This window comes from Marmota monax, unplaced genomic scaffold (genome assembly GCF_021218885.2).
Source record: "Marmota monax isolate L192 unplaced genomic scaffold, Marmota_monax_Labrador192_F-V1.1 WCK01_AAM20220418_F8-fsc00009, whole genome shotgun sequence".
NCBI lineage: Eukaryota > Metazoa > Chordata > Mammalia > Rodentia > Sciuridae > Marmota > Marmota monax.
Window position 1 is genome coordinate 10,590,625 of NW_026694710.1, and position 243,793 is coordinate 10,834,417.

At 48.9% G+C, this 243,793-nt stretch overlaps 3 protein-coding genes, 1 long non-coding RNA gene and 3 other non-coding genes across 9 annotated transcripts; 2 read left to right on the forward strand and 5 right to left on the reverse strand.

Annotated features, from left to right (window-relative positions):
* Nucleotides 1-10,065: 10,065 nt before the first annotated feature.
* Nucleotides 10,066-39,771, forward strand: Lgi2 (leucine rich repeat LGI family member 2). The gene is made up of 8 exons (XM_046423938.1): nucleotides 10,066-10,265; nucleotides 12,119-12,190; nucleotides 13,720-13,791; nucleotides 15,669-15,740; nucleotides 21,043-21,114; nucleotides 21,796-21,965; nucleotides 27,905-28,069; nucleotides 34,374-39,771. The coding sequence occupies exons 1-8, from the start codon at nucleotides 10,066-10,068 to the stop codon at nucleotides 35,189-35,191; spliced, it is 1,641 nt and encodes a 546-aa protein (XP_046279894.1). The 3' UTR covers nucleotides 35,192-39,771.
* Nucleotides 39,772-78,254: 38,483 nt separating this feature from the next.
* On the reverse strand, nucleotides 78,255-100,990 carry LOC124078645 (uncharacterized). Its single transcript, XR_006846993.1, has 3 exons — nucleotides 100,790-100,990; nucleotides 83,682-85,299; nucleotides 78,255-79,740 (listed from the first exon to the last, which is right to left on the reverse strand). It is a non-coding gene; the product is annotated as an uncharacterized LOC124078645 (long non-coding RNA).
* Nucleotides 100,991-101,080: 90 nt separating this feature from the next.
* Ccdc149 (coiled-coil domain containing 149) lies at nucleotides 101,081-230,911 on the forward strand. Of its 3 annotated transcripts, XR_006846992.2 has the most exons (15): nucleotides 101,081-101,232; nucleotides 132,598-132,759; nucleotides 134,651-134,689; nucleotides 149,721-149,828; nucleotides 160,958-161,074; nucleotides 161,691-161,863; nucleotides 162,502-162,574; nucleotides 163,888-163,972; nucleotides 167,290-167,434; nucleotides 174,233-174,309; nucleotides 175,797-175,829; nucleotides 180,253-180,369; nucleotides 190,859-191,339; nucleotides 220,532-220,643; nucleotides 228,754-230,911. XR_006846992.2 is itself a non-coding variant. In XM_046423567.1 (13 exons), exons 1-13 carry the CDS (start codon nucleotides 101,173-101,175, stop codon nucleotides 191,290-191,292), a joined length of 1,623 nt encoding a protein of 540 aa, XP_046279523.1. In that variant the 5' UTR covers nucleotides 101,081-101,172; the 3' UTR covers nucleotides 191,293-195,441. The 3 variants fall into 3 exon arrangements, 2 of the variants coding, with proteins under 2 accessions (XP_046279523.1, XP_046279527.1); XM_046423567.1 differs by lacking the exons at nucleotides 220,532-220,643; nucleotides 228,754-230,911 and having other exon boundaries at nucleotides 190,859-195,441; XM_046423571.1 differs by lacking the exons at nucleotides 175,797-175,829; nucleotides 220,532-220,643; nucleotides 228,754-230,911 and having other exon boundaries at nucleotides 190,859-195,441.
* On the reverse strand, nucleotides 117,084-117,228 carry LOC124078846 (small nucleolar RNA SNORA67). The gene has a single exon (XR_006847076.1). It is a non-coding gene; the product is annotated as a small nucleolar RNA SNORA67 (small nucleolar RNA).
* Sod3 (superoxide dismutase 3) lies at nucleotides 197,983-203,456 on the reverse strand. Its single transcript, XM_046423572.2, has 2 exons — nucleotides 203,325-203,456; nucleotides 197,983-199,447 (listed from the first exon to the last, which is right to left on the reverse strand). Exon 2 carries the CDS (start codon nucleotides 199,429-199,431, stop codon nucleotides 198,697-198,699), a length of 735 nt encoding a protein of 244 aa, XP_046279528.1. The 5' UTR covers nucleotides 199,432-199,447; nucleotides 203,325-203,456; the 3' UTR covers nucleotides 197,983-198,696.
* On the reverse strand, nucleotides 224,309-224,439 carry LOC124078844 (small nucleolar RNA SNORA70). Its single transcript, XR_006847074.1, has one exon. It is a non-coding gene; the product is annotated as a small nucleolar RNA SNORA70 (small nucleolar RNA).
* Nucleotides 226,190-226,263, reverse strand: Trnaa-ggc (transfer RNA alanine (anticodon GGC)). Its single transcript has one exon. It is a non-coding gene; the product is annotated as a tRNA-Ala (tRNA).
* Nucleotides 230,912-243,793: the final 12,882 nt, after the last annotated feature.

Genomic DNA, 243,793 nt, shown 5'->3' on the forward strand with positions numbered 1-243,793 from the left:
GAGCTGTTTCAAGTCTTAAGATAAACTTACAGACAGTGCCCGGCACCTAACAGGCATTAGAAAGTGTTCACTGTTGTTTTTACTGTTGTTATTAATTGGTGGCTTTAGCCATTCCGTTTCCTCCACGCACCATGTCCCTCTCCCATATCTGGTGGTTTAGAGCCTGTCCATCCTTCCTGACCCAGCTGCAAGGATAGAGCCTGGGAAGCCAGACTTGACCTTGCAGATTAGAAGGAAGCATTCCCTCTCTTCCTCTTTTTCTTTTTGTTTGTGGTGGGTGAAGCCCGAGGCCCCATGCAAGCTGAGCAAAGGATCTAGCTCTGAGCCGCACCTCCAGTGCTCTTTGCTGTCCTTTGGCCCATTTTGTAACCAATCCTATAAAGTAGTGAATGTATAAGAAAATAATTGCTGCTCAAAGTCTCTTGGATAGACTTGAATTTTTTTCTGAAACGATCTTTACCAAGGTCCCCTTGTTTTGGTCACTGACCAAGTCCAGTTGTCTTTCTGAACCTCCACAGCCATTGTCCCCCGCCGTCTTGCATTTCTTCAGGGACTCCTCTGCTGTACTTGTCTTATGCTGAAGAGCCCACTCTTTGGCTCTTTACAGACAGGGCTTGATCCTCATCAGTCTTGGCAGCCTTGGCCCTTCGTCCAGTGTTCTCCCAACTCAAGCCACTCAGTAGATCCCTATTGGGTAGATGGACTTGTTTGTAGATTGTTGTGGTTTGGTCATGAGGTGCTCCCTCAAAACTCCAGCATTAATGCAGGAATGTCCTGAGGTGAGATGATCAGAGTGTGAGAGCTGTCACCCAGTCAGTCCACCCTAGTTAGAATGACCTGGCTGGGTGGTCACTGTGGCAGGTGGGCAGGGTGGGAGGAGGCGGGTCACTGGGGATGTGCCTGGAAAGGTGGGCCTTCCCTGGGCCACGCCCCTCCCCTGCTTCCTGATCCCACCATGACAGAGCAGCTTTCCTCTGCTGACCCCCACCGCAGCATGCTGTGCTGACTCCCCTCGAGGCCCAGAGCCATGGGAGGGCCCATGTGGACTGAGACCTCTGAAAAGGTGGGCCCCAGATAACCTTTTCTTCCTCTAAGTTGTTCTTGTCAGGTTCTTTGGTCGCAGTGCTGAGAAGCTGACTAACACAGGAGTTGACCAGGGAACAATGACAGAATGAATCCCAAACCAGGGAGCATCGTCAACGCCCAGGTGGCAGCAAATTTCTAAGAACTATCACCACTAATATTCTCTCGGCTCCAGAAGGGCCTGGAGATGTGTCACAGCTTGACTGAGCTCCTCTTGGCTCACATTCACCCACCAACAAAATGTCCTTTTGACCCTTTATGGCAGACCTGGAGCCTGGCAGCTCAGATTCTCCTCCGGAAGGGGCTGGCTGACCAGGGGATGGCCGTGTGCTGAGGGGACAGGCTCCAGCTGTTAGTGCCTAGGGATCCTGCTTGACCGAGCTGGACGGTGGTAGGAGGCCCAGCCATTTCCCCCAGAGGTAGCTCTCCTCTGGGGGGTCTCCGCCTGGGAGCGCCAGGTGGGCAGGCAGAGACCTGGTGTGTCTGCCTCGATGTGCAGCCTGCTTCTCTAGCTGTCTGAGATAGATGGCCACCCCTAGTAAGCCTTTTGCATTTAACTCCAGCTTCAGCCTCCGCTTCCCTGTGATCCCAAACAGCACACTCTGCAGACCTGAGTTCCAAGAGCCCCAAGAAAGAGCCCAAGGGCGGACCGACCCAGCACATTCACGCCAGGAAAAGAGAGAAGGTGGGGCTGACCTGATGACACTGATTCTGGCTGTACCATGGTCACTGGAAGCCTCTTCCAGTGGCCTCTCCATGTCCCAGGAAGGACATGGGTCTTTTGTTTCTTTGGGGGAAATTCAACTGTAACTACATTGTCCAAAATAGTACAGTAAAATCAATCAGAGGGAATGCTATTCTCATGGCAAATTTCCTGATTTCCCAAATGAGTCTAAAGCCAAAGACATTATTGATGAATCCTATTATTCCTCTTGGAGGATAAAAAATAAAAATAAATAGTGCTGTCTTGGATGGGCCCCCAGGGGACGGCGGCAGCTCCGGCTAGAGGGGAGGCTGGGGCGGGGCGGGGGCCGGCTCGCCCCGCTGGCCCTTTCCTGGCTCAGAGGCTTCAGGAGTGATCTCTGCTCTCCCAGGGTGACTCTGCGGTCTCCTCTCTGTCCCCATCAACCCTCAGCAACTCTCTCTTGGTTCCTGGGGATTCTTGGGTCCAGCCAGGTCTCCTTTGCCTCAGTGGGGACTTGTCGAAGGTGTCTTCTCCAAGGGCTGAAAGAACAGTCATATTTAATGTTGCTCTAACAGCAGAGAGACGCCTTCGAAAGCCTTGGGTTAAGATGGAGGAAGGCATGGTAGGTTCTTCGGCCTTCTAGAACCTTGTGGAAGGCATTGATACCATTTCTCCACTCGTCCTGATTCCCTCCAGCAGGACTGTTGGTGGAGCAGTCTTTGACACGTGGACATTAGCTTCCTGATCATGGACAGGCCACTTGACCTCCAAACCTCGGTTTCCTCCTTTGAAAACGCCTGCTCCAGGGCAGCTGTGAGCCGGAGTCGTGGTTGAGGTAGCGGGGTGAGAAGGCCTGGCGAACCAGGCAGCTGTGGCGTGAACGTCAGATGCCTCACTGAGCCTCCGAGTGCTACTTCTCTTCTTCCAGTGAAGGTCAGTATCTTACCAGTGCTCAGAGCTTGACATAGAAACTCCCAGAACTTTATATGTAACAGGGCAAACCTAGGTCCGACGTGAGCTAAGATGGCCTGCTGAGGACAGACGTGGGGTTTACAACCGTCCTCTCCTTAAAGCCAATGTTCCTGTGTGTCAGCACTTGGGCCAATGGATCTGACCCCTTGCCCTTCCTTAAGTGATGGATCACCCACTCTCCTGCCAAATGAGCAGTCCTCGGGAGCCACATAGATTCTGAGCTCCAATGTCAACGTGAAGATCAAGAACCAGGAGTCAGGAGGTTCCTTTAGGGATGGGAACTTATCTGGGTGCAGGGACAGGCCTGGTCTTGCCCTGGGGGAAGGGCAGGATGTGAAAGTTTCCACTCTCTTGTCCCCTGGCTGGCCTTGGGGCACTGCTCAGTTGCCTGGGGGCTGACAATCCAAGAGCAAGGTGTCCACCTGGATTTCCTCCACGTGCAGGGCAGGCTGGAGGCAGCAGGAGACGTCTGCCCACCACCAGATGCCAGGGTCTTACACAAGGGCTGGTCCACAGGAGCCTGGGGGGGGGGGTTTGTTGAACAATTAAACTAAGCTTCTCAGCTTTCAGAGAATTGCACAGATTGTGTCTCCTGGGGCTGTTGAAAGAAGTTTTCGGGAAGAAGTAACACCCTTTTGAGGTACTGACAGGCTCTTCTGACAGAGAAGGGCCTTACTTCCTTGTATATATTTCAAGCTCTTTGAGGAGAATTATCCATGGCTAATAGCAACCATATATCTATAACCTATTCCTAATCCACCTCCATTTATCCATTTCAAAACCCATATTCATAGTGATTTCTGGCTCTCAGTCAATAGGTAGAGACCAACTAGCTAACACACAATGGACTAACTCATACGGCTTATAAATACTTTCCACATTCTTGAACTGATTTCACGTTCCCAGCAATCCAGGGTGATGTGCGCTGTCTCTTTCCCTTGGCAGAACAGGAAATCGAGGCCAGAAAGATGAGTGGTGACTGGGGGGGGGGGTTTCAAATGAAGGACTCTGAGGGCACACTCCTTGCTCCCTGCTGTGCCGACTTCTGGTACCAGATTCTGAAGAGCTCGGGAGAGGGAGGCCTGGGGAGGCTCTAGAGATAACTCTCCTTGCTTTTCTTCTGAGCAGCCTCTCCTCTAAGACAGAGGAGAGACCTAGGGGTGGGTCACGGGGAGCAGAGGAAACCATGGTCCACTTTCTGATTTCAGGAACTCTGCGTGGCATCACCCCCATGATGTTTAGTTTAAATCTGAGAGCCATGTCAAATCAGTAACGTGCCAGAGACGGAGAGCCCTATAAATATGCAGCACAGGCATTGCCAATACTGCCTAAGGAACACGTTTTGATGCAGGCTGGGGCAGGTAGAACAGAGGACATTTGATCACAGAGTAACTCAGATGTGGTAGGACAGAAAAATTATAAGTCCCCAATATATTTGATTTAGCCTTGATTAAAGTTAAGTGGGGACCAAAGGTCAGACAGCCTTTAATAGTAAGAATCTTCAGATTCAAGATTCAGAGTGCAAAGCACTGGATTAACCATGGTTTATGGATAAGAGAGGAGCTTAGAGGATATTTACAGATCTATTATTATAAATTTAAATTAAATCTCTACTTTTTTCTTAACTCCTACTTCTGAAAGAGAATTTCTGCTAAGACTTTTCACTAAGAAGAACAAAGAGATTTCCCATACAGTTATTGTGTTGACTAGTAAACTCGAGTCCAGGAAAATTTGTTATAAAGGGCACCCTGTTTGTTTTAGGAGATCTTTGCTCACAGACGCTCCACCCGCCTGTGATCTATCCTCGCACAACCCAACTGAAAGGCTGGCACCTTCTCTTAGAACTAGGAACATAGCTGAGGCCTTCGGTCTTGTAAACATAAATAAAGTGCAAAACAAGTGACCTGTTAAATGCAGTGACTCGTGTGGTTAAGTGACTCTAACTGATTGACGACCTAAGTATTGGACTTCAGATGAAGTAGAAGAAACCAGTTGGAAAGGTAACAGCGTAGCGAACTCAGCACAGAGAAAATTAACAAAGATAGAAAGGAAATGTCGAAAACTAAGGTAGAAGAAAGAAAATCAACAAGGGCCTGACTTGGTTCCTTGAGTGAATTAATAAAATAGACTGATGCTATTATTCAAGAGAATAAAAACAAAACAAAACAAAAAAGTGTGCATGTGCAGGGGAGGCAGGATTTCAAAATTTCTTGAGCAAGGGGAAAGGAAAGGACATCATAAAATTGGGGGGGAGCATGTGGCGAGACAGTTGTGGTAGTTGCTCATCTCAGTCACTGCGTATGGCCTCTGTTCTTGATGATAACTCAGTGGATTAGTTAGGATTTGTTTGGATGCAATGGGCCAAAACCCAGATTCAGAGAAGTTAAGCATCAGAGACCACGTGTTACCTCACATAACTGAAGAGTTGAAGGGTAGGCTTGATTTGAGACGTGAGCAACACCCCTGAGATCCCTCTCAGGTGGGGCCTCTCTCTGGATATGTAGATTTGCAGGCTCACGTCACACAGCTCCCAGGTCAGTGGCACAGAGAGACTCTGTTCCCAACATTTCAAGAAAAATCCCAGTTAAGGGATTTTGCTAGCCCTGGTTGTCCCAGCTGGGTGGTGTATTCATATCTAAACCAGTCACTGTGGCTGGGGGATTGGAATGTTCTGGAATGCTATAGTCTAGCTGAGGTGTACAATGGAATGTGGAGGTGTTGGTCAAGTGAGGCCCTTGGATTGGACACGGAGGAGGCTTGATTCCCTCCGAGGCAAGATGGCGTCCTGTCTCCATGAGAAGGTGCAGCTGGCATGAGCTAACAGGAGTCCCTTATGCTGGTGGAGGAGGTGACAAAGGTCACTGGAACTGTGACCAGGGTCCCGAGGGTCTTTCAGTTGACTTAGGAAACTCAGGAAGAATGCAGACTGGCAGCCCTTCAAGAACACAACTGAATTCAAGAGGCTATCAGGGGCAGCTTCAAAACGAGCTCCAGCCTCTGACACCACCAAGTTCTGGAGAGGAAATGACGGGGAGCCAGGAACCGCATCCACATTTGACCAGCAGCCAACCACAGAGTGGCATATCAGGGTGATGTGGTCAGAGAGGGATTGGCAAACTCTGGGTGTGGGGGAGGCTTTTAAAAATTTTTTTAACCCCAGGGAATCTAGTCTGTATTCATGCAAACCAGGAAATAACTTTGAGGTTCGGATGAATGATTTCTATTCGGTTGTTACAGTGAGCATTGAAGCCAGAGGCACTAGGCAGTAGCAAAGGCCCTCTGAAGCCGAAGCTTATGGTCCTGGTGAGGGGACCAGGCCGGGGGTGGAGGTGGGATTTGGTTGGAAAGTAGGGGAGGGGGATTAACAGCCTGATGGAGTCTTGAAGATTCTCACAAGATTCATAGTTTGGTTGAGGATTTGAAGATGATCTGTGATCTAAAAATAGATTTCCCAAACTGCAGTATTCTTAGATTCACCGCCTTCTGTAAAATTTCTGCCGTTCCTCGCTGACCGTACCTGGGATGGATCTTGTCCCTCATGTCTGGGATTTCTGAAATGTCACTTCTTCATTCCATCAGCCAACATTACAGCCTGGGCTTCCCGAGGAAGGACCACAGCTTCCCCTGGAGTGAACATTCCCATGATGCCAGCTCCTCTTTCCACCCCTGAGCTCCACCTGTGCCTGTGGGTGCCTCGAGGTCACCTCAAACTCAACCTCCCAATGCCACATTCCCCATACCACTCTCCCCCAACCCTCTGCTCTTCTAAGCTTCCTTGTCTTAAGAGATGGCTCCTCCAGCCACCCGCTGGCTCTAGCCCACACCCATGGACATTTCACTCACCTTTCCCCCAAAATTCAGCCCCATGCCGAGTCCTGCTGATCTTCCCTCCAAGCTGCACCTTGAGCGCACACCACTCTGCATCTCTCCAGCTGCACCATCTCTCTCCAGGACTAGTTCCTCCCATTCTGTACCTGATCATCTGGAATAACCATGTTGAAGCACACGTGACATCATGCCTCTTTGATGGGAGAGGTGGACTCCCTATGGCATTTAGAACGACAGGCAGGCTCCTTGCGTTATTTAGTACAAGTCCTGCATGTTAGTTCCTCCCTACCTTTCAGATCTCATCTCACCTTTTCCCTCTCCCTCCTTCTCTGTGCACTGGCCACCCTGGCCTTCATTTGAATCCCTCCAAGCATGCACCTCTTCCTGGTCCTGGGCCTTTGCACATGCTCTGCTTTCTGAGGACACTGCCCCTTCCTCAGCCTCTGCCTCTCCCCTGGCTCCTTCTCCTCCTCATGCTCAGTGAAGTCCTCAGTCAGGCTTCCAGCCCCACCTTCCCTCCACTCAACTAGGGTCTCCCCTTTTCTCTTCCTTCATGGGTCCTACCATCATTTGTCATCGCATGTGTCTCCCATGAAGGTGGGGACCATGTCTGTCTTTGCCATTGCTTCATATGGACGCCCAGCAAGCACCTAGCAACCTCTCAGTCTATACTGACCACTGAACGGACAGGCAGCGGAATGTGAGTGTGCATGATTGGATACTATTTTGAGCTACCATTTCATCCATATTCAAGGTAGCAACGTGCATTCATGTCACGGGGCTCCGCCTGAGTAAGTGTACATCTAAATGAGGATTTTACATCTTCAAAAAACTTGCTATTTCCTGGAAACAGATTGTGTCTCTCTGATTGTCTATTAAGTTTTTTTTTTTTTTAAACTGCTGAAGATCTTGGAACCAAACCAAAGTCATCTGCATTTCCATTTTTATATCTTAATTTATAAACTGTGCCTTATAATTTACAAGCACTCGCTTACTGAGTGTCTTCAGCAGAGCCGAAACAAATACCAGCTCTGCCAGCTCCCTACTGCAGGCTTCTCTCCGCACTGTGTTCTAGGATGAGCCAGAGCTGGCCTGAGTTGCCGAGAGTAAGGACAGTAATAATGATGATGAGTCACATTTATTTAGAGAAGAGAGAGAAGTCTTTTTATCCCCATGAAACAGGTAAGGGAAGAGCAGCAGGAGGTGAGAATGACATGAAGGAGGGTTTGCTTGTGAGAAGTGGAGCCCGGCCTGGAATCTGTGCCTCTAGAGTTCTCCAAGGATCTGTTTAGGTCACTAGGCCACATGCTAGTGACATTGTGGGCCAGATCATTCTTTGCTGTGTACTCTAGGATGTTCAGCTGCATCCCTGGCTTCTACCACCCCTCGGTGACGATCACAAATACATCCAGACATGGCCAAGTATCACCTGTATCATGCTCAATGGAAAACCAGGGTGCTGGACTGTGACCCAGACCTTGATTAAAATGCAGGCTCAGGAGCCAGGAAAGCTCCCTTTTTCCAGGTGAGGAAACAGAGGACAGAGAGGGCCTGGCTTTCTCAGCATTACATAGTAGTACACGGCAGGCTGGGTGCCAAACCTAGGCCTGTCTGGTTCTGGGGCAGAGCCCACTTACCTCCCCGGACCTCCAGCAGGCTTCAATGCAGATCTTCTTGTCCTGGGTTGGCAGGAAGTGCTACATTTGTGAAGCCTCATCTCTACCACTCTGTAAAGCAGCAGCCCCTTCTTTAGAAAGACACATGCATGATGTTGGGTCCCTGTATCTGTTGCTGTCCCCAGACCCAGCAGCCAATTTTGGAGTATAATCCTTCTGGCTGGGTCCTGAGTGACCTCGGGCAAGAAAAAACATCTTGGCGCTCAATTTTCCTATCCATAAAATGGGAAGACTCACTTCCCAGGGTAGATGTGAGAATAAATGATAAATGTAGCTTGGTTTGCATGGATGCGAGGTGTCGGGTAAATGGTGGCCGCAATGAACGTCCAACTCCCTCCATGAAGTTTCCTACAGTGAGTTCACCTTACATTTCTGAACCTCTTCTGGAAGGTCTGTGCCCTCCATGTAGCCCTGTACAGTTACTCCTTTAGGGCTACCTGCTGAGCTAGACTCAGGCTCCCTGAAGATAGGGCCTGCTCCTCTGTCCCCTCTCACAGTGCTCTGGTGTGGTATTTTCCTGGGGGATGGTGCTATAAATAATTGTGAAGAAGTAATAGCCCTAAACTTTGGTGCTGGGCCTTTCTTGGGTATTGCTCCATATCAGAAGTGGTTTCCTTGGTCTGTAGCCTCAGGATGGGGCTCTGGACCCCCCCCCCCCCCCCATTCAGCAGTGTGGGCTACGGGCCACTGTTTGGGTTCTGCTTTGTGTTTTTCCTTGATTTCCCCAGCTGCGGGCTAACTCAAGATCATATGACAAACTCAAGGAGTGCCAAAGGGACTCAGTGGGGCCAGGTAACCAATCCCCATCCCAGGCCAAATCACTTAGACCACAGGCCCTGTCCTGATGCCTTCTGGCTCTTTCCTTATCAGCAAATCAATCTGCCTCAAACCATCAGCAAAGATTAAGCAGCAGTTCCTAGACGCATCACGCCCTGGGTTCCCATCAGTTTGCATCCCCTGTTTAGTGGGGTGGTGGGCTGCCGGATAAGCCACCTTGCTGAGTGAGGGAAAACTTTTGCAGGCTTTTTGTCAAGCTCAGGCAGGGCCCAGAGTGACAGAGGCGCATACAGCTGTGGCGACTTCCCTTTTCCACAAGCCTTCAGCTTGGGCGAGCGCTTGGTTCCAGTAACCAGATGCCATGGAGCCAGAACCCAGTGCCCTCTCAGAAGACAAGCAAAGCCACCCTCGCTGAGCCCCACGGCTCACTTCAAAATCACTAAAGGTTGCTCAAAAGTCTGGACTCTTCAAAGCTCCCGGGGCAGAGTCCCCTCCCCACTGAACGCCAGTTCTCCCTGTCCCTACTTTTTGGGGCTCACATTGTGGCCAGGCTTTAAGGACTCAGATCTCCCCCACCTTCTTTGCAGCCCGTGGAGGGACTGCGGGCATCTGATCCTCTGCGGTTCGGTCAGACTCCCAAGGGGTCTCGGTCCGGGCTGGCCCCTCCCCGGAGGTCCCCCAACTTTTCCCTGTCGCCCTCCGGGGCGCGGCGGCCCCCTCCCCCCCGGGGCGGGCCTGGCCGTGCGCTACTCATTGGCCAGCGGGGCTGCGGGCGCGAGTGCTGATGTCAGGCGGGCGCGAGTGCGGCGGGCGCAGCGGCGGCGGCCGCCCAGCAGCCCGGGCTCGGGTGGGGGCGCCGAGTGGGGGTGGCGGCCAGCATGCTGCTCGGCTGCGGCTCGGCCTCCCACACCCGCGGCGCCCGAGTCCTCGCCAGCAGCGGCCGCGGCCGAGCAGCGAGCGGCGCCCGGGTCTGCAGCGGCGCCGGGTCCGAGCGCGCGGCGCGGCGGCGGGGGTCGGGGCCGGGCCGGGGACCGGGGACCCGGCATGGCGCTGCGGAGAGGCGGCGGCGGGGCGCTGGGGCTGCTGCTGCTGCTGCTGCTGGGCGCCGCGTGCCTGATCCCGCGGAGCGCGCAGGTGAGGCGGCTGGCGCGCTGCCCCGCCACTTGCAGCTGTACCAAGGAGTCCATCATCTGCGTGGGCTCTTCCTGGGTGCCCAGGATCGTGCCGGGCGACATCAGCTCCCTGTGAGTGGGACCCCTCCAGCCCCCACCCCGCCCCACCCTGTGCCCGCCGCCGCCAGGGAGTTGCCTCTGGCGCTGGGGCAGCGCGCCGGACCCCTCTCACCAGTCCCTGTTTTGGCATTTGGGTGCGGGAGCGCTAGGGACGTGGGTGGAGTCTCGGTTCCCAGGAGGATGGAGGGACCCTGAGCTCTAGAGTCTGGAAACCCAGTCAGGTCCCCGTGACAGTATTTCTCAAAGTGTGGCCCGCGGTCCACCTGCATCAGTCCCACCTGGGGGATCTGGTGACAGTGAAGGATTGGGGCCCATGGAGAGGTAGGGTCTGTGGAGTGGAGCCTGAGGGTCGGCGTTTGGCGTCCACTTGTGATTCTGGGTTGCAGCGTTAAACTTTGACAGGCTGTGTTTGTGCTTGTGGGGTGGTGGGTGTGTGGTTGCCAGAGGAGCAGCAGAACCCGACTGGATGGGGTGCAAACTAAGACTCGATGAGTCTCCCTGCCCCACCTCACAGTGGGGCTGAGGTTGGCACTGTGGCCTCCTCCTCCCTCCACACTGCAGGTTGAGAAGAGCCTGGGAAGGCATGCAGCCTCTGGAAGTGGAGGCCACCCCACGTGGCCTGAAGAGGGGGCTCCGAGATCTTGGCGGAGCCCCGGGATGTGGGTTGTCCAGCTCAGTGTCAAGGGCAGGAAGTCAGCCCAGTTCTTGTTGAAGTCCAAGGGTCTTCTTGCCCTTCCTCCCCTCACATTGTGTTGCCTGCTTTTCCAGCTCTGGAGTGAATGACTAGGAAGGGCTTGGCACTGCTTGTTCCCCTGCTAAGAGAGGCTTTCAACTTGGGTCATACAGCCACTCAGGTCCAATGACTAGCCGTCCTAATGGCTATGGAAGGGCTCTTGGGCCATATCTACTACCAGGACATCTCCCTTGTTGCAGGCCCAGGTGCTGGGGTGCCCCCTGGGTTGTAGAAGAGGGAGTCCTGAGAGTGACGTTACCGTGCTTGCTCATGTACAACATTCCCCTGCCTTTGTCCAAGGCCAGACCCGGGCCTGGACCTAGGAGCAGGGGCATCCTGTTTGCATTTATAGGAAGTCAGGAGAGTGTGGCTGGAAGAACAGAAGGCTTGTTTGATTCTTACTGTTGCCAAGTCAGGTGACATGGAGGATTCCAGAAATTAGAATTCCCCTTGTTAAATCCTTTAAACCAGCAGCTGCTTAATTGATCTGCATGTTAACGGAAATAAAGTATTGAAGTCCTGCTGTGGCCAGGAAGGGAAGGGAACCTGGGGGCAGAACTAGAGCCAAGCTTCTTGCCCCCGAGTTGACCGTTTCATCTGGCAGATGGCATTGCCTCCCCCGCACAGTGGAGTTCAGGTGTCTTTTGAGTTTTCCCTCAAGGCTTTCACGGTGCATTTAATCAGAAGTGCTCTGAGTGTCTTTCAGAGACATGCTCCCAAGGGGAATGCTTAATTCTACCCCAGAGTTTCGTGGGCCAACATTAACTTTGTGTCTGCACACACAGAATCTTGGGCAGAGGTGAAGTAATTATCCATTTGCAGCCGGGGCCTCCTGTAGTTAAGCAAAGGAAGCCTGGGGATTGATTGGAGCTGACTGAGCTAATGTCTCTAAAGGAAGCCAGACCGATGGTGCAGGTGTCTAGTATCCAGACTAGTTTTCATATTGATCAAATGCATTGGCAAGAGGCCCCACTCTTCCTATTCCTACCCCGGGGAAGCTGATGGCCTCGTGTGGTAAGCCTCATTGAGAGGAAGAGTTTGAAGTGCAGGTGGAGGGTCAGGCGGATTGTCCACCCCGCCCGCACTTCCTGAAAGAAACCCAGGCCTTCTTTTGTTCTTTTTTTGCCTGTAGGAGCTTAGTAAATGGAACTTTTTCAGAAATCAAGGACCGAATGTTTTCCCATCTGCCTTCCCTGCAGCTGCTGTAAGTATGGAAAGTTCTCTTTGCAAAATGGGGTTCCCTGAAGTGTGGTCCTTGAAGGGTGGTCTCTGCCTCTTTGGTGTCAGTCCTTCCTGAAATCCCCTAGCTGTCTCTTGGGGTGCACTGGCCCCAGGGTATCTTCAACAAAGTATCAAGGCTCCTTGCTCCAGGTCCTCTCCCGACTTTGGTCCATGCTGTCTTCCAGGACTTTGTTGTAGATTCGACTTCCAGATTCAGCAACTGGGCAGGTGATTACACCAATCATGATGAGAATGAAGTGTTCCCCAAACATCTCACTTTAAAAGAAACTTACTTTTTAAGGTCTTAATATTACCCTGGAAATAGGAGCATTTCTAGTTTATCCATTAAACAGGCAAGAACGTAGTATGCATTTATGTGCTTCATTATATCTCATGAGCATATCATCTCTCTGAAGAGGGTATTTTGATTTTCCCATTTGACAGATGAGGAAACTGAGGTCAGAGAATTAAGTAACTTACCAAAAAAAAAAAAAAATCACAGATTCTAACCCAAAACTCAAAGACCTCACTCATAACTACTCTTCGTCCCAGCACTTCTTGGTGAGCAATGCCCAGGTCACTGTGATAAGTGACGTTCAGTACCCATAACCCAGGTCAGCTAATGTTTGTTAGTGAAGACAAATGTCCAAAAAGCAGTTCTCCAAAGCAGATCATTGCCAGAAAAAGTCAAGTACACAGCTCATTCTCTTTATCATATTAGTTTCATAAATTTGATATGAGATTGTAAACTAAAGCAAGCAATAAGCTACAGAAAGATATACAGAAATGTAGATCATTCCTCCTCCTAAATAAACGGACTGTGGATACTTTTTCTTGAAGTGTTATGTGTCTACTTACAACATTATGCTTTAAAGCTGAATTCTCTTAGAATTGTAATGATATTAGAATGAACTTTCTCTACCATGGTAGGAGTATAAATATAAATTTAGGTATTCTAAGTGATTACTATAGACTAGATAGACTTTTACCAAATAGAAAACTATATAATGATGAAGAGTCTTCTGAAGACTTCTTAAACTTTTCTGACATTTTTCATGGAAATGTATAATGTAGTAGAAGGTACTTCCCCCCACCACCAACTGTGTGACTTTGGTTAAATCACTAAACTTCTTTGGGTTTGGATTTCCCTAAAAATAAAGTTGGATGAGATCCTTCTAGGTCTATGATTCTATGGTTTCTTGTGTATTATAAAGCATTCCCTAGCTGTTCAGCTGTGCCTCACCTTAGAATTATCAGCTCATATTTACTGAGAAACCCAGGGGTGAGAGGTGTAGAGTATTGGAAATGACCAGAAAATTTGGCCAAAAGGAACCCACTCCCTATCGCCTGTATCAGTAGTGTGGAAATGAGGCTGGGGACCTAATGGGCTGCTCTTGGGCTGAGAACAGCCCAGGTTTGCCTACAAATCAGAACACAGCAAAAGAAACAGAAAGGGCTGTATCACATGGCTCAGGCATTGCGTCTCTGCCTTGATATCTGTCTTATTTTCAGACTGCTGAATTCTAACTCATTCACCGTGATCCGTGACGATGCATTTGCTGGACTTTTCCATTTGGAATACCTGTAAGTGTGGTGATTGTCTGCTCCCAGAGTGTTCTGTCTCTTGGTGGCTTGCTGGATTGTGTCCTAAGCTAGGACAGCATCTCTGGTGGGTCTTCAAGTGAAGTAAACCCTATTCTCTTTTCTGCACCAATTTTTGAGAGTTTCCTTGCTTGTAAACACGCTGGGGGAGGCTGGAGACAAAGAGCGGGGAAGCAAACAAAGAGGGAAAGACATTCATTCATTCTCTGGTGACATTTAATTTGTGGTGGAGTAAGCAAAATTGGAAACTGCGATGGATATTTTTACCTCTCATAACCAGGCATGGATTTGCTGATTAGTTAGAAATAGGGCTGAAGGGTTCTGAGGGTTACTTATTTTTAAACAAAGTTTCCCTATTTGGGGGTACAACTCTGTTCTTTATCCAGCTCTTCCATGTCCCGTATTCCGCAGTATTTCCTGTGGATTCTGCTGAGTTGTATTTTCTTTTCCCCTCTATAAGAAAAAAAGGTGATTGTCCTGCTCTCTGGATGTGTAGTTTTTATTTTTATTTTTCCTAGCAACAAACTTTGCCTTGTTCCGGTTTCTGCACCAGGACACCTTGTCTTTTTCCCCCTAAATTCTTTCACTCTGGTATTCCGTAAATCTGTCATAAAGCTAATCCTGCCATCAGATAGGATTTCCTTACTTAGCATTCAGCGGGATTTTTAAGGCTTTCTTATTTGATGTCAACAGGTAGATGTTGGAATTCTAGACACATCTGGGTATAGGGAAACTTTCTGTTGACCTGGGGTCTTGGGGAATGAGGAATTCTTCCCCTAGAGTAGATGTGATTTGGATGCTGTGATCATGTGGTACTCTGGCTTGTACGTGATACGGAAAGAACGGCAGGACCCCGTTGCTAATTCCAGCCAACCCCAGCCTCTCTGAAGGCACACACTCGGCGAGGGAGGTACAAAGGGGAAGCTGTGAGTTTTCCCAGCAGGCAGTTCATCTCAGTGGCCAGGTCACTGGAGAGGAAGTGAGCTTGTCAGTTTATGCTGTAGTCTATTACTAAAGAGACCCCAGATTCTTTTTTTTATTTTTTATTTTTTTAAGGCATCAGGAAGTTCTCAGTGTGAGGATCAAGAACCCGTTCACAGATCTAGCAAAGCCCCTTTCTTGGACCGCCTCATCAAAGGCCCCCTGACAGTTGACGTAATGCAAAGCCATAAACTAAAACTTAGTTCTCTGTGGCCCTGGGGAGTCGTCACAGTACACTCACGCCCTGTCTTCCCCACAGAGTTGAAAGCACCACCAGTGTGATGGTTGCAAGCAAGCCCTGCACCATTTTAGCACAGATAGAGAAAGCCAGCCCTGGTTCAACTTCAGCACACTCCCTATTCCTCCTGGCACAGATCTGGAAAGGATCCCTGCCTCTTCACCCATTTGCTTGGAGGGTGGGACTTGAGGAGCTCAAGGTTACTGGGAAACAAGCTTAACGGAACTTTCCCTCCTCAAAAACTTTAATAGCACCATGTAGAACACTGGAGTCTCCTCAAGGGACTGTGATATTGTGGACAGCCAGGCACTGTGAAATGCAAGCAGAGCTGAGCTGGCTGGGGGCATGTCTGGAAGCTCTCCGGTCTCGCGGAGATGAGCATTTCTTGTCTTTGTCCCATGCACTCCCTACCCCATCCCAACTCTGAGTTTGAAGACTTCCGTGCTGTCCGGAAGGAGGGAGTGCAGACACGCTCGTGTGCCTTGCTCCCACGTGGACTTTGCTGCGACTGACTTAGTCTTCAGAGACGTGATGATTCATGAATGCTTCTAGATTTTTCTCCAGAATCATACCAGGATCACTTTTTTAGACATTTTCAGAAGAGGAAATTCAGTTGAATTATGCGACTTTCCTCCCCTAGGTTCATCGAAGGGAACAAAATAGAAACCATTTCAAGAAATGCCTTCCGCGGCCTCCGGGATCTGACTCACCTGTAAGTCCTGTAGCAAATGTCACCCGTCCTTTATTGTGTGGAGTAGGACTGGCCCTGGCATGTGTCTCTGTCTCCATAGTTCCATACTGCAACGTCCCCCGAAGGAGACTCACCTCCTGGCTGCCCAGGTTTTCTGCTGTGGAGCAGACCGTGCTCTTTGTGGTTACCAACACTTGGCTTAATTACCTTCTCCATCCCCTGCATCGCAGTTGGGATCACGTGAAGTGAGGAGCCCTGAGCTGTGAGGGGCCTCACAGCTGGGTGGAGGAAACGGCAAGGGGGCTAACATGCGTCCTGCACCTACTTGTGTCAGTACAGGGCTGGGGGCCTATGAGCCTTCTCCTCTCTTTTCTGTGATAATCTGTGAGTCCCCCTTGTACAGATTTGAGAACTGAGGCATAAATAACTGCTTACAAAATGTCAGAGACGGGATCAGGGCACTGGAGTGGTGGCTCAGAGGTAGAGTGTTCGCCTAGCATGCGTGAAGCGCTGGGTTCGATCCTCAGCACCACATTAAAAATAAAATAAAGGTATTGTGTCCACCTATAACTAAAAAAAAATTAAATATGTGATCAGAATTAGGACCAAGCAGAACAGAAACATCTTCACGGTTCCTCTCATTTGAATGCAAATCACTTTTTCTTTTATGTTGGATTAATCTGCGGGTTCAGCTAAGCTCTCGGATTCCTCAATAGCTTTCTGGAGACAAAAAAAAAATATTAAATTGATTTGAATTGGCATATCAAAATGAAGCAAGTACACACATTGAGCAAATTTATACAACTAGAAAAAAGTAGTGGCTGTATTTATGAAAATGCAAAAATAGTCCTTGTCTTGGTGAGGGTGATTTATTAGGCAGGAGCCAGGTTCCGTTGGCACGCTTGATATTTGTGTCTGAGGAAGATGACAGGTCTCATCAGCACTGGGAAATCTGAAGGGCTTTGGGTGTGGACATTGGGCAGGGAGGGCAGTACCTTTGGGTGTGACCCTGAAAGATAATGGTCTTCGAGACAGCCATCACATCAAGCCCCGATGCTGGCCGGGGGGCCGGGGGGAGTGATCTGTCTTGGGCACAGGGAGCCCTGTTTGGAGGGCTACCTGGCAGAACTCCGCAGGGGGTTTCTGGAGCAGGGAGGTGGGGTGCCATGGTGAGAGACAGGACACCTGGATCCACCCGGCCATGCTGGAGAGCGCAGGTTCTCTTTGACATTCTGCCTCCAGGTTTCCTTTTCTTCCTATAAAAGCCTTGACTTGTTTCCGATTCAGTCTAGACGCCAGATCCCTACAGTCTTGTAGAGGCTAAGATTATGGGCTTGGCGTTCCATAGACTTGGGCTCAAACCTCAAGGCCATCACTGATTCATATTCCTTATTCTTAATAAGAGGATGATCGTGCTGACTTCGTAGGGTTGCTGCAGGTAATGACGCTGGTGGCACCCAGCCCATTCCTCATGGGGAACGCTCGAGGTACGGTGGACCTCAACACCATTGTCAATAAACGTGGTGCCCGCCTTCCACTCATTAAGTCTCGATTTCTCCACGGACTGCTAGATAGCCTTGGAAGATTGGGTGTCCACACGGGGTTTCTAACTGGACAGCTGAGGTGTCTGGAGAGGGCAAGCCTGGCTCCCAGAAGTCAGGACTGAGGGGCTTTGTTTTTAAGTAAGCCTGTGTGACTGACTTAGTCCAGATGGCCACTTCATTTGTCCAACTGGCTACTGTTCCTCCCTCTGGGGAGGGCGTACATACCCTGGCAGGTCCTGAGTGTGGATTTGCTATCTCTGTGCTTGTGCGCCTGTGGGTACATGGACATTGATATGTGTGTGCATGCCTGTTTGCGTGTGCATGCCTGTGAATTATTTCACGTGTTATCCTATGTGCATGCTTACAAGACATACCTCCTTCTCTGTGTGACATCCAGAGAGCGCAAATTCAGAAAGAATGAGGGAATCCTCCACGTGGGTCCAGGGTATTCTAGATGCATTGGAGGGGAAGCAGGCTCATCTCAGCTGGGAGGGGGAAATCCCCAGGCCCCCCTCTAGCTCTCCAGCCTCAGTACCCTGGACATCCTGAGAACACGAGGCTTTCCGTGTGCCCCCGCATGCCCCACTCATCTTATGACAGGACTTTTCCTCATGCCCTTCCCCGTGCCTGCGATGCTACTTCTTCTGTCCTCAATTTCCTAGAAACGCCTTCTCCTTCAAAGTATAAATCAAGTCCAAACGCTTCCCCCATGAAGTGCTTCCTGATTTCACTTGTCCCCCCTTCTGCTGGCTACACACACACACTGTTATGCTCTACACCAGCCACCCTGGCTGAGGTTTCACGATGCTGGTCCTGGCTCCCCAGCAAGGGAGGAAGCCCCCTGAGGACAAAGCCCTTGCACACCTTCCACAAGCCCTCAGAATCCAGTTCAGGGCAAATCCTGTAGGAACCATTTTGTGATTAGTTGGTTGAGCAGTGGATTTCTTACAGAGCTGGATTTTTTAGTGTGCCCTGTACTTCCAGGCAAATCTGGTGACGTTAAAGTTGCTCCTCTAGGCTGCAGATGTATTTAGAAATAAACACATTTAGTACAGTGTTTAATGAATGAGCTGGTCCCCCTCCTTCCGTTTTTATTAAACCTCTAATGAAGAGAAGACACCAGTTCTGAAGTTCACTTTTGCGCCCGGGACAATGTGGCTTGAAATTGGCCTGTTTAAATTAGAGATCTGATATTTTTCCCCCCAGCACCTTCAGATGCACATTCACATGTAAAAAAACATAGATCAGGTTTCAGAGCATTGAGAAGCCAGGCCAATCTGTAACTAAAATCTAGGACATTGGTTTTCAGCAGTCCTGTAACGCCCGAGGGACAGAGAGCTGTTAAATAGTTTCAGAAATGAAGTAAGTGCCATGAATTTGTAGACAAAATGAAGTAGGGAGGGAGATGTTAAGCACTTAGTGTGAGTGGGGTGGATGACCCTCTAAATAATTCTGCTTTGGGAGCTCTAAATTGCATTCTTGGAACGATCACTGAATGCACTTTCTGTGGCTTTAGTATTCCGTATGTTCTTATCCCTTTGATGCAAACTTTCTGTCAGCCAAAATTTTCAGCTCAATAATTAACCTTTAATTAGTCAAAACCCTTTCTTACTTTGCTTTCCAGAAAAAGCCATCATCCACCATAAAAAATCAAAACACCCCCTTTTTTAAAGTTCAAAAAGCTACTTCTACACTGGGTTCAGTTTGATCACATCTACAGCCTCTTTCCCAATGCATTTCAAAATATAAATCATTTAGAAAAAAAATGTAAAATAGTACCTGCAACTGGATTTTAATCCATTTGCAGTTACATGGATGGGAAGGGGTGCAATTTAGAAACTACAAATCTCCTCATATTGAAGGAAGACTATTTGGTTTAAGAATGGTTAAGCCAGATGTGGTGGTGTACACCTGTAATCCCAGAGGCTCAGGAGGCTGAGGCAGGAGGATCATGAGTTCAAAGCCAGCCTCAGCAAAAGCAAGGTACTAAGCAAGTCCGTGAGACCCTGTCTCTAAATAAAATACAAAATAGGGATGGGGATGTGGCTCAGTGGTTGAGTGTCCCTAAGTTCAATCCCTGGTACCTACCCCCCAAAAAAAGAATGATTAAAAAAAAACCCTAAGTAAATCAAACCCAAACAAAAACACAATGGGCACATCTTTTGAGTCCGCCAAGCTAACTGACTCTAAGAAGAAACAACATGTCTTTAGTCATCTTGGTGGGGTGGGTCCTTAGGATGCTATGAACAACTTATTTCAGCTATATTTGTCTATTAACTATGCTTTGTCATTTGTTCTTGAATTAATAAGAGAAAACAAAAGTAGGCACCAGTTTCTTAGCAGACTCCCACAAGCACGTGGGGGTTGGCAAAACCAGACTTGATGGACAGCGTTTGGATTCCCAGCGTCTTTCCATTGACAGCCCTGTATAATGGATGTCCACCTTCAGCAAGATGGTGGCAGGGCATTGCAGGATCCTGAATCCTCAGGAGGAGTTCATGTTTCCACGTGGGTCTACTTCTGGAGGTGGGGCATAGACCAGGGCATCTTGGGAAGATCTTCAACACTAAGGACAAGCATGCACAACAGTTTCTCCTCAATCTTTGTTAACGAGAAAATGAAATTGCCATTACCAGTCATTCCCTAAACATTATGACTCACTGAGTTTTTATTATATTATTCTTGAGTGTTACAGCTGAGAGTCTTTATGTAAAAGAGTGTACATTGGGTTCTTCATAGAGTCACAAGTGATAGAATTCACTTAGGTGGACTATTAGGGAACCTCCTGGGGCCAGACTATATCCATCTTCTGTCATCACTGTCACTTGGGTGCTTAATTCATTCATTCAACAAAGAATTTATTGAGAATCCACCATGTGCTGGGCAATGTTCTAGGAACTGGGAATATAGCTAGGGACAGACAGACAATCATCTCTGTGTTCATGTTGCTTCTGTATGCGGAGGGTATATGGCCAATAAACTAATAATTAAAACAGATAATTAAAATATGGAGCGTGCCAATGAGAATCTTTCAATGAAGATCAACAGAGTCGGGAAGAGAGATGTATAGAGGTCAGGGAGGGTGGGAAGAGTTGAGTGCAGACCTCAGGAGGCAGACTGAGCTGTGTCTATGTCTGGGGAAGAGTGGCCCAGACAGTCCCACAGGTGCCCAGCCCTGGAGGCTGCTGGGGGAATCCCGTGGAGGTCATGTGGCTAGATCTGAACAGTGTGAGTTGTGCTCTCGTAGGTGAGCAGGGACAGTCCTGCACACCATCAAAGGGACTTTTCCAGGAAACAGCCATCTGAAGTTTAACAGATGTGCATAAACAGCTTTATAAATTCTTATTTTAAAAGCAAACACAAGCTTGGTTCAGTGGTGCATGCCTGTAATCCTAATGGCTCAAGAGGCTGAGGCAGGAGGATCATTAGTTCAAAGCCAGCCTTAGCAACTTAGCAAGGCCCTGTGTCTAAATAAAGTACAAAAAAGGGCTGGGGATGTAGCTTAGTGGCTAAGTGACCCTGGGTTCAATTCCCAGTACTAATAATAAATAAATAACATACACAAAAAGGCATCCCTGGTAATCTGACATCTACAACGTTATCTTTGTGTAAGTGAGCTCATGTCTTTCTCCCAGTGCTGATGATCAAGGCCAGGAATTAAGCCATGCTGTGATGAGGAGGTCGAGAGCTATTTAAGTCATTAACTATATTTACAGGGACTTCAGAGTGTCAGGGCGTGCAGATGATAACCACATTATAATGTGACTCTCTGTTTCTAGTTCTTTGGCCAATAACCACATTAAAGCGCTACCAAGGGACGTCTTCAGTGACTTAGACTCTCTGATTGAACTGTAAGTAATGAGATTAAGTCTGTGTACACTTGTCATGGGGTCCGGGTTAATCGTATCTTCCAACACCTCTGCTTCTTGCTGCATTTCTTTTACATTGTCGTTAACAATCGATAGCAAGTAGTACGTCCTGGGAAACCGTGTGCGGTTTGCCCTGTGCTGGATTTTGCCATTTGATAGTAGACTTGGTACCATTAGGCCAATGGTAAGTTAGGCCTGCTGGATGGGAGGACCCCACTCTCCCAAACAGCGAGTCCATCTGCTTTATCTTGTGGTGTTCCTCACGTCTTCCTGGACATGGTTTGATAGGATCTTAAGCTTCTTCCTATAACATCCTGTTTTGTTTTGGGGAACCTACATTGTGGGTGTCCTTCTATTGTCCCTCCCCCATTTCCACATGGTGACAATTTCAAGAGGGTGGGAGGAAAGGTGATATGCCATTTCTGGGAACTGTCTGTATATTATACAGCTAGAATCATGCCCCAAGAAGCACTAGATAAGGACAATGATAAACAGAAGAGATAGGAAGCATGAAATGCCCTTTTAAAAAATTCTGTGTTTAAGGAGTTTAAAGTATGTCAGGCTGTTAATACACCTACGTCACTACCAAAGCATATCAAGTCTCTCTCTCTCTCTCTCTCTCTCTCTCTCTCTCTCTCTCTCTCTCTCTCTCTCTCTTTCCAGGGATTTAAGGGGTAATAAGTTTGAATGTGACTGCAAAGCCAAGTGGTTGTATCTGTGGTTGAAGATGACCAATTCCACCGTCTCCGACGTGCTGTGCTCTGGTCCACCAGAATACCAGGAGAAGAAGCTGAACGAGGTGGCCAGCTTCGACTACGAGTGCACAACCACAGGTACCAGCACCTGCCTTGCCAAAGGTGGACATTTAGAACAAGCCCTTCGATTTCCTTGTAGGTTGTCAACAGGGTGCCGGGAAATGAGAATGCAGAGGTTTCCTACCAAAGCTAGAGAAAGTTCCAGCATTCTATAAGAAATGAGACCACGTGGTGGGCAAACTTTCTCAACTGTTTGGAAAGATTCTTGTTAACTGCGCTGCTTTCATTTTGATTCTTTACAAAATTCAAAGTTCTCTAAAGTTTTCTTTCTTTCTCTTTTAAGATCAAAATATGAACTCAGGAGTTTGGCATGAGAACATCTTTCAAGTCTGTCTCTGTTTCATGGGAAATCAGTCACACACCTGAATTATTTTGTCTTTACCTTTCTCCTGATTCACTGAGACAATGTTTATTGGAAGTTGAATACCAGACTTCTAAATCTATAAAATGCTCTTGTAGTTCCAAGTAAGAAGAGCTCACTAAGTATATTATAATAAGTAGCAAAGAAGAAAATGTAAGTTATCCAAAGAAAAATAATATAAGTTATCAAAAGAAACAAAATCATTGAGAGAAAAATGTAAAGTTCAGTTTTGTTTTTCTAGGCCTGGCCTCAGGGTGTTAGTTTAAACATTTTTCAGGTTATAGAATAGAATTAAAATACCAACTGGCTCAACTGTCACAGCAGGCAGAGAGCAGGTGAGCATCTCCATATGAAAGGCGCAGGCACAGTTTCTACCGCTTCTAAAGCCAGTTTTTAAAGGAGAGAGGATCAATCCACAGCATGAAACCTGCTTTCTAGATGTTTGTAAAAATAAACATTTAGGCTGAGAGTTGGTATCTACAAAGCCCCTAGGCATGTCAGCAGAAGCAGCAGGAATGAGAACTCAGAAAATAGTTGCAGAAACTCAAAAGACACCCAAATTCCATGAAGAAAATATCATCTTGAGGCCAGAACCTGCCAACACCCTCCCCCAGATAAACAAAATTCCACAAAGTGAAAATTCTTTCTAGATGCCTTTGTTTGTAAATAAGGGGCCCTACAAGTTCTCTCTTTTTGATTGAAAGCCTGAAGTCTCATGGGACTGCCCTGTCCTTCATCATTGACTGGGGACTTATTCAGCTGTGTAATTGGCAGGTGCCCTTTAGTCAGCTGAGGCCACTAAGAGGTTATTTATTGTACTGTGGGGCCAGTACAATAAATCAGAGGTCATAGTCAATGACATTTGCACCAAAAGGTGGCATTTGAGATCATTTAGTATGAAATGCTAAACCATAGCTCGCTGGGGCTCCTTTCTGCCTCTTATCTAGTTTTTCAGGGGGGGGGGGGGTTTCTCTAATTCCCAAGGTGAAGGTAGCATCTCCCATTGTTCTGTTCTTACTGAACTGGCCCTAGTGGAGGGAAACTGGCCAGTTTCTGAGAGGATTGACGTGGGCCACAGAGGACCTTGGGAGTAGGGAATCATTCATACAAGAAAACACGATTCCTGGCTTTAGGACCATCTAGATGGTCATAAAAATGACCCAGGTACTGAGAATGATTATTGGAAAGGAGAAGGTTTGGAACCAAGGCCGCCAGGTCTTAAAACAGAACCCGAGGGGCAGCGTGAGACCCCTAACCCTGTAGGGCCATGTCTGTCTTGTGTGTATTTGTCTTTGCTAGCAAGCTTCCTGCCCCGGTTTGGAAAGCCAGCATAGGGCTTTCTGGGAAAGAGAGAGGACAGTGCTATCTTTGCTGTTTTTTTGAGACTCAAGGACACATTAGCTCTTACAGTTTCTCCCATCTGGAAAAGGTGGCACCACAAAGTGTAAACTGTCCCCAAATGTAGTCTCTGCGATACAGGAAGGAGTTGAGTGAATTGTGGAGGTTTGGGGTTCCTGCCTTCTGCTCAGCTCAAGCCCAGGTCTCTGGTGCTTCATCAAAGGCTGGGGAGCAAACAAGGACAGATGGAAGAATCAAAGCCCATGGGCAGCTCAGGGTATGGCTGCTGTCTCCTTGCTAGAGGTTGGGGAAGAAGCAGATTTCCCAGAGCCTTGTTTTCCTCTTAGCTCAGCTTTTCAGGAAAGGAGACAATGTCCTCTAGCAGATCTCCCCATTTGGCCCAGAGAGAGGAAGGCACCATTACGGCTCTGTTTCTTGGCAAAGGGGACTAATTAACACCAGGCAGCCACCACTGGGTGCTCCGGCTCTTCCGATTAATCACAGTTCTTCCAAAGCCTCCCCTTCAAGTCTATTTTTAACTACTCAAAAATCCCTGTTACCTACCTATGATGGCCCGTGTTAGGTGGATGATTCACTAAATTCCTTAGAGGGAGTGAACTTTGCATCCTAATTGTCCTAGGAGCTTCCCCATTTGGGGGCTGACGAAAACGCAAAGAGAAATAATGCATTAATGTGCACTTTCTCTCCCCATAGGCTCAGCATCATGTATAATTTATTTTCTGCCAGTGCTATAAATAGCCTCGTACAAATCTGTTGATTTTCCAGGGGGAGAAAGGCCTAAATTGTCAGAGACCCACTGACATCCTGAACTTAATCCAGTGTGAATGGCCGAGAGTGTCATTAATATTTCAACACCCGTAGATTGATGTCATGTCAGGATGTGTGTTCTTTGAGTTGTCTCCACAAGAATTCTGCTTTGCGGCTTGGGAAAGGTAAATTAAGATGGAGGTGGGAGAAGATATTTGAATGCTTCCCGGCCGCGGCTCTGATGCGCACAGACGTACATACATCCACGAGCTTCCTTTGCCCTTTCCTCCTTCTCTGCCTTCTGTCTTCTCCTTTTATGGCGGGCTGCTGCTGGTGTCTTCTACTAAGAAGTAGCTTTGTCATTCAAGGGACTTAACAGCCTGTGTTGTGCCGGTTAATATAGAGAAAATATGAGGAAACCACTGTTTTGGAAAAATACATTGAACCGGGGCTGCTAAAGGGTAGATCTGGAGAATGCTCGCTCTCCTGGCTGCCTCTTTTCATCCTGGGATTCTTCAATAAAAATGGAAACTTTTCTGGTCTGCACTTTAAACAGCCTGCATTTGAAAGCCAATGCTCCTGTTTCTGAGAACTGAGAGCGCAGTTGGGAGACTAATGGGAAGGCGGAGCATGAGTTATGGCCATCAAGGGAGTGCTTAGAACCTCTGGCAGGCTCCGGTGAGCCCGCTGCAACCAGAGGAGTTTACAGCCGTCCCGGCTGTAATTAAAAGAACTCGCTGCATTTGGAATCCTTTTATATCCCCCAGAAAAGGCGCACCGCATACCTCTCTTTCGTTTATCTACGCGTGAACACAGAAGCCAGCAAAGCCTGTGAGGTCAACCAGGCTTGGTGGCTCCTGCGCTGGCTTTGCTGGTGCCAGCAGGGGTGGCTCTGTTCTTAGCCTTTGATGGAACTGCACTATGATCTTTAGGAGTGGGCGGGGCGGGGCCTGGAGCGGCTGGGACTCTTCCCTCCATCTTCTAGCAGCATCCAGGTGCTGCGGTGGTTGGGTCTAGAAAGCTCGGGAGCAGCCTCCACAGGCCCGCACTGGGCACAGCCTTGGCAAGTTGGCGTCCTCTCATTTTACCATGAGGAACCTGAGGCTCCGTCTTCTTGCTCAAGGTCACACAGCTAACCTCGAGCAGAATAGACTCTAAAGCCTAGTCTGTCTTCACCAGGATGCTCTGCTCGCTCGCTGCTGGGGTGGGAGCTGCCCTGTCCACTAGGGTCACTCGTCCCTCCACTGTCCATCACCTCCGGCCTGTCGGGCTGCGGAGGCAGCTCCCTCTTGGTTCCTAGGGATTCGGCCCACCTCCCACCTCCCTCTTTCCTGCACCGGCACCGTCCTCGGCCGCATGCGCTCTGCTGTAGTCTTTACAATTGGCCTTGACCACCCCCACTCTCATTAAGCGGAAAAGAGTTTATCACGCATCCACTGTGCATCCAGAGTGTGGGGGGGCACTTCTTCAAGTAAACTTGTTGAAGTTCACTTTGTGCTAGGTAAGGGCAGGGCAGTTGAGAAAACTGAGGCAGAGATGGGTTGAGCATTTATTCAAGGTCATTCTGCAAGGAGGTGGCGGTTAAGCGCCAGCATCTTACTTTAGATGTCATTAAAGTGGACACTGCCTCTCTTGGGCTAGGTCTGCCTTGGAAGCTTGCTCTCTCGTCTTGGACCTCAGTAACGCATTTATTAACGTGTGGGGCGCTAAGATAGGCATTTCTACCACATGGCCTGATCTATCCCGCCGTTTCGCCTGAGAGGTCCATGTCCTTGCCCCATGTTGTGCGTGAGAACTGGGGGTTGATCCAAGTGCATGAGACCTGGGGGTGATGTGGCCAGCTTTGGGTCTTTGGTAGTTTCAGATCATCGGCCTTCCTGTGCTTGCTGGTGCCCACCGCAGCCCCGCCCCTCAGCCCTGGTGCTTTCCTCCACCTGCCCTTCCTGTGCCTGGTCCATGGTGCCCACCTCAGCCTGCCCAGCTGCTGCTGGCTCCTTTCCTTCCCCTTGGTGCCTTTCTTGAGTGACATCTCTGATGAGGCTTCCTAATCGGTGGTTGTTTCTTGAGTGGCCGCCGTGGGTTTGAGCTGTAGGGGGCTCAGAGTAGGACCCAGGCCTGACTTCTGGGAGCCCCTGGTTCAGGAAACACATCAATCTGGCTGTGTGGCCAAGCCCAGGTGCTCACCCTCTCGGGGCACTCTTATCTCCAGACTGGACAGAGATGTTATTTTTTTTTTTAAAGAGAGAGAGAGAGAGAGTTTTTTTAATATTTATTTTTTAGTTCTTGGAGGACACAGCATCTTTGTTTGTATGTGGTGCTGAGGATCGAACCCGGGCCGCACGCATGCCAGGCGAGCGCGCTACCGCTTGAGCCACATCCCCAGCCCCAGAGATGTTATTTGAAGTCATGGTAAATAATAAGATTTAAACGATCGTGCCTAGGGTCAGCCCAGCGAGTTTCATGGATTGGGCTGCTTAGGGAAGGCCTGGCAGAGGACATGGCACTGGAATGGGATGGTTAAGCACTGGGTGAGAAGGAGCTGGGTTATTCGAGGGTTTCCTCCTAGGGATGACTCTCCTTAGCTGGCACCCATCATGGCCCCGTGTTATTAAATAGTGGCACACACTACAGCACCTCTGGTCAAAAATGTAGCTCAAACTTTATTTCACAACCTTTATTAGTGTGTGTGTGTGTGTGTCTTAAGCAGACTCCTTCTACTCTACATTTCTGAAGCTACTCTGCACACCAGCTAGCCTTGCTCCCAAGCGCATGCTTGCTCCGTTCCTTGGCAATTCCATGTCCCTTCCCAGTCGGGTATAATACAGAAAGTCAGCTGCAGCTCAGGGCAGCCACCCAGACAGGGATCCTCGACTCACCATGAAATACCAGGAGAATGTGTGCCAGGGTCCAGACCCCAGGACAGCACCTGTAGTTTCACTTCCCCCTTGGCTGGGAAACCTCTGGGTCTGCAGGGGAGGACTTGGTTTGGTTTCCAGATGGCGGCTGCCCTCTGGAGTGCAGTGTCAGTTCTGAACAGCGGGGGCGCTGTTGGGGTGCGTCCAACCACAGGGGATCTCCAGGTAAGTCTCAGAAGCAGGCTGCTTTCCTGCAGGGCTGTGCTGGGAGGGCTGGAGTGGACCACAGCACCCCCTGGTCACAGAGCAATCTGCATGACAGCTTCCAGACTCTCTGCAGCCTCCTCTTGGCCTTGGCTTGTTGAAAGCCAGGTCTCTCACCAGTTTTGTTTAATGTGTTATCTTTTGCCAAACCCATGAGGCTGTTTATCCACAGGAAGCAGCATGAGAAGCTGATGGTCCTCTGCAATCTGCAGAGTAAAACCCTCCAGAATGCGTTGCTTGGCTCCCACACTCCTGCTCCCTCCCCAGGCCTCTGGAACCCGTGATGGGAAGGAGAGAAGGGCAGGGGCGGTTGATGACTCCCACAGGAGAGTTTACGGATCTCATGAACTGTTTTTAATGCCCATCCCCAGATTTTGTTGTCCACCAGACTTTGCCCTACCAGTCGGTGTCGGTGGACACGTTCAACTCCAAGAACGACGTGTACGTGGCCATCGCGCAGCCCAGCATGGAGAACTGCATGGTTCTGGAGTGGGACCACATCGAGATGAACTTCCGGAGCTACGACAATATCACAGGTGCGTTGTGGCTGAGTTGGGCCCCTGAATCATGTCGAGGGAGGACTTGGCACTCTAACGCAGTCGGAGGTGGCACCATGGCAGCCCAGCCTGGTCCTTCCTGTGTCTTATCTGTGTGGTCAGTTATTGGACAGAGCAGAGACCACAGGTGGAGAGCCCGCTGACAGGGGGCAGGGGCCGGGGCTGCATGTGGGAAGCAGAAAGCATTGTGTGGTGGCAGAAGTCCCCCCAGGACCCCGGGACCTGTGTTGCTGTAGCAGCCTGTCTGCCCAGCTTCTTAGCAGCTCCCTAAAAGCTCCAACTTGCGAAGCTAATTAACTAACACGCCCCACACCCACCCACGCCCCTCCAGCTCCTTCCTCCCGACACTGCTCTCCTTTAATAGGAACATACAAAATAAGAACCAACAGATCGCTCAACTTTGGGATTTGGCTTAGTTAAGGCTTCTGTTATGGGATCCCAGGGTTTTAGATCTAAAAAAATGTCTGCTTGCTTTTGAAATAAGTGGATACAATGGAAAAAAAAAAAAAGGCTTTTAGGAACTTCTCAGGGATCAAGTGCAGTCTGATGTGGTGCTAACTTTACCAACAGCCCCCCGCCCCCCACCCAGGGCTTCCTCTCCAGGCCCCTGTTTGGTGTAGAGCAGCTTTCCCTTTAACCTGTGCAGCCGGAGTGTAGGAGGCAGAACATCAGGGTTGGGAGGCTCTAGGGGTCCCTCACGGTGGCCTTGCAGCAGGTGAGGAGGCCAGAGCGCGGTGTCACCCTGGGGAGGCACTGCTCATGGGCCTGCGGATGGCATTTCAGAGGAGCCGCTTGCTGTCGCTGGGCCATCTGGCCTCTGGGTGCTGAGCTCACCTTCCTGAGCAGCAGCCCAGGTGCAGCCTCCAAGTGAGGGGCATGTGGAAGGCCTCCGAAGCCCAGTGTTTCCTGCTTCCCTCTTTTTCTGGACTTGGGAGAGGGGAAGGATGACGGGCTGCTGGGTCTTTTCTCCTCCTGCCCCAGAACAGGAGGCAGGAGCAGCCTGAAGCTTTGCTCCGGCCCAGGGCTGCTGCGGCCTGGGGGGCCCCTGGCTGCTCTCCTGGGCAATCCACAGCAGCCCCTTACGCCGTGGCCCTGGGTCGCCTGCCCACGGGAGGCACCGAAGCCCTCTTTCCAAGAGAGACCTGGGATATCGACCTCAGAGCTGAGGGTTTGACCAGTGGTGAGCGTTGGAGCTCTGCTGGGTGCTGGGAAGTCGGTGTGCCTCTGAGGCGGCTGTCCTCGGTGAATGGGGAGGACGTGTGTCCCCGGGATGTGGGAGGATTCCACACATCAAGTCCTTCCATGTTCATTCAGGGACAGGGCTGGGATGTGTCCCAGTGGCACCCTATTCCTTCTCTGACCCAAGCTGATGTTGGTGGGAGAGGACGGCACTGCCCGCCCCCTACCCTGGGGACATGTGGCAGATGGTGGCATCCCCAAATGCATTCATTCTTCCTTCATTCATTTATTCCCAAACATTTCGTGAGTACTTTCTCTGGGCCAGGTATGTTGTAGGTGCTGGGGACACAGCCGTGACCAAGCGAGATGAAAACCTCTGCCCTAGAGGAGTTTAGATTATAGCGGAGGAGAAAGAGATAGAGAGAGAGACATGGAGAGATTGGGGGGGGAGATGTGGAGAGATGGGGGAGAGAGAGTTCAAAGCTCTGCACTCTGGGGAAAGGGTTCAAAGGTGGAAGTGGAGCCACTCCCCACTCCCCAAGGAGCTCCTACAGGGACTCCGGTCTGCGGCAGCCATGAGGACCTGGACCTGATGGAGCTGCAGTGGTGGTGGGTGAGTGTCAGTGTCCTGGAGTGACCGTGGCCAGGGCCAGACCTCAGGCTAGACCTTGCTCATTACCAGGATTCCTCCAGCCCTTGGTCTCCAAGTCTGAGTCCTTGGGAGCTGGGTCCCCCTGGACCCTCTTGTCACAGCACTGTGGTAGTTGAACTCGGTAGCTCCGACATCAGGCTGGTTTGTGGATATTCTGGCTCCAGCTCTTACCAGCAGGGACAGTGACCAAGTTATTTAATTAGCTTGAGCTCCTTTTACCTGTGAAATGGGCATTTTATGACTTTTCATCTGTAAAATGGGCACAGCAGGGTTTGGACTCCGGGACTCTGGTTAGGATTCATGGGCAATGGGTGTGTGACAGCTCAGTGCCCGGCATGGAGTGACACCACAACAAGCTGGGGACAAAATAGGACCTCTTCCCCCCACCCTAGACCCTGTCTACTTTAATTAAAGCCTCCCTATGACCACCTGAGGGAGGCGGGGCAGGGGGTGGGGACAGACAGGGCAGATCCCCTGGCTGGTTGAGGGAGCGTGGCTGTTGGTAGCTGGAAATGAGCCTGGAAGATCCTACAGCACAGGTGGACACGCAGGGGTGCAGGATCAAGGTGGATGTGGATGCCCCCTCCCCCACTCCTCAGACCAGGTCCCCTCGTGTCATTTTGGGTGGCTGTGGGGTGATCCCTGAGTCAGCAAGGGCTAGGCAGGATTTTCTCAGTCTGTGTCTGTGAGAGTGGGCTCCAAGGACTCAGAGGGGTACCCGCTTCCCCCTTTGGGTTCCTGGTAACCTCGGTGCCAATGGACCAGCTCCAGCTGTCTGCCTGTCCCCAGGGAGAGGGAGGAACCAGGGTCATCATCACGCCAGTGTCTGCCGCTTCTCATTCTCTCTACATCTCAGCTCTCCTGTTTTTGGTTTAGGAGTTTGTTTGCTTTGTGGTGTCGGAAGCTATGTGTGTTCCAACCTGTTCTCTCTCTCCCTACACACACACACACACACACACACACACACACACTCTGCTGCTACTGACAACTCCATAGAGACTAAAAGTGTTTACAGAACTGTGAGGCAGCCCCTCCAAGAAACTGTCTCATGGGTCCCCTTAGCTGTGACAGGCAGACCTCTAGGACTCCTCTGGGCAGTGGGGCCTCCACAGCCAGGATGCTCAGAAGGAGACAGGAGCATGCACTGCCAGTCAGTGTTGGGAGGGTGGAAATTGATGCACCTTTTGGAGAGCAGTTTGACAGTTGAAGCCCCAAAGCCTTAAAAAATATTCACAACATTTGCCCCAGCAATTCCTGTATTTATGAACATTGCCAGATGGTTCCAAAACAAGTTATTTGACAATATGTTAAAGGAAACATGTTATTTGACAATAATGAAAAACTAGAAATAACTGCTATGTCCAACAGCAGGGGATTAGCTAAATAAAATACGGTGGTGCATCCATGCTGTGGAATACTGTGTAGTATTTTTAAAAATCAAATTGTAGAAATGTTTACATACAACAGAGAAGTCAAGAGAAAAAGGTATGTGTGTAGTATAAGTTCCAATATTTTAAAATAAGCATATTTGAATTCGTGTGTGGATTAAAGAAATCTATCAAGATATTCTCATTGTATGTTTGTAGTACAAGTGGTTTTTATTTTCTTCATCATACCTTTTGGTACTTAGGAGTCACAGAATACTGGATTGGAACCCCAGACTCCACGACATACTAGCTGTGTGACTTTGTGTAAATTGGTGAATTTCACTGTCTGTTTCATCCTTTGTAAAATGGGGATGTTGATGACAAGAATTGTACCTTCCTCAAATGGTAATTGGGAAAATCAAATAAGTAAATACACACAAAAGTGCTTAGAATGTAGTGCCTAGTTGTAAATACCCACTTTGTTAGTTCTACTTATTATTATTTTTTACATTTTGTTTTGCTGAACATTTAACACTTTTTATTCAGAAAAAAAAATGCCCTAGTTTTAAACTGAGAAAAGGGGTCAGGCTCTTGGACGGAGTGTAGAACAGTGAAAGAGAATCGTAAATACCACTCTATTACCCACCGTCTGCCCTCAGAGTTAATCCTCAGGATGGACGTTGGGTAATTAATCCTTATAGTTTACAGACCAAATTCATTTGGGTCCAAATTACCTAGCAAATTAAGGGAAAGAAAGAACTTTAAAAATTTTTTTTTGGTACTGAGGGTTGAAACCAGGGGCACTCACCACTGAGCTTTATCCCCAGTCCCTTTTATTTCTATTTATTTTGAGACAGGGTCTTGCTAAGTTGTTGAGGGTCTCTCTGAGTTGCAGAGACTGACCTCAAACTTGAGATCCTCCTGCCTCTGCCTCCCCAGTCATGAACGACGGGCCTGTGCCATCACCACGCCTTCCAGGAAATAGCTTCATGGAATGATGAGATGGAGGGTGGGAAACCCTTGAGACTTGTTGGTCCTCCTGCTGGTTGGCTTCTGGATGGGGAAGTGGGGAGGTCCAGGTACAGTGGGGAACAGGACCGCGGGTGTGACCCAGAGAGGAGAGTCCCTGTGGAGCACGGCCCCCTTTTCCATCAAACGCCTGACCTTGACCCCGGGGACCTTGCCCATTGTGCGGGTGTCTGCACAGTGCCCGCTGTGGGCGAGCACTGGGGGTAGGGTCGTTTGACCACCAAGAAGGTTGCTTCTGGTGTAGGGTGAAGATGGTACCAGTTGTGACGCCCCTCTATGCCGCCCTGCTGTGCTAACACTCAGGGTGAGCTGTCCTCTGGTTCTCAAGGTCAGCTCCGCGGCTGCCTTCCTCTCCGTGTACCCATGAGGGCTGGAGCCCCAGAGCTGAGTTCCCTGGCCCAGGGTCAGACCTTACCGCCTTGTGCCTGGGGTTTGAACCCAAGGCCACCTGCTGTGGAGGCTGAGGTCTAACACCCACCACCTCCCTGGTCTTCTAGAGTCTGCATGGCTTCCTGGGAACTTCTGCCTTCAGGCCTGACCCCTGCTTTTCACCCTGCATTACTACCCAGGGGAGCAGCCGTTCCCTTGCCCACTTCTGCCAGTCGAGAAAGACTTTTTCTTCCTAAGGATAAAATATGTATATACATATATTTATTTTAAATATTATTTAAATATATATTTATTTTAAATATTTTCATCGACACATAAAAATTGTAACTATTCATCACATATGAGATATTTGGAAATACGCATTCACTGTGGACTAGTCCCATTAAGCTAATTAACGTACAATTATTGACTAACACCAAACACTTCTCCCATGTGCTAGTGAATTTCCTGAGTCGGATGCCTGCCTCTACAGACTGGCAGGCCCTAACCACCTCACATGCCCATTTCCATGGTGGCACATTTTTAAAAGATTTTTTAAAATTCTTTTTTTTTTTTTTTTTTTAGTCTGAGGTGGTGGCACATTCTGGTAATTTCGGCAACTGGGGTTGGGGGAGCTGAGGCAGAAGGATTGATTGCAAGTTCGAGGCCAGCCTCAGCAACTTAGTGAGGCCCTAAGGATTTCATGAGACCTTATCTCAAAATAAAACATAAAAGAAGGACTGGGGGTGTGGCTCAGTGGTCAGGCTACCTTGGGTTCATTCCTTGGTACTAAAAAAAAAAAAAAATATTTTTTAAATTGTGGCAAAATACACATAACATAAAACTTACCATCTTAACCCTTTTAGTGTACTTATTTCATAGGGTCAGATACATTCCAGTGATCCCTAGAACTCTTTTCACCTGTACCCACCATACAGCGACTTTGATTCCTCAGCCCACTCTTCCCTCTCCCTCTCCTCGACTCGGCTGCTCTGAGTACCTCCTATGTGGAGTCAAGCAGCATCTGTCCTTTCATGCCTGGCTGGTTTCACTTAGCACTTGGTCTTCAAGGTCCATGTGGTAGAATATGTCAGAGTTCCCCTCCTTTTTAGGGCTGAGTAATATTCCATTGTATGTGTCAGCCACACCTTGTCTGTCCCTTCATCCATCATGGACGCTGGAGCTGCTTCTGCTTTTCCGATGTCATGGAGAATGCCGCTGTGAGCGTGGGTGTCTGGGATGGGGCTGCTCAACAGGAATTTTTTTGTCACAGTTTGGGAGGCTGAGGCATCCAGGATGAAGGCCCTGGCAGATTCTATGTTATAGCAGGTGGTCTGATTGCTGTACCCTCACATGGTGGGAGGCCAGAAGAAGTTCTCTGGGCCTCTTGTATAGGGGCGCTACTCACCTTCCCCAAACCCCACTTTCTAACACCATCACCTTGGAGATAGGCTCCAACACAGGAATGTGGGGGACACCAATAGCTTTTGGTGCAGCTCCCTCTGAGGGCTTGCTTCCATTCTTGGGGTGCATGTCAGGAGGAGGAACTTCGGGGTCCCGTGGTCATTCTGCGTAAGTCTCCAGGGGGAGCTGTCGAGCTGCTTCCCACAGTGGCTGTCCACAGGTCCCGGGGTCATCTGGAGGTGCCAGGCTAACCTGTCGGTCTCCCTCCTCTCTCGGGGCACAGGCCAGTCCATCGTGGGCTGCAAGGCCATCCTGATCGAGGACCAGGTCTTCGTGGTGGTGGCCCAGCTCTTCGGCGGCTCCCACATTTACAAATACGACGAGAGCTGGACCAAGTTCGTCAAGTTCCAGGACATAGAGGTCTCGCGCATCTCCAAGCCCAATGACATCGAGCTGTTCCAGATCGACGCGGAGACGTTCTTCATCATCGCGGACAGCTCCAAGGCCGGCCTGTCCACCGTGTACAAGTGGAACAGCAAGGGCTTCTACTCCTACCAGTCGGTGCACGAGTGGTTCCGCGACACGGACGCCGAGTTCGTGGACATCGATGGCAAGTCGCACCTCATCCTGTCCAGCCGCTCCCAGGTCCCCATCATCCTCCAGTGGAATAAAAGCTCCAAGAAGTTCGTCCCCCACGGTGACATCCCCAACATGGAGGACGTGCTGGCTGTGAAGAGCTTCAGGATGCAGAACACGCTCTACCTGTCCCTCACCCGCTTCATCGGGGACTCCCGGGTCATGAGGTGGAACAGCAAGCAGTTCGTGGAGATCCAGGCGCTCCCCTCCCGAGGGGCCATGACCCTGCAGCCCTTCTCCTTTAAAGAGAACCACTACCTGGCGCTGGGCAGCGACTACACCTTCTCACAGATCTACCAGTGGGATAAGGAGAAGCAGCTGTTCAAAAAGTTCAAGGAGATCTACGTGCAGGCCCCTCGTTCCTTCACCGCCGTCTCCACGGACAGGAGGGATTTCTTTTTTGCATCCAGTTTCAAAGGGAAAACAAAGATTTTTGAACACATCATTGTCGACTTAAGTTTGTGAAGGGTGACGGGTGGGTTTAAAAGACTTGAAGTGTGAGCCCTCAGAAGAGAGGACCGGGAAGAAAAATAATAAAATACAATAAGCCAGGCTCAGAGCTCTGAAATGACAATCTCAATTGCACTGGGGAAATGTTAGAAGTTTTCCAACTTTTAGGACTCACATTTTAATCAGGGATTGCATTTATTGGCTAACCGCATGAGATGCCCATTCTACCATTTAAAAAGACATCTCAAAACCTGTAATTTCTGAGAGTACAGCATATCCTCTTGCCATCTAGAAAGTAATGTGCTTTTTTTTTTCTTTCTTTTTAATGAGGAAGGAGAAAATTGAACAAGATGGGATAGCTCTTATAGCAAAATTAAAAAAAAAAAAGGAAAAACAAAAAGAAAAGGAAAACCAAACCCATGGACCCTTCTCATTTCATTTCAGCAATCTTTTTGGTAAGAACTGTTAAAGCCAAAGTCAGCTGAAAAGATTTGCTGATGATTAGTTTAAAAATCTTAAACCACTCAGCAGTGCTATTTTGAGCCATCCTAGTTTCCTGAAAGGATCGCCCAGCCTTCCCGCGTCCTCCTGCATTCCAGAACCTTGGCTCTTTGTTGGCTTATACCGCGGGATATTTATCCTGGGTGTGTTCACAGTGTAAAGCTGGACATTGCTTGCTCTGCCGCAGAGACAACGTCTGGCGACACCTGTCCAGGCCCAGCATGGGCTTCGGGCCCAGCAGTGAGACAGAGGACTTCCTCCCTCCCCTGGCGTGGTTCAAAGCTGACCCTTGTGGGGGCCGGAGCAATAATGCTTGCTTGATGTGCTCTGTGACTCCTCTGCTTCCCCGACCCCTCCTTTGTGTTGTGGGTAACTAGCAGACAGGCCAAAGACTGAAAGGTGCTTTTTACTCTGTCCTTTAGTGGGGCGGAGCAGCTATTGCCATCTGATGTGTGTTTGGTAGAGTTTTTGAAGTGAGAATTTATGGAGTCCAAGGGGACTTTTCACAGATCTCATTGTGCTTTGAAACCCAGAGGTGGCCCTTTGGTTTGTGCATGTCTTTGCCCTTTGGGCAACTTAATATTTCAAGTGATTGAGTAGGAGCCTGCCTACCTGCCCCCAGCCTACCTCCCTCCTCCTAGGACAGTCCTGCCCTGTTGAGTTGCTGGTCTCGATGCCCTGCTGAAGGTGCTGCAGCCATCAAATCACCAGCTGGGTGTTTATAATGGGAACGCACCCTCTTCTCCTAGTGCTTTAGCAAGGAGTCCCCTGGAGCCCCACACTCGGCAGAGGGCCACATTGGTGGTGGGACATCATGGACAGGCAGGACTTCCAGGCTGAGCAGGAGAGAGCAGCTAGAGCCAGACTAGCTCAATCCCATAGACAGGTCTGTGCTCGGGGACCAGGTGGCCTGTCTCAAACTGGCTTCTGGTGTGGATATCGGGGAAGCACATGGGTCTGCTTTTGTGGGAGTGTCCTAGGGGATGTTCTTCCTGGGTGGCTGCTTCTCTTCAGAGGGTAGGAGGTGGATGCTTTAGTCGGAGATTTGCAAAGAGTACCCCAGCAACTCCTTCTAGCCCTGAAATTCTCAATTGCAGGGTGGGATTAGGTTTTAACGATTATTGGCCACATCATGAGTAGGTGGATGTCTTGCCACAAATGTGAATGTGTTTGTTGTTTTTAGACTTTGAGCAACGCAGACTGAGCAGTCAATGGCACTCAGAGAATGAGACGCTGGTGTTGCATCAGCACTCTTGGGAACATTCTGGAACCGCAGGCCAAGGCTTGCAGCCCAGGAAGCCGGGGGTTGAGGGAACCAGCACACCCACGGTCCAAAGTGTGGTTTTTGCAACTCTTCTACTAAATACCAAGCAAACAGAGGAAAGTGGTTTGTTTTCATTTTTGAACACAGAGCCCTTTTCTGCATTCTTTACAGTCTTGTTTTATTTGAATGGCCTACAGATGCCCAGATCTCCACATCGCAGGCTGCAGGTGGGACAGCTCTGCTATTGCTCCAGCAGTGACGACAGGCCAACTCTTCCCGGTGCATGGAACCCCTCAGACAGGCCAGGGTGGAGAAACAGGCCCTGGGCAAGCAGTAAGGGGCCACCGAGACAGTGCCTGCCTTTGTACCAGGTTGAAAGGATGTTCCAGGTTCCAGCCATTAGTTCATAGAAGAGGCAGATGGGACATCTTTCTGCAGTGCCACCTCAGCGTGGTAAAGCTGTGGACTGGGCACCTATACTCACCACACTGGGAACCATTGCTTAGCATTGGAGAACCAGGGAGCAGCAGGTGCTGGGCTTGGGGTGGGGGCTTGTTGAGTCCAGACGGGGCATCAGGAAGTAAAAGAAAGATCTCAAAGGTGGTGGGGGCAGGGTGTGAGAGGGTAGGTACCGTAATCCAATTTTCTTTTTCCTTTTTACAAAAGCTTATACAAGACTGGAGTCTGCAACCTGTAGTTCTAGGCTGTGGGAGGAGAGATTTGTTCTGGCTAAACTATCAAGGGAGCCTAGATGTTCTTGGCATAAGGTGGTAGAAGTTCTGCTTCATTAATTTGACGGCCCCATCCCGAGAATCCCTGGAGTTTTAAGCAACTTCTGCGAGAAGCTTTTCTCCAGTAATAATGTAAAAAACAAAACAAAAAAACCCACAAGCAAGAACCAACCAAATGAGGCCCACAAAAGCCCAAAGCGGAGAGACAGGTAGGAGTGCCACTCATGGAGGTGGCTGGAGGAGGGCCACTTGTCATCATGGGGTGGCCACCTGCTCAGCTTGTCTGTTCCTCATGATCTCTGTGGCTAGGCTACTGCACTGGTCCCTCCTCACAGCCATGTGGCTTTAAGGCCACCGCCTTAAAGTGGGGACTTGTCCCCAGACCCCGTGGGGTGGAAAGTGGGTCTCCATAAAGACTTTAAAAACCCCTCAGAAGGGAAGAACACTGTGTTCATGAGCAGTGCACAAATCACCTTGCATTTCAGCAAAGCTTTATGTTTTTTCCATGTACATTCATAAATGATTCTTCAGCTTGGAGGGCAGGTGTTCTGATTTCAGAAAGAGGGACATAACACACAGAAGCTCAGAAGATTGCCTGCCTCTGGTTATCAGTAGTGAGGGGCAAAACTGGAAGTTTTCCTCTGACTGGCAGCATTCCATTTTTTTTTTTAACTCTGTGACATTCTGCAATACCCTCCCCACAAAAGACCTTCATGTTATCATGATTGTGCAACAGCAGCATCTTTGGATAAATAAGAAGTGTCACAAAATATCCATAAGCCAGAAAGAACACCATACCCCACAGACACCGCCCATCCGCTGGTTCTTTTTAACAATGAACAAGCTTCGTGAAACTGCTATAACAGGAAAGGCCCATTCTTGAAAGTCTTCCAGAAACTTCCTAGAGTCTTCTGTTGTCCTGGAGGATCTCATTTTGGCATGGTGGTGTCTCTTCCCACGTCGCTGTGGGCGGAGGCTGAGGTTTGGACACAGTCTGCTTCTTGTCACACCATCCACCAGATAAACAAGAGGAGTTTGGTGAGAGAAAAATTAAAAACCCAAATGTACGAGCAGTGATGAATTGTTCTGGGCCCTCGTCAGCCTTTAGGGAGCTCACTGAAAATGACAGAGTTGCGTTTTTTCCTCCCCATGGAGTGAAATGCTGGGTATTTTTAGGAAAGAAATCAATGTGGGGTGCAGAAGGTTTGGCTGCCAGGAGTGCTCACGATGGAAATTTCTCTGGCAAGTGGTAAAATGAGAGACGAGGTGCTCAGGAGGGGAGTCTGCTTGCATGCTGCCTAAAGAAAATCTCTGCAGCAGGCTTTCTGCTTCTGCAGCGTCTCAGCTGCAGAGTTATCAGCTCCTCGTTCACAGCTTTGGAAGGCAGCTCTTTAGTTAGACAGTGGCCAGGGATTCCACTCAACAGGGCACTGGGGTGGAAAGTGCGCCGCCCAGGACATCTGCAGGCTGGGTTCAGGCTAGTTGCAGATGCCACGGGAAAGGTGGTCCATATTTGGGGACCACGGAGAGGCAACAGGAAGAAATTCAGGGCAGATGGCCTTGAAGGAAAGTATCTTGGGAAAATAGAAACAAACCTGAAAGAAAAAAATTCTCATGATTTCCTTTTCCTCAGCCAGGCAAGCAGAGGGTAGGATGACCAGGCCAATGAACAGCGTCCCAATGGTTACGGAAGATCACCCATTGTGATGCTGATTAAAATAAGAATCACATTGTAAGGCTTCTGAGATCTACACAGAGCGACTGTACTCCATGGCTTGGGTCAGAATCCACCTTTTTCTAGTAGGTAACTATGCATTCCCTATTCATCCTTTTGACTATCAAGAATGTATAAGAACTGTGATAAAATAGACCAATATGCCATTTGATACTGTTTTATGTATTTTAAATGCATAACTTAGGTAACATAAGAATAGTTTATATGCATATGAAAGTAAGTTTTGCAGTATGCAGGCAACAATGGATACATTTTAAGGCTGTATCTGTATTTAGCTCTTTTTGGTAAATAGAGTTAACAAATGATATGCCTCTTAATTCAATCTATGCTGTAATCCTATGAATAAAAAGTAGTTCATGCCTGATACAGCTTTGATCTCTGGTCTTCTTGAATGTGGATGTGTCCATCTGAGTCATCGAGTTGATGAACAGGTGGGATAGGGTATGGGGGTGGGAGGGGACAATAATGTGTTTGTGGTGACTTCCTATTTAAATGGGAGATGGATACCACAGGGGCCGTTTTTCTTCTTCTTTTGGAAATACAAAATTCACAAAAGTCACTAAAAATTCCCTGAGGAACCCCATAGTGCACCTCCACCTGCTCCGTGGACTCGTGTTCTTGAAGGGTAGAATGAGATCTCTAGGAACCTTTGGGTCCCTTCAGATTCTGCCTGATAATAAGAAGTAAGACCACAAGATCTCAGGGGTGGCACCAAACCCTGAACTCCTCGAGGGCAGGACCTTTGACTTAATCCTCTGCATGTCTGGGATCTAACCTGGCACATAGTAGGTACACAGAAATGGTTGCCCCACATATCTTAATCTAAGACCTTTTGAGTTTAATTGGACAAGGGAAGGGTTAAGACCCCAAATCACAGGTGAGTGTACCTACTGTGTGCCAAGTACGTTGATGTGCTGTGGGGCTAAAAGCCCAAGAACAGAGCTCTGGACCTCATGGGACTTACCATGTTGTTAAGAAAGTTACAGTTAGGCTGGGGTTGGCTCAGTGGTAGAGAGCTTATGTAACACATGTGAGGCCCTGGGTTTGATCCTCAGTACCACATAAAAATAAATAAAATAAAGCTATTGTGCCTAACTACAATATATTAGGAGGAGGAGGAGGAGGAGGAGGAGGAGGAGGAGGAGGAGAAGGTCACAATTACACAAAAGCTCTGGTCAACAATACAATCTCTAGATAAAATTCTACATCATAGAGCTCTGTGTGATATTTAGGATTGATGACCAAATACCGAGTGACCGGTCTGACATGGCAGATTGTTGTTTTCTGTTGCTATGTGACAGAGGACCACAGCACCTGTTCATTAGCTCCCATGTCCTGTGGTCAGGAGTCCAGCCTAGGCTTAGGGTCTTAGGGTCTTCTGTTCAAGATTATCATGAGGCTGCCATCGATGGGTCAGGCTGTGTGTGATCACTTGGAGGTTCCACTAGGGGAAGGTCTGTTTTCTAGCCCATTCAGCTCTTGGTGGAATTGGTTTCTTTGTGACTGTGAGACTGGAGTCCCTGTTTTCTTGGGGGCTGTTGGTTGAGGCCTCTTGTGGCTCCTGGAGGCCACCTAGTTCCTTGCCATGTGGCTTCTCCACCAGTTCTCTGACCACTGACTGTAGCCCCTCAGGTCATCAGCAGCCCTGGAAGTGATACCCTGTCCCCTTTGCCCTGCTCAAGGGAGAGCATTTGTCACACCTATTCATGGGTTGGGAGGTGCGTTCACTGCAGACACCAACCCCACAGGTGGGATACCAGCTGCTCAGAGAAGTCCCACCTGCCCACAGCCCTGCCCAAGGACCCAGCAGAACAGGAGCCATGAAGGCAAGTCACAAATTCCCAGGAGAAAGGGTCACCTCAGCCAGAGGGAAGGGCTGGTTCCTTCCTGTTCTTGTTTCCCCATTAAACCACTGCTCTGTGTTTGTGGAGAAGTTCACGAAAGAACTAGACTTTCCGGAATTTCCTCTGAAGTCAGGGGCTCATTAAGGCTGAGGCTGATCTCAGTGCATTTGTCTGGGAACTGGAGTGCTCTGTGGGGTCACCCAGCCCCAACTAAGGCAGGGACCCATACTTACTTTCTCAGGGAGCTAATTGAGGCCTCACTGTCTGAGAAGAATGGGAGGCACCAGTAACGTGTCCCCTTCCTTGATCCTCTGTCCTTGCCATTGGTTTCTTACCTGTCTCACCGACAGGACAACCTTCAGCCAACTGGGTCTAATTGGCACAAATGGCTGTCCCCAGCAAATTGGTAGCAGAGGGGAGACGAGAGGCCCTGGACGAGCCCCCACCTCCTGGCCTCTCCTCCAGGCAGCCTCTCATTATACGTGAACTTCTGTTCCCACCTCGGGGACGGAAAGACTGCCCCAGATTCCCCCACTCACATGTGCCATCTACACCTCAGGGCACACTTCTGCAGGTGTCCCAGGAGACTTCCGGAAGACAGGAAGGGAGGACAGCTAGGCTTCCTTCACATTCCAAGAGAGGATTGCTAGGGCAGGGAGGGCAAGCCTAGCCACCGTGCCCACTGCACGCCATCCACCACCCAAAGTGACAGCATCTCTAGTTGCAGGGCCGAGAGATGATTCCAGGTGGTGTCACCTACTGTCAGTTCCACCATCTCCCAGTTTGCTTCCAAGGGCAGTGAGAGCCAAAGGGCACATGAAAATAGGAGCTGGGCTTCTGGAGACAGTGCTCTGGATACTTGTCCTGTCCTGGGCTACCCCTCTGCTGTGACTCACCCCCAGGGTCCTGTGTGGTTTTCTCATCATCCATCTAAGAATTCCGGACACACAGCAACTCCATAGTAGTTGTAAATCTCAACTTTACATCCTTTTCCTGCCCCTTTGGTTTATAGCATCTTGGCTCATAAATCATGTGAAAATGCAAATTAATTTTTTCATTTGATTTTTTTTTAGCTAATTCTAAGTACCCCCTAAGTGGTCAGTGCTGTGTGAGTACAGAGAATGGGAACACCTTAACAGAGACAAAAGCATTTAAGAATCTTGAGGAACAGTGGTTTCTTGCTATTTCACGTGTGGCAGGAATTCTCAGGGAGGGTCAGTGTAACCGGAGTAAATACCAGGACCCACACTGTCCAGTCTCACCACAGTGCAGCACTTAATGAAACAGCTCCAAACCTTGCAGTAAGTACAAGTGATTCTGGAAAAAGAGGGAAACCTGTTCCTAGCCGTCCAGGTGCTGCTCCTGATGTCGAGGATCCCCAAGCCCCCGGCCTTCCAGCAGCCTGCGTCCATCAGCAGCCCCCAGGCCTCATGCCTCACTCTTCCCCAGACTCTCTGAACGTCACCCTGCATCCGCGCTGGCCCCTTCCTTTTCGTACCTCAGCTTCCCCACGGCAGAGGGGAAGGCTCTCCAAACGCGCAGACACCTGTGTGTTATTCCTGCTATGGTCAATTTAGCAAATTTCAGGATCCTTCAGCCTGAGCTCCTCCCCTTTGAACCAAGTTACTTGTAGGGTTTTAATTTTGCTCACAGATTTCTTGGTGCTCCTCTCATCAAGAGGTGGAGGCCAATTTCCCACCCCTGGAGTGTGAGCCGTGCTTGGTGACTCCCTGTGAAGGTGAAGCAGAAGGCAGAAGTGCAGGGCTGAGCCTTCCTGGAATAGCCCTCAGAAGGCATTTGGGTGGGCGTGGTGAGGCACGCCTGTAATCCCAGCAGCTCAAGCAGCTGAGGCAGGAGGATCTTGAGTCCAAAGCCAGCCTCAGCAATGGCAAGATGCTAAGCAACTCAATGAGACCCTGTCTCTAAATAAAATGCAAAATAGGACTGGTGTTGGGAGTCTTCAGTAGGTGAGTTCCCCTATAGGGTATCCAACTTCAGATGGGCTACACAGGGGCTTTGACTGTGATTGTCCTGCAAACCTCTGATGCCCAATCTGGAGGAGAGAACACACCCCACCACGACCTTCACAGTCACAGTGGACTCTCTGGAACCCGGTTCATGAGCAAGAGGTACTGAGGGGTGGAAGAATAGGCACTCCCTTCTCCCCCCACCCTCTTAACCACCCTTGTCCCTCTCCTGACCTATGAGGGCCTCTTCTTCCCTCTCTTCAGACTCCCCCTTATTAAATTCTGCACACAAGATTGGCCTTACTATCAATTAGACAATCAAAGTCAATGGCCCCCAGGAGGATCCCTAGATCCCGAAATTCTCAGAGATCTGTTTGACTTCTGTGAGTGCTCGAAAAAGTGGAAGGAGATCCCCTATGTTGAGGCTTTTTCTCTTCTTCATTCTCACCCCGACCTATCCGGCAGATGAACCCCCTCCCTACCGACCTCCCCCGTCGGCTCTGTCTAGCCCCTCAGGTGCTCCCCCTGACTCGGCCGACACCTTTAGTTCCCCCCAGACTAGGTCCCGCCCCTAGTCCCACAAACCATGGCCCCTTTAAGAGAGGTTGCTGGACCTGAGGGCATTATCCGGGTACATGTCCCATTCTCTATGAATGACCTCACGCAACTCGAGTGAAGGTTGGGCTCATTCACCACAGAAGAGAGTTTCAAAGGGTCCTCCAGGTTTATAGCCTGGCTAATACTGGCTAATACTCTCCTTCTTGAGGAACGTACCAGAGCCCATGCAGATGAAACTCACCTAGTTAATTGCAATCACCCTCTGGGGCCACTTGCTGCCCCAGATCAAACTCCCGACTGGGATTATAATACACAAGCTGGCATACAGAGTAGGGACCGATTCTCGGCATGTATTATTGCTGGGCTCAAAACAGCGGCACGTAAGGCTGTCAATTTCCAACAATTACAAGAGACCCCACTGGGATTTCTGGATCGGCTTATGAAAGCCCTTCAGACTAAACTAGATCCCCAAATCCCAGATGGCCATCATGTCCTTATGACATATTTCCTCTCGCAGAGCTACCCCGACATCTGGGCCAAACTAGAAAATCTCGAACAAGGGCCTGCCACCCCCCAGACTGAGCTCTTGGCGGTAGCCTTTAAGGTTTTTATGCTCACCCAGGCCCTGCAGGGTGCTCCCTTGGGTTGCTGCCCATCACCGAAAACCCCCCTGGGTGCCTGCTTCAAGTGTGGCAAGGAGGGACATTGGGCCAGGGCATGCCCTGCACCACGCACTCTGCGTACCCCATGCCCTAAATGTCAACAACAAGGTCACTGGGGCTCTGACTTTCCTAGATCCTGTAGGAGGCCTATGGCCAGGGAACCCTCCGACCTTCTGGGCATGGCAATCGAAGATTGATGGTGCCTTGGGTCCTTGTCCCCGGCTGTAACAATCAATAGACAGGAACCCAGGGTGCAGATTCAGGTGGATGGATGCAAGGTTGACTTTCTCCTTGACACCGGGGCTACCTTCTCAGTCCTGACAGAGTTCTGGGGGCAAACCGTGCCGTCCACCTCTCCTATTGTCGGGATAGGAGGAAAGACCATCTATCCAAGAAAGACTCCCCTATTACTCTGTTCCATAGACAACTTCCCATTCTCTCAGACGTTCCTAGTTATGCCCCAATGTCCAGTTCCTTTGCTCGGCGGAGATATTCTCTCTAAATTCAATACAACAATCAACATCTGGGCTCCTGGCATCAGTCAGGCCCCAAAATTGGCCTGTTCATCTTTTCTGGTCCTTTTGGCAGAAGACTGGCCATTCTGCTCCATTTGTGAGGCTGACATGAAATACCATACTAACCTGGTTGACCCGATTGTATGGGATACCCACACCCCCTCCACCATTTCCCGCCCACCAGTTAACATTCATCTCAAGATCCTAACACCTTCCCCAATCAGGCTCAATACCCCCTGTCCACAAAAGCTCTTCTGGGCCTACAACCTATTATTCAGGACCTTCTTAGCAAGGGGTACCTCTGTCCTGCTCATTCCCCTTACAATACTCCCATACTAGCTGTAAAAAAGCCCAATGGGTCCTATCACTTAGTTCAGGACCTATGACTCATCAACACCTCCATTAGGCCCATACATCCTTTGGTTCCCAACCCATACACCCTGCTGTCTCAGATCCCCCACACTGCCACCCACTTCTCGGTCATAGATTTAAAGGATGCTTTCTTCTCTATTCCCCTTGCCCCCAAATCACAAGATCTTTTTGCCTTTACCTGGACAGATCCCACCACCAGACATTCTCGATAACTAACCTGGACTGTACTTCCTTAGGGATTTCGAGATAGTCCACACCTCTTTGGACAAACCTTGGCCTGTGACCTCCAATCTTTTCACCCTCAGTGCCCCAAATCCACCCTCTTGCAATAGTAAAGCACCCCACCACAGCCTTTAAGGCTACGGTGGTCCTCAGGGACTCCTTCCTTGGGCAGATTCGAAAGTCCTAGTCCTCTCACCTTTAAGACTCGTCTGCTAGAGAGACGCTTACCCTCCCCTTCCTCTCCTCTCTTTCCGGACCTGAGAGTATCCGGCCTCTCCAGGAGGTGTCCCGAAAAGCCTTGGTCAAGATCTCCCATGGCTCCGGCTCCATCCAGGACAAGAGCTTCAACTGTCAGGATTCGGTGATGACCAATCTCTGCAGCTCGAACCTGCTACTTAGGCACTCCTGATTTTTTGGATATAGCGGGGACGCCCCTTTTGCCAATAAATTAGTTTCCTCCTTCTCTGTGTCCTCTTCCCTCCTCCTTACATGGGTAATGTGTCCTCTCTGCCAGTTGACTCTCCCATATAATGCCTCTTGGATCAAATATAGCACCCAGGCCTGACCCACTTATCCTTTAGACAATCAAAGCAGATGGCCTCTTTTGGGTCCCTGGATCCCTCCATTCTAAGGGATCTCTACAATTACTGTGAGCATTCAAAAAATGGGTAGAGATCGCTTATCTCCAGGCTTTCTTCTTGCTCCGATCCAATCCTGCTCTCTGCACCTCTTGCAAACCTCTACAAATTCTTCTAGCCTGTCCAAAGGGCGCTCAACAGATGACACAGTTCTCCTACTTAATTTCTTGGCCTTAAAGGGATATCGGGCCTCTCCACAAAAAGCCCAAATAGCATGTATCTAGGGTTCTCTATCTCTCAAGGGAAAAAGTCCATTACAGTAGACAGAAAACAGCTTATTGTGTCTATACCTACACCAAAGACCAAAGATGACTCTCCTTCTTGGGTTTGGCTGGGTACTTCAGGGCCTGGATTACTTTTGAATTTCTCCCTCCTTGCCAGGCTGCTATATAATCTAGCTAAGGGCCCCCAAGATGAACCCCTACCCTCAGCGGTAGGGAAGCCCTTTACAAAAAGACCCTTCTCTGGGCACCGCCCTGCATCTCCCCGACCTCTCCCGACCCTTCACCCTCTATGTACATGGGTCAGGAATATGGCCCCACATTTGCACCAGTGGCCTACCTATGCAAACAGCTCGACCCCACCATCAGGGGCTGGCCCCCATGCCTCAGGGCCCTAGCAGCGGCCCATGACCTCCAGAAAGAAGCTCACAAGCTTACCTTTGGCTCCCCGGTAACCATCTCATCTCCTCACCATCTAAAGGATTTCCTCACTTACAAGGGGCTACAGTCACTTCCTCTTTCCAGGGTTCTATCCCTCCTTGTCTCATTCCTTGAAAATCCCTCCAACTCTTTTCAGTCCTGCTCCCATCTTCTCCCTCACAAGATCCCGACCACAAATGCCTGGAGGTATTAGAGACGATTTTACCCTGCCCTACCACCATTTCTGAGGGACCCCTGCCCTCTTCGGACCTCATCTGGTTCTCAGATGGTAGCTCCTTTATACATAAAGGGGTTAAAGTGGTGGGATATGCTGTCATTTCCTTCTCATCCATCATAGGGGCAAAACCTCTCCTACCCAATACCACCAACCAACAAGCTGAACTCATAGCTGCCACAAGGGCATGTGAGCTAGCGGAGGGAAAAACCCTCTCCCTATATAATAAGTCTTCCATATCCTGATCTCCCATGCAGCCATTTGGGAAGAAAGGGGGATATTGACCACCAGAGGGACGGCAGTCATTAATTCCACACACTTATTTCTGGCCTACTACGAGCCTCCAGGCTGCCTTCCCAACTGGGAATGATCCATTGCAAGGCCCACCAAACTGACTCCTCCCTTACTACTATCAGGAATTCCAAGGCCGATCAAGCAGCTTGATCAGCCGCCCTACAGAGCTTTACCTCCTCTCCGCTTCTCTTTGTTACCCCCCGGGGATTGGCCCAAAGATCCCCAGCGACTCTTCCAGTTTCTTCACTCTCTATTCTATTCTAGTCCACACAGTCTCACTACTTTCTTTCACTCCTTTTTCACCCTTTCTCCACGCGATAAGACCCTCCTACAACAGATCACTTCCGCTTGTTAGATCTGCCAGAGAACCAATACCAATACTCCATTAAAACCTAAACCTTTCCCTTCTCCTCAGGCCCGCGGTCATACCCCAGCCGAAGACTGGCAGATTGATTTCACCAACATGCCCCGAGGAATAAAATATAAAATATCTTCTTGTATTGGTAGATACTTTTTCGGGATGGGTTGAAGCCTTTCCCACTTCTAACAAACGGGCCTCTATGGTAGTTGATCGGTTGCTTACTCACATAATCCCCCATTTCGGGATGCCCACTTCTATCCAATCAGACAATGGCCCAGAATTCACCTCGCAGATAACTCAGGGACTGGCTCACGCGCTATCACTCCCTTGGCATTTCCATTGCCCTTACCGCCCCCAGGAAAGGTTGAAAAGGACCAATCGGTCCCTTAAAGAGACCCTCACCAAGCTCACCATGGAATTAAGCCTGGACTGGGTAAAGGTGCTCCCCTTGGCTTTATTGCACATTAGGGCCTTGCCAAAGAAGCTTTCTAATCTCTCACCTTTCAAAGTCATGTATGGCTGTCCCCTCGTTCCTTCCGGATTGCCTACAGAACCCCTACCCATCTCCGAAACCTATGCCCTGCCCCTCCTCTTCCATCTACGCTCTGAACTCTGGCGCTGTCAAGACTGGCTCCTTCCTGACCCCAGTCTCTTTCAAAACCCTACCTCCTCAACACCTAGTCAACTTGTTTACTATTGCCCACCGGGGGAAAAGCCCCCCTCTAAAACCAAAATGGGAGGGTCCTGCTCAGGTGATTATGTGCACTCCCTTGGCGGCCAAACTCAAACTACCTAATAACCAACTTACCCCGTGGATTCATATTTCCAGGCTTAAGCCCGGCACTCCTACACCTTCATCAGAAGAGCCAACGATCGTCACCTGTCATTAAGTACTCTTGTCAATGCTCTCCCTCATTTCTGGCCCCTCTCTTCGCCCAATGTCTGAAGATTCAAGGCAAGTGACCCTAAGGGCCCCCTCCAGCCAGACACCCCCCTACTTGCTTGAATCTGGCCGGTAGTGGGACTGTTGTGTGTTGTCCTTCTGACAAACCACTTAGGTGTCCAGAGTATGGTGACCCCTGAATAAGTGTGATCACAAGAGAGCACTTTACCAGTTGCCTTCTGGGCCTAAGGAGGAACATGTGTGTTTTGTTTACCCTCCCAGTTTTGTAAGAATTTCAAGTATCAGTATTTAAAGTTGAGGTGTTTCACATAAAACCTGGAGAGATCTGACTGCTCTCAAAGGGAAATATGGTAACAATGGGCCACCATCCTCCCTTTGCTGCCTTCAAGAAAGGCAAAGAGAGAACCAAGCTGGTACACCCAGGTAGGAGAAAGTTTGAAGAGCAGCCTTAATAGAGAGGGGAGGGAGCTAGATTGGAGAAGAGTGGAATTGAGGGTGTTAGGTGCAGGACAGGCTGGTCTCCAGGGCCTGCAGGGCATGCCAACAAAGTTAGCTGCGGAATGACCTGGCCTCTCAAACCCTCTGTCTGGTTCTATATCACCTGTTTGCTTCAAGCCCAAATGCCCAAGCCCCCACTCATGGCTGAACACTTAACCCACCTTGGGCCAACAAGGCAGCTTGCAGACCCAGAGACCCCATTGGATTTGGGCTATAAAAACAAAAACTCCCTGTGCCTGTTCCTTCCCCCTATCATAAAGTTCATTCAGACTCAGGTGGGTAAAATTTCTAATCAAGCTTTTAACTAGCTTCTCCTCAGGAATTACCAACTCCTGGCTACTGTTGATACCGCCAGTCGAGACCTATGCTGAATGGACTGACGTCATCATGGATCTGTGGTGGCAAGGAACCTTCATACCGGTCTTCTCTGCCCTCCTGTGGGGGCTCCTTACTTCTCTCCTCTCTTTCTACCACACTGCCCCATTTCAGCAGGAAGCAGCCAGAGTGAGTTTATGCCCACTCTCATTTAATAACAAAGAGGGGGGAATGTTGGGAGTCGCCCCGGCTCCAAAGACTAACTTCCCCATCCCCCAAGAAGAGTCGTCCAGTGGTGAGCCCTGCTGGCTCACGTGATCCTGCCATCCAATGGTGAGCTCTGCTGGCTCACATGATCCTTACCCACCAATCAAAAAGCACCCCATGCCAACTGTCAAACCCTTCAACCATTAAACTGTCATAACTGTCAAACCACCTCCTGTTCTATAAATATACAGCGCTGTTCCTCAATAAACGGGCATTTTTCTCTGACGGCAAGCCTTGATCGTTCTTTCAACTGGGGATGTAGTGGTCAGGTGCCCCTGGGTTCAATCGCTGGTACCAAAAAAAAAAAAAAAAAAAAAAGCATTTGGGCTCTCACATTGCCCACTCTGAGGAAGGCCAGCCACAGCTGTTGTGAAGATGCTCAGGCAACCCGAGGAGAGGCCCTCATGGGTGGGACTGAGGCCTCTGGCACAACCAGCACTTGGCCAGTGAGCCATCTTGGACCTGGACCTGGACCTGGACCGCCCATCAAACCTCTGGATGACAGCAGATCTGATGGCTGTCCTCATTGTAACCTCTGGAGCAGTCCCATGCCACCAAGCCACTCTTGGATTTCTGGTCACGAAACTACGCAGGATAAGGAGCCTTTATCGCCTGATCCTGCTGAGCTTTAACTTATTATGCAGTAATGGACAAGCTACCCACCACTGTTACCGTTGCCTTAAAGAATGACGTTGCTGACAAGTGGATCAGTTAATCTGAGGTGGTTTAGGAAGTGCCTGGCCACACCCCACTAGGCCCCGCCCTCCCCGCTAGGCCCCGCCCTCCCTGCTAGACTCTGCCCCTTCCTACTAGGCCACGCCCCTCATGCCCTGCCCTGGATGCCACCATTGCGCGCGCGCACACACACACACACACACACACACACACACACGTGCAAGGGAAGGACGTGTTCCCAGAATCACTTTAGCGCAGGCTGGTGTCGGCCTCCTGGGTAGACAGTCGTCGTGAAGTCAGGAGAAAGGTGCGATTCAACTACAAAACAATCAGAGGCTCTTCTTCAGGGACCCTGGGCCCTGGGAATTGGCGGGGGCGGAGGAATGTCATCACCTGGACTTACTTTATCACTCCCGGGAGAAATTTTTAGTGACAACAGGGTCTTCTAACCTGCCCCTTGTGGGATGTGGCCGACCCGGGGAAGACGAGGTTGCTCTGAAGACATGTGCCACACCTCACGGACACCTCTGCCAACCCCTGGGTTGGCGGTCGGTCACAGCTGCCGTTCTCTGTGGGAACATCACGGCCCTTGAGGAGCAGGGAAGGGCCCGGAGCAGCACCTTCAGTCCTGAAGCGGGTGTCCCCTGTGGTTTCTCAAAGCAGAACCAGTCCCAGGGGGCCATGAGGAGCAGGGGAAGCGCTCGCCCTCTGCCCTCTGCCCTCTGCGGGTGGAGCAGAGGGAGAGGGCGGCTGCCTTCAGAGCACCCCCTGGCCTGGTCCTCTGTCACCCGGGTGTCAGGACCTCTCACATGGTCAGAGCTGGCGACAAGAGAACCAAAGGCGTTGCCAGGAGGACGTCCTGGGGGCGGAGCTCCCTCCTCCTGCAAGTGGAAGAAGGAAGCGTCCTGAGCAGGGGAAGAGCTCCCTGCACGTGTCCGCTGTGCAGGACCAGGGGACGCTTCTTCATCCCGGGGTGGCTCTGGGGGACCCAGCTCCCTGCCTCCTCACTCTATCTGCAAGTTGTGTCCAGAGACCAAGGGAGTATATTTCAACCACTTGGAAAGATCTTTTTGATGTGAAATAGCACATCCCCCCTCCCAAAGAAAAGAAAAGAAAAGAAGTCAGGCGGCGGGAAGAGGGGCTGCGCGGTTCTCTGACGCCCCAGCTCCGGCTCCTGCTCCCCACTTCCTACGTTTCCGTTTGCTGTTTTATCAGCGATGCACAGGGCACAGCCTCAGTGAGTGAATATAATGTCGTTCTGGGGTCCGGAAGGAAGAAGCAGGTCAATTTTACGCTCCTTTCAATAACTTGGAAAGTCAGGACAATGTTCTGGTATTTTGTATTTTCAGCCAAATGGAGTATCTGCTCCACTTACTAAAGACGACCCCCGCCCCCATCCGCATTTACCTCCCACACGGTGCTGAGGCTGCGCTTCCTCCTGGCGTGGCATTTTTCTGTCACAATAGCGACCCCGTAAAACACCTAATTTCTCCTTAGGGTTCTTGTAGGGAGCAGAGCTCTCCTGCGCCCACCTGACAGACAGGAACACGCAGGCGCCAGGAGGTTCAGGGCTTCTCTGACCCACACAGCCGAGGCTGGCAAAGCCAGGAAAAGGTGGCCCCACGTAGTTAGGTAACCTGCTCAAGTCTGTACCTGAAACACAAACACAGTGAGTTTTATCTCCAGAATAAGGTGGCCAAGCAGGACGTCCAGTTAAACTAGAATTTTAGATAAACTACTAATATACAACATATATATAGTCTCAAGATGTCTCAAATATTGCATGGGTCATTCTTACACACACACACACGTCTATTGTTTTTCTGAAATTTGGATTTAACAGTCTTTTTAATTTTTTCCCACCTCTGACAGTCCTCCAGAGCCCACACTTTTTTGGTTTTATTTTTTTAAGTTTTAAAATTTGTTCTTTTTAGATAGACATGACAGTAGAGTGTATTTTGACAGGTCATACATACATGGAGTATAACGTCCCATTCTTGTGTTTGTACAAGATGTGGAGATACACTGATGGTGTATTCATGTGAACATAGGAAAGTTGGGTCCAAGTCATTCTACTGTCCTTTCTGTTCCACCCACCCCATCCCTTTGACTAATCCAATGAACTTCCATTCTTCTTTCCCCCTCCCTTATTGTGTGTTAGCACCCACATATCAGAACTTTCAGCTTTTGGTGTTTTGGGATTGGCTTATATCACTTAGCATAAAAGTGAAGTAAATTTCACCAGTTTCATCCATTTACCGGGGAAATGCCATAATTTCATTCTTCTTTAAGGCTAGTGATACTCCATTGTGATATATACCACATTTTTCTTTATCCATTCATCTGTTGAAGTACACCTAGGTTGGTTCCATAGTTTAGCTAGTGTGACTTGAGCTGCTATAAACATTGATGTGGCTGTGTCTCTATAGTATGCTAATTTTAAGTCCTTTGGATCTGTGCCCAGGAGTGGGATAACTGTGACAGATGGTGGTTCCATTCCAAGTTTTCTGAGGAATCTCCATTCTGCTTTCCATAGTGGTTGCACCAATTTGCAGTCCCACCAGCAATGAATGAGTGTGACTTTTCCCCCATATCTCACCAACATTTATTGTTACTTGTATTTTTGATAACTGCCATTCTGACTGGAGTGAGATGGAGTCTCAGTGTAGTTTTAATTTGCATTTCTCTAATTGCCAGAGTTGTTGAACATTGTTTTCATATGTTTGTTGACTGATCGTATTTCTTCTTCTGTGAAGTGCCTCCTTAGTTCCTTAGCCTACTTATTGACTGCCGAACCCCCACTTTTAACCGTCTTCAAGGTGTTCAACATGCATTTGGGCACAGGGACCCTATACCACCCGGGCTGTCTGCCTGTAGAGCTTGCCCCACGTGTAAAAGTTTGCAACTAATTCTTACAAGCACGGATAAGGTTAATGATTATCAACTCATTTTACAGATGAAGAAGTTGAGACCCACATAGCTCATGTCACTTGGCAAAGTGACCCAGAAAATAATAATCATATCTAACCCTCCTTTGGCCCTTGCCCAGCACCAGGTATGATTTGAATTGCTTTTTGTGTGTTATATTAGTTGGTCTTTACAAATTCTGTGAGGCGGGCCCAATCATCCCATTTTACTGATGAATCACAGGTGAACAGACAGATTAGGGAATTTGTGTGGAGCTACACAGCCAATCGGTGAGAGCCTGAGTTTGAACTTGGGAAAACTAACCAGGGTGCAGGAGTGGGGATCTGCTCGTGTGGCTGTGATACACTTCCCTTTTTAAACCCATACATGCACAAAAAGATTCGCCCTACAGGTGCGAAGTGCTGATCCAGGTGTGTCTGGCTCTGAAGACCATGTTTTCTTCTGTAATCTCAATCAAAGGGGAGTATCTGGATGTGGTAATGGGTGGGAGAACACGGGGTCTGCTTGGCTCTGTGGGTGATCTGAGGAGCTGGAGAGGTCCCCCTTGGCCAAGGGTTCACCAAGGCCAGCCTTGTCTGCTGTCCACCACTCTCTCTTGTACCCACTTACCGTTGGTCACCCATGTGGGCCTCTCCCCTGTGCCACCATGTCCTTTGGTGCCCAGGACTTGGCGGACAGGGCCTGAGCGCAGAATCCTGGTTCCTGGGGCCTACAATCCTCGGAGCCTCCAGCTGCACCACCTGGCGTTCCAGGCAGGAAGGTGAGGTCCCGGGATGAGTGTCTGGCCCAGGGGTTACAGGCCAGCAGCTTCCTGCTGTGCTTTGCAGAAGGTGACGTGACACCCCCTTGCAATGGGCAGCTTTAACCGGCTCCATTCCTAGTTCAGGTGGTTCAAGTCCATGGCCATTTGACAGAAGCACCACGAGGAGACAGTGAGGCCGGGTGGCTCTCCTAGCTGAGGATGGGCCAGGCTGGGCCAGCTCCTCTGTCTCGCCCTCTCTGCAGTGGGAACTCTAAGTTGGAATGTGCATGTCAAGAGGGTGACACAGAGATTTCCTTCTGGCAGACTGTGTGGACTGCAATGTGCTTTCTTGCATTTTTGCATTTTGTAGGCCAAACTCCTTCCCTCCCTCCCTCCCTCCCTTTCCTTCCACAAATATGTGTGAAGGCCCTGTGCTGAGCACTGAGTCTTCAGTGCCTAACAAAAGACCTGCAGTCCCTGCTCCCGTGGAGCTCTTTCTATGAGGATACTCAGAAACTAAGTGGTTTCCAGAGGTTTTTGGGGCAGATCCCAAATGTGACCGGCCACACAATGATTTGCAATTTTGTGGAGGATCAGCTTTTGATTAACTGGACAAAGCCACAAACTTTCTCAGCAGGAAAAAAATAAATAAAGTATTTAACAAAAATGACCATCTCCACCCTGGTCCAAGTCACTGTTGTCTCTGACTTTGACTATGGCCTGGCCACCTCGTTTTGGCCCCGGTGCCTCCCCGACTCCCCCTATGCTCTTATCTACTTAGTGGCTGGAGGGACGCTGTTTCCATGTAAGTCAGATCAGGGGGTTCAGGGAAAATTGAGGGCTACCATCATTCACAGGGCAGAAGCCGAATCCTTACAGTGGCCTACAAGAACCTCCACCCCTCTGTGTCTCTCGCTCTGAGATCATTCCCTAAGCTACTCCCCCTGCTCACTTGGCTCCTGCCATCTGGCCTTGTTCTTGCTATTCCTTGGATATTCCTTGGGCTCTGAGGAGCAAACAAGGGAAGGAACTTGGATCCTGAGTGACTGCATGGAGCAGAGTTGCCTTACAGTGTGAGTGTTCCCCTCCAGACTGTTAATGGGCAGAGACAAACTTCTGCCTGGTGGAGGGCACTGTGTTTTGTTATGGACAGCCTATATCATTCTTGACCCACAGATGGCGGGAGTCAAATCCGGCTCTCTGTCTGCTTTTGTAAATAAAGTTTTATCAAAACACAGCTGCTCTCACAGGTCTCTGTACTGACTCTGGCTGCTTTCCCACTCCAGCAACAGACCTGAGTAGTCGCAGCTGAGGTTCTAGGACCTTCCAACCCTTAAATATTTACTCTCCAGTCTTAGAAAATGCTGGCCTCGACTCTAGATACTTGTTCTTATCATTTCTCTCTCTTTTTTCTTAGCATTTTTCACATGAAGAAAATGAAGCTTTTGAGGGTTTAGTTGTTCAACTAGCAACTAAATGGTCCACCTGGATTCAAAGCCAGAATTGTCTGATTTGCAAGTTCAGGACAAAGACTGCCTCAGATACGCCAGGCTAAGAAGTGATGGCAAGTCATCAATTCGCTCAAACGTGCAAAAAAAATTGGGCTTCCAGATCTTTCCTCAAATTAACTTAATACTTTTTATGGACCCAGCCACATTGGTAGTGAGCAAACCATGATCCAACCCGCAAAACTCAGGCCGATCAGACAGTTCAGTCTCTTCAGGTCACTCCGGCTGCAGTCTAGGTCTTCCCAGTCCCACCTTCTGCAACTTCTCTGGGACTTCCAGGATTCTTATGGCAGTGAGGGTGGGGTAGGGAAGGACCCTCCTGCACAGAGACTCTTCTGGACGCTCCCTGTCCTTTGCTCTGGCCTTGAGATCTCTGAGGTCTGGTTGATGCTATCTGGTCTTGCTGAGTGACCTTGGGCAGGTACCTCAGCATCCTCACCTAGGGTCACAGGAGTGTATCAATGACTTAGACTCTTTCACCTGCCAGTGTCTGGTGGATGATGGACAACGGATCAAAGGCTTGGCATCTCTGTCTCTATTCTGCATCCGTCTCCTTTCCTGAGTCACCTTGGGCTCCAGGGCCAGCAGGTCTGCTGGAGGAACATCTCATGATGACTTAAGCTGCGTCCCAGAAACAGCGACTTTCTTATCCTGACAGCCTCCCCCTCCCCGCACCCTGACCCATTCTGAGTCAGTGTGGACAGACCACACCTGCCCAATCAAGAGCACCTGCTTTGGCAGCTGTGAAAAGCCTCCAGGTATGAAAGTCCCCAACCTTTGGCTTCATTCCCCTTCCCATAGCACCTCAAAGTCAATGCCAGCCCCTGGCAGACAGGGCTGAGGACGTGGGTCCCCTGTCTTCCTGGCATAGCTACACAGCTTACAGTTCCTTCCATGCTTCTCATCATGTTTGTCTTTGGGGACAAGTGGCTGGGCTGATTGCTGGATCCCTAGAAGCCACCTTATGAGCCTAATACAAGATGGAAAGCACTTGGAACAATGCCTCGCCCTTGATACGTGGTCCACAGGTGTCATTGGATGGGACTCGTCTCTGTGTCTTGGCCACCTGCCCCAGTCTTAGGGACTTCCCTTCAGGCCCAACTCCCAGGCCTCCCAGCGCCTCCAGGTCACCTTGCCAGGGCGCGTACACACACGCTGAGCTCCACAGGGTCAGAATGGCTCATCTGCCCTTGTGGTCACCCCTCACGCTGTGCGAAGGGTGGGCTTCTCCCAGACATTTGTAGCTCTGGCTGGGGGTCTAGGGGGGCATGTCGCTGGCTCTGCAGGCTCTTGGCCCTCCCCTGACCTCTGGAGCTTACCTCCACACCCAGGACCCTAGCGGCTCCTCTCCTTCCCCCTCCCTCTGCTTCCTCCACCACTCTCTGGGCGGAGGAAGGGAGGGCTGCACCGCACCAGGGCTGCTCTGTCTGGCTCCGGTAAGTGAGGGAATTCAGAGACCCCGCCCTGTCTCCCCTGCCCGGCTGTCTTGCTAAAGAGGTCAAGGAAGGCCTCTGGAGACTCCAGCTGGTTAGTGACCTCTTTCTTCTGAATAGAACCTGCCCTGGGGATCCTGAGGCCACTGGGAGTGACTTTGTCCCCTTATAGAAGCTCTCTGGCCGGTCCACTAGGTGGGGGTATTGTAGAAGGCAACTGAGCACCCGGGGTCTGCTGCCCAGCTGTCCGCCAGGGCCTCCCTCGCCAAGGGTGCCTGGCCAGGGTCACGGCCAATGGAGGGCCCAGGGTGCCTCTGGCTTTGCAGCCTGGGTCGCCTTCTGGACTCTGGTCTTCCTACTGGGCCTGGCCAACCAGTCCAGACCCAGCCTAGGGACGTCTCAGATCAGATGCGGCCTGAGGACAGCAGAAAGCGCTTGCTCCGGAGGCTGCGGGCAAGGCGCAGGGGCCACCTCACCCTGCTCAGGTGTCTGGGGACCAGCCACCAGCAGGGAAGATGGGTGGGAATCCACAAAAGAGCATAAGTGCTGCTGCCTCCTCAGCATCAGGGGAAGATGCCCGAGTGGATGGTCATCCAGTGGGGAGAGCGTGCCCACCTTCCAATGAGAGCTGGCACCGTGTGCCCTGGAGGCTCTCAAAGGGACAGGAAGCCACCTTCAGAGGGGCTGCAACAGGCCTCCCCCGAAGCCATTGAAGACCAGGCCGAGACGCACAGCCTAAGTGAAGGTGACCTGGGCGCAGGAAGCAGCTGCAGTTTTAGTCGCGCAGGTGTTGCGAGCTGCTTCTCAACCCACCCAGGGCTCATGGGTCACTTGTAACCTGCAGCATGCTGCAGAAGGATGCTGTGCAGTAGGTCTCCCCGTGGCGTGACATTGACCACAGCTTGGTGGCTTCCCCTAACGCTTTGTGGGTCAGACACCTGGCCGTGGGTAGAATTAAGGTGCTGGCTGAGCCGGGTTCTTACCCCAGGGCTCGGCTCCTGCAGGCTCTGCAGTGTTCATGTCTTGGGGACGGCCACCCACGGTGGGTTGGCCTCTTCAAGGCCCGGGCTAAGGCTGCCCGGTGAGGTGCCTCTGGCCGGGCGGCTCCAACAGTGGATCCTGGTTTCCTCACAGTCCGGGGCCTGGAGCCTGCGGTGCAGGGGTCAGCAGTGGGCTTTCCTCCAAGGCCAGCTGTGTCCCTGTGAGGTCTTCCCTCTGTCCTGCCCCCCCCACACACTTCCTGAGGACACCAGTCACACTGGAGTAGGGCCACCCTAATCATCTTATTTCAACTTAATCACCACTTTAAAGACCTCCATGCGGTGACATTGGAAGGTACAGGGAACCCGGAGTTGACAGTCCAGCCAGGAATGGAGGGACAGTCTGCAGCTTGGGTTCTCCCGCTTCAGGGAAGTTGAGGACTTCTTTCTGAGGGGCAGGTGACTGGGTCAGGCCCCTCCAGGACCGTCTGCCTTTTGACTCACTCAAAGCTAGTGATCAGGGACCTTAACTTCATCTGAAGTGACCTTACATCTTAACAGGATCGTAGGGTGACACACATCCCCTTTGCCATATTTGATCACCTAGAATCAGGTCTCAGTCCCCGCGCCCTCCCGCCGAGGCCATCACATACACGGAGGGGCTAGGGGCAGAGTCGCGGGGCGCTCCAGAGTGCCCATTACAAAAGGGGGTCAACTTCCGCCTGAGCTCAGAGCCACTGTCCCCAGGCCTCCGTGCTGTGAGGATTCCATCCAGCCCACTCAGGGGGACCCCACAGAGAAACTGGGTGACTGCATGAAGGGAGAGATGCCCAGGCTGCCCGGGTCACCCTGGCCTCCTGCTCCTGCAGCCGTGACCACATGGCACGAGTTTGCAGGCCGAAACCACCCGGCTAAGCACTTCCCAAAGCCCCAGCCGGCCACTTCAGAGCGACAGTGGGATAATTCTTATTTTAGGACACTGTATTAAGGCCATTCCTTCCGCATCGGCAGTAACGGGAACAGCAGGCATTCCGAATGGGAGAGCGTTCACAGGCCGCTGCCCCTTGTATGGCCACTGGGTGGGACGAGGGCACCAGGAATCTACGCACTGAGCAGCCTCCTGCCTCCTCCCCGCATGCCCCTGACCTCCCTGATCCAACCCCATTGCTCTAGCCACCCACCTGGCATGCTGGACATTGGACTGTCTGCTACCGTCTGTCCCCTATCACCTCCCCCCCCAAGGTGGAAGCTGCATAAGGGCAGGGAGGTGTCTGTCATCTGTCACCCCTCAGTTGGCCGTGGCTCCCCCACACTGGAGGGCAGCCAGACAGGAAAGCAGGTGCTCAGAACCCACGGGAGCTTCATCGGGAACATCTGCAGTGGCCCCAGGAGACACGGGGACCCGCACACCAGGTGCCCAGACAGCAGGAGTCGGGCTCCAGGCAGAGCTGGTCATGGAACCAGGTCCCCTGACCCTGCCCTGGCTTCTTACCACGGGGTCCCCCGGTGGTTCCACACCCAGTGCCGGGGGCTTCTCCCACCTTGGTTTCCTAGGGGAGTCTCTCTGGGATCTGTACAAATTGAAAGAACCTTCTTTTTTTTTAATATAGATTACTTCCTTTTTATTTCTACATTAAAATACAGTTAGAGCAATATATTGATTTTTTAAAGTGGTGCGCTTGGTCCTGTTATATTATGAATGGATTTCATCTCAGGAGAGCCCAGGGGCTGGTCCAGCCTGGGTCCTCTGGGAGGCAGGAGGGAGACCAGGCTGGATCAAGGGGTGTCCCCTGGGGCGGGATGCAGGGCAGCTGCGTGAGGGCAGCAGGAGAGGTGAGGAGCCGGAACCGGTGGCGTTTCTGGGTGATGGCGTGGCCTGGATTCTCACCTCAGAATCCTCTAGGAAACTCCATCCGCAGGGTCAGAGTCGCAGGGGAGCGCCCTGTCTCTGTGTCTGGAATGAACTGAAACGAGACCTCACCTCTGGGACCTCCTGGTGGCTTCCAGTTCTCCCGTAATGGAGCCTGGAGAGTGTCCAATTTGTCCCCACCTGAGTGCGCATTTTGGCCCTGAGGACAGAGAGGTAGCCGGGGGTGGGAGTCTGCCTGCCAGGAAAGGTGCTGGAAGACAGTTAACCTGAGCTGACATGTGACAGTTGTCATCTCCTGAGAGCATACTGTGTCCAAGCATGTGGCTAAGCACATGAGAGACATTTCCCATTTAATTACCACTGCAAATCTTTGAGGTAAACAGTATCCCTCGTTTAGAGAGAGCAGAGCTGTCCACATAATTTATGGGAAAGGAAAGGGCAGGCCCCGTGTTCATAGTGTACTATGAATTTCACGATGGTGATGGCAAAGCATGAAACTTGGTATGACCCGTTGGTGCTGGCCCCGAGGAGGAGGAAACCAAAGATCAGAGAGGTCAAGTGACCTGCATAACATCACACAGTAGGCGCTTCCTGGTGCCAAGATTTGAATCCAGGTTGTGAAAAGCTACACAGACATTCTTGGGCTGGAGGCAGAGGGGTGCTGGGAATCACTCTTCACCTAGAGGCCCAAGACTGAGGTCCCAACTGCCCCTTGCTTGTCACGTTGTCCTACACAGGTGTGGCCTTTGCCTTAGGTTCTGCACCAGCAACTTCAACCCAGCAACTTCAGCCTGGTCAGTGGTTTCCTGCAAGGGGCCCAGGACTCCTGGGTCTTCCCTTGAGAACTGGATTTTAACAAGAAGCAAGTCCGGACGTGCCCGTCGGGGCTCCCGGTTGCAGGCAACTGAGGCTGGCTTGGCTACATGGAGAGGGAGCTCATGGGAAGGTGACCCCAATTCCTCCTCCTCTGATCTGTCCCTGGATCAGAGCCCCCCTTTGTCCAGCTGCGTGGCAGAGCCTCCTGCTGGGGGAGGCCTGACCGTTTTGGTCTCTGAGTTCTGCTATGTGGAAGCTGAACTGTTAATGTCACAATGTCCCCAAACACAACAAAGATGCTCCAATGCTTGGGACAGACCACACATGCAAAAATACCTACTGCAACGACTCCCAGGTGAGATGGGGATGATCAGCGGGGCTCAGGCACCTTGTGTAGTGAGGCCCAACAGCAGTGGCCCAGTGAAAAGAGGCATTCACTCTGCTCACACGATGAAGACCCAGGCGGGCAGTGCTGCGTTGGAGAAGCTGCTCACGTCTGATGTGACTGCCTACCTCATGGTTCCAAAGAGGGTGCTCCACCTCTAAGCATTGCACCTGCATTCCAGGCAAGAAAAGAAAAGTGCCAAGGGCCAAAAGCATGTGTCAGCTTATCCCTCTTGTTCTGCAGTTAACAACAGCTTTCCCAGACACTCATCCAGTTGGCTTCCATTTACACTTTTTGGCAAAAACGTGATCACACAGGAATCTAAGAATAAGAGTATTTTAACACAAGAGCATCACAAACAATCAGGATTTTGTACAGGAAGGAACAGAGCACAGATGTGGCTGAGCTGGCCTAGCAGGACCACAGCAGCTCAAAAAGCTTCTGCCACACCCCCTTGTCCATTCCAGTGCTGACCTGTGAAAACAGAACCCAAACCACAAACCACAAACGCAGTCTTCGGGTGGACACCAACTTCCAGTGGAGAGAGGTGGAAGGACCCCAGATGCCATCTGTAACTCCCTATTAGCATGTCGTCAAAATTAAAAATAGTGACGAGAAGCTTTATTCTTACACCTCTTCAAGCCCAGGGCGAAGAAGTTGAGACCAACATCATCTCAGCTCCCCTCAGCCTCCCGGCCAGTAGCTCAGCTATGGGACGCCCTGTCTGTGCTTAGGAACCTCGTGCTCAGCCGGGTGTTCTGTGCATGCATTTATTTTAATTTTGGGTAGAGATGAAAATTCTAAAAATATATATATATATTTATTTGTAGCCGACGCAGTAGCTGAGTCTTTTGTGGGGTGCAGCGTGATATTAGGATCCTGCTGTAGGTGACGCCATTGTGACGGGTGGTGGTCCGTCAGGCGCATTGGCAAACCCTTCTCCGACGTCACCATTTCTTTGTGTTGGGAACGTGGAAAATCCTCTGCCCTATCAGCAGCGTGCTTTTAAAAATGCAGGTGAGCAGAGGTTGGGATGGTCCCCAAAGACCCCTTGACAGTCACACAATGCTGAGGACAGTCCCCTGAGGATGAAAAATTGTCCTGCCCAAATGCCCATCTTGCTGCTGGTGGGAAGCATTGCCCTGGGAAAGGCTGAGAGCCAGGAACAGCGCCTGACCCATGGGAAGTGCTGGGCGTAGGCCCTCCGTAATCTGACCCCAGCTCGATCACAGGAGACAACACAAATGCTACTTACAACAATAAGCACGTAGTGGTCAGCGTCCCTACCTAGGAGTGTGCTTCCCTTGTGTACCCAAAGGCAGGCTCGTGAATATTTACGTTCACAGGGTGTTCCTGGACTCATTTCGCCGCAGAGTCACATCATAGCTACACCGGGAAGTAGCAGAGTGACTGTCACGACCCGCTTGAACAGCTGCGAAAACTAAGGCCAAGAGGAGAGTCCCAAGGCCACCCTCTGCGTTGGGGATCATCCACAAAGAGCGGTACCGCCTACAGGCCTGCCGCGGGAGCCGGCCCTCTCTCCATTTCAAAGACCTGAAGCCCTTCCTGGGACACCGGGGGAGAGCCATTCTCCTCACCCTGGGCCTGAGGCCCCGGCCATAGAGCTCCCCAGAAAGGAGCTGGGAGCTGGGGACAAAGAGTAGCTCCCAGCGCAACTGCAGCCTGGATGTGAAACTGAGGCGCGCAATAGCAGGGTCGGTGCAATGGCCTGGGCTGCCCTGAGCTGCCCAGCGCCTGTCCTGCGGGTCCCCGGAGAGGCCACGCCCTGGACCCGAGCTCCTGTCACCGCCAGTGGGGAAAAGGACCCCTTTTGTGACAGCACCGCAAAATCCAGCCCAGGCAATCTGGAGTTCGAGTGGACTCTCCTCGCTCCTGGAAGAACGTCTGTTTTAAGCTCCATCACGGTCTGTCATCAACGTCGTCTTACAAGGACACAAAGTCCTGCAAAATGATAAGGATGGGGGGGCGGGGCTGGGGGAGCGATTCAGACTCGAATTGGAAATCCGGCTGCGGGGCGGGGCTCACGTCGACCGCCCGCTTTCTGGATCTTTAACTTGGTGGCTGGTGGCTCTGGAATTCACCTGGTGGAACGCAGGAGCGGCTCCCGAGGTGACCTGATGTCCCAATCAAGTGACACCGATTTCACAGGACCTGCTTCTCGGATCCCCAGAGCAGGCGCCGAGCAGCTGACTGTGTGCACGCCCCGCCGCACCGCCGCTGCCAGGCGCCCCCGAGGTCAGGTTCCTGTCGCGGGACCCACTGCAGCTTCCCTGCAGGCTCGGCCGGCCCCGGGCGCGCCCTCTGGTGGCCATGCTGGGGACGCACAGGCGGTCTCCCTCCGCGCCTCGCTCGCCCGGTGAGACCGGAGCCACCTGCCCGGCCTGGGAGTGGACAGAGAGAAGCAGGGGGTCTCCGTCCTGCTAAGCTCCCTGGGACCCGGGGGTTCTCCTGACTCCGCAAAAGTCTGTGAAACGATGATAAATGTTAGAATTCTTTCTTTTCCTGTTTAACTTCCTCAAATTACTTATGGAAACAATTATTTTGTCATATACAAAATATATAAAATAACTCAATTATTTTCTAGGGGTCGCTGGTGGGAATTCCCTGAGATTCAAGAAACCTTTCAAGCCCCTTTTGCTTCCATAGCAAGATTCTCGGTAGGCTTTCAGGTTTCTGGAGTGAAGCCCAGTGCGGTGAAGGTGACCTTCAGCGCAGAGCACGGAGCTGACTCCCCCTCAGGTCCTCTTCACTGCACCCCTGGCTCTCGAGGAGACCTGGCCACCAGCCCATGTAGCTCCTCATCTTCTAACCACTGCACTTTGGTTTCAGGAAGAAAATGATGGAACGACTTACCCTTATCCCTGTTTCCTTCATGTTTGAAGCTCCAAGGAGTCTACTCAGTTGTGAGGAGAAGGTTAGGAAAGAAATGATTTAGGAATCATTATGTTGTAAAACCCAGAAAATTCAACTCAAATTAACAGTTTATGGAATTTATAGGCGCAAGTGAATGAGAAATCTAGAGACAGGCTTCAGGCTAGGGTTGATCCAGCAGATCATAACTATCATTAAGGGCTCCACTTCTCTCCATCCCTCTGCTCTTTCTTCTATGGTGTAGCAGACACTGCCTGGATTTCCTGCAGCTGAAGCTCACTTGAAGATACTCCTTGTATACTCTAGGATTCTGTGTCTCTCTGCCTGAGGGCACTCCCTGTCCCCAGTAGTGCACCCAGTACACTGCAAATACCAAAAAGTACATGCCCTAACACCAGTTCTCAGCAACGAGGAATAAAAGTTATGGAATAAATATGGCAGGTTACTCACCCCCAGCCGGGTAATCGTGACACGTGCTTCATGCGGTTTCTCATTGTCCAAGGAACGGCGCCTGCTGCCCACCTGGGCTGTCCATCCTTTCCCTTCTCTCTCCCCCCCTCTCAGTGCTCCCTGTGACACCTGCCTGGCCACCAAACCACCGCACCAGTCTTGTCTCAGGCTCTCCATTTGGTGCCACCCTGGCCGGGAACAAAGCGCTCTGCTTCCGGGAAGTGGGGAGTGGACCCGCAGATGACAGACGTCGCCCTCGGGAGCAGCAGGAAGTCAGAACCAGCACCTGCGCCCCGACGTGCGGGGAACGAAGCCGATGAGCATCGGGGGTCACAGTCGGTGCCAGGGGGCCGCATTTTTACCGCGAAGGGACCTCGGGTGCCGGAGCATCTCACTTAGGTTTCATTCACAGGGAACCTTGGAGTCAACAGCCAAAGGAGGCTGGTCCCAGTGCCGCCCTGCTGCCCCCGCAGCGGGTCCCCCCAGTGCCTGACTGCTTCAGGCTGCAGAGCCACCCACCTGCCCGGCGCCCCTCAGAGCGAGGACCCCTGCTCAGTCCGGGGGGGGGGGGGGAGAGTAGGCCAGCCCCAGATGCAGACTAGGCTGCGATTTAATTTTTTCCTGGTATTTTGCATTCAGCAAGGAAAAAGAAACAGGTGAGGTTAGTTTTAACAATGTGTTTTATTTAACCTGTTACGGTTTGGAAGGGAGGTGTCCCCGAAGGCCACCTGTGAGACAGCCCAAGAAGGTTCAGGGGAGAAGTGATGGGGTCACAGTCTTGACGGAATCAGTGCACCAATCCCCGATGGGATGAACTGAGGCAGGACTCCAGGAGTCTGCCCCGACCTTGAGTGCGGGCCTTTGGATGTGTGTGACTGAGAATGGATCTGGGGGGTCAGGTCCCTGGAGGGTCCTGGAAAGCGCAGGCCTGCCCTCTGGGGTGAACTGCAATACTCTACAGCAGCCAGGGTCCTCCACACCCAAACAGCACCCAGGTCCCTCCCAGCTCCACAGCTGGTGTGAATTTCCCGACACACTCCACAATGCTTTGGTGACATCCTGGTGACAGGACACTGTCCTAGCGTGGGCCTGATGGTGACACCCTTTTGCTCATTTCCACCTTCCTCTGCTCCCTGTTGGGACCTCTGCTCACCCCCCCCCCCCAGATCTGGGTTCAGAGCCAATGGTCCCCAAGCAACAAGGACCCTACAGAGGGCCTCATCTGGGGCTTTGCCTGGCACCACATTGTCCCCTCTCCCCAGAGAGATTAGTCGGGGTCCCTCGGAGTACAGGGTCCTCTTAAAAAGAATTAAACTGACCTGAGGGCAAAGGAAATCACTGGCCCAACACTGGAGCCCGACCGGCCTCTCCCCACTTTTCCCCCCAGAGAGCCCAAGACTCTGGGAAGCCTTGCACCAACTTGGAGGGGGCCGCTGAGATGGAGACCCTCAGAATTGGGGAGGCTGAGCCCCCCCAGAGCTGGATACTGGGGACCTGCGGTTGGAGGTGGATGGGGGACCAAGCCCTATGCTCATTCTCAGCGATCTAACTCTTGCACCCCGGTTATTTCAGAACAACCTCCAGAATCTAACACACACATGAAGCTGCCGGCCGTTTCCTTGGGTGAAGATCAAAGCAGAGACCTTGTTCCTCCATTGGAGGAGGGGGCAGGGTGGAGGAGGAGTGTGATTTAACTCTAGTCCCTAGATTTCTTTCCAAATTTTGATTGTGATAAAATACACATAATGTATTACCATCTTCACCATTTTGAAGTGTACAGTTTGGTGCAAAAGGGGCCAGTCACCTGGATACATCTAGTGTCCTGAAGGCTCATCTGCAGTCTAGTGGATGTTAGACTGGATACCGTTCCATTGTAAGCCTCTGAGCACTGCTCGGCCAGTCGTCTGTCCATGGACCCTTCAGTGTTCCCTTGTTGCTGTGGTCTGCACTTGTCCCCTCCAAAATGTAGGTGTGGCTAGTGTGATGGATTAAGGGTGGGGCCACAAGAAGCGACAGGCCCTGAGGTCTCCTTTCTCATTATTAGAATTAAGGTCTTTATGAAAGGGGCTTCAGGAAGTGTCCAGGTGACAGGTCCCTTTTGCCCTTCTGCCTTCTGCTTCATAGTGACACAGCATCTCTCCGCACCAGACACCCAATGCTGTTCCCTGGATCCTGGACTTTCCAGCCTCCAGAAACAGGAGACAATAAGACTCTCAGTGAGTTACCAAGACTCAGTTATTCTATCACAACAGCCCCCGGGAGCCAAGACAGAAGTAGGTCACAGAGGGGGCTGTGGCTGTAACACGTTCCAAAGTGCAGAGTGGCTTTGGAACTGGGTTGGACGGTTTTGAAGGGAACGCTGGGAAAGCCTGTATGGCCACGAAGAGGGTGTGAAGGTGAAGAGAGTGTGAAGGTGAGAGCAGTGGAGATGGAGCTCAGTGGTAGAGCACCTGCTTAGGATGCGAAAACAGTGGGTTAGATCCCTAGCACCCAAAACCAAAAATATGTGTGTACACACACACACACACACACACACACACGAAGAGGAGGGGAGTTGTGGGGAAGTCTCACTCTTCTTAATGGTTATTCCAGTGCTTATGACCAAACACTGGCAGAAGTATTGATAGTAAAGACTGTTCTGTTGGGGGTCTCCTATGGAGGTGAGGAACAAGGTATTAGAAACCGGAGGGGAGGCCATCTTTGATATACAACGGCAAAGAATTTGGCTGAATTATGTTTGTTTCTTAGGAGTTTTGTTACCAAAATCTTGGTCCTTGTCCCTGGTGGCAATCCAATAATGAGGACATAGTTGTTTTTGGTTTGTTGGATTGTTTTTGGTGGTGCTGAGGTTGAGCCCAGGGCCTTGGGGAGCTATATCCCCAGTGAGGACGTAATTTTAAGAAAAAGGAAAAAGAAATTTTATTGCTCTGCTAGCCCAGGAGAGACACAGGGGACTCCTGTCTCAGAGGCTGTGATTGGGCCCACCAGGGGGAACAGAGGGTTTTTAAAGAGGTGATTGAAAGGCTACCTTGCAGCTGTGCCCTGATGGGGGTAGTAATTCATTTGTTAATTTGGAAGATTTCTTAGATTTTTCTGGAGCCATCCCTAAGTCTGAATTTCTGTATTCCTGTGGAGGGTGTATTATCCAGGCAGATGATTTGGCCTAGGACAGGGAAGAAGGGTGATCCTGTTTCCCCCAAGATCAGGGAGGACAAGTTAGGGAGAGGAGAAAAAAAAATGTCCATTTTAAAATGCGCCTCCATGGATCACTGTCACACTCTGTGGAAGGCAGGATTTTAGAGGAGCGAGGTGGCCACCAAGTATTCAGGATCCCCGTGCCTTCTTTTACCTGCTTCTAGTAAAGTTCAAGAAGAGTGACATAACTTAATACAGATTTTTTTTTTCATTGAAATGGAAGAATGTTAAGATTTAGAAAATGCTCAGCTTGGCTATGACAGAATAACAATGTGGGCAACCTCTATTGGACGGGGTCCCCTTTCACCCTGTGGGAGCCCTGTCTTTTCACTTGAATAAATCCTACTCTTTCATGCTCACTAAAGTAAAAAAGTGTGTTTAGCAGAGTCAGCCAAGAGTGTGGCCCTATGACCATTGGTTGTGGCTTGGATATGAAGTGTCCCCTGGAGACTCAGGCGTGGAAGGCTTGGTCCCCAGTGCAGCACTGTCCTGGTAATTTGGCCTAGGACAGGAAGAGGGTGGTGACCTGTGGATTAACCCACTGATATCTGAATGGACTCCTGGGAGGTGGTGGAAATTGCAGACTAGCAGGTCATGGTTGGAGGAAATAGGTCACTGGGGGCATGTCCTTGGGGTATATCTGGTTCCCAACCACCTCTGCCCCACCTCTTGGCTGCCATAGCTGAGAAGCTTTCTTTTGCAGGACATTCTGGCCCACACCTTTGAAATGTGAGCCCACATACTCCTTTCTCCTTTAGGTCATCTATGTGAGGAATTTTGGCCAGGAGAGGCTGACTAGGCAACATGTGATAAGGAGTTGTGTGTGGGTAGAAGGAAGCCAGGTGCTCCTCATCTAGACAATGGAGGGTGACTCCAAAGGCAGGATCTTTGTGGCTCCTGTCCCATCACAGGAGCAGAATGCTAGGGCAGAAGAGTTTCTGGGGAGGGGCCAAGGACTCCTATGGGGTCTTAGGGCTCACTTTCCAGGATCCACTTAGGTCTCGGCTCCTCACATCCCAGTGAAGTGGCTCTAAGCTGTCCCAGCTGTGATTCAAGTGGACCTGGGAGCTCAGGGATGCTGCTCAAGAAGGGGCACGGTGAGCCTTGGTGTCATCCCTGGGGTGCTAATAATTCTGCAGGCGTGCAGAGTGGAGGAGCCGTGGAGGCAGGGCTACCCCACCTGGATTTCAGAGGATGCTTTGCACAGCCTGGTGGCCCAGCAGAGACTTGCTGCTGTGCTGGAGCTATCCCAGGGAAGCACACTAGAGAAGTGCTTCCTGCAGCTGTGGGTGGGGACCACCCCAAGACCTTAGAGTAGTAGAGCCCTGGCAAGCAGCAGAGCCTAGGAAAGCCACAGGCACCGACTTCAGAGGAGAAGAACTAAAGTGTGAGCTGCACCCATCAAAGCCTTGGGGGTGTGGCTATCTTGGTGTGGGTCTCTTTAACTTCATCTTGGAATTTGTTAGGATTCTGAGATGTTTATATTCATGTCATTCTTCAAATTTGTAAAGTTTTTGGCCATCATTTCTTTAACTAAATTCTGGACCCCTTTCTTCTCCTTCTGGGACCTCCAAAATGTGTCCCACAGGTCCTGAAGCTCTGTTTACTTCTCTTCTATCTTTTTCTTTCTATTCTTCCATGACCAGCGCAGCCAAACTAGCAGGTTCCCGTGAGGGGCAATGGGAGATTGGAAGAAATGAGAGTCACACACGCAGATCTTGAAGATAAAGCAGCTGGGGTTGAGTGGAGCACTGCTCTCTGATGGAGAAGAAGGTCTAAAGAATTACACCAGCAATCTTTATTTTATATATGTCTCCAGATTAAAGACTATGCAAGCATTATTCTTTGTACTCATAAAAGTTACAGAGTTAGCAGTAGTATGCAGCTATTTCCTCAGTTACATTCTACAGTTGCAATGTGCAGTGTTAGGAGCATTGTGCAGCTCTCAAGAAAGTCCATTGTTTAAAGTTAGTAAATTGCGGGCAGATTCAGGAGCAGCAGAACTGGTGAAACATTGTGGTTATCTTAGCAAGTAAGTTCCTTCATTCCCAGGAGCTGCTGTGCCTGAGAATAAGGTCAAAGCTGAAAAGACTCTAGTGTGAAGGACATCTCCATAGCAACCAGGCATTCTCTGCGTTTGCACAGAAACTTTCCCAGTCACCAAGTATGCCACAGCCATGAAGTCATCAGGGACCCCAATCTCAGACACTGGTCTCCCAGCCACTGTCACGGCTGTCCACACCATTCCTCAAATCAGCGCTTTCCATCTTCCTCTCTTCACGTGCACATCTTCTTTCTTCTGCCTCTTCCAATCTGCCTTTGAGTCCTTCTAGTGAGTTTTTATCTCAGTTATTGTACTTTCCAACTCCAGAACTTCTTTTTGGTTACATTTTAGAATTTCTCTCTCTTTACTCATATTTTCATTTTGTTCATTCATCATCTCCCTGGCCTTCTCCAACTCTTCCTTTTAGTTTTTTGAGGATCTTTAAGCTGGTTGGTTTAAAATCTTGACCAAATAGAGCACCATTGAGTCTTTTTCAGGGTCAGTTTCTGCTGATTTTTTCCCCTTTGAATAAGACATATTTTCCTGTTTCTTTGTATGCCTTGTGATTTTTTGTTATTGTTGAAATCTAGACCTTTAAACCTAATAATGTGGTAACTCTGGAAAAAGGATTCTCCCATGGCTCAGAGTAGGCTGTTTGCTAAGGATCAGCCTTACTTGAGAGCTCAAGGTCTTCTCAGGGCTTTCCTGGGCTTGCTCTTTTTCCTGGGCATGCAAGGTAACTTTCTAATTACCCCCTTATATGCAGTTGCTTTTGAAAGTCTTAGAATTTAATGTTTGGATCCTACAAAGAAGAATAGGCAAAATAATGATAATAAATAAATAAATGGGAAAGAGTGCAGCCCTTTTAATCATCTGGAGATCACTGTGGCTGAAGGGGGGCGGGTCTTGTGACAATGCATGTTTCCTGGAGGTCATTTCACTGGAGGGGGAGGGGCAGCAACAACAGGTATTTCCTGGAGCAACCTGCACGTGATTGGCAGGAGCCAGAAAAGGCAAAAGGACCCTGTTCTCAAACACCAGGACTCTGAGCCTGATCCCTGCTTGCTGCTTCAGTGAAGCCCCCAGCTGGATGCTAGAGGATGGGTCTTCCTTCCACTCCCAGAAGCTACCCACTTTCAGAGCGGAACAGGCAGGGACCAATGTCTGTCACTAGGGGAGTAAGCATGTCCTTGGAGTCTCTGGTGGATCTCAGAGCAGCCCAAAATTATCATCATGTCCCAGTGGCATCATGATCTCTCCTAACAGAAGCTCTCACATCCAACCTTCTTATAAAAGTCATGTGCAGAAAGACAGATACTCTGTGATTCAACTTATGTAAAGTATCCCAAGAAGTCAGTTGTATCAACTTGGACCTTAGAATGGTGACACCAGGGGCTGGGAGCAGAAGGGGAGGTACGTTGTTTAAAAGGTACAGAGTTTCAGTTTTGCTGGATAAAAAGAGTTCTAGAGATGAATAGCGGAGACAGTTGCACAATGATATGAGTGTCATTGACACCACTGGACTGCCCACCTAAGAACAGTTAAGCAGGCAAATTTACATTTCATATTTTTTACTGCAATAAAAAATATTTTCTTTGAAAAGTTATTTCCAAATCTGAGATGGCTCCAGACAGTTAGTACTAGAATATACCTATATTTGCCTAAAGCCAGATGTTCAAGGAGTGTACATTTGCACACACCAGGGCTGGATGTGTACGCCAGGTGCATTATCACACTTCCAAGAGAATGGAGCTGGGAGCGTCTTAAATCTAAACTGGGAAAAATTGCTGGGGTCGTTGGGCATCAGTGCTCTTCTGTTGGGTGATGGAACAGGGGGGGACTGTGAGACGCAGCCAAACTGAGCCGAGGCAGCTGCAGTCAAGGCGAATGGGAGCCCGTGAAGTGGAGGACAGGAAGGGGCCTTGCCCTTCAGGGACCCCCATCTTGTCTTTAAGAAGAGGAGGCTGGTTTACAGAGAGCTCCAGTCCTCACGGGGTGCATCTGCAGCGTGGGCTCTTGTGAAGACTTGAATTATTAAATGCAAATTAATAATCATAATTCCTGGCCCTTTAATTGAACCTTTTCCTGAAAGGTCAAGGGCTCTACTGTTCACTTTTCCACACCTCATGCTGCTTCCTCCAAGAACAAGTCACATGCTGCCTTCTCTTAATGCACCGTGAGGTACAAATGGCCCCCTCAAATATAAATAAATAAATAAATAACATTTTAAACGCGGTCACTACCGCAGGTGTGCTGGGGACGGGAGATGCATTTGGTCAGATAAATTGTTATCAGCTAGTTTCTCTTCTTTTCTCTCTCTCTCTCTTTTTTTTTTTTAGCCCCCATAAAAACCCAGAGTAAGTCACTGTGAAAAGCTATAATATGCTAATTTTGTTCTCATTTCCTGGCTTATTCCACTAGATTCGAGGCTCTTTATTATGTCTTCAAAATTTTTTCCCCATTGATGATACCCTTTCTTTTGGGCTCTGCTCTTTTGAAGTTGTATTTTTATGTCCCTCTGTAACTGACAGCAGTATATTTGTGTTTCAAATCAACTTCTAATGCAGGAAAACACGTTCCCAAGAGCCACACTGTCCACTCTCAAGTTTAAAAACTTCTGAAAATGAGTGGGCTGTATCATCTGGACAGAAACATCCGGGCAGCTTGCCCTGAGCCTCCCTGGGAACAGGCGGATGTGGAGGATGGGGTGCCCTGGGATGGAGAGGCAGGCTTGCGATCCTTCACTGGCTGCCTGCAGTACAGGGCACGACCCAGGCGTTATTAGCAATACCCACCCACCATGAGGAGCACCCCTCACAACCCTGCCTGTGGCCACAGTCCCCGCTCCTGAGAATGGTCCCTGAGAACCCCTCGGGGAAATGACCTGCTAGGGTTTGAGTGTGTCTCCCAGGGTTCCTGCTTTGGGGAACTTCCTCCCTGTGGCAGTGTTGGGAGGTACTAGGGTCCCCAGGGCAGCGCCCTCGGGAGTAGATTCATGCTTTTTTCAAGGGAATGGGTTCGCTCAACGTATTTTGATTACCCTGGATGAGGGAGGCCCCACCTCCTGGCAGGTAACGATCTGGAAAGAAGCTACTCGTAGGTTTCTTTCTGTGCAAGACACATCTCAGGCCTTGCATCATACGCAGGGCTGGGGGCCTGCTCTAGGAACAGGGAATAGATCCTATCGGGTCTGCTAGACCTGGAAGTTTCTGAGAGCCTCCATCGCAGCAGGAAGGAGATGCCACGTGTCCATAGGGTCACAGAGGGGTGTTCAATGAAGAGGTGATTCACAGGTATGGGCAGGGTGAAGAAAACCTGTGGAGGGGTGTTGAAGCTCTCGAGGCCAGGGACAGCCATGGCCACCCATGTGTGTTGGGGCAGGAGTGAGATGATTCAAGAACCAAAGGAGAGAAAGACAGAGGTTTAATGGAGGCTGGTACTCGGACAGGAACGCACCCACTTCCCACCACTGGCCCAGCAGGGAGAGATCTGGGGGACGGACACCTGATCTCTCTCCCTGCACCCCTTAGTCTCCTGCTGGTACCTCTTACTGGCTGACCTTGGGTGGACAGCAGGGGCCAGGGAGGCTGATGACACAGTCCTCAGTTCTGGAGCCCAGGGTGGAATAAAGAAGACTAGCTGGGGGCAGTGGTGCACGTCTGTAATCCCAGAGGCTTGGGAGGCTGAGACAGGAGGATCGCAAGTTCAAAGCCAGCCTCAGCAAAAGTGAGGACCTAAGCAACTCAGTGAGACCCTGTCTTGAAATAAAACACAAAATAGGGCTGGGGATGTGGCTCAGTGGTCAAGTGCCCCTGAGTTCAATCCTCGGTAACTACCCCCTCCCCCAAAAAAGAAGGCTGGAGCAGAGGTCTGGAGGGACAAACTGAAACATCAGACCAACTCGTTGCTGAAAAGGCTCCTACTATGAAAACACAAAACCTTGAAAACATTATTCTGGTCTAAGCCTTCCATTTCAGAAGCTTGGAAAGTGAAGTGGAAACAGGGACTTGGACGGATCCCAATGGAAAACCTAGAATGCTCGTCCTCTGACTGCACATCCCTAGTTTGCTCTCAGGAATCATCCTCTGAGCCTTCTCTGAGGACATCCTTCATAGTCACAGCCTCCTCAAAGCACCAGTGTTTGCAACCACTGGCTGGTTTTTCTCCATGGGTCTCTTAAATCACCCTCTGCCACCCGCTGCCCACCACTCCTGGGCTCGAGAATTTACAGTTCCAGTTAAAGTCACGTCCATGAAGGGGGAGGGCACAGAGGCTCTCCCTATCCCGTCAAGCCCCCAAATTGATTTGGCACTCGAAGTCACTGTTATATTTTATACTGAGTCTTCTGAATCAGTTCATTGAATTTTAGCTGTAGCTATATAAAATCCTCTCCAGTGAAATTATTTGGCCATATTGCGGATGGCTCTGCCATGATCCATCAATGCCACTAACTATCAGTGATAAAAAAAAAAAATCCCCTTCTTCTCTTTTCATTGTAATGAATTTTCTAAACTTGGGTTGAACTTTAGAAGGCACTTTACTGGTTTTTTAAATTTTTAAAGTGTAGCACTTTACATTTTTATAAAGAGTTCACAGAGACGGGTGGTAGTGAAGCTTGGTTATTTCTTAGATTATAGAAAAGTTGCCAAAGAGACTGAAGCAGCCCTGGCTTGGAGTTGATGGGAGGGAAGGTGGACTTGGGGAGGGAGCATGCGAGTCCCAGGTGATGGGGCATCTGTATGGGTTAGGAAGGAGGAAGTCGGTAAGCATCGAGCGGGTAGGAATACCCAGCTGGTATTAGTCCAAGGCATCAGTAAGGTGATAAAAGGGGAAAAGTTGGCCTAATTTATCCAACAGTTGCAAATATATTTATTATTTTCTTGAACAGGAACCTGATTTGCCAAGCAGAGAGGAAGCCACAGAAGTCAACTTTAGAAAGATTTCTAGGTGGCGTGGGTGAAGGAGACAGAGGACATTGTAAAGAGCAAATCTTTCACAGTAAAGAGAGGGAAATAATGAATTCACCTGACTATTTGGATCTTGCCAATAATTGTGCATTAAGCAACTAAACTCTAAGAGTGTGTCTCTAGTTGACATAAATAAAAACCTGAGGCAAATCTTTGGGCTGGTCACAAAGCTGCTGTCAATATTAACTTCCCACTAGGTTGGCGGATAGGAAGTTTCTACCCTTCCAAGGATAAAGTGACCGTGTGATCACCGATTCTGTGGTCTCCTTGGACTGCCATTAAATATATATGTTCTCTTCTGAAGGGAGCCCTGTTCAATTAATCAGCACTTGATCCTCTCACTATCTGTGCTGTGGTGTTTTAACCAATGAGAAGTCAAGCAAAAAGATTTAAAAACATATCTGGCAGGTACCTTCCCTTTGTTACAGTGTTGGCATTACTTGAATGACCAGGAAAAACTCATCCCTCTTCAGCCCCGCTAAGCTCACACTTGGAGGACACGTGTGAGGACAGCAGGCGCTCTGTATTCATTCAGGTTCTTTGGTTGCAAGCAACAGAAACGAACTCGTAAATTAAACCAAAAGGGATTGACTGGAAGGATATTGGAAACTCATGGACTGTCCAGGAGAAGATAAGCAGATGAGGAAGGGAACCATGACACCCATCCCCGGCCACGCCTGGCCTCAGTGCTGGAGGAGGAAGTGCCACCCTGCGCCTGCACTTCTGGTTGGCAATCCAAAGCCCCAGCGGCGGGGTGGGGGGTGCAGCTGGCTAATCACAGGTCCTGTGCATACCCCTGACTGTATCCGGTCAGGGAAAGAGAGGGCCCATCTTCATAGCAAACTGTCCTGCAATGAAGATGTTAGTAGAAATTCTTCAAAAATGATCCGGGACAATCCCCCCACACAACATGTGTCCACAATAGAACCCAAGAGGAAAAAGAAGAAGAAGAAAAAAAACAATGAACACTTTTCTCAAAAACATTTATTATCTAAATTCTTCAATTTTTTCCAGTAGAAAGGTCCTTGGTCTGTTGTCCTGAAACAATGGTTCTCAAGTGGTGGTACCCAGACAACCCAGCACCACCTGGCGCATCTGCCTCTCAGGACTGCATAACAAAGAACCTCAAAGAGCCGTGGCTTAAAACAACAGAAATGTGTTCACGCCAACTTCTGCCATTATACATGTACTCTTTTTTTTTTTGCATTAAAATTCTTAATACACATATATACCACAATTTTTCATACTTTATATACAGAGATACAAAAAGTTGTGCTCTATATGTGTAATAAGGACTGTAATGCATTCCACTGTTGTGTATTTAAATAAATAGATAAATAAATAAATAAAAATAGAACAACAAAAATGTGTTCTCTGGCAGAGCAGAAGTCAGGAGTTTTGAAATCAATGGGAAGTTCCATTGGGAAGCTGTCATTTGAAGGAGGGTTTGAAGGGACAGCGACTGTGCTGGGGAGGCAGGACCCTGAAGCAACACAGGACTGTACTTGAGCTCTAAAGGTTGTAAGCTGCAGTGTACATACACTTGCCCAAAATAGCCGGCATCACCATCTTCATTATCTCCATCCACTCGAATCATATGTGGTCTAAAGAAGTCATCACATGATGACTTTCAAAATTTGCTTGCATCAAAGGTCGGCACTTCCACCTTACCAACAGATTTACTATCTCTGAACTCTGTTTTCAGTGTATTTAATATTGTTTCTTTCCTCCAGAGAAATTTAAAGATTATAAAATAACAAAAGAAAAAAAAATGAATAGTGTTCTCTTTTCAGATTTCCAAGCTCAGATTCCTCTTGATCAGTGCTCTGTCGTTTCTCTTTAATGCCAGTAACTGATGTGTGCTACAGACTCATCCTCGGGGCTTGGATGAATTGAATTTTCGCTGTTTGGAGATCTTGGTCCAGATGAACTCTGGCTGTTTCACTGTGATTAAACTTTATGCCATATATCAATCAATCCATCAGCCAGGAAGAAATTTCAAGCATATGCTTCGTGCTTCAGTACTGTGTTAAGTATTTTTGGAGAAGGCTAGGAAAGTGCATATAGAAATATTAAATAACCCCCTCAAACACTCATTCCTACATGTCAACATAACACTCAAGGAGGCAGTGTGATATTTAGGAGAGTGGGGCTTTGGTGTCTGAACACCCATATATGTTGCAACTTTCTCTTCCTGCTCCAGATCAGCCCGTGACAGCAACATTTACTCTGTATTGAATTCCATGTGCTCCTCCATTGTCCCCATTAGTCACATGACTAATTCTAGCCAATAAATGTGAGCAGTAATAATGTGTGCCACTTCCAGGCCACAGCATTTGAGAGCCAGGGTGTGACTCTAGCTTCTCTCTTCCTCTTCCATAGTAAGCTTTGAAGCCATCTGCTGAGACAGTACAGTAAGTAAAACCTCTATCAGCCTGAATCCCTGAGTGACTGAATGGAGCAGAGCTTCCTGCTTACGGAGATGGAGCAAGAAATAGGTCTTTGTTGGTTAAGCTACTGAGCTGTGGTTTTGAATGTTGTCATTGGTAGTTCTTCCAGACTGTGAGTTTGAATAAGTGCTTTAGTACATGAATCAATGAATGCTTGGAGAGTGTTCATCATAACCAGTTTTTTCTTTTTAAACAAAGTTCATCTAACTCCTTCTCCTTTACTTATTTACATTTTCTTTATTATTTATATAGTTTACTTATTACGTAATCTTGGATAAACCCATGTCTTCACTTACTCGGTACATGAATGTTAGCTGGTATGTGTTATTATTAAAAAAAAACCACACAACCATATTTCACTTTAAATTTACTAATTTATGACCACATACCTCATGTGAATCCAGAATCTCACCTTGTTGCCTAATCTGTACCTTTTTCCATTTTACCTCTTAGCTGATGACCTTGTTTCTCCTTTCACTGAGAAGCCAAAATAGATGGAGAAGAATTTCCTCATGTTTTGACCTCCACGAGGACCAAACCATTTACAGCTGCATCTACCCACTCTTCTGTCCTAAGACCAACTCTTTCTGTTGAGCACTGGCTCCCCTCCTTTCGTATCTACTCAGAGACTTGGTTTATGTAGTACCTCTGTCCTCTCCAGTAGTATGAATCCCTCTCTATAGATGTACATTCCCCTGAATGTCAGAACATGCTCTAATATTGCCTATCTTTAAAAAAGATCCTTTAATCATATCCCCTATGACCCATTTCTCTCTTGCTCTTCAGTTACCTCCCTCTACTTTCTCATCCTTTCTTCCTTCCCCCTTCCTCCATTGTAGCTACTTCTGTCAATCAGGAGACTTCTGCACTGGCCAAAGCCAAAGGGCAAATAGCATCTGATTCGACCAGCAGCAGCAACTCAGGAGAGTGTTACCCCTTTCTTGAAACATCCTTTCCCCCCAGCCTCCCATATATCACTCTTTCTTATTTCTTTTTCAATGGTGGCCTCTTTCCTGTCTCTTTGCTGGCCCCGACTCTTTGTGATCTCTCATGGTGACAGCCCCAGGTTCCATTTGGTCCTGTGGTTTTAAACACCAGGCACACATTGCTAACTTGCGAATTTATAAGTTCAGATCTCCCCTGAACTCAGGACTCATATATTTCTACCACATATTCATTCATTTAGGCTGTTACAACAAAATACCATAAACTAGGAAGCTTACAAACAACAGAAAATTTATTGCTCTCAGTTTTAGAGGCTGGAAGTCCAAGATCAAGGCCCAGCTGGCTGAGTGTGTAGGGAGGCTTGCTTTCTGATTTGTGGATGGCATCTTCACGCTGGGTCTTCACAGGGTGGAAGAGGCAAACAAACTCCTTGGGTGTCCGTAGAAGGGCACTGAGCCCATTTCTGATGGCTCTGCCCTCAACCTAATTATCTCTCAAGGCCACCCCTTAATGTCTTCACCCTGGGGAGCAGGTTTCAGGTTTCAGCTCATGAAGTTTGGGGTGACACAACCATGCAGACCATAGAAGTTTGCTCAATTAAAAGCTCCAGTGTGATTTCTGATGATCTCTCTCTGAACTTGATCTGAAGCATAACTCTTTATTTTCATTACTCCTTACCTTAAATCTTTTTCTCCTATGTCTTTTTTATTCCACTAAATGATAGTCATCTAGCCTCAAAAATCTAAAAATCAGCTTTGATTCATCCTTTCTCTCCCATTTCCATCCACTCTGTTGGCAGGCCTTGCCAGCTGTAATTTCAAAATCCCAAACCCAGAATCTGGCCACTTGCTGCATCTCTCTAAGTCACCAACACCTCTCACCAGGATGATGGCAGGAGCCCCACGCTGGTCTCCCTCCTTCCTTCAGTTCTTTCCTCTGATCCATTCTCCACAGAACAGCCAGAGTGCTCCCTCTGACACATGAGCTATTTCACTCTGCTCTCCTAAGAAAGCATCTCATCACATTTGGAATAAAATATGAAGACCTAACCCTGACTCCAAGTCTCCTGATCATCTCACCGACACTCTGTCTCTGTCAGCTGTTCAGGCCTCTTAGAAGGGCCCTGATCCCATTTGTAGTGACTTACCCTATTGCTCCTTCCTCTTTAGCACAGTCACCATATATCTTTGACCTCTTTGATTTTTTTTTTTTTTTTGTAATCAATCCTCAACACTGAGTGTGTCCCATCTCAAGGCCTTGTCCTAGTGGCTCCCTCTGTCTAGAGTGTGAAATGGCCCCTTTCTACCTTTGCCACGGTCCAACTCCTCACTTCATTCTCTGCAGTTGATTGTTTCCAACAATGGCTGCAATCAGTTCTGCCCACTGGAAGGTGAGTCTATTTTTCCAACATTGAATCTGGGCTGATCTTGTGGCCTGCTCTGATGGTAAAATGCAGAGAAGGTAGCAGTGTGTCAGATATAAGACTGACTTTTAGGAGGCCTGGCAGCTTGCCCTTAGGGATGTTTTCTGTAGGGATGCCAGTTACCATGCAAGAGCAAGCTAAATTACCAAGTGGTGAGACAACACAGAGAGACACTGAGTACATACAGAGGGGATTCTGAGATCTCAAGCAGACATAAATGACTTCTTAGACCTTTCAGTCTTGTCCAGTGCTGACTGAATAGGTCAGGTGCTTGATCCCAGTTGATGTCACATATAGCAGAAGAACCATCCAGCTGAGCCCTTTCCAAGTTTCTGACCTACACAATCATGAAAAATGATAAATCATTGTTTAAAGCAAATAAATCTTGGGCTAGTTGGTTAGATGACAATAGACAACTAAAATGCCCTCTAACTTCTCCTTCTATTTATTTTTCTTCATAACAATTATCTCAATAAGAAATTACACAATTAGTCAGGGGCAGTGGTACATTCCTATAAAACCAGTTCCTTCCTTCCTTCTTTCTTTCCTTCCTTCCTTCCTCCCTTCCTTCCTTCCTTCCTTCCTTCCTTCCTTCCTTCCTCCCTTCCTCCCTTCCTCCCTCCCTTTCTTCCTTCCTTCCTTCTTTCACCAGTTTCTTGACTTGAGGCTGAGGCATGAGGATCCCAAATCAGAGGCCAGCCTCATAAAATTTGTGAGGCCCCAAGCAACTTAGCGAGACCCTGTAAAAAAAAGCAAAAAGGACTGGGAATATAGCTCAATGGTAAAGCATCCCTGGGTTCCATTCCCAGAAAACACATACATACACACACACACACACACACAGAAAGAAAGAAAAGAAATCACAGCATTATTGCTTTGTCTACCACTTATTATCAGTTCTCCCTCTCGATTATAAATTCTGTGAGGAAAAGGATTTTGTTTTGTTCACCACACTATTCCCAATGCTTAGAACAATATCTGGTCACTTTCAGAACTCAATAAATATTTGTTGAATCAATCTACTACAAATGTCAATGGACACACGAGCCTCACTTTTCCACACACACACACACAAATCATATCAAAAGCATTTTCTTTTAAATCCTAACATCCAATACATTTTCCTTTTCCTTTTCAAAATATGCATTTATTTCATATGTTTTTGGCCCTGGAGATTGAACCCAAGGTCTCATGCAGCCAAGCACACATCCAGCCCTGGGGAACAAAACTCCAACCCCACTATTTGTCATCTAAATCTGAGGTCTCTCTTGGTTACTAGGAAAACTTGCCAGGCATTAAACAAAAAAAAAAAATCCAGAGAATACTTTGATTCACGACCTGCCATGCCCTTTAAGATGGCTTGGGCATCTTTGCCATTCTCTGGGGCACAGAGCCATGCCGTGGGTAGTTGCATGACAGAGTGCCATTTAGTCCCCTTTCTTCCCAGTCTGGATTAGAGCCGCCCACCCCTCCCACTTAAGTGGGTACAAGTCCTAGCAGGGGCTGCCAGGTCCTTATGAATCCGCGAGATCCCACCAGTTTTCCATCAGGACAGCACAGGACTGCCCCGTGGTGAGTCATCGCAGGAGATGGTTTCCCGGTACTTTTCCTTCCTGAGTCACCGGCCCTGGCAATGCGCAGTTGGGCGCTGCGCTGGGGGCGCCTGTGTCTGGACCAGGTTGACTGTGCTTTCTTCATGCCTGGTTGGAACTCGGAGGCCTAATTAGCACAAGGCTCCTCTCCCCATCATCGATCATCGTGTGGATGGTTCTAAATTGGCTCCTACAGTCCCCTCTTCTCTGCAAACGAGCAGGAACTTTCCAATGGGAGATGGTGAGGCTGATCGCCAGGTCCCCGACGCCCCCCTCTGCGCAGCCCTTCCCTGGTTTCAGGTTTTCTGTACTATAGGTTTCATTTTGGGGAGCCACACTGCTGGGCTGTAATTTAATTTTTCTAAATTTAGTCTGTAGAAGGCTCCCGGCCAGTGGAAGGGGATTACAGCTTACCAGGAATCCACAGTTAAGCAAAGGAAAGTCCTCTCTGGGGAGCTGGATTTATTTCTGGAGTTGGGGAACTCAAAAGGAGACCAAACAGACTCAGCAGCCACACTTCCCTACTTCAATTTAACAGTCTCTTAAGCACAAAATCAAACACAATAGAAACCAAGTGGCTGGAGTCTTTTCCTGCGTGTCTCACCTTTGCTTTGCTGCCTTCTGTCTGGCTGTCCCCTATAAATCCCCAAAGACCCCCTTGTACTTCCTGTGAAGACCTGTGGCTTTTTAAGGAGACACAGTGGCATCTCCTACAACGGTTCCCTGGATGACGGCAGCAATCTGGCAAAGCCAGGAGGAAAACTACTAACAGATCAGGTCTGTTGAAAATCTTTATTAGAAAAGGCACTAATTATGTACTCTGCCTTCCAGAAAATCCACTGAGTGCCTAAAATGGTATTTGGTGTCATGAGAAATAAAGAAATGAATCAGTTTTACATTTTAGTCTTTGCTAATAAGGAAGTTAAAAAAGAAGCCACAACATAACACAGTGGTTCAACATGGACTGTGGAACCAACTGGCGGTGGGAGGTCCTCTCATGTCCTCGTCTTCACCTTGGACACATCAAAAGTAGGAACCTCAGAGGATTATGAGGTTTAACGTGTTGACAGATGTAACCAGGAGAGCGTCTGGCATGTAGTGATTTCTGTGGAGATGAGTCATGGATGTCGTATGCACACCTACATTCTCCATATGATGTGGGAAATGCCCGTTACAAAGGACAGGCACATTGAACACTGTCAGAAAAATATTGGTTGCAGCTGGAGAGAACTGGGAAAACGTCTTGGAAGACCACAGTGGCAAGGAGAATGACATTCAGTAAATACGACATTTGCTTCACCTGCTTTCCCACTCCTTTGGAATTAGACAGGGTCCGAGACCAGTTCTGGTCAATGGAATGTGTGTGAAAGTATGAGGGCACTTGGTTTCTCTCTCTCCTGCTGCAGTCAAGGAGAAGGTTGCCCGTCCTAGATGGAGCACAATGGCCATCACCCTGGGTACCTGAGTGGAGTACAGACACATCCCCCACCAAAGACACACAACCCCATGAGAAAGACATAGCGGAAGCAAACTATGAGTGTGTCATTTGTTAAATCACTTGGAGTTTAGGCTCCACTTATCACTGTAGTATAACCTTGTCTGTCCTAAGGTCATAGATGACACATTAAATATAATATGTGATAGATATTATAATACATGCACATATTGTATGTTTATATGCCTGGAGATATATATATAGTGGTGGTTGGTAGTGGTGGAATACCTGTCTTCCCCCACCCCTGAAAAAAAGAATATAAATAGGACAAAGTAAAACAATATTTGGTTGGAAACAAAAGTGTAGATCATATAGTGGAAGGCCTTAGATTTCAGACTAGAGCATTTAGACTGCATTCTGTGCAATAGGAAGCCACTCAGTTTGTGTTTCCTGGGATAATTACACAGAGCAGGTGGTACAGCAAGAGCCCCTGAAGGGCAAGTGGCTTTCACAGATTCAGGGGCACCTGATTGAACCAGAGTCCCTCCCTTCCCCAGAAATCTCAGAACACTGGAAGTTTGTTTTGTAAGTGAATACCAAACAGAGTTGGATTTTATGATCTTTTTTTTTTTTTTTTGTACTGAATATTGACCCCAGGGCATGTTAACATTGAGCTATATCCCCAGCCCTTTTTAAAACATTTTTTATATTGAGATGGTCTTGCTAAATTGCTTACAGCTTTGCTAAGTTGCTGAGGCTGGCCTCCAACTTGCAATCCTCCTACTTCAGCCTCCCTAGCTGCTGGGATTATAGGCATGTGCCACCATGCCCAGCAGATTTTATGATCTTTAAGACAGAATTTCATACTGTGATTTCTCACCTATCTCCATATCCTCCTCTGTCTGGCGCTGCAGGACTCCTCTGTGTTTGCTATTGGAACTAGAATAATGTCTCAGCATGAGAGTTCCTAGAAAGGACAACCAGAATCTTTCACACACCCTTCACTGAGTGGGGCCTTTGCCGAGTGAGGGTGTTTTTGAAAGTGGGAATGGTCTCTAAAACTCCATAACCAATATGGAAACTCAAAAGTGCTTGAAATGGAAAAGAATCTGTGGCTTGACAAAACAAAGAATCAAAGTTTTGTGGTTTTTTTTCTGGCAATATTAAAAGATATTAAAGCAACCCATGCTGCTACAACGTGAACCCCAAACTCTGAAAATGGCTCAAACACGGCAGATGTTTATTTCTTACCCACAAAAATCCCCAGACGGTGTTGGTGGTTGGGAGGTGGCTTCCTTCCATGTGCTGATTCGAGGGCCTGGGCTCTGCCCATCTGTGCTGCGTCAACCCTCAGATGCAGTTTCCAAGGCCACCATGCTTATCTGCACCCCGCCAGCTGGTGGGAAAGAGGATGGAGTCTCATGCTAACTGGTTTCTGGCCAAGAAAAGTAAACAGTCATAGGGTCTTTTAATCAGGAAACAGGCAAATAAATGTCATTTGCCCATGTGCCCAGGAGACTTGGTAAGGTGTCTGGCAAATCACAGCTGCTCTGCCAACCTGGTATTGTTCCCCCAAATGTGTTCTTGTCAACACAGGTCCTAGAAGCAATGGAACCAAACTTCCGGTTCCTGGTTCTTTCGACAGGTGCTTATGGAGGTACTTGCTCAATCAAAAGCACCTGCTTGGTGGCTGGAGTCAGGCATGAGGGAGAATATGGCTAACCTCAAATTTATAGTCCAGTGGGAGGGGATCTGCCCCTCCATGCAGTCACACATCGCTTAATGATGGGACTGTTCTGAGAACAGTTCTGGACTGTTCTGCTCAGTTAGGCAGGAATGCCACTGAGCGTGGTGACATGAACCTGGATGGAACAGCTCCTGCAAGCCTAGGCCATGTGGCATGCATGGCATGGCCTGTTGCTCCCAGGCCCATGTTGAGCTCAACAACACACATTAAAGCAGGCACAGAGATGACGATGTAGTCAAGAAGACGCGGAGAACACAAGATGCATGTGGCGACTCCCGACAGTGTAGGTAAAGCAACGGCGTCCCAGGGAGCCTCTCTTTGCAAGCAGGAGTACTCTCCAAAGCACCAAGAAGGCACAGCACAAGCCAGAGATGCAGAGGTCCATGATGGAGCATCAGGTACTGCACGTAGTTGTATCGTGCTGTCTTCATATGCCCAGCAGCTCAGTAGGTTTGTCCACACCGGCATCATCACAAGCATAGGAGTGTGGTGTTGTGATGTCACCACGATCACCACATCACTAGGTGACAGGAATTCTTCAGCTTCATCACAATCTTAGGGGTCCATCATTCTATGTGGTGTCTCATGGACGAACACTTCATTATGCAGCATGTGACAAGATATCATAGGTATCAAATATAAAGGAGCAAAACACAAAAACTCCAAGAGAGGCTCAGATGTATGCCTCTGAAAGTTTAGAAGGGGGGATAGCAAGACGATCCTGAGATGGAGTGCAGTGTTCTCTGCGTAGGCACCAAGGTAGGATGTTGAGACTGTCTTGTGTCTGCAGCGGGGCAGGAGCCGAGCAAGATGAGAGGGAGTCCAAGCTGGAGAATGGGTGCAGGTCCAACCTTCGGGTTCCCCCTGACCGCACGCAGTGGGCCACCCAATCACGGATCAGCTGGTTCTATTTTTTCCCACCTATTCATTAGACAGGTCTGTTGCTCCCTTTCCACTTCAGATAATTCTAAAGATGATTATGGAAATGATGGCATTGGTGGTGCTCATGATTAGGAGGGAGAAGAGATTTTCTAAAATGTCCTAATCTTCCCAGAACTCTGTCTCTTTCACTCTGAGAAGAATCTTTGAGACCATCATTCATGAGCTACTGCGATCCAGTTTCTGCGGGAAAGAAAGCATGACAAGTTATGGACTGTTTTTGAGAAAAAGAGAGCAATCAGCTTACAAAATGCTGCAGTCCGGCTGCAGCAAAATAACCGGGGGGCGGGGGGGGGGTGACTAAGGACTTGTGTAGGTTGATACAGCAGGAGTGGGAGCCGTTGATTGCAGGACAGGAGCAGTATTTATACATTCCACACAGCTTATCTAATTAGCATAAACTAGATACATCAGTCAACCAATCAGGAATCTCCACACTTAATGGCTCACTGATGTTACTTCACAAACCACTCCCTCTGGCATTTTGCCAGGCGCCATCCAGACTTGTTTACAGACTCTAACAGAAAACACAGAAGTCACAAAGCAGCACTTTTAGGCCAGGTCTGGATGGGACCACTGAAGGCAGAACAGTGCTGGCATTGACCCCGGATGTCCCCATGCTGGGCCTTTAACAAGAGCCTGGTGAGGGGTGAGGAGTCTTGTGCTACTCAGACACTGGGTCTTCACTCCAGTTAGGTAGACAGACTGGCCGAGCACACCACCTGGTGGGCGAAGCTCAGTAACCACCCAAGACCGTTTCCGTTCACCAGTAACGCTTCTTCCCACAGGGTTGTGAGCTGCCCAGCCCTTGAGGGTTCACCCTGCTCCTCCCGTTCTTTGCCTTCCTTACCCTCTGGACTCATTTTAACTCCAGGGCTGCTGCCACCAATCACCACAGTTTGGTGTTTGAAAACACCAGAAATCTATTCTCTTAGAGTTTCACAGGAACATTCTAAGCAAAAAAACAAACAAACAAACAAAAAACCCTCCATCAGACCATTGAGGCAGAACAGTGCTGGCATTGACCCTGGATTTCCCCATGGAAATTTCCAAGCCCTAGGGTGCACGGAAGCCTGGCGCCTGGCCAGTGTGGTTGGAAAAAACAAGAGTAGCCATAGGAGGTGACATGGGAGTCCTTGGCCTCCCATCATGTCAGGGTCACAGATTGGCAATGATAAGGAGTCAGCAAGTTCATGAAGCAAACGGAGGTGATGTCAAGCCTTCCTTTCCACATACCTCCCATGCTACTGGAATTCTGAGGCCTCCTTTAAAACCAGCTTGTGTCCATTTCCCCTCATTCTGCCTTCTCTCTCCCCCTCCCCGCTTCTTCCTTCCTGGGCACCTGCCCCCTCTACACACATGCAATCCCAATCTTATTATGCTACCACGTCCAATGTACGTATCTTAAGAAAAGCACCTAACACGTTGCTCTGCACAAAGGAAGCCCTGAATACGGTTTCCCTTCTTTGTCCCTTAAAATCTTTAGCACAACCTAAGGAATTTCCACAGCAAATCAAATCCGAACTGAGTTTTCCGAGAAGACCTTGTTTATGTGCAGGGACGTAAAGATGTAATAGAATCCTTTCAAAGAGCTCTCCTGCTAATGCTAAATCGCAGGGACAATGCATTGCTTGACATTTTCAGATTCCCAGACCAGAGATAGAATATGATAGAGGGAGGGAAAGAGGTGAGCAGTTTTATAAAGATTCTTTGGTCTCATCCTTCTCCCAGACTATATCTTTATTCACGGGACAAAAGGAAGGAATTTACACAGAGAGAATAGATTTCACAGATGTGCACGGGTAAGAGTATCCTAAATTGGCTTGAGGTTATGTATGTGTTTGTCCCACAAAGGATCTAAGGAACCCGAAAGGACTCTTGTGGATACAGAGAGGTGTGTGTGTGTGTGCCTGTGTGTTGTGGGATGGGGTGAGGAGAGAGAGAGAGAGAGAGAATATGAATGAGCCTGAGTTGGTGCATGTTGGACGTGGAGAAGAAGAGTGATTAATCAAGTTGACATAACGAAGTTTTATAGTTCATTTGACTGCTTAGCCAAGTATACATGATGTCCTGGGAGATGATGTCATACGGCAAGGGGCTGTTTGTAAGTAGAACACTTCAGACTAGGAGAAGGTTTCAGCACCTGGTTTAATCAACATTACTACCATTTTTATGAAGATTTACGCTTATGGAAGTTTAAATCGTTTTCTCAAGTTTCTTCCTTTTTGCTTATAGCTTGGAACTTTTCCATGTTTTTGGACGCAAATAAATGCAGCTGTTTGCTCTGCAGGAACTCTGGGAAACATATATTTATGCTGTATTTTTAATACAGAGAATGTTCAATTGAGACCGAATTTGGCATCTTGCCTTATGTTTCAACTTTTCTTTTTAATAACATGAGGTCTTTCATTCATGCAAATGATGCTATTGACTCATCAGCGTGGCACAGTGAAAGAACAGGGGTCTGGGCGTAAGCACAACTGAGTTTCAGTTCTGCTTCGTCAGTAATGACCTTCCTGGATGTAGCAGATCCTATTTTCCAAAAATGGCATAAAAATCTCACATCCCCATAGGCTCCTTTACAATGTGAACTTGATTCTCTCCCAGCAAGAGCAAGAGTCTATGTCCCCTCCTTTGGAATCCAAATGAGTTGTGACTTCCTTGTGACCAATGGTATGTGCAGAAGTAACCACGAATGACTTCTGAGGCTGGCCCTTAAGGGTCATGCAGCTTCTGCCCTGCCCGCTAGAACATTCACACCAGGAGCTGTGCTGCTGTGTGAGAGGTTTGGCTATCGAGGCAGCCATGTTATGAGGAAGCCACGCAGCGCAGAGTGGCCCTGTGTAGGCACTCGAGTAGATAGGATAGTACTGGACTTTGGGTTCTCCCTGCCCAAGTGCCAGGTATTTGATGGGGGAAACTTCTAAGTCCGTGATTCTAAACTCCATGTATTTTCATCTGAGACTCCAGGCAGGCCAGAGACAAGCTTTTCATGCTATGTCTTTGCTGAATTCCTGACCCACATAACCTGCAAATGTAGTAAAATTCTTATTTTTTGCCTCCAAGTTTGGAAGTAATAAGAATAGACAGTGGCCATAGAAATAGAAAAATTGGAACAGAAATTTGGAACCTGGAAGTTGGAGATTCTTTTAACCAAAAGTAAGACAGGTAGTGTTAGCTGTGGGACCCAGAGGCAGATGGGTCCTGGAAGTCCCTTGTGGGGGCAGCCAAGGCAAGACAGGAGGGTCAATGGAGAGAGATAGCAAAAGTTTAAAGGAAACTGAGAAAAATATACAAAACCAAAGAAAGGGAGATCTTTATTATGTAGTGGGAAAAAGTTCAAGAGAACTGTTTCCTGTTATAATGTGTAAGATAGAAAATGATTAAACTTGTTTTCTGGGCAGAGTATTGAGGGTGCTGCTTGATGTCTAGTTGCCTATAATAAAATTAGAGAGGAGTGATAAACTAAGGATTAAACCCTTGATTTTTAAGGTGTAGTTTGGAGGATATAGAAAGGTTCCAGCATAGTCCTTCTATGGAAAGGATCCCAAGTTGAGAATATAAATTTAGAACAGAACTACAAGATCCCTTGTTTGAATCTCAGAAGGATTTAAGGTACTACCTCAGAGAAACTTCTAGGCAGATAAAAGTCCTTTTAAGGATCTTTAGGGTGGGCCCTGTAGTTATTCTTTATTGCACATAGTAAGACTTAAAAGAATCTTGAGGACATTGTCCCACAGTGGTCACACAAGGGCTCAAGACGGGAAGGGTCTGTCTCAAAGAGATTCACAGATGTGGTTTTGTAGAGTTGTTTATATATTGATACATGATTAAAAAGTGAGAGAATTTTTAAAAGGAATTAGGTCATCTTTAACTCAGAGGAAAAAATGAAGAGTATAAAATGAAAAGAGGACTTTCAATCCTCAATCTTTGAAAGGCAAGAAGCAAACTGAAAAGTCTAGTGAATGCACACAGTTGTATCTCAAGGAAAAGAAAAGATAATTCAGAGGACAGAAAACCAAGAGTTGCAAAGACAGTGCCCAGAGTATGACCGATTCCTGAACCCTGCCAGGATTTCAGAACTGCGACGAACCAGGGAACAGGAGTGTCGAGGACAGTTACCCAGTGCCTGTCCCACTGATGTGCGTGGCTGGTACAGAGGACAGATAACTTACCATTTTAGTTTATAGATCTGAAGGTCAACAGGGAGGATACTTAAAGATATCGACAAAAAAAAAAATGTACCTGAGGAGTCCCATCCACATTTGGACAAGATTTAGATACAGAGATTCTAGACTTATAATCAATGCAGTACTGGGATGAGATGTTGGGTGTCTTGGGAAGGAGGTGATTTGTTTTGCATGTGTGATGGGTATTGTGGCCAATAGGAGTGGACACTGCCATAGATCATGTTTTCCAGATAAAACTGCAGTCTCTCTCAATGAGCTTCTCTGAAATGTGAACCTTGATATTCTTCCCTCAACAGGAGTTTAGACAACTTTCTGACTCACGCATAATGCTCCCCTCCCCACAATGTAGAAGTGATGCTGACTGACTTCCATTGATATATCATAAAAACAACATAGTTTCTGTTTTTGTTTTTGTTTTTTTTTCATTAAAATCATCATTCTTGCAACTCCACGTGCCTTGCGAGAAATTCACGACTCTGGGGAGGCTCTGCTGTGAGTAAGTCTTTTTCTTGGATAGGTCACATGTAGGCATTAGGGTCAACCATCAGGCTTAGAGGGCTTCTGGACCCAGTGCCAGGCCTGGGGAAGAAAGCCTTCCAAGGGTGCCAGCCTCCCAGCATGGCGTCACCCTGCTTTTGCGGAGTGCATTATGAAGCCAAGCGCACTGAACCTCCCATACCCCTTGCTGGACTCTCAAACATAGAATCCGCGGACATGATGGCATGCTTTACGTTTTGAAGTTTGAGATGGTTTGTTATGCAGCGTTGGTTGCTGGAGACTGAACCTCATTTTGTCTTCACACTCAGCGATGGAGAGTTTGGTCTAAATGTCTTCCAAGTTCCTTCTTCAGACACAAAGACTTTAAGTACTTCCACTTAAGTACTTAAAGCCTTCTTTTTGGTCAAAACACACACACACACACACAAACAAACAACAAACAACAACAACTCCTCTTTGTTAGACGTTACTGTTGCCCTCACCCCAAGTCTGTCTTCTTCCTGGGGCCTGTGGCTGGAGTACCCTTCCCAGGCTCTTTGCAGTCCTGTGTGGACACATGATGAAGTTCTGACTGATGGAATGTGAATGGAAGGAACGTCTGCTACTTGCCTCTCTCATGCTTTAAAGGAACTGCCTTTATCTCTTTCCCCTCTTTCCCCAACCTGCAATGCACATGGGTCAGAGACCCAGCTTCAAGCACGCGTCTGAGGACCATATCCCAGCTGAAGGAAGAATCACAGTTTGGTAGGAACCCAGGCTCCTGAGAGGCCCTGGGGGAGCTGGGCTGCCCTACCAGCCAGTTTGGTGGAGGAGAAGTTAAATCTGAGTCAAATCACTGTATATTTGTGTCTCTGTTGTTGACATTTAGCTTTAACCCTAGTAGGCCCTTCAAAGGCACCTAGTGCTGTGTGATGACTCCCATTGAGGCTGGGTCCTCCCCAGTCCCATCCTGTCCCTCTCTGTGCTCTGGACGTGCTGGTCTTCATCAGGTTCTTTCGTTCTCTTGAACTTCTCTCTGCCCGAGTGATATGCCTTCTCGGCCCATCCTCTGGCCTGGCTAACTTTCTCGTATCCTTCAGGCCTTGTTTTCAAGGACACTCAGCTTAGTTCCCTACTTATATGCTCTCTTACAAACCCTGTGTCTTTCTTCCACAACCTGGAATGCACCTGTAACTGGGGTGGTTAAATAACTTCACACACGGATCACACAAACGCACACAGTTCTTTGACATTGGCTTCCCCACTATACTGTAGGCACCAAGAGAGTGAAGCCTATGTCCTCGTATTCTGCTCCATGCCTGGTACCTAAATAGTGCCTGACACATAGTAGGTACTCAAAAAGTACTTGTTGAATGTTGTCAGATAAACTTGTTGCTGACCAAGGTTTACAGGCTGTGCCTGTGGTTGAAGAATTAAGCAAAATATCAGCTTGCTCCTTTAGGTATGCACCTGGGTCTTGACTTCCTACCCTGTTATGCTTGCAGATCAGCTGAGCTCACCCCGCCAGGTCATGGTCCTTCTGGGTTTTGCCTCCTCTAGACCATCTTGAGTGTCATCAGGGATGTTCTGATAATAGAATCTCTCCCTTTAAAAAATTGGTTTATGGATGAAAAAGTCCCAAGTATATAGGATGCTGAGTTTAGCAGAATCTGTATGTAAATTGGTATTTTGCTGGTGATCAATCTTGTGCTAAAAATGGAAAATCAATAAAAAAAGAAAATCTAAGGGGAAAAAAATAAGTTGTAGACATTTTTGGTCCAATGAGTTTCCAAGTCCGAGGACATTGCATCTGAGGCCAAGGTTGCTGGGTGTTTCAAAGGAGTGTTCAAGGAAACCAGACACGGCCTCACGGAGCCAGAGTGTAGCAGGAGCCCCAGTGAGAGGCAAGTTGCAGGGGCAGCGTCTTCTGAGAGCACATAGTGGGGGAATCCTTTGTAGTGTCTCCTTGGAACTAAGAGGGTTCAACAGATGTGAATGGCAGTTCAGAATCTGCCGAGCGCAGAGACCACTGAAGAGCAAAAGGCACAGGATCGACTCGGGGCCAGTCATTGATTGTAGAAATAGCAGTGAGCTTCAACACTTGAAGGAGCTTGAAAAAGAACAAAAGTGAGTCAAAAACTCCCCCCGCCCACCCCCCCCCCCACCCCCGCACAGCTTTCAACTAGAGGTCAAATGGGTCGGCACCATAGAAAGATATAGATTGTGTGGGGGGAGGGCAGATAGCCCTGGGTCTTTGCCAATTCCAGCCACTGGAGCCAGGGAGGAAGCCTTGGGAATGGTTAGGCATTCAGGGGACCTCGTAAATCTGAGCCACTCAAGCTTCGTCTAGACGACTTATACAGGTGTTCAATCAACCGTCACACAGAGGTGGAGGGGACCTCACTGAGAGGAAGGCAGCTGTCGTAGGTAGGATGTGTCTCCCTCCTCAAGTTGCATGCTGAAGTCTTAACCCTCAGCACCTCAGAATGTGACCTTATTTGACAAAAGAGTCATTGCCAGGTGTAATTAGCTAAGACAAGGACACACGGGAGTAGGGTTGGCCCCTTATCCAATATGGCTGGTGTCCTTATAAAAAGGGGGAATTTGGACAGAGAGAAGTGGGCAGAGAATGATAATGGGGGGACAGGCCAGGAGAAGACAGCCATCACAAGCCACAAAGAGAGACCTGCACCTTCTCTCATAGCCCTCAAAGGGGACCGACCTGTTGACACCTCAACTTCAGACTTCCAGCTCCAGAAATGCGAGGTGATCCATTTTTGCTGTTTACCCCCCGCCTGCAGTCTGGGGTCTTTTTTTATAGCAGCTCTAGCAAACTAATACATTAGCCTAGCACCACGGAGGAGTGCCGGGAATTTGGAAGTAGGTCAGTTCTGGATTCAGCCCTTGCTAGCTATGGGACTTTGGTCAAATCATTTCAAAAACTCCTCCTCACCTTCTTTTTCTCTCAAAGGCAGAGTCAGGACACCAAATATTCAACAGCCATGAAGGGCAAAGGCAGAGGCTGCCATTTGTACAAGTGGTCACAGATGAACATGAGAAGGCTCTCCAGTTCTGAAAGACCCCTACCAGTCCTGGATGGTGGTCAGGTGCTGGGAGCCATTAGCCAAGTAAATATGACAATTTCCTTGCCAGCGTACCCCATGTTGCAGTGACATTGAATGTACGTGACCTTGCTCAAGGACCAAGGCAGATTAGGGTGTTCCCGGTTTTAAGATAATCGTGTTTAGGGCGTTCCCAGTTTAGGTTCCAGGTTTAAGGTTTAAGATTATTCCTGCTGGGAATAGGGCGTATCCTGCTGCCTGAGTTCCCCTTGAGTTCTCACGGGATTCAGACAGTATATTTTGGAGATAGAAGCCCAGTGGAGGTGGATTTGGGCAGAGAACGTGGATTTGGGCAGTGAACGTGGATTTCCCCAGAACGTGATTGTAGACGGCTGGTGTGAGTTCTGGAATAAAGAGTTGCTGTTTGAATCTACAAGCTGTGTGGTGGCTCGTGATTGTGTGCCCAGCCAGACTGCGGCATTTGTGCCCAGCCAGACTGTGGCAGTCAGGCACCTGACACTTACCTGCTGAGGTACAGACCCACCTGCACTGGACTCTGGCCCTCTTCAGGTCATGGAAACTCAGGCCAGAGAGGCACATTGAGATGGGAGCCCTTGCTGGGGAGCCACAGGGGGCTCTCAGCCATAAAGGAAGCACACGATCAGTGACCATAGGGGTCTCTCCTGAATTGGGGTGTTCAGTGGGTGAGAGCTATAAGGGTAGGGGTTCACTCAAGGGGCCAGAACAACCATTATTTACTAACTTGTACTCTTTTTTCATACCTTTATTTATTTTTTATGTGATGCTGAGGATCGAACTCAGGACCTCACATGTGCTAGGAGAGTGCTCTACCGCTGAGCCACAACCCCAACTCATGTGCATGAGTATTTTAATATTTCAGAAGCCAATAGAGCCTTCCTGGCTTTTACCTGCTGGTTATCAGACCTGGGATAATTACAGGTAATTACACAGTTTGGTGAAGATTCAGAGGTGATACGTGTCAAGTGCGCAGCAAAGTGCCTGGCACATGGCAAGTGCTCATTAAGTGCTAGTTTAGATGATTATCAAGAAGAAAAGTATTTAAATTAGGCTCAACAAACATTTATTAAGCACCTACTCTGTGCCAGGTAGTGTCCCAGGCACTAAGGATACAGAGACGAGTGTGGCACAGTCTCTGCCCTCAAGGACTTTATTTTCAGCAGAACTAGGGTACACTTTTCTACCTCCCTTTCTTCCCCCATGAACGGGTACCACGGGTCTGCAGTGTTTCAGTATCTGCCGTTGATGGATCTACCTTCTCTTAACAGTCGATGTCCTCAGTACTCCTCACGGGTATTTCTTTAGGAACTCTCCTATGCTGTGTTTTGCCTTAAGGGACTCACAAATTGGTAGATTCTAAAGAAAAAAAAAATGTAGATAGAAGCCAGACAGCCAGAATTCAACTGATTTTGTTTTCATTAAGATTAAAAAAAAAAAGGTAAGTTTGGTTAAGACCTACCTATTATTCTCTTTCTAAACAGGATATAAAATTTGGGGTAAAAATCAGGTTTGCTGTTTGTGGTAACTTGTGTACAAATATGGCCACCATCAACCCCTTCGCAGCCTGTCTCCACACCATACACATCTAGAGTTGGGGTCTATTCCTCCACTCCTGTGAATCTGGACCAACCTGTCTGTGACATCAACAGAATATAGTGGAAGTGCACCCGTGACAGTTCCAGCTAACATTTGAGAAGACAGGTGACTTCGGTTTCCTGTACCCTGAAACACCAGCTCTTGGGAAGCTTCTAGGGGAACTCAGTTGCCCTCTTGTGGGACACCCGACGTGCAGGGACTTGAAGAGGTGTTCTAGTTCACAGCGTCAGGTGAGTTCCTAACTGAGAGCAAGTGGTGACTTCTGGTCACGGGAGCAGCCATTTTGGACATCCTGTCTAGTCAACCCTTTACATAACCCCAGCCCCATCCTCCACCTGACATCTACCCAGGGATATGCCACATGAGAACCACCCGGCTGAGCCCATCAACCCACAAAACTACAAGAGATTATGATAAATGGTGTTCAAGCCACTAGGTTTGGGATGGCTTGCTGCAAAGGAAGAGATGACCTCATGAACCTCAGAGATGCCCATCTTCTAAGTATCATGAAGGAGTCAGGACATGGAAAGTGGAAGCTCTGGGCTGTCACCACAACTCTTCCCCTAGCATGCTCTGTGACCTTGGGCACAGTGCATTTCCACTCTGGGGCTCTCTTATTTCCCTTGTCCAGTAAGGGATCCAGATCTCTAAGGGTCCTTACAGGTGTAGCATTCAGAGGTGCTACGGTCCTTCTTGGAAGATAGCAGGAGGACCTTCACTAACCTTTGTACAGTCCACCCAGGTGTAAAATTAATTTTAGAGGCACAGGTTTTCAAGATCACATGGTCCAACCTAACCACTGGAAAGATGAGGATGTTAAATTACTCTGCTTTTTCTGCAGGGTCCATTTCTGGAGGGTTTCTCCATGTTTCTCCAGGATTAAGCTGCTTGGGACTGTGGCCACCACACTGAAGACCCTTGAGGGTGGAGGGCGAGAGCCAACTCAGCACAAGCTAAGAGATGCTGCTTGAGTGACTAAAGGCCCTGCATGTTAAAGGACACTCTGCTAAGACTTCTTACCATAGGATTTTCCATCACGTGGCAACGAATGGACTTACTAAATGCAATCATTGTGCGATACAAGGACAGAGGAGGGACATGGACATGGCACCTTCGGCACTAGCAGGGAACACATAAGCTGGCAAGCACCCTTGCCGACTCTCTCTATTTCGAAATCATGTTTACTTGCCATTTTGAGTTTCTATTAGAGAACTGAGGGATATCTGACCAAATGAGGTCAAAGCACTATAACTGATGTCACCAAGTGTTGACAAGTCCTGCCCCACAGATGTAATAACAGTGATTGGATCACTCCCATCTTTTGAAACAGATGCCCAAATCCATCCACAGCATAGCCCTGGGCTGCAGATAATTTCCTGTCTATCCTCAGACCAGGTGAGCTTTGGTGGCTCGAGGCCCCAGAACGGTTTGGACAGTGAAAACAAGAATTGTAGTCTTGGTCAAAGGCAGGGACCTCTAACAGGAATAAAGTAACACCTGTTGGCCCTGCTTGGTATCTTGACTTCTTTGTGTCAATGTGACCACATGCTGCAAAGCAAGGCCTGGCCCAGAGACGTGATCCCCAAGCTGTGAGAGCCTCAGTGTGCTGTTGGACACAGGCTAGAGAGGTTGCTACAGAAAGATGGCCCCGTGTGCGTGTGTGGGGAGGGGGGGCGGTGGGAGTAGGTAACGATCAACATCCGGGGCCCTGAAGGACAGCCGAATGGACGCCGAATGGACGGCATTTTACCAGCTCCAGCCATTTACATGGGGGTGCCACCTTTTCACCCCTCCATCAGGTTGATTGCTTTTTCTTCCCCAAGCTCCATTGTTCTTCCAGAATGAAGAAGAAAAAACATTTCTGTCGCCCCACTATCTACTTTTGTGCACACAGTAGGTTGTAGATAATGTTCATTCTCTTCCTTTTTTCTTTGCCATTTCCATTGAGATAAGGCTGCCGGCATGGGTAGGGTAAGAATTACCCCCCACCCTAAGACCAAATGAGACCGGAGGACAATGGAGGTGATCCTATTTTGGATAGTCATCAGCTTTTTTCTTCTTTTCTTTTCTTTTTTTTTTTTTTCAGAAGTTTCCCAGAGTGACAGGGTCATTCCCTCTCTTGGCCCCCTGGAGAGGCCAGTGGCCCCCAAGTCAGACGTTTCTATTTTCAGCTCCCCAAGTCCAGAGAGCAGTCACCTCCGCCTCAGGGAGGGCCACGCAGCCAACCCACCAGCAGTTCGGGCCTGCAGCCTCTGTGCATTTACATTTCCATAAATTTACATCAAATTTGTGCTGAATCATATCCCTCCCCACACAGAAAAAAATGAAATACATTATCAATAAGTACCACCAATTTGAATAATCTGAGAGTGGAGTGACTTTTGCGGACTTTCTTCCAGTTAACTCCTTCCTCAGACCAAGTCTCTTCTCCAATCCCCCCACCAGCCTGGGATTGGGTGTCTTGGCACCCTCATGGGTGCCCAAGGTCAGAGGCTCCTCTCCTGAAGTGTTTCTCTTCTGGCCTCTCCCTAGGTGCCCCACGCCCTGCCTCTCCTGCGGTCCCCCTGGCTTCCCAATCCACTGGCCTTCTCTTCCCCTCTTCCCCCTGACATCTCAATCCTCCTTCCTGGAGCCCTTGCACCTGCCTCAGTTGCTGCCCAAAGCCTTGGCTCCTCTCCACCTCCCCAAATGCCCAAGCCAATCACACTCAAGCCCAAGCCCCAGCCCCTGGGATGACAATTGCGGAGCCCTGGCCTGCCAGGCAGTCATCAATCCCACTCATCATTTTGAGCACCTTGGAGGCACTTCCTTCCACCCCCTGAAGCTGGGCTGATTGGCAGCCAGCAGGGCTGGAGGAGGGTGGGGCACTCTGCTGATTGTTTGCTGCTGGGCAGGGAGGGCTTAGTGCCGAGAGGACCCCAGGACCCCCAGGACCCCGCAGCCCAAGGGTCTAAGACAGACAGTGGATGCTTGGAATCAGGAACCAGGCCAGAACCTGCCCTCTGCCCCTCTGATGTTCAGCTGCTGGACTTGGGTAGGGGAATGATGGATGAGCCCCCCTTCCCGCCACCTGCCCCAAATGTCCCTAGGTAGAAAAAGGCAGGGAGGTTTATCTTCTACAGAATCGAAGCCAGTGGCCCAGGGGACCTAGGGTTTCAGGACTCTGCAGGAGGCCCTGCTGCAGCCCATATCAGGACCTGCAATTCCCTGGTGCTGGCTTAAATCAAGAGCAAAGAAAGTCGTGTATCAGCCAGCCATGGAGGCTCCTAGCAGGACCTGCCAAAGTGAATTCTCTGCAAAAAGCAAGAATTGGGGACCTTGATTCATATGGAGCTACTTAAGTGTGTGCCTCCATGCTTGGTGCATGTGGACCTCCCCCCCCAACCCTTTATAAACTGCAATCATGAGTCATTTTCTTCCCAGATTGGATTTCTTAATACAGGCTGGAGAAAAGTAACATGAATATTGCCCCCTCCAAAATCCAGTTCAGGAAAACAAACAAACAAACCTGAGCCAGAATCTCTACTGGAGATTTGCTTAGCTTCCTTTAATGAGAGTACTGACATTTTGTGCTTGGGCTGCCAGAATCTGAACTGAAAATACTATCTGGAGAAGTTATATCAAAAGCTTCCGGGCTCTCCCCTGTGTCTGGGGCTGTTGGGACAGGGCCAGAGTGCTGCTGCAGATTAATAGAGAACCGGCAAGGAGAGGCGGAAATTTCTAACAAGTTCACATCCCCCCGCCCCACCTCCCCAGAGATGTTTTTGTTTCCTTAGTATGTACAGGTTCAACTGCTCAGATTAAGCTATTTTGGAGTTCGCACATTTAAATCCCTCTCAAACTTTTAAAAGTAAGAAGCATCATTCAGAAGCATCTAAGTACTTTCTTCTAACACTATAGGTACATATAAATAAATCAATAAAACTGGCCCTGGGGCTATGAATATATATGGAAAAATTGGGTCCTGGGAGATTCTTTCTCAGAAAGCTAAGGGGAGGGGAAAATAGAGAATAAAGCCAACATTTCAATACTTTGTTCTAGGGTGACAAAATTAAAACAAAGCCATCCGTTTTTACATCAGTCCCATGCACAAGGGTGTGTGTGTGTGTGTGTGTGTGTGTGTGTGTGTGTGTGTTGGGGACATTTAACATACCATTTTTATCCGAAGTAAAGATAGTTGGCAAGTGGTTTTATTTTTCCTTTGAAAATGGGTGACCACAATATAATTAGCTTTGTTTTTGTCGGCCGGGGCTGCTGCTGCTGAAGTATCTAGAGGCCTTCTGGTATAGGTGCCTAAAAGCTTACACTGGATTTAATTATTATTATTACTCAATGTCAGGCTACATAAATGAAAAGAGATAAAAAAGAATCGCTTGCAGCTACACTGCCTTGGTCTGTGATTTCATCACATCTCACAAGCTAAGCAGGTTGGAGCTGGCAGTTGAGGCATGAAATCTCCCAGGAACTCCCAGGCAACCAGAGATGCTCTTTCAACTGAGTGGAAAGTTTCTCCTAATGCGGGGCGGGAATGGAGGGGGTCTGCCACTCTGATTTTCCTCCCCAATTTTATTTTCAAATACTTTAATAAGTATCTGGCTTATTGTAGGGAAAGAAGCAAGTGGGGGAAATAGAGTCCCAGAGAGAGCTGTCTTAAAGGTACATGGTCTCTAATGTGAAGTCTTTGGTTCCCCAGGGCTTATTGATCACCTGTCCCTTTTCTTGAAACACCAGTGATGGCTGCAAGCAGCAGCAGTGCTGAATGGCTCCGTGGAAGGGGGTATCCATAGGGGCTTTCCCACCCAAAAACCAGGCAAGGAGGAGGCAGAAGGCAGATGAAATAAGTTCTACTCAGTTTCCTTGCAGTCTATTTAATTGACAGGTCTGAATGAAACCAGATGGTTCACCAAGGGGCAATATATGGCAGACAGTACCTTGCTTTTTAGGCATGAGACAGGCTATTAGGAACAGTGCTGGGCACTGCATTAATTAACCCTAGACATTCCACTCAGGGATGACCTTCTTTAATTTCCTTGGATTAAAAAGAGAACAAGGTAGGTGATCCAGAAGTCCAGAAGATTAGCTGCATTCTAGCCCCTTCTTTTCTTGTTCTCTAGAGCATGAATTGTAAACCCTTCAAGGCAGGGAACAAGGCTGTATTGGATGGTCTTTCTGTTCCTCTCAGTTGGGTTCATCCATGCACTTGTGCTCAGCTGGAGGTCACTGCCTCACCCTTCCTGCTGAAGTATCTGCAGGTCAGTTGGCTATTGGTTGGAAGTCCTGTCATTCAGCAAGCTATTCTGGGCATGTTTCCATGGTTCTGAACACAGGTTCCCAAGAGCAGCAAGTAAGAATAAGCCCTGCCCCACAGGTATCTTACAACCTTTTTTTTTTTTTAGCACATTTGCAAATATTGCTTTGGCCAAGGCAGGTCACATGACTGAGTCCAGAGCCAAAGTTAAAAAGACAATGGCAGGGACAAGGCAGGGGAATTATTGGTGCCATTTTGCAAATACTCTTTTATGCCAACCAAACAAGGCCAAGAACAGAGTTCAGTATTTTCAATTCCAATTGTGATACTTTGTTTTCAGGTTTCCCAGAGGAAGGGAAGCCCTAGCTGAGCCTCTGCTTCCCCACTTCTCAGGCCTTTGTTTTCTGATAAATGGGGATAATGTCCATTTCACAGTGTTCACAGGATCCACAGCAGACAGAAAAATTAGAAGTAAATGTTGGCTGTGATGCTTCCACAACTGTGAAATGGGCTCACAGCTTCTCAGCTTACCTGCTGGTCTACACCAGTGGTGTTTCAGGGAGGGTGATCTGTGAGGGGCTCAGGTGGCAGGGCATGGGACTGGGATTAACATCCACTCATTGTGAGGTTTGCCTTTCCTCTGAAATTCTTTCCATCTTCTCTCTTAGGAGAAAAATCTCAGTTTGACGCCAGTGCCTTTAACACCTCTCTTGACTCATGCCAAGAACCACACTCAAACCTTTTGGCCCTATTTAGAACTTAATGTTTTATTTCCAACTTTTAATTTGCTTTCTATTTATGACAGCTGATAGTTTTCTTAAAAAAAAAAAAAAAGAAAAGGAAAAAGAAAAGAAACTATCATCAAAACCGGGGATGTAGCTCCGTGGTGAAGTACTTGCCTAGCATGGGGGAGGTTTTGGTTTCTATCCAGGTACTGCAAAAAAAAAAAAAAAAGCAAAAAGCAAAAAGCAAATGTTAGTAGCTTTAAAACTGTGTGTTAGTATATGATGCCACGTGGCTCATTCATTCATGCGTTTAACAGACGCTTGTGGAGCACCTACTGTGTGTCAGGATGGTCCCAAACCTTCCCCGGAAAGCCCCCGCCGGGTGGAGCTGACATTCTGGCGGTGCGGTCGTGACGGTGGTCAGGGATGGCGGGATCTGGGGACTGGCTCCTCAGGGGGGACGCAGACCTGCCGGCCGAGCCCCCTCCGGGCGCGGGCCGGGGTCGGGCTGCGGCGGCGGCCGGCCGGGCGCGGCGCCTCCTCCCCTTCCTCCCGCGGAGGCTGACGTGGAGGCAACAGCGCGGGCGGCCGCAGGAGGCGGCGGCGCGGCGGCTCGGAGGCGCCGGGGCCTCTCGGGGCCGCGCGGGGCCCGGGCGGCAGCGGCGGCGGCTGCGCGTCGGGAGGAGGAGGAGGAAGGCGTCCATGAAGCCGGCCCGCGCATGGAGGAGGCCATGAGCGGCGACCGCACCGAGAGCGACTGGCAGGGGCTGGTGAGCGAGGTGAGGCCGCGGCGCCGGCCGGGCGGGGTGGGCCGCCCGAGCAGCCTCCGGCCGAGGCCCGCGCCCCGCGAGGCCGAGCCGGGCCAGGACGCGCGGGGCGAGCGCACACGGTGGCCCCGGCGCGCGGCCCCGCGCGACCTGCCAGGTGCGCAGTTCCTCCAGTACTTTGGGGTCTACGCGGACGCCACTGCCTTCCGCGCCATCGGGTGCCAGCCTTTGGGGAGGGGCCTCCCCCCAGGCAGGGTTTGGCCGTGGATTGGAGAGAGCAGCCCTGGGATGCGGGAGAAGGAGCCAAGCCCCACCTGCCTGCCTGGTCACCACTGTTTTGGAGGCAAGCGATTGGACGCCTGGTGCAAGGGTGGTCCCAGGGGGAGATCTGGGTCCTGGGGTAACAACTGGGCCAGGTGGGATTCCTTACAGCCGTGGTTTGGGTAAGGGAGTTCCAGGTCCTAGCTGCTGTTCATTCATCACGTTTTCGATTCAACCAACACATGTTTCTGTGGCCTACTATGTGCAAGCTGGTGGAGCCATTTACCAAAAAAGTGAGACCCGTGCAGAAGTGATTGGTTTGTGCATACAGAACATCAGGCCTCCTAAACGATTTTGTCATAAACATACCTCTGGGACCTGCTTTCAGGTCCTGCTGTTTCCTCTTCAGTCTACCCTGAGAACTTACTGGCTTCTCCAGTTAAGAGGGGTGCTGATGTCTCCCTCTCCTGGGCTGCCAGGTTTCACCCTTTGTGCTGGCAGTTCCCGGTGTACCTAGCCACCTAATGTCCAGTGAGTGCAGAGCAATTCTTTCCTGAAGAGGAATGAGATATCATAGCTTCTGCCCTGGTTTAGTTTGTTTAGTATCAGTCTAAAAGCCAGAGCTCTCCTAATCCATGGTATTATGCAGTATTGCAACCCATCTCTAGCTCCTTCAACTGACAAGGGACAGATCCTCTGGGGAGCTTATCTCTGGGCCCACTTACAACCTAGTTAGGGAGGCTCTACGTGCTTCTCCATAGAAGTCTAGCTGTTAGGCACCAGTATGCAGCAGAATATTCACTACTCCAACAAATGCCTATCAAATAAATGCTTATTAGGAGTCGGGTACATTGCAAGATACTTAGAAGTCAGTGGACAGCAAGACAGATAACCCTCCTGCCCTTGAAGAACTCCTGAGGCTCAGTGATGTAGTGAGGGAGGAATGTCACACCACAAACAATAATAACATACTAAAGCATGGGATGCAGTCAAGTGCTAAATTGCACTGACCGTGTTGTCCCATGTGCGCAGTGCCCTCACTGGGCCCTGTGTTTTAGTTGGCTTCTTATTTCTAGTGCCTTCACACCCAACTCCCTACACAGAAGGTGATCAATAAATGCTTGTCGAATAAGCCAGTGGATCCTAAATGGGTCTCTCGGTCTCCCAGCTGAGTTTCTCTAGAGGAACACCATCTTGCCTTCCACAGACAGTCATTAAAGACCTCGAATATGGTGAGCACCCAACCAGGTGCCATGGGATAGGCGAAAATGAATCCAACCTGCTTCCCGCCTTAGTCGTAACCGATGGCTATTTCTTGAAGGCATCCTTCATGTTAAGCACTGTAGAGGAAGGAGCTCAGCATTCCCTAGTGGTCTGAGCTTCCGTCTCACAATGAGGCAGGTGTGAGTTATCTGTTACCCAGGTTAAGAGAACCTTAGCTCAGGCAGGTTGGGACTTGCTTAAAGTCTCACAGCTGGTAAGTGGAGGAGGCAGGATTGGAACCCAGAACCTGCTTGGGATCGCTGGGCCCTGCTTTGTATTTTAGTCATTGGTACATCTGTCTATATCTCCTATAAGGTGGCAGGTTCCCTAAGGTAGGGGACCAAGTCTTATTCATCTTTGAATCCTCAGCATCTGGATCGGTTTTCTTTGAATACCACCGACAGATCACCCACCACAGCATCATGTTTAGTGCCTGGGAAAAATGCAAGGTTCCATAGACATGTGCAAGTCCTAACTCCCACTGTCTGTGCAGGTGACTTTATTTGGAAACAGGGTCTTTGCAAATACAATCTTGTTAACAATCTTACAATGAGATCATCTTGGATTTAGGGTGGGCCCTAAATATTACAGGCTGAGTAAAGAGGGAGGTGTGAGACACTGAGACACAGGGAGAAGCCTATGGGAAGAGAGACTCAGAGGAGAACCTGTGTGGGCAGAGACAGACTGGAATGCAGCATCGACAGGCTCAGGAATCCACCGCACATTCACCAGAGGCCAGAAGAGGCATGAGCAGACTCCCTGAGAGCCTCCAGAGAAGCCAGCCCTGCTGACACTGATTTTGGACTTCTGGACTCCAGAACTATGGGAGAATAAACTTGTGTTGCTTTAAGCCCCCAGTCTGCAGTGATTGTTGATAGCAGTCACAGGAAATGAAGTCATACTGTTAGAAAGTGCCTGGGATAACTCTAGTCTGTCTGTCTACAAGCTCAACTGCTCAGGAGAACGCCCTGCCTATCACTGGGGCCAGGTCTGTGGGTGTGGCCTGGGTCTGGTACTCAGATAAGTAGGAGTCAAGGAAGAGTGTGGCCAGTGGCTGGTGGTGTTACAAAATGATCTGGGGACCCAGAGGAAGAATTGGAGAAGACATGGAGGCACCTATGTCCTGAGCCAAATGGACTTTTGGGCCAGCTCAAATCTATTTTTGCAGAAGCCCCTGTTTCTACCTCCACCTGGATCCTCACTCCCTCACCCTTCCTGCCCCGTACTCTCTTTCAATCAGTTTGCTTCCACGGCTCGCCTCTAGGAAGCAGTTTTCATTTAAAACGATCCTACAGAGATCAGCTTTATTTTCACATTTTTTCGTATAACAAGCTGAAATTACAGCCTTCTCTCAGGCCCCCGAAGTAAACTCGGCCATGCATGTTGTCGAGGCTCGGCTGGTGTTCTCTTCTGGAAATTAAATGTCTAGGAAGGGGCAGATGCTCTTCTCACCACCTGAGGTGAGCTTTCCAAATTGGAGAGATCTCAAATGCAGCTATGCAATCAATAACTTCATATTTACAAGATAAAAATCCTAGTCACCTATAAGCCTCCCACCCTGTGACGGATAATGCCTAAATTCATTTCACTCTTTGAATTTTGGTTAGTTAATTAGAGAGCAATCGATCTCCTTTTCCTGAGCATGCTATGTGCAATTGTCATAGGGTCTTTGTAAAGACAGCTTACCCTGGGGTGGCCCTAAGTAAAGCCCTGCCTTTGGTAGAGAAGGGTGGAGCAGGCGTAGAGTTCAGTACTGTGGTCAGTTAAGAATAAGACCCAAGCTGTGTACCATGGCTCACAGCTTAATCCAACCAACAGGAGGCTGAGGCAGGAGGATCACAAGTTCAAAGCCAGCCTCAGCAACATAGCGAGGCCCTAAGCAACTTAGCAAGACCCTTGTCTCTAAATAAAACAAAAAAGGGCTGGGGATGTGGCTCAGTGGTTAAGCGCCCCTGAGTTCAATCTCTAGTTAAAAACAACAACAACAACAAAAAACAACCAAAACCCCAGAGTTAGTTCTCAATTATTGGCTTATATTCTGAAGATATTAAGACACCGGGGGATGCCTCTCAACTCTGCCTCTTCCTTAGTTCAAATGATCAAAACTCCAAGCCAAAGTGGGTAAGTTCAGAAAGAATTTATTGGCCGATGCTGTGGATTGTGCCCCCCTCCCTCAACTATGTTCAAGCCCCCTCCACTCCTATGAAGATGACCCTATTAGAGATAGATTCTTAACAGCTGTACTGGAGTTAGGATGAGGTCCTACTGGGTGAGTGCTAATGCACTGACCAGTGTCCTTATAAGAAGAGGGGAATTTGGACACTGAGATGCAGAAGGAAGACCATGAGAAGATACACAGGGAGGGAGGATGGCCGTGTGGCCACAGTGGCAGAGGTTGGAGTTCACGGCTGCCAGTCAAGGAGAGCCAAAGATCGCCAGCAACCTCCAGAAGCTAGAAAGAGACCGGATGGATCCCCACCTAGAGTTACGTTGGGGAGTGTGACTCTGCTGACACATTGATTTTGGACTTCTAACATCTAGGCGTATGAGAGAATTAATTTATATTGTTTCAAGTCACCCAGTTTGTGGTAATTTGTTATGGCGGCTAAAACAGCTAGCACATAATTCCATGATGGAGCACGACGGGATCCAGCATTCAAATGGACGGTTTTCCTCCATTTTGGGGTCTCCTTGCTTCCTGGCTTTAGTCTCAGCCTCCCATCATCTCAAGTTCAAGTCCAGAGGGAAGATGAGACTCTGTCTAGCAGATCCCATAAAACTTCAGGATACTCCTTTCATAACCCCTTAGAGGACTCGCCTCTCACGCAAGAAATCGCTCAGGAGCGTAGTGATCTGGTCATCGTGGGCCTGGAGATGGGCATGAGCCTGCCCAGGCTCCATGGGCTGCCAGCGGGGGTGGGGTAGCCGCCCAAATAAAACCGAGGGGTGATTTTCCCAGAAGAAGGGGATGTTGGGGAAAATCACGGCCCCATGCAGCTGCTCTGGGCTCATTTTCCTCATTTTTAATTGGAATAAGAGAAGAACCCACCTCCTGGTGCCAGGATTGTGAAGTCAGATGAAGTCATGCTTGTCCTCGCTTAGCCCGCGCCTGCCAGGTGACTTTGGTCCTGGGAGCGTAAGCATTCCAACACGCACTCTGGTGAACATGGAATGAAAACCTCTTTATTTTGACATTAAACCTTCATCTGGATTGCAAGTTCTCATCGCAAGCGTGGTGGGAATGTTCTGGACTGGAGACCCACCTCTGCCGTGTTTCAGCTCCAGGGCGGGTGTGTGGGGGTCCTGAGCAGGACTCGGGGCTGGGGATGCGCATCCAGCCTGGGCTATTTCCATTCAGCCTTATTTTCCTTGCTTCAGTCCCGTGTTTTGTCTTGGTCACTCTGGGTCACCATTGTGTCCTCCCTTGCCCCCCTCTGGCCCTTTGGCAGTCAATCCCAAGTCCATGTCACTTCGGGTGAATGAAGAACAAATTGATGTGCTGCCCCTTGTGGCCCTGAGGGGAACTTGGCTCTTTTTCCATTTTGTTCTGCTGCCCTTGACTTCCTCCAGGGCTGATATTCTGCTGTCCTCCCGAGCTGTGGGGAAGGCTGGGAGACAGTGCAGTTTTCTGCTTGGGTGCGTCCCATGACGGATGGGGTCCAGGGGATGGGGATTGTTTTTCACCTCCTAAGGATGAGGGATGGATACGTTAGAGCAGAGTCTGAGGTGCCTACCCAAAGCAGAGTGGCTTTAATATGTCCAGGTTGCTGTCTCTTCCACATGGTAGCGTGGTGCTCTGAGAGGAGGGCAGCTCTGTTCTGTGTCTCATCTCAGAGCTCTGGTTCTTTCATGTCACTGCCCCTCACGCCTCAGGGTGTGGTTCCTCATCTGAGTGGCTGAACTTGGGTGCCCACCACCTTTGGGTCTCAGCACAGGGCTAGAGGGGTGGCAAGGGGAGTCCAAGGCCACGGCTTTTCTTTAATAGGGATGACTGGAGGGCTGTGCCTGTCACCTCTGCTCACATCCCATTGGTCTGAGCACAGTCACATGGCCAGCCGTGGCAGAGGTGAGAAAATGTAACCTTTAGCTGGACGCACCCAGCTTCTGTCTGGGAGAGGTCTGCTAAAAAGTCACAAGAGCATACAGGACACAGAAAACACACTGCATCAAAGAAAGAAAAGCCTGAATCGGACTTTATTGAAATTAAAAGTTACTTGTCTTTGAAAGTCTCTGTCAAAAAAAGACAAGTCACATATTGGGAGGAAGTATCCAGAATATATAAAGAGCTCTCACAATTCAGTAATAAGAAAATAGACAACTTAATATTTAAAATGGGCAAAAGGTAAGTAGACACTGCACTGAAGAAGAGGTGCAGAGAGTAAATAAGCCCAGGAGCAGATGCTGGACTTCCGCAGACATCAGGGAAGTGTAAATTGAAACCAGAACACACCTCTTGGGTGGAAAACAAGCAAGGAGGGAGGGAGAGTCTCCTACACTGCTGGAGGGAACAGAGGATAGTAGTCACTTTCCAAAACAGATTTACATTCTCTCTCTGTCTGGTACTGGAAATTGAACCCAGGGGCACTTAACCACTGAGCCCTTTTAAAATATTTTATTTAGGGATAGGATCTTGCTCATTTGCTTAGTGTCTTGCTAAGTTGCTGAGGCTGGCTTTGAACTGGCAATCCTCCTGCCTCGGCCTCCTGAGCCGCTGGATTCCAGGGTTGCACTGATGCGCCCACTTCAGTTTGACAGTTTCTTATAAAGTCAAATGTACACTCACCGAAACAACCCAGCAGTCCTACTCGTAGGCAGGATTGGAGAGGAATGAAGACACGTGGCCACACAAAACCTGTGTGTGAATGTTTATGGCTGTTGGACTCATGAGCCCTGAAAATTGGGAACAACCCCAGCTGCCCTCACTCAGGTTTGTGTGTGGACAAACTGGTAATGGGTGTAGGAGCTCTGCACAGGGTCAGGATGGAGCAGCCTGCACAGCCGTGCAGGAAAGGGATGAGCCTTAAAGACATGGGTGGGTGGAAGAGGCCAGAGTCAATCACACCTCCTGTATGACTCCATTTATATGAACTTTTTTCTCAAGCCAGGAGAGTTTATTCCCTTCTGTCCTTCAAATAACCTCCATACCACCCAGTAACTTCATTTTGAGGGATACAGGGTAGAGGATTCTTGCATAATTGATTGTTTTAATGTTTGTGAAGAGTGGCTGTTTTGTATTGATTGGTGTCTGTCATTCGTCTTCTTAAAACCTCCTTTATTGAGGTATAGTTAATATATAAGAACTTCACAGATTTAACACATAATTTCATGATTTGAACATATGCATATTCAGTAATTCTTGAGAAGTCAAAATGAAAAGGCAGAAACCATAGCCTGGGTGGTGGAGGGGTGAGACCTTGGCTGTAGAGGGACATGAGAGAGCCTCCGACAGTGAGGGACACACGCCATGTCTTGATTTTGGTGATCGTTACAAGGCTGTATACGTTGGTTAAAAGTCAAAGAACTATACACCTAAAAGGACTCAGTGTTTCTGTGTGTTAATTGTACCTCAATAAGCCTAATATTTTTTTTTCCTTTGGTACTGGGAATGGAACTCAGGGGTGCTTCACCACTGAGCTACATCCCTAGTCCTTTTTATTTTTCATTCTGAGACAGGTTCTTGCTCAATTGTGGAGGGTCTCCCTGAATTGCTGAGGCTGGCCTCAAACTTGGGATTCTCCTTCCTCAGCCTCCCAAGTTGCTGGGGTTACAAGCATGCCCTCTGCACCTGGCAAGAAGCCTGATTGCTTTAGACATAGGGCAGATGGCTATCCAAGATAGAAAGCCAGTGCCACACAGAACGTTATCCTTCCCTCTCCAATTCCCCAGCTCGACAGCTTTCCAACAGCTTAGCCATGCTCCTTGCAGTCGCTCTCACCCCAGACCTGTGGGGCCAGGCTTGGCTTCCTTCTTAGAGACTAGTAACCAGCTCCTCTTTGCCCTCTGACTCTTCCCTTTCCTGAACTTGGGATATCTTTTCCAGTATTTTGGGGGGTCATGATGGAGGGGCCACAGAGGAGACTCTTTTATGCCCTGACACCTTAATGACTTTCAAAACTAATGGGGCGGTCACTCTGTTAGTTGTGCTCTGCAGAACTACCCCTTCTGTGGAACAGGAAGGCAGAATGTCTGGTTCTTAAAAAAGAGCAAGGCCTGCACTGGGAGAAATAGGGCAGGGGGGGCAGGAGATGGAGGTGAGGTGGGAAGATGGGCTACAGTCCTTTAACATATTCATTTCCATTAGCTGAGATTATTATTGATTGAAAATACCCCGTACCTCAATAATAACAATAGATCTCAGATATGGGTGTGTGCGCGTATGCATTTGGTGACTAAGCGTTGTGGAAAACTTCTTAGGAGTGGATCTTGAAATTGTAAGGCCAGAATTGTGGGACCCCCCAATAGACCTCCAGGAACCAAATCCGATGCAATCACACAAGAGTCTTTATTGCAAGCTCGAGCCTGGACTTACAACCATTTCTGACACAGCAGTACCAGGGAGTGAGTCCCGGTCCTTTGTTCAGTGAGATTTTATAGGTTTGAGGGGATACTCTATGCGTCACAGCATCACACAGCAAATCATTCCATACTGCGGGAAAATCAAACAACAACTCTTAACACTGATTAGCACAGTCACTGGTGGGAACAAGTTGGATAGGGGTGATTGGTTAGTACAAGAGGGGGATTCCTTTGAACTGATTGGTGTAGGCCATGAAGGGTGTACGTGCTGAACTACATGGTTTCCCAACATGTTATCAACCACCATAAACTACTGGGGGTCATCTGGCATCCCAGGTATTTCCCTGTCTCATGCTGATTGGTGGCTGCTAGGGGGTTGCTATGGATCCCCACCTAGCCTGACTGAGTCAGGGATACCTGGCGCCGCAGATCTCTCCTGTTATTTGCAGATAAACAACTCAGCAGGGTGGGTATTGCCTAGAAAGGCTCTGTGGATTTTTCCAAGGACAAGGGTCACACACCCTTCCTTAGGACAGGCTTTGAGTAGAAGCTGCTGTTATTTATTTATTTTAAAAAATGCAGTCACATCAGTTTCTCAAAATGAGTCTCTTCCCTTTGGCTAAAGAGGGTAATGGAGATCATGACCAGAAGTGGGCATGAGCCCTGAGCTGGTGGTTGGCCTTTGAGAGAACATTCTAGATGAGGGCAGGAACGACGGTGTTCATGTAGTAGAAATCGAGGTGGGATAGCCAGGGTGGGCCAGGTGGTGAGTGAGTTCAAAAGCCAGACAGCAGGGCTGGGGATGTGGCTCAAGTGGTAGCGCGCTCGCCTGGCATGCGTGCGGCCCGGGTTCAATCCTCAGCACCACATACAAAGATGTTGTGTCCACCGAAAACTAAAGAATAAATATTAAAATTCTCTCTCTCTCTCTCTCTCTCTCTCTCTCTCTCTTTAAAAAAAAAAAAAAAAAGCCAGACACCAGGGTGTCCCGAGGAGCAGAGAGGAGCTGAGTGCTTCCTAGGCTAGCAGCAGGTTGAGGAAAGCCCTTGGGATGGACCTGTTTCCGCTGGGCTCAGTTATCTTGGAGCTTCTCTTTCTGCAGGACACTGAGCCAGGCAGTGGGATATAAAAACAAGTTTGGTGATTGTCAAGAATTAGGGAAAGGCAGGCTAGGAGGAGCTATACCAGTCTTGGCGCTTTTCTGCCACCATCAAAATTCTCAATTAGCCTCACTGCGCCCGAGTCATCCGCGTATGCTGTGATTGTGCATGTCACCCTTAACTTGCCTGTTTCCACACTGGACCCAAAAGATCTTGAACTCCCTGGGAATAGAGACCATGTGCTATTAATCTGTAACCTCAGCACTACCTTGTCTGTGGTAGGTACTCAGTAAATGTAGGTTATGTGAATTTGTGGGAATCGGAGTGAGGAGATAAGGGGGCTCTGTACCAGGGGGCATAGAGAAAAAGAGGAGAATGGGGGAGACATCTTAAAGGAAGACCCCTTCAGGATTCCTAGGCAGCTGGACTGGGAGGACGGAGTAGAGTGAGTCCAAGATGGCCCCGGATGGGTCGCTGGAGAGTGGCGGTCCTCAAGATGGCAGGAGTTTGGGGATCAGTGAGTCTGGTGAGACAGGACTCACGCTGTTAGAACGTTGCCTTGTTCTGAGTTTTCTGGGATCGCTTGAACTCTTGCAAGGCGAGCTTGGTGCTTGCTGGGAGCACTTTTGATGAGCAGCTATCTTCCTAGTGGCAGGCTAATTTCAGAGTAAGTTTATGAAAATTAACAGGCAAGGGGGGGAGTGAGCACAACCGCTATTTTTAACTAATGGGATTCATGTTCTCTCCTGGGCAGGGAAATTCGCATATGTGCTTCTAAATTTGACAATTTCTACTCTTCTTATGTGAAAAAAAAATTAATTTAGTGAGTTTCACATTGAATAAAATACATGGGCTGAAGCTGAGAAGAGGACTGTGGTTCGTCTCTGAATGAAAATGACCAGAGTGAATGACGTGTCTTACTCAGTGCCTCGTTTTCCACCAATAAAACCAGACTGGGACGTTGAGTGCTTCATGACGAGAGAGATTTGCTTCGTGGAGAGTGTGTGACTCTCCATGGAGCCTTTGGTAAAGGGGCCCCAGGGAAGGTGGCCCCTGCTTCCGGTGGAACACAAACCTTTGGTCGATTTTTATTTTGAGGTCTTTCTGTTTTCATCTGATCTACTTCCACCATCTTGAGCTGTTTTATTGCAACACACACCCTAGTTTTGCCCAGGGAATGAGACCTTCTGTAAGCCAGCCTGTGCTCTGTACAACTTGTCAGGTAAGCCACCTTGAAAACGCAGAAACAAAACATTTTCACAGGTTCTTTACTCAGAAACCTCAGTGGCTTCCCAGGACCCTGCTGACCCGTGTCTGCCTTCTGTCTCTTCGTGCCCTCCTGCATTAGCTGCTTCGGCCACCCTGGTCCTCCATGCATTCTGGCCTCCATCTTCTTCTCACACCCCGATACCCTCCCCCTAGGCGAGTCTCCCCCTTCTTCCCTGACCACAGCCCTCTCCAGCCTTCCTGCCATCTGTCCGTGACCGCCAAGCTCGAGGCCAGCTCTTTATCTTGTAGCTTTCCTTAAAGCCCTACCTGGTTAGCCCTCACCTGCAGCCCGAGGAGGGAAGGCGTCTTTTCTGCGCACGTTAGCTCTGAGGGGAAGGGACTGGGACTGCCTGTGGAGGGACAGGAGACAGGATTTCTGGAGTGACGGAGCTTCATGCTGCAGCTCAAGAGGAGCAGGACCTGAGGCAAGGCACGGATTCAGCATCCCACAGCAACCTCCTCCAGCCCGTTTGCAGTCTCTACCTCGATTCCGCATCCTCATTTGAGGAGGGTGACTCCTGGATGTGCCTGTCCCTCTGTAGCTTGATTAGGGCCAGGCACAAAGATAGGGGGCAGTAAGGTCAGGTAGATCTGCCATTGTTGGTCCAGATGGCTGGTTTCTGTGAAGGGCAGTGAAGGGCAACCTAGGTAACACGGGTGGGGCAGAGTGGGTCTCAGGAGAGGGTCGGCCTTCAGTGGGCCAGATGAATTGAGCACCCTGGGTGTGGAGCCTTCTGCAGCACAGTCGGCCTGGAGGCGTCTGCAGTCACGGGTGGGTGGTAGAGAACGGCATCAGACCACAGCCCCAGGACAGGTATTGTAACAGAGCTCTGCAAAGTGAGGGGAGGTGGACTTAGATTGGAGGATTGAGGAAGGTTCTGAATAGATGTGACACTGGGTCCAGGAAGTTTGGGCTTGATTCCAGCAAGTGGAGATTTAGAGGCAAAAAATAGAAATAGGCAGGGGGCAAAACACAGGACTTACTGGGGGACTCTCAGATCATCTGTCCTCTGATGGGGACACACTGTGGAGTGTCAGGTGCAGTTTGTCAGGCAGACTGTGAATGTCCTGTAGCAGTAGAGAAGGATCTGGGGTCCTGGGTGTGGCCTTCACTCTGGAGGAGGCCGGTGGAGTGATTGTATGTGTTCAGTGGAAGCAGGTGGGTAGGTGCTCTAGGCTGGGAACCGGTCTTCCAGGGGTGCACGTGAGGGGCGGGCTGGGGAAAGGCTTGTGCAGAGCACAGGACCCATCTGTACCTGCATCTCTGCCCCTTACTCTTATCCACTTTGAACCCACTTGATTTTGCTGTCCACCTCTTCTTTGTCCAAATGACCCTGGTGCATGCCTACTATCCTGGCCAGCTTCCTGGACCAGCTGCTATGGTTACCCAAGTCCTCAGCTCCCTGCTAGGGAGCTCCGTGGTCTTGGGCAGAGCTCCTGACGTTGAAGGCCTTATCTCCTCTGGACTTTGTGCAGTGGAGATGATTCTACCTGCCTGTGTATCTCAGCTAAGGTGACAATAAAGTGAGGCAGAGTGTGTCAAGTGTATTTTAAGGCCCCAGCCCGCTGTGGGGCTCCTGTCTTTGTCTGACTTTGGGAAAACACTTCCCCAGTCTCCAGAGATGTTCCTCCAGAGGGAGGGGATGTGTCACCTGCCAGCTGTCAACCTGATGCCATGGAAAATTCATATTGATGAGGCACAGACTGACGGCCTGCTTGCTGCCATCTGCAGACCCACCACCAGGGCAGTGTTGGAGGTGGCAGGGGTGGGACTCCCTTTTCCTAGCCAGTTCCAATTTGCTTTTTAATTGGCTCCAGGATGGTGAGTCTGCTGGGGTCAGCCTGTGACCTCTTCCTTCCCAGCAGTCTCCTTCTTTTCCAGACTCACAGGTGTGCTCACAGCCTGTTCATCAACCCTGGGCCACTTCCTCTTCCCCAGCATCTCCGAGCACTTACTATTTACCTTCCAACTTTGTGCCCTGCCTCTCGCCCACATTGTTCTGCCCTTTCCTGTTGGTACCCTCTCTGGTCTTCATCTGCCGACTGCTCTGCTTTCTTCTTTTGCTGGGGTTTTGAATCACCCCTTAATAGACTTCTCAGTCTGAAGCCTGGGTTTCCACGTTCCAGGCCTCTCCTCAGGTGGCCCTTTGTTCTCTCACTGTCCCTTACTGCTCTCTCCAGGCTCAGTCACGACTGCCTTGACCTCATCTAACAGCTCTGTTCCTGTCCTACCATCGCAGGGCATCCATCCAGCCCTGCCTCTGACCACGGGTCCTGGGCCACCCGTGTTGGGGTTGCCCGTGCTCCTGCCTCGTGTCCAGCCTGCAGCTGCTTCAGAGGAGGAGCAGCTGATTGATCGGAGCCTCCTGCTGTGCCTGGCACAGTGTCCTGTGTGGAGTGAACAAATCCCAAAGAATCCCAAATCCAAAGGGTTCTCATTTGAACTCTTGAACTGAAAAACTGCCCCCCCCTTTTAAATTTTCCCAAACAACATTCTCATCTGTTTCTTTCCCCAAAGTCTCCTCATCTCCATTTTTATCCCACAGAACTTCTGACTCTCAAAATATAGGTTGTGATCTTTTAAAGGGAGCCAGTCACATCCCCGTTTAATAAATAGCCCGGGGGTTTATAAGTTTACCATGACACAGGCCCCTGCTGCCTCTCTTCTTCTCCTTCCTTCCGAGCGGGAACCTCAGGGTGTCAGATAGATGCCTGAAAAAAGCCAGAGGCTGCGGGTGGGAAATGACTTGGTTACGAAGCGGGGCTTTCTGTGGGGATTGGACCTGCATTGTCGTGTGACGGAGTGTGTGCTTCTTCATCTCTGCTCCTGACCCGGAGCTGAGCTTGCTCAGAAGCTCATCTGCCACCCACGGTTGACTCTTTTGCAAAGAAGTTGTGGGATTTCTTGGGTTTCTGTGGTCACCTTCTCATTATGAGAAATAGTAATAAAAATAATTCCTTACACTTGTCTTTCCTCAACTGGCATTCGAGAGGATTTGCTATGTTCCTGGCACTCTGCCAAAAGTTAGGGACACAATCCACTGGGGGACGTTGTCACCTTCCTCTACGTTCCCTTCGTACCATTCTGAAGGTTGGACACAGAGCAGGTGGTCATGTCTACATTTTATAGATAAAGAAACGGGAATCCAGAGTGTTTCCAGAGTGCCCAGAAATTTAGAGCCCTTGTGTTATGGTTTGGATGTGAGGTGTCCCCCAAAAGTTCACATGTGAGACAGTGCAAGAAGGTTCAGAGGAGAAATGATTGGGTTGTGAGCATCCCCATGAGTCTTAACCCAATCAGTGAACTAATCCCCTGATATGGATTAACTGAGTGGTTACTGAAGTGGTAGGGGTGGCTGGAGAAGGTGGGAATCAGGGTGTGGCTTTGGGGTATAGATTTGTATCTGGCAAGTGGAGTCCCTGCTTCTTGATCACCGTGACGTGAGCTGCTTCCCCCTGCCACACATCCGCCATGATGCTCAGCCTCACCTCCAGCCCCGAGGAATGGAGCCAGCCTTTATGGACTGAGACCTCTGAAACCGTGAGCCCTCAGATAAACTCTCCCTCCTCTACAGTTGTTCTGGTCAGATCCTTAGTCACATAGGGAAAGAGCTGACTAAAACACCCTGTTTATGGTCACTCAGCAAGATGGAAGGTGGAGAGCCAGGTTTAACTTCTGTCACATGCTGGGAGCCTCGGCTGGGCCTCTGCACCCCTTTCCATGAAGAGGTGACAGCGTTTGCTGCTAGAAGATGCCTTTCCTTAGTTGGCTTCCAGCTGACGCGGATCTAAATCCAAGAATTTAAGCTAAAAAGGGAGACTTTGAGGTCTGATTCTAGATTCCTATCCAGACTTCAGGAGAGGCTGGAAGGTGAGCCACAGTGGGGTAAGGATCCCTGCAGATGAGACCTTATCCCAAAGGGACGGTCAGAATACTCTCTGTGCTGTCGTTGGCTGGGGCAGGTGCACTGGGTGACGGGCTCTGATGAACAGTGTCTCCCAAGAAGTGAGAGAGCCTCACAGCACCAGTTCACCTCCCTTCTACCTGCTTCACCCTACCTCGGAGAGTCTCCCTGGGCAGCTGGGGGGGCGCCCTTGAGGGCCTGACCTGCGAATGAGGGAAGGTTTGGGAAGAAGACAGAGGCTGAAGGTGTTGTCTGGAGATAATAAACTCCTTGGGTAGTGGTGGATTTTAACTTTACACATTGAGTAATATGAATTCACCCCACACTCCAAATTTAGAAAACACAGATATGTTTAAAGGGAAAAAAGTCTGTAGTTTCACTACTCAGAACTGAATGCTGTTAACATTCAAATGTACAATCCCCATTTTCTCAGGCCACTCTTTCTAAAAATGACTTATAGTATATGCTATTTTAGCTTTTCATTGGTATTGAGGCTAAATACAGACTGTGAGTGCACACATTTTAAGTGGGCAGCTCAATCCTTTTTTACATATGTCTGGGCCAGTGTGACCACCATCCAGATCAAGGTCTAGAACATTCTCAGCTTCCCAGAGGGCTCCATATGCCCTTCGTCATAGTCCCCCTGCCCTAGAGGGAACCATTATTCTCATTTCTGTTCCAATATGTTGTCTTAAAATTTGTTTTTTCTACCCTGCAATAAATATCACACCATTTCCATGTCACTCATCCCCATCATTGTCACTATCATGACCGTTACTGTCACCATCCTCATCAGCACAGAACTCTATGATGTTGACAAACCGCACATTTGATGGACCTGAAGCCAATGTCTTAGGGACACTTACTGCATTGTCTCCCCCTGTCAGGAGTGCAGGTGTGTGGCCGCAGGGTTCCAGAACAGGCTGCAGGGTCAGGGGCTGGCTCACTTAGTGTCTTTGGATGTGCCTCAGTGTGTTGCCGTGACATCCCTGGGTGTATCTGAATGGGCATCCGACACCCCAGCACTTGGTGTGAGGTGTCTGTGGGAGAGCAAGTTCTAGAAGCTATCTCATTCCATTCCTCAGCTGCCTTCTGAAAAAGCCACTTTTTTCCTTTTACCTCAAAAAGTGACATTTATTCAAAAGAAAAAAGAAAGAAAGGAAAAATGACAAGATGCCCATCCCTTGGCTCCCTTCCCTCTCCCTTCCAGCTCCTCCTTACCCCCAGGACTGAACCCTGGCTGGAGCTAGGTAGCAGGACAGCCCCTCTCAGATGAGGTCAGCAACACTGAGGGGCATCTCTTCAATGGAGGTGTTGTAGAAGGTCTCCTTGTCTCAAAGAGTCCTCTGTCTTCTCTGTCACCATGTTAATAGCCACACCCTTATGGCCAGAACGCCCACCTCGAACAATTCTGTCCCCTGTTGGTGGGGAGGTCATAGTTGATGACTGAAGAAACCTGCTGCACATCAACGCCTCTGGCCTGTGCCAAGAAGGATGGCCAGTTCAGCCTGTGAATTGAGATATGATCCATCCAGAGGGACTTACATATGCAAGTAGGCAGCCAAAGGAAGGCAAAAGAAATCAAGTATCCTGTGTCTCCCAAAGACCTTAGGCATGCAGGTCTTCTTCCAAGTTGCTACTTTCCTGAGAGGCACTAGTGAAAAGGCCACTTTTCAAAGAGGACTTCATTGGACAATTTGAACACCTGAGTTTGAGAGAGGTTCTTTTAAGACGACGTTGGTGAGCAAGGAAAGTAGCCGATTTGATGGCTGGAGTCATTGTGAAGACATCGATGAGAAGGAGATGAATCCACGGATCTCCCCAGAAACACCCCACCTGGTGCTGAGCGGCCAAGCCTTAGCAGGATACTGGCATTGGCCATGCCCATTGAGATGCCCTCTCCTCTTCCCCTTCTTCTGGTTTAGTTTGTGGGGATTTTCCTACCACAAATACTACAACCACCACTCTGATTGCCATGAAAGTTTGAGCACGCCAATCTGGAATCCAAAATACAAAACTCTGAGTGCGAACACGAATCTACACGGTGCCTTCTGATGGTTCTTTGTACATGAAGTTTGTTTCATGCACAAAATTATTTAAAATATCGTGTAAAACTATCTTCACGCAGTGTGCCTAAGGCAGACATGAAACACGAATGAATCTGGTTCCCATTTGGGTCCCATCCCCAAGATATCTCCTGTATACGTAATTATTTCAAAACTGATAAAAGCCTCCACTCTGAAACACTTCTGGTCCCAAGCATTTTGGATGAGGGATGCTCCACCTGTCCTGCTCTCATTATTATCACTCATGACAGTAAAGTCGCAAAAGTCTCCACTTGTGGTTTATTTGAAAGAGCAGGGGAATACAGAGTCGAGCACTTTGGCTGCGTAGGATGCTTTACTTGTGCACCTTCCTCTATTCCCCACAGCCCTGGAGGCAGCTGCAGTTGCCGTGGGTGCAGGCCGTGGCCGTGGGTGCAGGCCGTGGCCGTGGGTGCAGGCCGTGGCCGTGGGTGCAGGCCGTAGTCGATGCAGCCGAAAGCTAAGCAGGCAGAAGGGAGCGTGTGAGAAACGCAGGAGCTGGGGCGTGATCCCCAAGCTTTCTGATCCTGGAGCCTGTTTTTCCCACTCTGCTGGAGCCTTAGTGACCGAGTGGACCAACCAACCTGGCACACTGACGTACTTACTTTCAGAAAGTATGTATTTGGATGATGGTGCCAGAAGGGAAATATTCTTACATTTAAAATTCCCTTTCATGCCCCAATAAGGTGCTCTCACACCTTTGTGTCTTGGAGATCCATGTCGGCAGTGGTGACTCCTATCACCTATAACTCCTATAACTCCAATTACACATTGTCGTTACGATGCACGTGCCAGATTTCCTCAAGGTCGATTTGGGCCTTGGGCACGTGGGTATGACGTTGGTTTGCTCTTTAGGATAACATTACTGTGGTCCAGAGAGACAAGTGTCCTAGGGAAGACAGAACTGTCTCTCTCAAGACAGCCTGTACCATGGCTCTGTTGTCAGAGCCCAGCGAACTTTCCATTTCTCTGGCCCCCACCATCCCAAGAAGGAGGCTTTCTGCTTTGTGGACCAGTGTGTGGCTGGAAGGGAGATCAGGAAGAAGAGTGTTCCTCCCTTTAAGGGAATCTGGAGTCCCACAGGACACTTCTGCCTCCATCCCATGGTCCAGTGCTTTGTGTGAATGTCAGACCCTCATGGGATCCACCTGGTAGGGCCTCGTCGTGAGGTCAAGGGAGCTAATGTGAGGGAAGTGCCCAGAACAGTGCCGCCATCAGTGTTGGCTAATGCTGCCGTGGTCATATCTGGGTTCTGAGCCTATCTGATTGGGCAGGCCTTTCAATTATTTCAGGCTTTGTGCCCTGTCACCTGGTGTGGACAGCAGATGGCGCCGGTGATGTCCATGAAGAAGATGCTGATGATGGGGCCGATGTTGATCTCTTAGTAAGTAATGGCCACATGCTGATCACTAGGCTGACACCTGGTTTGCACAGTCTCATGTAATCATTGATATAGGTATGGGCATGGCCCCCGTCTTACAGATAGAAGGTCTAGGCTCAGCAAGAGACGGATTGACTTGCTCAAGATTACTCAGAAGTGAGGGCGGGGGTTGGGACCCAGGGTCTCACTTGGCTTGTCCTCTGCTACTGTATCCTTCCAGCATTCTGCCTCTGAGTTTCCTCTCCTATTCGAATGGTCAGCTCGGTCATGTACTGAGTAGTGCATTTTTTTTTTCCTGCAAATGACATAATTTTATGGTTGAGTAAAACTCCATTTTGTATGTATACCACATTTTCTTTATCCATTCATCCATTGATGGACATCTAGACTGGTTCCACTGTTTGGCGATTGTGAATTTGCTGCTAATAAAAACATGGGTATGAATATATCACTACAGTACGGTGACTTTAATTCTTTAGGATGGATGCTGGGGAGTGGTAGAGCTATTTTGATGCTACTCTTGATGACAATCCTAATTATCATTGAACTTTTTTACTGAAAGAGAAGTACTCATCCTTTGACTTTACCTGTGTCAATCATACCTGGGTTTAATGCCAGGGGTGTTTTTGTCAGGGTATCAAAAACACGCAGACAAGTAAACCCAACCACCCGTTTTATTGCCATTTAAACACTGTCCTGATGAACAGTGGGGACGGAGACAGTGGTGGGGGTGGATGAATGGACTGTCAAGGAAAATGAGTAAAACTGGGCCCTGTATTGGCTTGCAGTCCAACGGTGATTTGTAGCCAGTGAGTCTTTCTCCCTCTTCCTGGAAGGCCATAATTAACTCGGGTCACCCCTGAGAGCCATTTACTAACATAATCAACCCATTTGCACAGTTATTGGCCAGAGAAACAGCTCCGGATGATAGAATCCCCGCCTTAAGTGGTCACAATTTAGTTTGTCCTCTGAAAACTCCAGTGGTTTCCATCATCTCCCGTGTCCCGGAAGAATCTCTGCCTGAATTTTTGCTGTGGGCTGGCTTCGGAACTCATGGTTCTTGTTGAGGAAAATTTGTCACTCATCAGTGACGCCTGGAGATGGTGGAAAAAAAACGTAAGCACGAGGAAGACGCACTGCAGGAGCTAATTAGCAGTGCTCAGGAAAATATGAGCAGGGCGTAGTCAGAGCTTCAGCTGGGGACACCTGTAGGTGACAATTTGGGGCCCAAGTGGCCCTTTAGTACTTTCTCTGAGGTTCTCATCCAGGGAGAAGGACTGTAATGATCGTGACTGGTTGAAAGCTTGGCAGGTGGTGGTAAGAGGCCTGCTTAGTTGGGTATGAAGTGGCGGTGGATGTGCATGGCTGATTTCAAGATCTCAAGCCTGCAGATGCCTGCCACTTGGGGCAGACTGGGATGGGACACCTCCTTGCCTATTGGAGGATTTGTACCCGAGACTGGAGTGTCAGAGGGTGGACGCTGGGACTGTTCCCACACATCGTCCCCTCCAGTTGACTCTGTCCCAGTGCTCTGGCCTCAGGAGACTGGTCACTCCAGCAGGGGATAGTGTTCGCCAGAAAAGCAAGACCTCTCCACAAGCAGGAGTGGAGATTATTTCTGTCTTGAATGGGACAAACACTGTTCTTTTGATTTCTGTATTAAGATTGGTATCTTTGGAGTCTATTGAGTCTATTTTAGGTGCACTATTTTATGGAACCCTACGGCCTCCTGTGAGTGGAATGTGGGGCTGTGGTAGAAATGGTATGGAACAAGCCTGGGTTCAAATCCCACCTTGATCTCTTATCAGCTGCAGGATTTTGTTGTCGTTATTTTTACTTGTTTTTAAAAATCTCTTAGAGGCTTAATTTCCTCATTTTTAAAAGGGGACAGTAATCTCTCCTTTTGGAACGGCCATGGGGATTAATGATTGGTTCATCTGAAGCACTGGGTCATCTGTGGGTTCTCAGTAGGCTCCAAAATAATGATTATTTATATTATTATTATTTATTATAGAAGAGAAAACAGAGTCACAGAGTGGGTGAGGGGCTCCTTCTGGTCCCCTTGGTGTGCAATGGCTGTGAGACCCACACTCCACATCCTAAGTGCCACGTTTTGTCTGGGAGTGATGCCTTCCCGTCTGGGTCTCCTGAGTGCCTTCCCATCTGACCAAGGGCAGCCAGGAACTGGTTTTAGTTCTGCCCCTGCCACTCCATGGCCGTCTCGGTACCTCCCCTGCAAAGCAGAAGCACCACACCGTTCCTCTCCGCCTCCCAGTGTTTGGAAGATGAGCCACAGGAGTTTCACATTTAAAGTCAGTCTGACCAAAATATCGTGTACACCTTACCAACGCTTTACCAATATCCTGCCTGCAAAAAAAGCCCTCTGCTATGTTATTCCAGAAGGTGGTAACCAGCTGTCCATCACCCACTCCACATGGGACTGTTAGGCTCAGCATGTAACTGAAGTGGGTGAGACACTGTTTAACCCTTTAGCGCCTGTCTCATAGGCCACCTCTGTATCCGGCATATCCCAGGCCCCCGGCAGCCCAGCTGGAAGTGGGAGACCCTTGGCTGTGGCTCATTTGCAAGCTCCAGCTTGAACACATGGTCTCTGGTGCAAAGCAGAACCAGGGTCCCACTGTCAACATCTTGGCCTGAGCCTGAGGCAGGGGACTGGGGACATAGCAACTTCACCGTGGGCAGGCAGTGACTTAAAACAATCTATGCCGTCTTTGGCAAAGGAGAGGGGGTCCCTTGGCCTGTTTATGGGCAATGGAAAGAGAGCAAACCTCTTTCTCATGTTTTCTCTTCATCTCATGGGCCCAGAAGCACAGGGTGCGCTAGTTGGAGAGCATAGGGGCTAAGAAGATGAGAAGGGGGATAGGAAGAGTGAAAGGATTGGGATGGATATCCAGATGAAGCTTGGTTTTTCAAGACTTCAGTTAGCCACAACTGTCAGGAATTTCACATAGCCCCCAGCTACTGCAGTTCACATTATAAACTCTTCCAATTACCTGAAATCTCACTTAACTTAAATTCCAGCACATCCCCTGGGGCATTCAAATAATCAAAGTTTGCCTGTCGAAAGTAATGTGGAGAGGGAAAGATGGGATGGTGAGTCTGAGAAAGGTAGATCATAAAAAAATTCCTCTTAGAGAATGGCATCAGAATCATTAAGCCACCAACTTGAAATTGCTGAAATGTTATCTGAAAATTACAGAGGCCAACACAGATTTAGAAGAGGGCAGTGCAGGGCGTGCCCACCTGACCAGGGAAGGAGGCCAGGGCTGTGGGCAGAGAGCTTTGATAAAACCAATAGCGGAGGCGGACCTGCCTGGCGTTTTACTCTGTACACACCCAAACTGGCGTCTGGAGAAGTTCAGTACACGTGTCTGCAAGGGACAGTACTGTATGCCTGTGCCCGGTGGCCAATCTGCAGGACTTCTGAGAAGGAAGGTAAGGAAGGGACTATGGGGCCCTGAGATGGTAGGGAAGCGCTCCTTGTAATGAAACGAGGTCAGCATACAAAGGGAGTTTTGATAATCCTGTAGGAAACATCCTGCACTCTTCCCGGGCACACTGAGATTCCCCCCAAAACTCGAGGCTACCATGGTGTTTAACTGATGACCAGCACAGGGAAATATGTAAGTATATCAGTACAGTCTAAATCGACATACGCATGCACGGGTTCAGTGGAAACTGAAATTCACTTATGTCTCCAGTGAAGACTGAGCACACAGTACAGGCCAGAAGCTGAGCTCCGCCCTGGAGATGCCAAGTGAAGGCGATGACCCTGGAGCAAGGCAGGCTGCCAGGTGGGCGGGGCACAGGGTGCATGTGCATTCCTCTGGGCCAGGTGGTGGTAATCCAGGTAAAGTCAGGTAGTCAGCTCTTCCTGCGCCTGGGGATGGCGGAGGGTTTCCCAGCCCCAGAGCTAGGTCCAGGACTGAGAAAGGGAAGAGAGAGGGAGGCAGGAATGGGAGAGAGTGTGGGTATGGGGCAGGTGGGTGGGACGGAGGGTGCAGAAGGGCCATGGGCCATCGAGTTGGCGAGGCACATTGCAGCCACATATCAGGGGACTTATTTGTCAGTCTCCTTGGTACTAGAGATTTTTGTTAAAGGAGGGCGGGAGGGTCTTGATTTGTGTTTCTCAAGGATTCTGGGATCTGGAGTAGATAGGGAAGCCGGAAGAGGCAGCGGCAGGCAGAGGTCACCCGCCCCCCCACCCCACCCCAAAAGCTGAGGGATGGCTTCTTGTGTTGAGAAGGTGTTGATGGTGGCTGCGGTTTACCTGGGCCGCTTGTTAGTTGGGAAGGCAGAGGATGTCGGGGGAGAAGGCACTAACAGTAGAAGGTAGAGAGCAGGTATTACCTGACAATGTAACAAATCCCCAGAGAAAGTCAACTTACTTAGAGAAAAAGGTTACTTGGGCTCAGTTTTAGAGGTCCTAGGCCATGGTTAGTTAGCCCTGTTGCTTTTGGGCCTGTGGTGAGTCAGTGCATCATGGTGGGAACGTGTGGCAGAGCACTCATCTCTTGGCCAGTTTGCCAAAGAGGGAAGGGCCCGGGATCCCACCCTCCCTTCCCAGGGCATTCCCAAAGACATGGAGGCCTTCCTCCAGGCCCGGCCTCCAAGGGTCCCATCCCCTCCCAAAAGCAGGCTCCAGGGAGCAAGACTGCAACTCAGGGCCTCTGGGGGACAGGGAAGACTCAAACTAGAGCAACGGGGCAGGGGGTCCTCTGAGAAAGAGGTGGTCTGCAGTGGGAAGCTTTCAAATTCTTCCTGAACACCACCCCTTCAGCTCCGTGTGTTTCTGGTTACCTGGGAAGCCTGGTGGATCAGTGGGCAGGGCTTTGCAGCAGCTGATGAGCACTAGCCTGATCCCATCAGTAAAAGTCACCGAGGACCACGAGTCACGGAGTGGCTGAGAGGGTCACTTGGCAGAGCTACCCCCCTGACACCCCAGCACCTTCGTCTCTCAGCAGTAGTTATCTGGTCGTAAAGCCATCCAAATAGTAATGTAGTATGTCAGATAGTCGTTTAATTATTATGATCTTCCTTGTAGCAATTATGATTTGCTTTATTGCAGATAACAGGAAACAGGTAGATAAAAGCCACTCAACAGAGAAAACTGTGGATTAGGATTTGTAAGACGAAGGGCATGAGGCTACCTCCAGGGTGTTTGTGTGTGGGCACGTGTTTACATGGACAGATGAGTTATGAATTCTGCTTTAAAAAGTGTAATTGAAATGCAATTCAAAAGAGATCTGTTTTTGAATGAATAATAAAAATATTTCATGATATGTAGTATACATGCCAGAAAACTGGGCATATTTTCCCATATGTATTCCATTCACAGTTCATTGATTACCTGGCGTACGGTGTGTGGCTTGTTCCCTGCTCCTGGTGGCCAGTGTACATGCAGTTGCAGCAGTGAGGGCCTCAGCAGGAGTGCGTCTGAGCCCCCGTTGCGTGGTGCATGGGTTTCTGTGCGTGGTTCACAGGGGTGCAGAGGTTGACTCACATAAAGGGAATTCTTATTAAACAACCAGTATTTCTTATACAACCTTTACTCATGAACCACAAGAAGGGGGACTTTAGCAAGACAGAGAAATAAACACAGTGGAAGGGTCTCCCCCGGGGTTGGGGGGTGGAGAGCATTTGTTCCCAGCGTGCACCTCTATTTCTCACTTGTATGACCATTGCAGCCGGGACTGGGGACAGGTTCCCTGTCTTCAAGCAGCCCAATTGGCACGTCAGAGGTCAGTTGGAGACACCCTTGAACAGAGAGACAGACAGCCCGAGGCATAGGGGAGTTCAGTGTACCCCATCTGCAGCCAGAACTTTCCTGCAATGAGACCTCGTAGTTGGTGGTGCCAGGTCCTTCCTGTCCCCAGCATCCAGAGTTGCCTAGCTAGACCTGTGCTGTCCTCCTGCCAAGCCTGTGAGTGCCACTGTCCTTCCAGCACCTTCCTGTGTTAGAGCGTTGGTTACTGTTGCTCACCACCAAAGAGTCCTGACTGACAGGTGCAACACCCGCTTGGCTTCCTCATGTCCTGCCTTTGGGATGAAGGATGATGGGTCCCGCTGAGCTCCAGTGTCCTCATCTCTAAGATGGGGCTGGTCTTACAGCCTAGTGCAGAGGGCGGCCGTAGGAGTCCTATATGGCATTTCCAGGGAGCATCGAGCAGAGTTTGGAGAAGAGTAGGACCACCAAACAGGGACTGCTGTTGCTGCTGTCATGATCAAATAAAGGTCTTGTGGTCATTGCCCCAGACCAGGCCTGGTACCTAGTCAGCATTCACAAAATGCTAATTTCTATTCTCCTTTCCCCTTCCTGAAAACTAACTGAATTCCTCCTTTCCTGAGGCTGGAAGGAGAACAAGAGTCTATGGTCCCTATTCTGCATGTGGACTGACCAACAGAATTAGCATAAAGAGAATACAGTGCAGATCCCTTGGCCCTGCCCGAGGGACTGGAAATGTATATGTTTCCTGGCTTTGCCCTGCTCAGCTCGGCCCTTTGGATTGTGTTTGGGCAGCCAGGTGACCCACTGGCCCACTGATGGGACTGATAGCAGGTGTGGTGGCTGAGTCCACGTGGGCCTGTGGTTACCTGGACAGCGCCTGCTGACGGTGTCATGTTAGGCAGTGTGATAAGAGAACGCTGGGAAGCAGCGGAGCCAGTGGGTTCCCTGGGGTCTGCCAAAACCCGTCAAGCTGCAGGGTGGGTGGCGTGTCTGGGTGGCCCCTGGGCCAGGCTGCTCTCTCCTCTCCTGCGGGGTAGGCAGCCACTTCTGCCCACCCCGTGCAGTGTGGTGTCACTTGCTCCACAGGATGCCAGCATGGGGCCCTCTTAGGAAGAGGGCTTCTCTTGTGCTGCTCTCCCATCCACAGACTTTTGGGCTCCTTCCAGCTGATAAGATCTGATAGACCTGCAGTGCTCAGCAGCGCATCCCAGACCTGGCCTGTCCCTCCAGCTCCCCTACCCCACCCACCCGGCCAGCCCAGGTGGCCAGTCACTTTTCACCCAGCTCCTCCCAGCGGGGCCACTGGCCTCTGTGCCACTCTGTGGCTGCGTCCCTGCCTGGGGGGTTGTTCACCCAGGGCTGTGGGTGTCCACTTCACCCCCGACACTGTGTGTCCTTCTCCCTGTCCTTCAGGGTGCATTTCAAATGACGCATCTTCTTCCAGCTCTTTGAACGCCTTCTTTGCCCAGCTGTGATCACTCCCTCCTCGTGATAAAAAGAGACATAATGCCCCAAATGAAGTATATGGAACAAAGCACAATGTATAACAAAGATGAAATTGTCTGCATTTCATGTTCTTAGAGGATAGCAGTAATGACAACGCACATTCGACACTTACTACTGTACATATACGAACTGTTCCTTGCACCAATCCTGTGACGGTACTAAGACTATCCCTGTTTATTAAGCAGGGACAGCTTTGTCCCCGAACACTGTATATCCACTCAGTGGGGACACTTAATAAAAAGAGAGGCTGGATAGTTGATCACATAGCTAGAAAGTGGCAAAGCCAAGATTGGAAGTCCCGCATCTGGGCTCCTTCTTCTGTGACCTCCACGATGACCCAAGCTTCATTTCTCTCTGTTCTGAGAGTTTTGCAACTTTCTTACGGTGTTTAGCATCTTGGAGTTAGTACTGTTAGTGATTGATAATTAGGCTACCCTTACCTTCGTTATTATCTTCTATATGACAAATGATAAATTCTAAGCTTATGGACTAGCCATAGTTTGTATGAATTTGGTGGCATAAAAAAAGCACTATGCTTGGACTGAAAAGGATCCTCAGTTTAGGTCCCGACCTTGGGTCCTGCAGCAACCTTGGATAAGTCACCTCAACATGGGGAGCCCCAGTTTCCTTGTCTGTAGCATGAGGACCCGGGGCTACGATTCCTGTGGTCTTTCTTTGCTGAGAGGTTGGGCATCTAGACCACATATGCCACAGGTACGGTGAAGGTGGGGTGAGATGATGTGTGGGGTTTCCTCATTCTCTGCATGTGTCTGTACCTGCATTCTCATTTTGTCACTTAGTTTACATCTACACGGACATATTTACACTTACACACAGAGGATGGATGGAGATAGTTCGCACAGCACTTTGCTGTAGCACCAGGTGGGCACCTTGCAGTTTTCTCAGTGCTGGGGATAAGGAATGAGTGGAATGAAGTCTGCTGTCATGGGGAAGGTGATGCTGAAAATAACCTCATAACCAAATGTGTAACTCAAGGTCAAGTAGTGGTAAATGCTGCAAAGCCAAGTAAAATCAGATAATGGAACTGAGAGTCCCGGTGGTACCAGAGAGGGACGATCATCCGGAAAAGGAAAGAGCAAGGATTTGGACAAAGCCAGGGAATGGGGGGAGCACTGCAAACAGGGAACGACTGTGCAAAGGTCCTGGGGTGGGACACATATACTTCCCTTAGAGCTGAATAGTTACCTCTAGGAGCGTCTTGTTGAAAATACGCTTTTATCCCAGAGAGGTAACGTGTTGAATTGCTGATAACTTATTTGCTACCAATGTCGAAGAGTAAAAGGAGCTTGGAACGTCTACTGGAAACTTCTGCTTTGAGTAATGTGCCCCTGAGAAAGACACTGAACCTTTCTGAATCCCAGCTACTTTGCCCATAAAATGGGAAAAACAGTTCTGGTCCCAGTTGTCACAGTGTTGGTTATTAAGTGAGAGAAATTAAGTAAGAGCGTGCAAATGCTTTGTTTGCCTTAAATGCTGCACAAGTAATGTCTAATTTTTAAAAAACTTTACATGGCATATTAACATGGTGCACTTCAGTCCTGACTAATCAGAGCTTGCCTCAGTCACAAAGACCGAGCTGATGACTCACTTACACAGTGACGGTTGTCCGGGTGTCTTCGGTGCCCGCTCATGTCCAGCATCATCTCTGAAGGTCTTTCCCCCCACCCCACCCCTAACCTGTGTTTCTCTTGTGCCTGGCACGAGAATATTTAAATATCAGTTGAAAGAATGAGAAAGTGTGCAGTGATAATGACTTTCACACTTCTAAAGTGGCAGCCCTCGAAGCCACTAACCCTTACTGCACAGGACGCACTCTGATAGTTTCTGCTCAGTTCTATATCTTTCTTTTTTTTTTTCCTATTAAAGAAAATGAGGGTTACAACTGAATTGATTTCACTACCCAGACTAATGGATCATGACCATGATTTGAAAACACCATGGGATATTATGGATGTTCTGGAATATTCTGGCTGACAGGAACTTTGTTCTTTGTAGTCGGGAGAGTCACTGAGGTTATCTGTGAGGCTCGTCCCAGCTCCAGCACTGGGTGCTGATTCTGAAAGAGAGGAAATAGGAGGCTCTGGAAACAGGCACAGGCACAGGCACAGTGTGAGTTTGAAGACTCATGTAGAAATCTAATGCATGCTTTAATCGGGGGCAACTACTGTTTGAGAAAGGCTTGATTTTAGTCATACACGTTCCGGAGACTAGGCAGAGATTTGCCAGGGTGACTTTCAAATAAACGCTAGCTTCTGTATCCAAAGTCCTTGGGCCCCAGATGTGTTTCAGGTGCAGGAGTTGGGGGCATCTGAAGGGAATGATGATGAGCATGCTGAATGCTCCATGTCCCCCCAGCAGAGGCTTGGGCAGCAGCCCCGGAGCAAACCCACTGACCTTTCCCCAGCACCTGTATGACGATCGCATTCCGGGACGAAGATCACAAGCACCTTCAGATCAGCTCAGTCCCTAACCAGATGGGAAAATGTATCTGGTCTTCAGGATAACAGGAAGTGAAACTGCTTCATCTAGGCACCCCGTTTTTGCTTGTCAACACTCAGCAGGACCATTTATCCCTCTGGGGGGACCAGTGCTCTGCTCAGGGCCCAACCCAAAGGAGGCGCCCAGGAGATGTTTGTGAGCTTACAGAAAACTCGAGTTGGGGTCAGTCCACTTTGAGAAGACAACTCTCATTCCTTCCTCAGGCCTTACCGTTCTACCCCATTTCCCAAGAGTGGACGGGAACCTTATTATTTCCACTTGGGTCCTCACAAGAAGCGGAGGAGGGATCCTTGGGGATCTTTTCTTTTTCATTTTCTGTCTGGCCTTGCACTGAGGAATGTTTTAGAGAAACTTGCATTAGTTTTAAAGAGAGTTACATGAATAAATAAAAATTTTCATACCCATTTATTCAGAAAAGTAGCCAAATTAAATATTCCCTTCTTACCTTCTGTATTCCAGGAACACCAACTAGATGTAGCCCCAACTCCATGATGATTCTAATTTTTTTTGGGGGGGGTACAGAATGCTGACCATTTTTCAGGAATTGGGGTTCCCCAGGCTGGGTCTGTAAAGATCTGGGTTCAGAGCTGGGGTTGTAGCTCAGTGGTAGGGCACTTACCTAGCATGTGTGAGGCCCTGGGTTCGATCCTCAGCACCATATAAAGATAAATAAATAAAATAAAGGTATTGTGTCCAACTACAGCTACAAAAAATATTTTTTAAAAAGATCTGGGTTTAAATTCTGATTCTGCTAATCCTTTGGCACATTATTTAAGCTTTTTCATTCAATCCTCCCTCATTTATAAAATATTGATGATAAAGACACGGTAACATCATTGTGTTTTGGTGAGGATTTAAGGAGATCATACATGTAAAGCACTTTCACACAACTGCCTTTTCTTGTTAATAGTAATATGAATAGTGGTAACATTACGCCTCTTCATCATTGGAGTGACACAACACAGGCTCAGGGCAGGGGTGAGTGTACTCTCCGCCAGCCTCACACCCTCACATTCTTTCATGTAGACGGTATTAGTCAGGATGAGCTGAATTCAGCTACTATAACAAACAACCCTCAAATCTCAGTACCTTAACATGGCAATAGTTTATTCCTGGATCATGCAGCGTTCCCTGTGGACTCAAGGGACTGTCCAGGCAGCTGTCCACTCTGCTAGCTCTATAGAGCTCAGCTCCACTTCAGCCCATTTTATAAGCAAGGCTTCAGCCTGAGTCTTGTCCTGCTGATACAAATAAATGACATGGAATAAAATTTTTGAAAGCCAGTGCTCTAGACCATCAAATGCAAAAGAAAGAACAGCCCAGCATTGACTTTCTTTTTTCTGTACCAGGGATTGAACCCAGGGGCACTTAACCACTGAGTCACATGCCCAGCCCTTTTTATTTTTTATTGTGATACAGGGTCTCATTAAGTTGCTTTGGGCCTCAGCTAAGATGCTGAGGCTGGCTTTGAACTTGCGATCCTCCTGCCTTGGCCTCCTGAACACTGGGATTACGGGCATGTGCCATTGCACCCAGCTCAGCCTTGACTTTCTAAAGACTGCTCTTTCCTTGGTGTGGCTTTGGTCCTATATAGACTGTATTTTCTTTCTTATGTTTCCATGGAGCTTATAATTGTCCTGTTTCCCATGCCCACAGGGGAGTAGCCCTGCAGAGCTCTGCTCCTCAAAGCCCAGGCCCCTGGGGCTTAGCAGTGCCGGTTTCCTTGCAGGCACTTTAGACCCAGAGCCAGGAGGCTGTGGCTTCCCTCTTGGCTTCAATGTCCCCCTTGGACCTTGGAAGGAAAATGGTTTCTCTGGAACCTTAACAGGAGGCCGTCAAGGCCAGGGAACTCAAATCTCCACTTTGCCAATAAGAAGTGGCCTTTCGCTGTCCCCTTCATTAGACCAGATGTCCCAGCCCCGGCTCCCTGCTGCAGCTTACAGTGTCTCCATACAGTTGGGAGCTTCATACCTCAAGTCAAAGGCATCGCCTGTCTTTGGGGCCACAGGTTTAAATCTGAAAAATTGAAGGGACAAAGTTGACTGCTCAGTGCTACCCACACCTGCAATCCTGACAACCAAGGCTGCTGACCGCACAAAAATAGCTGAAGGGACAAGGGCAGATCTGTCACCTGTGTGTAAAGGGTGCTTTTTCCTGTGAAATCTCAATACCTCCCCTAGGGCATCGCAGGGTGGGTCTCTGAGCCGCTCTCCTCTGGTATTTACTCTTTGGGATTTTACTCTTGAGAAATCACTCTGGCAACAGAACTGTTTTGCCTCCACGAAGAGGATGTCAAAGTCTCAGAATCCAGGACGCTTTAAGGCAGGATTCCAACCTCATTATTGCCAGGAATAAAGCTCATCCAAGGTGAAGTGTCCTCTCTCAGAACTAGAGCCCAGCTCAGAATGCCTTTTCTTTCCCCTTTGTTTTTGAAGCTAAGCAATTACTTTTTTCCAACGAAAAAAAAAATTGCGCTAATGCACAAAACTCTCTTTTTTCCCTTTCATTTATTTGAAATTGAACTTAACAAAGTCAGTTGCGAGCAGGCACTATATATGAGTAATGCTTTTTGTCCGTAAAAGAGCATTGACTCAAATGGGTCGGGAGTGCTGATTCTCTCTCTGCTCTGTGTGAGCGTCCATAATGACAAAGTACTCATGTCAGAGTGTATAATGAAACTATAAATTGTTTTCATGAATGCTCTGAATTTGGTCTTTTACGGGGCAAATTCAAAAGGTATTTCGTACCACATTTCACATGTGTGAATAACACCAGATGGTGCAATATATCCAATAAAAGTAGAGTCCTCGGTGGGCTCACGCCGGCCGCCACAGAGGGTGATAGTTAGGTGTGGGTGGTTCATGGTGCAGGGGATTGGGATGAAGAAATCCCCTAACCAGGAGGCAGGAGTTCCGGCCAAGTGCACAAGTGTTGGCGGAGAATTCAGCGTGGCCAAAATACTTAGCTCCTAAAACTAGTTTCTACATTTGAATCATAGAAAAACTTGTACGTATCAAGGTTGAATTCATGAAAAAATTTACAATGGAGGACATGTCTGCTGGGCTTTGTGGGAAGGAGCAATCAATCTATGCAGTGATTTATGGTCCAACTAAATGATTTTTAATAATATGTTCAATTTTAATTGTAGAAACCATTTGGGTTTATTCTTTTTTTTTCTTTTTGGTTTTATTTTTTAAATACATGATGGCAGAATATATCACAATTCTTATTACACAGATAGAACAATTTTTCATACCTCTGTTTGCATATAAAGAATGTTCACACCAATTCATGTCTTCATACATGTACTTTGGATAGTGATGTCCATCACATTCCACCATCCTTGCTAATTTGGGTTTATTCTTGAAATTTTAGAAAACGCAGAGAAGAAGAAAGGGAAATTTTAAAACTTGGGCAAATAATTTACCACAGAGATCATTTTTAGCAACATTTTTATAGTACTTTAATTGTCTTTATATCACGGTCTTATCTGGATGTCTGCATCTTTCTGAAACAGAATTGGGGCCCAGCTAGACTTACCTCTGTGTGTAACTTAAAAGGATATTCTGCTTTAAACTCATTTGACAATTAAATTATTTTAATCTGTCCCAGTTTGTTGAAGTTCATGAACATTCAAGGTTTTGGTTCTGCCTCTCGGGGATCGCACATCGGGCACTGTAGCCATCCGTAGGCACAGTGTCACCTAAGGACAAATGTGCCCAGCTCAGTGCTCCCTGAAAACGCAGTCGGCATCTTAGGCCCAGTGCCTGTTCCACCCGGGCCCCAAGCCGCGGCTGACTGCTCTTGGCGCCTTGCTTTTCAGTACCTGGTGTGCAAGAGAAAGCTGGAGAGCAAGAAGGAGGCGCTGCTGATCCTGTCCAAGGAGCTGGACACCTGCCAGCAGGAGAGGGACCAGTTCAAGCTCATGGCCAATCAGCTTCGAGAACGCCACCAGTCCCTCAAAAAGAAGTACCGGGAGCTGATCGTAAGTATGATGCCAACCGCGCCTGTCCCGTGCCCTCCGCGGAGACAGGAAGGGGGTTGCATGGCCTCTGTCTTAAAAAATGATTGCGTTCAGCTGGATGTGGTGGTGCATCCAGTAATCCCAGCGGTTTAGGAGGCTGAGGAAGGAGGCTCACAAGTTCAAAGGCAGCCTCAGTGAAAGCCAGGCACTCAGCAACTCAGTGAGACCCTGTCTCTAAATCAAATACAAAATAGGGCTGGGGTGTGGCTCAGTGGTCGAGTTCCCCTGAGTTCAATCCTGGTACCCAAAACCAACCAACCAACAAACAAACAAAACATGATTGCATTCAAACAGTTCCAAAGTGGAAACGTTGGTTGAAAGTTGCCACCCGTTTCTGCCCCAATGCAGTCACCTTTGGTGACAGGCATGTGCTTCTAGGCTGCCTGCTCTGGAGTCTCTGAACACACCCATGTGTACATACGTGCATGTGTGTGTGACTACTTCCTTATTAATTCATTGATATGGACTTTTTAAGAGAGGATCTGCCTTGTAAGTCTGCTTTGATAAAGAGGCCATTGGCTACGTGTGACTCTTTAAATTTAATGCTGAATTAATTTGAATTAAACAAAGTAAGAAACTCGCTTCCTCAGTCTTACCTGTCACGTTCCATGGGCTCAGACTCTGCAGGTGGCTGGTGGCTGCTGTAAGGCAGGGTGTGGACAGGGGACACTCCCATGGTGGTCACCACACTGGGCCATCCGCAGAGGACATTTCCTCCCTGCTGTCCTGCCAGGCAGCATCTGGCCAGTGTTAGTCTGAAACATGCCCTTGTTGCTCGGCACTTTATTTTGGTCAACTTTCTAGGTCATAGGTACAGATTTAACTCATTCGTTTAAACATTTGCATAGTAAGGATCTATCCAGATTTTTATGAGTTTTCCCTTATCTGGGGGCTTAAGATTTCTCCGTAGTTATCATAAGGCAAGAATTTCAAGGGTGCCTTTTATCCCGAAGCAGAGAATACTAACTGCATGGTGATGTTTTGCATTCTTGATTTTTATTTTTTTCCTCACTGATGCAGTCTCTTTTGGAAGTGCAGACACTACTATGAACTTTTCACCATGGTTGGGGTCACTGAACTGCTCTAAGGGAAAAATAGAGAAGTTCCTCAGGTTTAAATAATGTTGACTTGTCCACGGAGCACATCCTTTGAGTATGTGTTTAGTGAGCACTTACTTATTTCCCTGAATATTTATATTCCCCGAGGACCCTAAAGGGAGAGGAATCCAGTCCTTAAAAGTCATAAAGTCTATCAGGACTGAAAGTTCTGATAGTGCTTTTTTATATGGAGCAAATCCTATCCCCCCCCCCCCAACATTCTGCTCATAGAGAACACTCAAGTGGTGGCTTTATGCGGGGAGGCTGTCACTGTCCCTTTGGTACTAACTACTCAAAAGAGAAATGCAAATGAAACTAAATATTATTTCAGTTTAGTCTCTGCTCAGAAATAATTTTGATAGAGCCTGGTTTTTAACTTTTTGTTCAGACATGTATGTAGGTTTGGTTCTAATTGGAACAAACTGATTTTCCAAAATAATTCTGGCTCAGTTTACAGTTAATTTTTTTAAAAAAGCGTATTCGGGCTGGGGTTGTGGCTCTGTGGTCTAGAGTGCTCACCTAGCATGCATGAGGTACAGGGTTTGATCCTCAGCACCACATAAATGTAAAATAAAGATACTGTGTCCACTTAAAACTAAAAAAATATTTTTTTTTTTAAAAAAAGCTTACTTGAGTTTGCTTCAACAAATAATTGATTGCGGGGTGGTAGAGGTGGGGAAGATCTGAATTTAGGTTCAGAGTTTGGTCAGTTGCTTGAAGCACAGAAGATCTATGTCCTATTTGCTTCTTTGTAGGATGGAGATCCGTCACTTCCCCCTGAAAAGAGGAAACAGGTAAGACTTCTTCCTAATCCTGGTAACTCTTGGCTTATTAACATTATTGTCATCTTATGCAATTGAGAGGATCATCAAAGCCTCCCTAAATGTGGGTTATCCCTAAATATGGTATTTGGCCAAATATGTCCAAAGACAGCTGGTTAAACTTTCCTTCACTCCGGCATTGTTCTGTGCTCGGAAGTGCCCCCCTTATAGGTTAGTGTGCCCCGGGGAGCCCACATGGTGGGATGTCCATGGTGGTATGTCCCATGTCATGGAAAGCCTCTGCACTTGAGAAGGTCTTCAAACTGGAGCTATCAACAAGGACACAGGAACTGTCTGTCCATTCTTGGCTGGAATGGTCGCCAAAATCCTGTGTTCACTGAAGAGTGTCAATGACCGTGGTATATATGACACCTGTTCATTGAAGATTTACCAGGTGCCGCACGTAAAATCCATGCTGGTGGACATTATGCCCAATACACCCCCCCCACACACACACATACACTTGCATACACACTTTCACACACAAGTGCACCCACACCCACACCATGACTTTTATTCTGAAACAGCAACCCAGTCCTGTGGTCACCCTCCGTCATTCAATGCTGCGTCCTTCCTTCCTCCTTCCTGGTTGATGGGATTAGTTTGTAATGTTCCACATTTGAGCCAAAGTCTAATTTTCCTGTGGAGCTAATTGAAGTTTTTTTCCCCTAAGTTAAGTCCCATGGAAACTCATCATCACTGTTTGAACCTGAAGTCTGTACTCCCGAGCCGCTGGTGTAGTTGGTGGCTGTGAGGAGTCATCTTCGCTGTGACTTTAGTTGGCTGGTGTTCACGAGGGAGTCTGACGGTCTTAGGGGAATTCACGTTCTGTGACTTTGTAGTAAAACATTTACACTGAGGAGGAGCTGATAGATTCCATCAAGTCTGTCAAGCTGCCTTCCTGCCGTCCCAAAAATACAAGCGCAAGGTCCCAAAGGTTGCCATTGTCCTTTTTAGTGCAGCATCTGGTTTCTGTCCCTTCAGGGTTTGGCATGGTGGCAGGAGGTGGCGAGGTGAGCTAGGGTGTTTGGAGATGCAAGTGACAGAAATGCTAAACTGCATAACCCCAAAGAAACCGATGGCCTTGCATAAACAGAAGCTCCCACATGGTGCAGGCTCCAGGGGCGCAGGATCTGGAGTCTCATGAACTTGCCAAGTCCCTGTTTTCTCTGCGGTGCCACATTTAGCAATAAAAATACAGGGCTTCCAGGGAGAGTTGGATTTCAGAGAGCCGGGGAAAACCTTTTCAGTATAAAATTGTGTCCCATGCAATGTTGGGGACATACTTACACTAAAATATATTTTCCATCCATCTGGAATTCAAATTCAGCTGGGCATTCTGTATTTTATGACACAGCTCTATCATTGGCAATGGTCAGGTCAGCATCCTCTTGTTCTCAGAATCTGCTGCCTTCTTGGCTCGCTCCCCTGAGCAGAACAGAAACCCCCGCCCTCGCCTCCAGCCTGCTTGGGCCAGGGTAGAAATGCGCCCAGCAACCATCAATGACCTTCAGCAGGGAGCACTCACCTGGCTCAGACTGGTCACCTGGGGTGGAAGGGCTGTCAGGGGGTCAGCAGGGACTTCCTTCAAACTGTGTGGCCTAGGGAGGCTCCTCTGGGTGTCCATGTCTCAGCTTTCTCATTCATAAAATGGGGACAAATATGGTGCCCACCGCATGGAAGGCTGTAAGGGACAAATGGGATGATGTGGGCCTAGCTCTCGGCACAGTGCCTGACCCCAGGTGAGCAGCGGCTCCTGCTAAGTACCCTTTTCCTCTCATCAACCCTTTTTGTTTTTTAAATTCTGATTTGTTAGATATGAGAGCAGAATGCATTAGAGTTCATATTACTCATATAGAGCACAATTTTTCATATCTCTGGTTGTACACAAAGTAGATTCACACCAATTCATGTCTTCATACATGGACTTAGGGTAGTGATGTCCAGCTCATTCCAACATCTTTCCTACCCTCAAGCTCCCTCCCTTTCCCTCCCACCCTTCTGCCCTATCTAGAGTTCATCTTTCCTCCAGTGCTCCCCCTCCCAATCCCACTATGAATCAGAGAAAACATTTGGCACTTGGTTTTTTGGGATTGGCTAACTTCACTTAGCATTATATTCTCCAACTCCATCCATTTACCTGCACATGCCATGATTTTATTCTATTTTAATGCTGAGTAATATTCTGTTGTGTATATATACCACATTTTTTTATCCATTCATCTATTGAAGGGATCTAGGTTGGTTCCACAATTTAGTTAGTGTGAATTGGGCTGCTATAAACATTGATGTGGCTGTGTCCCTGTAGTATGCTGTTTTTAATTCCTTTGGGTATAGACTGAGGAGAGGGATAGCTGGGTCAAAAGGTGGTTCCAATCCCAGGTTTCCAAGGAATCTCCATACTGCCTTCTATATTGGCTGCACCAATTTGCAGTCCCACCAGCAATGTATGAGTGTGCCTTTTTCCCCACATTCTCGCCAACGCTTATTGTTTGTATTCTTGATAGCTGCCATTCTGACTGGAGTGGGATGAAATCTATGGTAGTTTTGATTTGCATCTCTCTAATTGCTAGAGATGTTGAACATTTTTTCACACATAGAAGAAAGAGTAGGCCCAAATCTCCATCATGTCAGATTAGGCCCCAACTTCCTTAATAAGACTCCTGTAACACAAGATTTAAAATCAAGAATCAATAAATGGGATGGATTCAAACTAAAAAGCTTCTTCTCAGCAAAAGAAACAATCAGTGAGGTGAACAGAGAGCCTACTAGTTGGGAACAAATTCTTACCACTTGCACATCAGATAGAGCACTGATCTCTAGGGTATACAAAGAACTCAAAGACCTCAACACCAATAAAACAAATAACCAATCAATAAATGGGCCAAGGAACGGAACAGACACTTCCCAGAAGGTGATATGCAATCCATCAGCCCTCTGTAAGCAATCGCATATTAGCATGTCGGTCTGTCCATCATGGCTCTTGGTCAGACATACTGACCTTGCAGGGACCCTCTTGGTTGCACTTGTAGCTCAAAGTAACTTGGGCCAAAGAGCAGGTTCTTCAGAAGGGCTGGTTGAGCAGCCTTCATGGGAGGCAGACATGTACTGGCCTCAGGAGCAAGGATGGCAGGGCTCAGGTCTCTGCTCTCATCTCTCCGTTTCCATCCATCATCCTTTATTTATTTATTTATTTCATTTTTTTTGGTATCGGGGATTGAGCCCAGGGGCACTTAACCACAGAGCCACATCTCCGGCCCTTTTTACTTTTTATTTTGAGACAGGGTCTTGCTAAGTTGCTGAGGCTAGCCTCTAACCTTCAATCCTCCTGCCTCAGCCTCCCGAATCATTGGGATTACAGGCACACACCAGCGTGCCCGGCTCATCATTTCTTTGATTGGCCCCACTTTCTCCTCAGAATGGGAAACGTGGCTGCCAACTACCCTGGAGCTGTAGACCCCACACCTTTTTTCCACTAAAATCAGCCTGCCCCTGGGTCTCAGGAGAGATCCCACAGGCCATGCTCAGGCCAGAGTCTGATTTCAGGGCCAGACAAAGCACAGGTGTCCTGATGATCTGCTCTCTGACAGCAGCCCGTGTTACCTTTTACTCTTGCTGTGTTGCCGACACCAAGGCTGATCTCATTTAGTTCCACCCAGCCGTGTGGGGTAGGTCCTGTTATCATCAGTGTGGACCCAGGGGAAGTGGGTGCCCGTGGAGGTCCAGGAGGTTACACACCAGAAGTGACATGGTCATTAGCAGTAGAGCCGAGTGGGGCCCTGCAGTGTGCTCAGAGCTCCTGCTGGTGACGGCGGGACTCAGTCAGCCCTCAGGGGGCACTTTGTGGGTGTCCAGTGCTGGTTTAGACAGGAGGGACATGAGAGTGGAAGCAGTCCAGCCCAGAGCCCTGGGTCTGTTGCCAGTCCTTGGTCATCCACTGTCACTCACGCCTCCTGTCCCGGCAGCAGATTTTATTAGGATCCCCATTATTCCCCGAGGTGTGCTGATTCGGGTGATCGATAGCACAGTCCTCCTAACTCCGGGAGGGACGCTGTAAACAGACAGGAAACAAAATCATTAAAATATATTAGATGTTGAACGGAAATCAGTGCAAAGGAGGGAAGAACTGTAGCCAAAGGTAGAGGGGGAATTCTAACCAAGGAACAGGGACAGTGCTTAACATGTAGTAGGGACATCGTCCTAGGATTAGGAATAAGAATCTCACCCCTTTAAGATACTCCTTTTCTTTTTTTTTTTTATTTGTAAAAATTATTTTTAGTTACAGATGGGCACAATACCTTTATTTAGTATTTTTTTGTGGGGTCTAACCCAGGGCCTCACGCATACTAGGCAAGCGCTCTACCACTGAGCCACAACCCCAGCCCAAGGCATTTCTTCAATTTTATTTTCTGTTAACTTATTTCGGCACGGCTGGTCTTTGGTGAGTGGTGTCCTCTTTATTAGCTTAGTTTGGGGAAGAAAGTGTAGCATTAGACTTTTAGGTGCTGGGTGCAGCGAACTTTCTGTTGAGCCAGAAGCAGGCAGCTGTGGGGTGCGTGTGCAGGCGGGAAGGAGAGGCAGTTATTTTCTAAGCTGTGTCATCAGCTGGAAGTAGGTGGACTCACACAGCTGGCCTGGCTGCTGTCCTTACGTACTTAGAATACATACGTATCCCAAAGGCAGAATAGCGCATGACATGTTTACCAGCCCAACCCCCCTCCCCAGCTGCAAAGCAGATGCCCCTTGGATAAGTGGGAAGCTCTAGAACAGAACCAGCTGCCAGGCTAACAGATGTGACCTGGAGGTGACAGGATGCCCGTGTTGGGAAGGAGGAGATGCCCACTGAGCACCCTCAGCTGCCTTGAAACTGGTGGTGTTGCTTGACTCGGGAGGAGGCTGTGACCTCTCCCCACTGGTTCCTCCCGGTTCTTTTCTTGACTTGGAGGGTGAAATGGCTGAGATCACTCCTTGGTGCCCCTCTGTCTTTCTGTTCATCTCTGTCTGGGTGGCTCTTGACTCTCATGAAACAGAGAGGCCTTTGAAGCTGTTGAAAGCCCTGGTCTTTGCTCTAGACGAGGCGCGACTCCGTGGCCAGGAGAGGTCCCTGAGGGCCATCCAGGGGTCCCGGCAGCCTGTGGACTGCGTTTAGAGTCCTGACTGTAGTGAGGTTTCCCTCACATACAGATGGGGAGCAGTACCACATTCTTAGTCTTTGTAGTGATCTTCAGAGACCATGTATATGTGCATGCCCGGGTGTCTGTAATCTCCCAACTCTCTTCTGAAGCCACGTGACAGTATGTCTCTCATGAAGTCTCAGGACAGCGCATGGTGGCAGTAAATGACAAGGACTTTGATTCTAGCATGCAGTTGCCTGGATTCAAATTTAACCCTCCCACTTGCTGGCTGGGTGATCTTGGGCAATCAGTGGAACCTCTCTGGACTTCAAAATGGACATGATAATGAAACATATCCATAAAGCTCTTAGGAACTGGTAATATTTATAATGCTCATTGCCTGGTGGTTAGTGGGTGCTTGGTGAATATTGGATGTGCAAGATCTTTTCCTGTGCCTTACCCAAGCACACAGAGTAGGCTAGCAGGACACAGTAGGCTAGCAGCAGGACTAGAACTCAAGCCCACCCACATGCAGTCTGGCATCCAGGTCAGGTTTGGGGTTCTTTGATGCATAGAACAATGGAATGGGGAGGAAGCATAGTCAACCATCAATCCAGCCATTCCGGAAGCCTCCAAATTAAATGCCCTGTCCGCTTAGGAACACTGGAGACCCACAGACCAGCTGGGGATCCCACGCTGGGCCCATCTTCCTTCCTGCGGCCACCAGGATCTGGCCATGATTTTCTTTTCCTGCTTTTTAAAATCTCCTCCTTAGGGGACAGACTAGAACTTTAATGTTTGTAGTTCTAGAAATGCAGTGGCCGGGCTTTCTTTGGGAGCTTGGAATCCTTTTTTAAAACAACTCAATTTCCAACGGCAAATCATCCGGCAAAGAAGCTGTGAAGAAATCGTGACAACAGCGATGGCACTAATAGCCTCTCAGGGGACATTGAAATGAAAACGCCTCCTCGTCACTCCAGGCAGAAGCGCGCTTGGCGCGCCCCTGTGTGCTGCCGCCAGAGATCACCCCAAGATCTCAAACGACCCTTCAAATATTTTTCTTTTGCTAAACAAGCAGCTCCACAAGGGGGGGTTTAAATTGTCTTGGGCTAATCTTCTCAGGAGTTGGGGTCCTTTCTGGTCACAGCGCCACATTTTCCCTCTGCAAACTCCTCCTTGAAGGAACAAACGCACCTTGAAGGTCTTTGTCTTGTCCCCACTTGATTTTGAGCAGCTGTACCAGGGGAGGCGTCGCTTCCCATCCAGGAGGGCGTCTTGCTTCCTTGCCACGGCAAAGCGATGGCTTATTTATACGGTGACAAGCACAAGTTGACAACCCTGGAGAAAGCAGAATACACAGTGGCCCTCTGTGGGATGCGAGGGAGCCTTTTGTTTGGGTAGAAAGGTCTTCTTGGTCAAGCGTATTTCCGTCCCCCGTGACTGCGAATCAGAGTGACTTTGTATATGTGTCCTGGTTTGATGCTCAGAACCTAAACTACCTTCAAAGACCTCTAGTGCTTTGAGATGGATCTTTTCGCAACACTTTGAACGACACAACTTAACCGTTACACCAGGGAAACGAGGAGGAAATCTGAGGTCCCAAATCATATCGACGCCAACTTCAGTCTGAGCACCAGCACACCTTTCCATAAGCCATTTGGATCCTTGCGATGATTTTGTAAGGGAAGCAGGAGCACCCCCCCACACCCCCAATTTAATATGAGGAAATTTGAGCTCACAAAGTCTAGAGAACTTGGGAGCTATCATGGGAGTTACTGGTAGCCGGTAAGTTGCAGAAGCCAGATCATAATGACCAGAATTAAGCTAACATTTATCTAAATAGCACCCCCCCACCCCACCGATGCATTCATTCATTAGCAATGCATTCATTAGCAAATGTGTGTTCTGAGAGAGAGGGGTGGGCTGCTGATGGTTCCTGGCACCGCCAACAGATATGCACAACACAAGCTTGCTGTGTGGTTTTTGGTAAATAAGAAAGCTGTCCCTGCAGCAGAGGTCCTCGTTTGGGCAGTTGCTGTGAAATGGGGGGCCCTTGCTCAGAGAAGCAAGCTCCGCCCAATTGCTGTTCACATGGGACTCACCATCAGACAGAAGCAGTGGAGGAGACATTGCAATTAAATTTGCTATCAATCACACCTTTCAAGAAGATTCCATGTATCATCAAACATTTTTTTAATGTATTCTTGCTTAATCTGGTGCTTTGCCCTATTGAAGATGTGGATTTAAGAGGCCAGGGTGTCAACCTTTTTAATACCAAGTAGTTGAGCAGCATTTGCTAAATCTGTGGTGTCTCTCTCTCTTTTTTTCCTGATTCTTCCTGAGGAAGTGCCTAGATCAAGGGGTTTGCTTGTCTTGTCTTTTTTCTCTCTGTCTCATTTTTTAGTTCCCTTTCTGATTTGTAAGTCTGCAGAATGAGAGGCATGTTACAGGAATTTGTGGTCTGTCTTGTTTTATGTTGTGATGTGGGATAATTTTTTCCATGGTTGGGTTACTCGAAATGTGTCTATCTAATAAATTCCAAAGATTCAGGATGACTGGGGATTGTTCCTTTCTTCTCCCAGCCTTGGTCTGAACTGTGTAAGGACTCAGGTGAGAACCTGTGTCCCTTCTGCCAGACTCCTGTTCCCAGTGTCTGGAAGAGTGCAAGGTCAGAAGCCTGGTCTCCACCTGTTCTGTTTTTCTCTGCTGGGGAGGCTGAACTTCTCCCCACCCCGCCCTCTTAGGTTTGATGATGGCAGCCTGCAAATTTAAATAACAAAAGACAGAGCCCAGGAGGGAAAAAAGCACACAGTTTTATTAATATTTTATGTCCAATGGGAGTTTGCTGAAAAGAAGTAAAACTCAAAGAAGTGCTAGGCGTGGAGCTAATATTACCGTCCTAAAAAAAAGACAGGTAAGTTGGGCTTTGGGGACTAATTGTGGGAAAGTGACTAGAAACATATTGGGAAAAAAATTATGAGAACTAAGGGTTACGTTAGTAATGTTTATGAAAGCTCCCCTTGTGCCCACTCTGACCCTCTGTCTCTGGGGAGCAGTCTTTCTAGGCACTGGACAGAGGGACATCTTCACAATTGGAAGTTTATGCTCCAGTTTTAGGCAGAAAAGAGGGTGTGTAGAGCTCTTCCTGGATCTGTCAGTCAGCAGCCACCTTCAGCTCACAATAACACAGTGGCCGTGTTCTGGTTTGGATGTGAGGTGTCCTCCCAAAGCTCCTGTGTTCTTGCAGGAATGTTCAGAGGTGAAATGATCCGATCGTGAGGCCCGTAACCTAATTAATCCATCCCAGTTTGAATGGACAGACTGATGGCCCCTGTAGGCCAGTGGGGCCTGGCTGGAGGAAGTGGGTCACGAGGGCCTGTCCTGGAAGAGCTCATCTCCCCTGGGCCCCCGTCTGCCTCCTGGCCACCAGGAGCTCAGCACTTTCCTCCCCCAGCCCTTGCTGTGATGTTCTGCCCCCCTGGGCCCCAAGCAATGGTGATGCCCAGACGTGCACCAAACCCCTGAAGTCATGAGCCAAAGTAGACTTTTCCTCCTTTCAGCCGGCCTTGCCTGGTACTTTGGTTACAGCGATGGAAAGCTAGATGGTAATAGTGTATAATTTGGGGGGGCTTATTCTGATGTCCCTCTTGTCCATCTTTTCATTTTTAACAGCAGGCACAGAAATTAAATTTAGTAGGTCCTTTTCTCCCCATGTGAAATATTTAGGGCTGTCTCTTACAGCTAGTATCCTGAAATCTCCTTTTATGAGCCACTGTCTGTTCCCTAACCATTGAGATAGGAATCCTTAGTAGCCATGGTCAATGCCAAATATGATGATAATTATATTTAAAAGTTGCCCATCATTTCTTATAAGTGTAAAAATCACGTGGCATCTCATCAATGTCTATAGCAACTCAATTCACAACAGCCAAGGTATGGAACCCACCAAGGTGCCCTTCAAAAGATGAATGGATAAAGAAAATGTGGTATACATACACACAATGGAATGTTACTCGGTCATAGAAAAGAATGAAATTATGGCATTTGCCTGTAAATGGATGGAACTGGAGACTATCATGCTAAGTGAATAAGCCAATCCTCAAAGAAACCAAAGGCCAAATGTTCTCTCAGATATGTGGATACTGTCTTACAATAATGGGACGGGAAGGGAAGAATAGAGGTTCACTGGATTAGACCCAGGCGAATGAAGGGAAGGGGAGTTGGGAATGGGAAAGACAGTAGAATGAATCAGACATAAATTTCCTATGTTCATATACGAATGCAAGACTAGGCTAACTCCACATCCTGTACAACTACAAAAATGGGAAGTTATACTCCATGCATATACGATATGTCAGAATACACCTCCTAAAAAACATTTTATAGAATAGAAAAAAAAATCATATGGCATCTATGGTACAAACTGTTCTAACATCTATGGTACAAACTGGTACAAACTGTTCTAACATATTTTGTGCCACTTGTAGGGGAACTGGAGGGGTGGTAGAGCAAGAGCTGGAGTTTACCCTGCAGCGGCAATTCCAGAAAAGAATTCCAGTGAGACTCTCTGCACAGACGTTGCCTAGAGGTTGGGGGCGGGAGCCAGCTGCTCCCTCGTCCCCGGGCTCTGTTTCCCTCCACCTGTCAGGATGTGTGGTTGTCACCCCTGTGCAGAGAGCATTTCCAGGCACCCCGCTTCCCCTGGTAGGAGCTGGTTTTGGTGAGCGGCTGTGGCACACCTCCCTGTGGGAGGGGTCCAGCTGCTCCCTGTTGGAGGCAGGTGTTCAGAGAGCACAGCCCGAGGCCCCACTCTGTGTCCACCAAACCCCCTCTCCCTTCCCCAGCACAATTGTAATCAACAAACCCCTCGCTAGAAAGAGTGACTGGCATGTTTGGATTCTCTGGTCAACTCCACTATATTTGCATGCCTCTATTATCAGGGCGAAAATATCAACCTCTAATGTTGGCCCTGGCTGGATCTGAATGTTTAAGAGGCCTCTTTGTGGATCATGGCATGTTTTGCTATCAATGCCGACCTCTGCCCAGAGATGGGGAGGAAATAATCCCTGGTGCTGCTGCCTTCCCTGGGAAACCCTTCCTAGACTCCCGCCACTCCCCCCGACATCTCCCCTGCACGGTGCTGCTGTTCTAAACTGATGGTCACCGAGTCCGTCTCAATAACACGGAGACAAAACGCTCTGCATAGCTGATAAATTATAAGCAGGCGCCGTGCATTGGTTTGATGGATGGCTGGAGTGAGAGTGTGTGAGTCACGGGTGTTATTTTTGGTCAGAAGAATTGTGTGAACTTTCCTCCTCCATTCTGAGTGCTTTGAAATGTATGGCTTTTCTTTCTTTCTTTATTCTTTTCTTCTTTTGTTCTTTAAGGTGTATGTCAAGGAATTAGGTACCATATCAGAATAGTCATTTTCTAGTTTTCAGAGTTATTGTTTTGGAGTTGAGGAGGTGGAAGGGTTGAATAGAAAAGAATTGTGTGTTGACAGGTAATCCAGTCTGTTAAATGTAAAAGAAAATTACAGTCACCTGCTTTAAGGTAGTGGCTCCTCCCCCAGCCCATTATATCCCAGGGTCAAGTTTAAAATGGGGGTGGCGGTAGGGGGAAGATTGAGATGAACTGACTTGGAGGCATAGGGATTTATCTTTTTCATACCTTTATTTTATTTATTTATTTTTATGTGGTGCTGAGGATCGAATCCAGTGTCTCACCTTTACCTGTGGTAGGTAAGTGCTCTACCACTGGCTACCCACCCCCTGGGATTTTAATTGAACATTATTTAGTGGATAATATAGAAATGCCTGACTTTAACCAGGTGAGATGATGTGTGCCTGTAATCCTGGTGGCTCGGGAGGCTGAGGCAGGAGGATTGCAAGTTCAAAGCCAGCCTCTAAAACTTAGTGAGGCCCTGAGCAATTCAGTGAGACCCTGTCTCTAAATAAAATATAAAAAAGGGCTGGGGATGTGGCTCCGTGGTTAAGCACCTCGGGTTCAATCCCCAGTACCAAAAAAGAGAAAGAAATGCCTGACTTGACTTTGGTAGAGTTCTTTTCGGCCAGGCTGCAGAGTACGTAACGTTCGATCATCACTGTGGGGTTTCCAACTTGCTGTTTCCTGAAGCAGCCAGGCCTCTGCCCCAGGTTTCTCTGGAATCTTCCACTGCTGCTTATGCAGGCACCTGTTCTGATTTAGTATCTAGATACCTGGGAGCATCCTTCAACTCAATGCTTTTCAAAGTGAGGCCCACGGACCAAGGCAGACTGCAACCTAATTGTTTCTGATTTTTGATAAGATGGTGCAGAAACTGAGAGTCGGTGTTCAGAGGCTTTTCTAGCAATCTGACAGCATGCTTTTATGTCTTTTGAATCCAACAATAAACACTTGAAGTTTTATCTTGATGTCTTCTTAAATTCATTTTCCTAGTATTATTTATTGCATTTTACAAAAGTCTCCATCAGTGATGGATTAGAGGAAGGGATGGGGTCTTTTACCACTGATGGGCTGAGCTATTCAGGGTCAGCTACTGCAGTTAGAGTTGTGAGTGCAGGGTCTTCTCCTGTGCCCGAGGGGCACAGGCTGTTACTGATTCAAAAAGGGTTAGGGTTAGGGAAGCTCTTGACTTCTTTATTGTTTATTTTTTGTCTTTTATTAGTGTTTTTTTTTTCTTTTCTCCAGATCCTTCCCACTGTTGAGGAGAAGCCTCCTGGGGGGTGGATTTTGCAGTCTCCTCCAGGTGACGATGCTGAGGTCTTCCTGACTGCAGGTGGCAGCTGGCCCTCGACAGAGCCAGCTCAGGGTGGCTCCTCCCCGGGACAGTCCCTCCTGTCTGGTGACCTGTCCTAGTGGTGAGGGAGTGTGTTTGCTCATGCAGGAGAGGACAGTGAGCTCACGTCTGGGGACATTCTGGAGTGCTGTGGGGGAGAGGCTGAGGCCACTTGCTGGTGAGACTTTGAGCTCAGGGAAGAGAGCCGTGAGTGGGAGGAAAGTGACCCGGAGGCCAGTCAGGATCCTCGGACTCCGCTGTGGCCTGGGACAGTTCCTTCAAATGGAAGCTTGAGGTGCAATGGGGAGGGGGAGACGAAAGCCAGGCGGCCCTTCCCCTGCCTGGAATGTTCTCCCGGGTGCCCACGAGGCTTGTGCTCTCTCTGCTGAGTCTCGGTTTCAGTGTGACCCCCTCTCTACTCTCTCCCTTCTCTCCGCCGGCTTTTTCTTTGGGGCACTTAATATGCAACATGCTGTCTTTATTTATCCTAATTTAATGTCATTAATTAGGTGCATGTTGACAAGGGCAAGGGGTTTCGTCTGCATTGCTCAGTGCTCTCTCTCCAGATCTAATATAGTGCCTGGCGCACAAGAGATGCTCAGTGAACCCTTGTTGTGTAAATAAGTGAATGGCTAATGAGCAGGGGAGGGCAGGCCACAGGCAGCCAGTGTGTCCAAGGAGGCACCAGCTGCTTCCCCACAGCTGTCTACCAGGTACTTGTTGGAGCTCCTGAAGGGCCTCAGTCAAGGGGGTGATCAGGCTTTAACCAGCACCTACTGTATGCCAAGCACTGAAGTGACAGATGGTCACATGTGTGTTCTTCACTGTTTTACAGGTGAGGACACTCAAGGGTTAGGAACTTGGGCCGGGTGACCCAGCCCAGTTAGAGTCTATCTGGTTCCACCCAGAGAAGTTTCCACACGCCGCCCGTCACGGTGGCTCTTGGTCCTCTGCTTTCCTACTATGAAATGGGAATTAATTGTCCTCCTGTTGAATCAACTTTTTTTTTTAGAAAGAGAGAGAGAGAATTTTTTAATATTTATTTTTCAGTTTTCAGTAGACACAACATCTTTATTTTATTTTATGTGGTGCTGAGGATCGAACCCAGCGCCCCGCGCATGCCAGGCGAGCGCGTTACCACTTGAGCCACATCCCCAGCCCCTCACCAACTTTTTGTCTCATAAGAGTGATCTGGGAAAATTAGAACCCAAGTAGTGTAAGATACGCATTTTGTCAAAATGGGGATGCAAAATTAGCCTGTGTTGCTAAGTAATGCTCCAGCTAACGAGAGGCCCCCGAGCCGAATCCCACCTGTGGGGACGAGTGTGTTTTCCATCCAAGACTCGGGCCGGGCCCTGGCTTTGGCTGTTGGCCCTCAGTGTCCTTGTTTGCCATCCCTTCCTGGGCTGAGGACATAGCAGCCTCCAGACTCGGCTTCCTGACCCTCCGTCCACCAATACCGACAGGGCATCTACTGGGTGCTGGGGAGAGGTCAGCAGAGAACAAAGTTCCTTGCCCTCGTGGAACTTCTGTTTAGCAGGGAGCGGGGCAGGGCATAGACAGTAGGCAATAAACCCAGAAGTAAATCACACGGCGTGTTAGGAGATGGCAGGCCTCTGGGAGAAAGGACGGCCCAGGGGAAGGTCGTGGTACTCAACTGAATGGCCCAGGTGGCCCCTGTTGGGCGGTGACCTCTGAGCAGCATCCTGAAGGTGGCAGGGAATGAGCAGGTGGGCTGTGAGGATGGTCCCAGTTCTGGGAGAGGACAGAGGATGTCACCGTGCTGAGATGGGGTCAGGCCCGACTCCAAGGGAGGAGAGCGTGGGGGAGGCAGGGGACCCCGAGGGCAGAGGCAGCAGGACATCTCTCCCAAGGCCATGGAGGGGAGTCAGGTGAGGCCAGGCCTGTGCTCTTTCCCCTTCTTCTCTCTTACTGCCTCCATAACCCTGCACTCCCCGAAGACATCGACGTCATTGGAGACGCAGCCACCTCCTCTGGCTTGGTCTCTCCTCGTCCCTGGATTTGGTTTCCTCAGCTGCAACGTGAAGGGAATCTATTCAGTGCTCTCTGCAGTCCCCCACCCAGGCCTGAGGCAGGCTGGCTCCTGTCCCCTTCCTTCTTCACCCCGAGTCTTTAGGACACCTGCTCATACGCAGGTCCTATAGGGAGCCACACGTGGAGCCGAGGAGGGGAACACTCGGCTTTTTGCTGGTGGTGTCCTTGCTAAAGCTGAGAAGGAATGTGATCGGCAAGGCGAGAGGTGGGGCAGGCCGCCCTTGCAAAAAGAATAGTGTTCTGTACAACAAAAAGCCACGAGAGCGAGCCACGAGCCACAGTGGCCGTTGAAAGCTGCCGTGGATGGAAGCAGGTAGCTAGTGGGTGGCCAGGAGCTCCAGGGAACCTGGAAGAGGCCATGGCAGGCAGTCTGGGAGGGGGTGGAAGTGCATGGAGGGGGCAGCTGGCTGGCAGGGCCTCCCACGTGGCCACAGAGTCCAGCTCAATGGAGGTGTGGCGTCATGGACATGGGCATGGAAGCAAGGGTCCTGGCTATGGCTTCCCTGGAGCTAGAACAAGGGGACAGGGAGGGGAATCAGCCCAGGACGGAAGAGTCACCTCGGGGTCCTGATTTCAGAAGCTGTCACCTGTCGTGACCTCTTGGGCTGCCTCCTAAAATCGAGATCCACATTCTGCGTACTTATAGCAAAGCAAAGCTCATTAACCAAGACACATTTAAAAGGGGGGAAAACTTACCTGAATCAGAAAATAAACTTCCCTTCTGTTGTTTGGCCCAAAGTATAGAATTGGATTCTGTCCACTTTCAAGCTGGGTATTTTCATGATGGGCTCTTAGAAAATTCTTGAAAGAGTCATACACAACTGACTGGTGGACGCTGTCCATTCTGCAGACAGAGGACCTCCCCAGTAGGAGGCTCACGGCAGCCTCACCTGCAGTGGTGTGATTTGCACAGCTGCTCTGTTCATGGGTGTGTGCTGTAAGGGGCTTTGTGGGGTTCTGCCCGGCTCAGACACCAGCATTAGTAGACCCCACCAAGCCCTGCATTTATCCACTGCTCTGTTTCTGATCATGTTTCCTGATGCGTTGATATTTCCAGGCTAATCTTGCACAACTACTGAGAGATTCTCAGGAGCGAAACAAACATCTGGGAGAAGAAATTAAAGAACTTCAGCAGAGGCTTGGAGAGGTCCAGGGTGACAATAAGGTACCGTGACTCTTTACAGGCAAAGAGCTCTACTGTGTGATTGCACTCTAGAGGTTATGTATAGCATGTCGGAAAAATGTAATGCACCATGGCTGGAAATTTTGTGATAGATTTTGACATTTGCAAAGAAAATTCAGATTAGCACTTCTAATCTTTATTGCATTGCTGTGTGTGTGTGTGTGTGTGTGTTTGTGTTTGTGGGCTCATCTGCTGACACATGTGTTTCTGGGTTGCTCTAAAACATTGTTACAACCGGGTGCAGGGGTTTCATTATGCTCAGCTTGGTGGTGGAGAGCATTGCGGTTGAGGGCAAAATAAAACCCAAATGCTATACTTTCCCCTTCTGTACAAATAATGGATTTGTGGCTCAGATGATTTGGAATTATTCACATTCAGTTTTGAATTTTAAGTAGTCATCCTACTAATTATGTTCACATAACCAATTTATTTTATTGCTAAATTTGGCAATTTGTATGGAACATTGCTCAAAATCCACTGCCTGGTATTAATCAGACTCCCCTGTTGGCAACGTTAATTATAAAATATGAACTCATAAACTCCAAGCTCGGTGTGCATACTCTCTCTTGAAGCCGTGAACAAAAGTACAATCGGGAAAGGAAAGAAAAACTACCCAAGTTTAATTTTGTCCTCCAAAATAATTTCCTGTTTTGCCAAGATAGATTTATTTTCAACTTCTTGCCAGAGGCAGATTTTGGAATGGAGATGGCACTGGATTCTGACTCAAAACCAAAACAAAACAAAAAGCAACCCCCCCACACACACACACACACAGCACATATTGTGTGTGTGTGTGTTGAGAGCAGCTTTCCTGGGGAAGTGTTTTCTGGATGTCACCAAATTCGTTGACAAATGATGGTGACTGCTTTTGCTGGGAGTTGTTGGTTGTTGGAAGGCGCCATTTTTGCAACATGGTCACTTAAAAAAAGAAATGACACTGTTGTCTGGGACAGTTGTCTGGGAGAGACCTCTTCTACAACACGAGGTCAGAGGGGACTCTGCCTTCCGCTGCATCAGAGGCCGGATCTGAAGACGTACGTTCAGCTGGGATGGTGTGCACTCTGGAGATGGTTTGTCCCCAAGGGTCACATTTTTGGAAGTTTGGTCTCCAGGGCAACAGTATCAAAACGTGCTGGGACCTTTAACAGGTGGGGCTAATAGAAGGTGTTCACTTCATGACCACCCTCAGGAAGGGACTGACGGTGGTCTCCTGGAGTGCGTCAGTTCCCAGAACAGCCACTTGTTATAAAAGAGCAAACTTGACTCCTTTCTGGATAGGCTTCCTCTTGGCTGCCTGAGCTCTGGGGCACAGACCACCCATCCCTGTCACACCATCCTGCCATGTTCTGGCCCTTGACAGAACCAATCAGTCCTGCAGAACCTCTTTGTAATGCACCCAGCCTCAGCTATTTTGTTACAGTAACAGCAAATGGGCTTAGAACCTTTGTTACATAGCCTTTTCTCTACTCTGTCTGCCTTCATTTTTTAATTTTTTTAAAATCAAGGTTTTAGAAAACCTTTTGGATTTCACATAAATTTGAGAAATTAGGCTGTACTATTCTTGGCCATGAAATAGGGGGTAGAGAGAACACCCAGGAAAGGTTCTGATTAACACTGGACAAGCTAATCAGGCCTCGTGTGTAGTTTTAGTCATGGTTACAGGATTCAAGCTCTGTCACCTAGGTGTTTGGTCACTAATTAGAGACCAGACCTTCTTGGTCCCTTCCTCTGTGATAACAGCAGGGCGAGGTTTTACAGAGAATGAAGTGAAATGCGTGCAGCTTTCTCTAAGCTCATGCAAATGCTGGCTGCTTTCGGGGACGTCCTAAGGCGTGATCTGGAGGTCCGTGGCTCTTCCTGGTTGGCGGGTTCTTGTCCTGTTCCCTCCACTGGGGGTGGTGACCCCTGCTCCAGCTTTCCTAGACGCCTTCCTGCCTTTTGGTCACTTAATCTTTTTGCCTTTTAAGCGAGTGAAAGTTTAGGCATCGACATCAGCAGCTGGTGTTCAAGGAAAGAAGGGGGGGGGCATGCGTGTGTGTGAGTGTGTGTGTGTGTGTGTGTGCGTGTGCATGCTCGTGTGTGCACACTAAGCTTCTGCGCCTCGCCACAGTCTGAATGTCGCGATTTGCTTGGGACCTGGGTCTTCGTTTCAGAGGCCGGACACGTTCATCAACTGTCTTCTCCCCTGAGGCTCAGAGTCGAGTGACTCATATCCAAGGCGATGTGACAGTGTCCAGCGGAGCTCAGCCAGAGGAACTCAGCCCGGCCCCCAGCCCCCACAAAAGAGAGAGAGAGAGAGGAGAGAAGCCTTCGTCTGCGTCCTCCTTGGCCTCTAACATTCCAGGGCTGGTCTGTTTTCAGGCCCTGTGCGTCATGGACAGCCTCCCCCAGGCCACCCCAGGCCACCCCAGTCCTCAGCATGAGGCCAGGTGACTCATTTGACAGTGACAGCAGGTCACAGCCCCTGGGACTGCAGGGCAGAGAACGGCCGACCCTCGAAGGTTTGGTTCGGGAGGTTTTTTCTGGTTCATTATGTCACTGGCTGCTGCAACCTTGCCATCGTCTCCCAGCTCTGGGCCACCTCCCGGCCTGGTGTGCCGGCCTCCTCAGTCTGTCCTGGTGTGCCGGCCTCCACAGTCTGTACTGGTGTGCCGGCCTCCTCAGTCCTTTTCCTGGTGTGCTGGCCTCCACAGTCTGTACTGGTGTGCCGGGCCTCCTCAGTCCGTCCTGGTGTGCTGTCCTCCACAGTCCGTCCTGGGGTGCCGGGCCTCCACAGTCCGTCCTGGGGTGCCGGCCTCCTCAGTCTGTCCTTGGTGTGCCGGCCTCCACAGTCCGTCCTGGTGTGCCGGCCTCCTCAGTCCGTCCTGGGGTGCAGGCCTCCACAGTCTCACCAGACTGCTCCAGCCGCATCCTCACCAGGCTCGCCTCATACCTAAGCTAGTCGCAGCCGTGTCTTGCTCTGCCACCGTCTGCCGCAGGACCTTTGAGCCTGCTGTCTGCTCTGCCTAGACGGCTTTTCCCCTTGCCTTCCTCTGCAGGCTCCTGCTCCTCGCTCAGGTCACAGGTCAAGTGGAGCCTTTGCCAGCTCTTAGGTGCCAGTCCTGTGCTTGCCCACGTGTCCTGCCCTGCCTGTCCTTGCACTGCACCCATGTGGCACCCTAGCCCCAGGGGTCAGCTCTTTTCAGGCTGAGGGCCACCTTAGGTACTGCAGTGTCCCTGGGAAGGGGCGTCCTCGTTCTCAACATGAGACATGATCTTTATTGAAGGAACGGAAGTAAGTGAGCAAGTCGGGGAATGAGGAGAGGCTCAACAAAGGGTTCAAGGAAAGAAAGAGAAAGAGACACAGACGCTGCAGAGGCTGCTGCCACCTGGTCAGCGCGGCCACTCACGCGGGCGAGGCCTCCCGGGCAACCTGGGGAAGCAGAGAACCAGCCCAAGGCGCGTGGCCTGGGGAGCCCCTGCAGACAGCGGGCGGCCTGCTCCCCGCTCAGCCCTGACCCTGGCCACCACCGTGGCTCCAGGTGCAGCCAGACAGCCGGCGGTCATGTGTGAGCGGCCATCCAGGGGGAAGCTTTTGACCTTCGAGTGCCATTGTCACTGCCGACCCTAGTTCCGCTGTGTTGAGGAACCAGGTGGAGGGAAGTGACTCCCTGGATATCTTAGGGGAGACTGATTGTTCCACTTGTCCAGCTGCAGCCTCGGCACCCTGCAGCCCCCAGGATTCGCTGCCACCTGGCTTAGGAGCAGCTTGGCCCCCGTGGGGCCGGGCTTCCTGTGCCCGGGAGAGCGACCTGATCCACCGCCACCTGCGGTCCAGCCGCCCAGCGCCCAGGAACTTCTCAGGCTCCCGGGTCACCAGGGACCCAGCCCAAACCAGATGAGAGGTGCCAGGAAGGGACCCATCAGATTCCGCCCCTGCCTTAAAATCCCAGGTCTTCAAGGCCAAGAGGAAAGAGCCCCCTGGGAAAGGGAGGGGTGGCGATGCCATCGGCCACCAGGAGAAGCTGTCCAGGGCCTGGGGGGCCCCGACAATCACTGGGTCAGTATGTGAGGAATAAGGACCAACGGGGGTTTCAGGTCCCAGAGGGACCCTCTCCCGCCCCAGGGCCGCCTGCCTCCCCAGGGCCGCCTGCCTCCCCATCGGGCATCCGGAGCAGAGTGGGTTCAGGGAGGTGGACCTGGAGGATGGCAGAGGCCTCTGGGAGTCGAAGGACAATAAAGCCAGCAGAGGACAGCCAGGTCCCTGGCCCCAGGAGGGGTGCTAGTGAACCAGCCTCTGGGGTGGGAAGCCGCGGTCGCTGTCATTTTCTGTGCACAAAGTCTGAAGCCAGGACAGACACCACTCCACTACGGTGGGATTCGCTGTCCCTAGAGGACGGCTGCAGCCTGCCACTGTGCACAGGAGCAGAGGGACCCCGTCCAGGAGGTCCCAACCCGGGTGAAGACCCCAGCTCTGCTTCTCTCCAGCCTCAGTTTCCTCATCTGTAAAATGGCCATAACAACGCCTCCCGTAGAGCGGTCCTCAGTGTCACCACGTAGGGCTGACAAACATCCAGTGGCTCAGAGACATTGAGGAACAAGAATGATGAGGGCCTCCTGCCCCAGGGGGGCTTATGGTCCCTCAGCTGGGAAACAGACAGCAGGAAACAAGACACACAGAATCATGGGACGGTGGCTCTGCTGGGAAGACCAGTGGGGTGTCCTGGCTGGACGGGGGCCGTTGTTGGTGAAAGGCAGCGGGTGCCTGCCCTGGGTGAGCACCTGGCAGGGCCAGTGTCACTGCTGTCCTTAATGCCACACAGGCCCACGGTGGCCCAGAAGCCTCCAGTACAGAGCTCCACGGAGCCTGAAGGCTGTCCCTCCTGGCGGCCACCTGTGTCCTTGTGCTCCAGTGGAAACAGCACTGGGGTGAGAAGCCTCAGGTGGCGGCCGGGTCCCCAGAGCTCAGCCCTCGTCATCGCCGTGCCCTGGAGGAGGGCGTCTCCCCACAGTGGCCTCCGTTAGAGAGGACAACGTGTCCTGCAGCACACGTGCGATGAAGCCCGGGAAGCCCAGCCGGGTCACTGGCTGTCAGCGTCAGCATTCCCACGTCCTGGGCCCCCGCCGCAGACTTAAAGTGAGCGAGGTGACATGAGCCCGGGCTCTGCCCTAACAATGAGCTTTATGTGGCACCAGGTGACGGTCTTAACACCTCTGCTTCATCCAGGGTTGGCATCGGCAGTGACAGAGCCTTCTGTGACCATCCTCTGTTGACTTGGGACTTCTGGATGGATCTGACGAGCAGACCAATGAGTCAAAGCCACCAGCCAATAAAGACGGGCCATCAGCCTGCAGGTGACTCATTAAAGGACACACCCTAAAACAAAGGTGGCTCAGCTGTGGATGTCTGTCATGGTCCTGGAGGAGGGACAGGAGTTCTGGGAGCTTATGCGTCACAGAGAGCTGAGAGATGCCCTGGCCGGCGGGAAACCCCGGGAGAGGGCACAGAAGGAGAAGCCCCCCGCCTGGGCGTTGCAGAAGCTACACCAGGCGTCACATCTTGCCCTGCCTGGGTTCCTGGTCCTGATCCCTGGGCCAGGCTCGGCCAATCAGCAGCAGGCACAGGAGCTCAGCACTCCCTGATGTTTCCTGGTCAGGAGAATCGGATGCACTTGGCCTCAGAGAGCATCCCTGAGCCTGTCCTGGCTTAGATGAGCTCGGGGCCTGAGTGGACCCCCTGATCAAGATAGTGTGGTTTCAGCGGGGCGGAGGGGCTCATGCTTGTAATCCCAGAGGCTCAGGAGGCTGAGGCAGGAGGATCACTAGTTCAAAGCCATCCTCAGCAAAAGCCAGGCACTAAGCAACTCAGTGAGACCCTGTCTCTAAATTGGGCTGGGATGTGGCTCAGTGGCCGAGTGGCCCTGAGTTCAATCCCGGTACCCTGCCCCAACAATAGGAGAGGCGGGCCTTGTTTATGAGGTTGCTCGGCACAGCCCAGCCCGGGCCCAGTGGATGTTTCATAAATGCCTTTCCTGCTGCCCTCTCCCCAGGTGGGCTATTTGCAGCCCTATACAAGGACAAGGGCCAAAGAAGGGTGGGCATCCACTTCCTGTTAGCAGGTCCTTCATCTGACTCTTCCAATAGACCTGGGAGATAATAGCCACTGTGTCTGAAGTGTAACCCCAAGTGTAACTGGGGATTGCACTTCTAAAGCTCTGTAGAGAGTCATATGAACAGTGGCCATTGCACTGTATCTTCACATACTAGGAATGGAAACCCCTGGAGCTGCAGATGTGCAGTGCACAGCCTGGGCAACCATACATGGTTGTCCTATCTACAAGATAACTTTTATCCTTATTTTCTTTTTTAAAAGCCAACAAGTCAAGTCACATGTGGCTTAGCAAGTTTAGATAGCTTGCCAAGAGCACACAGCCAGGAGTAATGATCTGAACACAGAATAGCTGTTCTGGCACCTGGCTGCCTGCCTGTTGGGTAAAATAGATTCAGGTGATTGAAAACAAGACGAGGTGGAGCTTTTGAGGGCCATGAGAGAGAAAGGCCCAGATCAAAAAAGGAAGCGAGTCTTCCTCACTCAGAGCCTGGGGAGGGTCCTGGCGGCTGGGGGAAGGGCTCTCCAAGCCATCTCAGCACATTGTTTGAGGCCATCTCCCTCAGCTACAGCCCAGCTGCAGCTGTGCCTCATCCGCGGGCTGATGCCTGGCGCCGTAATCCATTCATAAACATTTATTTCTATCCCAATCAGCACATGGATGCATCTCTTGGTGGAGCGGGGGCTGCACGGGGCTCGGACCCACCTGCGGGCTGGCAGGGGAGGCGGGTGGTGGCACCCGGACAGCCCTGTTTGAGGGAGTCAAGTGCCTTGAGCAGTTGGCTGGTGGCATTTTCCGAGGGGGAAATCAGCCCTGTTTGCCTGCGCCCTGCAGGTGAGGGTGCAGCTGGAAGGGTGGACGTCCCTCTCGGGGCCCCATGTGAGCAGTGAGCCAGGAGCCGCTGACGTTTGTGGAGCCCCTTTCATGCTCCGGGGTGGCGCCAGGTGTCCCTGGGAAGACGCGACATCTCTGATGAGGGGCAGGTGCCGCAATCCGCCTGGCACAAGGCAAAATCCGTGTCCAGCCCAAGCTCTCCTTGATGTTCCCTTAACTTGCCCAGGAATTCGGGGCACCTTGTTGTGGTCATGCTGCCGAGTTGTAGTATCACAGAAGATATCAACAGCGTGGTTTTGCACAAATGTATTAATAAACATGATATTTGTACATTTAATAAATCAACGGTAGTCACTTTCCTACCTCACTCCCAGGCTAGGGCATTGGCCACAGGATGGTCGCCAAAGTTTTAAAATTCTTTCTCTCTCTCTCTCTCTCTCTCTCTCTCTCTTTTTTTGCTGAACCGGTGTATTTGAGTCCCCCTAAGTAGGTGCCACTGAATGTCCCCCACTTTCTCGCCTCACGTTGGAGCAGCCCTCAGGCGAGTGCCCCACTGCCCAGTTGTTACCCACCAGGAGACCGAGGCCCAGAGATGTTCAGATACATTCTCCGAGTTGCACAGCTTGGTCTGTGGAGCCAGGATAGGGGCCCCAGGCAGCCGGTTCCAGAGCACAGGAGCTCATCTCTGGGGCTGGGGAGGCAGGAGGACTCTCCCTGGGCTTTGCCGTCCCTATCTTGTCATCTCAGGCTCCTTCGGCTCGCTGCACTTGAATCTCAGACTCACTCACCACCAGCTCTTACCCACTCGGGACTCACTTCCAAAAAGCAAGCGTTACCACCCGTGCAGCCCAGCAGCCTGCGGTTGCTACTGTGTGCACATTAAACACCCAATGACTGTCAGCGTGTTCATCAAAGCTTCACGGCGTCCATGTATAGAAGGCGACTCTCTCATGTGGCTGTCGGAGCTCCATAAACACGTTGAATGATTAATCGGCAGAACGCAAACCTGATTGTGGGGTTCTGGATGAAACGGTCAGCGAGGCATGCTGTGACCGGGCCACCGCTGTCTCTGTTACTTAAAGCTCAGGCCGTCGATCTGCTTTTCATGTCCCAGGAGAAGTCCCCACTTTAAGGGCATGACCGGCTCCCGTGGCCACACGGGACGGCTCAGCGCTCCGGGCTCCCAGGCCCTCCTCTGACGGCTGGCTCCTATTCCGCTGGTGTTTGTCCCTCTGTGCGTACACTTCTGGGGTTCTGACGTCCTGAGCCAAGAGTCTGGTGGCATGAAGGATGCTCCCCTTCTTGACCTTCAGCAATCCCACTCCTGGGTGTATCATCCCAAAGGACCGAGATCAGTATGTGTGAGAGACACCAGCTCTTGTCACCGTAGCCCTGTTCGTAACAGCCGAGGTGTAGAACCAACCAGTGTCCACCACCAGCTGCATGGATAAGGAAAATGTGAGTGTGTACACACACACACACACACTCACACACAATGGAATACTATTCAGCTTTAAAAAAGATGTTATTGTATCATTTGTGACCGCACGATGAATCTGGAAGACAAACCAAGCACAGAAGGACAGATACTTCAGGATCTCAGAGCAGTAGAGAGTGGAACCATGGTTTTTAGAGGGGGTGGAGGAGGGGAGGATGGTCGACAGGTACCAGGTGGCAGTTGGATGGGGGAATAAGTCCCCATGTTCTATTGTGCAGTCGGGAGAGTCCTCCTGCCTCCCCAGCCCCAGAGAACAGCAAGAATCCACGGTTTAGTTCAAAATAGCTGAAACAGAAGAGCTTTAATGTCTCACCACAAGGAGGGGGCAATCGTTCGGGGTGGTGGCTGTGCTAATTGCCCAGACGTGACCAGCACCCCTTGTTTCCGTGTGTTGAAACAGCATGTTGTGCCCCACAAACATACACAGTTGAATGTCCCCAAACCCCAGCAGGATTGAAAATCAAAAACCTTGGCACTAACGAGAGGCTGTGAGAAGTCCCCTCGTCTCCGGTTCCAGCTGAATCACGAGGGGGAAGTGGCCTCGTGTGACCTCAACAGGGGACCCATGTGTGGCCCTCAGGATTTTCACCACTCTGCGTGTGTCCCACAGTGATCACGGGAGACCTCGAATGTGGATTTGGGGTTACCAGGGGGCTTGCTGGGGAGGCAGAGTCACAGATCCAGAAGCCGCAAACAGGGCGGAGGCGGGACGGCGAGCAGACCCCGCATCCCAGCCACCAGCCTGGCCCACGCCAGGGACGCGGCAGCTCCTGGCACCCCACGGTATCTGTTGAATTCAGCAGAGTAGTTTTCAGACAAGGCCCCAGAGTAAATGTCACGGGCAAACGCGCTTTCCTGTCCTCCTCCTCCGTCTCCCAAGGCCGTGGCTGCTGATTCCTGCTTCCTGTGCCCCTTGCGTCCCCCTGCCCTGCACCCTTCAGAGACTTCCAAAGTCACGACGTCGTCTCCACTGATCTCTTAAGATCCACGCAGGAGCAAGGAGGGCCCCAGCAGGCTGCCCTGGCCAGGTCCCATCGAGGGGCAGCGAAGACTGTCCCCAGGACCTCATCCATGGAAAGGCCCATCCACCTGCACCTGCAGGGAGAGGGGGACTCAGGCCTCAAACCTCCCCAAGAAGCATCAGGAAGCCGTGCTGTCACCACACACCGTTTCAGTGGCTTGTTTGTCCCTGTGATGGGCGGCTTGTGGATGGAGGCTCTGCGACCTCCTGCTGGGCCCCCTTCACCCCCCTGGGGCCTTCCCACCACGGTCTGGAGCTGTGGGTGGGCCTGGCTGCAGAGCCGTGGAGAAGCTGGGGTTCTGGGCGGTCCCCTGGAAAACGACGTTGTTGGAGACTGGGATTTTCTCCCTGGAGATCTTCAAACCCATGAATCAAATGAAATTTGTGCCTATGGTTTAAAAAACTAGGCCACAAAGAAAGGCCAGGTAGCCGTGCAGCCTCCTCCCCAAACATGCCATGTTGGTGTCTTGGTGGACTCTGTCAGTCATTCTTTCATGAGTTCTGGGGACAGTTGAATCACGTTCATAGGGGAGTTTGTGTCCCCTCTTCCCACTTAGCCTGGCATCACAGCGACGCTGCCTGGCATGATGCAGTTCACGGAGCCCATGGTTCCGACAGCTGCGTGCTTGCTGTTGACGGCCACGGCCTTTGCTGACCCTCTGCCGTCAGGCTCTGTGTCCGGCTCCCTGGCTCTGAATGGCCCTGCAGTCTACCTGTCTTCCTCCGCAAAGCCATTCCCTACCTGGGTTATTCTTAGCCCAGATGGTCACAAGTGGAGGTACGTGTCATTGGGTAGGGACGTTTCTAGGGCTCCGGATCGTATCACCTAGTCACTGAGAGCGTGGGAGCTCACCATCGGGGGCCTCTCCAGCGTGGGGTCCTCCTCTTTGAATCTTTGCTGATCTTAAGTGAGACCCAGAGTCTGCCCCGCGGTGTATCTGCCTTTGCTCTCTAGGCCAGGGCTTCGTGTCGTCTGCACACATGTAGGGCTGGGGTTGTGAATCAGCGTTTCTTCGTCTGTCTGTCTGTCCGTCTGTCTCTCTCCATCCCCTGCTCATCCTGTGAAAATGTGAAAAACTGAACTTAATTGGCGAAGTTTTTTGCTAAAATGCTGAGCAAGGCTTCTCTCGCCTAGCATGTGCGAGGCCCTGGGTTCGATCCTCAGCACCACATAAAAATAAATAAATAAATAAAGGTCTTGTAACTAAGAAATAAAATAAATAAAGGTCTGCAACTAAGAAAATAAAAAAACAAATAAATATTTTTTAGAGGATCCATCGTATCGACATGCAGTTGTCTTTCCCCCAGTATTTCCTTTGGGTACCAGCGATTGAACTCAGGGGCACTTGACCATTGAGCCACATCCCCAGCCCTGTTTGGTATTTTATTTAGAGACAGGGGCTCACTGAGTTGCTTAGGGCCTCACTTTGGCTGGGGCTGGCTTTGATCTCACAATCCTCCTGCCTCAGCCTCCTGAGCCTCTGGGATTACAGGCGTGTGCCACCACACCCGGCCATTCCCCCAGTATTTTTTGAAAGCATATTTCCTATCCGAAGTTTCAGTCTGGTGTCCTTGAGCTTTTATTTGGATTTACTTTTTCCTATTCTGTTTCTTTGTCTTCTGTCTGTCTGCCTCTCTCCATCCCCTGCTCCATCCTATGGAAATGCAGCTCTTGAGGATGACAATCGCCAAACAGAGGCTTGGGGACGAAGAGATCGGCGTGCGGCACTTTGCGGCCCACGAACGTGAAGATTTGGTGCAGCAGCTGGAGCGGGCTAAGGAGCAGGTGAGGGCTGGCATCTGTGAGGGCGGGGGACGCGTTGGCACAGGGGGACACGGTGCAGGGAAGAGCAGCTGGGCTCTTCTCCGTGCTGCTCCCGGCTCCCCGGGCTCTGGGTTCTGGCTCGAGGGGGGATGCCCCCGATGCCCGATGCCTCTGTTCTGAACACAGGCAACTTTGCCCCTTCCCAGGACAGACCAAGAGGGGAGAAAATGTGAAAAACTGGACTTAATTGGCCAAGTTTTTGCTGAAATGCTGAGCGAGGCTTCTCTCGGCAGAATCTCCTCGGGTACAGGGCCCTGGGTAGGGAGCATCCCGGGGCCACGACAGCTCTGCCCTCTTACTGAGTGGTTCTGAGGAGCAGCCGTCGCCAGTGTCCAGCTCAGCCTCTCTGAGCTGAGGCCGGAGGGCCTGCTGCAGGAGGGGGACCTGCTTCTGCTCTTCCAGGCTGCCCTGCCCGGTGGTCTCAGGGCCAGTGATGCCAGCCAGAAGGGCGGCCCCTGCTTCTGCCTGGGGCCCTGGGCCTTGCCTGTGGCATGTGGGTCAGGAAGCCCAGGGCGGGAGGGCCACAAAGCCAGGCCAAGGCGGTGGGTCCTGAGGGCGGCTCCGGCCTGGGTTCCAGATCGAGTCCCTGGAGCAGGACCTGCAGGCCTCGGTGGACGAGCTTCAGGACGTGAAGGACGAGCGGGCTTCCTACCAGAGCAAGGTGCAGCGGCTGAACCAGGAGCTCAACCACATCCTGGGCGGCCACGAGAACCGCATCATCGACGTGGACGCTCTGTGCATGGAAAACAGGCAAGAGCCGCAGGGGCCAGCAGGAAGCCCCTGAGGCATTTGAGAAAATTCCCTTAGAGGGGAAAGGAAGTCACAGCCTCAGAATGATACCAATGTCACACACTAGTGGTAAAGGTCAGAGGCCCCACACCTGCGCATCCCTCTGCCTCTTCCCCGCACCCGCACCCGCCCGATTGGGCCAGAGGGTGAGGAGCCACCCGAGCTCCTCGTTATTGCTGTCAGGGGGAGGGAGGAGAATGAGAAAATAAATTGAGAAGTTCCCTCAGCTGTTTCTCTCCCCCGAGGGGAACTTCAGAGTGTGCGTGTGTCTGACTTCACGTTGAGCCTGGTGTCGCCCCCCCCCAGAGGAGCCCTCGTAATGAGAACTCTGTGAACACTGTGCCCTGTCCCTGAGGGGAGCTCGGCCAGGCCTGCGTAGAGAAGGGTGTCTGTGGTTTGGGCATGTTTGACCTTGATCGCATCCACTTAAGAGAAGGTCACAAAGATGCACGTTTTCTCCCCTCCTTTCTGAGATGAGAGCGAGCCTGGTGTGCAAAGTGGCCCCGGCTGGCAGGTGATTGCCACTGTTTCCTCTCGTGCTTTAGTGTGGGTTTTGTGTGGTCCCCAAACACATCCTGACTGTGGATGTTCTCTTCCAGGTACCTTCAAGAGAGATTAAAGCAACTCCACGAAGAGGTGAACCTCCTGAAATCCAACATTGCCAAATACAAGGTACTCAGTCAGGACGACGGTGCGGTCCACTGTTGACACCTGAAGGTCACCTGTTTTAATCCCTCTTATGAGCTGCAGGCAGAGAGCTTTACCTGGGGGGAGCTCTACCTGGGGGAGCGCTTTCCTGGGATAACCAGTAACAACCTCCAAACAGCAAAGGCCACCAAAGTGGTGTCTGTTAGAGCCCCTTTGTTGCTGAAGTCTAATCAGGGAACACTGAACCCCCAAATCTGGTAATTTGTACTCTTGGCCCCAGTCCGTATGAAATTAGGGCTCCTGCCTATTTTCTTGTAATATCCACTATCTTTAGATGCTATCTGCCTCATAATCACCCATAAGAAAATGATTTCCAAGGGATGGAGGAACAATGGGGGAGAAATCGCAGTCTAAGGACCATGTTCACGTCACAGTGAAAAGACAGAAAGTCTAAATTCTCCCCATTGTTATTTAGTCTAATTCTAGCACCATTAGTTTGATAATATCTATTTCTGCAGATGTTGGTTCTAAGTGTTATAATTAGAAAAATCTCCTGGGTTTCTCTGCTTTGAAAATAGATTGATTTCTCTTCCTGAGGGTGAAGTGCTGCAGCCATCTAGAAGTTTGGGAGAGCCCACTCATTGTCCTGGTGGTCGGCTTTAGCTTTTGTTTGCAGAAATCGCCAAGCTGCTCCATTCTGTGGGGCAACGCTTAGGTTTACACCGATCTATACAAACACGTGCAGCCAGAGAAATATGCATCTTTTAATGCATGATTTTAAAAAATGTGTGGATGCATTTATTTAACATTTATTCTTTCCTATGTGCCAAGCCCTGATTATATATTGCACATGAATTTTAATGCAAGAGTCTGTTTTAAGAAAGATGCGTAGGTGGCCCGTATGCACTGCTTTAACCTTGTGTCCATGGCAGACATCACTAATCAACTGTGGCTCTCTTTCCAACCCAGGGCCCAGATCCTTCCAGAGACCACCTTTGGTGCATGAAAATAAACTTATTCTGTTTCATGTCTCTTTAAAAGGGATTTCCATAACATAAGCATGTTAGATTGTGTTCTTGTTTCAGATTTAATTAATTTAATGAAAATGCAGTAAGCACCTTTTGAATGTAGGGGACAACATTTTTTAAAACTCTTTACTGGATCCATTAAATCATAACTCTTTGAGAGAATTTCTGAGAATTCTGTGTTTTAGGCTGGCATTCAGAGCTTGCAGAGTGTCCTCGTGTGCCAGGGGGAAATGCCTCTCCTGTAACTAGCTATTTTCCCTTCATTGGGTTTCCTGACCAAGGTTTTGTTTTCTCCCAATACTGCTATAGAACGCTCTTGAGAGACGGAAAAACTCAAAGGGCCAGGGCAAATGCAGCAGCAGCGCTCTGACTGGAGTCCTGTCTGCGAAGCAAGGTAGGACCTCGTGCCCCAGGTGGGACAACTTATGAACGTGGCATGCTGGAGCTCGGGTCCACGCAGTATCCAAGCTGCTGGTTTTGTGGGCTGGAAAGCAAGGCCACCCCAAGAGCAGCGGTTCCCAAACCCCCACCTGCATCAGGATCCCCGGGAGCACTTATTAACACAGAGTGCCAGGCCCACCCAAAGGTCCCCAGTCAGTAGGTCTGGGGAGGGGGCCTGAGAATACCTGTGTTCCCAGGCGGCACTGCGGCTGCCTTGGGGCCCCACTTTGAGAACCACTGCACTAGAGGTCTTCCTGATACCTGTGCCCCAAACGGCGCTCTGCCTTTAGGGAGGCTTTTCCTCCCCTCATCACAGCCGAGCACCTGTCTCCAAGATGTGTTTGAACCTCCTTGAGCGTCTCCTTTCCTGGCCTCTGCGATCAAAATGGAAAGCCCATAGCTGCTGAAGTTGTTCTATCTTGGAACACGTGCTTCTTTCAAAGCAGCTCATATTGATTGCAATTTTGTTCCTCCTTCTCGTCGATTCCTATGAAAAATAATGATCTTCCAGGAACAGTCCAGGGGAATAAATAGCAGAGAGCTTACGTCTGACACTCAATATTTGGAATTCAGTTCTAAACATAAGCCTATAGTAGCGCGTGCTCAGTGGCCCACCGTACCTACATGTGGCCATCCTGATCAGAGCCACAGAGGTGCCAGGTCCCCAGCTCCCAGCAGCCAGGGCTCTGCACCAGGCAACTTCTGTTTGTCCACTCCACGGGGGAAGAACACCCTAGAATGTTTTTTAAGAAGAAAACAATGATACTCTATAAAAACGTGCAGTAGCCCATCTGCGTTTAGCTCTGGCTACCATAAATAGCAATCTGGCATTGAGTGTGGTTCCCATTGTGGTCCTTGATAGGGACGCCAGCCACCCCTCACATAGTGACAGATCTCTAAGTCTGACTCAACCCTTCCAGAAAACCCCCATGAAAAGCTTATCAACAGTGATCTTTGGCATCCATAATCAAAGCCTATATATCTACAGCAAAGCACTGTGAAAAGCCAAAACTGACTCCCCTTTGAACCAGCAAGAAATAATCACGGACCCATGCAAACATTTGTTGCAAGAAAGTTCTTCACTAGTTATAAAAAAAAATTGCAAACATCAAATATCAAACAGTAGTTAAATAAATTAGCAAATATTGTTATATGGACTACTAAAACAGCCATTAAGTTTTATGTTTTAGGGGATGTTAATGTTGTAGAATATTGTTAAGTAGAAAAATCAAGACTTTTCTCCATTTTTTTTTTAGAGAGAGAGAGAGAGAGAGAATTTTAATATTTATTTCTTAGTTTTCGGCGGACACAATATCTTTGTTTGTATGTGGTGCTGAGGATCGAACCCGGGCCGCACACATGCCAGGCGAGCGCGCTACCGCTTGAGCCACATCCTCAGCCCTTTTCTTCATTTTTGAAGGAAAAAAAAATTGTATGTTTATTTACATATAGTCACATATATTTACATATAGTTACATATTATCACATAGATTTACATATAGTCACATAGGAACAGTATTCAAAGATACATAATGAGAGATTTATATTGTTTCTTCTGTCTAGAAGGAGATCCAGCGTCCTTGTTTTACATTATCTCTGTTTATCTACCCTTTCTAAAAATAAGTGTGGGATAATGCATAGATGCAAAAACTCCAATCCAGTCTCCATGGCACATGCCTATGATCTCAGAGACTTAGGAGGCTGAGGCAGGAGGATTGCAAGTTCAAGCCAGCCTCAGCAACTTAGTGAGGCCCTAAGCAACTTAGTGAGACCCAGTCTCAAAATAAAATAAATAAATAAATGCCAGGGGTGCACCTCAGTGGTAGCGACCCTGTGTTCAATCCCCAGTACCCCGCCCCCCCAAAATATGCAAACCAGACTTGAAGAATGGACACTCAGAGTAAGAAAGGACCGGTATACAGAAGCCTCTCAATGACCCTAGGGTAGCAGAGGCAGAGTTCCACATGTAGATCAGGTCCATGTTGTGGGAGGGGCTTGTTGTTTCTGATATTTAAGTCACTTTGAGCCCAGCCCAACATAAATGGGGAAGCAGAGTTTTAGCACATCCCATATGAAAAAGTCGTGGAAAGTTTAGCGGGTGATATTCACATGTTATTGATCAGGGGTGTTTCATTGCCAGAGATGCTAATGAAATCTTTATTGTATTAACAGAAGTATGATCTCTGCAATAAAGGAAGCAATGGGCCTACTGTTTGCTAAGCTAATCATCCTATACCTGGAATCTCCCATTATATATTGATAACTGGCGTGGAGACAAATCAGAAATGATTTTATTTTCAACAGACACTTCTGCAGCTAACACAAAAAGCAAGAGCATTTCCTATCAGAGCCATTTATAGGCACCTGGGAATTTGTCAACAGGATTCCTCATCCAGAGCAGGGGTGCAGAAGAGATGGGCCCATTCATGGGGGTCAGAACCCTGCAGGCACACTGCCCTGTGTGGGGCTTGGCTTCATGCTGAACTTGGCCATGAGCGTGGCTTGGCATTTAGTGGAGCAAGAAGCATCCAGGAACAGCGAGTCTGTAGCCATCTCTTCCCCAGCACTCAGGCACTTGCAGTCTGCTGTGCAGTTCTTCACCGTATCTTTGGACCACTTTATGCTATTATTGGCTGAATATTTTTCTTTGAAGCAGTTTAACATGACTCGTTCCACTTGGGCTTGTCTTCTGTAGTAGCATCTGTGATTGGTTAAATCACTCAGTTGTTAGGCCACTTATTTTCTTTCCTACAATACCTTCAAATAGCCATGTAGCCACCCAAACACACACACAAAAAAAACTCTTTTGCATTCCAAATCACCTCCTGCATTATCTGACCACCTGCTAGGGGTATCACACTATCAAAGTACAAACAAGGAGCTCAGGGGTAGGAGTCGTTGTCATGTGTGTGGCGGTGTGACCTTTAGCCAATGTGTCTAACCCATCTGTACCTTGCTTTCCTGTCCACAAAATGGAAATACATATTACCTTTTTTTTCAATTTTAGATCTCAGTGAGTTCTCCTGAAAGTGTCTAACATACTAGGCAAATGCAAATAGTATTATCTTCTTTCAAATTGCAGATGAAAGTCCATTATCACCTGTGGGTTTTATGTTGTTTTACTCTTGACAATCGAGGTGAACCTTCGGTGCAGTAGAGTAGCAGTTCAAAGCAGGGAACCTTCCGTTCTCCAGGAGGGGTTGACCTGGGTGTGCAGTCCAGCGTTCTCGAAGAATTTACCCCGAGTTGTCCATTTCATGCCCTACCTAGTTCAGGACCTGCTCTCCGAGGACCACGGGTGCAGTCTCCCCGCTACTCCGCAGTCCATTTCTGACCTGAAATCTCTGGCAACTGCCCTGTTGGAGACGATCCATGAGAAAAACATGGTCATCCAGCACCAGAGGCAAACCAACAAGTAGGTGGCGGGACCCTGGGGTGGGGCTGGGAGGGAAGAGATGGGACGAGGTGACCAGAAATGAAGGGCAGCCAGGGAGAACCTCAAGGTGACATCCCTCAAATCGAGGAGGAAGTGTTAAGCTAGACGTGCAGACCTGTGCTCTGCTTTGTGCCTGCCTCTCGGCCATCTGCTGGGGCTGAGCAGGGCCCTAAGGCTGGGCGTAGCTTGCTGAGCTTGCCCTGAGGCACACACTGAGGAATGTGTATTTCGTGATTTCTGCCTGGGTGGCTTAACCTACTGCTCCTCTGGGTCTTCTTTTGGTGGGGGGACTCAGTGCCACTTCACCCTCACAGCGTGACTTGGAGGAGCTCTGACTGGCAGGAGCCGTCAACTTCTGCAGGCAGCTGGACCTATGAGGAAGTCTCATGTCACTCTTCCAAATAAGCAAAAGAAATGGTGAAAAGGAACAACAAATAAACAGAACGTCTTGTTTGGTTTTATAGCACGCTGCCTCTTGTCATATAAAATCAAGCAAGTTATAGTAGGTTAGAGTAACAATTAGAAGTGACAGAGCAAAATTGAAAGTGTTCAGAGAATGGTAAAGAAAAACAATAAATTAAAGCAATAAATATCACACAAATCAGTCTGTTCTCTGTTGCTGTAATTGAATACCTGAGACTGGGTAATATATAGAAAAAAGAAAGAAACATTTCTCATAGTTCAGGAGACCAGTAAGTCCAAGAGCACAGAACTGGCACCCAGGGAGGGCCATCCTGCTGCATTATAACATGACAAGGGCATCACATGGTGAGACAGAGCAAGGATGCTAGCTTGGGTCTCTATTATAAAGCCACTAATGTCGTCACAAGTCCCCACCCTCATGACCTTATCTAGTCCTAATAATTTTCCAGAGGCCCTACCTTCGATACCATTAGCATATAAATGTGCAGATTAAGTTTCCTACGAATGAACTTTGGGGAGCATATTCAAAACCTAGGAGGGCCCCTTTCCTGGCACGTGACCCTTCTGTTCCTCTGTCACCATCTTGAAATTCTTTTTTTTTTTTTAATCGGCATGGCTCATGTTTTTATTTTGCACACAGCTCTGCAAATTCTGTTTCTGGGTCCTGCTCACAAGACCTGCACTCAGAACCAGAATGGAGTGTGGAGGAGCCCAGCAGGGAGTGGAAAGCCAGGCTGCAAGAGAGAAGGGGAGGGATCCAGCACTGGGGGCTGGCAAAGGCAGGCCGCTGGGGGGCGGGGCAGGTGGAAAATAAATAAGACCATTGTAAAAACAAAATAGGAGAAGGAGAAGGTGAAGCCCAGGGAAGGCCACGCAAGAGATTAAGATGTGTGTGGAAGGAAGCAGAGAGCAGGACCCAGCAGGCCTGGCTGTCTCCAGGGGGTGACGATCGGACTTTTGCAACATTCTTGCAAAATGAAACCTTCGCCAAGGGATGAAACATCCTGATGCGACCTGGGGACACTTCCCAGAGAGCAACAGGAGTTGGCATCTGTGGGACCCTGACAGGTCTGTCCTGTCCCTTCGGGAAGCCCCGAGCACGCAGTGAGCCTGCTCTGTTTTCCTGCCCGCTGAGCCCCTCCTGGGAGCTCTGGGCGCTTTCAACCCCCGTCGGGTCCTCCAGACCCTGATCTGCAGCAGCAATTGGCCTTAGCTCCTCATTTGCTGAGCAAGCAGGGGTCACCCAACGTGAGTCCCTCCACCTGCCCCCACCCTGCAGCCAGTGTCCCCGCCTCCCCTCCTCCCGTCACACACCACCTGTCACCTTGTGGTCCACACCATCACTTTGCTTTGGGGACTGTGCTCTCCTGGCCTCCTCTCTCAACCTCCTCACCTTCCTTCCCCCGGTGGCCCTCTGCCCTTTCACCCTGGACCCCAGAGCCTCTCCCCAACCTGGGCCTGCCCAGGAATCCTACTCCCCTGGGACTGTTGTGAAGAAGGTGCTCTGCACCGGCCACCCCTCCAGTGTGTCCCGGGAGCTTGCCTGTGGTGGAGTTCCCTGGGAGGGCACTGGACCTTGACCAGGAATGCGGGACCAGGGGGCTGGTGAGAGGCAGCTCAGGGCTCTGGGTTCCAGCCCCAGGAGAGTCCTGTGCGGGAAGAGAGGGAAGCCTGGCTCACCCGCCTCCCGGCTATCATTTTCCTTGATGGTCACTCACTGTTTCCTGAGTGGACGGCACTGTGATTCCTCGAATCAGACGCCCATCTCGAACCGCGTCGTCCCTGGGTGCCGAGGTGGCAGCTCGAACCTTCTCTGGGGTCTCCTTCGCTTTTCCTCTGCTCATCCCCCCGCCCCTGGGTCTCCTACCCCAGTCTCCTGTTCTTACCACCCTCCCCACGAGCTCGTGCCCTGTCTCTCTGCCTCTCTTTCTCTCTCACGGACTCTTGTCAGATCCTTGTCCCCACAAACCCATCAAGGGCAGTCCCCTGTTTCCAGTTGCTAGGTTCACGGTTTCTCCTTCCTGCTCCTCACACCCAGCAAATCAAGATCCTCAGACTCCAGCTGCACCCCTCCCCCAGGAACACCTGCCAATCAGAGTTCTGAGCCCCGACTCCAGCCACCACAGTCAAGCTGGGCTGAGTCCCCTGCCTGCCAGAGTCAGCCTGCCAAGGCCACCAGCCTGACCCTCTCTGCAGAGGACTCCAGCTTCTTCTGGCAGATTCCTTTGCCCACACCCAGGCTAGCCACATCCCCAGGCTCCAGCACTTCCTCCTCTGCCAAGAGAGACTACATTTTCCTTTGGCCATGTTGGTTGGTCTTCAAGCACTTTTACCTGTTTAACTGTTTTTATTAATTTTTGAGCCATCCGTGGTTAAATGACAATGGATCTCCAAACTTCTCTCAGCTGCCCAAATCCCCTTCCTGGGAGAAATGCCGGTTCCTAATTTCTTATGCTTTCAAAGGACACATAACAAAGGCAAATGCAAAATGCACATAAATACACACACATAAATATTCATATGTTTATATAAAAATGGTGAACAATGGTAGCTAGTGTTCACCACAGAGGAGGTTTTGTTTCCGTTGTTCTGCGTCTGCTTTCTTCCTTTAAGAAGAGATCTTAGAGATGGCTTCCTATCAGTCCATGAGATGCCTAATGTGCCATTTTTAATACTTAGACAGTCTTAAGTTTTATATTTTCATTGTTTTATTTGGGGGCATGTAAGGAAATTAATTACAAATGAAGGGCTAAGGATAGAATAGAATCTGAATTTGGCCTGTTGCTGTGATCCCGCGTGATTTTGCCTTCTCACCTGAAGTGATCGGAGAGCTGTGTTTGGTGGAGCCCTGTGGGTAGGACGGAGGGACCCCTTTCTGGAAGTGTGAGCTCCCCCTCTGGTTTTCCAGTTTTGCTTGATAGTTGTCTTCTGCAGGGAGAAGGTGCCACGGGAGCCATCCTGAAGCACATTGGTAAACATCATGGAGTGATTGACATTCAGTTAATGGACAGTTTGTTTGAGGTTTTTCCTGCCAATGCGTTGGCGGTTGTGTGGTTGGTTGATCTAAGGAGCAGGTGGTGGCACACTAGTAAGAGCGGCTGTTGTCACTGCACCCGTCCACTGAACAGCACCACTAGTGCCCCTGCCCTTCCCCAGAAGCCATGTCCTTGCATGGAGGGGGTGGGGGTGGCGACAGTATTAACACACCTCTCCTGCTATCCCTCCAACCGTTCCTCTTCCCTTGCCCTGGGGCCTGGTCATTGAAGATCTTCTAGCAGCTAGAGGCTGTCACGGGCCAGAGAGGAAGTTCAAATGGCCACCAGGGGTGTGGGGTATCTCCAGGTTGTGTAGACATAACTGCAGGTCTCCCCTCAGGGGCTGAGGATGCCTCCCTCCAGGCCTTCCCCAGGGGGTTCCCACCCTCTGTGATGTCCAGAGAGGGGCACAGAGTAGGCAATTCCTCCGTTAATGTTGTCTTTGCAGATTCCACAAAACTGCCTTCAATGACGCCATGGTCATGGGGAGCTATGGTCGTGGGGAGCCATGGTCAGGGGGAGCCATGGTCAGGGGGAGCCATGGTCAGGGGGAGCCAAGGTCAGGGGAGCCATGGTCGTGGGGAGCCATGGTCGTGGGAGCCATGGTCAGGGGGAGCCATGGTCAGGGGGAGCCAAGGTCAGGGGAGCCATGGTCGTGGGGAGCCATGGTCGTGGGAGCCATGGTCAGGGGGAGCCATGGTCAGGGGGAGCCATGGTCAGGGGGAGCCATGGTCAGGGGAGCCATGGTCGTGGGGAGCCATGGTCGTGGGGAGCCATGGTCGTGGGCAGCCATGGTCAGGGGAGCCATGGTCGTGGGCAGCCATGGTCAGGGGGAGCCATGGTCGTGGACAGCCATGGTCAGGGGGAGCCATGGTCAGGGGGAGCCATGGTCGTGGGCAGCCATGGTCAGGGGGAGCCATGGTCAGGGGGAGCCCTGGTCAGGGGGAGCCATGATCATGAGGAGCCATGCTGGAGAGGCCAAGGGGAAGCCTGGAGTCTCTGGGGTCTTCCTGGGCTGCTACGGGATGTGACCTACAGTCTCTGCTATACTAACAAACCCTCAGCCAATAAGAGCTTCACATAAAAATCTCCCTACTGTCCCTCCCCCCTTAAAAACACACCTCTCTTAAGCCTGTTTCTGCCTTGAGTCGAGTCACTGTGTCTTTGAGTCTTTGCTGAACTCGGAAGAGCCCTCTCTTCCCTTTGCTCATCGGCTGCTTTGCTACAGCATGTCACTGGGTTCTTGGTCCTGAAACCTCCCAAGGGTCAGGTACATCCTCTAAGCAACCCCTCATACTAAGGACTCAGGAAAAATGAGGTTGTTAACGTAGTGCTGTTTGTTAATGGTAGTGCACTTGCTATTGGTGTTGACGGTGTTCTTGTTACTATTTATTACTCCGACCACAACTTCTCCTGGGTTCATTTTACCACCTCCAGTCCTGCATAAGATGATGGTTAAGTTAGAGAAGAAAGCAGCTTCCACAGAGACACCTGGGCAGGGACCCTGAACATAGATTATTGGGGACACCAGCAAATTCCCTTTGTCTCCTTTCAGGGAGAAATGGCTGTGTTACCCAGAAACACCTGTAAAAGTCTTAGCTAATGTCTGTGTATCAGGCCTTCGCCCACGGCCCGGACGGCACCCCTCAGCATAGGCGGGGGGAAGCCTTATCTTTTGTTTCCAAGAGGCGGCTGGGAACACACCATCTGATCTCCTTAAGAAACAGGCGTCCACTTAAGCACCAACCATTATGATTGCATCTCAAACCCGTCATCTGTGAAAAGAGAGCTCGAATCAGAAGGTCTGAGCAAAATATTGAAAGTGAGATTAGGAAGAACAGTGTCTGTGGAAGGGTCAGGGGCATGAAAGCAGAACAGACCTGATAAATGCAGTGTAAATGGAAAGTAATTGATAAAGACGATGCACAATTTTAAGACATAAGGAAAAGAAGACAAGAAAAGCCGTAAGTACCCAGATGAAGAAAGCCACACAGAGTAGCATCAGAGTTTTCTGTGAACTCAAAGGGAATGTTAATTAAGAGGCTGCAGGTCAACTCAGGTGAAGCAGGATAATCCCAATGTGCAGGGAGAGACGGATCCACGCTACGTTCGTGTGTGTACGTGGGTGTGTGGAGCTATCTCTGGATCTAAAGAGAGGTGGGAGAATAATTCTGGTGTTCTGATTTCTCTTGCTGAAAGGAATTGAAATGTTGCTGTTAAAGTCATCTCCATGTCACTTTAGCACAGCAGTGCCAGGAAGATCCCCCCAGAAAATGAAGACTGGTTTTCAATTTGCAGGCCAAAGGGAAGTGGTCGAGGTTTTAGATAACCATCAAATCACTTCCCAGCTGTATTTAATTTTGCATAAGGTGAAGGAGGGAGTGCATGTCCACATTGATCTAACCATGCACAGGAAAAAGTGAGGCTTCCTACTGAAGAATGGTACCTTCACCAATATTCATTCCAGAACTTATATAGCCCAGTGAGTCAGAATGGTGGACATCTTGAAAGCAACAAAATTATTGAAAACTCTTTCAAAATGTTTGTTTTTATACTCACCATAGATAACATCAAATCATAGACAAAAAAACAAACTTTTTTTTGGTACTGGGGACTGAACTCAGGGACACTCAAGCAGAGTCACATCCCCAGCCCTATTTTGTATTTTACTTAGAGACAGGGTCTCACTGAGTGGCTTAGCACCTCGCCATTGCTGAGGCTGGCTTTGAACTCTCAATCCTCTTGTCTCAGCCTCCCGAATCACTAGGATTACAGGCTTTTACCACCACACCATCAAGAAAAGTATTTTTTAATCAGATATATTTATTAGAACTTTCCCTACACTGGGCAATGTGCTGGGCACCAGGAATATGGTCATCAGGAAGACATCTAAGAAGAGTCTAAGAAGGTACATTGACCCCCAAAGTAGCATGACCCATAGTATGTTCAGCCATCTGATTTGTTGGACTTGGTTGTTTGCAAAAATCAAATCCACCCTCAAAAAAACAAAGTATGATACTACTTAGGGTGGTCATGATTAGTTGCCGTCTTTAATAATGAACAATTCTCAAATAGAAATTCCATATAGTTTCCCAGGCATCCACCTTGCAGCAGAGGACTTTCTCGATTGGCATTTGTGGATACACGTAGCCATTCACTTTTTTTCTATTTCCACGGAACATTATTTACCCAGGTGCACGTTCCTCACATCTGCAGGTCTTAAATCTCAGCCCTTTCTGTTAGGGAACTTGTGGGTTTCCCAGCGCTGACAGCTGGTGGGTCACTCACTGATCTGCTGCCCCTTTCTCCCCTTTTCCAGAATCCTAGGGAATCGTGTGGCTGAGCTCGAGAAAAAATTAAGAACTCTGGAAGTTTCTGGTTTGTGGAGTCTTCCAGGTAAGCGAGACTTCATGGAAACGGTCTCTGCTGGTTTGTTTGGTTTTCAGTGTTTTATTTTGTTCTGTTTTAAAGGAACTCTCACGTAATTTGCAGAGGATTAAATTACACATAAATGACAGAGGATTCTGTCTTTGCAACGACCTTTTATTTGGAGAGCATTGCTGAAAAGTCTACTGGTGTTTAAATGTAGAAACCATCAAGGGAGGGGACAGAATCAGAAAAACACGAAAAATATTCAAGTCTCCTCTGTGGGGCACTGAAGTTTCGCTAACCTGAATTCTGAAACTGTCGTTGTGTATGTCTGTGCACGCGAGCACGCGCGCGCGCACACATACACACACACACACTCTTAATCTTTGTGAATATAGTGAATTGTTTCTTTTTTTTCTGTATCATATAAAGATTCGTTCAATGAAATCATCACTCCTAAAATGAATGTGAGACTCTACAAAGATTTGTGCAATTTAATTATGAGCCCTAAAATCGAATGTAAGATTATACAGAGATTTGTGCAATTTAATCACCAATTTAATTTGTGCTAAAAGTGAAGAGCCAACAAATTTTTCTTACCCCAACGTCCTTCCCCACCATCATCTCCTGTTTCCCCATCACATTTCCACACGGCTGGAAAACAAGTTTCCTGAGATTTATTCCCCCACAGTTATACAATGCGAGAGGAAATTCTGACTTCTCCCTTTAATCAGCTATATTTATCCCATTTATCTTGATAAAATACTCCTTTCAGGAGACCCCCCCCTCCGTGGTCCCCCTTGTCTTGATACTCTTTAGAAACTTATATTTATCCTTTCCCTCCACCTCCTGTGTCCCTGGAAGGAGCATTGTGCGGGTATTTTTAGTTACTTACCCTTTCTGTTCAAACCGGTCTCTTCTCCCCTTGACTCATTTGGGCTACTTCCCTGTAACGTATGACAAATGGAAATTGCCACAGGGAGGTGGACGACATCGAGTTTTCTTAAATGTGAATCTGAATAGCTGCCTTTGGTTGCCTGGAAGTGCGTCTCATAAATTGGAAATTTTAGCAGAGGTTCCTTGAACTTGGTGTCAAAGGACCTAACAGAACTAATTAGTGGCAAGTGCGTCCTGGAGATCGAATGCCCCATCTTGCACACGGCCCCTTTGATGCTGTTAAACCTCATCTTCCAAGGCAGACCTCTCTTCTAGGGCACTGCATTCCACACACTCAGGCAAAGTTGCCATTTATTTGTGTAGTCGGATTCCTGTTTCTGTGCATGTACCGGGGTTTGGGTTTTGTTTTTTTTTTTTTTTTTCCCCTCAAAATGACTTAGTGAAATTTCCCTCTATTTCATTTCTATAATTTATGTAAAAAGATAGAAGTTGAATGAGTGAACAAATGCAGAGAATTTCCTGTCTCTGGTGTTGTTTGGTCCTGGGGGGACTTAATGGCCATTTTGCAATAACAGTTGTCTCTTTCCTTTTTTTCTCTCTCTTTTTTGCTGCCCAAGGCCTGAGCTACAATGTTTCCGTGGGACTCGGGAGTATGTTCCTTTTTGAAATATGGGCTTTGGGGCTAACACCAGCCATGCTGTGTATCATCCCTGCATGTAAATAAGTAGCAATGCATTGTCTGTGTTCCTTAAACCTTTCTGACTGGAACAGCCCATGGGAACAGAGAGATCAGTTAGTGTAAGCCAACACCAGAGGGTGGAGCCAGCTTTAAGGGACCCGCCTGGGTGGATTTTATGTTGCCACCTGGTTGTTCTTGTCCCTGCCTCCTCATGGATACCAATGGGAGGACAGAGAAAGATCCCCACCTTGTGTCACGGCGGTGGCATCTCCCTGGTGCAGTGAGGAGGGTGCTGTGATGTTTTCGTGGTATGATGTCTTCCATCCCTGGTGACACAGGGCGGGGAGCCTCCTCCACTGAAGTCCCCGCAGTCCCTCCCACACTGCATTTGAACTACCGCAGGGTGGAAAAAGGCAGGGGTTCTCCTCCTCTCCCCCATCTCTTCCCTGCTTTGTCCCTTGTCCCTTTCCTCTTCCACATTCACTCCCCAAATCCCTGTGTTTGGCCAGCTGGTGGCCCCGAGCCCCTTATTCCAGAGATCACCAGCTCAGTCTTCTTGACAGTGTCTTGAAGGGGTTGCTGTCTTCTCCAGTAAGCCAGCCGTCCATGCATTGATGCATTGACACCTTGCGGGGCAGAGACTTTGCGGATGTGGTGCTGGGTGCTGGTCACACCACCGTCCCCTCCAGGAGCCTGTAGTTAGGGAGCGAGAGGGATGGCTCATATAGAGAGGAGGACAAAGTACACGTGGTTCCAAAGAAGTTGGTGTGTGAGGGACCCACAGGAGGAGTCCCTGGAAGGCCAGGCGAGGGCAGGGTCACGGAGGGCGAGCACCGGGTGCCACTCCAGTGGCAGACGTTGCTGATGGAGCGCCGGGCTCTGCCTGGCTGGCCCCAGATGCTGCCCGCAGCGGCCAGAGCTGCTGTGTGAGAGAACATCCTCCCCTCTCCGGACCTAGTCAGATCTCCTCGTGTTACATAAGGAAACAGGAAGGACACTAGTTGACACCTAAGGCCACAGAGGTGGCACTGAACCCAGGCATCAGCCTGTCGTGTCGGTGACCTCCTGGCACTGGGGGACTGCATTCTGAGAAGAGAGGAGCAGGGCCGACAGCCCTTCGGAGAGCCTGCAGGCCGTGGAGAGCTTGCCCCTCGCCACCACGCCATACACTGGCTGCTGGACTTTGTGCTTCGACTCTTCCTCGACTGCCCTCTCCCTCCCTGCTTGCGCTCTCAGTGACAAGTGGACAGGGGGAGGTGGACACATTCAATAAATGTCACAGCCTGCATGGGTAGCAAAGCCTCTTCCACACTCTAGAGCATCTGCAATGAGTGGGAAAGGTATGGGGCTATTGAGGGAGCCAGAGGGGGAGCCCACTGACGGTGCCCCCCAGCAAGGAATGGCCCTCCATCACCTCCCCAGGCTCCTGCCCTCCAGCTCCTTCTGTCAGCCCTCGTCCCACCTCTGCAGAAGACTGATGCACAGGTGCCTCTGAGGGTGGCTCCCGGATGTGTTCATGCTCCAAAAGACCCACTGAAAGCCAGGAACTCTGGCTAGTGCAGCGTCTGACCCTTTAAGCTTTGAGCTTTCCTCCTCTGCACTCCAGGCATCAGCCTGAGTAAGAAATCATGTGGCTTGAAAATACTTGGTACAGGGCCTGGGGCTGGGGCTCAGAGGTAGAGCGCTCACCTACCACGCGTGAGGCACTGGGTTCCATCCTCAGCACCACATGAAAATAAAATAAAGACATTGTGTCCACCTGCAACTAAAAATAAATATTAAAAAAAAAGAAGAAAAGAAAATACTTGGTACATTTTGGAGCAGGGGAGGGCTTTTGTGCCAGAAGGCATCAGTAGAGCTTCCAGACGCTCAGACACAGCTGAGTGGAAGGGCTGTGTACACTAGTGGACTCCAGTTTGTGGACTTCCACCTCTAGACCTGAGGACCAGATGGAAGTACAAGGTATCCGACCATCAGACTTGAGACCAGCTTGACCAACATGAATGGGATCTGGACTTGATATTTAGAAATAAGAGAACAAAGAGCCTTCTAAGGAAGGTATTTTAGTCCTTCAGACATTTAGAAGAATGATGGGAACTTGGTGTTTTACCTTAGGATCAGGAAATAATCTCTCTGGGTAAGAGTTCTTCCCCACCCCTCTGGGATGCGGCATGGATGAGGAGTGGCTTGTTCCTCTCTCTACGTGCTCTTTTTTTCTTTTTTTTGGAGAGCTTTGATGTTGCTGGTACCCTTGTTTTGGAGGAGCTGTGTGGGATGGATGATGACCCTGTGACTGAGTGGGGCCAATGGGGACAGTCCACCTCAAGAATTCCTCTGGAGCAGAAGGCTGAGGCTGGCTTGGTCACTCAGCCACAGCTAGCTCCCACCTCTGCTTAGACTTCTGATTCTTTGGCCATCGAGACAGGGGATATTGGAAGGCTGGTTGGACACAGTGGCTCAGGGTGTGTTCCTTACGGAGCCTCCTAAAGGCTAGACAGGTTTCAGTCTCCTTGCAAGAGAACATGGGTCTGGAAACGCAGTCTCACCTTGACCTGTGGACAGGTTGTGTGGCCTTGCTGGAGGGAAACAAGACATCCACCGCAAGACACCTGCTACCCATTCATGGTGACCAGAGCCTGTTCCCCATTAATCCACCAAGGAGTTTCCTGATTGCACCTTTGCAGCATGCTGGGATCCCTGATTGAGCAGTGACTCACTCTGAGGGCCTCCTCACATCCCAACTGCAGATCAACAGCTGCCTTTAGGAAACCTCTGACTAAGGTCCTGAAGATTTCTAGATTTTTTTTCCACATGAGGGATGCAGAACATCAAGGTCAGCTCCTACCAGGTTCTACACTTCTGGGATGACTCTCAGATGGTGGCCAATCACCCATTCCATCCACATGGGGTGGCAGCAGCACACAGACCACCAGCTGCAGGATTCTCAGGGACACCTCAGCCGTTGATTCAGATGTCAGACACTGACCAAGCACCCACCACGTGCCAGACTCTCTTGCATGGTCTTGGAAATCAAGTTAATAGGACATGGTCTAATGGAGAAAAGGAATCATGAACAAGTTCAGGGGAGCCAGGACACAAGGGTGGAAGGTTCTCCAAAGATAGCAGACTTCCATTAGCCAGGTGTAGTTCTGTGCTCTGTGAACCTGAACCTGGGTAAGATCATAGAGTTTACAGCCTCTGATCTGAGCCCAGAGACATTTAATAGGTTGGCTTCAAACAGCCTTAGCAAGGGTCTTGCTCAGAATGAGACAGGTAAGACTCATTACGTGCAGGCAATGTGCCAAGATGTCCCTGAGGTTGGCACCATCATGTCACTATTTATAGCAGAGGACATTGAGTCACAATCCAAGTTCTCACAGCCATTTTGCTGTGGGGCTGGAATGTGAACTCAAGTTGGAGAACAGGCTGAACTCGTGGGCCCTGAGGGTTCCTTTTGCAGTAGGAATCCCAAGGTCTGATGGGCCAAAGTTTGGCATTGCATCCTGGCTGGAAGGCTCTCTGACCCCTGGGGTGGCCTCACCTCCTGTCCACATGTGTTGTGTCCATTCCTATTCATCACGCTCATGTTCAAAGCCACTCTTCCCTGCCACTCACCTTTGTAGCTTGCCGTGTCCTCTAGAGTTGGACTGGCTTCTTTCCTCCTCCTCTTTGCTCCAAACTTTTCCTATCCATTAAGGATTCCATCCTCACAGGTAAGGGCTTTGGCTGAATGGGACTGCATAATCCACCTGGAAGCTCAGGTGGGATGAGGTGGAGGACTTGATACAACCCGCTAGACAGAGTGACCATTCCATCTAAATGACCAAGTGGAATTAAATCAGAGTATGTGTGGCCGAACTAAGTGTTCCAGCAGGTGACATTTGCTGACCATCTACTGAACACCCAAATGCTTTTCATTTATCAGTTCATTTTGTCTTCACAACCATCCAAAGATGCCAGAGGTGGAGTGGGGGAGGGGGTAATTCCTTCCTCATTTGACAGATGAGAGATGTGAGGCCCAGAGAGGTAAGGGGGTTCTTCTGATGTGGCACAAACCGTATGGTAGAGTTCCAACGCCTGCGCACCTAAGCCCTCTGCTACTGCTTTATCGTCATGGTGCCCCCCAGCCACTTGGTATTGGTGCACCCAGGCTGCCCTTTACTGGTGGCTTTTGTTAGCAGCCATTCCTGAGCAGGGTCTTCAGTCATACGCACCTGGCCCTAGACCTCAGGGCCCCATCCTCATGTAGAAAAGGAGCAGCTGGCCTCTCCCCTCTGGATTACCTATAATTAAAGAGGATTCCTAACCCAAACAGCCAGGTAATCACAGGGGAGTAAGTGTAGCCCAGCCCCACTGATGACATAGTATGTCTGCTTTCCCCTTTTCTGTGACAGGAGGCAAGGACACCCTACTGTTCAGCGACCCTGCTCTTCCCACCACACAGAGGTCAAGATCCCCGCTGCTGAAGTTTGTTGACCAGCCCACAGAGACCAGAGTGAATCCCAAGGATGGTAAGCACACTATGGTTTCTCTGCCTTTGCCTGACCTGTGTCTACCACAGTGGACGCCAGTCCCTTCCCCTCTGACAGCTCTGTGGACAATCACGACATTCCTCACATTTACCTGGGTTCATCTTGTTGGGAGATCCCTGCCCTTTGGGCAAGGTGGCATTACGATTAAGTGTGGCCTCGGGAGTTGACCAACTTGAGTTCACATTCCAGCCCCACAGCAAAATGGCTGAGAGAACTTGGATTGTGACTCAATTTCCTCTGCTATAAATAGTGACATGATGGTGCCAACCTCAGGGACATCTTGGCACTTTGCCTGTGTGTAGTAAGTGATCTGGGAACTTGGAGTGGAGAGAACATCTCCTCCATCAGGCAAACAGTTCTGGAGGCTGGGGGTTTGAAGTAGATCAAAGACCCACGAGAGGACCAGATAAGGCAACAGATATGGGCGCCAGGTCTCTTCCTATGTGGAGTCTTGTCTCCCCAAGAAAACTTTCCTTCACATTTTTAGAAGTTTTCCTCCACCCCTTAGTGTGGTAGCCAGCTTCCAAGATGGCACCACGGGATCCCTACCCCTTGGCATTCCCCCTTGTGTAGTCCCCTCTCACACTGTATTAGGGCTGGTCTGTTAACAGAGTGCTGTGGAAGTGATGGGATGTGAATTTTGAGGTTGGGTCATAAAAGACATGTGGCTTGTGCCTTGCTCTCTCTGTCTTGGATCTTTCACTCTGGAGGAAGCTGGCTGCCATGTCAGGAGGCTCCTCAAGCCACCCCACATGGTGTGGAATTGAGGCTTGCAGCCAGCCTCCATGTGAGTGCGCCATCTGGGAAGCAGATTCCCCAGCTCCAGTCAAGCCTTCAGATGATTATAGTCCTGGTCAACACTTTAATGGCCACCTCACAAGTGACCACTAGTCAGAACCATCACACTAAACTGTCCCAGGCTCCTGGGTCTTAAGCTGGTGGGTTCTGGAATGATTTGTTACACAGCAGTAGATAACTGATATTCCCAAAGTGCGACTATCAAGGTTCTTTCCTTAAACATCTGCATTTCTTCTCCATCTTCTCTTGCTCAGAGTCATACCTTCAATCATCAACTCCATAAGAATATTCTCAAAGCGTCCCCCCACCCCACCCCCGGTTTCCTCCTGCAGTTACAACCCCATATTTCCCGGGGCCTGGCTTTCCCACTGAATCTCTCTTCCTGCCTGCTCCTCCTTTTCCTCACCCTCTCAGCTACTCAGACTTAACATGGTGGAGTCAGCCTCCTTCCTTCTCCATCTTGTCTGTCACAGAACTCCTTCTGTAATGTCCTGCCCCTGGGTCCCTCCCACCGCTGGCTTGATTCAGGTCCCCGTGGCCTCGTTGGCAACCCCCTCCTGGATTTTCTGCCTCCCACAGCAGGATAAAGCTGCCAGCTGGTTTTCCATCGTGTCTGTAAAACCCTGCGTGGTGCTCAACTGTCTTCTGCCTAAAATCTCTGTACCTGGCCTTGCCCACCTTTCTAACCTTATGGTCATTGGAACTTTAATCCAGTGGGCTAACAAGTTAGCTATGATTGGGCACAACTTGAAGTATCAACAGTGTATTACTTACCAGGAGGCTTTGGGTCAGATAGGTGGTTCTGCTGCTCTGAGCTGGATCAGAACCTGTTCAAAACACTCATTGTAGTACATGGGAGGGGGTAAACTAGAAGCCAGGCCGTGTCCGGGATCTCAACTAAAAGACTCCCCAAGTACTTGTGGGGGAGTTCCTAGAGAAAACCCCTAACTCTGGTAGGTTCCACACTGACAGAGAGCAAGGGTGGTACTTTCCAATCTGTAGCACGTGGCTGTTTGCAAGGGTGGCCCGTCACACACCCCACCTCGTGTCTTGGCTGGTGGTCATCCCATTGCAGCAGCCAGTGCAGAACACCCTGTCTGCTCTGGGTGCGCTGAGCCCGGGGGCTGCCCTGGGCCTGGGCCTGGGCCTGCTGCCCTGAACTGGAGCATGAACCTGGCTTGATTTTCACAAGGGCGGCCTTAAGTAATGGACTGATTCAAAACGATAGTTCCCAGAGCTCCATCATCAGCTCTCATTGTTCCCACCCCATCCTCACCAGCACTGGAGGAGGCAAGGAGGCATTTTGGAGTGGCTGTCAGCATCTGGGATGGCCACACCGCTGCTGCAGCCCTGATTAATTCCAACCCAAAGCAGCGCACACTCAGGAGCACAAAGCCCAGCAGAGACCAGTGAACAAAGGCAGACAAATGTCCCCTTTGGGCCAAAGAGGCAGAACGCATTTAGGGGTCTAGCAATCATTTCTATAAAGCAACACTGGTGTTTTTCATCTTTAAAGAAGAAAAAGCACTTTTCTTTCCACACTATTTGTGTCATGAGGCATCTCTGTCAGTCAACTGCCTTATCATTATTGAGATGTGTATTGTTATGAATAAGTATTAATGATATTAATTCTGTTTGCTAAAACAGCACAGAAAATTGCTATTATTTGCAATAATATTTTCCTACTCTTGGCTGCTTCAGAAATCTTTTATGCAAATGGCAATGCTGTTCTGGAAGGAAGAATACAACCCCCACAGCTTAAGAGTTAACGTTCCAGAATCCCAGAGTTAAAGGGGGATGTTGCCACCACAGCAAGTAACCAGAAGTCTCAGGGACAGAGCAACAGCTGTGACATTTTCAGGAACTTTTCACTTGTCCTGACGATGACTTGAGTATAGAACACTTTTGGGATATCTTTTAGGTAAATGAAAGAGGGGACTGTGTTGGTGAATCCCACTGTTGTCCCATAATCCAATGCCAGGGCCTGGCCCCTTTATCTTTATCATCCTGATCCTGGAAACATAGCCTTTCTCAGAAAAAAATAAATAGGACCAAACAAGAACTGCAGCCTGTGTTTGTGCATCCCCTTACTACGGCTGTTTTAACCTAGAACGAGAATGGTGGCAGTCATGTCCCCTCTACCGCCCCCATTCCCCTGCAAAAAGGTTAAAAATGTCTCCCTGGTCATCTCAGAGGTTTGCCATTTTTAAAAAAGATTCATATATTTGGACATGAGCAGAATGTCATCTAAAGAAATGGCAGGAGGCAAAATACGAGTGACCAAAAGGCCCCGTGTCTTTTAGACTACGCTCCCTGCGAGGTGAACGAGACAGAGAAGATCAACCTGAATCATGGTAAGAACACACTGCAAATGGCTCAGGGCTAGGGTGTTAGGAGTGAGGTTAATTAATTTTTCAGGGGCAGCAGAATATAGTGTTAAGTGTCCTGGAAGAAATAATTTCATAAGACTAATTTCCAGAAGAGTTTATTCATCTCACATTGGTGAAAAATGTAGCTGCAGAAGGCACCATCATTTACTCCTTCCGAATCAAGCTCCCGACTCCGCTGCAAACTTGCTCCTTTGACTCCCTGTTTCTCATGTCCCCTCTGCAACCACCATAAAAATCTCCATTTGTTGGTATGAAATGTATATGATTGCTCCTTGAGCTACCTTAGGTGTAGCTAAATGTTTGTGTGAATTAGGATAAATCTCTTTTTTTTCCCCCAGAAAGTACCATTTAAGAACTTTCAGGGTAGCAATCTGAATTGAATATAACTTGCAATGAAGAATATAAATTCAAGGATTAATTTTCATATATTAATGCATGGCATTTAAAAATGTGTGCTAATATATTCATGCATTCATGTACCAGCCCATATATCCAACTATTTAATAAACTATTTATTGAGTCCCCACAGTAGAATACCGATAAAGTTAAAAAAAAATTAATCAGGCTAGAATTTATACTAAAGGTATTTTGAGGTAGCAGTTTAGTGGGAGGAGTGTGGCCTTATGGGAAGTCAGGCACTGGGAATGTGACCTGTGGCAGAGTGAACCAGATGGGCTTCATGTGGGAGGTGGCGTTGGGCCTGACCCTTGAGGTTTATCATTGGGATATAAAAGGGAATGACGGTCCTGGAAGAATCAACCACCGTAGCAAAGGCAGGGGACTGGGTGGTGCACCAGAAAGGGCTGGCCTTGCTGGAGGGTGGGGTTGGGGTACAGGAGTTAAGGGAGACACACGTGGGGTCCTGGAAGCCTGAGTGCTAGTTACTAGCTTGGGCTTTGTTCCAAAGCACTGGCAGCCTTGGAAGGTTGTGCTGTCTGGGGGAAGCCGGGGTGAGGTTTGCACTTCAGGCTCACAGTGCTCCTCACACTGTGGTGTGTACCCACATCGCCTGGAATCTTACTAAAATGCAGCCGCAGAACCAGTAGATGTGGGGAGGTGGTATCTGAGATCTTGTATGTCTACCAAGCTCCCAGTGCTGGGCTGCAGACCCCACCTGAAGTAGCAAAGGTTTTAGGGATGGCTCCTCCCCCAGGAGGGTGAACTGGAGCAGGAGGAAGTGAGGCCAAGGAACTGATTAGGAACTAACATGTGTTGTGATCCTAGCTGAACAGGTCTGAATAGGGTTTTTTTTTTTTCAATCCAGGTTTGCTTAATTCACTAATTTATATATTCATATATTTCATTTAAGCACAAGGAATGGTCTCATTTTCAGGTACAGTATTTATGTAGAAGAGGAATGCACAGTTATACATGACTCAATTCAGACTTTGGAGAGTATTAAGTAGATTTGATTGAAAGCGTCTCTGAGATTTTTCTGTGGTCATCAAAAAGTATAAAGAGCTGAGTGTGATGGCATGCATCTGTAATCTCAGCTACTGTGGAGGCTGAGGCAGGAAGATTGCAAGTTCAAGGTCAGCCTGGGCAACTTAGAAAGACCCCATCTCAAAATTAAAAAGACTGGGGATGTAACTCAGTGGTAGAGCACCTCTGGGTTCAACCCCTAGTAAAACACACACACACACACACACAGCTAAAGGGAACAAAATGGCTTTTTTAAGTGTGAAAAGGAAATTTGTACCAGGAGAATTAGAGGGAAGACCTGCTTTGCTCAGGCGAAACCCACCATCTCCTCCCTAACGATTTCACTTTTTTAAAAAATCACCTATAATCACTTCCTCTTGTTTTCTATCTTCTTTTTTTGGTAGTTTCATTTTTATTTCATGATCCATCTTATTTAGCTGTCTCATTTCTAGGGTTTCTCAGCTTTTTAAAACCAGATTTAGCCCATTTAGAAATATTGTTCTTAATTTTTAATTGACACAGTTGATGCATAATGATACTCATGTTTATGGGATATACTGTGACCTTTCAATACATGTGTACACTGTGTTAAGATCAAATCAAGGTCATGGGATATCCATAATCTCAAATATTCATGATTTTTTGGGTATTGGAAACATTCAAAATCCTATCTACTAGATGTTTTGAACTATACAATAAATGTGAACCATATAATCTTTTTTTTTACTTTCTTAAGATTTTAAGCACTTATTAGGTAAATAAGTGCTTAAAATGCATCTAGTTGTTTAATTAAATGTAGATTTGAGTACTTCTTTATTTAATTAAACAAATTCATAAAAATTTGTTTAATTTATTTAATTAAACAAATTCATAAAAACTGTTATGCATTGCATAAAATTCGACTGGATCATGGATATCATGACCATCATTATATGTTGCATTGTTATGCGTTAACTACATTTCAACTCAATCTTTTTAGATTATATCTTCTTTTTAGGTAAAAACTTGAAGTGTAACAATGTATTAGATTTATGCCTTCTTGACTATATGATCTTTCTAAATCAAGTAATCCTCAAAGTTTATATATAATCCTTATGGACAGTTACTGCATACCTGTCACCTGCGGGGGTCTGAGTGTCTGAAATATCCAGCCTGGTTTGCATCTGCTGTCTGAATGCTTCCCGGTACACTGGCTGAGATGGTGTATGAAGGTCATGTCCAACCAAGCCGTGGGGAAACAGGCCACCACCACTGATGTGGAGGGACCTTAGACGGCTGACCCGTAGTTTACATTGAGAAGGAAGAGTGAGCAGAGGCAGACAGCAGTGGCCTGGTCAGCTCAGGCTGCTCTAGAAGAATACTATGTATTTACTGATTTAAACAACAAATACTAACTTCTCATCATTCTGGAGGCTGGGAGGTCCTGGTTCAGGGTGCTGTGGGTTCAGTGATGAGGACTCTTCCTGGCTTTTGCGTGGTGGCCTTCTTTCTGTGTCCTCACGAGGTAGACAGAGAGTCTTATAAAGGCACTGAACCTTTCATGGGGGACTCATCTTCATGACCCTTTGAAACCTGATCACTACCCACAGTTCTCATCTCAAAAGCCATCATGTTGGGGGCAAGAGCTTCAGCACAGGAATTTGGAGAGGAAATGGTATTCAGTTCATCACCCAGAGGGACACGGGCAGGGCTTGGCCATGGATGGAAAGGACGAGGAGCTAGATATACTAAAGTGGCTTCAAGTCTGAAGTCTAGGTGACCACAGGGCAGTACTGGAATGGCATCATGGCATCAGAAGAAGGTGTGCTGGGGGAAAACTGTCTTCCAGAAAGAGCCAGCAGGTTTTCAAGGTAGAGGATCCAATCAGCAGTCAGAAACATTCTGTCAGATTGTCCTGTGGGGTAGGAGGTAGAGCCACGGATACAGCTGTGGAAGTTGCACTTGTGGGCAGGGGTTAAGGTGGCCAGTGAGCAAGACTGCATGAAGAAGGGAAGTGAAACAGAGGCCACATCACTGGGGAAGACCTCTGAGAGGGGCCAGGAGATATCAGGATCAGCCAAGGAAACCAGGAGGGCAGATAACGTTCCCAAAGATTTCAGGCTGAATTCCCTGGAACCCATAAACCCTACCTCCTCTGGCACAGGAATTTCACAGAGATGACTGATTGATGGATCTTGAATTATCTGGTGAACCCTAAATGTGGTCACATGTCTCCTTCCATGAAGAAAGCAAAAAGAGACAGAGAAGGTGACAAAGGTGGGAAGGAGGCAGCCATCAGAAGCTGGGAGAGGTCAGGAGCAGACCTCCCCTGGGGTCTCCAAGGGAGTGTGGCCTTGGCTGCCTCCCAGTGGAACCCACCTTGGACTTCTGAACTCAGATCTATAAGAGAACCCATTTGTGGTGTTTTAAGTCATGAAGTCGGTGGTTATTTGTTACAGCAGCCGTAGGAGACTAATACAGCATGCTCACAGAACGAGCTTGGAGGAGAAACAAAAGAACATGGTATTGTCCCAGAAAACACAGGCAGGGAAAATTGAGAGGGTTGTGTGGCCGGTGGAGATGGGTGCTACCAAGGAGACAGAGGAGGGGACTGAGAAGAGAACAGGAGCTGGTGATGCGACCTCCCTGGTGGGGAGAACATAGGTCAGATTGAAGGATCCAAGGTATGAATCAGACTTGGGAAATGGAAGCAGTGGGTGTAGACTCCCCAGCCTACAAATCATGGCAGATTCTTGGAGTTTGCATATCTTATTTTTTTAAACTAGGAACACAAGCACTTGTTAAAAATGTAAATAGCAAAAAGAAAAAAATGTAAATAGCACCAAAAGTGCGATTCAATTCAGAGCCTTCTCCACCCTTGCTTCCTGCCCTGGTCCTTAGTCTGTTGTTCCCCAGAGGCAACTTAACATTTTTTAGTGTCTACAGTTTGAACATCCCTAATCTGAAATTTGGAAGGCTCCAAAATCTGAAACTTTTTGCATGCTAACATGATGCCCCAAGTGGAGTTCTGCACTTGACCTCATGTCATGGATCACAGTCAAAATGCACATGCACCGAAAATATTGCATACAATTCTTTTTGTGCTGTGTGTATGAGGTGTGTATGAAATGACTGAATTTCATGTTTAGACTTGGATCCCCTTCTAAGATATCTCATTATGTATGGGCAGAGGTTTCAAAAAAAATATCTGAAATTCTTCTAGTCTTAAGCATTTAGAATAAGGGATGCTCAACCTGTACCTCTGGAAAGAATTTTACAATTGGTCAGAGTACTTCTGTACATAATCACCTGTTGGTGAGCTATTTCCATGTTTATGCTATTAAAATCAATGCTGTATTGAGCATCCAGGAACCAATGTCTTGAAATATTTGGGCTGATCTCCCTGGGTAGATTCCTAATGTTAGAATTACTTTCTCAAATGCTTTTAAGGATAAGATAGATGATGTCCAAATGACCTATAAAATCATTTGGGTACTTTTCATTCTCTTACTTTATATAATTGCCCTTATTTCCCTATATCCTTAGCAATGCTGAACTTTGTAAAACCTTTTAATTTTTGCCAGTTGATATGATGGAAAACCACCTGTTGCAATTTAGATTGCGTTAATTGTGTGTGATGATATGAGCCATTTCATGTGCTCACTGGCCATTTGTATTCTTTTTCCTGTGAATTGCCTGTCTTCATTCAATGTTTTTCATTCAATATTTGTTGGAAATTGTGTGTTTAAATAAACCACTTCTAAGCATGGGGGAAAAATCCTACAAACCTCATATAGAGCAAAAGGAGCCAGACAGAGACTGGTGTGCACAGGTTCCAGTATATAAAGTTCAGTGACCAGGCAAAACTGATTTGGACATTCTAAACAGGATAGTGATTAGAGAAGTGACCAGGCAGGGATTCTGGGGGCACTAGACTAGGAAGTGTTTGGAGGAGATGGGTAATATTCTGTTTCTCATCCCAGTTTCTGGTTCTGTTAGTGTATTCACTTTGAGAAAATTCATTTTTCTTAGTATAGTTTGGATCTTATGTGGCATCTTAAGATCATGTGTTAGAGGCTTGGTCCCCAGGGAGATGTTACTGGGAGGTGCGAAAACTTTAAAAGGTGGGGCCTAGAGGGACGTCTTCAGGTCATTGGGGGGGGGGGTGCCTTTGAAGGGAACAGTAGAAGCCTGGGCCCTTCCTCTCTTCTCTTCTGCTTCCTGGTCAGGAGGCAGCTGTTGTGGTCCACCTCATACTCCTACCACGATGTGCTGCCTTGCCCAAAGTGATGGGCCCAACCAAAACTGAGAGCCAGAAAAGCCTTTCTAAGTTAGATGTCTCAGGTATTGGCTGTAGTAACGGGAAGCTTGATCATGCAGAGCTGTATGCTTATGTAGATTTGTCCAATCTCCTCACATTATACTTTCATTAAAAAAAAAAAAGTAAGGCCTATTTTTGAAAATATTCTTGAGTGCTTACAATGTGTCCGATAATGCGGACCAGCCAGCCGAGGCTCCTGTAATCATGGACTTAAAGTTCTTGGATAAGTTAACACTTGTCAAATGCTTAGCTCAGTTCCCAGCACAGAAGCGCACCCATGTGTGAGCTGGCAGGGTTCACTTTAGAGAGGGGAGAAACTGAACGGTGTCATCAGAGACCTAAAAGGCATGTCCCCTTCCTGGAAGGTCACCTGTATGTGAATGAACCTGGGAACCGAAGCTGCAGAGTGAAACAGGACCTTGCAAAGACCTAAGTGAAAGGAATGGAAATTGATCCCGAGCCTCCAAGGAAAAGGTTTTAAGCAAGCAAATGACCTGTTTAGAACATGCTCCACCTTGTCCCCACCCCTGCTTGTTCATCCACTCCCCACACCCAGCATGCAGCCTGAAAACACACCTGCACGTGTCTGATGGCAAACCCAGTGAGAATGGGTTCTACTGTGACCCCGTTCAGGAGGGCCAGGAAGTGTGGCCCTCCACCCCTAGCCAGGGCCTGTGCTAAACAGGCCCAACTGTGCTCTTCTGTAAGGTTCATCACTGCTTTGCCCGAGGGCTAAGAACAGCTGGGCTGTGGGAAGCAGTCTGCAGCTGGACTCAGGTCTGGGCCCTCCGAGATCACTCCACCAAGCTGCTGTCTGTCATCATTAGGTCTGGGAGGCACCGGAGGGAGTCCTTCCCCTCACTCTGTATCTGAGAATCAGAGGCCAGACAGGTCCTTCTGATTACAAAGTAATCAAGCAGAGAAACAGCGACAAGGTGTATCCAGGGCTCCCCCTTGTCTCCTGCCCCTTCTTCTTGCAGCTGTAGAATTTGCATCACATAGAAAAGGTGTTCAGGGACCGTAACTTAGTGTGGAAGGAGGGAACATGAAGCTGCTTTTGCACATAATCTTTTCTTTGAGATTAAAGAAACATCAAAGAACAGAGGTGCTGATGGAGGACAGTAAGGGATGCAGTGACACTAAATCCCTCTCACACTGGCCTTCTGTTTCTCACCCTGGAGGCGCTCAGAGCCTCCTTCCTTTACTATAAAAAGCCCCAGGTCTTCCCTGAGCTGCCCAATGACAGTCTGGTCACAGGGAGGCCAGTAGAGGTGAGGAGGAGGTGGCCAGGCACCTCAAGCAGAAGGATCATGAACATGACCCCGTGCACCCTGTCCTTCATCAGCGACAGCCAGTACGGGAGCATTTACGCATTCTTTAAATGTGGGTCCAGTGTTTCCCCTGGGCGGGGGCCCCCCAAATGCATGGAAGGGGAGGGCAAGAGGGGTTGTTCCTGGGTGTTCCTGCGCCGGTCACCACGGGGCGGCAGGTGGGCAGGAGAGGAGGGGCGAGGGCTGACTTGCTGCCAAGGTTTGAGGCTGTCTGCGTTCTGTTTCAGGGGAGGCTCAGAAGCAAGAAGGAGATGAAAGTCTGGCCGCCGCCGGGGTGTTGACAGCGCCTGACGATGCCGTGAGGCCCGCTGTCAGCTCCCCAGCAAATCCGAGCCCCGGGAACCCGCGAGAGCACTTTCATCCTTCATTACCCCAGTTACCTTCTGCGGAAGGAGAAGTAAACAGGCTTGGAAGGGAAATAATTAAACTGACAAAGGAACAGGCGGCTGCTGGACTGGAAGAGGTCAGGAGAGAGAGTCCCACGGAGGGCCGGAGGAGCGAGCCAGGGCTGTCCCCGCAGGGCCTGGCCTCCGGGGGGGAGCTCTCCACGTCTCCCCTGGACCGCCTGGAGGCCACCAAGCCAGTGGCCGAGGATTCCACACGCGAAGACGGCGCAGGGGTCCCGGAGGGTGGAGACACCAAGAGCGCTGTGCCAACTTGAGAGGGATCAGGGTCCGACGTGATGGCACACTGGAGGCACCAGGGACGGTAAGGGAAGGAGGGGACGTCCAACACGCTCTCGGGCCGCTTTCTCCTAAGACACCTCCGCGCGTGCAAGCAAGAAAACCCTGCTCCCGCTGCAAACTGGGCACGTTCCGAGGGCGGCGCCGGAACCGTTTGATTTATTCAATGCGGGTCCTCGAGCTTCTCGGCGTCCTCTCTTTCTGGAAGACGCGCTGCTGTGACACGGCCGGGCGCGGGGATCGTGGCTGCCATATGGCTGGTTCGCGGCATCCGTCTTTCTGTCAGCATTTGTTTTATTCGAGATAAGATGTTTTTCTATTAGCATTTAATGTTGTCGATCAAAATTATGGGAAGAGCTGGGAAGGGACGGGGTTTTAATCAGGCCTCCGTCGTGGTAATGGCGAGGCGGCTGGAGGGAGAGGTGTAATTGAGTGTAATGTGTCCACGGGGCCCTCGGCTGCACTCCATCATGTCAGGGCCCCAGGACCTCGCAGCGTGGGTGTTCCTGGCTTCCTGGCGGCAGCACTGTCTGTCACGGCGCCGACTGGCAGGCGAAGGGGACTTGGGCGGTCTGACAAGGCTGGCTTCTGGTTTGGAATCCTCAGCCCCTGCCCCTCTGCAGCCTGCCAGGCTGAGGGATTAATTGATCTCAAGCGAAGGAGCCCGGAGGACGGGAAGGGGCAGGGGACCCAAGCGGCGCTCTGACGTTTGTTTCTGAGATGAGATGAGGGCTAGATCTAGAAATGATGGCCTCCCTATTCGGCATGTGCTACCTACCTGCTTTGATTGCCATTTGGGGCTGGGGAAGAGCTGCTGCTTCTGGGTCAGTCTAGTTTCCTGGACCAGCCCTTCACTCCTTCAGAACATTCAGGCCACTGCCCCTGTGCCACCAGATGCTGGGGTTTTAGAGACAAGACAGAGCCCATGGCCCTACAGGGCAAGAGAGAGGAAAATACCATGACTTCACTACAGCGCAGCCCACGACAGGACTGAGAACCAAGTGTACAAGGTCAAGGGCACAGAAAGAGGGAATAGTCCCCCCCACCCCACCCCGGCTGCTACTTTCCTTGGGGATGAAATGAGCCTTTCCAGGTGGCACCAGAGCTTCAGGGAATTGCAGAGCATCAGCCCACAGACCTTTCTCTGAGCCGGGCTAGGTTCCTCCCCCCAGGATGGTCCAGTGCCGCATCCCAAAGCTCAGAACCCCTCTGAACCACAGTCATTCTTTTGAAATGCCCCCCTGCAGGGAAAAGAGAGCCTCGCAAGATGGCAGAGGTTGGAAATTCATCCTAAGAAACCAAAGCTTGTTCCAGGGCCATGGTCCTGGGTGGGAAACCTGTACAGATGGCCAGCCCTGGCCTGCATTTCCCTGTGGTTTTCATCTCCTGTGACCCTCTCCTGGCTGAATGACAGCCCATGGGATATTGTACTGCCTGACTCTGAAGGAGGAAGGAGGGCAACCAGAAGGGCCCACTGTGAGGGCCTCCAGCTGCTGCTCTCCCACTCACCAGAGGTCACCCCCCTTGAGAAACGAGAGAGTCCTGGAGTCATACCCTGTTGCTCCTTGGGACAAGGACACATCCTCAGTCCCTGACTGCAGAACCCCCAGCGTTCCGTCCCTGCCTCTGTGTTCCAGTCTGTCCATCACCCCTCAGACCTACCCCATAACTCCTGCTCAGGGGAGGTGGCTTCTGCAGCTCCGAATCTCACACAGGCCAGCAGTCGAGAACTTCTCTGAATTGGGCCTCAACTACTGCACAGGACACCAGAGCCACCAAACGAAAACACAACCAGATTTAATACAATAATAACAAAAAGAAAAATTTTGCCACACAGAAGTTCTGATGTTGACACACAGTTAGCCAAGTGTTTATCTTTAAGGCCTCATTCATCACCTTTTGGAAAGCAGAGCTTATGAGAAACTCTAACACATGTCATCAGGACCAGAAAGCTCTGGGAGCCCCAGAGAGCCTGGGCTTTGGGGAGATGGGGACAAAGGGAGCTTTGACTTAAATTCTCTGTGAACAGTTAGCTTGAGAGGGTCATGTGTTATTAGATAGACCAGGAGCCAGTGAGTTAGGATCCTGTCACATAGAATCCAAGTCCAACATGCCATTCATATGTGTGTGTGACACTATGTCCCCTCCAACACTGTTCGCCTGTCCCTCAGACATTAAAGGGAGCATCAGCAATTTCTTGTGGTCGTCTGCCTGTCTTCTTAAGAGTTGTTGGGAAAGTTTGTGGCATTCTTGTCCCCACTCCACCAGATGACCCCATGCCAATCATGGTTCTCTCAGCAGCAAGTCACCCTTACAGAAATGTCAACAAGAGGGAAGTGAGTTCTCTTGCATAACAAGGACCTCTGAAGTAGGGCACTCCAGGGCTGGTTCATTCCAGAAAGTCAGCAGCAATCTGGGTTTCCATGTCCCTGGTTCACTTTCCCCATGATAAACAAGACACTGTGCCAGCTCCAGGGATCACCTGCTGCCACACATGACCCAGGGCAGAAGGAAGTTTCTCCCCACATATGCAGGTGGGTGCTTTAGGAACAAGGAACCCAGTTCCTGCCACGTTTCATTGGTCAGAATCATCACATGCCACCTAACCAAGTCACATGCCTATGTCTAAACCAGTCCCTGGCAAGGAGATGGTTCTCCTGTGATGGGGTTGAATCCATCGAGACTTACTCTCTGGGTTGGGGAGCAGTCTTGTCCCCAGATGCACAGGCACTGAAGGGATAATAGGCCAAAGCAGACCATGTTTTCGAGGCATAGGAGACTTGGAATAGATTTAGCTAGACTTTGAGCCTCACGTGTCTAGGGTCTTGCAGCTGTCCTGCTCTGTAGGCGGAGGCTCCCGCCTGTTAGACTCTACAGGTGTGTCTGTCCACTTATTGTCCCAGCTGGCTTGCCTGCAGAATGCAGAAGAGTCTGGATAAATGCAGCTGAGCTGGCCGTTCTCCTAATGAAGGCTTCTTCCCACACTCTGCCTTCCTGGGGATGCTATTTCTTTCTTTTAATTAAGGCACATGGAAATGATCGGTATTTGTAAACCAGGCATTTCTCATCCAGATTCCTTCCTGTTCCACACTCCTCCTGCCCACCTGCCACCCTCTTCCCCTGCCTTCTCTCACAGCTTTCCCCAGGACCACTGGCCAGAGACCTGAATGGCCTCCGCTCCCAAACACATATCCCCATCCCCGTGCCAAGTTCTAGAATCAGGCTCTGCCATCAGCCATTCGCACTTTGGAGTGAATTTTCCCATGAGTTCCTCCCACTGGGAGCGTTTGCACCCTGCTGATCATACGGCATGGAAAGTTTTGTTTCCTCTTGAAGGAACTTCAAAGACCAGGTGCTTGCTTATTGAGGGCATCTTTCCTGGCTCTTTAAAATGACAGTTTCCCTTGTCCCTCTGGCTGTCTTGCTCCTACAGCACTGTGGGTGACGGCACCTACTTCGCTTCAGAAAAGTTCTTTATCTGAGCACCTTCTCTCTCGGGTATCATTCTGGAATCCTCCATCTGGATCAGTCCTCCTCCTTACTAACACCGAGGGTAGCTTCAGACAGCTCCAGTTAGGATCCCAAGAAGTCAAAGCCCAACTCACTGCTTTAATACATTCCCTTTTCCCTAAATGTCTTTCTGCACAGAGAAAATATTGAAGATCAGAGAGATGCGATGGGGAGCTCAAAGCCAATCTAATTAGAAAGAGAAACCGAAAAAAAACAAGAAGGCGTCGTCTCTCAATATTACTGTGGCTCACAAAATAAAACAAGTTGATACAGCATGAAGGCAATTTAAAGTGATAGATACAGATGTGCTGTCTTACATTTCATATCACCTCTTTACTAAGAGAATTTTTCTTCTGGATGTAGAGAGAAAGTCTGCATAATGCTGGATGGCTTGATCTGGAGAATCTGTGAGCTCAGGAATATATTTGGGGATCTTATCCAAGGCCAGTGATAGCCTATTAAAGTTAAAACAATTGGCTTTTTAATTTTTTTTATTTAAAGAAAGAAGGAACTTCTATTCATGGGCAGACCTTGCTCGATTGGGTTCTGTGATCATCATGTATCGCAACTATATCTTTTTTGTTACCTGAAATAAAAATGTGATAATTTTCCTGAAATTGATGATTAATTATATTATTTGCCTGTTCTCCCTGCTACTCTCCCTGCAGGGGCTGAAGATTGCTTCCAACGGTATTGTAGCAACTCATCCAATCTGTCACCTAAAATTATTTTATCATCTGGTAGTCATGAAAAAGATGGGGGATGTAAAGATTTTTATGCTTTCAGTCGAAAAAGGCAGATCTAAAATCAGTTAGTTTATTTCCTGCAGTCTTTCAAGTTGACCAAAGTGCTCGCTGATTTGCTCTATTTTCTTACGTTTTTAGTATTTCTGTGTATATGCACTAAAAAGCCCCGCTCAGGGAAAAAAAAAATTCACTGCAATTCTGAGAAAAAGCTTATCCTAAACATCTAAAGATAGCATTTCTAATTATTGTCTACATTGTGTTTAAACTATGCAAACTTGAACATTATTCTCACTTTACCAGCTGTGTCTAGGTAGAGTCATTACATCAAACGCTTCTAATTTTACAAAAAGAAATCAAAACAAGTGTGTGTTTAAGTCCCAGTGACAAACTCGAACCCTGTGAGTCAAATAGGCAAACTGATTAGCAAGCCGCTGGGAAGTCAAAACAGCAAATATAAGGAGATTAACAAAACAGATCTGTAAGATTCGAGGAGTAAAAATAGACTCCAGAGGCCATGCAGGGTCCAATGGGCGGTCTTGGTGGCACCCATAAGGTTCTATGCCAAGAGCCAGATGTCTGCCTTGTGGTTCACGGTCTTCCCTTCATCAATCCACCCCCACCCGCCACCCACCAGGAGCTGGGATAGCAGGGTTCATCTCAGCCAGCCATTCAGTGGCTACAGTGGATGCAGAAGTCCTTTTTGGAAACCTCAGAGGTAGCCACCTTCACCTGGATCCTTCTGGTTGCATGACACTGTCTTCTAAGTCAGCCCAGTCCATTAATAGGGAGCTGTTTTTCTGACTTGAGCCATTGCTTTAACTAGATATTCATTAGATCCTTATCAGGTAAGCAGGTGCTATGCATCTGTTATGAATAATACTTGATGAAATCTTCAGAACAATCCAGTGTGAGGATCTGATTTTACAGATAAGAAAACTCACGTTCCGAGAAGTTGAATGACTTGTTCAGGTCACACAGCTTCCAAAGCTAGGGTTCAAACAGCCTTCTGACCTGAACCTGAGTTGGCTACTGCTGTGCTAGACAATTCCTTTGCCCTCCCAGAAAAGTGGTTTGCCCTCCGATTTGTTACTGGCCTCTGGAGCCTCCCAGGATAATGTGCTAATCCTACTCCCATTAACAGAAGGAAAATGAATGAGTCTGCTAAGGGGTCTCCCTGGCCCTGTCTATGGGCCGAGGGTGGGGAAGAGGAAAACTAATAACAGAAGACTTTAACAAGCACCTGCATTCTTTGGGAAAACACAAACCAAACCCCCTTGATGATCCTGAGTCAACCTTTCTCTGGGCAGCAGAGGGGAAGACAGGGTGGGGGTGATTTATTCCCCTCCTGAGGATTCCTGGGTAATTGCTGCTGCATTTTCACAACTTTCTATTGTGCATCTAAGCAAACAGTCCATTTAAGATCAGGATATTTAAAGACTCCGTTTGCTAGTGCCCTTTCAGTGCTGACCCGGAAGTTTCCAGTGAACATTTCAAACTAGGAGGAACCAGGTGGTGGAGCAAAGCCACCAGCCTTTTTCTCCAGTTGTCACTAGGGTTTAAGGCAAGATGTTAAAATAACAAGTTAGTCCTCCTTAGAGGCAAAAATAACCAATGGGGATGGGTTTCTGGCTGTGGTTCAGTTTGACTCACTGCCTGCTGAGTCTGGGAGAAATGGCCTCTGAGCATCCAGGGAGGAATATCCACAGCTGGGAAGTGGGTCTCCGGGGAGGCAGTTACCACAAGTGCTTTTGTTTGGTGAATGAAGGGGCATGCCAAGACTCTTCTAGTGTGTGTACAGGTTATAATCTTCAAAAAGGGAGCAGGACCCCCGCCCCAGCCCCAATCAAAATCAGCTGCATTTGGGGCCCACCACTTCCCTCTGCCTTTGCAACTTGTCCTGGCACAGATAATTCCAGCACCTTCGGATGCCAGCACCAAGCCCTGAAACTCGCCAGTAACATGGCTTGACTGGTAATGACTTGGACCTTTGGGAAGTATACCAAAGGCTGCATTCAGAGGCAGAGGCCACTGCCCAGCTAGGCTGGTGCTTGCCTCATCCCACCTTGGCCATTGGCATTGAAATCACTCCCCTGGGCACTTGCTGCAGATGTTTTTCTCCCCTCCTTTTGGATTCCAAAGGAATTTGGGATGTGTATTTCTCTCTCTCTCTCTCTCTCTCTCTCTCTCTCTCTCTCGCTCTCTCTCTCTCTCTCCCTCTCTCTCTCACTCTCTCTCTCTCTCTCACACACACACACACACGCTTACGTATATATTACATATAACAAACATGTATGGATATATTTTTCTGCTATCTCAAAAAAAATCAAAAGCAAAAAAAAAAAAAAATTACAGCTGAATGTGGAAGAGAGAGCTCAAACAAATAAAAAGTAACCAAAACCCCAAACACATGACTGAATTGCTGCGTTTTTAATGTGCAACACAAAATCGCTAAACATCCCCGCAAAGAGCAGCGCTCTCGGGCTGTCTGGGAGACAGCAGAAGGCGGAGGCCAGAGACCTAACAGGGCGGCACTGCAGGGGGGTTGTGAGCAGGAGAGAAGGGCCCAAGGAAGCCTTAGAGGACTCTCAGAGGGCCTAGGAATAAAGAAAAGTGGGGAGGAGAAGGTCCTCAGGACAGAGAGGGGTCTTTGGCAGTAGGTGGGGGCTGAAGGTCACAGAGGACCACAGGAGAAGGGACTCCGGTGGATGGCATATTTCAATGCGCCTTGGGGCGCAGGGGAGGGGTGTGTGCAGGGAGCTCAGAGATCCTGTGTGGCCCTCAGGATAGAAAAGGGGGAAGTATCGCACTCATGGAGGACACCTCAGGGTATAGGGTGTCTCTGGGCGCAGAGGGACTCAGAGGCAGAGGGGTGTCTAGGACGATGGATTTTTCTATGGACACAGAGGGGTTCTCTGTGAACGTGGGAGCGTCACTGGTGTGGAGAGGGTCTGGGGCCCGTGGAGGTGTCTCCGTGTGAAGGGTCCTGGGGTACACAAGGTGTCTAAGGGGCAGAGGGAGCTCTCCAGTAGCCGGGGGCGTGGGCGTGGGGGGCTCTGGGGTGTGTCAGGTGAGGGGCACGCAAGGTGTCGGGCCTTGGGGCTGGGGACACAGGGGACTGGGTGGCGCTCAGTCGGCCTTGCACTCGCTTTCGCGCCTCCGCTTCCTGCGCTCCGCGTGCTCCTGCGCCAGGCGCGCCCAGGGCGCGGGGCCGCTGGCGCCCAGCACGCAGCAGGCAAGCCGGCGGCCGGCGTTGCCGTTCTCCACGCTGGCCTGGTTGCCGCCGCGGCCCAGGTCGTCCTCGCCCGCGTGGACCACCACGGCGCGACCCATGATGGAGTGCGGGCCGGCGAGCGAGGCGGCCAGGCCGGCGCGGTACTTCCAGAGGCGGCCGTCGCGCACGGCGAAGTTGCCGAAGTCGCCCGGGTGCCGCGGGTGCGGCGCCCCGAGCGGGTTGTAGTGCGGCCCGGTGGACTCGCAGCCCTGGCTCAGGTCCCCGAACTGGTGCACGTGGATGGCGCGGATGGAGCTGTTGGGCTCGGCCGGGAAGCCCTCCAGGTCGAAGAAGGCCTCGAGCTTGGCGCCCGGCGCCGGCTGCCGGAAGAGGACCAGGCCGCTCACCCGCGGCTGCGCGGCGTCCAGCGAGGCGGACGGCTGCACCCGGCAGATGGCGTGGAGCGCCGCGTCTGGCCCGCCGGCCGCCGGCCGCCGCTGCGCGACCTCCTGCCAGATCTCCAGCACTTTGGCGTACATGTCGCGGATCTGCTCTGCCACGTCGGAGCCGGGCCCCGCGGACTCCGGGACATTCCAGGTGTCCGAGAGACGGGCCGCCAGGAGCAGGCAGCAGCACAGCCAGGCCAGCATGGCCGGGGTCAGGCACCTGCGGGCGCCCCCGCGAGGACGGGGCGGAGCAAGCCTTAGTCACTGGGAATACCCAATCGCAAGGACCCCCACCGTTGTCAGATCCACCCCCCAAGTTCCCAGGGGGCGTCCGGACCCAGCGTGCTTTTGTGCTGTTTCTCAAGGGCCTGCTGAGTAGTGGGCACTGGGTGTAAAAAAGGATGAGACCCCAGCTGAAAAATCTCGAGAGATCTGAGTCTCCAGCGATTTGGGTTCTTTGAGGCCCTGAGTCCCTGGCATGGAAGGAGTGGGCCGCAGGGCGCAGGGGGCGGGGTGTCTTAGAACCCTTCGGGCCTGCCCCTCGGCATCCCTCCCTGCTCTTTCTACATCCTTCCAGCAGACAGACCTGCGACTTAGGTCCCTGCCTTCTTGGTATTTGCATGTACTGTGCCCTCTCCCTGCAGTGCCCGCCCGCTGCGGTAGACTTGGGGTTTATAGAGATACAAATTTGGGTTTTCTTGGGTATCCCCAGCACCTGGGCCCACAGCAGGCAATAGGATGCATGTATCTGGTTGCTAAGAGAGGACACCAAGTGGGGGACAGTTGGGTACAAGTCACTCCAACACCATCCTGTGATTGGAGTCCTGTGCTGGGGTAGGGCAGAGAAAGCCATGCCCATCTCCCTGGGGGACTCTAGAAAGGCTTCCCAGGGGAGTTGACTTTCTAGTTGGGTTCCATAAGATGGAAGTTTTCCGGGAGAGCCAGATAGGAAGGCCTATTGGACAAGAGGATGTTCACAGGCTGGGAAAGGTTACAGTTTGAGGTTGGAGGAAATTCAGTGTGGCTAGAGTGTGGGGCTCTCTCTCTCTCTCTCTCTCTCTCTCTCTCTCTCTCTCTCTGTCTCTCTCTCTGTTTCTCTCTCTCTTAATAATTTTTAGATGTTGATGGACCTTTTTTATTCATTTATTTATACGCGGCACTGAGAATCAAACCCAGTGCCTCACATGTGCTAGGCAAGCGTTCTACCACTGAGCCACAACCCCAGCCTGTGTGGCCTCTCTTGACCAGGCAGGAGCTGGGGCTCAAGAGGGAACCTAGAACCAGGGACAGAGGAAATGACTTTGCCATGCTAAGGGGGTGGTATTGGCTAGGGAGCTAGTGCTGGTTTAATCAGAGGAGGTGATAAGAGGTGTTTTGTTTTGTCTAGTATTGTGTATTCAAACATGCTGGAAGACAGGAATTTGAAAATTCTCACCATGCAGATTTGCTAATTGAGGAGACAGACATGCTCACCCTGATCGGACATTATACAATGTGTATATGTATGGAAATAGTGGTGTATGGTATCCCATTACACATGTACAGATAGCATGTGTCAATTGAAAAATAAAGCTCACTGGCAGGAGAAAGGATAAAGGCTGGGCTCTAGGGATGGAGAGGACAGGGAGGGGGTGGTAATAATCTAGGGAGAGAGAGACCCAGAGAAGCAGAGCTGGAGAGAACCTGAGGGAGACCAGTTAGGAGGCTGTAGCACTAACCCAGGGAAGAAACCCAGAAGCTCTGGCCAAAGTGGAGGCAGCTAACAGAGAGGAGGGCGTGGCTGATCAGCCCTGGCAGGAGGACAGGAGCAGCAACAAGTGCAGACTTCTGAGGCTCCATCAGGGAACACTGAGTAGTACAGTGGGGAATAGTCCCAGGACCGCCCCGCCCCATGGGTTCCAAAATCTGTGGATGCTGAAGTCCTTCATCTGAAGTGGCGGAGTGCGTGTGACCTGCGCACATTCTGCGGCATATTTGAACTATCTCTGGATTACTTACTGCATTTACCAATGTAACTGCTATGTGAATACTTGTCATACTGTATTGTTTAGAGAATAATGACAATTGGGAAAGAAAAAAAAAAGTCTGTGCATGTTCAGAGCAGACACAGTAATTTTTTTCCCAAGCATTTTCCACCTAAAGTTGGTTAAATCCACAGACATGGAACCCAAGGACATGAGGGTGACTGTACTATAACTTCACAGGGCCACTGACTTTCTTAGCCCTCCATTCCTTACCTGTAAAATAAGGCCAGTCATAATACCCAAGATCATGGTAAGGATTAAGTGAGATATTTATAAACCAGGCTACTTTCACATTTTAAAATCTGCCCACAGGGATTAATGATGCCCCCAAAGAATTGGTTCAAAGGTCACCTGCTCTGCCAAGTCCTTCTTCAACACCTCTGGCCATTTAAAAAACAAGCTCTAAGATGGAGTGTCTCTTCCTTACATAAGCATTACAGAAAGTCAATTGAGAATGGGTGATTAAAGGAATGGATTCTGGAACTGGCTTCACAAATCCAAAGCCCGCTTGCCACTTACGCTCTAAGTGCCATTTTCATATTTATAGAGAGCAGCGAATAAATGTCTGCCTGCAAACTGTAGCCAGGCCTGCTCCCCACCCTCCCACCCCCAGCCTCAGCTCTCTGATCTGCACAGACAGCTAGGGACACCTACCTCAGAATCTTGCTATCAGGCTTACAAGAGACCCTTGGAATTTCTGACCCTTATTGAACACACAGGTCTCGTCTAAATCCCAACATGCAAGGAAACTGAGGTACAGAGAGGCCAGTATCCTGCCGGAGGTTACACCGGCGCTAAGTGCTGTGCCCATGATTCAGTCGTCACGTGCATAGCTCTCTAGGGCAGGCAGCATAGAGCCTATGCTAGAAAGTTCTTAGCAAACAGTAGCTGGTAGTCAGCAAAGAGAAGCTGCAGATGAGATGTCAGGACGACCCACTGAGAGAGGCTGTGGAAGCCAATGGAAGGAGGAGGTTCTAGGAACTGGGGGTCTTCCTGTGTGCCCTGGCCTGGAGCTCTCTGTCAGCAGGGACCCTTGTCCGGAGGCAGCCTGCCACTCAGGAGCACCTACACCTGGAAAGTTCTTCAAACAGAGCAAAACCAGCTTGTTTGGGGGCCTCAATGGGCTTTGCTTTGCAGGAATGCCAGGGTAATAATAAACAGTTTAAAGAGGTGTTTTCCTCTTAAATCTAAAAAGGAAAAGAAAATGCTTCCTCACACCCAGGAAAACTAGAGTCCTTACTTCCTAAGCCTCTGCATCCTCCGCACCCCCTGCCCCTGGAGGCCCTACATAAGCTCAGTCTTCTGGAACAGTCTCCTGCCCAGTGAGACAGCAAACAACCAAGTGGCTTTTTGAGAGCCTGCTTTGTACAAAGTTCTGTAGGGACAAAGCTATGGGGGTGTGGGGGGGGGGACAGGGAGGGACAGGGAGCCTTGTCCTGAATCAAAGGAAGCCACCAAGCCTTTATCTTCCTCTTGGCCAGTATCTGGGTGGCCCCCAATTCCTTGCCCGTTCCCTGAAGCTTCAGTAGACATGCCGTAGCAGGCCATGTCAGAGGTGGGACACTGGTCACTTTGTCCTGCCTTCCTGGTGACTCCCTGGACTTCTTCCTGATCACCTCCTTCTTGGGCTTGGGTGCTTGAGTCCCTCCACAGCCCCCAGGAAAGAGCATGTGCTGGGAGCCAGAGCTGGCCAGGCGCTTGACCTGTGCCTTTGCTAACCAGGGGGCTTTGTAGGCATGTGCCGTCCCTCAGGGCTCCAGCACCCAGCCGTGCAGCGTCCTGAGGACAGGCTTTCCATCAGATTTCTTTTCTGTGACACTGAAGTCCTCACGGACTGGCCTTTCTCTGTGCACCCAAAGGTGAAGCAGTTTTTCTCCCCCCCCCCGCGTTGCCCCCTTCTCTCCTGGCCCCCACCCTGTCCCTGGGGTCCCTTCCTAGCTTCAGAGCAGCCAGGTGTCATTACTCTCCCAGGAACCTGATCGAGTCCTTTCCCAAGAAGAGTCCTGTGCCCCGCCCCGGCTCACAGTAGGGACACTTGGGGAAGAACAAGATGGACCCCAGCTTGGCACCCACCTTTGCAGCACTTCCAAGAGCACTTTCCCTCCTGCGGAGCCCGAGCTGCACTGGCCACCAGAGGAATGCAGGTTGTCCCCTGCTGGGCTTTGTGAGCCAGCAGAAAGCCGGCCCAGCCTGGGGAGTGGTTAGCAGGAGGGAAGAAGGTCATTGGGCCTGTCAAAAAAAAAGGCGTCCAGATGTCCCTTGTTGCAGAATTGCCTGGCCTCCTGCTCCTCTGTCCACATCTCCCCCGCCCGGGCTCTCTTGCCAAGTGTCCTGACTTCCCTGGTCTGTGCAGAAGGAGCCACTGACCTTCAGCCACAGCGGGGGACTAAAAAAAGAGAGAGAAAATAGCTTGTTGGGAGAGGTGTACAATGGCCTCTTTATTGAGAGGCCTTTTATTTTCTCCTGATTTCCGCAGCTATTGACTCATTTTTCTGGATGCTGACGTGTATCGAAGATGGGCACAGGCACCTGGCAGCTGTGTGTGGCGTTTTCTCCAGGACTGTGCTGCCACACCTTGCACACGTGAGAGGCAAGTGTGGCAGGGATCACACACTCAGGCTGCAAGGCCCCAGCTTTGTCACTTCCCAACTGAGTGCACCTGGCCCCGTGACGTCCCTGCTTGTGCCTCCCTTTCCATCTCTGTAACATGGGTACGGGATGCTGGCTAGCCTGAGTGATCACCACGGAGATCAAATGAGATAAACATGTCAAGTGGGAACCCAGTGCCTGGCTCTCGTAAACAATGTCATTAGTACGTTACACAGAATGACAATAACAGTAACCCTGTTGTTGTCACTGCTGTTGTTAAAATGACAGAGGAGCCTTTTAAAAGAGTGAGTGGTCTGGAGGGACCTTTCCCTCTAGGGTGGCCTTTTTTCCTTTTGCTGCCATGAACTCAATCGCAGCAGCTCTTTCCAGAAATAGACGCCTCTCTTTCCCAGAAAGGCACACTTGGGAAAGGCACTCACCACTGCCTGTCTGTCCCACATTCCTTCAACCAGTGCTGACTGGGAGCTGCATTCCAGCCAGGCTGCATGCTGTGTCAGGGACCCAGAGCTGCCCCTTGGGATTCACAACCTCAGGAGGGAGATGGCAGAGTCAACAGATACAGCCAGGGCTGAGTGAGAAGTGCAGCTGGGGAGGGAAATACAGGGTCCCTGTGAGGTCCCCAACTCGGGCCTGGGCAGAGGAAAGCTTGCTAAGTAATCTCGACCCCAGGGTCCCAGCCCCGGCTGATGGCTCGGCTGCCAGCAGCGACTTCTTAAACCCCTGTTTTAGATGAGCAGTCGGGAGCCCAGCTTGGCAGAAAGAGAGAAGCACTAAAGACTTTGTCCAGGAGCCATTCCAGGAGATAAGACGGTGACTTCCCAGAACTCAGGGCCCCCTGCCCCGCGGTCCCCGCTTCAGGCTCACGGAGAGCTCAGCACCTCTGCAGGATGGATGTAGCTGCCCTCCGCTCGCGAGGGTCAGAGCTCCAGATGCCACCCGTCCTCTGCCCCACACTGCAACAGTCTGGCTTCTCACTGTGAACCTTTCATCCAGTTTTTTTTTTTTTATCTTCACTTTCATTCAGTTCTTGAAACCGTTGTTACATAAGCTCCTCGCCACTGTTTCCGTGGCACTATCCCCACTAAACGCTTTGTGATTTCTTCTAAGTGTCAAGAAAGCGCTCCTCCATCCCCAGGCTCTAGGGGGCGTGACAAGCCCAGATTCACCTTCACCCTCACCCTGGCAACATCCGCTCCCCCTTTGGTAGCCGCACCCCAATGTCCTTCTAAGAAACCGCTGCAGTTTTGGTCTTGGAGGTGACACCGACTTCACCCCTTGCTGCAGAGGTCAGTTCATGGCTTGGGTGTGATCAGTCAGGGTTCACGGACGATCCACTCAGAGACAGTGCCATGCAATGACACTTTTGCTTGGACCATAAAAGAAGATGTATCCTCTCGTCCATTGGACTTGAAACTAGAGAGAAAAATCTGGAGTTTTCGTAGCCACAACTCACCATGAAGGGAGAGCCTGTCTGAGAATATGGGCAACGAAGAAGGAAGTGAAATAAAGAAAAGGAAATCTGGATTTGGTGGCATTGTTTGAGCCCCTGGGTCTAGCCATACCTGAAGCTTTGTTTTCATTATGTGAGTCGACACATTCTCATTTTGCTTAAGTTATTTCGGTTGGGTTTCTGGTTGTGACTGAACACTTTATGAAGCACTTTCTCATATAGAATCTTATTTAATGCTTATTAAAGTTTGTGGGGTGATTATTAATTTGTCCACTGTCTAAATAAGGAAACAAGATTCAGGGAAAAAAATAAAGAGGGGGTCAAAGTTGCGGTGCTAGAAATTGGGAAAGTCAAGATCTAAACCCAGGACTCTGATTCCCAAGCCTGGCCTCTTCATCTTTACATTTTATTACCACCAACTAGTGAGGAGATGAAAGAAAAGTGAGAAAGAGTAACTGGTGAGTGCAAATTTTGCAGTTATTTTTGTAACATCAGCAACCGCCCCCCCCCCCCCAACGACAGCCTGAACCGTTGGCCTCTGGTGCTTCCCACCTCTGTTAATGTGTAATGCAGCAGACAATCCAGTGGACCTTGTTGAGCCGAAGAGTTAGAGACACATTCAAAAGTGCTCTCCTACCCATGCAGCAGCGCCCTCTGCTCAGGAACTTTGTACCTTTTCTGTAGGAATTCCAGTTGCCAAGAGCTGCTCTGCCATTGTGCTGGGAAAGCTGATGGAATTAAGTTCCACAGATAAACAGAGGGGAGACCAGCAGGAGAGAGTTTTTGAAAGCCACAGTGAGGGCTTCAGATCACCTTCCTGCCACGTTGTTGCCCACCCAGGGCACTTCAGACTCGCCTGAGAAAACCTAGAGTGTGTCTTGCCTCCCAGAACCCCCTGGCCCCTGGGGGTGGGAGTGGAATCAAGAGAGCCGCAGGGTGCAGTCTGTGCTGTGCCCAAGCACATCGGGGTGATAGGAGACAGCAGGTCCTCACTGGCAAGGTGTGCGGGAAGGGAAGCGTCCGTCACCTCTACGAACAGGAGTCAGATAACAACATCCAGCGCTCATTAAGTGCCTCTGTGTGCCAGGCGCTTGCTGCCAATGGACAAGCACCTTTTATTCATGGTCACAGTGCTGCTTACAGGGAGGAAGAGGGACGGCTCACGGTGCCACGGTGCATTCTGCAAGCTTCCTTTTTACTATGAACATGTTGCCCTGCCCTTCCAATGTGGTCACGATGACCCCAGGTAGGACACAAAAGCTTGTTCTGATCTGAAGGACAGCTGTGCAGAACAGTCCCCCAAGAAAGCCCGGGGGAGCTCGCTCCAGCTGAGCCCTCGAGCTCCGCTTCCTGCTCTGCCACTCAAAGCAGCACCGAGGTGCCGGGACTGAGAAGCATGTCCTGTGCTTGTTACCTCCCGCTGATTGCATGGTCCACTCTAACTGGGAAGAGAAACATTCCAGCTTACTTTAATCACACTGATTTAGCAAACATACCCGCACCCAACACCCTGGTCTCCCCCTTTTCTTACTCCCTCCTACTCTAGCAGCCTGAAGGATGGACACTGGCTTTCCCAGAATCCCTTTCAACTAACAGTGGTCACGTGGTCCAGTTGTAACCAATGAGCTATGACCTGACGTGTCTCTGGAGAAAGCTTTAGTCTCCTTTATAAAAGGAACAGAAATAATGGTGCCTTTCCCTTTCCTCTTGCCTGAAGAATGGGTAGATGCCTGGCAGTGTGGCAGTGACCTCGGGACCATGACTGGGCGAGAGTGAGAACATAAGGCCATCCCCACTGAGCACTTAACCAACACCAGCTCTGGACTTCTTGCAGTAGGAGAGGATAATCCTCCAGGTACCATGGCTAGCGGGCTTCTGTTACTTGCCCCCAAATGCATGCCTAACTGGTGCGGTGGTGTGTCAGACCCTGCGCTGGGCGCCATGACCATGAAGAGGTAGAAATCTCAGCCTTACATCAAGGGACTCCTATTCTACTTGGAGAGATGTAGGTTTGAGGGACCATAGAAACTTCCCAGTGTTACTCTCCTATTTTACAGGTGGAAAATAACACCTGGAGAGGTTGATTGACTTGTCCAGAGTCACTCCTGTTAGATGCCAAGGAAGGACGTGAACACCTTGAGCCTTCAGGCTGGTGACTTCAAAGCCACCAGTTCCATCTCTTCACCTTCCCCTGCCGCCCCTCACACACACCCTGAGGAAGAAGTATTCTCCCCAGTCTGAAAGCCAGCTGGGCCGGGCCCCTTTCCTCCACACCCCAGGGTGGGCAGACTAGCCGACAGGATGGCAGAAGGCCCCAGGGAGGGGCCAGAGCACAGTGCCCACACTGCCACCGAGAGCAGCAGGCCCCGAGGGGAAGCAGCAGTCCCCACTCCTGGGGTGACGGAAGATGTCGGCTGGAGGGAAATGCAAGAAACGAGAGGTCCTCTGGCTCAGCCTCTGTTCTAGAAAAGCAATTAGGAAGTTGAAATGCTGACAGGACTCAAAAACCTCAGATTCAAGGTCCGGGAGGAAAACAGGGAGTCAGCCATGTGTCTCATTCAGAAGACGAATCCAGTGTGGTTCTGGCCTCTCTCAAGACGCCTCACAGTCACCAGCACAGCTCCAAACCACCGCCACCCCCTAAGGCAACCACGGGGCAGAAGCTTGGGGAAGGTGGGAAGGCTCCGTGGTGCGGTCCTGGCAGGGTGCTTGAATTCATGTCACAGAGTTTAGGAGCAATCTTATAAAGCAGCTGACCTCCTCGTGGCCATCCACAACTCCTAGTCCTTCCTGAAGGACCTCAGTTGAGTCTTGAGACATCTCCTTATGGCAGGGATCTGCTCTGAGCTGCTGGCAGCCCCGGTGGGGGACCGAGGAACGGCACTTCAGCATGTCTGAGCAATTTCTGCTCACACTGTGAGATCAAAGCAGGAGTTTATCTCTCATGGGTCTATTCCCATCAAAAACCAAGGCAGAAACACTCTGGCAGTCAAGTTCATGGGGTACCCACATAATGACAGACATGGATCAGTGCACCTGGAGAGGATCCAAAACTGACCTACTGCCTGGCCCAGTGGTGCACGCCTGTGATCCCAGTGGCTTGGGCGGCTGAGGCAGGAGATTCAAAGCCAGCCTCAGCAAAGGTGAGGCACTAAGCAACTCAGGGAGAGCCTGTCTCTAAATAAAATACAAAGTAGGGCTGGGGAGGTGGCTCAGTGGTCGCGTGCCCCTGAGTTCAATCCCTGGTACCCCCCCAAAAAAAAAAACCCAAATCCTGCCTACTGTATATGGTCAATTGACTTATGATAAAGTCATCAAGGTAATTTAATGGACATAGAACAGTTTTTTCAATACATGCTACTGGAACACCTGGCTATCCACGTGGAAGCAAAATAACCTTCAGCTTCTATCTTACAACACGGGAAAATCTCTTTTCAAAATGGAGCACAAGCCTAAGAGTAAAAGTAAAAGCATAAGACTTCTAGCAGGCAACGGTGACTTAGTGGAACACAAAGAGATAAACCATAACAGAAAAATTAGGGCTTCATCACAAGTAAACATGTTTGCTCTTTCATAGATACCTTTTAAGAAGCTGAAAAGACAAATCACCAACTGGAACAAAATATTTCTAATACCTACATCTTTCCAAGGGCCTGTGTTCAGAATAAAGAACTCATAAGTCATAAGAAGAAAGGCAGTCCAGTTTTGAAGATGAGCCATAGAATTTTACCAACTCTTTACACAAGAAGATATTCAAATGGCCAACTTTCCTTGGCTAAAAATAGTCAGGGAATGTTAACATGGGTGAGGATGTAGTGTAATCAGAACTCTCAGGCATGACTGGTGGGCGTGTGACATGCTACAACCACATTGGAAAACTGTTCAAAAGTTCTTCATGAGGTTAAATACAGTCCACCTAAATAGGATCTGATCCTTTCATTCCTGGGAAATGAAAATGTCATGTCCACAGATACATATGCTTAAGAGGATGGATCATTAGAGTCCCCTGGAAACTTCACCAAGATCCATCAGCAGCTGAATAGACAAATATTTATTTTACCTACACACAGTGGAACCCTATGCAGAATTAAGTTGGAACAACTACTGGCCCATGTTTCAACATACATGTATCTCAGCAGTGTTTCTCCAAGTGACACAAAATAGTACATGCTATATAATTCCATTTATACGAGGCTCTGGAATGGGAGACTACTCTATTGCCATCTAATCAGAACAATGGCTTCCTGGGATGGGGTGGAGAAGTAGTGTGTGGGGGTGGGGTTGTCCTTAGTTCCAAAGAAGCAAAGGAAGTCTCTTCAGGGTGCTGGGATCGTTCCGTATCTTGAACGTGGGTCGCTTAACTGAGTGTTGACGTGGCAAAGATCATGCATGTCGTTGCTTGTAAGTTAGACCTCAATAAATTTAAAAAGCAGTGACCTCTTGTAAACATTACGGAATAAGAAGACTGGCAGATGTTGAGTTAACCTCGTTAGTGTGAGGCTGACCTCAAGTTCAAATCCTCTGCAGGCAAAGTTATCCAAATAGAATTTTGTATCATGTTATTGATACTTAAAATTCAGTCATAAGGAGTTGGGATGAGACTTCCAATGAGCAAGCATTCTGGATTAAAGAGAAACCTTCTCATTCACTGGGGTGAACTTTGTCCTGTTGAGGACTTAAACCATCCCTGAGACCACCTGCAGAGTGCACTCCTCCAGAGTGAGGTCCTCGTTGGGGACCCCAATCTCACAGGACCACCACTCCAGACCTCAGGCTGACCACAGTGGTAGTTCCCATACACCACTACCCCCTCCAAGCCTCATTGTGCCCACATGCAAAAACAGGAAAGGAATGAAATTAAATCAAATAATGAGATTAATTATTAATTAATAACATGTAAGGAAATCAGCAAAGCGCATGGTAGATAGCAACCACCACAGTTTGTAATTTAATTGCCCATTTTTTAGGAATAATTTGTTTTATAAATTGGGCTAGAGAACACAATGCTACGGGGTTGGGGACGGGGAGATAGTGTGAATGTGAAATGCACGGCTCTATCTCGTCACCTGTGTCTGCTTCTGCTCTTTGGGACTCTGGGCGCCGGTGCCTTTTGTTTGTGCTTCAGTTGCAAGTGACAGAAATGCAACTCATGCCAACTCCAGCGCAGAGGGGTTGTGCTGGTTCACCTAAGTGAAACCCAGCAACCTGTGGTCTAACAGCCCTGCAGCTTCTGAGGGTCTGACCGAAGGTCCATGGAGTCACCTCTGAGGCAGGACAGTGTGAAGGACAAGGGAACTCAGGGCTGAGCCGGGGGCTCGGCACCACCAGGACCACATGGGGGGTGGGGGGGAGAAGACAGCCAGCCACGCTGATCTGCCCTAGTTTTGTCATCTGACAGGTGGAATCTACCCTGCCCACCGCTGTCCTCTGCGCAGGCACACTGAAGACCACGGGGGAGAAGGCGGGATCAGGTCCGTGTCCTGGGAGAGGTCCTGTCCCGAGGAGCCCACGGCACCTCACGGATCCTCAGTTTCCACACCTATTCCAGCAACACCTGGTTCTTTACACTCCCAAGAATGTAGCTCCACCTGAGAAAAGGGCTCTTTCTAGTGAGAATCCGTAGTTTGGTCTCGTGGTTCCAAACAGACTTTGGAATCTTTTTCTTTCCGTTTGTGCAGAGTCGGAGTTTGTCCAGCCCCACCCTTTGGTACACAGGAGGTGGAAGGACAGGGAGGCGACGTTTGCTTTTACAAGTATTCTTTTTTCACAAGAGGACTGTTTGGTCCTGGGAACATTTTAATTGCTTCCTGTTATGAGACCAGTCAACTACGATGAGTGAATCTGACCATTCAGGTGGAAGCCATAAGCTCTAGCTAAAGGGACAAGAAACCACATTGCGACTTTTCAGACGGCAGCCAGGAAGTGTCTCAACCAACGCCAGTGCTGGGCTGGCATGTTGTCACCATCACTCTGTGTTTGGGGACACTCCACATTCTGTGAGCTGTTTACATGATTCGTTCCATAGACACTGTTTGTTTTCATGTGGTGGTTAATCCTTGTTTTTCTTTCCTAACAGATACCCACTTTGTTCAGGTATCTATGTCTCCCCCAAAGGACTCAGGGGGTCCCAAGGAAAGTTCCCCATTAATGTAGATCAATCAGTACAAGCTGGTCCCAAAGGATGGCCGGGCAGAGAGATGGAGGAATCTGGGTCCCGATGATCTGGCATCATTTTAACCTCTAGACTTCCCACTCTGTGATTTGATTATATAAGTTAGTGCGAGCCAGGGTTTTCTTTTACTAGGAGCCAAAACTAACAGAATTTGTCTCACCCCGTGAGGAATTGGCCTTCATGAAGGTGACGTCCAATAGAGAATGCTTTATCCTTTACCCACTCCGGGCTCCAGAACCCAGACTGCTTGCTGTTTACAATTGGATCAACCCAAGAGTCTCAGCCAGGAATACTTTTGGCTGCAAATAATGGAAAATATGATAAAAAGTTTCTGAAGCACTTGGGCATTTGTCCCATGAAACAGAAAGTCCAGAACCAGTAGGGGGGCGCCGTCACACCCGCGGGGCTCGTAGCGCTCCCACCTTCCCTTTCCATCAGCAGCGGAGTGGAGACTCCTGACCCCGGGCTGATGGCCTCAGAGCTGCAGGGTGGCGTTCACACCTCCAGATGTGGTACTTCATTTCAGGCAGGAGGAAGAAAGGGGAAGCGGCAGCATCCTGTTCCCAGACAGCTTCAACTGATGTCTCATGGCCAGAAATGCATCACGGTGCCTGCCTGGACACGCGGGAGCCCAGCAGAGCAAGTGTCCTTGGCTGAATGTATGGCTCTTCCAACAAAACTGAGTCTCCTTCCTTAGGAGGAAGAGGGGGTATTGATGAGGCAGGTAGCCACGCTGGTTCCAATGTTTATCCTTACTACTCTCAAGAATTAAGGACACCCTCTAATTTCAGATTTTATAAAGAGAGCAATAAGAATAGTTGAGGGGGTGGTGCACGCCTGTAATCCCAGCAGCTCTGGAGGCTGAGGCAGGAGGATCGAAAGTTCAAAGCCAGCCTCAGCAAAATCGAGGCCCTAAGCAACTCAGTGAGACCCTGTTTCTAAATAAAACACAAAATAGGTCAGGCTCAGTGGTTGAGTGCCCCTGAGTTCAACCCTTGGTACAAAAAACAAACAAACAAACCCCCCAAAAGAATACCTGAGGTCAGGGAACCAAGCTCATTCCATGGGGTTTAACTGCTTACTGTCAGGCAGGAACAAAGAGGACCTAGACTACAAGCCACCACAATCACAAAGTCCTGCATATTTCTGCTCTGGGGGGGGGGGGCGGATACAAGTCTCAGCAAGCTGTAGCTAAGGAAAGTTTTACTACCAGGTCTTCCTCACTGTTCGTCATCCTGGTTCTGCGCTGCTTATAGACTTCTTCGGGTACCACAGTGGGTCCCAAGTTGCTTCCCGGTAGCAGAGCTGGTTGCCACAGTCATCCATTCATCTGTCCACTTATTCCTTTGATCTAAGTTTTTGTGTGTTCAATCAAAGGACAGCCTTCTCAACGATGCTTCTAGAACTTCAGCTTTGCTCCGCTAAGGCTACTGCATAAGTCCGTGTAAATATCCCTTTGACACATGCTCAGTATTCTTTGTGTTGCTTTCTCTCCGTCAGGGCTGGAGGGCTACTGTCTGGATCTATCTGTCTGTCTGGGGCAAGCTTCAATCTTCAGCCCGAGAATGGAAGCATTTTGTGAGGTTCTGGTTTTTTATGGGAACAGCAAAATTTTCAGGTTGGAGGAGTGCTGGAAAATTCCCCTCCCAGATCTACCACTGACTCTGCGACTCAGGGACATGTCCAGCGCAGCAGAGCTAAGCAATGACTCTGTCTCTTCCTTAACCAGCCCTGGCCCCTGAGCACATGGTTTTTGTTGCGAGAACTCATGGGGTTGGGTGGTGTTTCTGTCTTCACACAGGGATAAAACAAGTGGCTGGAAAACAATTAGGAAACAATTTGACATTTCTCTTTGGGCTTAGACAAGAAAATCTCGACGCTCATCTCCAAAATTTCCAGTAGAGCACTTGTGTTTTCCAGGAAAGGGAAGAGAACCTTGCATGGACCCCTGTGGGCACAGGGGTGATTTTCTAAAGGTGTGAGAGACAGCTGGGAAGTGCAGGCGGGAGGCGTCTCCAGAGGCAGCCGAAGTAAAACAGCTCACACTGTGAACACGTGTTGCTTTCTCACAGTTCTGCAGGCTGCCCAAGGTCAGGGCCTTGGCAAGATCAGTACCTGGCAAGGGCCCCTTCCTGTCCTCTTGTGGTCTGGTCTCTGATCTCTCTTCCTTTTCTTGGAAGGACACTTATGCCATCACAGGGGCCCATCCTCGTGACCTCACCCAAACCCATTATCTTCCCAAGCCCTCACCCCCTAATTCTGTCCTTTGGGGATCAGGGCTTCGAGGTATGAATGTGAGGGGACAGAAACCTTGGCCCCAAAGAAATGTCCAAAGATGTGTGAACTGGGCATCTGATGGGGAGGCAGAGGTGTTCTGAGTGCTCATTACCTTGTGACATCCACCCCACACTCAGTGACCTTAAACCACCACCATGTTTATCCTATCTCATGATGCTGTGGGTTAGCTGGGGATGGACTGGCAGACCCTCTCCAGGTCTTACTTGGCTTCCCTGTGGCAGTTGTAGGCTGGACGTCTAGGTCCTGGGTGCCGAGATGGCTTCTCTCATGTGAGAGCTCACCCTCCAAGGCTTCTACACGGGGCCTCGTGCTTTGCCTCATTGCTGCAGAACAAGAGATCGGACTTTTTCTCTGGAGGCTCCAGACGGCAAAGGTTCCAAGCATTCTTAGTGCCTGGGTTCAGAAATCCAGAAATATGCTGGACATGGTGACTCACGTCTGTAATCCCAGGAGCTCAGGAGGCTGAGGCAGGAGGAGCACAAGTTTGAGGCTAGCCTCAGCAACTTAGCAAGACCCTGTTTCAAAATAAAAAGTAAAAAGGGCTGGGTGCATAGCTCAGTGGTAAAGTGCCCCTGGATTCAATTCCCAGTTTCCAGAGAGAAAGAGAGAGAGAGAGAGAGAATGAGAATGAATGAATCCAGGAATATTATAACATTGTTATCAAATTCTACTGGTCACAGCAATCGTAGGCCAACCCAGGATTAGAAGAGTTTTAAGCACCAGGAACAGAAAGCACTGGACGAGTCTCGTCTATTTTGCAGTTTGATTGTGCCACCACCCGTGTCCCCAGAGCAGAGATACTTAGGAGATAACTCTGACTGGGGGGATCTGGGTTGTGAAATAGAGTTGGGTAAGAATTTGGAGTCAAGCTCGGAGCCAGAGAGACTTTCAATAATACACTCATTTCCTCTCCACAGCCCCTCATATATTTTTTAATAACCCTTTCCTTGGAATGAAGACAAATCCTCTTTGAAATCGCTTGTCCTGGTCCCACCAGGGCCGAGGAAGGCTTTCTGGCCACCTGTAGCAGCACCTTTATTTAAACAAAATGTGTTGATTATTTTTAGCATAACTGAAGCCCCGGGAGACTAATGAGGTGCTAACAGTGTGTGTTAATTATGTGATTTTTGTTGTCTTCATTAACGTTAAGCTTCTCCATCCTATTTGGCACCTGAAACCCCAGGAGAGCCGCCTCACTCTCCTGACCCCACATCCTCTGGTGCCCCGCGGTTCACACAATCACCTAAACATACATCATTCCCCCCACCGCGAGCCAGATGAGCAGGGCTCACGCATCCTGGAGACCTTGGATTCCCCACTTTTATTCTTTTCCATTTTTAATCTCCACTATTAGTTGCTGGATCTTACAGTAAGTCCACAGTGCAAGAAGCTAGCGACGTGAGCTCATTTTGGATCATTTAGAGCTGACTGTCCTTCACTCCTCAGAAAACTGCCAGGGAAGCTGAAAGCCAGGAAGAAGAAGCACAAAAAATCAGCTTTCATTGTTTTTTGCAGGCATTTTAATTAACCAAGCAATTGTGTTGCATGCACATGCCTTGGATTATTTTAAACTTCTGCAATATATGCTATACCTCTGTCCCGAGCGACAATACATCCCATCCAGAATAACCTTTCCCCAGGAAGCAATGATCACCTAGCCCAGACTCATTTGAAGTCGCAATCAACGTCCCTTTCATGAGTGTCTACATTGCTGATGTTCTGGAGAGACCATTCTGCAATGGCGAGAGGGCCTTATCGCAAGTCCAGGAGGTAATGGAGTTCAGGATTTCAGCCGGGCATGCCTTAATGATCGCCTCATCAGGGTGTATGAAGTGGTAATGAAAATAGCAGGTGAATCTGACTGGCAAATAGCACATTCTGAGTCTTCCCAGTAATTAGAGTGGTCTAAAAATGGAACGGACTGTCACACGAGGTGGTGAGTTCCCTGTCAAGAAGGTAAGCTGTTGGGGTGGGGGTTGCTTGTCAGGTGGGGGTTAGACTCAGTCTGTTTGGGGGCCTCTTCCTACGTTCATCTTGATCCTGTCACTGGTCTAAGCCTACAGAGAGCAGTAGTCTTGACTCTGGCCATTTGCAAGCCACGTTCCAACATGGAGTGTGACAGAGCAGGAAGCCAGGCAGTCCTGGGTTCAAATCCCTGCTCTGCCACTTAACAAGAGCAGGTGACCTCAACTCTGCACCCCATAAATGAGGATTGGAATATATTGCTTCTAGGGCTGTTGCAAGAGTTACAAGTGGTGTATTTCAATTATGAGGCCCAAGGTCAGCACTCCATAAATCACATTTCTGATGACCTTTATGACTCTGATTCTTTTACTTTGGTGTTCACTCTCCTCTTCAGTGATACAGTTTTGTTTTACAGGAGCCACGTACTAGTGCCAGATGAGTTGAGAAAAGTAGATTGAACCAATTTTCCCAAGTAACCATCTAAGGTGCCTGCCTGAGCAGGCAGAATCCTGCAGCACCATCCCCTTCCCAGAAAAGTATATGTGCATTGCTGAGTGCCTACTGTGTACTGGGCACAGGCAAACATTGCCTGAATTCTCTATACCATTGCCATGTCAACTGTCAGAGAAAGGCCTGATCATCCCCATTTCACAGAGGAGAAAGCTAGGTTGAGAAAGGCTACGCATCTAACCCAAGGCTTTGCAGTCCTGCCCTGGATCTGCTCACCCACTCTGCCACCAAGCTCCATCCAGCATGCTCCCCTCACATGGCAGTGACCCGCTGCCCTTGGAAAGATACTGCCACCAGTTGAACTGACCAACGGGAGCTCCTGGGAGTTGATGTTGGAGAATGAAGCCAGACTCTTAGTTTCTAGGTTCCAAATCAATTGTGATTTGCTATAATCCTGTTCTTTACCCGTTTGCCTTGGGCTTTCAAAGGGAAGGCATGTGACTGTCAAGACTTCATGTCCACTCTTGTCCTCATGGTCCCAAAATTTTTTAAATACAGAAAGGAATGCAACAAGCTGTCCTGGCCCCCACACAACACACGATCCACGTTTTTAAGTGTGTCATTCAGTCTGTTCATAATATTGCACAACGGTTACCTCCTTCTAATTTCAAAACTTCCCCCTCACCCAGAAAAAAAAAAGGCTATCCATCAATAACACTCCCCACTCCTCCCCCTCCCTTCACTGGTAGCCACGAATCTGCTCTCAGTCTGGTGAGTTGGCTCCGTTTGGTCTGTTGGGGGCTTCTTCCTATGTGGATATCAGACAAAAGGAATCGTGTAACACGCGACCCTTGGTGCCCGACTCCTTCCACTTCACATACAGTTTGGGTTTCCTCCACTTTTTAAAAAATTATTATTATTTGCATTACAATAGGGAATAGGGGTTCCTCCACTTTGTAGCTTTTGCTGACACTTCATTCCTGTTTGTTACTGTATTTTTAATTGGCACATAGTAATTATAAATCTTTATGGACTACGGTGTCACATTTTAACACATGTATACAAATGAGTAATGATCAGATCTGGGTAACTGGAGTATCTTTCACTTCAGACACACGTCACTTCTTTGTGATAGGAACATTCTGAATTCTTTCTATTAGCTCTTTCGTGATATTCAATTAGTGGTTGTCATCCATAGTCATCCTGCTGTGCTACAGAACATTAGAAGTCACTCCTCCTGACCCCTGTTCCCTGGGAGCGCCTCTCTCCACCCCTGCCTTCTCCATGCCCGCTCCAGGTTTTGGTGGCCACGATTCTATTCTCTACGTCTTTGAGACAAATCAACTTACATATATAAGTGCAAACGTGTGACCTCTGTCTTTCTGTGCCTGGCTTATTTCATGTATCCCTTCATGCCTTTGTATGGCTGAATAAATAGTCTGCTGTGTTTGTTCATTAATTCATCCATTGATGGACCCTGAGACTTTCTCACCTTGTCTATTATGATAATGCTTCTATGAACATCTGTGGTCATTTGTTCGCATTTCTCTTGGGTGTATGTCCATGAGTGGAATTTCTGGATCACATGGTAATTCTGTTTAAATTTTGAGGAATCCCCGATTTGAGGAAATGTTGTCTTGGGAGGTTGTTTTCGTTTGTTTGCGTTAAAATAGATGCCGTGCTGGGGATCAAACTCAGGGCCTCATGTATTCCATATCCCCAAGAAAATGCTCTACTACCAAGACACACCCCCAGCCCCCAGAGCTTTTAGTGCACATAATTTTCCCTATTTCTAAATTTGTTAGCATACTATGAATATTGTGCTGTACTTGGTTTTATTCACTTGACAATGGGCTTCAGGCATCTTTCCAGTGGTGTGCTAGTAAGTGTTTAACAACCAGCTCCAAAAGGCTGGGAAGGGCCCTGATTCTAACATTTACAGACTACCATGAAGAAACTCTGACCGTGGCCATGTAAGGTCACCGACTGCAAAGTTAACATTGTTCTCATGACCTGGTCCAAGCTGGGTCTGGTGTGCTACCAGATCATCCCATATCACAGAGGAAGAGCTGCCTCATTCATTTTTATGACTGCATGGCATGCCATTTTAGGATGTACTATAATTCTTTAACTTGTCCCCAGTGACGGACACTTAGGTTGTTTCCAGTCCTTTTCTTCCATGCACTAAGCTTTAATGGATAACCTCATGTGCATGAGGTTTTGCACATGTGCAAATGTAGCAGCAGACAAGGTTCCAGGATTTCATAAACCACCATGGGAAGAAATTCTTTAAAGGCAATTTTTTTTTAACCTCCTCAGACAGTTATGGCTGTTAGAAAATACTCTGTGCAAAGCGTGATCTGTTTCTGCCCCAGTTTCCCTGGGAGTAAAATGGATGCAGATTAACTAGCCAGCTCAGAGAAGCGCCGTAGAACTTCTAAATGAAATTGAAAAGCATGGTTTTCTTCTCAAAGACTGGAATTTGAGTAAATAAAAGGAGCAAAGTCACACAACATGACCTCAAGAGCTATAATTCTATATTGGTGAAAAAAAATTTATCTCTGAGAAATCATGACCCTGCTCTAGAGTCTCCTGATGATGGGATTTGCAGCAGAGAGAGAGATCTAATTGGTTGATTAGGAAATAGAATAAAAGAGTTTTAGCTCAGTTCTTCTGCAGACCCTTTTCACTAGGAACTGTAAGCCATGTTTCTCAACTGTGCTTTAGAACCATCTGGGAAGCTTTTAAAATCTTGATGCCTAGGCCACAGCTCAGACTCATCGAGCCAGACCCTGAAGAGGGCACCAGGTATCTGTATTTTTTAATGTTCCCAAGGTAATTTCTCTGTTCAGCCCAGGTTGAGAAGGGAATGGGAGGAAGGAATCAAATTGGGGGAACACATTTATCATGTTTATCTGGAAAAACAGAACCAATGAGATGTGTATGTGCATATAGAAAGAAGGATTCATTTTGATGAGTTGGCTTACATGATTTTGGGAGCTGGCAAGTCCCAAATCTGCAGAGGGGGCTGCAGACTGGCCATCCAGTGGAAACCTACGCTACAGTTCAACTCAAAGTCCCTGCAGAAGTCCCTCCTGCTGGGGAGCGGGGTCAGTCTTTGTTCTCTTCTGGCCTTCACTGATTGGACAAGCCCATCCATGTCTGGAGGGCCCTCTGCCATATTCAAAGCCCATAGGTTAACCCAATCTCACCCCAAAGCACTCAACATCCAGAGCAGTGTTGGTCCACACAATCTAGGCCCATGGCCCAGTCGTTGGGGTACTCAAAAAACGCCATCTCAGGGGAGTAAAGAGAAGGGTTCTGTGGTTATGGCAAGTTTTATTTCTCTTGTTCGATTACAAATAGATCTGAAATTTCTCCGTTGTTTCCTCAAGAGAGATCATTTGCTTGTCATATGTAAGCCCTATTCCCAGAGCCCACAGATTTTATTAAAATTAAGGATTATCATCAGATAAAGTGTTTTGCATTTCCATCACCTCTGAATTGGAAGTTTTTTATTAGAAGATCATCAACTTTTTCGTCAGCAGCAGTGAATATTGTCATTTCGTGAGGAGATTCACTAGGGTGGATATGAGAAGGTTGGTTTTAAGACGTGAATATATTCCTTTAGGAAAATCTGATTCCCTCTGTTCTCTTGAAAGAACTCCAGTATCGAAACTCAAAGCCCAAAAAGATCAGTAGTGAGAGTTTTATTGACCTCAACAGGAAGGAATTTGTGGTTTACTGGGGAAATCAAGGACAATCTAATCATCCCTTCTCTCCATTATAAAAGAGCTCCTTTAAAGTGACTCTCCCTGTCACTAGCAATAGGATTTGCCTCCTTCCATTACTAAGTTGGGAAGCCCATTTTTCTAAGTAGTTGGCCCTTGTGTTGGCTGGATTTCCTGAGTTCAATCTCAAATAGCAGGTGAAGCATCCACAGCCTGATTCAGAGTGCACGCTGGAACTCTTTGGGCCCTGGAGAAGACCCAGGCCATGAGGACAAGGCAGGGGATCTAGGATCCATGCTGAACCTTTCCCTGCATCTCTCCATGACACTCTGATGCCCAGGGCTTTTGGGTTCAGCTGGGAGCCACATGGAGCCTGTGGAGGCAGCTGACTGACGGAGCAGGGCTGCTGTGAGTCAGCAGGAAACTGAGTCAGCCTCGTTGATTTGGAGTAGGAGGCCGTGGGTTGAGTTTGTGGGCACCCTGAATGGGTGTTTGTGGTCATGGAAATAGTTTAATTTGCCAGCTACGAATCAACTAGCATTCATACAGGCCAGAAGCAGAAGAGCTAAAGCTAAAAATAAGTCAATTTTTTTTTTATTTTTAGGAAAGGCAGATCACAGCCCTAAAGCAGGAATTCAGAGCATGTGGACCTGCCTCAGTTTGCATTCTCGAAGGGGAAGGAGCAATAGCCCAAGATCTTGCCCATGGACGGGACGGTATGTGGGAAGAACTGCCCAGGCAGGGGACAGAGCCTGGCCTGAAGCGGTGTTACCCTCCTGCCCTATTCCCAGCTGAAGTTCAGGAAACCTGGAGCCCACCAGGAGGGCAGGGTGGGGTAAGCACACCTGTGCCGTGTGCAGCAGGGCTCCCCTGCATCAGTACCCAGCTGCTCTGGTTGTTCAAACCCTGGAATATTTCCATACCACTGATCAATCCACACTGACTGTCCCCACTGCTGGCCTTCCCACTACCAGCCAGCCAGACCTCCTCTGCAGCCTCACAAACTTCCTCAGTATCCAGAAACTAAAAAGTCAGTTCCTGGAACAGTAAAGCCTCCAGAAAATCTGATCCATTCTGGTCTCTTAAACAAACCCCAGTAGCAAAACCCAGAATTCAGAAAGATTCATTGTGAGAGTTCCATCAGACTCAATCAAAAAGAATCCATGGTTGGTTGGGAAAATGATGGACAGCCAATGACCCCTTCCCTCCTTTATAATGGGGCTTTGGAGATTTCCCACATCACCAGCAGTAGGATTTACTTTCTGCCATAAGTAATTGTAAGCTTCAGCACCAGGGCCAGTTACATCCTCTGGATGGGTCCTTGACAGTCCTGTAGTGGCTAATAAAGTGACCATCGCCAGTGGGTTTAGACACATGTGTGGTCCAGCAAATGAAAGATGTTGGGCTGGTCACTGAATGGACTGTATCCATGGCTCTGCACACATAGTTATCAGAAAATACCCCCCCACACACACCTGTGGGTGCCTTCTCTCAAGTACTCAGGCATAGAGTCTTGCTGTCATGCAGTGTCTCTATGAATCATGACCCTCTGCTGGTGGCTTCACTTCCACCAATAGTCTGATCTCCAGCAGGTCTAAAATCCTGGTGTCCACTTAATCCCAAATATGGCCAGGTTCATCTACTTTGTTTTCCACATGGGATCAGAGACCAGGATGTCACACCTAGACTTATTCTCACATCCTTTGTAGGTCATTTTCTCAACTTGCACCCTGATGAACACTTTGGGGCTTCTATCAGCCCCAGATGTCCCTGTGCCTTAGATTCTAGGCCAAGGCCCTTCTGATAAGTTCTAAGATGAAGAAGGACTCAATCAGTCTCTTTTCAAGGGTTCAAATGTTCTACCAAGGAGTCAAACTTAGAGTCAACAAGCTACAGGCCAGATTATCCTCAAACTCCACTTATCACAAATATGTTATATCATTATTCTCATTTTATAGACAGAAAATAGACCAAGAAAAGTTTACTACCTTAACTAAGCTCACATAACCTATAAAGCAAGGTCTTGTACCAGGATGATTGCCGCAATCTGGCTGGGCACAAAATCATGAGCCACTCACAGCCTTGTAGATTCAAACAGCAATTCTTTATTCCCGAACTCACACCGGCACTCTACACACGTTCTGGGGGAATCCACGTTCTGGGCCCAAATCACGTTCTGGGCAAAATCCCAAAAACTCTCTGAATCTCAGGAGAACTCAACGGGAACTCAAGGAGCAGGCGCACCTGAGGTAGCAGGATACGCCCTATTCTCAGCAGGGTACACCTTAAACCTAGAACCGCCCTAAACCTGGATTGTCCTAAACCGGGAACGCCCTAAACCCCCCCCCCCCATCCGCCCTAAACCAGATCTGCCCTGGTCCTTGAGCAAGGTCACCTTACATGCAATGACACTGCAAATGACCTGGGTCATGCCATGCGTCATTCTTATTTAGCAATGGCCCTCAGCAGATGATCACAACAAAACTCAGGCAATTAACCACTAAGCGAAACACTTTTTCCAGGGGCTCTGGGAAGTTCTTACAGATCTTCAACCACCAGGTGCAAAGCCTCATGGAGCTGTGAGTTAAGCATGAAGTTGAGCTTGAAGAGCCGGGTGGATTCCCTACAAAACAGCAGCCCATAGCAGGAAGGCTAGAGAGGACACTAGAGGTTAGAGGTTCTTGGGTTCTTGGCTCACCACATTTCCTGCTAATATTCTCACATGGCTGGTAAAGACGGGCAAACACAGGTGTGATGACCACAAACTGCTCCGTGTTTTCACAAGACCTTGGTCTTCCACGGTCTGCTGGGTTTTTTTCCCATCATGCTCCTTGGGCATATGATAAAGCTCCATTAGGAAGAATGATCATTTTCCCTGCTGATCTTTTCCCATGGGATTCATCATTGCTGGGTCTTTCTGGCTTCTTCCTTTTTAACCTACCCACTGTGCTCACTTCAGCCGCACATCTGCTGAAATTGGAATGGGGCAGAGAAGCCGAGCTGTGGAGCTCAGCTTACTCAAGGGTGATGCAAATTCATAAAATGTTCTGTATTTTTATGTATCTGTTGACACTTTTTAACTAATCAAAATAATAAATCTAGCAGTCAGTTGAGAGAACAAACCAGTTCTCTGATTAGCTTGCTGGCACCACAAAAATGCCCTTTTGCATTCTAAATAATCTCCATGAGTGAGAAGCTGTCCCCAGGGGCAACTTTCTGAGACCAGGTCTCCAGCATCTCTCTTTGCCTCAGCGCCTAGCACTTCCCCTTCCTGTAGACACACTGGGGTTCCCTTTCCTCCCACTTCAGTCCATCCCACAGCAACTTTGTATCATTTCTACTAATTCTGCAGGGCAGAGAGGGTAAGAAGCATCTCAGAAACAGTTCTTCATTTTCTTACGGTTTCAATTAAGTTTCTCCTCAATGTTTTTCAAATTGGGTAAAATCACAAATGTGTGCTCTTCAAAAGTGTTTTTCCTGGTACTCGTGGAAGGCAATTTCATATGGTGGCATAAGTGCTGGGCTGAATACCATTAAGTTAACACATTTGCAGGTTGGGAGGATTTAGACGTGGTATCTTTGGGGAGCCATCGTTCTGCGTTCCGTGGGTAAGGAAAGCTTTAAATAATGTAGAGTATCTTGGGCCAGAAAGTCAAGAAATGCTCAATAAATGATCTGGGCATGTCACTAGAACCCCAGGAGCAGGTGCGAAGGGACTTGGATTAGTCTGCTCAGGCTGCCATAACAAATTATCAGAGACCGGGTGACTGACACAACAGAGATTCATTTTTTCGTAGCTCTGGAGGATGCAAGTCCAAGATCTCGGTGTCAAGTTTTGGTCGCTCCTGAGGCCTCCCTCTTCAGCTTGCTGCTGATCACCATCTCTCTGGGTTCTCACAGGGCCTCTCCTCTGTGCATGCACAGGGCGGTGGGGAGGGGGGAGAAAGAGAGAATTTCTGGTGCCGCTTCTTTTTTCTTTTTTCCTTTTTGAAAGGAGGCAGTATCGCTTGCTGGGCGCAGTTAAGGGGTAGCAGTACAGTGAAGCCCTTATGAGTACAGAGGACACCACTGTCCAGGGAACCTTGCCTGGGGATGTGTAGGACCCCACAGCTGCCTGAGATGAGCCATTCCTCAGCCACTGTGTCTTCAAACTCATCTGCATTAAACTTGGTAAAGCTCCCACTTCTCTGCGATAGAGATCTTCTGGTGGTCAAGGAACTTGAATTTGGCTCTGCTTAAGGCCTTAATCATGTGGCTTTTGTTCTGCAGCTTGGTGCAGATGGACAGGATGACCTGGCCACTTCCCAAAGGCACCTCACACCCATCTGGAATCTAGAATGGGAACAGCATGAGACCAGAGATGTGGACGTCCGCTGGGAAGGGCTGTCTCCAAAGCCCCTTAGAGCAACCCATACCAACGGGCTGGCACACGGCCAAGGAGGCTGCTGTTTGCAGCCATCACACACTGGGTTCCTTCAAGGAAGGGAGCCTGGCTGGCCTAACTGGTTGCAGTTTTCCTCTTACAATGGATGATACCAATGCTATTGGATTAGGGTGCCAGCCTATGACTTCCTTTAACACTAATGGTCTCCATAAAGGCCTTATCTTCAACTATGGTCACATTGATGGTTAAAGTTCCAACACATGAATTTGGGAGGATGCACTTCAGTCCACGACAGGCCTCTCATCTGGTTTGTGGTCTGAGTCCTACTGTGTAAGCAAAGGAAGGTCAGCACAGCTCCCTGGATGTCAGATGCGGAGGGTGAAATGGGTGTGTTACCCTAACTTACAGATGACCTTGACTTCGTGTTGCTTGAAGGACTGAAAGTGAGCAATTCTATTGGGATAGATGTCACATGGGTTTATTATTTGACCCATTTCTCCTGCTAATTTCATGGGGCAAAAATAATTGGATTTGGGTGGAGTGAGTGAACCTACTTGGGAGGTCTCAATGCTGCAAGTCAGCACAGGCTTCTCCCCGGCTGGGAAGGAGCTGGTCTTCCAAGTCATGTCAAAATCTTGAAGCACAGTTCAACCCACAGGACCCCCCACAGGTAGGGCTGCCTCCATGGGCAGCTGGTCATCTTCTCAATGCCCCATTTCAGCCCCAAGCCCAGTCTAAAGAGAGTCCCAGGTTACTGTAAAAACAGACTGAGAAAAATGGAGCAGAAGCCTAGACTTACTAAGAAATAATGCCATTCGCTTGTCTTCCTTCCTGTTTTCTTTCCTGTTACAAAATGTGGAGAAAATCATCTGGAACCACAAGATAATTACAAATTTCCTCACTTCCGTCCAGTGTTTCCCACGTGTCTGTTCCTACCTGTCACCTCCATCCCAGTATGCAGGCAGTTCTATGCTCTGCTTGTTGCCCTGAACCTTAGAGAGAGAACGGACTAGGTTGCATGGTAGTTTAAAGACATACCTGTTCCTACCTGCCACTTCCCTCATGGAGAGGAGGTGTCTACGCTCCATATTCATGAATCCAGGGGTGACTTGGTGATGACTTTGTAACCAACAGAAGGCAGCAGAATTGATGCAGAGTAACTTTCAAAACTGACTCAGAGAGGATCTGCAGCTTCTGCGAGCTCTCCGGGGGGACCAGCACTGTGTGAGAAGGCCAAGCGTCCTGAGACGGCTGCGCAGGGGAGTCCACTGGCGGACACTGATGGACAGCACAGCCCAGATCACAGCTGACAGCCAGCAGCAGCTCCCGGCTGCGGGGTGAGTCCCCCAGCACATCTCACCCGCTCAGCTCATCAGATGCTTGCGGGTCCCGCTGACACCCCCTGTAGCTGCATGAGTAACCTCAGATGAGAACAGCTCAGCAGAGCCCTTTTCAAATTCTGATGCCCCAAATTACCAGCAGAATAAAATGATTGTTGGAAGCTACTATGTTTCCTGGCAATTTCTCACACAGCAACACTAACCCAAATGAAATTTGGTAACTGGAAACAAGGGGTTCCTAAAATACAAACCTAAAAGACATGGCATTGGCTTTGAAATTGGACGGCAGGGGAGGGCCAGAGGGGCCTTGGGTCGGTTGGCTGAAAACTGACAGGTCTTGAGAAGGAGGCCAGCAAGGCCTTGAAGTAAGTGAAGGAAATGTTGCAAGGAACAGAAAGGAGATCTTTGTTATGTGGTGGTGGAAAGTTCAGCAAAGCTGTCACCTGCAGTGATGTGGTGACAGAAAATCTACCAGATGAACTCTATGATCTAAGAACATTTCCAGGTGAATTTCTTTCTTTCTTTTTTGGAGGGGGAGAGAGTGATGCTGGGGATTGAACCCAGGGCCTTGTGCATGCCAGGCAAGCGCTCTACCAACTGAGCTATATCCCCAGCCCTTCCAAGTGAAATTTTTAAATTGCCACCCAACTTCTTCTACCTGCCTGTAAGAAAAGGAGGGCAGAGAGAGGTATAAACAAGATAAACTTTAAAACAACAACAACAAAAAAAAACTATCTCATTTTCAATTGAAATTCAAAAGAAGTATAAATCAACTGAGAGGATATTTTTGGCCAGCAAAGGGTTCTTGAAGTAAGAAAAGACCTTGGAGAAAAGATCAAGTCAACTGCAGAGATCCTCCCGGAAAGGACCACCATGGGGCACAACGCAGCCTGAGGGGTGAACTTAAACCCTTTTTAGGGTTGCAGAAAGATGTAAAGCAATATTGCATAGACCACTGTCAGCATCTAAAGACCTTAAGATCATGCTGTGCAGGTCATTTCTTTTAAGTAACAGACCTTTTAGGCTTTGAAGGATGTTGCCCCTCAGCAACCTTAAAGAGAGGTGGAGATCGAGGAGAGACCCTATATGGCTTTGGCCAATGAAATGGGAACTCTGATAAGGTTCATAAAAACGAGCAAAATTTTCAAGAGAATTGTATTGGCAGAAGCAACAGCATCTTTGAAAGAGATTGAGGCAGTACAAAATGAAAAAATGACTCCGGATCCACAGCCTTCTGTGGGAAAGAAGCAAAATGAGAGAACTGCTCAGCTGCACTCGCGGGTTATTTATTTGGGGAAAGAAAAGATGATTCAGAAGGACAACCAGGAGCCCAGATAGCCCATTGTCCTTCTGAGAGCCAGGGACAGCAATCCCCAAAGGACATTACCAGACCCTAATCAAGAACCGGTGACCTGTGCTCAGCTGGATTTCAAATTCCTGAGCATTAACGACATCCCTGCCTCTTTTGAATAGGAACGCCCACGGTACTTTCTCCACCTCTTGAGTCCTTGTGTCTTCAGATACTTTATCAGACTCTCATTTACATTGGACCTGAGTGAGATGATGAGGTCCTGAGCCTGTGGAAGGTCTCCATAGGGTGAGGGTATTTTGCATGTGGAAGAAATGCAAATATGACTGTACTTTTAAAACATTCCTTTAATTCCTCCTATTGACGGATGGAGTCTATCTTCCCCTTGAATTTGGACCAATCTTAGTAAGAATGCGGCCAAACATGACACTGCACAACTTTCAAGAGCAGATCAGAAAAGCTAAGGAGCTTCCACCAGGTGCTCTTGAACCATCAGCTCTGGGAGGAACCCAAGCCACAAAAGTCTGGGTCCCCCGGGACTGTGAGCCGGAGAGGCTGAGGGAGGTGGATGCTAGAGCTGCTTCCTGGGATTTTTGTTCTTCTTCTCCAACGTAGGTGATAAAAGCAACCGCCTTCTGCATTGTCCTCCTTTTTCTGTGGAATGAACTTCCAAAAGAAGAATAACCAAGTGAAACAGAGCTTGTGTGTTTTTACAACTTCTAATCCACACCGCTAAGTTACTTTCCTAAAAGATGACACCAATTTGCCACCAGCAACCTATAGGAACAGCAGTTTCATTACGACTTCACCAGCTTTGGGTATTGCTATTTTAAACCATATTTAAAAGCACTGCAGATTCAAAGGATGCTCTTGTGTTCTACTGTAAAATTCCATTCCACTAATCCCTGGAGGGAATCCACCCTAGTTGTGGCTGCAGTCCTTCCCTCCTTAGTCTAACTCAGCCCTGCTTAAAAATCTGGTTAGTGCTTTGCTTTTTTCTTCCAACAAATTCTCCCATTGTCTTCCCAGTGTCATTCTGGAAAGGTGGCCAAGGAGAACGTTAACAACTTGGACTATATTTAACTTGGTGCATTGTTTCCGTATCTCCCCCCAGTATCCCTGCCCCGTGCTGGCTTTCTGGTCTACCTCCAGCCTGATATGATAGCAAGTTACTATTGATTGGAAGTGTACCCTGAGTCATGCCTGAATTATTTCACTCCTTCTCTAAACCACCTCACAAGGTAGGGTTTGTTCGCTGTATTTGCATGAGGTTGCTTAGGCATCAGACGTTCAGTAACTGGCCACAGTCTCACAATTTGTGATTGGCAGGTACAGGATTTAAATTTATGCTCTTGCTCCCTGAGCTTCACAGCCTGGCCTAGATTACCCATCTACCTGGTGCTGCCTTCTCATTCCTCCAGACTTCCTGGGAGGAAACTGGAAGCAGTGGAAGGTCCCCCAGGCCCCTTTCAAATGTCATCGACATCCTCCAAACACTGTCTTGACCCATATTTTTGAACCACCTCGATTTAAAAGCCAATGCTTAGATAGATGAGGGACACCTTTGTATCTCCACGTGACAATAGCATTAAAGTGTGTTTTAATGTACATTTTTAAAGAAATTAATTGGAGGAAGTAAGAGTGAGCCTGCCTACATTAATACATGAACATCTATGAAAATGTATTCATCCATCTAAGAAATGTTTCTACTTCTTAAATAACGTGGAAGTTATCGGAAGCTATTCTACTTTCTCTGGTTCTTTATGTTTCTTTTTTTTCTTCTTCTTCTTCAGGATAAACTGTGATATGAAAAATTGAAGCCAAAAGCAGCCTGCTTGGAGAGATGGCAGAGCGAGCGGGAAACACGACTTTGCTTCTCTGGAATGCGAGACTCTAGGAAAGCAAGAACTCTGCTTTGTCCCCTGCTGAGTCCCCACCGCTTTAACAGCACCTGGTGCACAGTAGGTGCCATATTTGTGGAATGAGTGATTGGGTCGCCTGGCTCCCTGCCCGAGACTTCTCTACTCTCCTCAGCCCGGATCATTTGTTGTGCAACTCAAACTCAGCCTCTGTCATGGAACCAATCCTAGGTCCCTGACACTGGGTTCCTGGGCCAGCATCTGGAAGGTTGTCCAGAGAATGCAGAATCTCTGGCCTCGCTCCAGACACTGAAAGAATCAGCATGTTAACAAGATCCCCAAGTGACCTGTGCCTACATAAGTTTGGTCCCTGGACTGGCATCACCAATGTGACAAGGAACCTGCTCTAAGATCTAATGATCAGTATCAGAGACTCTGGGGGTCAGCCCACTAATATGGCCCAGTGGCCTCCAGGTATTCTGATGCTTGCTAATGTTTGAGGACCTCTTTTCCAAATTCATCCTCTCCAAATTTGTTCCCAATCTCACTTAGACCTTTGCTCTTAGTTGTAGTAACTGAACTGTTTCCTTGTTTCTTAGAACTAAACCTTTTCTTGAATTCCTTGGATGACAGGGAATTCACTGCCTCCTGAAGTTTTATGCTACAAATTTGGATGCTCTGAAAATGCTTTCTTGCCATTTGTGTGTAGTGTGACATATTCCACTCTATTCCGAACACAATGATAAGTCTCACTGTTCTGACCCAACCCTTAGGGAGTCCAGATGTAGAATTCGAAATATGGATTTCAGAACATATGAATAGGTCACATCAGGCTTATCCAGGGCCAGGGGCCCAGTTACTCCTTGCACAAAGATGGCCAGCGGAAGGGTTGAAGAGAACTGAAATCCAGCCCATAGTCCACTCCTCAGCTAGTCCCTGTAGCATCTAGCTACAGGGCTCCATTCATCCAGGAGGGTGCCTTTTTCTAATTGACCCAAGGTACTAGACAATAGACCCGGGTATTAGCTGTGGCCCTGACTCTTACCCCACGCCTTGCAAAGGATCATTTAAGTCTCTGTGTTCAGTGTGGTCCTACTAACCCAGATCAGGCAGTGCACGTGGTTCCGACAACGTCTTCTATGCTGCGCCAGCCACCTGGGCTACAGCTGGTGGCTCATTCTCTCCACTCATCTGAAGAGACAGGCACAGGGCTGTTTCCCTTCTTGTAACTCCTACTCTTTCCTCCGGGTTCATCGATAGCCACTCAGTTGACAGCTTTTTGATCTTTTCTCTGAGATTTATCAGTGCGTTTTCCATTTTTTGAGAGCTTTTGTACATAATTCTGCTTTGCCTGGTGGTATTGGTCAGCTTGCCATTTTGGTAGCTCTCCTCTGTTTGGGTTCTTGCTCATCTACAGCCTGTAAAATGTGTGATATCTGAAATGAAGACATCTTACAATGCTCTGAGAAGGATGAAACAAATGTCATTACCTTCTGCTTTGGTTTGGATCAAGGGCTTATATGTTGGAAGCTTAGTCCTCGATGCAGAGGAGTTAAAAAGTAGAGGGACCTTTAAGAGGTAGGACCTAGAATGAGGTCACAGTGGGTCCTGGCCTTGGAAGAGATTAAGGTAGTTCTTGTGGGACCCCTTACTTAGTTCTTATGAAGGCAAGTTATAAAAGAGTGAGCCTGACTCCTGAATTACTCTCTAGCTTCCTGTCTCACCTTGTGATCTCTCCTTCTCACACATGCTCTAGAACTTTGAGCAAAATATACCTCTTTTCCTTATAAGTTACTCAGCCTCAGGTATTTCATCATAGTAACAGAAAGTGGACTAATACACCACCTTCATCTAGGATAATATACCTCTATTAATGCTGCTTGGTAACACAGCTTGCTTACTTAGCAGCCAAAATCCAAAGATTGTTGACATGCATGATGTCGATAAATGAGCCATTGTTACTCAACCCTCCTTTGAATGGTCCTTTCTGCCACAGCCTTCAGGGACTTTCCCCCTTAACCTCCTGACCTTCCAGAAAAGACAACCAGCGGCCAAGTCTCACCACGCCTGTGTTTGCAGGCCCAGTCCCCATCCTGTCTCAGTACAGCCTTTGTAAGTGCTGCCGGCTGGCTGCCTGTTTATCACAGACTAGAAAACCTTGATTTTTAACAAGAACAACAAAAAAGAAGTGCCATCTATGAGGAAATGTGGTGACAATGATTTGTCATTATTACTGCTGTTCCCAGCCCAGATGGTTCTCCAGATGAAATGGATAAAAACTGGTTCCTCTTTGTGGCTGGTGACAGGTGCAGACTTGGCCCCTCCGGTGGGACTGCACCAGGCACACAGCTCACCACCGACACAGGGGCTTCCCACAGGCCCGTGCATGTCGAGCACTCCCGAAAACTGTCAGGTGAATAATTGGCCTCTTATCTGGAGTCTTTAGAAGATTCCCCTCTGCACATCCTTTGAAAAGCTGCATCAGTGCCGTTCTTTGTTTGCAAGCAACAGAATCGGGCTCTGGCTAACTGGAGCAGGAAGGGTTTTTATTCGATGGACCTGGGGGTCCTTCCAGGACTGAGGGAAGTTCAGAGAGCCAAGCTTTGTGCCTGACGAGAACCAGGGGAGCCCTGGAAGGCAGGAGGCAAGGGATAATTCACAGTCTTGTCAGGGTGTTGCTAAAAATGAAGTTCAACTTTTTATTTTCTGTTTTTGTATCATTCCCATCAAGATTTAAAATCTGAGACGAGAGAGTTTGGTGCTCAGTTTTGACTTAGGCTGGAAGATGGGGGGTCTCTGGCGAATCCCAGAGAAGCAGCACCTAAGAGAACAGGAACGGCCAGGTATGTTGAATGTAGGGAGGGTAGGGAGAGGTGCTCAGCAAGTTCTCCAAGAAACAACTACACCACTGGACAGGATTTTCAAAAACAACAATGTTGGAGCACTGAAATTGACCAAAATCAGGCAAAAGACAAAGTGTGTATTCTAACGAACCTGGTCACACGTGGCTGAACAGTGGGGCCCTATGATGTCGGTCCCTGGGGCTCCTCCATCGTCCCTCAGTTCCCTCAGTAGGATAGTTACTAGTCGGGTATGTTGAGAAAAGCAGTGGCTCTTCCATCAGAGGGAACAAGGCTTCATGTGGAGTACGCATGGAAGAAATCCCACACCCCCCAGACATCTCAGAGAGCAAGTGATGGCACTAGTAAACACGTGGGGGAGACCTAAGTGACAGTTATTGTGAGACTGTGATATTGGTTGGGACAGGCCATAGACTGGAAGCCCGGCCAGAACGTTGACAGGGAACTCTGAGGAACCAGGCAGTAATAGCAGGTCTTGGGAAGCTCCAGAGGGTCCCCACAGGTCTGAAAATCTGGGCTCTGTTCAGGGCTGAGTGCACTGCTCAGGAGAGACTGAGAGGAAGGACTCAGCTGTCTCCTCCTCCTCCCGGGGTGAACGGGTACATGCATAGAGGTCACAGATGCTCACCACAAAGGAAGAGCAGGGGCAGAATTCTAGACGCCTGGACTTTGACTGTGTTTCCCCATCCACCAAGTGCGCCATCAGCCAGGAAGAGAAGCCCCCGAGGTCCCACATGTGACACCATCTCCTGACCAGTCAGCACACTGTGCTGAGCCAAAGGGTGTCAGCGGGAAGTAAAATTTAGAAATAAAAACAAGAACAACAAAAAAAGAAAACTTAGCAGAGACCTCAGCAGCCACATACCCTAGTTGTAGAAGAGCAGGGAAGTTGATAAACAAAAGAAACAACACAACAACAGTGTAACAAGTGCCAGAGAGGCGGGAGGATCCCAGAGAGAGTCGCTACAACGTGTCACCTAAAATGTCTAGTTCCCAGCAAAAATTTACTAGACATCCAGAGAAATGGGAGAAGGGTTAGGGAAAAAGCAGTCGATAGAAACCTTCTGAGATGTCGGAGCAGTTAATAAAATGTTTAAGCAGTTAATAAAACTTATGTTTCAAAGCTAAAGAAACTTATATTTTAAAAAAGTAAGAGAATTGTGCTAAGTGAAATAAGCCAGTCGCAGTCTGGAATGCTCCCTCTGATATTGCGATTGCTAACACACAATAAGGGGGGAGGGGAACAGAAGTTCACTGGATTAGACAAAGAGGAGTGAAGGGAGTGGAGGGGGGGATGGGGAAGACAGTAGACTGAATTGGACACAGTTTTCCTATGTTCAAGTATGAATACACCACCAGGGTCACTTCACATCATGTACAACTGCAAGAAGGGGACATTATACTCCAGGTATGTGCAAGACGCCAAAATATACTCTACTGTCCTGTATATCTAAAAAGAATTTTTTTTAAAACCTAAAATACACAACAATCAAACTAATGGGCAAGTATAGTTCATGGCCCCACATGATTCCTTTTTTACATTGTTCAAACGCAGAAAGAATGATGTCATTACAAAATGTGACCGAGGTGGGGATACAAGCAGCTGTTGGAAGTGGCATGCGGGAGTTTCTGGGGTGAAGAGATGAATGTTCTCCAGGGTTGCATTTCTTGACCTGGGTGGTCATTAGGTGGGTGCATTTTCTTAGAAGTGACTCATCAAACTTCGGTTATTCCCTTTCAAAGTTTATCAAGTATGTTAGTGATTAGAATGCTGTGCATAACAAAATGACCTTATCTACATATATGAAGATGAAAACTGAAGTGTGTTGGAGGAAAACAGAACACTGGAAAAGCTCAAAATTTTGTGTGAGTTATAAAAACACTGCATGTTTAAGTGGACATACTGCAGTAAACACATAAGTTCCAAACAGGAAGGCTAGACGTCAATTTCATAAAAATAGTGATCTCTGGGGAAGTAGACAAGGGAGGTGTGCAAAAGAGGCTCCAACTGTGTGTGTAAACTTTTATTTTTTTTTAACATTCCTATGGAAATATGGCAAAATACCCTCATTTATTAGATTCAGCTGGAAGGCATGTAGTTATTTTTTATATTTGTTGTAATTGTCTACATAAAATACTTCGTGATTTTTTTTAACTTTTAAAAATTGTAAATATGTTCTCATGGCATTTCTGAAATAGCAATTTTTAATGACTACATGTTACTATGATAAACATCCTTATCTTAAAAAATAAAAGGGAAAGCCTGAGCCATCAAACAGATAGAAACACAGAGATAGAAACTATATTTTAAAAAGAACCAAACAGAAAGTCTGGAGTTGAAATTAAAGTAAGTAAGCAAAAAAGAAGTTTTTAAAGGATTCAACATCAGATTTTAGACAGCTGGACAGGTAATCAGTGAACTTGAAGATGAGTCAATAAAAATTACCCAATCCAAAGAATAGGGGGAAAAAATGAAAAACATTAAACAGAGTCTCAAAGACGTGTGGGACTCCGCTGGATATGCCACCGTGCATGGAATGGGAATCCTAGAAGGAGAGAAGTGGGGAAAGGCATAAACACCTTCAAAGACATAGGCACCAAAAAATCCCCAGATGCATCATGAAACATCAATCTACACATTTAAGAAACTCTATGAACTCCAAGGAGGAAAAAAAGTCCTGCTAATGAGTAACTCGATTGTGTTGAGTTAGTCATTAAAAATGTTTTCACAAAGAAACCTCCAGGGCCAGATGGCTTCATTGGTAAATTCTATTAAATATTTAAATGACAAATAATCCTAACACTTCAGAACCCTTTCAGAAACATAGGGCATGGAAACACTTTCCAAATAATTCTGACATCAGCATTACCCCGAAGCCAAAGTCAGACAAGATACCACAAGAAAATAGAAACTACCGACTAATAGTCTCATGAACAGAGATACAAAAATCCTCCATGAAATATTAGCAAAATGAATCCAGAAACATATAAAAAGAATTATACACCATGACCAAGTGGGATTTATCTCAGTATTGCAAGATTGGTTTAATATCTGAACATTAATTAATGCAATGCAACATGTTAACAGAATAAAGCACAAATGTCACACGATTATCTCAGTAGGTGCAAGGAAAGCACTGAACAAAATCCAACACCCATTAAGTGAAAAATTTGCAAAAAACTAAGAACAGAAGGGAAATTCTTCAATCTGATAAAGAGCACCTATAAAAATTGCAGCTAATGCTGAACTTCACGCTGCCCGTCACCGTCAGGAACACAGCAAGAATGTCCTCTCTCACCACTTTCTATTTAGCACTGTGGCTAGGGGGGTCTGGCTAGGGAAGAAGTAAGGCAAAAAATTTCATTGAAATCAATTCATATTATATGGAAAGAAGTGAAATGGTATTTGAAGATGGTGTGACCATATGTGGAGAAAATCTTAAAGAATCCACTGGTGTTTTTAAAAATAATATATGGGTGCATCAGATTATAGGGTACAAGATCAATATGAAGACATCGACTCTCTTTCTACAGAGTGATAATGAACAATCCACAAAATGAAATTGAGAAAACTAGTTTAGAATAACATCAAAATGATGAAGTATTTACAGATAAGTTTACCAACAAAGTGCAAGCCTCGCGTCCTGACAATTATAAAACACTGCTGAGGGAAATTAAGGGAGGGCTTAACGCCTGGAAAGATATCCCATGTTCATGAATTGGATGCCTCGGTATGGTTGAGAAGTCAAATATCTCCATATTAAACTATAGATTCAAGAAAATGCCTGTTAAAATTCCAGATTTTTTTCATAAGTGGACAAGAGGATCCTAAAGCATAGATGAAAAGGCAAAAATCCTCAAATAGCAGAAATGATTTCGAAAAACAACAACAACAACATGGGAGAATATCCACTTCACGTCTCACTCTCAGCCACCTCTCCACTTCACCTTCCTCAGGAATTTCCCTGCTTTTCCTGCCTTCTGGACAGTGGTGCTAGAGCCACACGCCTCTGGGTGGCCTCTCCTGCCCAAGACTCCCCTCTCATGCCACCTGTCTGAGCACCACCCCAAAAAGCTGGTAGTGTGTCCTGCCTCTCACTCATGTCTTTTTCCTTGACCAACTCCCCCAACCCTTCTGAATTCCTATGATGCCATAGCACAGGGGAACTTTGAAAATATTGTGAGAAGTGAAAGAAAAAGACACAAAAAACGACATATCCCATGATTCCATTTGAATGTCACGTTCAGAAAAGGTAACTATGTAGAGTTCAGAAAACAGATGACCATTTTCTCAAGGTTGGGTGTGTGAGCAAGGGTGAACCTCAAACAGGCAGGAAAGGTGTTTTGGGGTGAAGCACCTGCTGGACCAGGGTGACAATGGCACAAGTCGGAGCAGTAAGTCATTGAATCATACATCCAAATGGGTGGAATTCGTGGTATGCAAACGATATCTCATCCAATGATTTAAACACTGAATTTGAGGGCTGATTCCAAAAGGGAGAAGAATTAATGTTGGGTATCCAAACACCACTAATGCCCAGAGCCACGGGCTCCTCGAACGGTCATTGACTCCTGCTGTCACCACCAAGAGTTAAGTGCGCAGTCAGGCATGAATATGGAAAGCAGCTGTGCCAGGCGTTTTTGTTGCTCATCAGTGTTAAGTTTCCATTCCCCATTTTCTGGGCACCTGGTGTCATTGTACGTTCTGGGCCCCCACGGCTGTTAGAAACATAACTAGTTTCAGCCGATCAGTTGTGACCAGAAGTGACTAGGGAAGGTTTTGCAGAGTATTGCTCTCTACCCTCATAGTGATGGCAATGTTCCATGTGACGGAAACTCTGAGAGCCCCAGGTGACCTGGAAGGGACAAATTATATAGATAAAAATAACATTTGCTCTCTTATACCCCTGAGATTGAGGGGTTGTCACCACAGCATAATTTAACTATCCTGACTGGACCCCAACATTTTTTGGTCCAAACCTGAGTGATATCAATTGCCACTAAAGATTACAGCACAATTTACTGATCAACCACTATGTGCCAGGTGCTCTGTGAGGTGCCTGACACTATTCCTGGTTCTCTAAACATCACTTCTAAGTAGAAATAACTTTTCTCGTTATCTGTCTGAGAAGACTCAGCCTCGGGAAGTTTCAGCAACATGAATGTAAGAGGATATAAGCCTATTTGGGACTAATATAAATCTCAGTCACAAATTTGTTTGACAGCTATTAGCTGCTACTTCTTGCTTGCTGATCTTACATGCTGGGCCCCAGGCTGGGGCTAGTGAGCAAGACAATTAGGTTCCTCCTCCTCAAGGGTCTGATGCTTCAGAACAAGCTGCGTGCCTCAGTCTGACCCCAGAGATTGATTCAGTTGTTGGGGGAGGGATCCTGGCCTGGGGACTCTTGAAAAGTTCCCAGGGGATGCTCTTGAGCATCTGGGAGTGAAACGCTGGTTTGAATCCAGCAGAATTGGGATTTTGACCCCAAACCCCCAATATCCACTCATCACCCAGCCTCTTGTTCTCGTCCATGTTGGGCCAGGTGTGGCTGAGCCTAGGCTATAGATCAGGTCACCAGGTCCCCTCCCTTCCTCTCATAAGACCTTACCTTCGTCATTTTTGTTTCCTCTCTGTCTGCCTGGAAAGGCTGGCAACAGAATGTTTGAGCCGAATGAGATTTGACCTAGATCAGCAGTGGCCAGTGGTTCTCTTTAAGCTCTTAAGTCCTCTTGTCTTTTGCAAATAAATCCTCAAGAAAGAGGGACATGTGATACAGACATTAGTAGACACTCAAGTAGGACTGGAGGTGGCATTTAGAAGTTGGCTCTGCCCTCGTTTTGCTACTTACTGGGGCAATTTTCTCTGAGATTTCTCAGGACTCTGAAAGACATAGTTTGAAAACTCCTCCCTCATCCTCTAGACAGAGTTACTGAGGATCCAAGAGAAGGGACTTCTTCAAGGTCCCACAGCTTCCTTAGTGGCAGACAATGAGGCAGGGGTTGAGGTTTCCTCATTTCCTATCTAGTTCTTCCATCACCATAAGGTGGAGTCTTCCACACCACGTTCTTCTTAGCTCCAAGATGTTCAAGACTCTGAAAATATCCAACTGAAAAAGAGCAGAATCAGTCAGAAAGGCCTCCTGGAGGGAGGAGTGGCTGAGCTGAGTGGCACTAGGCAGATCAAGAATTTTAGTCTTGAGAGCTGCATATGCAAAGGTCCTGAGACAGAGGCTATGATACTTTCAACAGCTTGCAAGTGTCTGAAGGTCAAATGATGAGAGTAGAGGCTGAAATAACCATCAGGACCACGGCATGAAGGACATCACACCTCATGCTAAGGAATTTACACCTGGACTTTGTCCCAGAGGTGGTTAGAGTGACCTGGGAAGTGGCCTATTATAAAGCATCACTCTGGCCCTGGTGAGCAGGTGGTTAAGTTGCTCAAGGCTTGACAGAGAAGGCCCAGTAAGCTGTTGTAATAGCACACGTGGTGAGTCCTCAGGGCACAATGGCCGGGGCAGGATGGATACCATCAAGGAGGCAATATTGACAGCACTTACCGAATAATCGAGTTGGAAGAATGAGAGAAAAGAAGGCACCAAGGGTGACCACCAGGTCTCCTTGGAGCAGTGGGACAGATGGCGGTGCCTCCCACCAAGACAAGGACAGAGGAGCAGGGAGCAAGGATCGGGGAAGATGTGGCATCACCCATCTGTCAGGTGCATTTGTCCATAAATATCAGAAAACTCGACCCAACGGTTGGGAGAGGGACACACTCTTACATTGCAAGGAACTTGGAGGAGGAAGTGCCCAAGGCTGCCAGTTCAGGAGCTCAGCAAGCTCATCAGACACACAGACTTCTCCAGACTCTGCACTGTCATGCCCGGGGCACCTGTGCCCACGTTCTTGGTGGCAAATGGCACAGTGGCCTTATACTTTCACACGCCATCTTGATTTTCTAGAGCCACCCAAGCAAAGTGCCAGGCCCTGGATGGCTTCAGAGAATGGAGACTTACTGTCTCACGGTTCTGGAGGCCAGGAGTCCAAAATCAAGGAGTTTGCAGAGTGTCTCCTCCTAAAAGCGCTCTGGGGGAGAAGCGGTTTCGGGCCTTTCTCTGAGCGTCTGGTGCTGCGTGAGCCTTGGTGTCCCTGGCTTCTAGCTGCAGGGCCCACCTCTTCCTCTATTATCACCTGGTCTGAATCTCCCTCTTCTGAGCACTGTCATCCCATGTCATGAAGGGTCCACTCTACTCCAGCATGGCCTCCTGTGACTAGTCAGATGCTAATGAAGCCATCCCCAAATCAGACCTCATTCTAGGGCAGCAGGTGTCAGGACTTCAACATGTATTTTTGGAGGACACAATTCAACCCATAAATTACACCATGGTAGAAAAGGGGGTTCATTTAGTGTCAACTTCACTGGGTCACCAGGTATCCGGAGGTTATTCCTGCTTGTCTGTTCCTGGGTGAGATTCACCTTTGGATCAGCACACTGGGTAAAGCCTGGTGCCCGCCCGAGTGTGGGTGGGCCTCCTCCAATCCGCTGAAGGCCTGAGCAGAACAAGAAGGTTGACCTCCCTTGAGGAAGCCTCCTTCTTCCTGCCTGACCACCTTCAAACTGGGGCATCACACTGGGGCGCGGGCTTTTTCCCATCCTCTGACTCCAGTGGAAACCTGGTTCTTCCTGGGCCAGGTCCTGGGCCTCGGTCCTGTTGGCCTTTGTACTGAACTTACCCCTCAGCTCTCCTAGTTCTCAGGCCCCACTTGGACTCGAAGGAAAGCATTGGCTCTCCTGGGACTTCAGCTGGAAGAATCGCTCTGCAGATCTGGGGACGTGACAGACTCCATAGCATGAGCCAACCCCTTGCAATAAATATATTTTTTATATATAAGTGTATAATAAATATATATAACATCAATACATAATAAATATATCACTCATGATATTGGTATGTAATAAATATACATACATCTATACACACGCACACAGGTACACACACACACACATTCACACACACACACAAGTGTACCTTTCTGGTTTTGTTTACTAGTTCTTGTTATCTCTTTGCCCCTTTTCAGACCTTGGAAACCTTATGAAGAAACTTTTCTCATTCGCCAAATTTGGGAATAAGGCTAGAATGATTGCCTTAGACTCGTCTAAAATTAACTGAGTGATTTGGAGGAGATGTGGGTTCTGTAATAAAATTAGGACTTCGTCAGCTTTGAACAAGGGTCAAGGGCTCGCCCAGCGCTGGCTGTGACAGAGTCTGGGAGTGCAGGGCCCAGCCGGCCCAGGGAGGACAGGCGGGCAGGAGTCCCCAGGGACCAGTGTGCCCAAGCTGGGGCTCTAGTGCCAAGACAGTGCCTAGTGTATCCTGTCAGGACCAGAACCTGTCCCTGCAAATGAGCCTCCTGGGAACTCCCATGGTGTGGAAATGGGGGTTGCTGAAGCCAGATCCTGTCACGCATCTCCCAACCACGGATGTATAGTGATCTCCAGATTTCTCCCCCTTGTGTCATTCCCATGGATCATTCTTGCCCTCCAGATGAGCCCAGAGGGGCCCCTGCTCTTTAGCAAGTCCTCTGAGCAGTAGACACACCATCTGTCTCTAGCAGGTGGGCTGTGGACACCTGTTACCATTAAAAAACAGGTCCATCTCCACGTGTTGGAGTCTGTGAGGGCCTGAAAACCTGGGGTCCTTTCCCTTAAGGAGCCTCTATTCCAGACCCCGGGACATAGGCTCTTTCTGCAAGCAGAACTCCCTTCACGCCAGGCACGGCGCTTACAACTGGACCTATGCCTCTCGATCACCTGTCACAACCACGTAATGAGATGTATGCAGTTATTCCCATTCTACAGGGGAGGGGAGAGAAGCTCAGAAACACCCCCTAACTGGCTCAAGTTTGCATGAGCACCTGTGCACGCTAGTTGGACTCTGACACCGAAGCCCGTCTTCTTGCCCACAACACGAGGCAGGGAAGATATGGGTTGGAGTTGGTGAATGAGAGACGGGTTGCTGTGGGTAGAAGAAAAGAGCAAGGATCTCTTGAGGACGGCAGTTTCCGGAAGCTCACCTTGAACCACGGATAGAATTTATTATAATGTTTCTTTTCTTCCTCAGAGTGAGACAGCGAGACACAGGAGAGGACAATGAATCTTCCAAGGTCATGCCACAAGTCACCAGCCAAGCCTGGCCTGTCACTCAGGTTCTGAATTCCCAGCTCACTGAGCTGAGCAGTGGAAGCCGCTGAGGTGGGTATGTCAGAATAAGTCCCCACCGTGTCCCTGTCCCCTCCACCAACACCCTCTCATTGCCCCTCATCCCCAACCTGTCCATAAACTGTCCCAGGAAATGCCAAGATCAGAGCGTCACATTGGCCATGAGGGACTCGGTCAACATCTTTGCCTTCTGGCTGTTCTAAACAAACAAAGGGCAGAGCACAAGTTATTAGTAAATACCAAGGCTTAGTTTATTGTATAAAACTTCAATCCAACAAATAAATGAGCCATCAAGTCTGAATTTATGTAGCATTCAAAACACATTAAAGCCATTTGACCATGACAAAGGCCTTTCCTGCTTTGAATGATGAAGCCGCTCTGCAAATACCCTTCGGATGAGGCATTAAGCGAGGTCCTTTCAGTTTGTCTCTGGGGACTGTCAAGGTGGAAGGGAAGGTTCTGGCGCTCTTTCTAAAGCATCCTTTTGGGAAAATCCCATCCTGGCTAATGTCGCCTTTCTCTAAAAAAGGGATTTGTAAACCTGTAACAGAACAATTACAGTCGCTCAGCTAGGGGTCATCTGGCTGATCACCCCACACCCTTGTTTACCTTGAGAGATCCCCGGAAAGTCAGCCAGGAACACGTGGGCTGTCACTCAAGGCCACTGGAAGCTGAGCCTCGGAAGTTCTTCCTGCTGCTGTGGCCTCTGAGGGTTCTCCATCTGCACGTGGGTTATGATAATACCAGAAGGGGCTGGAGAGAGATGCATGGGACAATCCAGGGAAGAGCATTTAGACATTCCAAAGCCCTGCTCAGGTTAAAAGTGGCATTGCTAATAATGGTAAGGACAAGAGCTCATTCCCACCTTCTCCCCCCATTTTAGCTTTTCTTTCTCTTCCTTCAGACAACGGAAAGTTTCTCATTTCTATTGGTGTCTTGGGGTCTGCAGCTCCTGCTAATGACTGGGGGGGTTTCCGGATGGAACTCACTGAGGTTTGCTCCATCTGGTCAAGGACTGAGCCTCGGCATCAGCAAGAAGCTGTGAGGCAAGCACCCCCTGGAGACGTAGAGAGCCTCCGAGAGAGAATATCGTGTGGTCTTCCTCCCAATGTCCCCCCCACACACACACCCAAAGGCAACCTTAAAAGTATCCCCTCCAAAAAGGAGAGTTGAAGTCCATGGCCCGGGTGGGAGGGGATGGGGAGGGGATATTCACTGGGCAGTGATCAGGCACCCACCAGGTGCCAGGATCGTGCTGGCTGCTGAGCTATGAAGTAAGACACAGGCCATGCTCCCCACAGAAGGGGACCTCACAGCCCTGCCCAGGGAGCACCCGCCAAGCACGGCAGACGGAGTCCACTTCCACTCCCTTGGTCTCAGGGCCTTGCGGTGAGGACGAACCTGTGCATAGAGGGATTATCCCCTCTTTCTTCTGCCTGCAGGGCTCTGAGTCAACCTCCTCAATTTCAGCTTGGGATGATTGATCTCTGCAGATTCATCATAAGGACACCCCATACAAATTCTATACTCATAGGAACACTGGGGGCCACCAGAGAGCTAAAAACAACCAAGGGTCAGAGGAGGGCAGAGACAAGAAACAGACCAAGTCCTGAGGCTCTGAGTAACGGCTGGAAACAAGGACCAATGGTCACTAAAAACTTGTGCCACGCTCTCAGCCCCATTTCACCATCACGACAATCCTGAAAAACACAAAAGAAATATCCACATCCTCATCCTACAACTCCGGAACTGGGGGCTAAGTAGGATTCCTTCCCAAGAGCCACAGCCTGTGAAGTCAGGACTGGAGCCCAGACCTTGCTGGCCTCAATCTTCCCCACACAGTGCCAGGCCGCCCGGCTCGTTTGCCTCAGACGCCTTGAGAGATGGGCGGGCCCAGGGCGCATTTGAGGAGGATGCTTTGAAGGTCAGGCTTCAAGCAAGATGATGAGTATAAAGCCCTAGTAACACATCTGGACTACGAAGGGCTGGCTACAGACAGAATATTTGTGTCCTCCAACATCCGTATGTTGGAACCTGAACGCCAAAGCTACAGGATGCCAGTAGGTTCATGGGTGGAATTAGTGTCTTTAAAAAAGAGGTCCCAGAGAGCTCCCTGCCTCTTCCACTGCGTGAGCCACAAGGAGAAGACAGCCACCTATGAAACAGGAAATGGGTTTGCACCACCCACTGAACCTGCTGCTGCCTTGATCTTGGACTTTCAGCCTCCGGAACCTCGAGAAATAAATTTCCATTGTTTATACACCACCGGCTCTCTGAGATTCTGTCATAGCAGCTCACACAGACCAAGAACAGCGTTGGATGTATGGCCACTGCTTCTCCTTCCACGATCATTATCGAGTCATGGGTGAGGGCTCAGAAAACAGAATCCTGCTAAAGGGGACTGTGGGAAGTCAGGCAGATTATCAGTTTATTCAGGGCAGGTCCCAGGTCGTAAAGGAAAGATAGAGCTGGGCAAGTTTCTGAGGCTACCTGCGGAGAGGAAGGCAGATGTTTGGGTTAAGCATTAGGATTCCAAGGGTGTGTGCCTCCATCCATCCACCTACCTACCAACCCATGCATCCATGCATCCATCCATCCACCCATCCACCCATCCACCCACCTATCACCCATCCATCCATCTATCCAACTGCCCATCCATCCATCCACCTATTCACCTGTCACCCATCCATCCATCCACCCATCACCCATCCATACATCTATCCATCTATCCATCCATCCATCCACCTATCCACCCAGCATCCATCCATCCATCCATCCACCTATTCACCTGTCACCCATCCATCCATCCACCCTTCCATCCACCCATCACCCATCCATACATCTATCCATCTATCCATCCATCCATCCACCTATCCACCCAGCATCCATCCAT

Coding starts and splice junctions, on each gene's coding strand:
- Ccdc149 (XM_046423567.1), top strand. CDS start 101,173: ATGGAGGAGGCCATGAGCGGCGACCGCACCGAGAGCGACTGGCAGGGG. Junction 134,690..149,720: donor CCCCTGAAAAGAGGAAACAG/GTAAGACTTCTT, acceptor TGATATTTCCAG/GCTAATCTTGCACAACTACT. Junction 161,864..162,501: donor GCTCTGTGCATGGAAAACAG/GCAAGAGCCGCA, acceptor GTTCTCTTCCAG/GTACCTTCAAGAGAGATTAA.
- Lgi2 (XM_046423938.1), top strand. CDS start 10,066: ATGGCGCTGCGGAGAGGCGGCGGCGGGGCGCTGGGGCTGCTGCTGCTG. Junction 21,115..21,795: donor TTAGACTCTCTGATTGAACT/GTAAGTAATGAG, acceptor CTCTCTTTCCAG/GGATTTAAGGGGTAATAAGT. Junction 21,966..27,904: donor CTACGAGTGCACAACCACAG/GTACCAGCACCT, acceptor GCCCATCCCCAG/ATTTTGTTGTCCACCAGACT.
- Sod3 (XM_046423572.2), bottom strand. CDS start 199,431: ATGCTGGCCTGGCTGTGCTGCTGCCTGCTCCTGGCGGCCCGTCTCTCG.